Source organism: Hemibagrus wyckioides, linkage group LG04, assembly GCF_019097595.1.
Source record: "Hemibagrus wyckioides isolate EC202008001 linkage group LG04, SWU_Hwy_1.0, whole genome shotgun sequence".
In the NCBI taxonomy this organism is placed as follows: domain Eukaryota; kingdom Metazoa; phylum Chordata; class Actinopteri; order Siluriformes; family Bagridae; genus Hemibagrus; species Hemibagrus wyckioides.
In genome coordinates this window covers 6,606,908-6,854,716 of record NC_080713.1, presented here as the reverse complement: position 1 = coordinate 6,854,716, position 247,809 = coordinate 6,606,908, and the positions used below count along the sequence as shown (strand labels likewise).

The 247,809-nt window shown below is 37.7% G+C and overlaps 4 protein-coding genes and 1 long non-coding RNA gene across 6 annotated transcripts; 2 read left to right on the top strand and 3 right to left on the bottom strand.

The window, feature by feature from the left end:
• The first annotated feature begins 17,852 nt into the window (after positions 1-17,852).
• Positions 17,853-23,826, top strand: LOC131352404 (beta-1,4-galactosyltransferase galt-1-like). The gene is made up of 2 exons (XM_058388506.1): positions 17,853-18,152; positions 20,586-23,826. Exons 1-2 carry the CDS (start codon positions 18,124-18,126, stop codon positions 21,946-21,948), a joined length of 1,392 nt encoding a protein of 463 aa, XP_058244489.1. The 5' UTR covers positions 17,853-18,123; the 3' UTR covers positions 21,949-23,826.
• A 5,458-nt stretch (positions 23,827-29,284) lies between these two features.
• Positions 29,285-35,057, bottom strand: LOC131352405 (uncharacterized). 2 transcript variants are annotated; one of them, XM_058388509.1, is made up of 2 exons: positions 34,964-35,057; positions 29,285-31,796 (listed from the first exon to the last, which is right to left on the bottom strand). In XM_058388509.1, coding segments are annotated over exons 1-2 (1,359 nt in total). In that variant the 5' UTR covers positions 34,966-35,057; the 3' UTR covers positions 29,285-30,439. The 2 variants fall into 2 exon arrangements, with proteins under 2 accessions (XP_058244492.1, XP_058244490.1); XM_058388507.1 differs by lacking the exon at positions 34,964-35,057 and adding an exon at positions 34,138-34,239.
• Positions 34,201-42,184, top strand: LOC131352407 (uncharacterized). Its single transcript, XR_009204504.1, has 4 exons — positions 34,201-34,287; positions 40,007-40,127; positions 41,836-41,907; positions 42,045-42,184. It is a non-coding gene; the product is annotated as an uncharacterized LOC131352407 (long non-coding RNA).
• Positions 42,185-48,071: 5,887 nt separating this feature from the next.
• sb:cb81 (mRNA decay activator protein ZFP36L1) lies at positions 48,072-50,910 on the bottom strand. Its single transcript, XM_058388510.1, has 2 exons — positions 50,751-50,910; positions 48,072-50,350 (listed from the first exon to the last, which is right to left on the bottom strand). The coding sequence occupies exons 1-2, from the start codon at positions 50,802-50,804 to the stop codon at positions 49,355-49,357; spliced, it is 1,050 nt and encodes a 349-aa protein (XP_058244493.1). The 5' UTR covers positions 50,805-50,910; the 3' UTR covers positions 48,072-49,354.
• Positions 50,911-85,213: 34,303 nt separating this feature from the next.
• On the bottom strand, positions 85,214-243,123 carry si:cabz01090165.1 (uncharacterized protein LOC100333421 homolog). The gene is made up of 5 exons (XM_058388505.1): positions 242,491-243,123; positions 163,194-163,363; positions 96,605-97,975; positions 89,698-90,362; positions 85,214-85,872 (listed from the first exon to the last, which is right to left on the bottom strand). The coding sequence occupies exons 3-4, from the start codon at positions 97,963-97,965 to the stop codon at positions 89,810-89,812; spliced, it is 1,914 nt and encodes a 637-aa protein (XP_058244488.1). The 5' UTR covers positions 97,966-97,975; positions 163,194-163,363; positions 242,491-243,123; the 3' UTR covers positions 85,214-85,872; positions 89,698-89,809.
• Positions 243,124-247,809: the final 4,686 nt, after the last annotated feature.

The window sequence follows — 247,809 nt, the reverse complement described above, 5'->3', positions numbered from 1 at the left end:
AACACATCCATTGTCTATACCGGCTTTATTCCTAATTAGGGTCACAGGGAGCCTATCCCACCTTGCCAGTCCATCACAGGGTCACACATATAGACAGACAACCACACGCTCACTTCTATGGCCAATTTAGAATTACCAACCAACCTAATGTACATGTCGAACCAGGGATTCGAACCCAAGACCATCATGCTGTTACGCTAACCACTAAGCCACAGTGCTACCCGTTAGGCAGAATTTTTAAATGACTCCAAAATTAACATTACTCTTTTTACCATTACAAAACCAGCGTAACAACGAGAATTCCTCTGTTCACATAAGCCACAGCAAGCTAAACTAATACAGGATATGAAAACATTGGAAAATAGCATAGACAAAAAGTACCAAACGTCCTTGCACAGAGTCATATTTCACGTTTTCTTCTAAGTGTTAAAAGTTGCCCAAAATAATTTATATTCTACATTTTTATCAGTTGTCAACACATGTACCTACATGATAAAAAGACACAGTGCGAGTCAGTGAGCCTGACAAAAGTTCACGTTAATGTGAAAGGGAAGGGTTTGTCAATGCGAAAAGGAATAATTTCAGGGAATAATAAAAATAAATAAATATTAGATTAATTTCAAATTTGGAGGGATGCCTGTTATTGTTATTCAGACAGGAAATGTCAAGGTTTTTTCACTGTGAAAAATTAGGCCTACTGTAAATTAATTAACTGGCAATACATTATTATAAAAAAAAATATAGTACTTTCAGTATTGTAATTACACAGCATTATGGTATCATAAAAAAAATAATAATAATAACCAGTCCGAAATATTTTTTGTTGTTGTTTTTTAAATTACTGAGATTAAAGGGAAAGTCAGCAGATGCCAAATGATGAGGCCTTATAAGAAAAAGTGCTAAACAGCTGAATTATTGATGACAATGTGATGTCAATATGACATCAATTTCACGTCTAAAACATGACATTGATTTGATGTAAATTGAACGTCAAACATTTTGGCCTACATATATAATAAACCAATTTCAGTGTAGGATTAACTTCCTATTTTAAACCAGTTACCACTGGAAGAAATTGCCTCCCAAACTGAATTTAAAATAATGTTATACAGCATTTTGATCAAGTCTTGACTAATATTTGACATCAGATAGATTTCAATGTGCCCGCTGGGACCCATTGGAGGGTTTTCGAGCATGAATTGACTGTTTAAGGTCATGCCACAGCATCTCAATCAGATTTAAGTCCGGACTTTGACTTGGCCACTCCAAAACCTTGATTTTGTTTTTCTTGAGCCATTCAGAGGTGGACTTGCTGGTGTGTTTGGAATCATTGTCCTGCTGCATAAGCCTTGAGCTTGAGGTCACAAACTGACGGCTGGACATTCTCCTTCAGGATTTTCTGATAGAGTGCAGAATTCCACCATTTTTGACTGTTGGTATGATGTTCTTTTTATGAAATGCTGTGTTGGTTTTATGCCAGATGTAACGGGAGACACACCTTCCAAAAAGTACAAGTTTTGTCTCATCAGTCCACAGAATATTTGCCCAAAGTCTTGGGGATAATCAAGATATTTTTTTTGGCAAATGTGAGACGAGCCATTGTGCTCTTTTTGGTCAGCAATGGCTTTTTCCTTGGAACTCTCCCATGGATGCATTGCCATGACACATATATTAGGCAAAACACAGTCTCTTTCTTATTGTTGAATCATAAACACTGACCTTAATTGAGGCAATTCTTTAGATGTTGTTCTGGGTTCTTTTATGACCTCCTGCATGAGTCGTCGTTGCGCTCTTGGAGCAATTTTGGTAGGACGGCCACTCCTGGGAAGGTTTTGTGGATAATGGCTCTGACCGTGGTTCGCTGGAGTCCCAAACCCTTAGAAATGGCTTTATAACCCTTTCCAGACTGATACATGTCAACTATTTTGCTTCTCATCTGTTCTTGAATTTCTTTAGATCGTAGCTCTTTAAGCATGCTTCACTTTGTCAGACAGGTTCTATTTAAGTGATTTCTTGATTCAGCAGGTCTGGCAGTAATCAGGCCTGGGTGTGTCTAGTGACATTTAACTCAGCTTTCTAAAATAATGTGGTTAATCACAGTTCTTTCATGATTTGACAGGAGGGGGCAATTCATTTTTCATGTAGGCCCCGGTAGGTTTGGACAGCTTTTTTCCCTTAATAAATGAAATCATTTAAAAACTGCATTTTGTATTTATTTGCATTATCTTTGTGTAATATTAAAATTAGTTTGATGATCTGAATGTTTTAAGTGTGACAAATATGCAAAAAAACAAAACAAAACAAACCAAAAACAGGAAGGGGCAAAAACCCTTTGACAGTGGTTTCAAACACCACACTTCATGGGCATAATTTTGCATGTCGTGCAGTTAACAGAGCTGTTGTGAAAACTAGCGTTGTGTCTGTAAACTGTCATAGTCGTCCATTTTGGAGTTGTACTCTAACAAACAGACAAAATCTCGTATCTGTCGGGGCCGTAGGTTTTGGAATCCAACTCTGACAAAACACAGAATTACATACAATAGTTTTAAATTACGCACAAGTAAATTAAAATTACACACAAATGTTTCGAATTACGGATGATTATTTTTGACACAGATTTTATTCCATAGTATCTATCAAAAGTGGTCCAAAGAAGGAAAAGTGGTGAACCAGCGACAGGGTCATGGGTGGGGAGCGAAGGCTCTACAGGGAAGGCTTTCAACAAGGCTTAGAAGTGCGTTTATGGGAATCTTTGACCATTCATATATATGCATAAGAGTGAGAGAAAGAAAGAGAGTACATGTGTATATGCATATATGTTTATATGTTTTTAGGGCAAGTCAGAGAAGATATTTCTATAATTGTTCAGGGCTGTGGTGGATCCAGAGGCAGGAAAATACACCCTGGACCGTAAACAAGGCCACTGCATTGAACCTAGGTGTTGAGGAATGTATGAATATATGTGGCGCCCTTCCATAAACTGGAGACCTGGAAAAATTAAACACAGACAAGATGCCAATCACATGCCAAACACACATTCTTTTGCAAGGACAAAGGTGTTGGATATGTTAGTAGAATGTTTTATTATGTTTAGTTAGGTTTTGTGTCAGAGTTTGCTGTGAAGACTAAAGTTTGTACAGCATTGCCTTGTATAGTTTATTATTTATTATATTGTACTGACTAATGACTTTGCACTGTCAGTAAAAATTTTCACTTTAAATTTACATAAATCTGGTGTTTCAACACGTTTACCACATAATGGTCTAGTCCATGTGCTGAATTGAATTCTATGCAAATTAATTCATACATTTTCATGGAATTCAAGTAAGGAGAGCCTTCTTGAGTTATTTTCACTCTACATCACTTTATTAATGTACCATTCAATGACAAATAATAACTCAATATCATTACAAAAGAAGCATCTCTTGTACTTCACAGTGGATTTGATGTTCTTGGTATAATGCACACAACCGTTCCTTTACCAAACATAAATACCACAAATATCGCCAATGGATTCTGTTTTTCTTTTATCTGACCAGAGTATACCAAAGTACATTGTTAAACATGTATTCCTTTGCTTTGCACAAATTTAAAAAATGAACATAACTTATGAACATAATTTCATAGCTGTATCGCAGATAGTTAGTCCCAGGCTACTAAACTAAATCAAGTCAAATCAAATGGATTACATAATTGAGCAAAAGTTGACTACATGTTTAACAGTACAATAGGCTTTAAAAAAAAACAAATCACATAGAAAATTTGGAGATAGCAATATTAACATGCTTTATAAGCCTGATACTTGCTGACACTGTGCATAAAAAATCATATGGAAACTGATCCAGATGTTTCAGAACCATAGCTTATCTACCAAACCATGATAATGATTACCAATTTATTTATATATTGGTCCATTTGAAAACTCATCAGGGAGGCTTCAAACAGATGTGGCTGTAATAAATCAGTCTGTTGGATCACACTCTTTTACCCACTTGCTTTCAAACATTGTTCTTGGCTTATTCTAAGGGAACACTAATGGAAACATTCAAAATAGCTTAGCTCACTGGTCAAGAAGAGAGAGAAAGAGAGGCAGATCACATCTCACTTTTTTGTTACATAAGCACAGCTTAGGTATTGTATATTAACCAATTTGCTTAGAATAAAACTTGTTTTCATCAAATAATGGATCAGCTGGACCTCTATCTGAATCTAATGTCTGTGAATCTTGTGTGTAAAACTAATAAAACATCAATTATTTTACATCTGGAAGTAATGAGATATTTATGTATTTTGTGCATGCATTAAAATCCTAATATTTTACTTCTCTCAACTGGCTGTTAATCTGTTTTTTGTTTAAAATATGTTACTTATGTGACACCCAAACTAGTTCATAAATTTGTCACCAAACTATTCAAATCAGTTTTATTTCTAGACCCCGAATGAGCAATCCCATAGATGACAGTAGCAATGATAAATCCCCTGAAAGGAACCTGGGTAAAGGCAAACCTTAACAAAATATGTTGAAAGGATGTTCAGTACAACCAAACTGTCGATAAGCACAGGGTAGTTTTTTTTTTTTAATAAGAGTATATTAATGTGGCCTGTGAGTATATATTGAACTTTATGCATAAAAAGGCTACTATCCTTTACATTCTTCTCCAGAACTTCAACAGCAAAGCATAATGAATTCAGATGATACAAATGTGTTGAGTAAATGTTTTTGGATGTGGCAGGATGTGCACATTTCCAGCAATGCTAAAGTTGAGAACAGTTGAACTCTTTGCAAATACAGAGTGACATGGTGCAGTGACAAGCAAATGGGGGTGGAGACAGTGGAGCCCATGTGATCTGTGGCAAACAGTGCACACTGCTTCTTCTTTATCTACTATGATATGATGCATTTATACACTAGTGAATTTTATATATAAACACACTCCCTCCAGAATGCTTCATTTTATCACAAAGAAAACGGATTTGGAATGTTAGCTGCACCATCCCCTGATAAACATTATTACTATGGCAACCAGAGGTAGGAATGCTTATGGGCAGTGTCATAGTACAGGAAGGTCAGCAGTAAGTCAGGTTTCCATCAGAGAAAAAAAAAAACAATGTTGCACTCACAGCAATGCTGCTAAGGCACATTAATCCTGCATGCAGGTCTGTCTAAGATAAGGTTCGAAGTGGAAATATCCACACAGAAATAAGTTATTTAATAGCAGACCTTCGTGTGTATGCGGGAAACTGGTCCTGACGCGAATTTTCTTGCAATTAATTTCAAGAATTATCAATGATACCTCAAATAAAACTCCTCTAATATAAAGCCTCAGCTGATCTCTTCTCGGACATCTCTAAATTGTCTGTAGTGTGTGAATGTGAGTGTGTTTGCAATTGTACCCTGTGAAGAGTTGGCACCCCATCCAGGGTGTCCCCTGCTTTGTCCCACACTTCTAATTGTCATAAAAGGCCATTATAAACCTGTTCTCAGATTTGGCTTACAATTATGTACCATGTGTGAACATTTGAGTAATATGTCAAGTGGTATGTTTACCACTTCTTTTAGCCTGTCTGTCCTCAGTTTAGTCCCTACTATCACACCTCACAGGTTGGCTAACCAGAGGCCTGCTTATCTCAGCATTGTGCACAAATGTCTGGGGCGATTGTGGAAGATTGTGATTATCTCCTTCCACTGGTGCCGTCTACTCATGTGACGCTGTCTACTGCCAACATAAGTGCTATTCAGATGGAAACTGGTGTAATTAAAATTGACTGGAATCAACAGATGAAAATTAAACAATTATAATAATAATTAGGATAAAAAAGGTTAAAAATGAAAATAAACTGATAGTAATTTTGTAGGCTTTGTATTTTTGTGCTGGCATTTCCTGTGCAAAATGGAAAGGGTAAATTAAATTGAAATATAATATTTATATCAAATTTCCATATCATGACCATACTTTTCACATATAGTTCTTTGGCTTATCACAGATTTGTTTCACCCTTTAGTAAGTGTCCAGTGCATTCTGAAGCACTTGAAAAACAGCAGGTATCAGTCTGTCTGCATAGTCCTTGAGACGCATGTCCAGTATGTGGGAATGTATTTCCACATCATTTCTCTGAAAGTTTATGTGATACATGCAGGCAATTTCATGGTCCACTCTCACACTCCCTTTCAGTGATTCCAACAGTCCATGGACTGTAGTCATAAACACTAGACGAGGATTGGCAATGACTTTGAAATTATTTAACATTGTGGGATCACTGCTTAACCTATAAACATTTTCTAAAATGTTTACTCCCTTAACCTTCTTCCGGGAGTCTGGTGAATACTCAGGCCTTGGATCCTTCATGTAAACAGGAAAAAAATTATTTTCAAACTCAAAGCCCACCTCCAGATTGTATTTCCTCTCCAATTCAGGCAGGAGCTCTTTCCAGTTATCTAAATTCAAAGGCAGAATGAATTCATCCAGATCTTGCAGAGATACATGGTGACTCTTGTACATGTAATGATACACACAGTCATTAAGTGCCGCAATTTGCCCAAAGTTCTCAAAGTTCACAAAGTTCTGCCAGACGTAATAATTCAGGACCTTCTGCATAACAGGATGGCAGCTGGTTTTGTAAATAGCTACTTTCTGGACACCGAGTATCTTGAACATCTCCATGGCCTGTACAAGCATCAATTCATTCACATAATCAAACATGGTAGAATTGCAAACTGTGAATTCATAGGGAAAGACTTCCTGTTTCTGTTGATTCCTAATAGGTTGGAAGGCGTGAATGTCCTGCAAGGATCCATCCTCTTCAAATGATCGGGAAGTGATAGCCACATGTGTTGGTGTTGGACAAATTTCTGGTATTTGGCAGGTAAAATCAGCAGTGCCGTATTCAAACCCAAAGTGATCAGAGTGAATGCTGTAATAGCCTGTGTTTTCACTGCGAAGCACTATAGCAATTGTCCATATCATTTTCTCCTCCTAGTGGTGCTCTATGTAGGAGCTGACCATATATGTTTTAAGATTGGTCACATTAATGATTGGGTCATTTTCTGCTGGCACACCGCATGCCATCAAGGGTGGCTGCTTCTTTTTCCAGTTTGGGTAAAAAGAGGTGGGCTTTTTTACTCCAGTGAGAAAATAAAATGATAATTGTGATTAAGAGGGTCCTTGGAAAAACATAGTGCTGTGAGATTTGTGCTGTCCTATGAAATTAAAAAAGAAAAAAATTACTGTTAGACAAGAAAATTTTTCTATGATATATATATAACACATTTTGCCATTTTGCAGGCTACCTAATGTTCAGGTTACAGATGGGAGAAAAAAATCAGCGCTTTTCTTAAGAGATCATGGCCAAATTTGCTTTATTATTTCCAGGCCATGGGTGGTTGTGGCTCTGAATTCATCCCCTGACAATAAGGCAAATGCTTTACTTCTGCACCACTTTTGGTTGGGTCTACTTGCTCACCTGTGCTGATTAGATGTGCTCAAACAGTTTGACCAGCACATCAATAATGTAGGACTGTGCATTAATCTTTTTAAGGGTTTTATATATATGTAAAAGTTAGATATATATCAGATCTATCTATCTATCTATCTATCTATCTATCTATCTATCTATCTATCTATCTATCTATCTATCTATCTATCTATCTACACTATATTGCCAAAAGTATTCGCTCACCTGCCTTGACTCGCATATGAACTTAAGTGACATCCCATTCCTAATCCATAGGGTTCAATATGACGTCGGTCCGCCCTTTGCAGCTATAACAGCTTCAACTCTTCTGGGAAGGCTGTCCACAAGGTTTAGGAGTGTGTTTATGGGAATTTTTGACCATTCTTCCAGAAGCGCATTTGTGAGGTCACACACTGATGTTGGACGAGAAGGCCTGGCTCTCAGTCTCCGCTCTAATTCATCCCAAAGGTGTTCTATCGGGTTGAGGTCAGGACTCTGTGCAGGCCAGTCAAGTTCATCCACACCAGACTCTGTCATTCATGTCTTTATGGACCTTGCTTTGTGCACTGGTGCACAGTCATGTTGGAAGAGGAAGGGGCCAGCTCCAAACTGTTCCCACAAAGTTGAGAGCATGGAATTGTCCAAAATGTCTTGGTATGCTGAAGCATTCAGAGTTCCTTTCACTGGAACTAAGGGGCCAAGCCCAGCTCCTGAAAAACAACCCCACACCATAATCCACCCTCCACCAAACTTTACACTTGGCACAATGCAGTCAGACAAGTACCGTTCTCCTGGCAACCGCCAAACCCAGACTCGTCCATCAGATTGCCAGATGGAGAAGCGCGATTCGTCACTCCAGAGAACGCGTCTCCACTGCTCTAGAGTCCAGTGGCGGCGTGCTTTACACCACTGCATCCGACGCTTTGCATTGCACTTGGTGATGTATGGCTTGGATGCAGCTGCTCGGCCATGGAAACCCATTCCATGAAGCTCTCTGCGCACTGTTCTTGAGCTAATCTGAAGGCCACATGAAGTTTGGAGGTCTGTAGCGATTGACTCTGCAGAAAGCTGGCGACCTCTTCCCACTATGCACCTCAGCATCCGCTGACCCCGCTCCATCAGTTTACGTGGCCTACCACTTCGTGGCTGAGTTGCTGTCTTTCCCAAACACTTCCACGTTCTTATAATACAGCTGACAGTTGACTGTGGAATATTTAGGAGCGAGGAAATTTCACGACTGGATTTGTTGCACAGGCGGCATCCTATCACAGTTCCACGCTGGAATTCACTGAGCTCCTGAGAGTGACCCATTCTTTCACAAATGTTTGTAAAAACAGTCTGCATGCCTAGGTGCTTGATTTTATACACCTGTGGCCATGGAAGTGATTGGAACACCTGATTCTGATTATTTGGATGGGTGAGCGAATACTTTTGGCAATATAGTGTATCTATCTATCTATCTATCTATCTATCTATCTATCTATCTATCTATCTATCTATCTATCTATCTATCTATCTATCTATCTATCTATCTATCTATCTATCTATCTATCTATCTATCTATGCCAGCATGATGGCTTAATGGTTAGCACGTTGGCACTCCATCCAGGGTGCATCCTGCCTTGATGCCCGATGATGCCTGAGATAGGCACCGACTCCCCGTGACCTGAGTATAGATCGGATGAGCAGTACAGACAATGAAATGGGAAAAAAAAGAAGATATGTATAACTCATTCAGTCATGCCTAATCATGTTCATAGCATCATAGCCATGTTTATAAAAAAATACAACGTTGTTCATACTGTATATTTATTTTGACTACTTCAATAATTGTCATGATTTTAAACTATTCTAAATGTACTAGGATTTCATTTGTTTTTGTTAAACATTCTACTAATCTATTAATTTAGAAGATATAGTATGTGTAATGATGTGTTACGATATCTTTGATTCAGGGCCGAGCAATCATTTGGGTGCAGTGGCATGGAGAAAAACACATAGTATACATCACAAAATAGTGGGTTGTAGGAAATAAGATAGAATTATTAAGGCTTCTCTTTATGTGCACCTTTATGTAATTGACACTTTTGACTGTTACCCAGGATGTGCTAACCTAAAATTACCAGTCCAGTCTCAGACTTACTGGAGTGGTAATTTAAATAAATGCTTGCACACACAGACACACACATACATATACAGCTCTGGAAAAAAAATAAGAGACCACTGCAAAATAATCAGTTTCTTGTGTTTTTTTTCTTTTCTTTCAGGTACATGTATTGGTGAAATAAACAGTTTTGTTTCATTTTTTGAAAATATATTTCTCCTAACTCCAAAATATAACTATTGTTATTTAGAGTGTATATTTAAAGGAAATGGCAACACATCGAAATAACCCAAGATTATGCAGTATTTGCGGAGCTTTAATAACTCAAATAAAACAAACTGCAAATAATTTGTAAACAAATTGTGTTAATGCTTTTGGCTAAATAACATTAAGAAATCAGTGTTTGGTGGAATAACCCTGATTTCCATGCGTTTTGGCTCCATGCTCTCCACCAGTTTTTCACATTGCTGTTGGGGAACTTTATACCACTCTTTTTGTGATAAAGCAAACAGCTCAGCTTTGCTTGATGGTTTGTGACCAATCCATCTTCGTCTTGATGACATTCCAGAGGTTTTCAGTAGGGTTCCGATCTGGAGATTGGGCAGTGGTCTCTTATTTTTTTCCAGAGATGTATATAGATTAATGTGATTTCTTTTGCATATATACAGTGTTTAATGTTGAATTTTACTTTGTATTACAGAAATTAGATGAATTGTGGAATAATAACTGATTGGAAGCTTAAAACACATGACATGGCCCTTCAAGGAAAAAAAAAAACCCTTAAAATTGAACTTACTTAATAGTAACCTTCACTACTTGGAAAGTCTTGGCAGTTTCTAGCCTAAGTATAAAAAAAATAAAACGTTGTACTTTGGCCTTTAGCATATCACAGTACACTGGAATCAAAGCATAAGAATTTTATTTATTTATTCATTTATTGTAGTTCATTAGAAATAAGGGCTTTTTTTTTTACTCAACAATAATTGTTGACACAAAAACATAATCTGTAACATTACTCTTCAGGTGAGGCATCTGAAGTTTCATTCCACACGTTCAGGAGGTTTAACACGTCCCAGTAGCTCTATAATTTACTTCCATAATATATCATAATATAATTAATAATTATCAATAATTAAAAAAATAAAAATTAAACACTAAAATGCTTTACCTGGAAAGATCAGCAATGTGTGTATTCATTTGCTTTCATTGTGCAGTGTGTGTGTGTGGGCCAGCTCTGTGATTGTAGGGTTAATAGTAAATGCGCAAGTATTCACAAAAAAAAAGAAAAAAAGAAAAAAGAAAAAAAGTAGAATATTCTCTAATCTGCTGGAAAAAATGCAAACGAATGCATTTCTCAAGGGCAGATGTGCTCCTTAAGATAAGATACTCCCTCGCAGAAACTCTGGTTCCACTGAAAAAAAAAAAAAAAGAATTCTGCGTTTCCTATCAGAATTTAACCAAACTGGAATTTGTTTCTCCAAAATTAGGGTGCCTCTTGATGTTCAAAAACAGATTGTGTTTAAAACCAATCAGTAAGGTTACTGAAGAAGAGTAAATGGGATGTGAGTAATGAAGAGATGTTCTATCTTTATTAATCTAGCTTTATTAATTGAAATAGTCTTAAGATTTTTCTGTTTCCTAGATTTGTGTGTTTGCCAATTGTCTAGTTCAGGCATGAAACTCTTATGAAATTCTCACTGACACTGTGGCTTATAAGCCACATTTCCTTATCTACATAGCACCTTATCTACATCAGGTGAGCGAATACTTTTGGCAATATAGTGTAGCTGTTTGCAATTAAGTAGAGGTGAGATTAATATCTGCCTGTAACCACATCTTGTGTACTCGATAGAGCTCTTCTATTGTAGTTTTGCATGTTTAATGTCATACAAAAAACCCACAATGCATTTATAAGTGTATTTACCACAGGCCTACTGAAGCAATGAGGAAATAAGTAATGTGGTCAGAGATGACTGTGCCACAAATACAGCACTAACATATTTTTGTTTACCAGCACAAACAAATACAAAAACAAATCTCTAACTGTAATTTACACTATAAGATTATATTTATCATTTGTCTTGATAGACTATGTTAAATTCCATCCACTGCCATACAACATGGGGCAAAAATTGTTAATTTCTTAAACTAATTCTCTAAAATCTACTACATTGCAAATGCAGACCGCCCTGATGATTGATATAATAAACTACTGTCATGCTGTCTGTGCGCACCAACACATGGCAGCCCCCGAGGTCTGAGAGAAAGTGTTTCAGTGTTAGAAACACGGCCCTCATCTCCAGGCAATTTATGTGCCATGAGAGTTGAGGGCCCTCCCAGAGACCCTGGGCAGGGTGGCCATCCAAGAATGCTCCCCAGCCCGAAAGCGAGGCATCCATCGAAAGAGTCTCGTGAAGATGACGCACCCCTAACATGGTTTGGTGTTTGCCAGTGACTGTGGGCAACACTCCCTGAAATGGAGGAGGATGGGTGATGAACTGGATCCTGTACCCTTTTCCTACGGTATCTAGGACCCACTGAGAGACACCTGGCAGAAGTTTCCACGCTGCCAGGCTGCCTGAAAGAGGTGTCAACCTCGTGCTGAACTCCTTGGCACCCTGAAAAAGCAATGGAAGTGATTAGAACACCTGAATTCAATGATTTGGAGGGGCGTCCCAAAACTTTTGGCAATATAGTGTATATACACAGTTGTGCTCAAAAGTTTGCACACCTTGGTCGAATTTGCAAAACAAATGTATTTTATTTCTTTTACGGCTCAAGTTCATATGTAAGGCATAACAGAAGGACACAGTAATCAAACAAAACATGACAATAAAGAAAAGGAGGAAATACAGTAATCCCCCGAAATTAGCGGGCATTGCGAAAAACCGCAAATTTTGAATGTGGTAAAAATGCCTATTTTTATAGTTTAAACCCCAAATATGTCTTTTGCTATCGTTTTCGTTGGTATAAGTCAGATAAATACAGTAATAATGTAATTTAATTTAATAAATATACTGTAAAATGTACTCAAAGTAAAAGAGAATTTACAGTTGGAAGACTGCATGGAAGCGAATATACTCTGCTCTCATTTGGGATATATGTGGTTAATATATTGCTTTTTATTACATAGACGTGCAATTATTCATAGTTGAAAAGAGATCGATTTAAAGCAAAGGCTGTTTAAGTTGCATCTTGAATCGTATGAATACTGAATTATTTTGTTTGTATGTGGTGTCTAAAAATTACTCTTTGTGCTGTAACTCGTAGTATTAGTACAGAATTTGTCACAAAGAACACTCACCAAACACCAGAGATGCGTCACAGGGCAGCAAATCAGCAAATTGCGCAAAATTGCGGAGGTTTCTGGAAACAGTATTAGTTTGCTTCCAAGGAAAATTCTGCGAAGACTGAGGCCACGAACACTGAACCGTGACTTCACGGGGGTTCACTGAAATCCCTGTTCAAAAGTTTGCATACCTTTAGTTCTTAATATCATGTATTGCCCCCTTTAGCATAAGTGATGGCATGCTGTCTTGTGCATGAGGTCCTTAAGTCTCTATAGCTGGCCATTCTTCTTGGCAAAATGCCTCCAGTTCTTGTAAAATTTTTGGTTGTCTTGCACAAATTGCACATTTGAGATATCACCAAAGTGGCTTAATGATATTGAGGTCAGGAGACTGTGATGGCCACTCCAGAACCTTCACCTTCTTTTGCTGTAGCCATAACTACCATGGTGAAGTTAGTTTGATTTTCGGACATTAGACAGACTTTCGGAAGCGGTATTTTAGGGACCGTTGACAAATTTCTGTACGAATGAAATGTGGTATTGTTACTTACCTGGCTACATGCCCCAGTTATTCTAATTTCTTCTTAAATAAACACATGGCATGCATCACTGCATACAGCTTTTGTTATTTAGTATTAATTATGTATCATGTGAAGTAATTGGTAATTATTATTATTTTTTAATTTAAAAAATCACTATTCCTTCAATACCTTCTAGGTCATGTGACCCTGTGACCCCAGACTAGTACAAAAATAATCTAATTGGACATCCCTACAAGGTACACCTCTTTGTATCCCAAGAAATGTCTTTGTTGAATTTTATTTAAATATATTTATTTAATAGCTTCTAGGTCATGTGACCCTGTGACCCCAAAATAGTACTAAAATAATCTACTTAGTCATCCCTAAAAGGTACACCCCTTGTTATCACTGATTTTTATTTAAATTAAAACAAACAAAAAAGCACTATATATATATACACTACTCACAAAAAGTTAAGGATATTTGGCTTTCGGTTCAATTAGAATTGGTATTTAAACAGTCCTCTTCATCATGCTGTTCACATTTTGACATCATGAGACCAAGACCACACCTAACAACAGTAGGCTTCAAACAGATGTTCTCAGAGGGAAGTGGCCACTGAGCTTAGAGTGTCACAGAGTGTCATCAGCAGGTTGCGACAGAGAGACTGGAAGAGTCACAGAACGGCATAGAAGTGGATGTCCTTTGGCCACATCCCACGTTGATGACTGCTTCATTGTGAACAGTGCCCTGCGGAACCGGATGATGAATGCCACTCAACTCCAGGCACATTTAAGGGAGGTGAGAGGCACCCAAGTGTCACGTCAGACTATTCAAAACCGTTTACATCAGCGTGGTCTGCGTGCTAGACAACCTGCAAAGGTACTTGACCACACCACCAGGCACAGGTGTTCGGCCAGGGAGCATTTATGCTGGACGAGGGACCAGTGGGCCTCAGTGCTGTTCTCTGATGAAAGTCAATTCATGTTGAGCAGAAATGATGGCCGCTAACGATGTTGGAGACATCAAAGAGAGCACTATGTATCAGCCACTGTTGTGGTGGTGTTACAGTCTGGGCAGGTGTGTCCACTCAATACAGAACTGCCCTACATCTTGTGAATGGTACAGTGACAAGCCAATACTACCTGAGTAACATCATTAATCCAGTCATTGTGCCTCTGCATGAACAACACAGGCCTAATTTCATTTTCATGGACGACAATGCTCCAGCTCATCGAGGTCGCATCATTAGGAAACGGCTGCTGGAGGCTGAGGTACCTCAAATGGAGTGGCCTGCACTTTCTCCAGACCTGAATCCCATAGAAAACCTATGGGATCAGCCGAGTCGCCATGTAGAGGCTCGTAACCCTGCACCCCAGAACCTCAATGACCTGAGGGCCACCCTTCAAGAAGAGTGGAATGCCATGCCTCAGCAGACAATAAGTCGACTCATGAACAGCATGAGACGTCGTTGTCAAGCTGTAATTGATGGTCAAGGGCACATGACAAATTATTGAGACATTGACATTTTTTGTTGTGGTATACCCACCACTGTTGTTGGCTTTTCAATAAATTGTTTGAGATGAGGAAATCACCATTGCATGCTTCTACTTAAATGCCCTACTTTCATGATATAATATCACTGTGTATGTGAACTTTTTACATTTTCCACAAATTTCACCAAAAGCCAAATATCCTTAACTTTTTGTGAGTAGTGTATTTTGGGATAACAAGTGGTGTACCTTGTAGGGATGACGAAGTAGATTATTTTGGTACTCGGTTTGAGTCACAGGGTCACATGACCTAGAAGCTATTGAAGAAATAGTGTTTTTTTTTTTTAAATAAAAATAAAAATAAAAGGAGACATTTTTTCAGATACAAAGAGGTGTACCCTTTGGAGGTGTCCAAGTAGATTATTTTGGTACTAGTTTGGGGTCACAGGGTCACATGACCTAGAAGGTATTGAAGGAATAGTGATTTTTTTTAATTTAAAAAATATAAATAATTACCAATTACTTCACATGATACATAATTAATACTAAAAAAACATAAGCTGTATGCAATGATTCAGGACATATGTTTATTTAAGAAGAAATTAGAATAACTGGGGCATGTAGTCAGGTAAGTAACAATACCACATTTCATTCGTACAGAAATTTGTTGATGGTCCCTAAAATACCGCTTCCGAAAGTCTGTCTAATGTCCGAATATCAAACTAACTTCACCGCGGTTCATTAACTACTTGTTCTAAGCCCCTCTGATAGACTATTTGGTTGTCTAGCTTCTGTTTGATACCTGAGTTTTTCTGTCATACTTAGCCTAGTTCCAGTTGTATATGTACACTGATCAGGCATAACATTATGACCATTATGACAAACTGCGATGCACTGTGTATTCTGACACCTTTCTATCAGAACCAACATTAACTTCTTCAGCAATTTGAACAACAGTAGCTCGTCTGTTCGGATTGGATCACACGGGCCAGCCATCACTCCCCACATGCATCATTCAATTCAATTTAATTCAATTCAATTTATTTTGTATAGCGCCTTTTACAATGAACATTGTCTCAAAGCAGCTTTACAAAAGAAACAGAGAAAGGGGAGGAGAAAAAATTTAAATAAAAACAAAAAAGTCACTAAATAACTAGAAATAAGAATAAATTATTAAATTTAATTATTAAACTATTTTATCCTTATTTTATCCCTAATGAACAAGCCTGTGGCGATGGTGGCAAGGAAAAACTCCCTGGGATGGTATGAGGAAGAAACCTTGAGAGGAACCAGGATCAGAAGGGAACCCATCCTCATTTGGGTGACACTAAACAGTAAATAACATAACTGTAGCTGAGTAATGTCCTTTCTACAACAGCAATCAATGGCCCATGAGGAACTATTAGGTCAGTGTAGTTTCTAAGGTCATTATAGACACTAATTCTTTGCTGTCACAAGCTGACAGATGTAATGGCAGATCTGTGACGGTGTGAAAGTCCCCAAGTGGCTCTGTCCATGGCTGTCTCCTGGGCCACACAGATCCATCCACAGCATCAGTGGGCACCACGAAGTGACGAGACTCTGACCAGGGGTAGGGCAGTGGTCACAATGGAAACTGGCAAACACTGGGAGCTCAGGAGAGGGGTGTGTAGCTCGACAGAGAAAGACAGAGAGAGAAAGAGAAAGATATTAAGTATGATTCTGATCGTGTGATGTTTAAGACAATGTAGATTATGTTTAATGTGCAGGTAGGGACTCCAGCAAGACTAGCTATGACAGCATAACTAAAAGGGAGAGCCAGAAGGTGACAGACATGAAGGCTTCCCAGGACATAAAGCGTCCAACCAATTCACAGTCAGCAAACCTGAGCGACTTGCGAGGGTGGTAAGATGACAGCATCCAACACATCCCAGTACACCAAACACTCTATGCCCATGAACCTTCCAGATCTGCTCCTTTACCTAAGAAAACTATATATTAAAAGCTTGACTAAACAAATGTGTCTTCAGCCTAGACTTAAACATTGAGACTGTGTCTGAATCCCGAACACTAATTGGAAGGCTGTTCCATAACTTTGGGGCTTTGAAAGAAAAAGCGGCTCATAAAAGACTAAAAGATCGCTCAAGTACTGCAGCGTGAGACCATGTAGTGCTTTATAGGTTGGTAAAAGGATTTTATAATCAATGTGAAATAATGACACTTGGTCAACCATGACCCTGTTGCTGGTTCACCACTGGTACTTTCTTGGACCACTTATGATAGATACTAAACACTGCTGCACTGTTTTGTTTGCTTTACCACATTGCCAACATGAATTGTTAATACCAGGACATGAAATAGACCTAACTAGGATTTTTACTTATTGGTTTATAGAGTATGTCTAATATTTGAAAGCACTTTTTTGTTACACATTTCTAGGTGGTATAAGTATTCACCCCTGGGCTGTAGCACCTTTGGCTGCAATTACAGCTGCAAGGCTTATGGGATATGTTTTGCAATACAGGATCTTGACATTTTTGTCATTCCTTTTTACAAAATAGTCCAAGCTTTTCCAGATTGGATGTCAAGCTGAGTGAGGTCTAGTTTTAATAGGACCATTCTACTACTTTCAAGTTTGTGGTTTTGAACCCTTTGGAAGTACATGGTGATGGAAACAAATAGGAGCTAGGAGGAGAATTTTCTGTAGATTTTAATGTATTTTGCATTGCGAGAACTGCATTCCCTCTCATTATTTTTCGCTGTTTCGATAATATTCTATTAAAACTTCTTAGTTCGCATTTATTATTTGCCCTATAATCGACAGAGCTGGCACAGCGCTTACATTTATAGCAATTACCAATTAAAACAGCCACCAAGCTCGTTGAAATGAGTGTCTTTTAATATACTACATGACAATATTCTCTTCCTCAATTCACTGCTATTTTTGGTGCTTCGCAATAACGTGATTACGCCTTTCTATCATTTACCCTTCCCAGAACAGGATACCAGTGGAGATTATGGTTTGGTCACATTGAAACATTTGGTGCCCTTCTAAAAGCATCCAAAAGCAAAAGGTGTCTGCTTAGAGGTTCTGTCAGAAAGGTTCATAATTACCGCATTTGTGTTTAAGGTAGTATTGAACTTCTTTTCAGAGTTTGAGAGGGCATCTGCATTTATTATTATTTATTATTAAGACCGAACCAAAGTCTGACGATTCAACGAATCTAACGCGCTTACACACACACACACACACACACACACACACACACGAAACAACAAAAGAAGATGAGTACATACACTGCTGATCTTCGCAGGTAAAGTATTTTAATGTTCCTCCATTTTCAAAAGTTTCCATATCCAGTAAAATATTTTTACAACATGAGTTATTGTATATGAGCTACTACTTCGTCATACTTTCGTTTTCGATGTAGGCTTCGCATAACGGTTTTGAGCTAGACGTTCTACATGACTTGAATGTTTTTGCTCTCTTTTCCTGGAATAACTACACCCCTTGCGCAAAAAACAAGGCGAAAAGAACATCACTTTCCTTATTATTTCAGCTAATGATATTATTATATTAGGAAAACAGGCGGACCAAATGATCCGCTGTGGCGACCCTGAACAGGGAGCAGCCGAAAGAAGAAGAAAAATAACATATAATTATATCACGACGGTGGAGGTAAACCACAGAGTGTCCATATATGTCAAATAGGCCATAATAATACATTAAAGTGATTTTAAATACGCGTCCTTCCAGTGGTTCTTGCGGATACATTGAACACTTCTGCGCATGCACCAGAGGGGAGTCCTGCACGTTGTTTGTTAGTGCGTAATTTCTCACATTCAGGTTTGTTCACCTTTTTTTGTGTTAGGAAATTAGTCACACACAACATTAACTACTTGTTTTAAACGCCTCTCTTGTCACACACAACATTAACTACTTGTTTTAAACGCCTCTCTTGTCACACACAACATTAACTACTTGTTTTAAACGCCTCTCTTGTCACACACAACATTAACTACTTGTTTTAAACGCCCTTTTTAGTTTCACTGTAAGAGCACAGTACACTTTTCACTGTACTTAAAGACAATTCCATCTGCCAACAGCCCTGTTACAGGACAGTCTCAAATATCACAATTATTTTAACTCCAACAAATCTGCTCAACTGTGGTCCTATATTCTCTGTTCTGTTGATGGCAGCACCAGTAAAGAGAATAGCAAGAAAAGTGACCGTCCATAACACGTGGAATGATTATGCTGGGAAAATGGCCAGTGAATTTAAGCATAATGTTCTCATGTTTTGAATTGTTAACACCAGGAACTGAAATAGACCTAATTAGGATACTTACTTATTGGTTTATGGAGTATGTCTAATATTTGATAGCACTTTTTTTGTTACACGTTTCTAGGTGGCATAAATATTCACCCCATGGTCTGTAGCACCTTTGGTTGCAATGACAGCAGCAAGTCTTATGGGATATGTTTCTGTGAGCTTTGCATTACAGGATTCTGTCATTCGTCTTTACAAAAAGCTTTGTCAGACTGGATGGAAAGTCAGTTCTCAAGCTCTAGTTTTAATATGACCATGCTACTACTTTCAGGTTTATGGTTTTGAACCAGTGTAGCTTTGGCAGTATGCTAAAGGCTGGTATGCTGTTGGATGGTGGGCCCCCACCACAGTCTCAAGTCTCTTGCAGACTGGAACAGGTTTTTACTTTGGACAGCAATGTATTTGGCTCTATCCATCTTAGCTGTTTCAAGTCCATTTCAGTTACAGGTAAAATTAAAACCTAATAAAAATATGTTAAAGGAGAGAGAATATGCAAAGCTACTAAAACCCTAAAGTACATGGTGATGGAAACAAATAGGAGCTGGGAAGGGAATGTCTTGCGTTGCGAGTTGCTTGCATTTTTTTCCTGCTGTTTCAATAACATTCTGCAATTAAATGTTCTTTTCTGAGTTAGTGCCTGCAGAACAAATCTACAGAGCTAATAGATAGATACTTTATTCATCCCAAATGGAAATTCACAGCTGACACAGCGCACTTAGATGTGCACACACACACGCACATAATATTTTACAACTTGAATTATTTTAAATAAATTACTTTCGCGTCATACTTTTTCAAATTCTACATTACTAAATCCGACTAATGTTTTTATCTTTTCATGAAATAACTGTGTGCAAGACTGACAAAAAAAAAGAGACAAAAACAGAGACAAGGGAAAATAAAACAAAAATAAATTATGCATATACTGTATTCATTTTTTTTATACTTCAATTGTAGTGCATTGTGGTATGCTAAAGGCCAAGGTACACCATTTTTTTTCTCATATGCTATATTATTATGATCTGTGCCACAGAACCCAAATGATTGATCGACCCTGAATCATGACATTACATTAAACATTAACAATTAAACAAATAATTACACATACTATATCTTCTATTAGTAGAATAAATGAGATCCTAGTCTACTTTTAGAACTTGACAATGACAACAGTGGCACAGAAGTTTCCCTATTGTCAGGGGATGAATTGTGATGAAGTCACAACCATCCATGGCCTGGTAATAAGGGAACAAATTTGGCCTCTTCTGGCTCTCTTAATGGAAGCAAGGTTTCATTTCTGTCACCTGTCACCTGACCTGATCATTGGGTAGCCTACAAAATGGCGCAATGTGTTGTATAAGAAATAAAATTTTTACTGTCTAACTGTAATATATTTTTTTCTTTTCTCTTTTACAGGACAGCTCAAGACTCACAGCACTATTCTACTTTAAGGACCCTCTTTATCACAATTATCATTTTTGTACTCATGTTTGTACTTTATTTCCTTACTCAAGAAAAACAAATTAATAATGTCAAGCCTGCCTATTTTTACCCTCACTGGAAAAAGAAGCAGCCACCCTTGATGGCATGCGGTGTGCCAGTAGAAAATGACCCAATCGTTAAAGTCACCAATCTTAAAGCATATATGGTCGGCTCGTACGTTGAGCACCGCCAGAAGGTGAAACAGATACGGACAATTGCTATAGTGCTTCGCAGTGAAAACACAGGGTATCAGTGCATACTGTGCTGCAATGGAAGAACTGTGTCAGTATCTGCTACCCACAGCATTCACTCTGACCACTTTGGCTTTGAATACGGCACTGCTGATATTTTTTGCAAAGTACCAGAAAAGTGTCCAACACCAACACATGTGGCTATCACCTCCCGATCAGTTAAAGAGAATAAAACCTTGCAGGACATTCACGCCTTCCAACCTATTAGGAATCAGAAGAAACTGGAAGTCTTTCCCTATGAATTCACAGTTTGCATTTCTGCCATGTATGATTATGTGGATGTTTTAATGCTTGTGCAGGCCATGGAGATGTTCAAGATACTTGGCGTCCAAAGGGTAGCTATTTACAAAACCAGCTGCCATCCTGTTACGCAGAAGGTCCTGGATTATTACGTCAGTCAGAACTTTGTGGAGATCATCCCCTGGCGTATATCGTCCTACATTAATGTGTCCAGAGGTTGGAAGAAGTCAGTCTCACCTGGGGAGTTACACTACTTCGGACAAATTGCGGCACTTAATGACTGTGTGTATCGTTACATGTACCAGAGTCACTATGTAGCTCTTCAAGATTTGGATGAATTCATTCTGCCTATTAACCTCAAAAACTGGACAGAACTCCTGCCTGAATTGGAGAGGAAATACAATCACAATGTGGGCTTTGAGTTTGAAAATAATTTTTTTCCTGTTTACATGAAAGATCCAAAACCAGGAAAAAACACATATTCACCAGACTCCTGGAAGAAGGTTAATGGTTTAAACATTTTAGAATATGTTTATAGGATAAGCAATGATCCTACAATGTTCAATAATTTCAAAGTCATTGTAAATCCTCGTCTAGTGTTTGAGGCTACAGTCCATGGATTGTTGCAATCATTGAAGGGGACTGTAAGAGTGGACCATGAAATTGCTCGCATGTATCACATAAAGAACTTCCAGAAAAAAGTTGTGGGAGAACGTTCCTACATATTGGACACGCATCTCAGGGACTATGCAGACAGACTGATACCTGCTGTTTCTAACGTGCTTCAGAAAGTGCTGGGCATTTAGTAAAGTATAAAACACATTTGTGATGAGCCAAAGAACTATATGTGAAAAGTATGGTAATGATATGGTATGTGTAATTGGGAAATTTTATATAAACATGCCAGGACATTATCTAAAAATACCAAATGCACTCTACAAGATTTAGCTGTAAAACATTTTAGCTGAATTGTGCAAGACAGGAAGCAGTGTGCTTCCAGTAACAATTATTTCACTGTCATTTCCCCTTTCCATTTTTGCACAGGAAACCTTCCACCAGGAGAACCTAAAATTTAAACTTTTCTCTAAGCATTTGATTCAGGAAGGTGAAAATGTTCAGCATGTTGTCACACCCCACAAAGGTGCACTGGCACAAAAAAACAAAGCCTACAAAAATTGCTATTTGCTTAGTCAAATTTCAACTTTTTTTTATCCTAATTATTATTTTAATAAATTTATTTTCAGCTGTTGATTGCTGTCAGTTTTAATTACTACAGATTCCATGTGAATAGTACTTATGTTGGCAGTTGACAGCATCACATAAGTAGGCAGCACCAATGGAAGGAGATAATCACAATCTTCAGCAATCGTCCCAGACATCTGTGCTGAGAAAAGCAGGCCTCTGGTTAGCATACCTGTAAGCTGCAATAGTAGGGTATAATTTAAGGACAGACAGGCTAATATTACTCCAGTAGTGGTAATCAAGCAACTTGCCATATTGCTATTTTAACAAATGGTATGTAATTGTAAGCCAAATCTGAACATATTTTTATAATGGCTTTTTATGACAATTAGAGTCAATTGTAATTACAGAGATTACAATTAAGGTTTTAAAGGCTTTTGTACACAAATTGCAAACAAATTTTTGGACAGGAATCAGTTTGACAGGAATAAATAGCCATATCCATAAATAGATGTCCAATATACATCCCTGTAATGCATTTAAATCCTCACTTGTACAACAGCAAAAGCAGTGAAAAGCATCCTACACAGGGTAATAGGGAACAGGGAGTGTATCCCAGGGGACACAGGGACAAAGCAGGGGACACAATACATGGGGTACACACACACACACACACACACAGACACTATAGACAATTTAGAGATGCCAGGGAAGAGATCAGCAGAGGCTTCATATTGGATGAATCATATACGGGTTTCAATGATAATTTCTGATACATGTTCGAAACAAAGTCTGCTATTTAATAATGTATTTCTGTGTGGATAATCCCAGTTCCACCCAGATCTCAGACATACCTGTATCCAGGATTAACAGACTTCCTTTGAGCTTTAGCAGCATTGCTGTAAATAGAGCATTGGATTTTTTTGACCTGACCTACTGCTGTCTGTACTATAAAATTGCCCATAAGCATTCCTACTACTGGTTGCCATAGTAATAATGTTTATCAGGGGATGGTGCAACTAACATTCCAAATCAGTTTTCTTGCTGATAAAATAAATTATTCTAGGGGGAGTGTGTCTGTATGCAAAATTCACCAGTGTTTAAATGCCTCATATCATACTATATAAAGAAGACCCGTTGCTGGAAATGTCCACATGCAGTCAGCAGCAGTCTGCCAAAAACATTTTTTCAACACATTTGTATCATGCATCTGAATTTAGTATGCACTGTTGTTGAAGTGCTGGAGAAGAATCTTAAAAATAGTAGCCTTTTATGCATAAAGTTCACTCACAGGCCTCATTAATATGCTATTAATGTGCTTATCCCGGGACTTATTGACGATTTGCTTGTACCGAACATCCTTTCAACATATTTTTCAATGTTTGCCTTTACCCTGGTTCCGTTCTTTTCTTTAGTTCAAGTCAGAAGATTTGTCTTTGCTACTGTCATCTGAAGGTTTTCTCAATAGGGATCCAGAAATAAAACTGATTTAAACAAATTCATGCACTAGCTTGGGTGTCTTATAAGCAACATATTTCAAAATAAAAAAACAGTTTAACAGCTAATTGAGAGAAGTAAAATTTTAGGGTTTTAATGTATGCATAAAATAAATCTCATTAGCTTCTGATGTAAAATAAATGATGTTTTATTACTTTTACTTTTCTTTGTTCTTGACCAGTGAGCTAAGCTGTTTTGAAAGTTTCCATTAGTGTTCCCTTGGAGTAAGCCAAGAACAGTGTGTGAAAACAAGTGGGTAAAAGAGTGTGATCCTACAGACTGATTTATTACATTGGCAACTACATGTTTCAAGTCTCCCTGATGATTTTTTTTTTTTCAAATAGACCAAATTTATATAAATCAATTAGTAATCAGTTTCATGGTTTGGTAGATAAGCTATGTGTCTGAAACATTTGGGCCAATTTCCATATAATTTTTTAATTCCATATAATTTTTAATGGTTAGTGGCAGCAAGTATCAGGCTTATAAAGCATGTTCATATTGCTATCACCAAATCTTTTACTATGTGATCTGTTTTTTTTTAAGCCTGTTGTACTGTTAAACATGTAGTCAACGTTTGCTCAATAAGGTAATCCATATGGATTATGAAAACATCTGGACTTGATTTAGTTAGCCTGGGACTAACAATATTCGAAGCAACTCTGGCATTTTAAAAATAAAGCTATGTTTATTTTTTTATTTGTGCAAAGCAAAGGAATACATGTCTAACAATGTACTAAAAACTAGTATACTCTGGTCAGATGAAACAAAGACAGAACCCTTTGGCAATATTTGTGCTATATGTATGTTTGGTGAAGGAACGGTTGTCTGCATTATACCAAGAAAATCATATCCATTGCAAAGTACAAGGGATGCTTCTCTAGTAATGGGTTTGGGTTATTATATGTCATTGAATGATATATTAATGAAGTGATGTACAGTTAATATAACTCAGGAATGCTTTGCATGGCCTAGCCTATGTCCTTACTTGACTTCCATTGAAAATGTAGGAATTAATTTTAATAGAATTCAATTCAGCACATTGACTAGGCCATTATGTGGTAAATATGTGTTGAAACACCAGATGTATGTAAGTGTAAAGTGAAAAAATTTACTGACAGTGCAAAGTCAATAAACACAGGCAATAGAAAGTATAATATAGTAAACTATACAAGGCAATACTGTACACACTTTAATCTTCTCAGCAAACTCTGACACAACATCCAACTAAAGATAAAATATTTTACTAACATATCCAACACTTTTGTCCTTGTAAAAGAATGTGCAAATGTGTGTGTGCATGTTGTCCTTCAATGGATTGACATCTTGTCTGTGTTTAGTTTTCCCAGGACTCCAGTTTATGGAAGGGCATCATGTATTTTCACACATTCCTCAAGACCTAGGTTCAATTCAGTCCAGGGTGTATTTTTCTGCCTCTGGATCCACAACAACCTTGAACACTACATTCTCCCCTGTTAGGCAACAGGGTTTTTGGAATTATTCCAAAGTGTTTTACAAACTAAACAATAATAGAAATATTTTCTCTGACTTGCCCTAAAAAGATGCATAAACGTGCATTCTCTTTCTCTCTCTCTTTCTCAGTCCTGAGAGTCAAAACTGAAGGTGTCACATATTATAACGGATTTGGTCTTATAAGAAAAGGCAACAAAGATCATGCTTGCTGCTGTATAACATTAACACACACACACACAATTTTATATACACGGTCATGTGAAAAAATTAGGACACCCCAAGAAAGCCTGTGTTTATTTAACAAAGTTAAACATATGGGCATTTGATCTTCATCTTATCAATATTGAAAGATTCAAGTAATATATCTAAACAAATCAAACTAAAACATTTATTTATACTTAATATAGACAAAATTACATACAGGTGTATCACATCAGATGCAAATTATTAGAACATTGTTACAGAGCATTTTGAAGGAGGCTTGCCTTATTTAAATCTCAGACATTTAGCTTGGTTTGTTAATTGTTAAAGTGAGAGATATCAAAGAGCTTCCAAAGAGTAAGGCCTCCAAAGAGCTCTCTGAGGCCTAGGTAAGGGATATAAAAAGATCTCAAAAGAATTTGTAATCAGCCATTCCACTGTCCAGAAAATTATTTCCAAGTGTAGAACATTTAAAAGAACTGCAAACATGGCCAGGTCAGGCCGACCAAGCAAATTCACCCCAAGAGCAGACCACAAGATGCCAAAAACCCTAATATATCTAGACTAAAGTTTCAAAGGCCATGACTTCTGGAATAATGTGCTTCAGACAGATGGGTCTAAAATTGAATTATCAAAATAGTGCATGTTTGGCATAAACAAAGCATTTCAGCAAGTGAATGTCATACCAACTGTGAAACATGGAGGTGGAAGTGTTATGGTTTAGGGCTGCACTGCTGCAGCAGGATCTGGCCAGCTCACCATCATGGAATGGATTATGGATTCTACATTGTATCAGAAGGTGCTGGAGGTAAGACCATCTGTCAAAAAATTGAAGCTAAAGCGGAACTGAACCTTGGAACAGGACAGTCACCCAAAACATACCAGTAAATCCACCAAGGACTGGCTGAAAAGTAAAAAATGGAGAATTCTGGAATGGCCAAGTCAAAGCCCAGATCTAAATCCTACTGAGATCCTTGTGGGGTGATTTGAAACGGACTGTGCATAAACCGGCTCTGTGGCGCAATGGCTCGTGTGTTGGACTTCTAGGCTCGTTGGTGTGGCCATTCAAAGGTTGTGGGTTTGAGTCCCATCAGAGTTGCTTGATTTGACGGTTAGCTGTGCCTGCAAGCCAATCTGTTTACTGGGTGGTGGTGGCTCAAGTGGTTAAGGCTCTGGGTCATTGACTGGAAGATTGGGGGTTCAAGCCCCAGCACCACCAAGTTGCCACTGTTGGGCCCTTGAGCAAGGCCCTTAACCCTCTCTGCTCCAGGGGTGCTGTATCATAGCTGACCCTGTGCTCTGACCCCAACCTCCAAGGATGGGATATGCAAAGAAAAGAATTTCACTGTGCTGTAACGTATATGAGGCTAATTATTATTATTAACCCCCCAACATCACACAGCTGAAAGAATTCTGCATTGAGGAGTGGGGGAATCTTTCTTCCAGTCAATGTCAGAAACTGGTAGATGGCTACAAGAAACGTGTCAGTGAGGTTATTTCAGCTAATGGGGAAACACTAGATATTAGGGCATAGGGTGTCCTAACTTTTTCCTCAGGTGAAATACTCATTTTTGTTGTTCTTTTGTTTAACAAGTGAAAACAAAGTGATATTTTGTTGTTTACATGCAATTACATCACTTTCATCTACAGGTACAAATTAAAACAAGATCAGAAATTGACATGTTGACATTTCTTAATAAAGAACTGAATATTCAATGGGGTGTCCTATTTTTTTCACCTGACTATATATATATATATATATATGTATAGTCAGGTGAAAAAAATAGGACACCTTCACTGGTGTCCTTCCTAAATTAATCCACCTTTATAGCATCATTATGATGTCACAGCAATAGACACTAATCAACTGTTAAATAGCAAAGTAAAAAAGAAATTAGGCTACAGTATTTCACACCTCACAAGGAATAGTCAATTTTATTACAGTTACTTTTCTCAAAAAAGACATTCTTGATGAAGTATGCAGCAAACTGCAATCTCCGGAGGACGCAGCATCCGAAAAGAGACACAGCAAATATAGAAACAATGTATAACAGTTAGTTGTGTAGGCTCCTGTAGCGAACATGAATAAAATTACATTACATATAGCAAAAAAACAAATTAACACAATTCAGTCTCATTTCAGTTTCCTATCACTGCAGCCAAAAAAACAAAACAAAAAAAACACGGTCCACCCCGGGGATCTGGAATGAAGGCAAACTGAAATCCCAGAAAAAAAAGAAAACCCAAAAGCATAAATGGTTCTTGAAAATGCATTTGTAAAGATGTCCGCGACCAGATCGATTTCTTCTCCTCTGTCAGCCATTGTGCGGTTCGCTGCCTCTGACTACTCCAATAATCCAATCAAAAGACGTGCAATTGCCGACGTAATCGTATTCCTGCAAAATGGCCCCAGTGACGCCAACTCTGATTGGTTAATGGAACAGTTTCATTTCCACTTATTTTAAGCTACGGGTGCCTGCACTATTGATTCTGAAGGCCTTAAGACAGATTTCTTTCACCCTGGCAACACATGATGTCAGCCACTAGCTGAAATATGATTGGATAAATACTCTTATCATAAATGTACACTACTGGAAGCAGCGCAACCAAGAGAAAAGCTATGAAATGTAGAGAATAGACTATTGGGAATAATTTAATACACATTCATGGAAAAATATATTAAAATGCAAGTCAGTGAATCAGATTACTGCTGTTTAGGCCAGCAGAGAAGGCCTTGCTGGCCCTGACGGTCCACCACTGCATTTTAACAACAAAAAAATGTTTTGGAATGCTAGTTGCACCATCCCCTGATGAACGTTATTACTATGGCAGCCAATAGTAGGAATGGCATCTTCTTGGGCATCTCTAAATTGCTTGTTGTGTGTGAATGTGAGTGTGTATGCAGTTTTACACTGTGAAGTGTTGGCACCCCATAAAAGGTGTCCCCTGCTTTGTCCCTGTGTCCCATGGGAAACACTCCATGTTCCCTATTACCAGTGTTGTATAAAGTACCCAAAAGCCACACTTGAGTAAAAGTGCAGGTATTTTGTTAGAAAATGACTCAAGTAAAAGTTAGTCAACCATTATAATTCTACTCGAGTAAAAGTCTTAAAGTATCTGAAATAAACTGTACTTAAGTATCAAAAGTGGTATTTTCATGAATGTATACAAGTATGGAAAGTAAAAGTAGAAGTAAATTTAAAAAAAAAAAGAAGCAAGGCTGTAATTGTACGGAACATGCAGATCCCGAACATCAGAGGGCACCCTCACCTGTTACTAGGGTATTTAAACGCCATTCAGGCCTCCACTCACTGCGAAGTATCAACCTCTCTAGAGATTACTGAGCGTTTTCTAAGATTGCCTAGATATTCTGTGTATGATCCTTGCCTGTTCTATTGTGACTACGACTTTTGATCTCGTGATTCGGTTTTGGTTACTAAGTGTTTGTTTTCCACCTTTTTGACCCTTTTGCTTCCCCACATCGCTTTCGAGTAATTGCCGGCTGTCTATGACTAAAGTGCTGCAAATTGGTTCAGATCAACCCACCATGAGTGCGTCCTTACAGTAATAATTTGGAGAATTATGAATTTTATTCTGTATTGCTTTCTTTCTTAAACTTCTCAATAAGTGCACCACCAAAAAAATAAGACTTGCATGAAAGAAAGAAGAGGCCTTTAGAACTGTATTGTAATGAAGTGTACAGTATCAGTGTTTCCATACATGTGCACTTGTAACTAAGGCCATGTCCACACGTACCTGGGTATTTTTAAGAAGGGAGATTTTTCTCTGTGTTTTGACCTTTCGTCCACACACTAATGCAGTTTGAGGTCATTGAAAACGGAGCTTTTGGAAAACTCCTTCCAAAGTGAAGATTTTCCAAAGCTCCGTTTTCAGTGGTGTTGTGTGGACGGGGGGAACGGGGATTTTGACGTCATTGTCTGTGTGCCGGTCTCCTTGATTTGACGTCAGCTTTGTTTATGAAGATATTTTGTGCAATAGCAGACTTACGTAAACTAGTGACAGTGTTAACGTTGTTTACTGGACTTTTTACATGCGTGCACATACACACGCACTTATTCACACATTACGTTCATGAACAGAGGGCCGGAATGTAATACGAAGCTCACTGCTGCTGCATACAAAACTCTGACCACACACAAAGCGATGGAGGTTTTGGAAGAGACCCGGTCGGACTTCTACATTCTACAATGAAATTTTCCCATGTCAAGGGCATCGCTTTCACACGACGCGCCATTGTTGTTAAACTACCGGAACCGGTAATAAAGTTTTGTCTAGTGTTCTGATTGGCTAGGCATGCTCCTGACAGCGCTTAACAGGGCGTTTTGTGTTTTCTGTTGCAGTTTTGATAACATTGACTCATTTGAGTCAATTAGGCATTGAGGAAAACAATTAATTTAATTTCTCTCTGTCGAGAAGTGTAAACATTTTGTTTTTAATATATTTTTTTTTTAAATGTAAAATTTGTATGGAATTTTTAGTAATTAGATTGACAGGAATCAGCAGCTGAAAATAAAACATCTGACATAATAATTAGGATAAAAAATCTGAAAATAGAATAATCAGATAATTTTTGTTGGCTTTGTATTTTTGCAACTCTTGTGCCAGTGGACATTTGTGCATGACAACATGCTGAACATTCGCGACTTCCTGAATAAATGCTTAGAGAAACATTAAAACTTAAGGCTCTGCTGGTGGCAGGTGCTGGCATTTCCTGTATAAAACAGAATGAGGAAATGACAGTGAAATAATTCTTATTGGGCGTGTACTGCTTCCTGTTTTGTACACTTCAGCTAAACTTCTCTCCAACTAAATTTCTTGGAGTGCACTTGGTATTTTTAAATAGTGCCCTGGCATTTTCATATAAAATTTCTTTTTTACTCTTACCATATCATGACCATAGTCATCACAGATTTGTTTTACACTTTAGTAAATGCCCAGCACTTTCTGAAGCACTTTAGATACAGCAGGTATCAGTCTGTCTGCATAGTCCCTGAGACGTGTGTCCCGTATGTGGAAATGTGTTACCACATCATCCCTCTGAATGTCCCTCAGATGATACATGCGAGCAATTTCATGGTTCACTCTCACACTCCCATTCATTGATTGCAAAAATCCATGGACTGTAGTTGTAAATACTAGACGAGGATTTACAATAACTTTGAAATCATTGAACCTTGTAGGATCATTGCTTAACCTATAAACATATTCTAAAATGTTTACTCCCTTAACCTTCTTCCAGGAGTCTGGTGAATACTTAGGTCTTGGATCCTTCATGGAAACAGGAAAAAAATTATTCTCGAACTCAAAGCCCACCTCCAGATTGTATTTCCTCTCCAATTCAGGCAGGAGCTCTTTCCAGTTGTCTAAATTCAAAGGCAGAATGAATTCATCCAAATCTTGAAGAGCTACATAGTGACTCTGGTACATGTAACGATACACACAGTCATTAAGTGCTGCAATTTGCCCAAAGTAGTGTAACTCCCCAGGTGAGACTGACTTCTTCCAGCCTCTGGACACATTTATGTAGGACGATACACGCCAAGGGATGATCTCCACAAAGTTCTGCCTGACATAATAATTCAGGACCTTCTGCGTGACAGGATGGCAGCTGGTTTTGTAAATAGCTACCCTTTGGACGCCGAGTATCTTGAACATCTCCATGGCCTGCACAAGCATCAATATATTTACATAATCAAACATGGTAGAAATGCAAACTGTGAATTCATAGGGAAAGACTTCCTGTTTCTGCTGATTCCTAATAGGTTGGAAGGCGTGAATGTCCTGCAAGGATCCATCTTCTTTAGGTGATCGGGAAGTGATAGCCACATGTGTTGGTGTTGGACACATTTCTGGTATTTGGCAGGTAATATCAGCAGTGCCGTATTCAAAGCCAAAGTGATCAGAGTGAATGCTGTAATTAGCAGATACTGGCAAAGTTCTTCCGTTGCAGCACAACAAGCAGTTATACTCTGCATTTTCACTACGAAGCACTATAGCAATTGTCCGTATCATTTTCACCTTCTGGCGGTGCTCAATGTACGAGCTGACCATATATGTTTTAAGATTGGTCACATTAATGATTGGGTCATTTTCTACTGGCACACCGCATGCCATCGAGGGTGGCTGCTTCTTTTTCCAGTGAGGGTAAAAAGCGGTGGGCTTGTAATCAGTCATATTTTTTAATCCAGTGAGAAAATAAAATGCATACATGAGCACAAAAAAGATAATTGTGATTAGGAGGGTCCTTGGAAAAATGTGGTGCTGTGAGATTTGTGCTGCCCTGTGAAGTATAAAAGAATAAAAAGTAAATATAGTGACTGATAGACAATAAAAATTATATAAAAAATTACATAAAATTATATATATATATATATATATATATATATATATATATATATATATATATATATATATATATATATATATATAAAACACATTGTACCATTTTAATACTGGACAATAAGTTATTAATAGTAGCAGTTGTAATACACAATCCTGACACTAGGGGGTATTGAGGGACTCTCCACTGTGTAGACTGCATTAATGATATTCTAATAATAATATTAAAGATATTTATATTATATTAAATAATATAAATTATTATAAATTATATTAAAGATATTTACTGACAGAAAAATATTCTCTATTAATACTCAAAACATGATCACACTTTTCATTAATACTAAACAATAAGCTAACAGTTAATTGTTAAATTAATTAAATTGCAATTAATAACAAACATACAATAAAACTGTTTTTAATGCCACAGACAGAAAGTCTGTGTAGACTATACTTTTATTTTCCTCAGTATTTTTCCCATTTAAAGAACGTCACAAAACAATATCCAAGTTATAATGTTTTGTAAATCTTCAGAATGATTCTTATTTACTTACCCACAATAATATTCCTTGTTGCTTATATTAAGTGAGACAAAATATCATTACCCACACACACACACACACATCTAAGTTATCTCAATTAGTTAGCTCTAATGATTATGTGGTATTATGGAAATTCCACTACTCTCTAAAAAAATTAAGGAAATAAGAAGGGCCTTTTTAACTGTTTATTGTCCAGATCCTTTTTGCATCACCCCCTTGTTACAGGGGCATCTATATTTTGTCCAGATGATTTTTAAACCCATGTACTGAGAATAATAGAATAATTGAGAACAGCCTCAATTATTCATGGCACTGATCCTTGGAAATTCTGGTCTATGTCTGTATGATGGCATCAAATAATTGGCATCAAATGCACATTCATCCTGCAAATCTGCTCTTCTACTCATCCCATTGGATTTACAGTTGATGACTGAGGAAGCCAGTGATGTACACTGAACTCTTTGTCATGTTCAGATACCAGTTAAAGATTGTTAGGCTTGTGCTTGGAGACACGACACATTATCATGCTGGAAGTAGCAAATTAAAGGTGGGTAAATTTTGGTTATAAAGAGATGTACATGGTCAGCATCAACACTCAGATAGACTATGGCATCTGATAAATGTTTAATTGACAGTTATGGCCCCAAGAAAACATTCCCCACACTATTACACCACCAATCCAGCTTGAAATGTTGACACAATACAGGTTAGGTCCATGGATTCATGTTGTTGATGCCAAATTCGGACCTTACCAGATTCTGAACAGTCAAGCACAAACAACCATGAGCGCCGAGACCACGATTCCCTGTGATTCTGATGGATGATGTTAAAATGAACTCGGGCTCTCGACTTGTAACTGTAACTGATTTTATGATTTAGATGTTCAGCTGTTTGAGTGAACTGTGGCATGATAAAGTACACTGGATATTCTCCACTTGGCTAGAGAATGACAGAACTTGCAAAGAAGTGTAGTGCGAGGTGAAAAGCGAGTACAAATAATTCTGGACAAAGATCGAGGAGGTTACAGAAATGTACTGCAGTAATAATAGCAGAAGTAATAGTTTCCAGAGTAGTTTCCAAAATGCAGAGAAGCTGCAGTGTACTTCTACCTACAAAGAAGTAATGGATTGCGGAAGAAAAACTGTTTGGGAAATTACCACACATAACATGGCCCTTTCTAGAAAAAAGCAAAAAAAAAGGACAAGAACAACAACAACAATAAAAACCCAACTTAACAGTAGCTTTGCAAACACTGCCAGTTTCTATGAAAGAACGTTTTCCTTCAGCGTACCACAATGCACTCCAATAGTAGTATAAGAAAAATCTGTGTTTATTTATTTATCTAGGAAATTGGGAATGGGGGCTCGAGGATAATTATGGAAACATAAGCTTTGCCTTTAAGACAGCTGTAACTTTACTCTTCAGGCGTTTGACGTTTGACTCCACAAGTTCAGCACGTTTAAGACGTCCCCAGTAGCCCTATAGTTTACTGCCACCGTCATAATATATTAATAATAATAATAATAATAATAATATAATAAGCTGAAATAATAAGTCGGAATACGTTTTCTTTTTCTTTGTTTTCCAGCTTTTGAGGAAAAGAAAAGAAAAAAGTTTAGTAGTGTGGAAAGTCTACGAAACGAAAGTAAGCATAGAAAGTCATTTATTTTAAAATAGTTCCGATTGTAAAATATTTTACTGGAAATGGAAAACTAGGAGATGAACATTAAACTACTTTACCTGCGAAGAGCAGCAGTGTGCGTATGCATCTTCTTTTGTTGTACTGTGTGTGTGTGTTTGTGTGTGTATGTGAGAGAGAGAGAGAGAGACAAAGAGAGAGAGAGAGAGAGAGAGAGCGGGAGGGTCTATGTCAGCTTCGTCGATTTTGGGGTAAGTAAACGCCCACGTTATGTCTATAAGTTTAATTACACTTGGTGAAACATAACTGCGTTCATTACAGTGCTTTGTTATGGAACCCCTAAGCGGACATGGTGATGGAAAAAATGAGCTGTGAGCAAAAATATTCTCGAAACAGCGCGAGCGAACGCCTTTTTTTCCCCCATCACCAATACCCAGACCTCAATCAGATTGAGAACTAACTTGACAACTGCTGTTGACATAATCCAGTCTGACCAAAGCTTGAACTATTTTGTAAAGAAGAACTAACTAAAAATGTCAAGATCCTAATGCAAAGTATGTCATAAGACTTGCAGCTGTGATTGCAGCCAGAGGTACAGCTAAATGTTTACCCAGGGCGGGGTGAATACTTATGCCACATACAAATGTGTCAAAAAGTGCCTCCAAATATTGGACTGTATAAATCAATACGTAAAAATTTCACCTCCAAAATGCATTTCATTCACTGTAAATTCACTGGCCCTTTACCCAAGTAAAAATTCCATATATTATGTACTGTCGCTTTTCTTGCTATTCTACTATAGGACTATAGGGGAAAAAAACCCCAAAAGTGCCTCTAAATATTAGACTGTATAAATCAATATGTAAAAAAACCCTGGTTATGCCTATTTCACCTCCAAAATTCAAAATGCGAGTATATTGTACTTACATTCACTTTACCCAAGTAAATATTCCATATTTTATGTACTGTCGCTTTTCTTGCTATTCTGTGTACTCTTGCTGCACTCTTTACTCTGTCCACTGGGAAATACTATAGGACTATAGTGGGAAAAAAACCATGAAAAGCTGAATCTAGTCAGGAATACATACACACAAGAAGTATGAGCTAGGCTAGGCATGACAGAAAAGCACAGGTCAAACAGAAGATAGACGACCAAATGGTCCAAGAAAGAGGCTTAAAACAGGTAGTTAATGATGTCTGTGTTTAATTGCCTGAAACAAAACAGGTGAACAAACCACAAAAATTACACACAACCAAAGAAGAGTTCAGCTCAAACGGGCGGGGCTCCCCTTCTGGTGCTGGGAAATGTATCCGTAATTGAGGCCGTCTAACACTTGACATTTGAGGACCACTATAGGGCACTTGTTGGAAATATTCAAGTAAGAGCCACTTGACACTTGATGGACACATATTTGACATGTGCTTACAAATCAATTTAATGTGTGATTATGGCCTATTTGACATATTTGGACACTTTGGTTATGTATTCGATATGCTTAGGTTATCTGTTTAATATGTTTTACGCCAGTACATTTTAATGCATAAAAAGTGATTATATTATTTATTATTTTAATGTTATTTATGCTTCATAAGGCCTGAAAATCATCTGCTGATGCCGTGCATATGCAATAAAAGAATAAATTCTGGGGCATCTATGACCCTTTAAAAGAGCACTATTACTGTGATTTTAAAAGGTCCCAATATTAATGTTTGGTTAACCAAGATCTGCCTGTAGGGACCCTGTTCTACGTAGAGAAAATGATAGAAATGGATAATCTTCTTACTGCAAAGCAGCAAAAATAGCAGTGAATTGAGGAATATCATGTAGTATATTAAAAGACACTTATTTCCTGTACCCTCTTCACAGACGGACAAGATTGATGGCTGTTTTTATTTGAAATTGCTATACATGCTATTTTAAGACATTTAAGATTTAGCTATATATATATACATGCAGCTTAGTCACTAAGGGCAAAATGGAGCTCTCCTTGCCTGCAAAACTACTAAACAGAGACAGAATCTTGGTGGCTCTGTTCTCTGGTGTGTCTGGTAAAACAATCAGGAAACTCTGAAGGTTGGAGCATCTGTCTGTATACAAGATTGAGTATGACTGTTAAGTGAATGATTATTGTGGATGTAGATTTTACTCTACATCACAAATTGATAAAAAAAACAAAAAACTTTTTGTAGTTAGCTCAGTCATATCCACTATATAACAAAATACCATCACATCCATGTGTATTTTTAAAGATTTCTCTCCACTGGAATTAACATGGCTAGGCCAAAATTGGGTTGGACTTGTGCAGATAATTCATGCTATGCAGATTGGATAGCCACTTAGCAACTGGATAGCCACTGTTCACCAGTAATGTGCTCACAGTCTTAATGTCAGGATTCTGGAATGGCATTCTGCCATTATTTGTAATTTGAGGAAAGTAAAAAGTCTCTGATTCTACTTTAACATGCAATAAATGTGAAGTCACTGCATCAAGGAAACAATAAGATCCTTTTGTTTCCTAGGCAAGAAAATTAGAAGCAGTTATCCCACATCTTTAACAGACATCATGCAGTTTGCTGTGTCAGTGTATTTACATTTGAATCAAACAGCTAAAAATCACAAACTAGAAAGGTAACTGAGCTGTGCATTGGCCCAGGTAAGCATCGGCAGTGAAACAGAAGCAGAGGCAGGCACTGAGGGGAGATTCGTGACAACACATCACAGATTTACCACCTCAGCCTCCTTAAAGATAAAGAAAGACATTGTGGCTCTGATAAAGCCAGTGGTAGAAGAAAGATGTTTGGGGGGCTGGAGTGTCCAATGGTCTCTGATTCCATTTGGAGACCAGTTCTCAGCATCCCAGAGGGTCAAGGTTGCCAAGTTGAGATGTGAATTTTTGGATGTTTTCTCCCCTGCCCAACTGTTCAAATCTCATAGAATACCATTTCTTGTTATTGCTTGCCAGTGCACAAAAGACAATTGAACACAGAAAAAGTTAGAGAAGAGAGAAATAGAGGAGTCCCACAGTGACTGCCCGATCATGCTTGTGCCTAAGGCAGATGCAAAAAAAAATCCATTTTTATGTGGAATACTGCAAGATGAATTTGGTCTTAAAAATGGAGTTTGGTTATGGCTCATTTTTATTTGAACCTTGATTGTATCAGGGGCTATTGGCAGATTCCCTTGTCACCAATTTAAAGGGGGAAAAATGACTGTCAAACCCATTAAGGTTACATCTATTTATCACACTTCTATTTGGTCTTTTGTAGTGCCAGCCACAGTTAAATTACTGATAGATCAGGTGTTAAAGCCCCATGGTACATTTCAAACACATAATATACAGTATTGCTTGGGCAGAGACTCTTGCAACATGTGAAGGTGGTCCTAATGTCCTTGAGGCCTCATTGTGAAACCAGTGAAGTCTGAGACAGGAGGATGTATAGTATATTTGCTTCCACTTGGGTCATGGGTGAGTGTGTCCCAAAATTAATAATACTGCCTAACACACAAGGGGACATTCAGTACCAGGTGGTGGAGAGTGAGGATCACCTTGTGCTGCACATCAGCTGAAAAACTCTCATTGTGGGAATCCAAAGTGCTGAGTGCAGATGCACTGATGACACCCTGGTGAATGAAATGGCACCCTAATGACAACCTGATTGCATTGTCTATGGCACACACTGGCAATAAATAGCCTCTTCTGCTACAGATGTTGACCCCTTTGTACAGAACATAATTTAGACTTCAATCCTGCTTGTGGGACACCTAGGAGCAGAATATGGGTCAATACTTTGCCTGATGCTCTGCCTGATGAGTTCCAGTCAATTCTGCAGAATGTACATTGTGTGCTAGAGTTAGAGAGTCTGCAAACCGTGGATTGCAGAATGCAGGTTTCAAAATCACAAAAGTAGCACAAATCAAAAAACACAAATCCCAGTCTTGTCTTCCAGGGCTTAAAAGGTGCTACCTTGCCTCAAAGCAGAGGGGGCCATAGTGTCATGCTATCTTGCTCTATTGATGGGGCATTGTCATCCTGAAAGGAATCATTCCCATCAGCATAGAAATATTTGATCACATTATAAAAGTGATTAGTTACAACAGCTTTGTATTGATTGTCAGTGACCCTTATATATATATATATAAATGAACCCAGTGGCTATGTTTGATCAGTGATGCAATTCTTTATTTTTTTCCAGACATATCAAGCTTAATGTTTTAGTTTCTTTTGAGGTCTATGTATCTCAAAACAGCCAGGATGCACCCTTTGACATTCTTTGAATCTGTGTGAGAGAAAAAAGGAGCCAAATGCAATTTGAAGCAATAAGCCTTAAGAATGCATGTGTTCATAGTTAAGATGTTTTCAAGCATGGCATAAATAAATAATGACAAAAGGGAGGGACTAAAAAAACCCCACTGTTCAATACACTGTTAACAGTAAGCGTTTGCTTTTAAGAAACATAATGGGCAAATGTTCAATAGACAGAACATTTTTTAAAAAATAATCATTTTAAAAATTAAATAAAAAAAAAAAACAGGTGGTGAAATTACATTTTCTCAAATAAGCAACTTGACATGATAAGAATTACTATTCAATAAAGGAAAGTACCATTGCACATATGAATATCATTTCATTTGACCCTAAAGTACAGTTTCTGAGTGCAGTTGAAGTTCTGAGTCCACATCAACTATTATGGCACGGAGAGTGATTGTGAAACTGGAAAGAATTTGGGCTGGAGTTTAGGGTCAGTTTCTTCACTGCACTAAACAGTCAGGCTATTCATTTTTACTGTAAGAAAATATAGCATGTTCTGTCCCAATAATAAATATGGACTTTTCTCAAATCACAAAAATGAACTGTGTTAAATTTTACAAAAAACAAAAGGTCAAATGATGTTTTAATTTATTTCTTGGTGAGTATTCTAAAAGAAAAACAAAAACAATAGAAACAGAAGAACGAGGAAGGGAACAAATGCTTAATGTTTAATGTTTATGCATCACAAAAGTAGAGCTGTGCCCTGGCACTAAACGTAACAGCGATGTCAAACAAAAAATGTCAAGTTTTATTTTCTCTCACTCAGTCTTTATCCTGGTCAGAGTTCTGGTGGATCTGGAGTCTATCCTGGGAACACTGTGTGTGCAGCAAGAATACACACTGGCTGCGGCACCAGCCCATCACATGACAACCTGAACACACATTCAGTCATACCTAAATATAAATTTAGCATAACCAATCCACAGACCAGCAGGTTTTTTGGGAGGTGGAAGGAAAGAAAGAAGGAGGAAAGGAGGAAATCCGTGTGTAAACATGAACAGGAAAACATCCACATAAACTACAATCAGACAGAAACTCAGTTTAAAGGAAGACACACACACACACTTAATCCGTGTTAACCTTATGTCTTACTCAAATCGCAATGACATTTTATACACATTTATGTATAAGAATGCTTCCTGATTTGCAGATTCCTCTGAGATGGTGGCAGCTGTTCAGAATGTCTAATGGAGAGTCTCAGGCGTATATGCTACTAATGTTTCTGTTATATTCTCATGCTTTCTGAAGCATGAAATGACATGAATACAATCGTAACCTGAATGTTAATTTTCTTGTAAGAGATAACTCAGTTGTGAAACAGATTTTCATTGACCTTGAGTATGACAATGAATCTATTTTGAACCTGTTGCTGATCCTTGTGTCCACACTAATGATATGTACTCAATATAGCATAGTGAGTGGGCAGCCAAGCCAGACAAATGTGGTCATTTTGATTTCACCAAAGCTATTTCCTTCTCATGAAAGACATTTTAGTGGACAATATTTCTGTATAATGTTATACAAGTGTTTCAATTTCTATAAAAGCAATGAACAGATTCTGTTGTTGCTTGTAATTGCTGCTCTTCAGTGCTATTCTATGTATATAGTTTTAGAATCAAGTGAAACATTTAATATAATAAGGCTTTTTTTTTCTCAATAGGAATTTGTTCTGGAATAGATTACACAGCAGGTCCAGCGTCCCTGGTTTGATGCTCAGGTTACTGGAATTTCACATATTCTCCCTGTGACTATCGAAGATATTATACGCTGCAACTATACAAGTAGGTAGCTATGAAGCGAATGCAGTATGCTGCATAATTTCTGTTTATTTGTTTTTGCGCAGGCAGAATGCATTAATTATGTGCAATAATAAGAGCTCTACTGTTGCATATCAAATAATCCTTGTTAGACAATAGAATAATTGTATTATTCTTTGTGGTTTGGCAAAGTGTTTCCCTGTGGAAAGAATTAAAAGAAATGGCTAAACCTGCTGGTGAGGGAGGCCATGTGTGCACACACTGCACTGTGTGCTATATTAGTTTTTGGCTGCTTAAAAGACCAACTTTTCTTTTCCCCTTTTTTCCCCTCTTAACTCAAGACCATAAATAATCCTGCAGTGTTTGTCCGGCCTATTCCGGTCATACATCTATTGTCAAACTCTTAATAGGAAGATAAACAGTAGGAATCCTTATAAAAAAAACGCTTATATGTTCTTGTATCATGGAATGTTTTAGTACAGTAATAACTTTATTAGCATTTAGCCTTTTTGGAGCTATGGAAATGTCCCAGCCTGACCCTTTTAGCTCATCATACTAATCTACAAAGTAGTGGAGCAAAGGTTGACTATTGATGTAATCGATTTAGGGTTTCAGGCAACCCAGAAACCCTAGTTCAGCTTTAGTAGGTATAACCACCAGTTCAGCTGAATACAGCCACGTGAATGAAAAAGGATTTTCGCATGGGAAGTTTCCTGTTTCACTCCCCCAATGTATTTAGTGTTCTGGCATCTGTTTAAAAATACACAGTCTCATTCAGTTAAAGGCACAGCAGTTTTATAATACTGCACCGTTAAGAAACGCATTGTTTCCTGTTACTGGAAAGAGGCAACAAAAGATATTTCCACCCATCGCCACTGTAGGCCAAAAGAAACATAACAAATAGACCAGAAAGCCAGACAGCAAAGCACACATTCACAAAAAAATCAATATAAGAGAGAGATTTTTTTAAGGCAACAGTTTTGACAAACAGGTCAGTAATATCTCCAAAGCGGCACACAATCCTCTGCAACTGCATGCACTGATAAACTTGTACATACTTATAGCCCTCTTGATCTGGACAACTTCATCTAGTCGAGAATGCTGCTGCCAGAATGCTGATAGCCTAAAACACTATCATCAACCAGAAATGACAGTAATAATAACAACCAAACTCAAACAAGAGTCAGGGATTTTCTTTTGTCATTTTGTACAATTTTTTAGTATTATTCTGTCTGTATTCTTTTTTTGGATATGGTGTGTTTGTGTAGGTGTTTTATTTGTTCAACTACAGGGGCATTTCCTGTTTCCTGAGCAGTTCGGTTGCGCATTTATTCTTTCCTCTTCTTGACCAACTAAGCTGTCTATGCTGATGTAAATGGAATAATTCATTACAAATTTGGTTCAACATTGGTCCAAATTTGCACTTAGCACCTCTTAGACACCTTCAACTTTTCTTTTGTTGATTTCAAGTGAAGGCCTAAAAGCTTTTCCCTGGTTGTGTGGATTTCAGTATTAATCTTTACCCAGCAACTAAATATAACTGTATGAATTAATTCGTCCATTACAAATATCTATTGCTGCTACAAAATGGAAATTAGCCAGATGATGCATTGTTATACATGGAGCATGATATGGTAAATAGAATCAACATTATTACAGATTACATAATAGACTTGCCTTATGGAGATAATGAAGACATTTCATCTTGTTTTTTTCTTCTTCTTTGCTTTAGGGTGTTCACAAATAAGTAATTACTCACAAGAGGACACAAAGAGAGAATAAACACGTGTGAAGTACAAGCTGGGTATGTGTACCACTACAATATTGATGTAAATTATAAGAAATTGGAGTTTTAATGGTTTGGAGCAATTTTCTAAGAGGGGCAAACAGGAAAGTGTATATTACCACCTGAGCTCCTTCCTTGTTGTTGATCCTCTACAGGGAGATGGTTGTGGAGATAATGAGGGCAATCCACCACAGCTGCGTAGGCCTTCCAGGTCTTTACCACCACCTGGAACTTGATGAATGCTCTGTGATGGGCCACACACTTTCTGATATTCTTTTTACTTCCAAGATTTTGAACACCATAAAAGAGTAGATTTTTATGATGCAGTTACTAGGTTGAGATATGCATCAAATTACTATTACAGTCATATTAATTTGCACAATAGGTGAGAGCTTGACATTGACAATTCCCTCACTGTTTGAGGGTTTCCAGTATGGTGGAAGGAGCCTCCTACTGTGAGATTAGAAGACATCACTAAGGACAATCTATCTCTATTTAACTGTTGTGCAATACCAACTGCAACATGTGAAGGGACAGTGGGTGATACTCTTGACTTCCTTAGGTTGGCATACCACATGATTAGCTGCCTACTTATTGGGATTGGCACAATGGTGCAACAGATGCACTGCTGAGGCAGGGCATATGCCTGTGACAATAAAATCAGCGCCCAGTAGTGGTCGTCCAGATCTGTTGACAGTTTAGCAAGGCACACAGACGGAATTCTTCACTGATGCCAAATCACCTTATTGTCAACTATGATTCTCCCTGGTAAATCCTGTCCTGCAGGGATTACTACACAGTGGCTGTCACAGACTTTCTGAAGGGGATTTTGGATGTGCTTTGTATGCTAGAAGTTTTACCCAAGTGCATACAGCCAAGTTTTGTTAAATAATTGGATGCCCTCGCAGTGTTCCAGGAAGGTTAACTTACAATGTGATTGGACCGTATCAGCAGATCAGCATCAACTATTCATCTGTCATAGAAAAAGACTTGGAGAGCTCCTATGTCTAAACAGAGACCTGACCACTGGGAGATTTGTCTTCATGACACTTGTATTGGACCATGTGAAAAAAAAGGAAGGTGTGTATATTGAGGTAGCCGGTAAATGTACAGTGTATAAAACCCCACCACTGCCATGACTAATACATGTCTATCAACACCTTGCAAACTCTTATGCATGTGAATGTTTTCAAGAGGCGTGCATAGAAGTTGTACAGATAAGACAGAAATGCAACAGCTAATAATTGCCACAGTGATCAACAGATATGTGCTTTTCTAGGTAACTTGATGAGGCAAGGCAGGCAAAATCTGAGACAAAATCTAAAGGTCTACAATGTCTTTTGTAGTGAAACCTTGGGGGCAAGTAAAGAAACACAATACAAGGCCAAAAACAACAACAGCCCAAGTATAACACACTGTGTGAGAAGAAGTGGGTTGGTGGCTAGTGGGCTACACTATACATGCAAGCACTCAGTTGTCATAACAACATCCAGCACTTTGGTAAGTGTGACCTCTGCTGGGAAAACCATGTATTAGTGTGGGCTGGTGTAATCTTCTATCAGTATTTTTGTAGGAACTGAAAGAGGCTGCATGACTAATTGGTTGACTGAGCTTGCACATTGTGCACTGTTGAGCAGACGATTAAACATGTTTGATAATATGTCCAACAGAGAAAGAAATACAGATTTAAACTCACAACCTTCAGATCAGTAGGCTAAGATCATAATTTTTGAAACGTAACCACTGAGCCATCACTACTCCACTGCTTTGTTTTTATTGAGTTACAATATAAGGTGTTAGAACTGAGGTCACCAACGTCATAAAGAAAAGTGTTCCTCAGAAACCAGAGAAATAAAAAAAAAAAAATCAATATGAGGTGTTGACTATTCCAATAAAAGTAATGTCAGATGAAAATATATCAGAGGCTTAAGATGAATGATAGAGCATCACAACGCCACAAGAAATGTTATCTGTAAGTTGCTGTCTGAAGAAATTGGGTCATTCTTCCCCATTGACTCATACTACTGGCATGCTATACTCCTGTAAGAGATTTAACTGATCTCTAAAAATCCTCTGAATGGTTTGGAAGAGTGCTGTTGGATAGAATGCAGATGCAGATGTTGTGCTGGAATGTTACAGTTTGATGATCGTGAAGCTCTTGAGCAGGAACTGAAAAAAGGGTACTGATTTGTTCACCTTAGTGACTCATTCAGAAAGACTTGTTTAACATTGTTTAACTTGTCTAGCAGTTAACTTGCCGATTTGAGGATCAGACGGAAGTTCACTGGTCCAAAAAACCACGACATGCATGCAGAGCTGCATGGAATGCTCTGGAGGGTCAATAGCCTAAGTTGGTCTTGAGTGGAAAATGTGGCTTCACTCACACAGGGTCTCCAGAGTCTATCTGGCCACAAACACATAGAAATAATTTTATTGCCAAGCATGCCATGCACAAATTATTAACGGAAATATTGCTAGCAGAAAGGCAGTTTTTAAGGACATGCCTTTAATCATCTTAATGCAGAACTTAAGAGAAATGCCCTACATAAGGTTCTGAGAGGACCATAATGAATGGAGGCATCTCATCACTGACACTTGCTGCTTTTACGATGAAGAAAACCTCAGCCAGTGACCAGTTAACTGGACAGTGTTAAAGAGGTCTATGTGTAACTCAGCAATCCTTTCACAGATCTAGGTTGGTGTAGACACTACTTCACTGAACCACTCCCTTTGGTTGCTTAACCACATCCTGATGTTGAAGTTGCACTAAAGTCCACCACACATTTTTCCATGTGCACATATATAAGTCACAGTCTATTGTGGTTATGGCCCCCTGAAGGGATTTTCAGCACAGCAAAAAAAGCTACTGACCCTTGTGTTGATCTAATGGCTAATATAAGTAGACCAGAAGAAGGCAACATCTGATAACCTGCAAGAAGTGCTTCAGGACCACCTCAGCTCCAGCTAGTTGGTTTACTTTACACCAGAAGGGGGCAACCATCCCTAGGGGCCCTGTGGCATCAGATAGACCCCAGCATGTGAGATTAGCATCTCTGGTGTTTCCCCCAGTGGGAACACACCCCTACTGCCTCCTTCTGCTAACAACATCCTACCCTGCCAGTGGGCTAATAATTTGACTTCCTATTCTGAGAAATGTGGTATTTGGGTTTGAGTTGCAGCAGGATGATTCTTCTTGTCAATGCCTGCAGTTTGAGCAAGCATAAGGATTACCGATGCTGCTGCCGTCATCAGTCCAAGCATTCTCTGTAGAAGTTGATCTGCAGGTTGTGGCCTGGCTGAATCGTGATAATATATATACCACACACCAGAATGATGGGCATGTACGTGATGGCCTACTCCTTCCTGAGAGCACTCAGGAGGCAGGTTATTTCAGGAGGCATGTTAACAGAGGGCTCAAAATCTGCAGATTGAAGAGACTACTCCAATGCTAGTAGCAGAATAGCAAAAGTATCGCAATGTTTGCTACATGCCCTGCTATAACTTTTCTCAAGGGAGTCAGTGCATCTGTATTCAGCATTCATGTAACATAATGCTTTGTCTGGTAAAAGTAATAGTGATGCAACACAAGCAACAGTAGGAGGGATATATCCAAGGCTCACCTGCTTTTCATGTGATCTGACATGTACAATGGAAGTCGTGGAAAAGTCCAGGGCCTGCTCATTTAAAATGAAGACCTAATGGAAAACAAAGTGCTGTTAATTGAATTAGCATGAGAGCAGCAGTAAACAGTGAAGGGGATAAAAATGTAAAATCCTTCAACTCAGTGAAGTGAAGTATGCAGTAATTAAAATTCAGCAGCATACAGAAGCCATAACACCAAATGTTATGAGCACAAAGGTTCCAAGCTGCTAAAAAATACCTCCATAATATGATCTTGTACAATGGAGGCAGCTCTAATTGGTTTCTCACAGTTTCAGTATGTAAGGTTTAATCCTTACCTCTGGTTACTCTGGATACTGGTTTCCTGTTGCTGTCTATGTCGGTTCCCTCTGGTTACATCCTACTCCAGGAAGCATCCATTTTAGTAGACGTGTGTGTGTGTGTGTGTGTGTAAAGACTTATAATAAAATAAACAAACCTTTAGCCTTTTCTTTACATCATTTCATTTAATATATTAGCTTTGTTTAAGACTGATATAAAGACACTGCAACTGATGTGTATAATGACTCAGCTCAATGTTTCTTCCTTAACTCAGCCACCAGAGGTCTCTCAAGTACTTGTATGTCCTCAATGTCCTATTACATCAATAGATTTTTTGGATCCTTATCACAGAAATCTGGCTTCTGAATGCTGCTAACAGATGGAGTCCATGCAGAGGAAAATCAAGCCTGAGAAACACTAATGATAAAATGATTTGAACGTTTTTTTTTTTTCAGCTCTACGCAAGGTCATAACACAGTGTTGAATCTTATTAATGAAATTATGATAACCATAATACACTGAATATCACAGTTCGTGGCACATCATAGTGTCTGTTTGCCATAAATGAAAAATAATAATTAAAATAAATTTTATTAAAAGACAAGTATATTCAGCAGGAACTACTAGAAGTGTCTTTAAGAAGGCACTATAATTAAGGTATAGTTAATCTTAAATTAAGGTAGCTTTTAATGGTGTGTTACTGTGTAGATACAGAATCTATGGTACATATAATATCTTCCGTGGCTTTGTAAGGAATCTGCTGCTCGTTTTCTACATTTTCTAAAATGACAAACTTCTTGTTTGCCCTCTAGTGGTCAACTGATTAACTGCATGTTACTTGCCTTTTTTTTTTTTTCTCTCTGAGCTGCCATACCACAACAGAAGGATTCTTTCCCCTAACATCATTAATCATTTAAAAACCACACCTTAAGTCTTTAGAATAATAAAATGCATTGTGAGCTGTGAGCCTTTTTATTCTTACTATGGCATCTACACACCTCTTACCAGACAGCACTTACAGACTACTACTAAATGAGTTATATGAGCAGAGTGCATGGTGCACATCATCATGGTTTTGTTTTTTTATCCTTTTCTTTTACAACATGCAATGATTGTGCGCTATCTACAACGCTAAATGCACACCACTTAATTGGAGCCACTTCCAGATTATACAAGCAAATATTAAATAATAGGCATTTAATTTTTTAAAGTTTAGAACATAATACAAAATATGCATCTATTTTAGATATCATAGTAATAGCATGCTGGTATCTTAACCACTTAGACTGAAAGTTTGATCAGCTATTGCATTCTGTCTGTGGAATAGACTAAAAATGGCTGAGTTACTTTGTCCAGGTTTAATATTATTGCTAGAAGAGGAAAAATACTCCAGACATACAACATTGCAGGAGGCTGTATGTGGCTGGGCCTTTTTTTTTTTTTTGTCATTATGACGATTAAATGACGATTATGGCTATGTTATTGAGTGTCCTAGCATGATAATTTCATATTAATTGACATTAAAATAGGTATCACTGTTTTATAATATACATTAAAATAAAGGCAGTACTGTATATGTCCTAGAAGGCTATGAAACCAAAAATGATGTATGGTGTATTACAAACTAAATGGCACTTAATTTGCACTAAATCCATAATGGAAGAGTTGTACAGTTAGAAATAACTAGCGTATAACTATTTCAGGCTATGTCATCTATGCCATTATACCCCCATATATCAAGCTTTTTTCTTTATCTTGTATCACTGCATTGTCGATGGTAATCTTGCTGAAAGACCCAGAGCCCTCCAATAGACTTGCAAATTGCCCTTCCCTTCTGTCACTGCATTAGCATACAGATGTTGTTAAAAAGAGAAAGTTGCCTCACAAAAGAGCCATGCAGGGAGAAGTGGCCCTAGATTTTATTTACGGCCTCCGACCCCCGTGACCAGAAAGAAAGGCAGGAACGATTGTCTTTGGACAAGTGACAGTGGGATGTTTCTTAGTCTGCCGTGCACAAAGGGTTGCAACAAAGAGTCGGACTGCACACAAAAGCTCTCATCTGTTCATTCATCTTGAAGTTTGCATGTGTGTGTGTCCAGCTGTCGGGTGTTTTCACTTCTGCCATGGGATAAATGTGAGAATGCTGTTTAGAAATGTCTGATATGTGTCAGTATAGAGACACGGTTCAGGCTAAACAAAACAAAAAAAAGTATGAAATAATTATGAACTGATGTTGAATGTAAAGTTTCTGAAAGTTTATTTCAAAACAATCAACAATATATTATAGAGTTGGCAACAACCACAAGGAATGTAAACAGTCCGTTTAAATTATATATGAAACACAATACAAAATCATAGCACATTATACGGTCTTTTTCTTGCACTGGGAAAAAGAAAAAAATAAATAAGTTTAAGTTAACAAAAGGCAATAGCTTACACAGACAGCTAAGACAGGAACTTGCAGGTTTTTTTCTTCTTTTTCAAAAGGATCTACATTGTAAGCTTTTAATCAAAGTCAGGAAATGCACTTTTCTCCTACATCTATACATTGCAAAGAACATTATATCTTTTGTCTCTATAATACAGATTGACAGTGCAAGAGACGTAAGATGGCGAAGCACTTTTTTTCCTGATACATTGTCACACTGCCACTTACATACACACGCATACACACACACTCATACACACACACGCAGATGCACACTTACATTTGTTTGTAATGATTGAGCCCAAATACTGATCTCAGTGAGCGCAAGAGAAGCATAAGAAGTGGTGGGGTTTTATCACTTATGATCCTGAGATTTCTACATTCAGAGTCTGTACTGCTGGTTTCATTTAAAGCTGGGAAGTAGCTCAAACAAAGCAAACTCAAAAGATGTGTTCACTGTGTAAAAATGCATAAAACATATCAAAATGCAATCACAAAAGAATAAAATGGGCAATAAATAGAATCTTAGACAAGAAACTAGTTCAACCTACTTTTGTAAAACTATCAATTTATAAAATGCCTTCACTAAAGGCTACACTTTGTTTACAGTACATGTCTGGGTTCAAGGTTAGGGTTCGGCCTACAGCTAAATATAGACTAAAGATGCTCAGCTTTGGTTGAAGCACAGAAGTGTGCATGTAATGGAACATGCTCATCTGTACTGCTGCTTAAATCTTTACCCGTTCCATACATATCAGGTACAGAAAGGTTCTCAGAACATTTCCTTGCATCTAGGAGACCCCAAAAGTGTGCGAATCTAGAGTGAAATACCCAGTACAGTTTCAACTGGTATACAACAGTATACATTGGCACACAGTAAAAAAAGCCACAGTGTTGGATTAACACCTACAGGGTTCAGATCAGGTCGCAAATGAACTTTTGAAACTTTTGAACTAATGTGCGGTTGTCAAAGCAATGGGTGTTAATTCAATACTGTGGCATTTTCTGTGTAAACTTTTGATGAATCAGATAAAGAAATAAAAAGGGAATTCTATAACAAATCAAAGCCAATATGCAATATGCACAGATCGTTCATTAATCGTCTGAGACAGACAGGCGGCTGAAGATGGGCAGTCGCCTGTTTCCGTCCACACCCGGCGAGTCGCAGCCGCTTAGGCTACCGGAGCTCGAGTAGCCGTCGTGATCAGAGAGCGAGTCCGCGGACGCGCTGCGCTGCAGAGCCGCGATCCGGTCGCTGAGAGCGATGTCTGCTGTGAACCCGAAGCCGTGCTTCAGGGCTCCGTGCTCTTGCAGCAGCGGTGGAGAAGGGAGATCAGGGCTGCACGAAAAGGAAGATGATGGTGGAGGAGACACAGAAGACGCTCTGGTGAACGCGAGCGGGTCTGGCAGGGCCTGGAAAGCAGCCACGGTAGCTCGGGAAGAAAAGCCAGCGAAGCTGACGCTCTGGCGCAACAGGCGCGGGCGCTCCCTAGTGGTGCTCGTGGCCTGCCGATGTTGCTGCTGCTCATCGGCGTTGTGGATGAAGTGACAGCGCGCGCCGTACGGACAAAAGCCCACGGTGTGGAAGGTGCGGCACGGCTCGGTTTTGTACTTCGGGTGCCTGTTCAGGCCGCGCAGCTCCTCTGCGCCATGCGCAAACTGGCACTTGGCGCCATACTTGCAGGCTCCGCTCTCTTCGTACGTGCGACAGAGCTCGGTTTTGTAGCGCGCAGACACTGCAGGCACCGGCGTCGCTCTTGGGGAGGGCGGGGAGACGCTCAGGCCTGGTGGGGAGATACTCAGGCCCGGAGGAGGCGGTAGGGTGGACTCACCACTCACGTGTCCTTCGATCATGCTCACGGAGCGGTCAGCCCTGAACGGGATGCGCTGTAGGGCAGAACGCGGAAGCTGCTCCCGGTTCCATGGCTGGTTGTTAATGCTTGTGAGGGACCAGAGCTCGTCTGTTGGGTCTATGACTCCTCCACCGATGTTGAATTTGGAGTTGGGAAGTGTGACCGGGCACAGGGAATGTCTGCGCTGGAAACCGACGGCGCGTCTCGAATCATCCTGTACTTCAAGACTTTGGAAAGTCTGCGGGATAGAGAATGAGTTTAGGATTATTTAACCCACAGCATACTAAACAGATTGACTGATCAGTCATTCTTTTCCACAGCAAACGTCCACCATTTCGATAACCTTTCGCCATTTTTACTCTTTCGTCTAAATAATAAAGAATACCGACCATCCGGCAACACTGCAAGCTCTCACAATGGTGAATAAAGTCATATAGTGCCTTAGTTTAAATTAGACGCAACCGAAATAATTCATTCTGAAACATTCTAAACAATATTTATTTTTGTATCAAAAGTATTTGTTTTGCTATGAAAGGTCTAACAATTTAGATAAGGACTGTAGCCACATAACACTTATCTGACAAAACTTTATTTGAACACAAAAATAAATGAATTAAAGCAATGTTGATAAACCTCACCTTGCAAAATTCCTCATCCAGCTCAAGGAAAGGTGTAAGAAGATTTGATGGCATTGCAAAGATGCCTGAGACAGTAGGCCTAAGAAACTGTAGCCAAGAAAGTGTGAAGTTGGTTGAGGATTGGGGTGTGAAGCACTCCTACGCTCTACCTCCCATCTGTTGGAATCCCCTTTTATAAGCAGAAACTTTCGAACCCCACCCACATTTTGGTTAGATGGTATTTCACGCCCCTTTAAGTGTGATGAGGGATCCATTTACACTCTTCTCCCAGTCATAGCCACTTTTATTGCGTTAAAGCACAAAAGTTGAATCAGTCTTTGCCACTTTCTGGTGATGTACCATATCATCATTTTGAATTTGCATTGTATACAAGCAATTCTTGACCTCCCAACACTTGAGGATTATATGCACTTACAAACATGCTTTAGTAGAAAAGTTTTGTATTCCATTGTGAACAGCACTGAGAGTCAGAAATTCTAGCTAGTCTAATTTAATTGTAATTCATTTAAAGGCATTGGATACTGTATAAAGTAGAGAGTGGTTACAGTGTCCTGTACTTTCACCTTTCAAACCATTTCACTACTTGTGAAGTGTAGTCATAAAGTAAATGCTAACTTTGGTTAATAGAACAACAACTCACATGTCTGGGAGCAAAACAGTTTTCGTTTCAAAGAATTTGAAAAATTATGTAAAAATGATGTTAATTATGTAAAAAAGTTTTTGTAGCCTAACTCTTATTTTTAGAATTAATATAGATCAAAATAGTACTGATTAACAGTCACATTTAATATTCAGTTAAATATTACATGTAAATACAGTTAAAATAAATGTTAATTTGCCACACCTACAAATATACATACAAATAATAAGCTTATAATTTAATGTTAGTGAATAAAAACATCACTTAATGTTAATCAACTCTCTGATTTCAACTGAGCTCCTCAATATAACAGTTGATTATTTTGAATTGAGGAAGCAACCCATTTTGATTATGATTATATTCCACGATTAGATGTGTAGCCCTATTAAAATAATAATCTCCTATTATTGTATGAGAATTTGAGATTTATATCTCATCCAAGAGCCACATTCCTGCACAAACATTAGGTGCATAATTTCTTTTGTGCAATTCCAATACGATTTGTTCATCTCTAAGGAAGTTTACTGAGTTCATCTGGGTAATTTTATTCATGTAGTCCAGTCATCTGAGAAGTGGCCGTAAGGCACCCTGACTCGGTCCTAATGAAGTAAACTGCAAAATATTTTATGTCCATGCACATTTCATGCACAGCATGCTGCACCATGACCATCACTTTAATATTCATTCCTATTGTTGAAGTGTCACCACAACAGCTCTCAGTTTCAAGACAGGCAGTTTTCTGGTTGTTTTTTTTGTATTTCCTGTTAAAGCAATGAGCAGTTTCATGGTGTGCATGTATGTAAGACAGTTCACCAAATCTGATTTTGATTGGATTTAGTCACAAAACAGATCCTGGTTTCCTAAACGTTGTCACTTTTTTTTCCCTTTCATTGTTTTTCCAGAGGATGTGAGCTCTCTCACTACTGTCCCCAGGGAAAAAATACACTGTAAATGTTAGCATAAGAAGCTCCTGTCAATAAGCAACACTGTCTCTTCAACACAATAAGGCCTTATCTCAAAGGGTAGTGTCAACACTTCTTTCAGTTCAGTTATTGGAGAGATCAGCAGCACGAGGAGTCCACTATCCAAGGGAACACTTGTTGACTTCTGGCAGATAAAGCACAGGGATGTTTAATTTGGCCTGAGAGACGAGCAACTGAATCTGGGGTTGTATTTGTTTGTAGCAAAGTGTCTGTAGAGGAGATTAAAATCCATTTCAATGCCAGAGAACAAAAACAAGCATTGGCAACTGCCATTGTCTCACAGAAAGTGATAGGGGCTTGATGGCTGTTTAAAGCACTACTGACTTTTAGAAACTGCTTCTTTGCTAGTGCTCATTCAACATATTCCCTCCCTTTGAACTGAAATGGGAGTTTTATGGTGGGAATTTGGTTGCAGGTGTTGCTGTCTGTAGAGTTGAATGGAAATTCAGTGTTAAAAGGCATGAACTGAAAAAATGGAGGAGATCACCAACACCAACACCAACACAGTCTTGAGAAAAAAAGAGTAATACACTGGGATGTCCCAGCTTCGATAGAGACAATTATGGGGCACAAAGGCCTCCTGGAGGTCTGCTCTGGCTGTAGGGACTTGAAGAGAGCCGCGGTGCTCGCTCGCCCAACAATAGCATTATGCGGATGCTGTTTTGCTCTCTAGCCATGTCATGGCTTACCAAGTGTGAGACACACTGGAGCGCCTGAGTCACAGGGTCCAGGCCCTGAATCTTTAATGAGGCAGAGGAGGATTGAGGAGAATTGTTAATGATTAGCCTGGGCAATGGGGGCACACTGAGCTAATAAAAGTGAGAAAAGCAAATAGATGCTTCATAGGAGTTAGAATGATTACTTTGTTTTTTTTTTTCTTTCACTAACAATTGCAGTGATCCATTGAAAGATTCACTTGACTGATTCCGTTTTCTGTTCTGCAACAATTACATAGTGTATTCGGTTGAAAAATTCTTAGTTGAGGGGATTTCTACCTTAACTTGAAAATAAATTCTGCAGACCTCCTCAGTATAGACTTATATCACATGGATTCAGATGGTAATGTGAACAATAATATTTTATCTATATGGAGCCATATATTCAAAATTCAGTATATTTTTTGAAAACTGGCCTATTCTTCCTTAACCAGTTCATATATATAATCCAATTAAAAATAAAAAAGAAGAAGAAGAAGGAAGAAAGAAATTCTACCGAAAAAGAAAACAGACAAAATAGGAAGAGATAGATAATTTATCCCGAATGTGCAATAAGCGATTTGTATTCCTGAATTTTCTACTAACAAAAAACATTAGGTCAGCGCTGACTTAAAGTGTAAATGTGGACAATTATTTTTAGGCCTGCTTGTTTACATTAACTTGGTTTTGAGTTATTGAGGTTTGGATTAAACCCATTCTGTTAAAGGGACTAGTCAAAAGCAGATGATTCTAAAAATGTAATGATAAATATAATAGTAAATTGTGACACACACCATCTAAAAAAGTATGATATTAAGCCTAAGCCTAATGTACAAATTAAAAGTGTATGAATTTATCTTTTGTGGTTACTAAAGGGAAGCCGAAACAGCTTTAGCTGCCCAATGTTGTTTGGTGGCAGTTTCTTTTTCATCAGACAGGAAGGAATGTGACTGTTACCCTGTCACTTATGGGCCTTTTACATAACCCAGAAGAAGAAAAAAAACAGTCTGGTTATCAGTACACACACTGTAGCCGTTTGAGAGCTTTAACTGTAAGTATGAGGCCAGTTCTCGTCTGATTGATGGCAGATATTGTTGTTTTTCTCTTCACAACCATTAATTCTAAATGTTTCTGCCTCAGACTGCAAAGCCTCAATGGTTCTTAAACAAGAGCAGATAATGGCCCACTTAGCATAATCTTTTGATGCTTTTAATTTGATGTATAAATCAAAGACATCTCTAAATAATAAAAAAAAGAGGGAAAAAACGACAGAAGTGATTAAAATTTAAAACTGTTGGGTTTCATTTGTATCATATTACACCAATGAGTTGATCTTGTTTATGTTTATGTTCTTCTTTATAGAAAGGCAGTTTCCAAGCCTTTTATTCAAGTTATTTCACTTTTTTCCACATATTCACTCATACCTTCCGGATACACTTATTAAAGTTTTTTTTTTCCCCTACAGCTACCAATTTAGTCATGTTTGTGTACATTTTAAGATCAGAAAAACAACATATTTTATTTCTAATAACTGTATGCTAGTACAATCCAAAAAAATGTAATGTGAAATTGAATACATTTTACTTTCATTTACAGATAAAGCTAATCAACTCAATCAATTCAACATAAACAAAAATATCTAAATCCCAGTGGCATGAATGACATGTCCTGTCTACGCCCTGTTTTTCAAGACTCCTCTTATGACTCCTCCCACCCAGCATGTCAGTTGTGCTTTATTGCTGATTGTGGCTCCGCCCCTTATGGGAAATGGATCACTCTTCTTTGTGTCCCCCTTTACAAGAGTCCTTTTGTTGCGGCCTCCATATGCCAGGCTGAAGAGTCAAAGAAGCCCTGCGCTGCCGGCTCAGGCCATAAACACGTCTGGATGGAGGGAATGGGGGATGAGAAGGCCAGAGCAGGGGGTTGGGGGATATTTCCTCATGGACGCACAGGACGAGGCTTGAGAGGCATGAATGGGTTTAGGGTCAGTGGATGGTCCAGAAGTGTAAACTCCACCCCATAGCTCAATCAATATGAGGAGCAGAAGGCCTGCAGAGACATTGGCCTGTGTGTGTGTGTGCCCCCTCTGTTCTGGGGATACGTCTCAAACCAGTTCCCACACTCACTCAGACACACACACACACTGACCAGCAGCCTCATTTAAGATGTAACAGTGTTAAGAGATGAATGCACACTCCACAACACACATTTTGAAAACAGAGTGAAAACACAAGTGCTCCATTCACAGAAACACTCGGACAAAACTGCTGATTTTCTGACTGCTTTATAAACACATCTACTTTCAATTACATGTGTGTTTATACATACACTAATCCAATTAAAAGATTATTCATAGGATTCACAGATTTAAATTGTTGCATCAATACATGGATTTTATCCCAATGATCAGACTATTAATACTGGGTACACTGTTGACCAGATATCTTTCGTATGTGCATGTGTTGAAATATTAGTTACTTTAAATTGATCTCTTTAAAAAAAAAAAAAAACAAATGAGCAAAGATGTGGGCATTTTATGTGACCAGTAACCATGATAGGATGTGCTGTTATGAGGAAAACAATCAACAGTAAGCTGGTGAGCAAATCTCACAGAGGTACTTTTATGAGCCTAAAGTGGATTATTTTCCTACAACAACATGTAGTACTGTGTTTTATCCTTCTTCCACCACAGCAATTTGTCAGTGATCAAATTTTATATGTATTAAAGAACATCATACTTTTACGTTAAACGTTGTGGAACTTCTGCAAGACAGTGTAGTTCCTGTTATCACTTACAAATGTGGCAGAATCTTGATATTTTTTTCTTAGCTGAAGTTAAAAATAGAAAAAAGTAGCTCGTTAGAAAGTCCTGAAAGGTCTAGTGTGATGGAAAACTTGGCCGTTGCAAAGTGCTGACACTGGAGACTCTTTTTTTTTCATTAATGAATAGATGTACAGTATATTATGTGGAGCACCGGCTATACAAGTTGCTGTGAATTAGTTGTTACTGTAGAAACAATAATGTGCAATAATAACGACTTGAATTATAGCCAGAAGAACTCAACAGCTCTGTGATTTAAATGAATACAGGCAGTGGTTTGTTGTGTCATAAAGTGCTGCAGTTTTTGCATACAGATTTTTGTAACTATGTGTGATTTATTTATTATTATGAAATAATAGCTATATATATATATTTTTGCAGTTCAGTAAAGACTGAATTTGCAACCCTATTACTGGTGAATATATATTTCTCTGCTAATGAAGACTTAAGACTCATTTCAGGCATGCTGTGAACATATTAGGAGGAACTTGAGAGTCAGGATAAGGAAGCATTGAAATATATCACATCACACATTAAAAGTCTGCTCTTTATTCCATTGCATCAATATGCACACATTGCACTGGCTGGATGAATCACATGTGTTATATCTGTTATATGCCTTATTTTGTCCCAATGGGGGAAAAACCTCTCCATGTCAGTGTTCTTTTGGAAAAGATCACTGCATATAAATAGTGCACAATATGCCCTTCAGTCCTCAGGCCCTTGTAATGCACATATGTAATGTTCATGCATGCTTTTTATTGTGTGTAGCATTGCTAGTCTTGATGGCTCTGTTTAACACACATTTCCTGGGTTCTCTCAGTAGCTGGCCATTCACACACTCTCAGATACAATTAGCACATTTCCATGTGTAAAGTCGCACCAATGGCCCTGAGTGCCGAAGTGTTTGCATAGATAACGGTCGCTGTTGTTATGCCGCGTGGGTACTGTAGCTGGGAGGGCTCACATCCTTTCTAAGTCTTCTAAAGTGTGTGTTTTAGCAGGCGTTGGACTAATGTTGTCATAACAGTGGCAGAGTGTAAATGGAGTGAGGAGGGATGAGTCATGGGTGGATTCTTTCAAAAGGGTCACAGTTGTGAAAGATTATTATATACAGTTTCATGCATTTTGGTCTTTTCTTATTGCATTTTATTGTATTTTATTATGTTCACCCCCCATATACAGCATATGGGTTATGGGACATGGCTTGTGCAACAGTGCACCATAGAAGACAGTATATGGCAAAACATAAAGACAAGCAGCAGCAGCAGACTTTTAACAAAGAACAACATGACGTTAAAATTAGAGGGAAAAATTGCTAGGTTAATTAACTGTATATGAACGTATACACTGAGTAAGTAGATATAGAATATGAATGAAACATGACATGCTACGAATGCTATAGATGGAAAATAATGAAGTTTATTACATAATGACTTTTTGTTTATTAAAAATTGATGTCATACTTAAAGAAAAAAAGTTCGTTCTTATTATCATTTATATTATAGTTTTTATAAACAGAACAAATGTAGCTTCTTATGTAACCAAGAAACCACAAAGCACAAAATCGTGTGTCTCGTGGCTTTAGATCTGGACTGTTAAAAAGCATGTACTATATACTGGATAAATAAATGTCCCTCATGGAAATCTTCAGCAGGGACATTTTTCTTGTACTTCATAACAGCAAACATTTTGCTTAATCAATTGATTATGACACTCCATTATGTGAAATATCTGTAAAATGTACTGGTACTTGTAAATTAGTTGTTACTAAAGAAGCTGTGATTTAAATTACAGACAAAACTACTGTCTGAACTGCTGCTGTACAAACTTATTCAACACTTTCTGACCAGTTAGAAGTTGAATAAATAAAATTATTAAACCTTTCCATGTTTTTTTCATAGAGTTCAGAATATAGTAGCTTTATTAAGTTTTATTTCTCATATAAAAGGAGACATACCGTATATAATTTAAGAGACCTATAGTGAAACTCCTGAGCTGTGCAGAAAACATGGCACAAGGGAAGTGAGATGGCTGTTTGCGTTATTTAACATGACATGAGAAAAACATTGCACAACATACTGTGAAATCTATACTAAATATTCATAGATACACTAATACAATAGGCTATACACAAATAAAAATACACAAAAAGCACATGGTGGAAGAAATAAAAATACACATGTGATGAAATGTACGGAAAGTGCACTGATGTGCAATAGATTAATACACATCAACACAATTGTATGCCCATTTGAGCTGTGAGTCCAAGTGTTGGTGGGAAATTTATGATAAAAGATAGAAAAACAGAGTTTCAGTGATTTATCATGTTTACATGCATACATGAGTCAGTCAGTAATATGATTTGCTTCCAAATACATACACCACTGCACCTCTACAGCCCATTTCTAGGAAATGATGTCAAATTTACATGGCAATTATGCCAGGTAAATATTCTTCATCGTTTCTTTTCATGGTTGCAGATTAAATTCCTTTAAATTAAATTAAGCGTCTGTTTTGATCTAAAGATGAGATGAGATGTACTGTACCGTTAATAATCCCCATAGGGGGAATACAAGCTGACACAGCAGCTCGAGTAAGAGGAGAAACATCAAAGAATATCTATACTTCAAATATGCTGCAAAATTAAAAACACTCTAAGAGAGAACTATTACATATATAATAATCATAAAAAAGTTTTAACCTCCCAATAGTTTTAGACTCATGGTATCCTTAATCTGTGACCTAGAGAACCAGTATGGACATGTTCATTGATGGAGACTTCAAAGCACTTTTGTAGATTGTTCTGGATAAGGGCATCTGCCAAATGCCTTGAATGTAAATGTAAAATAAAATAACAGTAATTGAGATGGAGATGAGCTGATCCAGCATCTCAATCTCTGTCCATCATGAACGCGGGTGCAATCATCGATGGGTGTTGAGAGTGTCTTTATGCACAGATGTGAAAAAAGGATAGCAGAATAGAAGTCTATATTTATTAGATACTGAATACAAATCCTTGTATTTTATAGAATTTCTGGAATTTCTGATTCATCACAGTCATAATTTAATTTAATTTAATTTAATTTTTTTATTTAATTTAATATTATTAATATTAATATATAATTTAATTTAATATTATTTGTTTATTTTTATTTATTTATTTTTATTTATTTATTTATTTATTTTTTAACTGGAATGAAATCTGGTCAAAATAAGACCAGATTCTTTCCCAGAGAAAAACAGCCTCTGTGAGGAACAGGTGGTGGACTACTGTGATTTCTGTAGAGGAATTTTGGATGGTAACATGTGTTGCTGTGGCACAGAAGTGGGGAGCAATCACATTTGCAGCTGAGATGTGGATTTAGTAAGCTATGCAGGTTCCACACAATGGCATCCCCCTCCTTTTCTCAGCACATTATCCTTTCTTTTTCTTTTCACTTTTCTCCAGGCTTTAGCTCACTGATCCACAAAATCCTGAAATGGACTCTGGGGAGAAGGGGGCAGGGGGAAGGGTGTGCAGTATTCCTAAAAAATCCCAGAACCCCATTCATCTCTCTTCGTCATACATGCACAATCTGCGAAGGAATTCCATGGTAGCTCGGTGGGCCTAGGGCCTCTGAACGCAAATGCAACAGACAAGAAGCGATAATGATAACAGACGAAGGCTGTTCCCATGTGTTGACAGAAACATTATTTGCTTTACTGTGCTGATTTTATGTGCATAGTCCCACAGTTGTCTTATCAGATCCCTAGAAACTTGATGAAAGATTCAATGAGATTTTCAGAATGTGGTTTACTTTTTAAATAAATTGCATAAATGTATTGTGGCATTAAGTTAGGCCACATTTATTAGTGTCACTCCTTTGCTTAAAGATATTCCCTAGTGTATTGTTAAGTAAACGTACCCAAAGCTAAGAGTGAACCAAATTAAAGACTATTTAATAATGATGTTTAAAGATCTAAGAGTTTTAAACTGCAGTTGAAATGCCAGAATTCATGTTTATGCCTTTAACCTAATGCTGTGCAAGTGGTCTAGTGTTGTGGCTTGAACATACACACATTGTTTGTCTTGCTTTGTTCATAATTACTGACATAATTTATGATATACAAAACATACAAGTGCCTACACACAATTTTGATATGGCATTTATCCACTACAAAGAAATACAGCTAGCTTAAACAACATTTCTGTCTCCAAATAAAAAAAATGCATTTTGTATTCAAAGACAACAGTGAAATGCCCCTGCAGCAACAGAAGTTGCCCTTAAATTTTATGTTTCTAATATCTCACAAGGCATTTGAATCTGAATCATTGCTAATGTGTTGTTACGACTGTGTGCTCCTGTGTTACTCACACCAGTCATCTGCTCTTGGCACATACACTTCCTGTTGAAGTCTAGACAGAACAGGAGGGAGCGGATGGTCAAATGGTCACACCCTGTTTCCTAAAAGAAGCCACATAACAAACTGGCCTGATCTTTTTTAGCACTTAAATCTGCTTGTAAAAAAGAGACAAGAAGCAAAAGGCAAAATAGATGGAAATACAATCACTGTGAATGACTTAAGTGTTTAAGTATGATAGAAATTTCCTCTGCATGTAGTGTAGTGTGATCAAGCTGGAGACTAAACAACTCATGCTCTACTGTTACTAACAAGAGGTGTTTGATCATAGGGGTATGATAGAAATCTGAAAAATACAGAGATCATGTAGGAGGCTGTGTAGAAGACTTATATAGTAACATTCTAGTCACTAAACACCATTGCATTTTTGCAATGTTGTTGTGTCTTCTGGTTTGCCATAACAGCAAGTACGTGGTTCATGAAGCATATCTGGTTTGAACAGCACGTGCAACGATGGCTGTCCTGGCCTGATAAACGATCTGTCCTTACTGCGCTCATATTTTCACTGGGGTTCCCCTGCAAACTCCTCATTCTTTCTCACGTCATGGATGGCCGCTGTTCTGGGCCTCGTAGGCCACGTGTTCAAACGTCTTTATATTCTATTACGCTTGGTCTTTTTTCTTTGCACTCATCACTGTTCTGACAGATCTTACGCTTCACAGTCTCGTTAGAGGGAGAATTCTTGTAAGAATTTTTTTTTTTTTTGTTCTTTTTAGAGAAGGATGTTTAATGAAGCTTATCTGAGTAAAAGCACCCAAACTTGTTTAGTCATTAATTAAAAGGGAGATGAAGCAAGCACCTGGTGTTGTTTACGTGAACATAACAAAAATGCCTGGGAGGTTCCAGGTTTCTTATTTTTTCTAAAAGTGTGCATTTAGTAGTAAAATAAATAAATAAAAAAGACTTGACAAAGATTTATAATGGCAATGACCAGGGGAGTATAATTTTTGTATGCATACAACATTTTGTATGCTGCCAAATATGGTACAATATGCTTCACTTAGAAAACACTGAATAATAATAATAATAATAATAATAATAATAACCATTAGAAAATACTTTAAGTGTTTAATGTTTGATTCCTGTCTCCACCCTGTGTTTGTGTGGAGATTGCATGTTCTCCCCTAGTTCGGTGGTTTACTCTGGGTAGTCTGGTTTTCTCCCTTAGTCCAAAGATATGCATTGTAGGCATCTCTAAATTGTCCAAAGGTTTTGAATCAGTCCCCTTGCAGAGTTTTTGTGATTGATATGGCCAAAATGCTTCATTTTGCTGTGGCTTTTTTTTTTTTTTGCAACTTTCAGAGGTTTTTTGTTCAGGCATTTTTTGCTAACCCGATTTGCCAGATTTGCAAGCATGGGATTGTTCTTTTTTAAACTACTAGCAGTAAAGATAGTAGTTACTAAAGAAAGAAAGTTACTTTCCTTGATAGCTGTAGTCATGTTCAAGGTCATAATTTGAAGAGGGCTTAAGCTGAATGCACGCTTTGATGACATCACATGGCCCAAAGCTGTGGAAAAACTCTGTCACAGAGTTTGCTTGATTGTGCATTAATTTCTGTGATCGCAAAATCACTAAATCCTGGAGTGACTGTCGTATAAATGTGTGAATAAGGGTGCAATTGTGACCTGTGAAGGGTTGGCATGCCATCCATGGTGTCCCCAGCCTTGCACCTCAAGTCTCCTGGGACAGATTCCAGTCTTCTCACAACCCTAAATATGATAAGTAGTTTAGAAAATGGATGGAAAGATCTGCCTGTCTGAGACTCTCGGCCTATTACACCAAGCAAACAGAAAAGTAAACGTCTAAAACAATACACAGACACAATCACTATGGACTTTAATTACTTTTTATTTTTTATATTCTGCTAATGTATAATGTCTTCTAAACAATCTAGTCTTTAGTGTTATTTAAACTGTCATACTGAAGAAATACCTGCATCAGTTAATAGCAGGGTGCTGGGAAATTGAATAGCTCAGTCTATTAACCGCCCCTGTTTTGCCTTATTCCACTGACAAGCAAGAAATGAAACACTTGCAGCATGCTGTTTTAGGAAAATAATTAACAATGGGGTTGTGTGATTCAGCTTGGCAGTAAGCAGAGTTTCTGTTAGCATTCACTTGCTTGGTTGCCCACACTTGAAGGGACCACTGAAGCGTAAGTGAGAAGCAACATCAGCCTTGTGATCGGTGGGTAGAAAGGTTATGCAAGCTTTACTCAACATTAGGACTGTCCAATTTCCAAATTCCTGTGAAGTAAAAGTAGACATTGCAATGACACTGTGTACCAAAACATTACACCACACAGTATTGACCTTATTAGATAAGGAAGGAATAACAGTTTTTGGTTCATTGGAGGTTCAAATGTAGCTCTTTCAAACAAAATTGCTAAATATTATCGTGCACTTACTATAAATTTTTTTGCCCCAACTAAAATATTTATGAGCCCTACTGCATACCTTGGCCTTTGGTTAAAAAATGACTGTGCTGAGTCTGCTTTCTGCTTGCTGTATGTAGGTGTCTACTGTATGAACACCTGGGTTCACTGCTGAGCTTGCAATGGAAAAACAAATAGTGGCAACTCTGGGGTTTTGGCCTGCCTCTGTGGAGGTGACCTCATGTTTGTCTTCAAATATCTCCTCTGATATGTATTTTCTCTTGGAGTCCCTACTGCTGAGCCCGGAGCTTGGCACAACTTCCTTCAGGCCGCTAAGTCAACATGCATGTTCAGTGAGAGAAAACAGTAGGAGAGATGAGGAGTTGAGTGAATACAACCCCTACCCCCTGCCTAGATGGAGGCACAGGATGTGTAGAGGAAAACTGAAAAGCACAAAAGGTCACAAATTGGACTACGGAGTACTAAAAGCTCCTTTTCAACTGTCCGTTTAAGGCTTTCTCTTTCTTGCTTAGCAAAGACCAACAAATGTTCTCATAGCTCCTGTCACAAATGGTGCACTAAACCCTTCTCCAATTCCACAGTTTGGTGCCATGGACAAAGAGGTATATGGGTTTAATAAATAACAGCATTTGGGACACTCACAATGTTACAATGTCATTATTCACTCAAATGCATATAGAGATATTGAAGAAATGGCCAGTGAGACATTTATCATTTTCCCTTCAGAGATGAATGAGGTTTGGAGACATTTCTACAGTTCCTTCATCCAAACACAAATGGCACAAGATAATAACAATGATAAGTAATGTTCCATGGAAAAACCAACTACTTTTTCCACAACCATTAAGCTGCTAAGTTGACTTTAGGACTGAATTAAGTATCTTCTTCTCCATGGATAGTCTGGATGTTGTTGAAGTGCCTGTTATTTAGCAATAGAATTTTTTTGACCACTTGCTATAGAATGCAAGAGAACCCAGCAAGCAGAGGAATAAAATTCACTTGTTGGAACGATTCACTGAATGGGAAAGAAGCCTGGATGTGAAGGACGTATTTACTTGTGGTAGTTCTGTTATAGTACTTTTCTTTGGTGCCAACATTATTAAGGTCAATTATTAAGGTGAACCTTAGTTTAATGAGTCAAGAGAAGAAAAGAGAAGACTAGGATCTTATATGGAGGATCTGCTTATTATTAATGTGTATGTAATTTCTCTTATCGTTTTCATACTGTTACATATGGCACATCTGAAAAAAAAGAAGAAGGGAATTTCAATGAAATACACTAGGGCTTTTGTGTTTTTTCTTTCTAACTGCTAAGAGTTTCTTGTTAGCGATGTTGACATAGACAGTACATATGTGCCCAATTCTGCCCAAATTAAGGAACCTTGCTTGCAAAGGGGTCAGTATAAATAAACTGCAGGCTAAGCCTCACATAAGTTTCACAAATGTCTTAAGGTGGCTTAAGCAGAACAGCACTAACAGTATTGTGAGTAAAATATCCAATATAGAAGGCTTGGGCTAATTTCAGTCTAGCCTAGACTCACCAAACCCAGAATATGGACTTTTATTTAATATTTAACAAAATTTTGAACTCAGGAATGTAGCTGCCTATTTGCCTTAATGTGTGTTATTCAGGGTGTCCAGAAAGTCTCCATACATGGAGGGGAAATGAACACTTTTTAGCAATATATCTTTTTTAGATAGCCATTTGACAAAAGAAGAATGAATGTGTCAGAAGGTTCTGATGGACATTTCATGCCATGCATAACACAAGATGTTCATAACACAAACTCGTCGAGAGTAGGAAAGATGACTGTGTGTGTTTACAAAGAAATGGCAGTCATGAAGAGGATGTTTTGTTAATAACGTTACATTTTACTAAAAAAGTGTTAATTCCCCATTGGGACCTTTGGGACTCCCTGTAGTTTGCCCAAAATCATTCTGACTATAATTGATAATTGATGCGACCTTATGATATAATCTATTGCTGAACCCTAATAGTTTAATTGCTGAGATAATTGTAGATATTAGATTTTAGCCATTCTATCTAATATTACCACCAGCTGTTGCTACTCAGTGAGCAAATGCACTTTATTCCTAAAATTCTAAAGATGCTGCCTACTTAGAAAGCTGCCTTTTCATCACAAATCATTGAAAAAATAATGTTGTCTTTTTTTATAGTATTGATCTTTTAGTAAAACTTTACAATGGGCCATTTGACCCAACAGACCATAATGATTAATGCCTTTTGACTGGAGAACTTTAAACAAACGAGATTCTTAAATTTTACCCCCAGGTTTGCTTGTTATGGCTGAGCCCTGGGGCGAGCTCTAATGACTCACGGGATAGATCTGCTTGTTTTCAACTTGGTGTAGCCATGTGTTGTTTCAGTCAGCAGATCTTTATGGTGATCCAGCAATGGCAGGCAACAGAACAACAGAGGAGAAAGTCATGGTAAGCTTTTGGGCTATGAGAACAAACAAACACATTTGGGTTGCATATGCTGTGTTTATGGGATATGAGTAATGTAGCTGAGCCTCAGCCAAATAGAAGAACTCACAGTCATTTGTATATAAATCATGTTTTCCAGAGTCTGGCCAAAAATAACATAATCATATAATATAGTAATGTTTCAATATGTAATAATAAGTGCAAGCCATGTATTGCTGGTTTAGTAGAGTCATGGTTTTAGGCCCAAGGACCAAGATACTAGGTCCAAATAGGGTACCCTAGGAATCCATAAAGGATAGCCAGAGAAATCTCTGATCTTCTAATATTGTTATTACACATGTGAAAATGCCTACTGGTATATATTGACAATTTTAACAAAAGATGTGGATTTCGATTGGTGGAAAGTTCATCATAACTTTTCTAACTCTGATAAATAACTAGAATATTATCATACACATTCAATTAATTTGCCTATTTAAAGTGTAAATTAAAGTGTTGATGTTTTATTTCTTTTTTGTTGTTAAATAACATTCAGTCCTTTTAAATGACATAGGAAATCATTTGTAGTATTTAAATGAGTTTTTGGTTACTTTAAATCAGATTAAAAAGGCTATTTGAAGATTCATTAATTTTTCCTTTATTCATATTTAACCATATAAACAGAGATGATGGGTACGCAAGCATAGATAATGCACACATGCTGGTTCTTAAAATGATATTTATGAACTTGATTTCCAGTAACACTGATAAAAGCTCCTCCTGACAGCTGGCTGGTACAGGGAGGTACAGAACAGGGAAAATATCTCACTGCAGTGGTAGTGAATTGGTGATAAGCCAAACCTACACTGCCTCTGTTGCCTCTGCCGACTTCCACCCCCTGCACATCCACAACCACTGCGCAAGATGTTGCGGTTGCCTCCAGCTCAGTCATAACGGACGCCGACTAGAGGAGCTAACGACCCAAACCGCTGGCAGTTAACTGGTATTACTCTGCAACGCCTTGAGAGAAAAGAGCCGCTGTCTGCCCCACCTAAGAAAGTTTCACAACTGTTTCATGGTAGGGCAAAGCAGATCAAAGTAGAGTTGATGCAGGTTATGTAAACCTTGCCTCATTTGGAGCTCCAATTTACAGCTTCCTACAATTGTGGTGAGATTACAGCAGTTAGAAGCCTGTGTCTTGGCACATTATTTATGCTAGAACAAATGCTTAAAAAACAAACAAACACTGGGCCATTTTAAACAAACCCCTAAACAAAAATGTGTCTAGAAACATCTATGTATTTCGAGCACTTTATATCTTGAAATGGAGGGTAATCTGATTATTACAAATACCTGAGATTCCAGCACATTACTTATAATATATATATATAATATTATATATAATATAGGTTATAATGAATTTACAATGCATTATTGCATTATATACATTAATGCAATTCCATATGGAATGGCATTTCAGTTTATAATTGACAAGTGTATGTGTCTACTACCCTAACGTAACCGGTCTTTAGACCTCATTCACATGAACTTTTAGGGTACAAGCTACTTAATCTAGGGCTAATAATAAACAGTGTGCATTCATTGATATAATAAAGCTCTATGAAGTAATATATAGAACTCTAATATAAAGTGTCTCTAGCATCAGCACTTAGTAACATGCAATTCCACTACAGGAAAGTCTTCAGGACAGAGGATGTTGCATTTTTGATGTTGAATTAGAAGGAAAATAGAGAAGCCGATGATGGATGACTGGTTACAGCTGCTATAATTTATTATAGCATGTACATAAGCTGACGTCTTTTGTTATTAAATTAACATTTCTAATCATGGGCAAATCACTGGGGTGTAAGAGGAATAAAACAAATCAGGATGTGCTGTTAGAGGAACATAATCAAGTTTACCTTCCAGTCACTGACTGACTGACTGACACAAAGTATTACTATATATTTCTTTTCATACCAAAACATACAAAAGAAGGTAGCTGTCTTAACTTGAATATATATATATATATAAATATATATATATATATATATATATATATATATATATATATATTATTAAGAGCTCCACTGATGAAATTGTCTATTGTGTGGAATTGCTCAGTTCAGTCTAAAGCAGAAGCTCCTTCTCACCATTCTTCTCCATTTATGAAATGATGTGACTTGAATAGAGCATTGTAAAGTTGCTACTATCTTTCCCAGGCAGAATTTTAGACTTTTGCTCATCATAAAATGTCTACATGGAACAAGGACAGTTTCCTCTATGAACGACGGATTGTCATTAGAGAGGAGAGTGCAGGAACAGAACAGCGGCAGAAAGAAAGCCGCCATTCACGCATACATTTCAATGAAGTTAATTATCTGTCGCCTAATTGCCTTTGGGGCCTTTTGGACATTGCCATGTGTCCTGGGAAAAAATGTCGACACATAAATCTCTAAAAACAACCAGACGCAAAAAAACAAGCCTTGTCCTACACGGGAAAGGCTGAATGCTGAAAAGCTGGCATTTAGACAGGTCTCAGAGGAATAGTCCACAGCAGGACACAAAGATGCATTTACTGCATGGAGATGGAACGCAGCCCCCTTAAGTCTAGTGTTTTTGGTAATCAGATGCCTGCCTTGAGATTTCAGCCTGTCTGCCAGTCTCAGTACAGCATGCACCTGGACAAGGTAGAAACAAGGAAAGTGGGAGAGAGGCAAGGTAGAAAAGTATGAAAGAGCATCATGATGTATAGCTTTTGTCATCAGTGTTGATACAGAAGCTAATTAGCGAGGTTTCCATATGTCTATGAGGAAAGATGTGCTTTGACCTTTCTGTTTGAACCTGTCTGAAAAAATATGAGCACAATCCAACTGCATATTGAGGTCCATCAATGTTTCAGATGTGGTTTGTTGATAAGACAGTAAGATTTACTCCTCTAAAATACTATGCCTGCACTAAAACCCAAACCAAATTAGATTGTGAATATTATATATGTCGAGCAATAGGCAAAAATAAATTGGCAAACCTTTAATTTATCATGGATAAACATTCATCGGACCAAAACCTTTTGAGATTTGATTGAAAAAAAAAAAAATTGACAGAAAACTAAAAATCGATCTATTTGGTTTGATATTGAGCTTGGGTTATTGGCTGTGCCATGTTTTGTACATTCTCCTCATGTTTGTGTGGGTTTCCTCTGGGTTCTCCGGTTTCCTTCTGCCTCCTATAAAAACATGTCAGTAGGTGGATTGGATATACCAATTGTGAATGAGTGTGTGAATGTGTAGGCATGGTTCCCGGCAAGAGACCATCCAGGATACATTCCCACCTTGTCCTACTTTTAGTAGGACAGGCTCTGGATCTCCTGTCTAGGATGAAGCAGCTACAGAAGATGAATAAATGAACAAATGAATGGATGACATTTCATTTCTTTTTTTAAATGTAGTTCATGAACTTTATGAAGATTTATTACCATAGATGGCAACACTCAGGACCTGCATTTTTTCAATTTAATTGGTACTTTTAACAATAGACATGTATCAAAAGGCAGCTCTAATCTAGCTGCACCTAATGAGCAAGTCAGAGGTGACAGCTGTAAAGAAAAATTCCCTGAGGAAGAACCATGAGGAAGAAACCTGGAGAGGAACCAGGCTCAATAGAGAACCATCATCTTCTGGGTTACCCTGGACAGTGGGATTATCAATCATTACCATCAGTATTCAGATACAGTATATTGTATACTGTATACTATAATGTATACACAAAATAGGAGAATAAAACATTTTGAAAGGATGTTCAGTATGAAACTATCATGAGTCCTGGGATTCACAAAGCACATTCTTTATGATTACAGCAGCAATTCCTAGGTACAAATCGAGGTGAAGTCTTGCGCATAAACTGGGAAATGCCAATCTTGAGGTCATCCAGTGTTGAACTATAAAGGCAGCATGTACAGAACATTACTTCGATGCTAATAATGCTCTCCAGTTCATGCAGAATCACATGGTCTAACACAAAATTGTGTTATCTTAATGAGCTCACTTGTATATTGATAAATTCTAGGTCGCATTGGCACAAAGATCTATCTTGGAATAACAATAACATATTATGTAACCTTGCTTTAAGCTCTACTTTATGATTCGTAAGCACTGCTTTTGAGAAGCAAACCAGTGGAACTTAGGAAAGGCCTGAGGACACTTTCAGAATGGTAGGAGGATTTTAGCAATCAATCAAATGAGGGAGTGGGGCAGTAAAAAGCCTGGGTGAAAGTGTGTGATTTATTATTATCGTTTCAAATAAAATGAGCAAAAACAGAGCAAACCGGTCAACGTGATTATAAAAACAGCTAAGATGAAGCTTAAAGTTGTTTCAATATTACATATATGCATGGACAATAGATAAGGCATAGTATGTTCCCAAATTAAAACAAAAAGATCCTAAAACAGTCTAAAGGTGCATTTAGATATGCATTTAGGAAGTTGGTGTTGAACAAAAGAAATGAGAACAAAATGAATAAGACAAGAACTGTGTAAGATTAACCTCAAAAAGACTAGCAGGAACCCTGAAAGTCATTTCAGGTGAGTGAAACTGCAGTCCAAATATAAATCCATATTTATACATATTTATATAAACATCCCAAAATTGTAGCAGTATCTTACAATACATTTGTTTTTTTATTTCATTATTATTTTTTAGTTGAATTGAATGGTAACAACTCATTAAATATATATATTAAGTGTGTAAACATTTGGATTCTAGACATCGCTTTGAGTTGAGAATTCTTACAGCTGGAAATATACGTCCTACTGGAAGCTCAGGAATGTGTGTGTCTCTATCGAACCTAACATCCTTTAACCTTTCTCTGAAGAGCAAAACATCTGCAGGCCAGAGCAACAAGAGTGCTGATGATGGGAGCGGAGTGTGCTTCACACGTGTGTGTGTGTGTGTTTTCTGCTTTAGTGGAACACTGAGTCGGCGGCACAAAGCCTGGAGTCACGGCAACCCAGTAGCCCAAAGGAGGGGTAAGAGGCCTCACCTCTGACCTTTAACCTTTCACAGCTGCTCTTCTAAAAAAGTCCCCAATGCCTCTTTCTCTGCCGCTCTCCCTCACGCTCCCTCCCTCTTCCTGGTCATGCAACAAACAACAGGATTTCTATACTTTCTGAGCTGAATGCTCATAAAGCGGCACTCATTCAGCCTCTAGTATCCAATCGCAGTGGAGCATACAATGCACACTTTGCTCTCTCTCTCTCTCTCTTTCTCATGCGCAGAGGAAAATGTCCATGTCTTTAAAACACTGATGTCAACCTGTGCATGTCCACTGCAGCCTTGTGTGTATTGTGAATGTTCTGGGACTCATTTCATGCCTGCTGACCAGCAGTGACCTGTAGTTTCTTATTTCATAATGTATGTGTGCAATTTTTTTTATTATTATTATTATTCCACTCATGTGCAGAGATGCCAGAATATGGCAGTACAAAAAAAATGTCTATTGAGGTATTAGATATAAGACCTGGGCAAACACTTTGTATTGTAGCCTTAAGCAGTAGCTCTACCATATTCAGTCCAGAAAACAGAAATGCTTGTGTTTGTCAGTTGTTTTAAATCCTTTTTACCACACTGGTGTTTTTCTAAATTTCTCGTTCTTGCTATTCATTTTAACATTCATTCTATTAACATTATTTTCTTTGCAAAACTCAGATTCTTCTTCTTCTTTTTTAAATTAATTACATTAATATATGTTCATTCATTATCATCCCTGTCTTTTACACAAAATTTTCCAGTGTTGTAATTACATCTAAAAATCAAATTTGATACAGTAAATAGTCTGAAAACAAATTAGCTCAGGACAGCAACCTGGCAGCAGAACTAGGTTCTGCTGCCAGAATCAAAGTTCGGGTTCAGGGAATCAAAGTTAGTGGTTTCCAAATCCCAAATCTGAAAAAAAAAAAAAAAAAAAAAGGTTTGCATTATTCACATTATACACATGGCTTAATAAGCACTTAATTATCACGCCTGCTGGGAAAACTCTAAAATGTGCAGCACATTGTTCACCAATACTGAGATTGAGAACTCGTGGCCTTTTGGACTTCCTCAGTAATATTCACTTCAAGTCCCTGCTAAACACAAGTTCTCCAATAAGTTCATGACATATTCAATTCTGAGAGTAATGCATAGCAATCCACTGCGCACTGCTCACACAACCCCCTTATGACTCCTCAACTCGCTCCTAATGAAATTCTGCTGTCTGGACTGGAATGTGACTTTTCCCCAGGCTGATTGAGCAGCTAATGTGATGCATCTTCGAGGCTAATTAGAGAGAGAAAGGAGTTGGCCATTAATATTGATCCTGTTCTGCCTCGTGCTGGTGCTCACTTCACCTGCTACTTATTTTCCCACGCTTTCCCTGAAACTATGTTCATTCCAGCACCCTGGGGTCTATGCTCACTCGCTCTCTCTCTCTGTCTCTCTCTCTCTCTCTCTGTCTCACACACACACACACACTGTCCCCTCACACCCCTGCCATCACCCCATGACAGCCCATAGCTAATAGGATGGACATTAAAAAGCTGATTGCTTTTGGGTTAATCTCTGACACTGGGGCCTGAGCTGCACCTGGCACAGAAAGAGAGAGACACACACACACACACACACACACACAAATACACTGGGAGAAAAAGATAAACTCTGAGAAAGAGAGAGAGAGAGAGAGAGAGAGAGAGAGAGAAAACATGAACAATTATGCAAAAAAAAATAAAAAAAACTACACCGTGAAGAGTGCTGTTTTAGGAAAATAATCAACAGTGGTTTGTGTGATACTACCTTGAAAAACAGCCATACTGTTTTGCACATCCTGACATTTTACATACCTTTTACACCATAGCAATTTACCAACAATTCCAATTCCAAAGAAAAATGTCAGTGAAACAAGTTTCTGTTGTCACTTGCATCATAGCAAATATAAACAGCCCTCTGTTTTGAATAAAAAAAGTGGTTTGCCATTTTACCAAGAAACCAGAAAGTGTAAATGTCTCAGACGAGAATATTTAACCTATAAAAAATGTTTAACAAATGCAAACTGGGTGTCTTCACCACATAATAGTGCATGAAAGTTTGTATGGGTATATAGATAAAAAAAATCTTATGAGAAAGTACAACATTATTACTCACTGTATGGCAAATTGGGAAAAAAAAAACAGAACAAGAGACAGAAATATACAAAGGAAAAAAATCAATAAAACAACAATGAATAAGAGTTAGAGAGATGGAAAGGCAAACTGAGAGAGAGAATAGGTTAAAGTGAGAGACGAGGATGGTAGAGGAAGAGTGAGACAGAGCGGAATTATATATATATATATATATATATATATATATATATATATTCCAGGCCCATACTCCAGCCTTATTATATAAAATAATTTTATATATAATATTTATATATATCTATATATATATATATATATTCCAGGCCCATACTCCAGCCTTATTATATAAAATAATTTTATATATAATATTTATATATATCTATATATATATATATATATTCCAGGCCCATACTCCAGCCTTATTTTACTGATTCTCTAATATGCCAATATAACCAGTTTTTGCCCCAGTAAAAGCCTTTAGGCTTTATACATGACTTTTTCTTTTCTTTTTCCAGGAAATGGAAATGTGTCAATTTTTTTATTTGTTCTAACTATATATAGGCTACAGATACAGTAGAGAGGTTGGGGTTGAACAATTCAGGAATATTCCATTAACGAGCATTATATCAATTATAGGCTGTGCTCTGAATAAAATTCGGGTAGTAAGTTATATAACTGACAGCAGAAGATCATTTGTAGGGGTGAACCCGTTGTACCAGCTGATCTGTGCGGCTAGATTATATAAAATAATTCCTTCGAGTCCTGAATATAGCTAATGAGTCACAGAGACAGAGAAATGTTCACATCTTATCAGTAACAGAAACAGAAGAATGAATAAAAAAACAACAACAAGTGAGTCCTGTTTGTTCTCTCAATTATAGTGTTAGTGCTAAGTGTTCCCAATCTGTTTTCGATATTCTCCATCTCTCCACCTACCATTTTGCTGAAACATCTTTATCAGTGCCCCTATTTTATTTCATTAGGTTTGCTTGTGTTTTGGTTTTTCTGTGTGTGTGTTCACCAGGTCCATCCCCTCTGCGTCCCAGGGGAAAAGGACAATGGAGTTTTGCTCTGTGGCCAAGCACAGTGGCTCTGTCCGCCTTTCGCCTCATCTCCACAACAAAAACGAGGTCAGAGCATTCCCACGCCGTTCCACAGGCCTGCCTCCTATTAGCACAAACACCCACACACACACTAACACACACACACACGCATTCGCTCTCTTGGCATGGGATAGAAATTTCTGGCTCACAGTAAGGCACACGTCTGAACCTTCATTGGAAATGACGGTTCCATTTATAGCAAGCGAGTCCATCACTTTCTCCTCACGAGCACCCACACAAACTCTATCACACTTAAATACATTATACTCAGTGCATGGGATGAAATGTGCCTCACTTTTTTGTGTCTTTAACAACTTTTCACTCCATCTCACTCCATCCGTCTGCTTCTTTCTTGAAACATTCCAAATTTTAGTTTTTCCTCACTGTTCCTTTCTCCCTTTTCCGCTGTGTGGGCATTTTGGCAGGACTGGCACCGCTCGCCACCTCATTCAAAAGCAAGCGACGGGCGACAGGCAGTTTGCAGGGGGTGCGGGGGTACAGCAACATGTTGCAAGATAGTTACACAATTCATTGAAACCTATTTTGAGACACGCTGTGAATGGCTGCAAACTCAAAGTGCCTTTTCTTTCGCAGAGCCAGACCTGCTGGAAAAGGCACAAAGAGCCTTCATTGTTTCAGAAGCAGCGGCCTTTATTACCGCTTTCGTTTAGGCAATGCAATACCGATTCAGCACAATGGAACATTTTTAACTCCAATCGACCCATGAGCCCTGGGTCTTCGTTCCTTATGGGAATGAACAGAGAGAGGAGTGGGCTTCGCATACCTCCCATGGCCTGTATTGAGGGCTCATTTCCATAATTACTGTTTTTCGAATATCAGCATTTGCATACTCAAATTAGACACATTTTTAAGTGCAACAGGGAAAATAACAGATTAAAATAGTAATAAATAACAAATCCTGTTCCTAAGATGAATTCTCACTTCCACTGTCTGCTTTTTTGTAACTAATGCATCCAACCTCAAAAACAGGTAAGTCAGAATGACGTCATTTTGAGCCTCTGTGCATTCAAGGTACAAAGTGGGGGAACCCATGGACACCTACATGTTCATCTTTTGTTAGCAACAAGCTAGCCAGCTAACCGTGATGACTGATTTTTTTCCTCCTCAAACAGTGATCTGTATAGTCAATCTTATAGTTTTAATGAGCAATGTCTGTTTGTTGATTTATCTAAACCAATAACTTGTATATAGAAAAAGAATTCACAGTTGAAAAGATTAGCCTGAGGTCACAAGTTTCTGGGTTGAATGTTGGGAAGTTATGGCCTCTAAATGCTGCATATTTTGATAAAAATATGTTATAAATATGTTATATCTTGGAGCACAGTAGGCCATTTTTTACTTGACTTAATTAACCTCTATGTTGTTGAGGTTTTAGCCATGTTTCTATGTAGCTGAAGGGAATGCTTTACATTCTATTTGTTTTACATTATATTGGTAGAAGCTTCTAATAAAGAACCCTTTGAAAATGTTTCTTTCTTTAGATTTTCCAAAGAAAAATGAAGCAGGAATGGCAATGTTATATTATTATTATTATTTGTTATCATGATTACTAAACTGGGGAGAATAATTTATATTCGGGTTTTAATATAAAATGTCTTTGAATATTTATTAGTCACAGAATCCTCTCCAAAGAGCTTTTTGTCACACCAGCACATCGTTTATTAAGCCCACTGAGAAACAGGGGATGGTAAACACTGATAGAAGGTATTTAAGCATGGCGTCTTTCTCACACACCAGACAAACAACAAATCTCACCCCTCCCTACTCGCATACACACTGTGTTTGATTCCAAAAAGTCCGTTTGATATGTACAGACAGCATTTAGCTTGTTTAGTCTTGTTAGTCCAGAGAGGGGCTTCATAGTCCTCTTTACCTCATTAAAACCCCTCTGGGGCTCAACTCATTAACCACTATTAGCCTGAGGAGTGATTGGTGTGCCAGGAGTGCTTGACACACACTAACACACACACACACACACACACACACAGACAGACATACTCACATTCCTACACACAAGTATGGAAGCAGGCACACAGTTGTTTGCCACCGGCTTGTTGTCAGGGTGAGCCTGCAGGATTATACTGATGAGCCACTGCAAGCCCGCTGTTCCTCTGAGTTTTTAAGCAGGTCATCTGGTAGCAGCACCCTACAGACTTCTGGGAAGGAACAGATGGGACAGAGGACAATGTGGCATTTTACTCAGACTGCTTCTAAGCAACACACAAGAAAGACAAGCTGCATGATATCAAACTAGACAAACTAGAACAAAAAAAAAAAATCAAATCAAATCAAATGAATCCCACTAAACTGAACTGTTTAAAAGAAGAAGAACCCTAAACCTGAGACATCCAAACCTAGCAAAAGTTCTTACTTCCAGGTGTTTTAAAAGACCAAGATAAACCTTTAGGCTTAACAGTTTAAAAAATGTATTACAATATAAATATTTAGAGATTCTCAGAAGGAATAGTGTAGAAAAAGAAGCCTGAGTCTAGCTGTTTCCACCGACATAAGCTAAGTTCCAGGGGCCTCATTTATAAAATAATAGTATAGTCATGTTTAATCCTTGACTCCATACACTCTCAGGACTGTGTTTTTCCTTGTTGCTGAGATGCTGCCATCTTTTCTTTGTATCTTTTACCAGGAAATAAATCACTTTTAAAAATAATAATCATTCATTTTCAACCTGATCCTGGTAGCAATGGATCTGGAGACTATCCCGGGAATCCTGGGAATCGTGGATGTGATGCCACCATGGCTTCCTAAAAATAAATTACAGCATATAATGGGACCTTAAGGACCACTTTTGTACATGTACAACATTACTCATGCACCTTCCCAGGTAAAAGACACTGCACACTAAAGGTTGCACTCCAGCAGCCTGGTTTTATTATTTCAGTGACTTGATTTTGATTTAAATCTAGATATAAGCCTTAACCATATGTGAAAATGTTCTTATACAACCTGAGAACCATGTTTATGAAAGGCTAATGAACATGCAAGTCTGGTAAACTTTGTCACTGAAAATCAATAAGTTGATTAATTTAATTCATTATTTTCATATTCATTATGAAAGTGGCTTAGAAAAACCTGAAGAATCAAAATATCATAGCAGGCATTATAAGTGACATTTGCAAGAGTGCACAAAGCAGAAATACACTCTTGGATGGGATACCAGTCCTTTACAGGGCAACACACACACACATTCAGACATGGGGGAATTTAGAGCAGGCAATACACCTACAGGCATGTTTTGGGAGGTGGGAGGAACCTGGAGCACCTCAAGAGATCCCAGACGGACACAGGAAGAACATCAAAACTCCTCAAACTGTGGACCCTGAAGCTGTGAAGCAACAACATACTGCCCAGAATTGCAAATGAAATCAACTCCTAATGAAAAAATAACTAAAGAAACAGAAAGGAATGAGAAAGCTATATTATATCTATAATAGCCCTGTTCCCTCCATATATGGGTATTTGATGATGTCTCTAGCTCCAGTTGACGCACATTAATAAACATGACAACAATTTTGAAACACATATTTTTGCGGACATTTTTAAGTCTTTTGCAGGAACCTATAGGATATACTTGCATGCCTTCTTTTAAGACTATTCTGCACTCACGCTGATTATTCATGCTTAAGAACTAGAGGCTGCTCTTTCCTCTTGCCATGAATACATTCAGAATACCAAACAGGTTTGTGTTTGTATACACTTCTCCTCTGCTTTCTAATGGATGAGAAAATGTAGCACATTGCCTTCACCAACCCTCGTTTTGGCTTTACTGAAACACAAAAAACTTTCTGGAAAGTGTAATGATGTCTCTCAATATGTATTTCAGAAAATAGCAACATCTCTTGAGTGTCCACCAGAAAGGAAAAGATGCACCTCTTTGAATTTTAATGCCTTCCTTAAGTTTCTTTTAGTGTCAGTGAAATTCAAACAATGATTGCAGGAAATAAAGGCAGCACTCCTGGCTTAGCCTGTCATCCGTGAAGTGGTGTTCCTACAGGGGGCAGAAAACATAAACATAATGAGATGGACCTGTAGTTGAACTAGACAGATCAAACCTAAGATATTCAAACCACATAACGTTGGACTCAGATTTATGCAGTAGGCTTCTATACCCTGTTGTGGAAAAGACTATGCACAGATAAAACGCTGGACTGCTCATCCGAGGTTGAGTTCATAATCCTTTCACCCTCCGGACCTGTCTGATTCATCCTGATGCTCTAATTTGCTTGGGGCTTTCTGCACTTGTGACTCATCTTATGTGGTTGTAGATGGTCCCACATGGACACTCTAAAGACCGTCTAAGAACTGCTACTGTAACCATAAATACTGTCTTGTGTTCAGACCCAGGACTTCACAATTATTTTAATCCACTTACATTGTTTGAGGGATGTAGAGCAGTAATGATTCCCCCCGTTTGTCCCCATGCACTAGCTTACTCTCCCTATCACGTGAATCATGTGACAGAAATCAGCTAGGATGAGCTACCTTCAAGACATGGGAAACCAACCTTTGCATTCTTTTAAACTGAGGCTCATGCTACATCACAAGGCAACATTACATACTTTCACATACATGACCACACAGTAGAGCACTATTGTCCAGTTGTGCTCTGACTGGGAGAGTAAGCATGCTATTCCACCAACTCATCCTCCCTTGTGTCAGCTCAGGGAGCTTTTCCTTTCTGTATAGAGCTGCTTTATGAGAAAATAAAATAAACATTTAAAAGTGTATTTACAATTTGAATTACAAACTCAATTAAGAAATTCAACTGATCTGATGCTAAATTCAATTTGTAAATTGAATTTAGCATCAAATGCTGCAACTTTGTGTACAGTAAACAGACATTCCTGTTTAATAATGACAACATTAGTAAGGCTTTAGACCAGTCATGGAGGCCCAATGATTTCTCTAAACAGTGTGATCCCATATTTTCTTCTTCTTCTTCTTCTTCTACTACTACTTCTACTGTAGAAATGATCAAAAAAGCCATATTCCTACCATGTAGAAATGGTAAAAAATAGTAGAAATACTTGTTCAAGCTAGAAATAGATTCCTTCTTTTTGTCTGAAACCTACTTGCCAGTTACTAAACACTGAATGGGAATATTGTGGTGACAGCTTAGTATTAGAAGTGTACTGCAGAAATAAATAAATGTTGTTTTGTAAGATTTTGTCATTTCTCCTTATTATGGTTTATTTTATATTTTATTGAATCATTTTAATCATTTTCAGTAAGTCAGGCATGTTAGGTTTATTATTTCCTCTGGTATATTATTTTCCTGATGGCAGACCTTGCATTATATAATTAAATGACCAATTTTCAATTCCACCATCTCCACTTATTCTGCTGTCTGATATCCTCTCAAAATTCATGAGTCACACTAATCAATTTAACTGTACTGATCACACAGTGTTTTCTTTTTTTTATTATTTTTTATTATTTAGCGTCAGTCAACGGTCCTTGCAGACAACAGGGTAGAAATAACCAAACTAAGCTAGGTGAGAACGCTGAATAGGTAAACACATCATATATCAACCAATTTAAGGAAAGGGATGGAGACAGGATGAAAAGCAAAACAAAAGCACATGTCATAACATAAATCATAGTGCTTGGAAATGTGAAACAATGGGAAACTACACCAGGTTAAATATGTAACCCTGTTCCCTGAGAAGGAAACGAAATGCTATGTCATTTTTGATACTATGGGAATGCTCCCATGACACAGCATCGAGTTCACTTGAAAGGGAACAGATAATATGGGTACTCAAATCAATTGGTCACAGATACAAGTACTGTATGGGGGGTAAATATTAAATATTATTTACTGGAACTTAGCACTTCTAGGTGGAGCAGTGGTTTAAACGGTTAAGGCTCTGGGTTGTTGATCGTTGTTGAGCAAGGCCCTTAACCCCCACTTCTCCGGGGGCGCTGTATCATGGCCGACCCTGCGCTCTGACTTCCAAAGTTGGAATATGCGAAGAAAGAATTTCACTGTGCTGTAATGTATATGTAACAAATAATGGCAGTTAACCAAACTATGCTAGGCATCCCTGGTCATGGTGAACTGCAAAGCACACAATGAGAAAACATTAAACTAGACACATGTCTTCAGGGATATAATCAGGTCAGGTAAATGTATTTAGGATTAACCCTCAGCTAATGACTGCTGTAGTCAAGGAAAACAGATTTTTGTAGAGGTTAAGAGTGAGTTAGCTTCTTTCTCTGCATCTCTGCCAATTCATTTCTCTCATTATTTCAGCCAAGTGCCAATCCAGCGACCCTAAGGCTTGCCAAAAGTGGATGGGAATTCAGAGAGGCTCTAGATTAAAGCAGGCACTTACAAATAAGCAAAGAAACACATGGGCACAATGCAACCTTAGGAAATGAACAGGAGTAAATTATATACCACAAGGTTTTCTTACCTTACCTTATAGGACCTGCCAGTATTGGGATACTTTTCGTTAAGTTTAGTGAGCAACAAGATCAAGAGTCGCTTGCAGATGGTGTTCTTGGTGATTATTGTTTTCTTTCAGATTCATTAGGTCTTTTCTTATCTAGTGGTAAATGAATAAATTGCAAATGCACAGCATCAACAAACCTTTTGAAAAGGTTTTTTTCCACTAACTAATAGATGTGACCATATTATTGAAGCATGCACAAAAGTCCCAGGGGATAATTGTACACTTTGGCTGTGATTTAAACGTTTGCCTTAATGAATATGCAATTTGGGTCGCTTCTACCTAAAAGTGCAAAATACAGAGCACTTTTCATGCAAATAGAGCAAATTGCACTATTCTTAACACCTTGCTGTCTGGATGTTCCAGTATGTGCATAAACAAGCTCCAGTAAATCTAGAATGCAGCAGTCAGTGTCCTTGTTTGCCCCTATTTTATTCACACGATGTGAACAACCAGTAAAATTTCACATTAATTAACATGTAATGATCTATTAAGCACTGAACGATCTGGGCCCACAGTACCTGAGTGAAGTTTTGGTTTATTATGATGTTACTTCTGCTTTGATTAATAGATGCAATAAGCAGATAGAACAGGCAAAGCTATGCCGGGGGAAGATACGGGATAGCAATTTTTCCACTGACACATCACTTGTTGCTGTAGTTATATGAACAATATTTCCAGTGTCCTATTGGCAAGCTATAGTTTGACACAAAGTATGCTTGCCTGGTCTTGTAATAATTATTACTTGCAGTTCCACATCAGCATCATGACATTGCCCCGGCCTGCTGTCACACATTAATCTTGAGTCAAAATATATATCATATTTAGAACATGGCTGTCAAAAATTGTGCCAGGGAATTGCTGACAGAAACTGAAAAGCTGGCATCTGACCTGAAGGCTGTATTGGCTCAAAACATCTCTGATGTTGACAACTCCCTGAAGGCTCTTGTGCTGAGGAGGACATGATACTGGCATTTGCTAATTGTAGAAGAGCTCTAACACACTTCAGCTACACTCGAAGAGAAAGGGAAAAAAACCCTGAAAAAGATAAACACTTACCATCTAAAGCATATTCACTTAAGAGGAAGGTGTACTTCTAATTAATAAAAAAATGTTTGAATTATCTGAGAAAACAATTAATAAGCAATAAAGTAAAGAAGCACTTAACTGAAACATGGTTCTAGGGCACGGGCCAAACAAGACATCGCCTGCAATGGAAACAGCATCAGGAGAGATTGCACGATGGAGTGGTTATGCAGGCCAAAAGCAATAGAAATGATGGCTGAACACATGCTCCTTCACCGAAGAAGTGCATGTGGCTGCCAAGGCCATTAGCTCTGTGAGAAGCCCTGATGCTCAAGCAACAGGATCCAAAGTGAACTTTATGTAGCTGTGAAAAGCAATAAGAGCAACGACTGGCAGGACATGTTGTACTCAACCAAGGAAAAGAGTTGCATTTAGTGAAGAGTAGATGCTAGTGAATTTTTCACTTTTCCTTAACCATGAACATATCACACTTTGCTTCTCATATTTAGCCACTTCGATTCCAGAGGTAGTCCTGAGCTTACTTTTGCTTACTGAGTGAAGTTTCACACGTTCTCCTCATGTCCTCCAATTTTGGTAGATGGATTGGGTACTCTAAATTCTGAAATCTAAATTGTTTAAAAGGCTAAATGTGAAACGTTGTGGTATGTGGAAGTTATATTTTGATAGCTAGCTAGATAAAACACTTCGATGGACAGACCGAAACTAAAGCAAAACCTCTGTGAAAAGACAATTGATAACAAACAGGGAACTTGTTCAATATATCAAGGTCAAGTTGAACTGTTTAAAACAATGTAGGATAATAATAAAAAACCCCACAAGATGCTGTTATAGAAAATAACAACAGGGTGATGTAATGAGGCCCGAAATGAAGTACAGTTACTGTTACCTCCCTAAAGTTGACTTTTTTTTCCTGTTAAGGCATATTCAGGACATATCCAGTCAGCTATAAGGAAAGTAAAAGCAGGACAGGGTGAGGATCCATGTGAGACAGAGCTAAATGGGTCATCATCACTCGCATCCAGAGATGTTACATAACCAGTATTTGGAATGCGCAGGCTATGCTGAAATGCTACTATGCAACTCTTTATGCTGATTCTAAACCACTTTCATGATAAATTAGAGATATTCGAATGTCAAAATACTCACATGAAAAACAGCACACAGTCCTGTGCATGTGTGTTTGTGTTGCATATAATTACATGAATTAATCAACAGCACTGCGATCTTCATTTATGCTTTATAATTATATGGAAAATTAAACCATTTTTGAATCACAAACAAAGAAACCAAGGTATCAAACATTTCCATCAGCATCAGTACTCCGGTTAAGACAGACGGATTTGATTTCGGCACATGCTTTTAATAGCATTCGATCCGAACGTTCAGAGCCCATGCCGGAAACTGTGCACACTCCTCACTCCTTCGCCTCTTAATGAGGGACAATACAGCAGCTGTGGCAATTACAGCTCGTTTTACAACGCTTGTAGTGCAAGTGAATTAATGAATGCAAAAACGATGAAGAGGGTCATCATCATATCAGAACTCAGAGCATGAATCTGAGCACTTTTTCTCAGAGGCACGCACTTTTTTTCAGATAAAATCTACGGGAAAGGGGGAAAGCAAAAAAAAAAAGTTTGACGTGAGCACACAGCTGAGCTGACACAACAAATCTGGGTCTGAATTGTGCCAAATTGAATGTTTGACCATCTGCGATTCGGTGGCATAACACGCCGGAATCAGATTAGCGTGTTAATGTGTTCTGCTACAGAGGCCTGTGGAGGACTTGAGCTTGATAGGATATCGTGAACTTGCTTATTTAGTTCTCAGGTTGCTAAAGACTGCCAATCTGTGAGACAGTGACAATAAACATGGAGTATTTCAAATTTAAGAGACTGCCAGTTTAGTTGCCAGTGAGGGCTTGCTCACGTGTTAAATTGCTTCCTAAATGATGAGTTAGGATTAATATACAATCAGGGAACTATGAGTTTGATGAGGATGACAGATGGATTGCCCCCGTATGTGTAAAGAACCTCTGGCACTGTTTACATCCAGTCGTTTAGTACCAGGGTTATATCAGGATAGGGATATATGTCCATGTATTAATGCAGCTATAAAAGCACTTATTTAAGCAGATATAAATCAAACCACCACAGGAGCCCTGAGACTGATGTAGTGCAGACTAATGTAATCTAAGTGCATCCATCTCTCAGAAATGGGTCTGCTCCAAATACCTAATATCATAGTGCATTTCATCCGTCCTTATGCTTTCCAGAGTTCAAGGACATCAAATACACATATGCAGACAGGAGGCTGGTAGTATATTATTGTGAATTAATTTAGGTGTTACATGCTGTACATTCCTGTGCAAGTCTCTAAAAACATGCATGTAAATGGAAGCCCAGTATGCCTGGGATCAACTGGAACCCTGAACAGGATAAAGTGGCTTATGAAGGTAAATGAAGTGTACAACCAGGTATAAACAAGGTCTCTGATGACTCCTCATGTCTCCTGGGTCAAGGATAGCTTTATCCCTCAGGCCATTTCCTTAACTCAGCAGGCTTTCCCTATCTCACTTTCCCTACCTTTCTACACTGAAACTCTCAGTGCAACACATGGTACCTTCTTCAACTCTGTATCTCTACACTTCAGTATTTTTGCATTATCTTACCATTCTACATGTTACTTAATGCATCATTTTACACTGTTAGGTTTGCATGAAATATTAATCTACATTAATAGATAGTTTCACATTCTATCCACATTCTGAAAATTAAAAGTAAATGAATAAATAAATAAAGTGCAGCACTGGGGCAATGAAGCGACACAGAAAGGGTGAGTAGTGACATCATGTGGTGAAAGCCATCACTGCCTCATTGCCCCTTTAATCCACCCACATAACACTTCAATCCCTTCGGCCATAAATTATTTATGGCCTGTAAAAGCCTTTAAACAATATTCACAGTGTGCACTAAAGAGTAAAACACCCTTTAAAATCTTTCTAATGGGACGAGGCCATTCTCAGGGATTAAATGGATTATAAGGAGGATTCTTGCATCTGGTTGTCTGAGACACAGAGTCTTCAAAGCCTAATATGACCTAAAGCAATACATAATTATGTCTGAACTAAATGAGGCATAAAAAAAATATGCATTTGTGTATGAATATTGGCAACAAAAAAAATAAAAGAGCTAGCCGAAGCACAGTAAACTAGCAGTTAAAAATATACATGAGTTGTATTTCCTGAGGTGAAAAATATTTACATTTATACTTGAGTGTTATTGAAAGTGAATATTTGTGCTTTTACTTAATTGCGTTTCTAAAAAATCATTACCCATTAAAAAGGTTTCTTCTTTTCACATCCAGTCAATGACTGTTTTAAGTTTAGCATTCAATCATTTCATTTTCGCTTCTAATCAAGTACATGTTGAATAACGTTTAATTAACTATCAAGAATCATGCCATTTTGTCATTTGTTATGGCCATCTCATGCTACGTGATGTATTTAGCAGCACAGCAATCAGTGTGTGTATAAGCTACCAAGCTGCTGTGTAAAACTTGAGGATGAACCCCTTTGTTCTACCTCTGTAAAATGTTTCAATACACTGGACTAAGCAATGACTCATATACAGTATATGAGCTATGTTCCCGTCAGTAAAAGCGTGTTGAGATACGTTTCACTAACTTGTTAACATTAACTGTGCATATTTAACTAAATTAGCATGTTTTCTTTGCTAATGTTGGGTTAGACTAGCATCGCTGGCTAAGTAGAAAGGCATACTCTAGATAATGATGAGAATTAGATATTTACAGGATGTTTTACACATGAAAACATATCATTGTGTATTTTTCACTTTTTTATATTTAAGTACATTTAAAACTTATTACACCCCTGATAATTTATCAGAAATATAAGAATGAACTTTTATCGTGTATATATATAAAGAGAGACAGATAAAAAAGAATATTCACACGTTTAGAAGAAAAATACTTTATTTCTTTATAAATTCACATGTAGTATCTATGAAAGCATAAAATTCCATCCGAGGACTTTTTTTATTTTCACGTGTAATTCAAATCAGAGATGGCTGAAGGTTTACCTCACATACAAATACATACACAGTTAATTGGAGGGGAGGGACAAAAAAAAGAAACAGTATTTATTTCATCAGGCAACCTTTCAAAGAGGCCTGTTTTGTACTTTGTGTCTGTGAAGGTCAGTGTCTGGGCTCTTAAAGTTTTTTTTCATTTTTGATATACGTGAAATATAAATGCATCAGTGCATGGTGACTAAGAAAATTCTGGTGATGTCTTTTCTTTTCTTCTTTTTTTTTTTTCAAAACAAATCTCTTGTACAACCATGCCTGATTACCAGTTGAATAAATGTCCAATGTCCAGTTCCCTTTGTAAGGGGGAAAATTGAGAGAGAATAGAAGAGTGGAATATCATAAAGTGCCCCAAAAGTACACCAAAATGGATACTTGCTATCAGTATGTCTGTACTTCAATGGCGTGTGTGAATATTAGATTTCCACGGAGTGTTATGCATCAAATTGGAACATTTCACATTCCATTCAGAAATGTGAAATATTTCAGAACATTCCTTTGACTCTGCATTTTCTGCAGCCTGGACATCCTACGGTGACTGAATAGCATGAATGAATCATGGCGTCCATTTAGTTTCCACAGGTTTGTGAAAGAGTAGCGACAGATTCCATTAGTGATGTGTTTTCACTCGTCTGGTCCAATAGTAATGGTCATGTTTTCATATTATTTTTCTCTAAGAGTGATGGCCTAGGTGTAGGACAAAATTTTGCCCATATGCTCCATACAGGCTCATTAATATCCATTGTTTGTTAAGAAGCTTGCATAAGGGACTGAAAACAGTTACTGGCTTCCACCCACCTCTCCTCCCAGGAGTGTATTGGCTCCAATCCAAGGCAATTTAATTTTCCATCTAGACTGAATTTGCCTAGGAGAACAAGAAGTAAAGGTGTTAGAGACAGCTGTCTCCTGAAAACAACATGAATCATTGCACAGTTTGGGGTAAGACAACTCTAAAATTTAAACAGCAGTAGTCTTGCTGTTACAATGAAAGGAATAAACTTATCTGGAAAATCTACCTCATCATTTATTATTTAGCATTTGCATCACATCCTTCAGCTTAGTCATTCTAACATGCAGTTGGGCAGCAAGTCAGAAATATAATAACAGCAGTTGACTGTCCACTTTTATCCCTGCAGTTGCCTAGAGTTTTGCTGAAGCCTTTCATACATATGCATGACTCAACAGATCCTCGAATGAGTAGCATATGGAAGGTAAATTCAGCATGGTAAAAACCTCGGGCCTCATTTATCAACCTGGAATCATTTTGAGGAGCATTTGCAAGCGGTATTCATGATAATCCAATTAGCTTGGGAAAAAAGTCCTATAACCAAGTACTTGGTGCAAATGTATGTATGAGAAGACTCACTAATATCTGTTGAGATCACTTATTTATTTCAATACATTCAAAAAATGTAGCTGTTTCATATTAATAGGTTATTGATATCCTAAAAATACAGAATAAGTCCAAAAAATTGAGAGGACTTAGAGGACTAGCAATAGAATTATGACAAAAGTTTCAATTCTGCAATATAAGAAGAGGAGGAGTTAGTTTAGGTCTATTGTAGCAGACATGCTGCAATGGCTGAGCTGCATTACTGGAAAGTTTAGTGCACTCCATGCTTAGGAGGCACTCTCATCGATCATCTTATGGAATTTTGTATGATTGGGATTTATCACTATATTCTAGACACATGAATAGGATGCAAACCGGAAATACTGAAACTTCAAATCTAGCAGGAAGTTTTAGCTCAGTTACACACAACTTTGGTTCACTTACACATAACTTTTCCAGGCAGGAGTAGCTGGCGAAGCAGCTACTAAACAAGCCTATGAAAAATGTGTTTCCCCTAATCCACCTTCATTAGCTTAAACCCTTGTTATCAATCAGTAGTTACTACAGGGGAAGCCATTCATATATTTCAGAGTGCTGAGTTAACAATGCAAGAGTAGAGAAGGGGTTTTGATGCCGGTAGCTATCTGCAGGCAGCAGCAGGCCAGCACTAAGCCCTCTTCAGTTAGCTATTTTTAGCGCTGCTGCAGTCAGGAGGGATTCTGGGTGGGAAGTGCTGTTGGTAGGGAGACAGTGAGGAGGTTATGGCCCACTTTAGACAGCACACAAACAATAGTTAATAACCCCCCACCCCATATCTGTCCCATGGCGGGACTTCACTTTAAAGATTAGCCCATTTGTCTCTATATCTCCTGAACTCGATGTCTTTACCCCTTCAACTCTGCCTGGATGACCTCTCTCACCGCTTCTCGTCACAGTTTCCCCTCCACATCATAATGTTCTTATCACCTGCATCATCTATACTTGATTTTCTTCCTTTGCTCCTTTTTCCATCTCCTCCCGCTGCTCTTTCACAATGCCCTCTATCTCTCTCTTTTCTTTTTCAGTCCGAGATAGAAATGAAAATCCCATCCAGGTGTGCTGTTGAACACAGTGCTCCATTCATCTATTTTTCCCTCTGCTTTCAAGACATTGCATTCAAGACTTATGACAGTGACACAGCGAAAATGCATACAAAAGGCAGTCTTATTTCAGGATGGCCATCTTGCTTAATTCTTATACTGAAAAGTGAATACCTAAAAGGATACATATTTAAGCCCCTGAACCTCATAACCCTGTGAAATGCAAAAAAAAAATTCTCAAAACTCTTTTTAACTCTGTCCACATAATAAATCACTCTGTGAAAAAGATTGGCATCCATTGATTTTCAGTAGCTAGGGACAGCTTTTGAAATTTCTTCTTCCCTTAGATCATGACCCTGACTGAACCTGACATCCTTCACCTGCCAGTCATGCTAGAATTAATTTCTGTCAGTGTAAGGCATGGTTTCATAACTGAACCACCTATTTCACTGTCTTAAATCCACTTCATGCCCTCCATTGATGCACTTCTGTGGAAACTAATTCCCTGAGAGGGCCCTCCTGGGCTATGCACCAATGCTAAATGGACTTGGCTCCTTCAGGAAGTGGTAACGTGGAAGGTCAAAAGACTCAGGTAACAGCCATTATCCTTTCTCAAACCTAAGAAGAGCAAAAGCAAACCCAGCCTTGCAGACATACTCCGAGCTCCATTCAAGCTCAAGCCGTGCAGATGTGGAGGAGAGCAGACTCTTAAAGGCACCAAAGCTACAACTAAAATAAAAAATATATAATAATGTCTCTAGGGTGGTCAGAGTACTGGTAATTGGTTTCCCAGAAAGAAGGAGAGAAGCCAGCATGAGGACGAGTGGCAAGCCAAGTGGGAAACTTATTCTTCACCAGCCTCCCTAGTTCTCTTTATGCGTTTATGTGCTGTGAGAGATTTGTGATTTTTATCATGATTGCTTATTCCCACAAGCACTTAGATGTGTAGGCGGGGGCCGAGGCAGCAGCAGCCACAGCAGCCGCAACAGCAGCAGCAGCAGCAGCAGCTCAAATGAAGGGATTTTCATCATTTTCTTTGTAGAGCTGTAATGCTGCGATGTAAAGCTTATTCAAATACACCCCCTGCTTCATGAATATACTAACTCACATTGCTAACCATTTGCAAAGAATATGCTTGTTATTCCCCAGCAGGCATAATCATAACAAAGAGCTGGTATGTGAAGGTGCCTAACAAACTTCCTTTCTTTTCATTTTTTATTGTAATACTAATAATGAACAGCAATTATTACAAATATTGATTAAGGACTCATTACCTTTGCAAAGAAGAAAAACATATTCATGAGTCTACTGAAGCATGTGTCTACATTTGGAGAGCAAATTAAAAAGCGAGAAACTCTCCTGCTTTGCTATGCTGCTCTTGAAAAAAAATGTAAAATGTGACTGGAAATCCCAACAGAAGCAACCCGCTATAGCATTTTAAATCTTCAGCTCATGTAATAGGTCATGTCTGTTGCATGTTCTCTTCCTCTGTCTTATGTAAATGTAAAATGCAGCACACACTTCTCATGTTACCACCGAGAGATGCTACCACACTCACCCTGAAGGCTTCATGATTAATGAGATTGTCAGCTGATCACCTTCTTTTTTCAAGCATCAGTACTTTCAGCCAATACAATTTAACAGCACTTGAAGTTCCCAATTGTCTTGTTCAGCTCAGAAGCTAACTGTTCTTCGATTACCTCAACAAAACCCGGTAACTGTTATCGATACAAATGTACTCTCGCTGTCCTCAAAGAAAATCTGTGATTTCCATCATACACTTCTTCAAAAACTTTACTTCAGAGAACACCTTGCTGTGTTTAGTCATTTATATGCATGCAAGTAGCTTGCTTTTGTGTTGGATTGCCTCAGGGATAGTAGAAAGCTAAAAAGACTTCTCTTTTTCTTCTCAGAAACTGTAATCTAGCAGCTTATACAGATGGTTTATTAGCCTACTATTTTAATCATAGATCGCTAGCATAGTTATCATGCCTGCTGACCGGGATTGTATTCTTGGTAACTCTAAAAGAAAGTGTTTTGCAGTCCATTCTTAGTTGAGTGCTGCATTTATTGTTAGTTCCCTGGTACTACTGAGGATATTCTTTTCTTATACAACAAATCTCTGGTGATTCAAATAGGTTCAGAAGCAAGAATAAGGAAAACAAAAACATGGGAAATAATGTTTATTGATTGACCTCAAGGGCTAGTAGACCAGCATTTAGCTCATCCTTGCTCTGATGCTAATGCTTAGCAAACAAATCACGGATACACATCTTACCTTGGACATAAGGAAATCCTCAGTAAGGCAGAGACACCCCAGCACCAGGTTAAAAAAAAAGCAGAAGATGGGAAGGAGGAGGAGAGGACGGGGGATGGGATTTGACCCTGTGTTATTGCGATACTGAGTCTTCTTCCTTGACTGACTTGCCGTATTCTGGATTTAAGTCCACCACTGTGGTGCCTTTGAGTGCCCCATAGCCTCCCTCCTGAGCACCATAACTCTCTGGCCTCTCCTGACTGAGAAGCATGGATGGTTTACTTGCTGAAGCGGAGGAAGAAGATGATCTGGGTGGTGGAGGGTTGGATGCTGCTCCTTGCTGGCCGCCGTTGGTCTGTGAACAGACGTTGCTGACGCGCTCTGCCTTTTGCTTGTAATGCTGACTGTGCAGCTTGTATTTCATTAGCAGGATGAAGATGAAGACGAGAACAGATGCCACGATGATGCCTCCAATAACAATGATCATGGTGCCCCCCAGGAACTGGTCATGGAGCGAGCGGCAGTGGTGGTACTCACGCTCGGTGCTGAATGACACGCAGCCGACGAGGCGTGTGGCCGTGAGTGCAGTGACCCCATCATCGTAAACGGCCAAGATACAGAGATCGTAGTCCCGTGCAGAGGCCAGATCACTCAGCTGAAACAGCTTGTACGAGGCTGGAATCATCCTAAGAGAAAGAAATTTGAAAGATGGGTGGGGTAGGGAGATAGGACAAAGGACAAAAGTATGTTATTGATTATATGTATTCGTGGGTAAATATATAAAAATAGTTAAACAAAGCAATCAATTCAATTAAATTACATTTGCCACGTTTTATTGAACTCTCTGTAACACTGGCAGTATTGATCATGCTTCCTAAATGAATGCCAAGATGAGTTTGAGAAAAACATATCAAAGCACAGTGTTGTTTTGAGCAGTCGATGCCTAATTGGCTACACCGCAGAGTGAAAGAGAAAAGAAGAACACTGCTGTTCCCCTAATAGCACAGGTGCCACTTAAACATGAATAATGATAATAAGAAATATCAACGACGAGACTAAAGTTATTTTTCTTACTGTGTTTACTCTCGTAAGTGACAACTCACTGATTTTACTCCTAGTTTGTCTTGTTAATACATTAGCTGGTTATTTTAAAACAAGGCCATCAGAAATTAGACTTTGCAACAAGACAAAGGAATATGAGAGTAGAAATAATCTAATCAAGGGCTAGATCAAAAAGACAGTAAGGGAAGAGACGGTACAGGGGTGGAGCAGAACCGAAGCAGTCCAAATTGCAAATTACACAAAAGCTAGAGTCTTAGCTAAGGAGTAATTTGTGAAATTTGAAATATTATCAATCTTTCGTTCCCATTAGGTAGTTAAGATTGGGGGAGATGTTGAGATTTATAGCTTGGATAAGCCTTTTGAATTGTACCATAAAACAAACTAGCTAACATAAGTGTTCAGGGAATTTAGAAGAAGTTCGCCGAAGCTATCGTTTTAAAACGTGAAATCCAAACAAATACAGCCATTCCTTACAATTAGTGTTTAATCCACAGCAATACACACAAAACACATGTGCCTCCTGGCCTAAATGCTAGTGCAAGATTGGATGTTTTCTGAAAAGACAGAGAACATAATTGTCCTGGATTGAGTTTCCTAAAGGCATTGAAGTACAAACATCATAGTTACAACAGTAGAGAGAGAATGACACTACACACTCTCTCTCCCATTAAAGATCTTCACAACTCTGTCCTGATTGATTGGATGTTAGTGGACATTGTTTTAGTTGCCATTTAAAGAGAACTGGGCACCACAGAGATGTTGTGCCTTTCTCTTTAGCAGAGATATTTATTGTTATTTATGACTAAGAGAACTATGGCATTTACTGCACTGAAAAAGATTCTGCTGTTGAAGATGGCTATTGCATGAGCTGTGTGCTATCAGTGAAGCGGTGCAGCTTGAATCAATTCAAAAATCGCTGGCAGTGTGAAAGGATCCAGGGTCCCCAGTTCGATTCTGAGCTTGGGTTACTGTTTGTGCTGAGTGGTGAATGTTCTCCTTGTGTCTCAGTGGGTTTCCACCAGGTTTATCCCAATCTCTCAAAAAATAAATAAAATATATTTATATAAAGAAACTTTAGGTGGACTGTTTTCTCTGAGGTGTAAATAAGTGTGTGACTGACTGACATCCTATCCAGGGTGTATTTCTGGCTCATGTCCAGTGTTCCTTTGATACACATTGACCCTGACCAGTGCTTAGTGAAGATGAATGAATGAATGATGGTCTTACTCTTCATCGCTCACTAACATGAATGTGCTTCAAAATAAAACAGAATAATTTTTTTTAGACGCCAAAGATATTTAAATATGTAGAGGACGGGTAAGGTTAACATGCGGCCATCACAGGTGAACAAGTGACCCTACAACTTTTGCTCAAATTAATTTTGACCTCCACATTATAGCATACTTCTGTGCACTGCGCCTGCATGTAAATATAACGTAAGCTCTGCAGCAGGTTAGTCTCAGGCTGTCTGAGTCATGCATTATTCAGAGAGAGGGACAGATTCTGTCTGGCCTTTACCACCAGTACTTCATTTCTATTTATCAGAATAACAGCCGCACGACCTGGTGTACTGGCCTGATACAATGAAGACCAGCTTGCCCTGGGTGTGTGTTTGTATGTATGTGTGTGTGTGTGTTGGTTTAACTCAACAGTGAAGGTAATTACGCATACAGAGGCCACTCCTGTTTAATGGCTGGAGCAAGCAAGGTCGCATATCACATATTACAGTCACATTTGTCATGCATCATCATTTAAAGTGTCCACTACAGCAGTGTGACATACATACTTGCTCTTAACAGTCAAATACAGCCAATAAAAAGGAAGCGAAATTAGGGTAGGGAAATGTCAAAGACTGTGTACAGTATGTGGGACATAAATATGTGCAAAATATTTTTTGCAGTATCAAAGACAGTATAATTTTTCTCAGCCTACAAGTCAGAGCAATCGTGTTGTTCCCGAGCAAGGAGGAAAATGCACTTGAAGCAATTTCTGCATATTAAATAAAATTTGTTTGTGTACAATAAAGTGGAAATAGTGCTGATGGGGCCGGATTTACTCATCAATTTATGCCGGTACCAGTTATCACTCAAAATACACCAAAAGAGCAGTCTTCATCCCCCCCAAAATAAAACTGGAGCTGAGCTAATTAGCATATGAATCTGGAATGATTGACAGTTCGGTAGGTGTTTTGAACTCTACAGTATTAACTGACAGCCCTTAAAAGCTCCGCCCACCATCCCTGCATGTCATATTAGTAATCCCTCAGCCAGTTTTCTCATCTCGGCTCATTTTTCCAGTTTGAAAGACTAAGGAATACGTTGGAAATATACTGTGTTATGATTTTTAAAGTTAACTGCATTATTACTTCCACATATTCCCCAGCCACTTTAGCGCAGCTACACATTATGCCCTTTTTGGGTTTGCAGGTGGACTGAACAGAATTTAAACATACCCTGGTTTTTCAAACTGTCTTGTTCTCCGAAGGTCACACTCTAATGAGGTGATACGCTAAACCTGCAGTGTGATGGCTGCAGAAGCTTTAGCACAGAATTTGATGGACATATAAGTTATTCTTCCCTCCATTTCAGATACCAAGGTGTTCAGCCTGCCACTGATCTGTCACCAAATGCATCAAGAAGGGGTTGGCAGGGGGTCAGACAAAGCCTGCTACTTTTGGTATATGTCAGAAATGTGGCGTTCTATCATCATGTGCTGGAAGTGGTGCCATTTAATTACCTGTTCACAGCACATGGGGAAGAAAATGGAGAAAAATTAATGGTGGGAGGCTTTCAAATGTTGACAGTTGACAACTGAGCGTAGCATTTTCTGACAAGCCCACCTAATCATCACCACCTCTAACTTCCTAACGTCATTCATCACCTTCACACTTCAGCCAGCACCATTCCTCTTTAACCCAGACAGCTCCAACACCAACACACAACTCTATCATATACCTTATGTACACACAGGATCCCTGACATTTGCTTCTGCCTTCAAACACCGCCTGGAACTATCACTCAGAAGCTTTCTTCCAGTCTTCAGTATGGAAAAAGATTCTAAGGATTATAGACACCTACATTATACACGGCCACCTGTTCTTATTTCTTATTTTATCCTCGAAAATCTCAAAAATCTTCTCCTCTCTTGCTTCTATTAATCCCACCAGCTCCCACAAGCTTTGTCTTCAACATCCTAGCCTTTATCTGCATTCTTGTGTTAACTTTCTTCTATACCAACAGGTCACTTTATAATCCTAAACTTATTTCTCCCCAGTTTTTTTCCTCAATTCTTTATCTTGACCCCCACATCAAGTTCAGTCATTCTCTTCTTCACTTATTCTCTCAGCATCTACCATGATGGAGCCGGGTATTAACATATATATCTAATTGATTCTGAGCTACATTTTTATCTCTTTTTTGCTATCATCAAAAACCAAACGGCTTTCTTTCTTTTTTTTTTTGCATAATTAACAACAAATTGCTTTTGGTGTGCATCTTTTTATGCTCTTAATCTGTCCATGGAGACATGGCAGAAATTAATTATTCCCTTACACATGATTTCAATGAGAAATCACTGGAGACAGTGGTGAAAGGACCACTGCTGCATATTAAAAAAGGGAAAATCATTGTAGCCGCTTTACCCGGCGAATAAATTCTGAGAAAAGAAAAAATCAAAACATCTGGAAAAAGACCTTAAGGCTATGAGAGACAGATGAAACTAGTGGTTTCTTTTTCAGTTACTGAGAACGCAAAGCACACACACGTTTTTGAGCCCTGGGTAAATCATGGCTGGTTGTAACTGGTGAGGATAAACAGTTAATTTACAGCTTGTGTTTTTATTTCCTTCCCCGGTGTGTGGTTTAAAAATAACGAGCTGCACAGAGCAAAGGAGAGATGGGAAAGTTTGACTTTAAAGAAGAAAGCTTGGAACACCACTGTGGTTTTGCCTTGGTTTTGAGGTCATTCTTCTTTCCTTTGTCATGTGCAAATTTGACTACTATCACACCGTAGTCACTTTTAATGTGTTCTTCCCTTCATCTGTATGTAAATGAAGAAACTTATCATGTTTCATGATTGTCCTCATACAAATCCAGATCTCAGAGCTCCAATGGGAATGGTCTCATATAGAAACATATCTGGTGGATCAGTTCTTTGGAAAAGCTCTTTCATCATATTGTTGTGTCGCCATGCAGACGGCCTTCATTTAAGGTCATTTGCATTGATTCTGATGGTTCTGTCTAAAATAAGTAGAACTATAAAAACTGCAGAAAGCCAACAACAGGCCTATTCTCCTGCAAGCAAAATGGAGAATCAATTTATTAATCGAATAGAAGAATATCAACTTTAGAAAGCTATTTCTGAAGAAAAGTCATTACAGTTTGATGAGCTATGATGGTACATTGGAAAGGAATAATAAGCTAAATGCACCATCCAAATGGAAATTTACCAATATAGTGAACCATTAGACCACATTTATTGGCATTATGCATGTCCTGCTGTATACAGTGTTTGTAGCATACATTAACTGCTTATCAACCAGAAACCATTAACTTTATTATTGCATTTTCTTTTATGACAAATTATACTGCTTGCAAAGATGCATTGTATTATATGATATAAAATCTTTGAAGCATAAAGAATATGTCGTTGTATCTTTACTTACCAAGTATAGTTTATCTCTAAAACTGATAAAAGTTACATAACCATATTTTAAGGCATATTCTAATGGCATAACATTTGCCATATTTGGCAGAGTAGGCAGAGCCTTATCTATTACAGAAAAAATGGCATTTATAATCTATGCCTATGTAGAGCTTTACAGAATGGACAGGACGATAAATCCTACACAGACTGCACTGCTTATGTACAGATACACACACACACTTATCCAGAGAAAGTCTCCAATTACACATATATGTCTAAATTATATGAAAAAAAAAAAAAACCCCAACAACCCTGCCTTGCTTTTTGTTGGCTTCTCCAAAAGTGGGGCGAGTTGCTGGCAGAGATCTAAAATTGCACTGGGTAAACCAAATTGACTGTATCAATTCTCAATCTCAGCAAAGAGCTCCCTGTGATCCTTAAAAACACTTTCCCTGCACAAAACCTTGAGTGCCAAATCTTTAAGCAACACATCATCTTTGGCTGACAGACATGACTGACAGACAGTGTGTGGGATGGGATCTCCTCATAATCCCATCCCATGCAATTACACTTTCCTGCCACTAGTGATTTCTGAATATGCATGATTGCACACATCCCCTGACAAGATTAACATGATAAATCATATTCTATGTGTAGAAATGTCCCTATATGTGGTTTTGCAAAATAAAATAACTTGAACTGTCTTATTACAAGCTTCGTATGAATTGTCCTGTTTCCTTTACCATATGAACGGATCCGTAACTGAAATGAACTGAAATGTTCATTCCTGTGTTGCAGGATATCCAGGATGATCCAGGACACAGTTAAAGCACAATAATAACAAGTCTTCATCTTGTTCTATATCTTATGCTATTTATTTTCTGGATAACGACTGGTAGCACTAACATTAATAAACGTTAGAGAATTTCTTTCCTCAACACATGCCAATTAACTAAACTGCAAGGAATTGTACATCTTTCATCTGACATTCGTTTCAAAAACCACAAACCAGACATAATAGGAATATTCTTATTCTCAGTAAGACACTTCACTGAAACCTTAGACTTAGCTGATCATGTGTAAGACAGGAAAGATCTGTGGATTCTATGAACTCTGACAGATGCAGTAAATGTCGCACAGTGATCCCCTGCAGAGATTCGATTCCAAAAAATATTACCATCTGGTGTTGTAAATAATAAATCAGAAAAGCAAGTCACACTAACCTGTAAATGAGGATTTCATCCGTGGAGCTGTTGTACTGGATCTGGTACATGCGAACCCCAGGGATATGGCTTTGTGAAGGCCAGCGGATTGTGACTGATGTAGCTGTTATCTCGGTCACACTGACCCGCTGTTCCACTCGTGTCTGCCCCCCACTGCTGTTTGACTTGATGGAGGTGGGCATGTCTGAGGGTCCTGGTTCAGGTTCGAGTTTAGGGTCGTAATGTGGTGACGGGTTCACCACAAGTTCCACAGGGGCCGTGGCCTCTCCAGCCGCATTGGATGCTATACAAGTAAACACGCCTGAATCTTTCACCGTGGCTGTAAGGATGTCTAGAGATCCATTCTCATAAGCAGTTGTTCTAGATGTGTTTGCAATCAGCTTTCCATCTGGACTGACCCAATGTGTTGTAGGTTCAGGATCCCCCACAGACCTGCACCTCAAGCTCACCTCTTGACCCTCCATAACAAACATCTTTGAAGTGTGGCGTGTGATCATGGGTGGCTCGCACACAAACTCTTCCTCACGGATGGTCCAGAAATACTTCCCTGCTAGTTCTTTGGGAGAGGCGCATGTCTCAAGGTCGTCCTCCCGTGTCAATCTCCTCAACCACACCAGCTCACAGTTGCAGTGCAGTGGATTTCCACCGAAGCTCAGTACCAGTGCAGTTAGTGGTGAGCCCTTTGTTTTAGCATAAACTGGTATGCGCAAGAACAGTGGGTCTGGAGGAATCTTCTTCAGCTTGTTGGAGGTCATATCCAGCCTTGCTAGCTTGTGCAAGTTTGAAAAAATGCCCTCAGGCACAAACTCGATGAGGTTGTGATCCAAGCTAAGTGTATTGACACTGACAAGGAGAGCTATAGTGTCCCATGGGACATTTACCAGGTTATTATAGGACAGATCCAGATCCTCAAGAGTCTCTAGGAAGTCTTGGAAGGCTCCGTGGGAAATTTGTTGCAGCTGGTTATTGGCGAGGATTAGGTGGCGCAGGTTGACCAGGCCTTGCAGATGTGTGTCATCCAGCGCTGTGAGACGGTTGGCATCAAGGTGCAGTGCATGTAGCTCCTGCAGGTCGGCAAAGGCATAGGGCAGGATGAGGCTGATGGTGTTGCGAGACAGAGTCAGGTGGATGAGGCTGCTCATGTTGGCGAAGTCGCGGTGCCGGAGTGTGGTAATGAAGTTGTCCATGAGCCGAAGCTCGGCGGTCTGCCGGTCAATGTTGGGTGGCACGAAAAGCAGGCCTGTCTTGGCACAAAGGACCGTGTAGGAGGGGAGGAGATTCTGACAGGTGCAACGCTTTGGGCACAGCATAGCGGCAATGGGCAGCGCCAACAAAGACAGGCACAAGAGCACTCGCTCCATGGCTGCACTCCTGCAAAATCAGAAGAGGACCAACACAGAGAAAGAGGTTTTAGCATGCATGTGGAGTACACACTCTGGATTTCTCTCGCTGCCTCTCTCTCACACACAGACGTACACCCGAGGGAAGAGTAGAGACCCCAATTCCGAGCCAAAACACAATTTTATTCGGATAGTACAATGTAGACACTCACCAGGCAGTCAAAAATACATCTATGGACTGCCAACTATATGTAAAAATGACAGTCAGCTTGCCCCATAACTAATTTAAAGCAGTTTGTTAATAATTTATGGTTTTTGATGTTTAGTACATCATCTATAGACTCAAGTCTTATTTCAGTTTCAAAATCAATTTAGGTAGTGTTTGATTTTTTTTTCTTTGGATAGCCATACATTTTATGACATGGTGTTGAGAATCAGTTGATACACTGCCTCATGACAGTCTATAGATGGTTTGTCTTCATTGGACTATCCAAATTGACTTTTTAATTACTTACTATATTTTGCAGCTGTTTTAAGGCATACAGACGCAATCTAATTACTTGATTTCACAGATACTTGGACCATTGGATTACAAATTTACAAACTGCCACAAGCAAAATCAGATGAGAGCAGGATGTAAAGATAATGCATACAATCCCCAGTGCTGATACCCAGGAGAAAAATAAGTAATGTATGTCACGCTTGGAATCACTTAATGCATTCTAGTGTTACAAAACACACACTGCCACTCCTTACTGTAATGTATGCAGGCAGGAACTGCAGAGTAGAAAAGAGGAGTGTGTGTGTGTTAGTTATAGGGGGGTTTGTGCCAAAGCTGCCAGCATGCTAAACTTAATTGCCATCCACCACGTCATAGTCAGAATATACGACACCCACCTCTGCCTCCGTCAAATTTATATATGATACAGAAAGACCGTTGCACCAGCTGTGTGAATATGAGTAATTATTTTGTGCTAACACTCACTGCCAATGCTAATGAATATCTGATTTGTGGCCCTTTATTGTGTATGCATATACTTCCACATTAATAACTTTTGAACAAAAGCACATAAATGTAATTATTTTCACAGCCAGTGCACGACTTCAACGAATATCAGTAAGCCATGCAAGGAGAGATGAAAGGGACATGCCATCTGCAGTGGAGGAGGAAACAGCAGAGCTATTTTACGCCTCTCAGTCAGCAGGGGGAAATGTCGAGCTTTGGGCTTTCTGTGTAGAAAAGTTGAAATGGCAGGGAAAGGAATAGGAGTTGGAACGTGAGTGCTCGAGTGAAAGGAAGTGGTGATACATCTAGGCGAGCTTAAGCCCCCACTCTCCATTACACAGAAAGTCATGGCCACCCCTGAGAAACAGCTATTATCCACACAACTAACTAAGGAAAGGTCTGTCTTTTTAGCTTTCTTTTTTTCTGCTCTGAGGCGCGTTGCATCAGCCTTATACAAGAACATATTTGTAGAACGTTGCCTGAAATGTGATGGAGCAAAAAGATGTGCCTCACATATCAATACGCAAGAGACACTCAGTGCTCCTCCTCTTCCAACAAGAGCGGCATAACACTTCTCCACTTCCTCTGCCAGGTTTCCGCACCTGCCATCTTCCATCCCAGTGTGCATTGGTGAGTCAACCACAGTATGTCGGGATAAGATGGATAAACAAAGGCGCATTATGTGTAGTCACCTGCTATGTTCACATTTAGTAGGACTGGTGTGTTGTAAAATTGATGTTGGATTCTCAGATCAGATTAACAGCAGCTTTGACAGCCATTCGGATTGTAATTCAAATCACAATCATTATTGTTTCTATAGTAACAACTCATTCCTTGAGACTTGCATGGTGGACACGCTACATAAACTAAAGCTAGTGATAAACAGATTACAATATAATAATATTTATAATAAAAGATTAATTATTAATATGTTAAAGCTACAGTCCCCTCTGAAACTACTGAAACGGCAAAAACCAATGCATTGGTTTTTGCTATAAACCAAACACATTTGAGCTTTCATTTCTTGGTATTGCATGTCGATGTGTTAAACAACATAAAACATAGAACATTTTGTATCAGACTACCCAATTTTTAGCCGAGCAAAAATCTAACATGAGAAGCTTTACTGTAAATTAAATTAGATAACATTTAGTATTTGTTTGCATACCCCTTGCTTGCAATAGCTGCATCAAATCTGCGACATCACCAAATTGTTTTTTTCTTTTGTGATGCTATTTCCAGGCTATTAACCTGGCCTATTTCAGTTAGTTGTTTGTTTCAGGAGGTTTCTCACTTTCTCCTCTTCAGAAGGTGAACTGATGCTCAATTGGGTTAAGGCCTGGTGATTGACTTGGCCAGTTTAAAACCTTTCACTGTTTCCTCCTGATAAAGGTCTTTGTTGAGTTGTCAGTGTGTTTTGGATCATTGTCCAAATTCATTGTCATGGCAGACAGAATGTTTTTGTTGACTTCTAAATTGATTCTGCTCCTTCCATTATCAATAATGATTAGTGAGCCTGTTTCAGAAGCAGCCATGCAAACCCAAGCATTGACACTTCCATCCATGTTTCAGAGATGAACTTGTATGTTATGAATTATGAGCATATCCCTTCTTCCCCCACACGTTGGCCTTTCCATCACTTTGGTAGAGTGAGATGAACCTCCACAATTTGGTTCACCTTGGTTCCAGACCTTCTGTGGCTCATATCTGTACTTCCTTGTGAATTTCAATCTGGTCTTCTGATTCTTATTGGTGATGATGGTTTCCATATTGTGGTATGGCCTGTATAGTTCTGCTCTCTAAATCTTCACACAATGGATTGCTATACCTTCACCCCTGCTCTGTGGAGGTTGTTAGTGATGCCACTGACTGTTGTTCTGGGATTTTTTTTCACAGCTCTCACAAAGCTCTTCTGTTATCAGGTGTTGTTGTTTTCCTTGGCAGACACCACTGGATTCTTTCTTTTTCAGGACATTGCTAATTATTTTATTGGTTTTGCCGAATGTTTGTGCAATGCCTATTTTATTTCCCCTCTTTTTTCAGCTTCAGAATGGCTTGCATTTCTTCCATAGACGGCTCACTGATCTTAAGGTCGGCTTATCTTTTTAAACAACAGATGTAGTCTTTACAGGTGAAAATGAAAGCTAAAACCAAGAGTAAAAATTTTAAATGATCAATTTAACAGGACACACAAGGGTGCCAAGAAAAACCTGCCAGTTGAATGGTTTATTATTTTTGGTTGTCAAAAAATTGGGTGATCTGATATAAAATTTGCTATGGCTATGTTCACTTTGGGGAAATATAAATACCAGGAAATGAAAGCTGAAATTTTGAAACTCTCTTCTCATATTCATCTTTTGATCTCAATCCCAAATATCTTCAGTCTACAGTAAAAACAACCAAATTGGACATGCTGTTCCAGTAGTTTCAGAAGTGGTTTATTTTTCTTGGAATATAAGTATTTCAGTATTAAAATGAGTAAAAAAAAATTTAGATATAGGTTTAAATATTGGTTTACTGGTTTAATCTTTTAATAGAAAAGACAAGATCATTTTTTTTTTTTGCTTGTATGATTTCTTACATATATGAAACTATATATGAAGATATTTAGCTGAGCTGGAAAGAAGAACAAAACTGAATTGTGTCATACAACAACTAAAGCAAGTGATTACTTTTAGTACATATAGCTCCATTGTCTCTTTCACTATACATGTCCATGGAATTTACTTCAGCCTACTGCCATTATACACTCTTATGTTTTCTATTTTTCGTCCATAATGGCTGCATGCATTAATGATTCAAAGAGGTGCAGGTGGAGGTGATTCTAAGACTCTTTGAAACCCAACAGCCTGAGTATGTACAAAGCATTCCAGCCATCTAAATACTTAATATAGCCATATATGTAAACATCAACCCGTCTACGTGCATGCTTTATCGTAGATATTGGCTCTTGAGGATGGCCTATAGAATGGATGTGATGGCACGTGAAACTTGGCCTTTGCAAGGTTTTCCACATGAAATGTTAATGGAGTGACAACAAGGCTTGTTTCTGATGTTTAAGTTTTTCTGGCAGAAGATCCAGAGGGATATAAACTGGAATAACAAGGTCTGGTTATGGATACTTGTGTATTTTCTGAATAATTGAATTAAAAAAATAATAATAATAATTCAGTTACATCCAGTATACTATATTTAACCTTGGACATTTAGACAAGAATTCTTTAAAATCCCATGGATCCAAGCTTATTATTCAGTTCTTCATTTTAATGCATATTATGAAGTCACTGCTTTGAATTAATCAGTAAGTACAGTGAAACTAATAGGAATGTATGTAGCTTAAAGAATGAGGATCACTGCCTGGGAGATTCAGAGGTTAAAACTAGTTAAAATTCAGACAAAACTACATATGTCCTTTTTTTTAACAGATTAGAAAGTAGTTTCAGACACCACAGCTATGCCGCATGGTTATAGCTCAGCTGTGAGTTTAAGAAAGGAAGCATGCAAGATAAAGCCTATGAGATATGATTAGATATTTTAATGAAAGACACTCCACAGAAGTACTGTTACATCGGGCCATTGGAGAAATGAGATAGAATTAGTTTCTACAATAATTGCAAGTTGTGAATTGACATACATTGATAGTGTATTCACAGCTTGTCAGGATTATGGTAATTACAAGTTTTTGACTTGACAGTTGGAATGACACTTTATAAACAAGTGCAAGTAAAAAAAAATATATCGAAGCTTTTCCAAATTTTACATGCAGTTAATGTAGGAGGAAAAAATACATTATGAGTGGTGCTGTTATAGGAAAATAATCACAAATTTTAAAAAATGCAAGGGAAAAATGGAAAAAGGGACTTTGATTTTTCTCTAATAGCACACCATGACTTGTTTTAGTCCACCTAAACCACAGGAATTTACCAATGGTAAATAGCAATATATATATATATATATATATATATATATATATATATATATATATATATATATATATATATATATATATATATATATATATATACACTATATTGCCAAAAGTATTCGCTCACCCATCCAAATAATCAGAATCAGGTGTTCCAATCACTTCCATGGCCACAGGTGTATAAAATCAAGCACCTAGGCATGCAGACTGTTTTTACAAACATTTGTGAAAGAATGGGTCGCTCTCAGGACCTCCAGCGTGGAACTGTGATAGGATGCCACCTGTGCAACAAATCCAGTCGTGAAATTTCCTCGCTCCTAAATATTCCACAGTCAACTGTCAGCTGTATTATAAGAATGTGGAAGTGTTTGGGAGCGACAGCCACGAAGTGGTAGGCCACGTAAACTGACGGAGCGGGGTCAGCGGATGCTGAGGCGCATAGTGCGAAGAGGTCGCCAACTTTCTGCAGAGTCAATCGCTACAGACCTCCAAACTTCATGTGGCCTTCAGATTAGTTCAAGAACAGTGTGCAGAGAGCTTCATGGAATGGGTTTCCATGGCCGAGCAGCTGCATCCAAGCCATACATCACCAAGTGCAATGCAAAGCGTCGGATGCAGTGGTGTAAAGCACGCCGCCACTGGACTCTAGAGCAGTGGAGACGCGTTCTCTGGAGTGACGAATCGTGCTTCTCCATCTGGCAATCTGATGGACGAGTCTGGGTTTGGCGGTTGCCAGGAGAACGGTACTTGTCTGACTGCATTGTGCCAAGTGTAAAGTTTGGTGGAGGGGGGATTATGGTGTGGGGTTGTTTTTCAGGAGCTGGGCTTGGCCCCTTAGTTCCAGTGAAAGGAACTCTGAATGCTTCAGCATACCAAGACATTTTGGACAATTCCATGCTCCCAACTTTGTGGGAACAGTTTGGAGCTGGCCCCTTCCTCTTCCAACATGACTGTGCACCAGTGCACAAAGCAAGGTCCATAAAGACATGGATGACAGAGTCTGGTGTGGATGAACTTGACTGGCCTGCACAGAGTCCTGACCTCAACCCGATAGAACACCTTTGGGATGAATTAGAGTGGAGACTGAGAGCCAGGCCTTCTCGTCCAACATCAGTGTGTGACCTCACAAATGCGCTTCTGGAAGAATGGTCAAAAATTCCCATAAACACACTCCTAAACCTTGTGGACAGCCTTCCCAGAAGAGTTGAAGCTGTTATAGCTGCAAAGGGTGGACCGACGTCATATTGAACCCTATGGATTAGGAATGGGATGTCACTTAAGTTCATATGCGAGTCAAGGCAGGTGAGCGAATACTTTTGGCAATATAGTATATATATATATATATATATATATATATATATATATATATATATGTATATATCATAATTTTTAGCTGCTCATAGTCATAGCATTTATAGAATAATTACAGCTCTCTAATTGTTGCAAAGTGCTGAGACTCTTTCTAAAAAATATGTCTCCTCACAGAAAACTCAATAACATAACATCTATATGAGGGTCTTCCCTTTTCACATCCATACGAGGGTGTTCCACCATGACAGAGCCCCTGTGCACAAAGTGAGGTTGGTGAAAATGTGGTTTTCCAGTGTTAGAGTGGAAGAACTTGAATGGCCTGCACTGAACACTAACCAGAGCCCCACTGAACACCTTTGGGATGAACCGGAATACAGACTGCATTCCATGCTCCAAAATTTAGTGCCTTTTCAGAAGCATGGAGGTTATTATAACAGCAAAGGTGGACCTAAACGGGATGTTTAATGAGCAGATGTGGGTGTGAATGTTCAGGTGTCCACATACGGCCACATTTCGGCCATGTAGTGTATATCCATTTCGGGGACATACCACAGAAACAACTAATGTCAGCATCAGAGGAGATGAACAGCTTCAAGTAGAATCTCCAGTCTGTCATTTTTTTTAATTACAGTATTGGATTTAAACACAGGATTCCTTCCTTGCTTTCAAGAGGTAAAGAAGCGAGTGCAGGCAGGTTGGAATGGGTGGAGAAAGGTGTCGGGAGTTCTGTGTGATAGAAAAATTTCAGCGAGAATCAAGGGGAAGGTGTACAGGACAGTGGTGAGACCAGCCATGCTGTATGGTTAAGAGACAGTGTCAATGAGACAGAGACAGGAGTCAGAGCTGAAGGTAGCAGAGCTGAAGATGTTGAGATTCTCTTTGGGAGTGACACGGTTGGACAGGATTAGGAACGAGTACATCAGAGGGACAGCTCATGTTGGACGTTTGGGGGACAAAATTAGAGAGGCCAGGTTAAGATGGTTTGGACATGTTCAGAGGAGGGAGAGTGAGTATATTGGTAGGAGAATGTTGGACATGGAGCTGCCAGGCAGGAGGCAAAGAGGAAGGCCAAAGAGGAGGTATATGGATGTAATAAATGAGGATATGAAGCTAGTGGGTGTAAGTGTTGTGGATGCAGAAGATAGGGATAGGTGGAGAGAGATGATTCGCTGTGGCCACCCCTGAAGGGAAAAGAAGATTCCTTCCTTGCTTTGTTTCGTAGCCACTGTCAATCTTGTTGACAAAATTGGTATATACTACCCATTTTCATATTTCATTTCATTTCACTATGTACTGCATCAGCTATATGTGGTTGAAATGACAATAAAGCTTCTTGAATCTTGAATATTCAAATGTTGGTGAGTCTTAGTTGTTTGTGATACTAGACTATGTGTAGACTATATTACAATTATATTACCTAATGGAAAACATACATGATTAGACCAAGACAAATTTAAAGCCATATATGTGTCACTCTTTGAATGCTGCACCTTTCAATTGTATGTATATAGAATAAGAGCCAGAGAGTGTAAACTAATTTGGCACATGCACTACATTCTAACTAGCAACCCAAAAAAAGAGCTAGAATACAGTTTGTCCTATTCTTAGAATTCTCCCTCTCAGCTATAAGCCTGTTCTGTCTGTTATGAAGTGCTATTTTAATCAACTCAGTAGTAAACATGGCCTAATTGCTCTTCTTGGAAACCTTTAAGATCAGGAAACAATATTACTGCAGGTGTGTGTGTGTGCATCTTTTTTTCCCACATTTTGTAGTACAGTAGAAATCATTTTCTTGATCTGATTAACTCCTAATCTCCGTCTGAGCTCCAAAAACTGCTGTACTGTAATATCTACATTGCCTGGGTGCTTTTCTCCATAGCCCTGATTGAGGCGGAGTGAACAGAAGAAGTTGAGAAGTGGTATTTGCATACTGACATTTTCTCCACTTCCTCTGCAGTGCTACATCAGAAGCCCCAAAGATTACACCAAGGCATAAGGTGTGAATTTCAGTCACTCCCATGTGCTAGCATGCTGAAGTCAAGCAAAAGAAAACAAACAGACAGACAGACAGCACTTCACCCATGACCCAAATATGGCATTTCAACCAGCATGGGTTCTAGAGTGGCACCATTTACGTGCATAATGACAAAAAAAAACAACTCAAAAGCTAACCAGAAATGTGGTGCATATTGACATCTGATAAGTATCATTTAATGGCAGACAAGTGGAAGGAGTGGCAGGGCAGAATATAGTTTTGACCGCTTGAGTGCTGAGTAATTGCAGGTTGTTCTGGTTTTAAAGGAAAGGACGGGTCGGATAGGTGCTTGTCTAGCAATTATTCTTTACTGTGCATTAGCCAAAGGCAGGCTGCACCTGCACGCATTACCAGAGGGATGAGAGGTGACAGGAATAGAGTCTACATGGCACATTACTGCTGGGTTAGCATAGCGCTTGGTGTTAATACCACTCAATGGGAGCATTTCCTATCAACTAAACACAAGCCCACATACTGGGAAGAAGCACTCAAAAAAACAACCAACTTGCTGTGACCACAGGGATGTTATTAACACTTTTAAAAGAGGAAAAATATCCATTCATATTTGTCCACCACTATTATGTGTTTCTTAACTAGTAATTAACTGGTATCCTTTAAAAAATGAAGCCGGATGCCCCTTGCACATCTCTTAGTTGGTTACACATTGATTATACACTTTTGTATCATAATTGCTGTTCCTATGAATATTATAATCCGGCTCAATTTGCCATAATAAAGCTAGTTTGTGGCACAGAGGGTGATTTGGGCGTACAATGTGGCTGCATGTTTGTTATTTCTGGATGAGAATTTCTAAAATATACATATATATATACAGTGCTCTGAAAAGTCTACTGTTCCTGCAGTTCACATTTGCATATTTACACCTCTATGAATATTCACAGAGCACCTTCTGTGAATAACAATCGTTTAAACCTGAATTTCTCAACTCGCTTTTGCACGCATCTACACCTACATCTAATTTTTGTCTTTCACACACATCTAACACCCAAATACTTTCTCGTTTTTTTTTATTACATGTACCAAATTTGTTCACATTTGCATAAAAACCCGGAATGCCAGATTGAATTTTTGTCCTAAGGCACTAGCTCTCCAATCATGCTAGCACTCATTCCTCCGCATTTTAGGCAAAACAGGGTGCTAGCAGAGTATGAGTGTGACAGGAGAGCTGTGGTCCTCCTATACACACTCTTTGCAGATGCACTTGGCAGATCCATCAACACTCCACTTGCAGTCACCGCTACTATGGCTTCCAGGGGCTGTGCATCATCCCAATTATATTAAACAACCAAAACGCGCTCTATCTAGCCCTCTTCAGCCCACAGTGAGCCACGCTGAGCTCCCCAGGAGTGGGACTGTAAAGTGCAGGAGATGACAGTAATGATGCTGAGGCATCAATGCAGGCAGGAACAGTATCGCTAATCTGTCCAGTGCAGCAAAAGAGTAAATGGTGTTAGGTCTAGTAATTACGCCATGATCCACCCCACTGCTGTCTTTAATAGGGCTGACCTTTGGCAGAGTAAGCTTCTGCAAGAATTCAGCAGACAAGCTTAGGAACACACACATGCCTGTATATAGACAGAATAAACACCTACATTGCTAAAATATTAAGAATTTTTTTTTAATGATTGATGTAGCCAGATACTTAGTACAGTAATTATATACAAGTATATTGTTGCATAACTAAAATAATAACGAATATAGATTCAATGAAAATGCATAAATAGTAAAAGGACAGATGGGCCAAATTTGATGTTCATTGATGAATTGCCAGTAAAAATAAGAATTGACTTTAAAGTGAATAGCAAATTGAAACCCTTCTTATTTGCCTACTGACATTCATTCATGACTTTTAAGTCTTATGAGCCAAAAGTCAACTCTTAGGAATTAGGAAGTGGGGAAGAGCTAAGGGGAAAGGGATTAGTGGTTCTAACTTTTCTAAGAATTTCATTTGTATATAATCCAACACAATCACTCTTCTATTCTTTTCTCATTCCTATAAATTTTGTCATTAGATCAGGGTTGGATCAGGAGGCTCATACTGGCAGGTAGCTTTTAGTCTACCCCTATGCCAGAGCTCTAACTTCTATTAGAAGGTCTGGAATATTTCTGATATAAATGTGGCCAAGACTTTCACAGAAAAGGCAATTTGGCTGATTGCAAATGACCAACTTCAGACCTCAATAACCTGATGTCAAGCTCTCAAGATTACCTACCACTAAGGTCACTAACAAGAACCTTGATAGATGTGGCCAGGAAAGTGTACAAAAGATGCATGGAGTGTCGGAGGACAGAAATGCCACCCAGTCTGCATTCATTTACTATTTTTAAATAACATAGATTATAGATAATATGGCTTATATGGGGAACTGTGGCTTAGTTTGTCTCACACCTCCTGGGCCTTATGTACTTTGGGTTTCCTCCCCTAGTCAAAAAACATGCACTGTAAGCTGATCTCAAAATTTTCTGTAGTGTGTGAATGAGTGTGATTGTGCCCTGCAATGGGTTAGCAACCTGTCCAGGGCATTCCCTGATTTGTGCCCAGGATAAAATCCAGGTTCCATGTGACACTGTGTAGGCCCATAAGCAATCCATAAAATGGAGGAAAATATGTATAATTCTAATAAGTTGTGCACTGTTGCAAATTACATGGTGAAGGCTCTGAGCTTTGACCTTCTACATTCACTTTGTATAAGCAAGGAACGCTGACACTGAACTCTTCTAACTTTAATGTGAGAACTACACAGCAAATTGCCCCAGGGTCAAATTAACACCACCAAAGCTGACTTTTTTTTTTTCATTGGTACTTCATCATCTACAGTGTTAAATTAAATCCAACTGTATGTACATAAGAATGTTAATTTGACAAAGGGGAATTTGCTGAAGATAGCAGTGTGAATTACAGGGATTGGTAGCAAATATGTGTAGAGAAATGACATTGCTCACACTGGTGTGCACATTCAGCTAATATAGCATTCACTTGGAGAACATGAGGCATCACCAATGACAGCTGGAGAAATCTTCCTATTAGAGGCATGGGGAAGTTGCATAGTGAGTCTGGGAAGTCTCCAAGGAAACTGAAGAATGGTGTTCATTTCTTCAGCCAGCAGATGAACATACACATTGAAGCCAGAATCCAGGCCACCTTACTTACGGTAGATTTGACATCCACCTCCTCTAAATGCTGAATAGACCATCAGAAATCTCACGCAACACCGAGGACACATCATAATGCAAAACTAAAAGACCAGGACACAAGCTTTATATTTTCAAGCAGCAAGAAACAAATGGATAAGCCCACAGACAAATTCTTCCATCATGAACCCCACCAATGTAGTGAAAGTATCTGTCCTCTGAGGATATTTCAACAGCTTTCAAATTTACAGTGTGAAATGAAATATGAAATAAATATACCATCTACAGTGGCTCTGAGGCAAAAAACAAATGTACGTTTGCAGTTATCAATCACAAGGGAATAGTTTTTGGAGGACTTTCGTACATTCCTATATGTTTAATCACTGAAGCCCAGGATGGTTCTAGGAACAATTCAAACTGCTATCTTCTTGTTATGTGCTACGTTGCAACTTTTACAACTGTAATAAAAAGACATCTGTTTTGTCATCCATTTCCAAGGACCAAAGAAGCATCTTTTTTTTTTTTGCATTGTTAGGCTAAAGGTAGTAAGATGTATGCATGCTGAAATCATATTTTTTTATATAAATATATTTCTTTAAAGTTAAGACATCAAACACTAAATCACTTCTAAACATGTACACAGTAGTTTATGACCTGTCATGTTTGTAACTATAATTTTGCTTTGCTCAAATGATTTGGATAAAACTAGCTTACAAGTCAGAGTAGCAAAGATTTATGCATCATCGCTATATTCAGCTGATGGGCATCTTGCAATTCCATAAATATTATATTACTCATGTTGTATATCACATTAATAACTATTAGTCATGTCTTTTCTGACCCAGTGCTTGCTTTAAATTTGTTGAATTCTCTAACGAAAGCCCTCGATCAAAGCCAGCTAGATACCTATAGCCATTTCAGACTTCAAAATAGTTGTGAGCCTCAGTTTAATTTCTGTACACCCTTGTTATGCACCTTTGTGTATCTCAACCTTTGTGCATCTTTGTGCGTGTAAACAAATCTTGTAGAAGTATGTCCATATCTAGGTGGTAACGTGGCTGACATGAGAGGATGTAAATTTCTGACAAAACGTCATTACCCAGTAATACATTACCCAGTATCTGATAAAAGAAAAAATAAGATGGATTATTCAGTGGCAATGCTAGTTTTTTAGGGAATGTTTTTATTATTATTTCTTAAACAGCTTCATAATAAATTGGGTTGCTTTTACAGATTATTTAAATTATATAGAAATAAAGTAAATAAAAGTATGGTACTGAATTTCTGGTGTAGGATGCAATGTAGGATGCTCCCTTCGAGCCTCTGTCACGAACATCCTTTAAGATACAACACAAAAACCCATCAAGAAACTTCTCAGTACTCTGAGGTGGTGGAGTGAATTTCCCCTGGCTGTCCGAACAACTGAGTCATTGGCTGTCTCCAAACAAAAACAGAAGACTCACCTATTCACCAACCACTTAAATAAAGAAATCTTGTCTTTTACTGTTTGTGTTACTTTCCTAACTCATATTAAGTCCTCTCTAACAGGGTTTGACTCTAACGGCACTATGTGACCGCTTGGCTTCATTCATCATTACTAACTGGTTAGTATGACGATAGCTGAAATAATTACTAATCTGTTTATACATTGAGACGCAGTTCTGCTTAGCATTCACTGCCCATGTGCTTTGTTTGCTTTGTCTTTGTTTTGTTTTGGTCCTGTGTCTACCACTGCCCTGTGATTGGTCTGTTATCAATAATGTTCACCTGTTTGCTGTTAGCATTTAATTAGTTTTTATATTTATACCCTGCTGTTTCTGTTTCATTGTAAAACCTTATCATGAGTTAAGTCAGAGCCCTTCTGAAACTTCTGTTTCATGGTTGAAAATGTAGTTTTTTTTCTGATTATGGATTTTCCTAGTTTGTTGCTGCATGCATGTACTTTCAGCCACACAATAGAATTTTATTATGATTATGATTCATAGCTTGCGCTAAATAAATACCAGGCATCAGAAAACTGGAGAACTAAGATGCAAACAACAACTGGAGGAGAGGTTGTGATTGTAATAGTCCACAACAGTGTGTAGTATACACACCTGTACTTAAAAAGCACTTCTCTCCCAAATCTACAGGATCTATGGCTGGAATGGGTGCAAGATTGGTTATCAAACACTGGCAATGAGGTTCTGAAATAGCCTAATGCTTTCAAGCATGTTAAATCCTCGTATTTTCTTGGCTGAAAAGGAGGTCATGTTTTTTTCCTATGGATCGCTTAATACCAATCCTATAAGGCATTACAAACGGATAAATAACTACATCTGAAATATATATATATATATATATATAAAATAAGACATGAGTCAAGAAGAAGATGAGAAGGGTGTCGAGTAGAAGCGAATTGTGGGATTTCAATTGTAATCCTTTCGGCATGGGTACGCATGCGGAGCTAACATGCTCTCTGGGACCTAAGTGTGTGTGTTTGCCTAAGGACAGGTACAAGATGATCACAGAGGAAGCCGAGGGGTGAAGCTCATCCAGGAGCCGTGTCTCATACTGCATCTGTGGAATTGTACAGCTCTTCCGTGAAAATGTGAGGCTAACCTTATTCGCACTCCCTAACACTTGTGGGGATTGACATAACATTCATTTTCAACTGCCACTTAAACATATGTGACATATGCCAACCACATATGTCATTTACAGGTGTTGTGTGTGTCTGTCTGTCTCTGTGTGGGATTTAGAGCTGGCCTTATGTAATTGTTGTACCAATTTGACCAAGCTATCTTCACACTATTCAACCTGGCCATGTGCGATTTAATAGTCTGCTTGGCTGGGTTACGTGACTGTTCTGTTCCTTTTTTTCTTTGTCTTGCCTTTTTTTTTCCTTCTGCGAAGGCTGTATTATCTGAGCCCATCACTCCTTGAGAGGAGAGCAGGAAGTGGGAAGTGGGAGTAAGAAAGAGCGAAAAAGAAAGCGTGAGCCAGAGAGCGAGAGCGAGAGAGAGAGAGTGGGACTTATTAAAATGTGTGTTAAATTAGCGAATGAATAAGGAAGCTTTGATCTCAAATCCGAGCAGCATGAGTGAGCGATATTGTTTGGAAAAAGAGGGAGATAAAGATAGAGCGAGAACATGAAAGAATGTGTGAGCTCTGTCCTCAGAGTCTGCAAAGACCTCTTACTCAGAGTAGACCAGAATGCTAATGCTTGGTTAGCATTAGCCTCCAGTCATCCTGGCATGCCAGCTGAAGCGGAAGCGTGTTAGCAGCCATGTTGGACAGTGGTTTCTTTTTTCCTGGCAGACATCAAACAAATGCCTCTGCTTTCGTCTGCCTCTTTCACGCCCCGTAACACAGAAGGAGCAGTGTTGCCGCTGATAATAACTGGCCTCCGTTCAGCAAGGAAGGGTGAACTGCACATCGCTTTGACTCTCAGCTTCAGAAAGCAAGGAGTGGAGGGTTGTAATGAGGAATACAGATTCCGGTTTAGACCACAGAACTGCTGGAGTTTAGCCAATGGCGATAAGTGAAGGTTTTTGTTGTCCACAAACATATCATCGAGTGCTACTACTTTCAGTTATAATCAGAATCCACACATACAATACAATACACACGCAGCCCTCAAAGCGTTTCAGAGTGCATTACCCCTCCACCCACGTGCTCACAACAAACCAGCGCTGCACCCACACACTCACTCTGTCTCAAAGATACACTTTCTCACCTTATACAAACTCACACACACATACTGTACACACACACACACACACACTTGTACAGAAAGAAGGAGAACACGAAGCGAAATCATGACTCTCAGGAGGCTGGGGATATTTATGAAGTCCTACATACACAGTATTTCAGGAATGATTTTCCACAGTGAAACATCAAAGCACAAATCGCCTATTTTGCATTGGCTTACAGTTTCAGCATAAAACACTGTACTTTATTCTATACACTATACTATACATTTGCTTTCAGCAGTATTTATTTAATATCCATTAAATCACATAATATAAATGGTTACTCATTTGCATCTTTAATGTACTACACAACAAGGTTGCAAGCTCTTCCTGATCAAACCATCATGGGAGTGTGTTACACTCCAAAATCATGACTTTATTGCATTATCGGGTTCTACACTCAGTTGAATCTGATGAGTGATTAAAAGGTATTAATTATTCTTTCCTTTTTTTTTTCTGACAGTAGATCTTGCCTTATTTAAAAACATGGGTTTATTTCAATGCACTTGTTAACACATTGTCTAAATATTATCATATTTGTTTCGCAAATGCTCTACATAACATAAGGCCAAGGATAAAAAAAAAAGTGTTATTATTTGATTAAGCAGTCATATTAACATCAAGAAAGAGAAAAACAGAAGGAAATAAGGCGAGTATTTACAGTTGAGGACGATAATGCAAGTAATAACAGGAACTAACTAATCTTCCACAACTGTAACTATAAATGGTTTAAAAAAAAAGCACAACAGTTTGATCATGAATCAATTAAAAATTTTGGTAAACACTCTTTAGTATAAAAGTAATAAAACACGGCAAGGACATGCTGTTACTACAAAATAGACAACTTTGGGATGGACAGAGTAACTTCGTTTTGTTTCAAGCTGCATCACACCTCCCTGGCATGCTATAATAGCCCCATTGTGTTTCATTTGCTATATAAGTCATTCATTTTTATGTAATACTAAATGTACTACAATATTTAGAAAGTTACTAGTTACTTATTATTAGAAAGTACGCACATGTTATAGAAATAAAGAATATGTTTATATATACAGTGAAATAGAGTCTACTTTCTTATTATTTTTATAGTTAAAATACCTTGTTTTCTTCTGATACATAGTTGCCCCTGTTCACTATTCATAACATTTTAATCAGATCCACATCTCACATGTCTGCAACATTAACTATACTGTACATTTATTGCTTGCTTTAAAACCTGTATGTTTACCCACTGTATGTTTTTGCAGAACACTGATATAAAATGTATGCGAAATGCCCAGACCAAAATCCATGGTCAAACGGATGTGAAATAAATAAATAAATAGCTAAATAAATAAATAAATTCAACCCATGGCAGCAAGTCCAAAGTAGCCTAGTTCCACATGATGTGACATCCCTGATGCAGGACATGAAAAATATATTCATTTCTGTCATCTTTTTCTAATCCAAGTGATGCAAGCATGTGCAGTGAGCACAGGATTTCAGCAAACAGCAAAAACAATGATTGGGAAATGGAGAATGGAGAAGATTGAATATGGAGAAGATTGAGAGTGTTCTTTATTCTCTGCTTTGTTATGTAACATGAATATAACATAGCATGTGTAGAGTAAAAAAAAAAAAGAAAAATTGTGGGAGAAATGTGTTCCTCTTTGTCGCTCATGCATCTGATACAAAACAAGCACAAGTAATTGGGTGTTAGCTAAAATGCCAGTTAAGCCATCCAAATTTGTTTTGCATCATTTTTATACAGCAAACTTCACCTTAGGGTGAAGTTTGAAGAGGTCTTTTGTTCGAGAGGAAGTTCTTGATTTTGAGTTTCTGAAAACACTCCTTTTGATGGAACTATGTTGGCAGACAACATGTAGCAACTGGCTACAACACTGTTATGGTGTTAAATTATTCTTAATTATCTGTTTAAAATGTTTACTGCTTAAACTCCAATGTATTCTAATCTAACCATGTGTCAACTAATAGGAGACTCAGTCAACATTGATAATGTTGGCAAAATAAACAGATTGTGCCTGTACAATCTCTCTCGCATTTTAAATGGACAGCATGGCAAGGCTTGGAACAGCTGTTGGGGTGTTTACAGGAAAGCAAGCATTTTACTTCACCAAGTGTCAGCAAGGAAGAAGCTTGACCAGAAAGCAGTGTAAAAACTTGTTCCCTTATTGGGAAACACACACATACTGTACATATACACAAATAGGACAGAAGCCATAAACACAGCAATGTTCTTGTTAACACCTGCGTGCATGGACACCCAATAAACACATTTCTGTTATAACAGAAAAGACATTTAAATCAAATTAAATATAGACAATAACTATTAACAGACTCATGGGTATGCAAATGAAGAGGAAGCCTTTTATTAATGTTTCATATACATTATAGCATGGTGAAATTCTTTCATCTCATATCCCAACTTTGAAGGTTGGGGTCACACTGCAGGGTCAGCTATGATGCAACACCCCTGAAGCAAAGAGGGTTAAAGGCCTTGCTAAGGGGCCCAACAGTGGCAGCTTGGCAGTGCTGGGGCTCGAACCCTGATCAACAACCCTGAGCCTTATCCACTTGAGCCACCACTGCCCCAAATGAGTGGAGCAGCACCATGGAGCATTCATCCATCCATCCATCCATCCATCCATTCAAAACCTTTCCTGCGAAATACACCCTGAGTGAATTCACACCCTCATTTACACCAACGGGCAATTCACCATAGCCATTCAACCTACTGCCTACTATTGTTTCCAAGAGGTTGGAGAAATCCTGCCAAAAGAAGCCCATGTGAATACAAGGAGAGCATCCACAGGGGCAGTAACCTAGGCTCAGGCTTAAAATTAAACCAGGGAACCTGCAGCAACTAGGTGGCCATTGTGCATATACTTAAGTAGATGATCATTCTTTTTTGGAAGACAAATTGCTAATGTGAATTTCCTGGTTCCCTTCTGAATGGTATTGTTCTACTCTCAGAAGTCAACTCTCAAATCACTCTGGCTATTAGAATTTACCTTCTTCACATGTCATCATCCGGGGAAGCATTGGGAATTACTTTGATTTTCAGGATACTGCACTGAGATCACCCAAAGAGGTCAACTATTATAATTTCATTTGCTGGAATTGTTCTTCCTTCAACAATGCTGCATGAGCCAGATCTTCAAAAAATGCATCATCCCAATCAATCTTTAGAAGTGCCTCTTACATGATTTAATGTTATTTGTGACACTTGCCTGCACCTTGTTGTCACACTAAAATCAGAAATCACACTCTTATGCTGATAGAAACACTACTCTGATAGAAAGGTGTACATTCTGTTGACGAATAATAGGTACCAAAGCTTGGCACTGTGTTAGAATGATTCTTAATAGTCTTTATAAAATGTTTACTGCCTAAACTCTAGCATATTCTAATATAACTATGTGTCAGCTCAGTCAACACTGATGTTGGGCAAAATAAACAGATTGTGGCTTTACAGTTCAGCTCTTGCAATTTAAGCGGACAGCATGACAAGCCGTGGGACACAGCTGTTGGGGTGTTTGCAGGAACTCAGATTTTACTTTAAGTGTCAGAAACAAAGAACCTTGACCAGAAAGCACTGAAAAAGCTTGTATTTCATTGGGAAACACAACACAACACAAACAACAGGCTTGGATGCTAGATGCAGAGCTAGACAATTATGACAGTAATTGCATATTCATGTGTCATATTCAAGTTTTAATCGTATATTTGGGTAACACCCACATATACATCCATCCTTTTTCCATATTGGTTATCCTACATTTAGTGACAACCCATTTTAGGGCACAATCATATGTCTTATTTTGTACAAAATAAGTTTCTTAAATACTAACTCATAAGAGGCAACACAGTGGTGTGGATTTCCTTTGAGAGCTTAAGTTTTGTCCCACTATCAAATAGCTACCAGTAGGTAGATAGATTATTCTAAATTGCCCCTAGGTATAAAAGAGAGTGGGAACCTGTCTGTGCTGTCGCCCTGTGTTAGACTGGTTTCCCACCTAAGGTCATATGTCTAGTGTTACTAGGAAAAGCTCCAGATCCACTTATGCCCTGAGCAGAATAAAGAAGATTCTGAAGAACATATGAATGAATGTATGAATACTGTAACCATCGTTACCTACATCCGTTTGCTGTGTATGACCTTTACATGTTTTGCACTGCATTAACAGCCATTCACAAACACAATGTACATTAGATGCCTCCCAGGTCTCTCCACATACATTGTCACACAGCAGTGAAAGTGAACAAGATACACTATAAAGGGAACCAGAAATTCTCCCTTTAGTACCAAGGCCACCCAACTCTGGGTCAAGGTCAGTGGTTTCTCACCTGCAGTGTCAGACTAATGCGACAGCAGTTCATGGACAGCTCATTAGGCCTTTAGATCAGTTTTGGAGATACAGCCCATAAGTAATTAGACTGTGACACAGTATTGGATCTCCAGTATGTCTGTTTCTTCAATGGATAGAAACTCCTTATATGCATAGTCCCTCAATTAGATGAATGAGCATTCTGTCAGGCTATTTACTCGTTTGAAATCCTTTGTTATTGATGGGTCTGAGGTCCACATACATTGCTAGATGTACAGTAGACAGTAGATTGTTTTTTTGTGAAAATGTGCCAGGCATTTTATGCAACACTTTTTAGTTGATTTGCTTCACTGGCTTTCTGATTTGTCTCAGTCTTGTCTTCAGTACGTTAGCGCTCAGTTCAGGTCAGGTCAGTGACTCATTGCTGGTTGCTTTAGCAGTATGCCTCAGGTTAGTGTTCTACTGCAACGTGAAGCACGATTCACAGAGTTTTGTGGCATTTGCTGCTTCTTTCTTTTTAGTTCCTTTTGGCACTACGGTGTCTGTATAAATGTAGCCATAATTCTGGTATGTCTATTTCAAGTGTACATACCCTAAAGCTCCAGTCTGCACTTTGTAACTTTGTAGTCAACCATGTTGGCATGGAGAGTCAAAGCAAACAAACTTTAATTCATAGTCCAGTTATAGACTTCAGTGCACTTTGATTAGCAGCAGGGCATGATTGAAGGCATTTAAACAAGTCACTGACTGACATTTGTCAATATAGTTTGAGATATCATATTAATTATGCCTTTTTTTTTTGCTGGACAAGGTTGCCAAGTCTCCATAAACATATCGAATTATAACTAGACCACTGACTAGCTCAGTGGTCAACAAACTTTCAAATTGTGATATTCCAAAACATTAAATTGCTTGCTCAGGTGGTTCTAAAATGGGAAAAAATGACAAAACATATGTAAGAATCTATACGTGTGGACTGTTGATGATGTGGAACTAACTTCTTATCTTCACACTTTAATACATAGTGTTTTAGAATTTAAGTCCATCTTTAAGTATATATTCAAAAAAGCTTTGTTTCAGCAACCTAAAATACATTGGATCCTATTAACAGAAAACAAAAGAAATTCTCCCTTGAATCTCCTTCTCCTCAGAGTTGGAGGAAGGCAACAAACTAATCAGCAGTGTCTCACAGGATCATCCATTACAAAAAAAAAAGCCTGTGTAATACAGGATGCAACATTATGCCATGTTGATTCATTTCCTGACAATGAATTCTTCTCAGGTCTGCACACTCTACAGAAGAATCCTTTTTCTGCAGCAATTTTCAGCCCAGCAATGGCCAGATCTATAAAAGATGAACCCACTTTCTATTATGGTAGTTCAGACCATAACAAGCTGTGCAGCGTTAAGATCTATCTAACTCCATCCAGCCACTCCACTTCACAGTCAGAACGAATACCTGCAGTCTCTCCATCAATAGTCTGGTCATCACTTTCTTCCAGCAGCCCCAACAGGTCATGGAAGTGTGCCGGAAATTTTCACCGTGGTGGATTTACACCTAACGGCCAAATGAGTAACTATCAGATTGTGCTGTGTGAACCAGAGGATCAGGTGAATGCTTATGAATTTGCAATAATGAGATTATTTTGAATTGAACAACAGCAGGAGGGATGGGGGTGGCTAAGCTTTCAAGAAGAAAGTGGTTTTGATGCTGATGCTAATCCCTTACCTAGGGATATAAGATTGTTCAGCCGCTTCCAACTTATATGCTAAGGTCAGTGGCTATGGATATATGCAAAGATTTTCAGTGGGTTCATTTCCATTGCAAATTCTGGACATTGTGTAGTTGCGGATATAGTCTCTATAATATACAGAACCATTTCTGTTGTGTGATAAATGGCAATGTTTGGAAGAGGTAAAGGGGTTTATGGAGTGGATAATGGCCATACCAGGTGATAATAAATAGGTGTATTGCAGATACTGCTAATCAGCATGTACACAATGGTGACCTTGTTTCCCACAAAAAGACTGAGAAAAAGTAGAAAAGTCTCCCTTTCCAGTGCCCAAACTTTTTAGGATTAGTTTTAGGGCATTTTGTGCTGTTTTAGCAAAGTAGCTGGGTTGGAAATTGTACTGAGAGCTGGCATCCAAGTGTGATAATTGAATAGACTATGAGAAGAAGAGTTTTTGACATAGCAGTGTTGCTCAGCATTTTATACTTGCCTGACATTCAGTAGCAAGGATGCTCCGGTTGTTGACAATAACATAAAAGACACAGTGGATTACTCTTCTTTCTATGTTACCAACATTAAAAGCCATTGTCTCTGAAAAACTGCATAGAGCAAGTTTTTTTCAGCTTTTTTTTACCAAGTGCTGCAAGCTAACTGAATGTCAGGTGAAAAGCCTATCCACAGCTGAGCCAACTTCCATTTGAATCCTGTATCTGCCTCAAAATATTAGGGCGGTTTCGCACTGACAGTTTAGTCTGAAACAGAGTTGGGTTTGGATGAAAAATTGGTAAATGTAAAAAGCTGTCATGCCGACCGGGAAGCATTACAGTGGTACCAAACCTGAGATCCGTGTTGTGATTCCCATTAATATGAACGCAACTCATCCTCAGATCTGTTCTTGTTCAGGAAATAAAGTAACCTGCGCATGTTTTAACCGATGACAACATCATTAGTTTCACATTTGTATCATGAGTGACAAGATAACAGTGTGAAACACAAAAGAAGTGAAGTTTCAGTGAGTCAGGTTGTGTTCTCCACGCATGTTTGTGATGATGTGAGATGAATGCAAATGCACTGTGGGTTAACAGAATCAAGTGAGTCTGAAACCAGAGCATGGCTGTGGGTGAAGCACACTTGGATTTCGACTGCAGAATACGTGCCCTGAATGTAAACCACTTGATGCCCATCCTACTACTCCATCCAACCTTATTAAATACTTTCAAATCTGTAACATGAACTGTGTTTTCTTACAGGATCAATGAAAAGTAATCAATTAGCTGTTATTCATCTATTTAACAGATTATTAAAAAACTTATCTAACTACAGGACGGCTTCAGTCAGTTTATTCAATTCCAACTCACATGCACATATTTTATTTTGATTGATTTCATTTTCAATTGAATCATTAACAGATTATTTGGATGTATGTATATGTAGCTAGTGAGTCTCTGTAGCTGTCTAGAATGTTTAATGGATACTGTATATCTAACATATTGCAAGTAATAATGCACTTGCTTGTAGTTTATCTGCATTATTACACAGTGTCACACAGAATTCTGTGTAAAAATGCTACGCACAAACACATTTCTCACTGAAGCGAGCCAAAAGGGTGGCATATCACATATCATACAGCCACTGCCTCTTACTATATGCACACTCCTTTGCCAGGTTAGGAGGGAATTCTAATGTTGAGAGAAAAAAGATCTCCTGGGAAAGACACACTCTGTTCCCATGTCCTTTATAATATATATATATATATATATATATATATATATATATATATATATATATATATATATATATATATATATTTCACAAGAGATTGAGGTTGATATATTTACCGCAGGAAGAATGTATATTGCGACAGACCTCAGCATGAAAAATCATCTCATCCTTTCCTTAGGGACACCTTAGTGAAGAAAAAGGTGTCATTTATTTTTTACATCTCGTTTTTTCAGTCATTCCAGGGCCTGAAATATATCACTTATTATAATTCAAACCCTGACTCAAACCTATGATATGTGGCTCAGGTATGTAAACACTGATAATAGGTATGGCTGAATAATCCAACATTTTCCAGCAGCAGAAGCTGAATGAATATCCTGTTAATGGTTTGACAAAAAGCAGTGTCGGTGATCCATAACATTATGATACTTGCAGACAATCAAACAGTGTGTGCACAAATGCTTAGCGGTGGGAAATCAATACGGAGTACGTGCTAACTGGGTGAGAGATAAATAATAGAGATAAACAACATAGTCATATAAATACCAGTATGGTGTAAATAATACACAGCAAAGAAGAAACAAGATACTAGCAATCAAATGAGATATGAATGTTATTTAGTATTATTTTAAGAGTCATTTATCTCTGAACAGAGCTTATCCCTGGAACACTGGGCACAAGACGGGAATCTCAAGGCCTGAGCTTGCTAATGCTCTTATGGATGAATGAGCACAAATCCCCAAAGCCACACTCCAACATCTAGTAGAAAGCCTTTATAGAAGAGTGAAGTTATAATAACAGGAAAAAGGGACGAAATCTGGAATGAGATGTTTAACATGTGCGTATGGGTGTCATGGTCAGGTGCAAACTTTTGGCCATATAGTGTATCTATACTGTGTATACTTTTGTAAATGTTCCTGAACTGAAATTGGTGTGTTATTTGCATGTATTTTAAAATACTAGGACTGTCAAATCGTGTAACAACCAAAAGTGAAGACGTGAGAAAACGGATTTAAAGATTTTATTCCAGTTCAACTGGAAGAAGCCAGACTTGGCTTGCCTCTTGTGAAAAAAACAACAACATTTCTGCCAAATCTTAAAATATTATTCATTAACAATGAGAAACGAGTTCTCACTTTGATTATCAGCATCGTTCACATTAGTATTTGTCTCGTAGTAGATAATTAGTTAAGCAGGCTTCTTTTGTTCAACATGATCTTTGCAGTTAAAGTCAAGGCAAGGTTAGAAAGTAGCCTAATTAAAAGCGTTTCCCTATCATTTTGGTAACATATCTTTTATGTTTTCTTAGACTGGATATGTCTGACAATAATAGAGAAATATTATTGACAAAAAAATTAAAAAAATATGTCGTGAAAACCTCATTATTTATCTCTCTTTTTTTTTTTGGCTATTTTCCATCATGAAATTCTGGAAAACTCATGATAACTGGAATTGTTTTTAAGACACCTTTCCGTTTCTGATTATGTTTATGTCCATATGAAAAAAGTTTATGTCCATATGTTCATTTCTCATCAAGTTTACAACCCGTTTAATCACCCATGCCGTTTTAACCCCCTGAGTTATGGTATTTACTGGGCTGAAAGTGTTTCAAGTGCTTCATTACCCTGATCAAATCAATTTCCAAGATCACCTAATGGAATAAAAGTGATGAAGATGCAGAATGTAATTAAAAAGGTGTGTTCTCGTTCACACCTAATTAGAGTCAAATGCACTGCCTGACTTGACACTACATCTAGGGAGATCAGAGAAAAGAAAAAGAGAATGAGAGAAGGGATAAATAAGGAGAAACAAAGCAGGAAGGGAAAAGTAATATATAAAACAAACATAAATCATGTTTCCATTATTTCCTGGTATTAACCCAGAAAGCAGATCTTCTCTATGTGCTTTAAGATGGAATTGCCTTTTTTAAACTTTTGTCTATTTCAGTGCAAACCTTTTAATTATATGAATCATCGAGGCTTCATTAATGTGAATGACTCTATAGTAAGAGTGCAGGGGGATGAGCGAGTGGATGCAAGAATATAATGTAGAGAAAGGCTTCTGGTTTAAAAGATTAAAGGTGACAGGTTCAACACAGCCCTCACTTTGTTACTAATGACAGGAACAAGAGACATTTTCTTTGTGTCTTTTTAGCATAGGTCAAAGGAACAGGCAGAAGTGGATGCTGAAAGAAAGTCATGTAGTCATCTTAAACGAAAAGTTCAGCAAAAAGGGCAGATTTAACCAATTTTCTACTCATGGCAATATGTAGTCCACTAGACGTGTTTAGTGGTCCGTGTTTGCTTCTTTAGACTTGAACTTTGCATTCAGGTTTGTAACAAGGCAGTGGAAATGTATGTAAGCAGAAATTGTTGCTAAACCCTTTCTATACTACAGATTGCCTACAGCTACTAAATGTCATTCTTAAATAACAGACTAATGTTACATTTAAATAACAATGACAACTAGGATAACTATTTTATCATCAGCATATAATCCAGCTTTCCTGTACTACTGCACCCTTAGATTTTAGGAAGTGGAGGTGGAGCCTTGGGTTAGATGGCCTAGATGGCCACCAACATAACATTACCTATATACCTATAACATATATTATTATATTATAATATATATATATTATATATATATATAATATACATATATATTAGCATTTTAGTAGCATGGCAGTACACAGGAAAAAAGCTAGTTGAATTTACTTAATTCAAATACATACCTCGGTTCCATATGACTGACTTGAGTAACATTAACACAATTATTTTTTTTTTACAAATGCTAATATTACCATTGCACCATTCTTACCATGCATGCTTTATTTGCCTAAATTTCATACTATAGTTATATTTTCAGTCGGTGGAAACATCCTCAAGAGATTTCACAAGGTATATGGTTTACAAAACTACATGAATTGATCATGGTCACTCTACATAATTTAATCTAATGATTAGAAAATTGTTTAAATTAAATGCAATGAAATCACATTTTTTGAGAAGCACAATATTTATATGTAAAGTAACCACATATTATTTTTTTCAGTGTAGCTAAGCAATTTTCACTTTAGTAACAAGCTACTTTTTTTTTTTTTAAAGAAGTATATAGCAATGTCATACTACACCACTATGTTTTTTACTTTTTCACATAACTAGCTTAATAACTAGCTGATTGCTACTTTTGATTCAAACAAAACCTACTTCATATCCATCCAGAAATCCAAATTTGATACTTCTAATTAGTGTAGAATGTGTGTTGATGAATGTACATCAGCTTGCATGGATCTGCTTTGGGAATATCATCATCATCATCATCATCATCATGCTGCAGCTACAAAGCGTGCTTTCTGCTTGTGGGAAAACAAGACAAACATCCATATTCTTGTTTATCAATGATTATGAACATAAAAGACTCAAAGGATATGTGTCTGTTTCTAACCTCTGCTAACATCAAGTTTGATATCTACAACTTTAAGCACAGAATTAAGGACAGATAAAGGAGGGTAGTTTATGATCTTATCTATTTGTTGTCATTGCTGATGATTAGTTCCCTGGTTAAGGTGGTGATCAAGGTAAGGAACGATAATGTTAAATGATGAAGCAGAGAGTATCTAAACATCTAACGGTAAATAGCAGCATGACAGTTGATCTTAGGCATTTATCTTAATAGCTAGCATCATAAAACCATCATTCAATGCAATAATGACAAGCAGTAATATTCGTATTGATGCAAACATCCAAAGGCAGCTATTTAATTTAATGTTGATTACTGCATAATATCTACTGTAGCTTCAGTGAAAAACCTAGCTTCAGTGCTACATTTTCTTAGTGCGGCTAGCTACTTCATCAACAAGACAGCATGACTATTTTAAATCACAAGTAGCTCGTAGCTTGACGAGCTACAACTGCAAAGTAGCGTCCCCAAACCTGATTAACAGCAGCTACATGGTGAAGTTTACCGATTACAGTAAATCACACATTGTGCCTAACCATATCACACACTCAAACCCTAACTCTCACACACAGGAGTAATCAATCTACCAGCATGTTTTTGTCAGGAGGGAATCGAGTAATCAGAGGAAACCCACTCATGCATAGGGAGAACATGAAAAACTCCACAGTGACAGGATTTGTGCTAAAGAATTGTGGGATTTGTGCGAATTTGTTGCCGTTTTTAAGTCGAATCAACTCACCCGTGTGATGAAGGTGAATGAAGCATCATGGGAAAACTCTTCACAGGGTAAAACATTGAAACTTTCTACGATGTATTGTCTCTTATTTGCATATATTTAAATAGTATAGTCATTTTATAATCTGTGAAATTGAATTACTGAGGAATTATATGTTCGAGGGAAAAAAGAGATAACATCACCAAAGAAGCAAATGTTCACCTTGGCGGATTAAATACTGTACATTTGTCACAGGTAAAAAAAAATGATTTGACTTATAGAATTTATGCAAGAGAATGTGTATGGATACATGATAGTATGTAGAAAAGTGAGCACTGACAATCATATTAATTTCATTTTGCATATTCCTTATTGTCATGTTAATCATTCCTGACAAGGTTAACTGTGGTACTGACATTCCCTCCAGGTGTGTGACATTTAGCAGTAATCGATCAAATGTCACAAAACATGAAGACATCATGAAAGTAATACACCTACTGTATAAAGGACAGAATGATACCTATGTGATGGAAGCAAGACTATTGGAGAGCTCATAAAACACATAAAACAAAGGAGATTTATGTCTTTTTAAATACCCCGCATTGGCAGTCAAAGTTAGGCCTTCTTAGAAAAGCTTGACTCAATATTTATCGAACGGTGTCCCAGAAAATCATGAATCTATCTTGCGTACCTGATCTGGTTAACGTTGCATCATTATCATTGGCACAGTTGTCTCTCAAATCAATCCTGAACTTGGTGTTTTTCATTGACTTAAGTTATGCGATCTGGTGTGGCTAAAATTGGTGTTTGGAAGTTTGCAGTTTCTATTCTTTTTTTTATTACATTAGTCATTATAACAAGCAAATGACTTAACCTTCAGTTTATGTAACTGTACAAAAATAAACTAGGACTGTTGAACTTTACCAGTTTAGGTTGGCAGGTAACACTTTCTGGCTTGCTAACTACCTGTTTTACCTCAAAGACAATTCTCCACATAAATTCTAAATAAAGATAAAGCTCAACATCATGTAAATAATATTTTCATTTACTATACTTTAATTAATTATAATTTAATTAATCTTTCTTCTCACAAGTTTCTATTAAGGTTCAAGATGGCTGTAATGAGCTAAGGTAGTATATTATTGTGAATGCTAATTTTACTTATTTAGCTTTATTAAATACTTTTCTTAATTTGTGCATACAGTTACTTCGTCCCCACTTTGTCTGAAATTGATTCTCTGTACTAAAATACCACTATGTGTATTTGTTAATGCTTCAAATATCAGTATCTGTATTTGGATTTAAACCTGAACAAGAGGTTGCAAATCAACCCTACTATGTCGACACAAACACTCAGAAGAAAAAAACAAAAAAAAAAAACAGTGCTGCTAGAAAAAGAAGTCATTTTTCACAATCGGTGTCACTCAGATGCCCTGTGGAGCTTTCTAGAAAGCTTCTAGATCTTATGTGAGTAAGCTAGCAATCTCTCTCTCTCTCTCTCTCTCTCTCTCTCGCTCTCTCTCTCTCACTTTCTCTGTCTTTCAAAATAAAAGTCCTTCCCAGATTAAAGAACTGTTATTTAACAAACAGACGACAACAATAGACACCTAATAACATTTGTATCAGATTTTCTTTAGTGTTTGGCTCTGTTATTGCGTCCTTTAAGCGGCATTTCAATGCAACACATGTATAATCTTCTGAGAAGATTTTAATTAAATAATGATTAACAATTTGTGTTTTTCACAGTTTCATAAATTTGTGTTTTTAGCACTTAGGCTCATACAATTTACTGGTTTAGCATGGGACAACTGAGGCATTGAAACTCCACTCTTTTTCATCTCTAAGTTGAAACCAATGAACCAATGCTTTTAGCGGTTATATTTGTTTTCTGACCTTCTGACCTAACATTTCAATCAGCGGATTTAGTTTCACTTACATAGCCACCTACCTCTGGAGCTAGCCTTAGATTTAGCTAAGTGAAGGACATTTTCATGTACTGCATTTAGCTTCAGCAAAAAGTGTAATTATTGGCTGGCTTTTGTTTCTTTTTAGCCTTTTTTCTGTGTCTTCACTTTGTGTTCTTAACGTGTTCAGTTCACTCTGTTCCTCGAGTTTAACTAATTGAGTGTTTGGGTCAGAAGCACATAATTTGGGTCGCAAGCACACAATTTGTGATGCATCACTAATGGGAAGCTTCTTTTATATTCATGAGAAGTTGGTTCTTTATTCACAGTCAATTTATATTAAAGTGAGGGAAGAGACAAATGATGCTGTAACCCCACTTAGAACACGATGTACTAATGTAACCCCTGCTTCAGCAGTGGCAGATATGAAGGAACTTTCAGTCACAGATAGTGTTGTTTGGATTAATAAGGAGTCTAATAGAAAGTGTGCCCTGAGTGGTTCATCCCACCTGACTCTTGTGACCAGAAAAGTTTTGCAGTGTTTGAAGTAAGTGGTAATGATTGTGTGGTAGAGCATCAGGAGTTTTAGGTGGAGGTTACTCACTGGAGTTGGGTCTACATTGTTCTTGACAATACTGTGTCCATTTTGGGGCCATTTAGGGCTTAGTTTTGCTGTCCCAGACAAAAATCACTCACTCAGTTCATTGTTTATGAGTTGATATTTGCGGTATTAGAATGAATTGACTGCTCACCAGGAGACGATTTACTGCCATTGCATTCTGAAGGGAGCTGATGACAAATTTCTAGCATGGCAGAAAGTTCTGAGTAAAATCTCACAGTGTGACCACCACTATAATGCTTGTCTAAAAGCCAGCAATAGGAAAAATGGCACAGGATGATGCAAAAGTCACACACAGCTATATAGTAATAGTATCAGGAAATGGCAGTAGCAAAAATGTAATCACTGCATGCTAACAGAAAGAAAAATACACTTATCACATCCAGCTCACTTGAATTATGTTTCATTTTATACAACTCTATGTTCTGCGTCAGGATAATTGATGATCTAAGCAAGACATAGTAATTTTCTTTATCTGAAGATCTATGGCTAGAGGATCTTCATGGTTTAATTTGACATGGAGAGCACGTTAGCATACAGCCTGTATGAAGTTTTTATTGGGACAGTGTGATAAGTAATAATCTTAGGTCTGCTGTAATTGTGTTGTTTAAACGGATTTAGTTGCATGGTAAGTTCAATGTTTTCCTGGTGTTTGTCTGCTAAATAAAATACAGTTGATTAATTCTCTTGATCACTGACACAGTTTATTTTGTTGTTCATAGGAGTCATTTATTAACATTGGCGTTTCTTTAATAATATGCGGTTTTGTAGATAACACTGACTTGTTCTGTTGAGACCTATATTTTATAAGAGAGATGGGGTGCATCCTAATCTTAGCGGCTCGTCCGTATTGTCTGTTTGGACTACCTGTCTATCAAACTGACCAGCAGGGAACATAAATATATAAATGGATGTGTTTTTTTGCTAAGACGGGTAGAACTGGAGTTAGAGTGATAATGGCTTGTATTGCTGATCACAAGCCCAAGGACCTTCAGGATCATGAATGCGCAGATTTTGTTTTGTTGATATGGTTACAGTTAGTCACACAGACATTAGTTTAGTTGTTATGGTTACGTGATTTCAGATCATCTTCCTATTTAAACTAGAGTAATAAGTTGAAATGATACTTTACTTCTAACTTGACAGGATATTGTAGTATTAACCTAGAAAATCTTGTATCTAGAAATCTGTCAAAATCTAGAAGCACTTTCGTTTACTTATAGCTGAATTTACTAAACTGTAGCTCTCTGACCCCAAAACGTAGGTTTGTCATGTACCAAGAACCTATAAAACCTTAAGTCTAAAGGTAGTATGACTGTTTAAAGGCAGGGGACACCTTGGACAGGGTGCCAACCCATCACAGGGCACAATCTTCCACACACCCACTTACACACCCATTCACATATATCAGACAACCAGTCTACAGCTCCCAGAGGAAACCCCCAATCTTGGAATTGCGAGGCAAATGTACTATCCACTAATCTACCATACTCCCTGCAATAGATTCCAGCTTCATCAAAAATGATTGAGAGCTTAAATACATCTCTAAATTCTACGTTGGACAGTATACCACCATCTTGTGTGAGAAAAACAATAATTAGGACATCTATCTGTCCTTTGGTACAGTAAATAATTGTGCATTCTCAAGAAAATGTCAGTGTCATGTCCTGGCAACCAAATAAACTGGAGGTCTTTGAAAAGAATATTGACAGAATCTTTCTATACCTACCACAGACCTTGATACACAGCTCCTTCTAAACTGCTCTGATTTGTTTTAATTTGTGGATTTCTTTTACACTTAATTTGTAGTAACTTATTCGGAAACTCTGAAATTGTCTTTCACAAGATAATTTGCATTAACTCATAGGCTATGACAGTTTATTATTAATTTTAAGAACTGGGTTTTCATGAATTTGCATTTCTTTTGTAAATGCTACTGTGATGATTTGGCAACAAGTTCCCCCTCATTAACACAGTATCAAAAATTGACAGCTGATCGGGCTATTTGTTGATCATCCTCAAATTCCTCCACATCTTAGATGCAAGGACTTTTTTTTTTAGACTTGCAAAAAACCATAAAGGGTCACATCACATAAAACACAATATCTAAATGTGTGCATTTCCATGTCGTAGATGTGCCTACAATAACATGTTCTTCTATTCTGTTTCCTGATTTATTTGGCTAACACTCTAGATGGTAGATTCATGATCTTCTATACGATGGCTTTGCATATAACATGTCACTGGACCCTGTTGGCCGTCTTTGCCTCTGGATCTACAGCTTCGAGACTGTGGAGGTGACCGTAATTGAGACATGTGTGTGTTTGGAATTCAGGAGAACTCTGTAGAGGATGCTGAGAAAAGGACCCAGTAATCACAGCATTGTGCAGCTTTTGCTTGTATATCTATATTAGTCTTACAGTGCTGTAGATGCACAAGGAGTGTGAGCTCCCACATGAATATGTGGATTTACTGGGTCATAGACTCAGTTATTCAGCCTGATGAGGGCTTATGAGTGTGAGAGAGTGAGAGTGCAAACAAAAACGTGTGTCGCTGCTGTGATGTGCCTGTTTGAGCTTGGCTTGTAATTAGTGTGTGTTGAGGTGTCCTGTTGTGAAGGCGATGGCAGGCACCCTGTAGGAAGGGTAATAAGGGTATCTCTCTCTATTTTTCTATTCCTCCACTCTTATTCTAATTTGCACCTTTCCTCCCGTTCCATCTGTCAATCTGTCCATTCCTCTTGCTTTAGCTCATTCGCAGCCAGTTTATAGCACTGCAACAATGTGCAAAAAAATAAATAAATAAATTATGCATTGGCAAATCATGCCTTACATCCGAGCGGTGTATTTCTGATATTATTCTGAAAGCAGATTTTTTTTTACTGTCTGGTGGAAATCCATCATGATTTGGTGTCATCTTTAACCCTTTTGATCCAGTTACATAACATTTCTTACATGGTCCAGTTAAGCAATTAACATGGATGGATTTCTTGAAGGACATTTACTGCTTAACCCATTTTTGAAGGATATGAATAAGGCGATTTAAAGTGGTTACTTTATGTTAAGTAGTGGGCTTTAAATTACGGATTTTGATTTCACCATGTGCTCTGAAACAATAGTATGCCTTTTATTCACTCAGTCCCTTTCATTGGTGGATAATGAAATGTCTTTAATGTTAATAAATACTTATGTTTATACACATGACCTTTCTTTGTCTTATGAGCGTCATATCTGATGTGTATATTAAAGTTGCCCATTGCCTCATTTTTAATATGAATCTATTTTAAGATTTAAATGCATAATTCTTCATCTTTAACCATTTTGTTTTTTAACATTGACCCTTTTATAGCAAGTCTTCTCATTATAAGTGACGTAAGTGTTTAAGTGACGTAAATAGAAAAAAAGTAAGCTAGCAGTAAACCTCCATATTCTGATCTCTCTCGTTCTTTTCTGTAGCTAGTCTCTGGTCTGATGCCTTCAGATAAATTATTTACATAAATGCATGCAATTGGCTGCAACAAGGCACAACAGAGGATTTGCTCCAGAATCAACACTGGCTTTGAAAACTGGAGTCACTGGAATCTTGACAGTTTTTTCACCTTATGCTTAAAAGCTCTGCTTCCAAGTGCTTGGTTCGATTCATTGAAATACGTTGCTGGTTTGGCATCTGGACCACGGTCTGCCAGTTGATGGAGTGTAGAGTTTTCACTGTAGATTTGCTATACATTCACTGTTCCTGCTGTGTACTGAAAACAAGCCATTTTGGAAGCAAGAAATCAATAAAGCTTTCTGTAGTTGTTCCTGTAACGGTCGTGCCGAGTCGCTTAAAAACTACTAGTAGATCAGTGGACCTAATATAATGGCTATGGATTAATATACATACAATTAATGGCCACCTTTTAAGCTACACTTACCATATCTTTATATACCGTACGTATAAAACCGCAGACTGTAGCCCATCTGATGCTTTTGACACTGTGTCAGATTCAGTCAACCATGTCCATCAATGGAAAGAGACCACCATTGGACCATTACAGAGCAGATATCAGTGGAATTATTATCAGCTCAGCACTGACATGATGATGTGTTGCCCAGTTAGTATGAGTCCATCAGACTTGTTAAAGGCCCAAAAGTAGCAGCTTGGTGGTCCTGGGATTCAAACTTACAATTTTCTGATCAGTAGTCCAACACCTTAACCACTGAGCTACAACTCAGAGAATTTCACCAACAAAATCTAAATGCAGGCTAATTTTTCCAGTACAGGTGCGGGAAATACAGATTATGGAAATCACTATTTAGCACATCTGTAGCATATGTGTAATTAAAACAGACAAGAATGTGAACATTTTACACTGTGCAACAAAAAGAATGAAGGAAATGAGACAAAGAAAAAAAAAAATCACTTGCTCAATGAACAGTGTATTTTTTTTAAGAGTGCTTTAAGGGTTTCTTAATAAGTATAAATCATCTCATCTTCTGTGTGAAAGTGCAAGAATGCTTCAAAACCTTTCGGGAAAGCATAAGCAACCAATATTACAGTAATCCTTCTGCCTTGCTCCTGTAAAAAAAAAAAAAAAATTACTTCCTAATAACAGCTTTCTACCCAATTCTTGCCTCATTTTAAAACCTTCATTGTTAAAGAGTAATGACTGCAGTTGTGAACCTGGATTATATATAATATGTTCACTTACAGTAAATTAACACGTACCCTTAGGCCTACATTTCGAATGGGCTTTGAATGAATGGGTTTCGGTACATTTAAAAAAATAAATAAATAAAAACAGGTAGAAATAATAAAAAGATTTACAAATACAACAATTTTACTAGAATTTTTTCATATGGACTACAAGAAAATAGTCAAATATATTTTGCGGCAGATGCTAAAAATCGAAGCAGTTAATGGTTATGGGTGTTACTCATCAGCTAAAACTGTCTCACTGGCCTGGGATTTAAACTCACAACCTTTAGAGCACTTATAACTTATTCTTGGTAATACAACTACTACTACGAATAATAATAATAATTATACAACATGCTTTACTGTTATTAGCAGTGATAAGGTTCAAAAGCTAACCACAGCAAGTTGGAATATATAAAAATGATTAAATCAAGTAATACTGCAGGAAAGCCTAGTTCAAAATTCTAAACTCATGTCTGTCAATCTTCAAGCAGCATTAGCCATCATGTTCTAAACTGCTCTTGACAGTTGATGTTGTTCTGTGGTGTAGGTGCTAAACTCATTTCCTGTTTATTCTGTGCCTGCGTGCATCCTATGGCCGAGGGCAGCTCCCCTGATGAGTGACTTTTCAATGCCTTTTGATGGCGTTCGCTTGAGAAGCCTGAGTGTGCTCGAGTGTGCTCTTTTATTAGCCGTTCTTTTCCTGGGCCCATGGGAGCGCAGGTTTACAGAAAGGGGGAAATGTGGTAAAATATATGAAAGGAAAAAACAGATAAACAAACAAACAAAAAACAAGAGGAATGGTATGAAGATTACATAGAGGTAGAAAAGTGGAGCTGGAAATTAAGAAATAATAATAAAAAAAACATATTCATAAATCAATAAATTAATAAATAAATATATTAATTAATTTATAAATAAATACATAAATAAATAACCTTATTTTTAAATGTAAAAAAGAAATGGAAAAGAAATGAAAAGTATCTGAAGACAAATTACATGTTGATATTGTTGATATGGAAAGTATTGGCTTCTTTCATTTTAATTTGATCATATACTTTAATATTTCTGTATATAAATATTATATTCCACAAAATAATTTATTTTCCCACAGTAAAAACAGATGTTTTTCTTTTCTTTTTTTTTGTCATGTAGTCACAAGCATCATATAAGCCCATGGGACAAAGACACTGTTCATTAAACTGAATGAGTAGCAACTTGTGCCAAAAATAAATAAATTAGTTAATTAATTAAAAAATAAATAAAATAAATAAATAAACCCTCTTCAGGTTTAGGTCATGTGCATGTGTTTATATCTGAATACAAATACGGATATTTTGATTACTAAACAGATTCAGGTACACTACCACACGCCCACACACATCTTCCTGCTGTGTTCGGGTGGTGACTCAAATCTCGCCCCTCTTACTAAAGCTAATAATTATATTTGCTCTCAGCTCTGCTTCTGTCTATGTGTGTAATATGCATGTGACACAGCTTCATATACCAAGAATAGAAACAGGACCAGTGTGAGAGCACTAAGATGGGCGTGGTGTCAGGAATAACTGTGTGTGTGTGTGAGAGAGAGAGAGGATTGAAACAAACCATAACCTCTATAGGTCATCTCTAGACAGCCCTTACCGCAATCATTAAGAGCTCACTGAATGCCCACTCCAAACCAAATAAATTCATGAACCTGTCATTACAAGTGTGTATGTCAGCCCAGCTCTCCATCTTGAAGCAATTTTCGTTCCTGGATTCATCTCCCTTAAGTGCACTCCAAGCTTTGGTTCAATCCTTGTCTGTGCCTTCACCCATATCTCCACCTTCTGTTCTGTGAGTTTTACAGCATGGAGCGACGTCTTTCCCCAAACCTCGGACAAAATCAAGTCTAGGCTCACTATCTGATTTCTCTCTAGTTACCATCCTACTGTGCCGTGCATTTCCCTCCTCATTTTCTTTCTAACTGCTCTTGCGGTATGTGTTTTCAGCCGTCTGATCCAATCGCCTCCTCACTATAGCAGCGAATCTCAATCAGGAGCCGACTGGAGCCAAGACCTGAGAGCATCGACGGGCCCAAATCAATCAGCGATAGAGAGATAAAGCAGGGAGAGGAAAGAGCGCTCACTGTCAGCACTGCCAGCAGGAGAGCTGCTGAATCACGGCCCCTGCTGCATCGCAAACACACTCAACTACTAACACACACACACACATTGTAACACACTCCAGCCTGTGCTCTTTCACTTTTCCTCTGATCACTAGTCTAGCAATCACTGATAACTATCACTGTCTTCTGTCATTGCTGCTGTAATACCTCTAAGGTTGTTGATGTTCTCGTTGCTGCTGACAATCAGAAACCTATACATGCTTTTGTTTTGAATTGAGCTGTTTCTGTGGAATTCTCTTATATGGCTCAAGAGGTTTATTATTAATTTATAACTCACTCAGAATGCTGCACAGGAATCCTCACATGAGACACATCACACCTTCTCATCGATCACTGGTGTGGATTAGTCCCCTGACCCCTGACATTATGTCTAGTTGTATTTTGCTCATTTTCTGTGGCACTTGTGATCAGTCTAACTTTGTTCAAGTGCTATTTTGTTCTGTCTGACCATCACACAAGAGTGTCTATAAATATCTCAGCTTAAATTAACCAAGAAATGTTGCTTGATCCTTCAGTCCTTCGCCGGAGCTCCGATGACAAGTAATGGATGCCTTATTTAATATTGACTCGTTCTTGCTCTTTAAATATTTAATTTAATATTTAGTTTAAACTCATCCACCCATCCATCCATTTTCTGAACTGCTGAAGCCCATCCCTAGGGACTTGGTGCACATGGTAGGGGACACCCTGGATGGGGTAGCTGTCTGTTGCAGGACACAATTTTTCACACATTCACCCACTAAAAACCGTTTAGATGTGCCATTCAGTCTACAATACATGTCTTTGGAATGGTGGAGAAAACCAAAGTACCCAGAGGAAACCCCTGAAGCGCAAGGAGAACATTCCCGAACCCACAACCCCAGAGGTGTGAGCTAACACAAACATGCTAACACGAAGCCACCATGCTCCTTTTTAATGAACCCTTTTCTATTATCTATTTATTATCTATTATTCTATCTATATGTATTTAAGGGATAGTATTTGATGATGTTGACACTAGTGACTTTCTTGTTAGCAAAATTAGGACTGCATACACAGAATTACTGAGAAATTTTTGGGTATTCCAACTGATATGGAATTATATACAACAATGCCAGGAACTAACGTTTAGCCAGTATTATGTTGTGATCCAAGTGTTTATTTTGCATTACCCTTAGAAAACTACACCAGGTTACATATGTAACCCAGTTCCTTAAGAAGAGAACATGTTGCGTCATTTCTTTCTTTCTTTTTCTTTCTTTCTTTCTTTCTTTCTTTCTTTCTTTCTTTCTTTCTTTCTTTCTTTCTTTCTTTCTTTCTTTCTTTTTCTTTCTTTCTTTCTTTCTTTCTTTCAAATTAAAAATAAATAAATAAATAATCTGAAATTTGTGTTTCAATCAACTACTTTAAATCCGGTGATGCCGCAGAGGCAATAGCCCTTTTTTAATTGGGGCTGAAATCTCTTTTCCACTCTGATGTCATCCTGCTAACAGTCCAGAAAATACCTCTGGGAGAAAATTATGCAAATCCATTTTAAGATAGAATTCTGAATGTTAAGAGTGATGTTTGAGCAGCTATGGGTCATTATTACATGCCTCATCTATCTATCTATCTATCTATCTATCTATCTATCTATCTATCTATCTATCTATCTATCTATCTATCTATCTATCTATCTATCTATCTATCTATCTATCTATCTATCTATCTATCTATCTAATGTGTTTATTTCGGGGAAATTTACAATACACTTTTAGCCTTTTATCTTATGTAATTTTTCCACCTCAGCAGAGTATAAAATATATGATTTTTGAATTTCAGAAAACATCACAATTTGCCTAAATGACAGTCGTTCACTTACTCACTTTCGGCAGATTGAAGATTTTAACTCCCTCTCTCTCTCTCTCTCTCTCTCTCTCTCTCACTCTCTCTCACCTGTGCCTTTCTTATTTGTTTTTTTTTTTTTAATTTAGAAGGAAACCACAGCAGCAGGATCTGCCACACTTGCATGCTTGTGTCAGAGTATTCTAACCGTAAAAGCATTTGCCTAACTACTTAAGTAGGCTACATCAAGCCTAAATTTGAATATAATATACATTTTTGTTTCATCCACATGTCACCATGGCCCTAATATTCTGCCCAGACCTGCATACTTCACCCTTGTTGTAGAGATGAGAACAGGCACAAAAAAAAAGCAGCAGGGTGCTGTGTAAGAGTCGTGCTTCGCATCGATGATTATGTGCGTCCTTGTTAAAGGGTAAATTTTCTTCCCTCATATTCTTTCTTCCATCTTCTCATGTCAGGCTTTACCTATCCATCGCTCGCCTCCTGTCATATTCTCTTACTCTTTCTATTCATCCTGAGCAGGGGGAACACTATCCTCTGCTGGCTCTGCATGCTGCCGCTGGTTGCTGGGATTGTCGCTGTTGTTTTTGTGTTTGTTTGCTTTGTGTCTGGTAAAATGCAAGGACAGCCAGAAAGGAACTTATATCTGCTCTGTGGTCTTATACACACTCATGCACACACATTTATACTCAGTAAAAGCAAGAAGCACATACATGCAATCACAAAATATGGTATTTGCCTGGCTTGAAGCATGAATATGAGATATGAGGGGCTAAAACGCACGCAATGACATTCTGATCTATAAATTGTTGGCCAGAACCTACTTGTATGAAGACCTTTATGATCCAGAGTATATGGTGATCAAGCAAATCATATTGCTTTCATTAATGGCATGCAGAAAACATACAACACTGAAAAGCAACACAAATTGGATTGATTTTACATTGCATCACAATGAGCAGGAGATTGTTTTGAAGCAAAATTGTGCATATATTATAACCATATTAACACTTACTCAGGGTTTAGTATTCATTCTTAAAAGGGCTGATGACTAATGAATTAATTTTAACATTCAGTGTCAGAAATATAAAATAAAATGCCAATAAAACAGTAAGCCTATAAATGGCATTTCTTTATATATACAACAAAGCCTCCTAGAAACTGATGCTTTCGGGCCCTAATTCCGTCTTCTGATTACAGTTTAGGGCTGTGATTGGACAGTGATTGCATTTCAGTCTGGGACGACTTGTGAAATGCAGTGCAATGGGAAATTACCTTCATTTCTGATGCAAAGTCAGTGTTAAATTGAACAATATTTTTTTCAGCAATCAAGATATCACTTTATAGTTTGGGATGTTTTCTGCATCTCAGTAATGCGAGGTGATTTGGATGTTTTTATTTTTCACTCGTGTGATTGCATTTGACATTTGATTCGATCATGGAATCCTGTTCATATGCACTCCATCTTTATCTTTATCTTTATCTCTCCTTTCAGACTCCAACAAAAGAAATATTGCTGTGCCATTACTGGACTTTAAAGCTTATTAAAATCTTTATTTATCTTGTTGTCTCAACTGTGAAAATAAGGATTTGTGTCTATTACAAATAAAGAAAAAGGCAATTTATGAAGACCCATGTGGTCTTCCCTGAGGCAAAGTCAATAAATAGAATTTTAAATTACAAATCAAATTTCAATTAGAGAGTTTTGATCTTTTTATCTTTCAGCTCAAATGGACATCAAGCTGCAGCTTATTCTTCTCTCCTCAGGCGCACCTAATAGTATACGATAAATCTACTCACACTAGCACCTTGGGTTCATTTGTCATTATGATTAGTCATGTTTTTAGGCTTTCTGATTTATATATGTTTTATATCTTATGTTTATTTGAATTAATTCATTTTAACAGAAATAATTAATGAATGGCATATCACAAGTGACTCAGAGAAACTGCCTTGTTCTCCAAATCAACTATAAATAGCGCAAAACAGTTGCAAATACATTGCTAATGAGGTTTTGTTTATCAAATATCAATATATAAGTGATATAGCTAGCTATATTGATCTACTCCCTCTCATGATTTCTCTCATTCAGAGATTTTTATCAGTATATCAGGGAGACTGGTAGCCTGTCTGAATGTGAGCTAATTTTAGCTGAAGTCAACTGAGTATATCTAGGTATGAATGCTTTCTAATAACAACAACCATGAGGTCTATCATTTTTATCCTAACTTCCCACAGTCCAAAACAGACTACAGACTTTGTGTTATTCCGATACTAAAACATTATCATGATAAACATTCTGACTTGTCTTACTTGTATCATTAATTTGTTGCTTAGCTATTGATTTCAAAAAATGAATCTATCCTCAGTTTCATCTATAACTACAACACACGCATGGTGAAACAGCGACCGAGAGACTAATTCACCATAAATTTTAGCCTAGATAATGAGTTTTGCTTATAAAGCAATAAGATACAAGTTAAATAAATCACTAGGTCCACAAAACAAGTCGTAATTTTTTTTTAAAGATATGCAGAGCCATAAAGGACCAACTGTTCAGGGATGAAATTTCACACACACATGCACAAACTCAGGTGCAATAAATGGCTTTCTTGCACAAGTCTGTTACAATAATGAAACTTGGACATACACAAAATGTATACTGTTCACCTATATATACCCACAAATCCACAAAAAATGTGAGAACAACGGAGAAAGAATTGACTTTTTAAACCCATGCGCATTAGTATAAAATTAATTATCCAAAACATGACTCTATACACACACATATCTGTGGTGAGGTGGGTTAGGATGTGTTGCCTCTTTGGCACAGTGCTGGAGGAGCAGATGGTCAGAGCTGGAGCTTTGGCCCTTTTCACACTCTTCAGGGAGGGGCAGGCAGAAGAGCTAGGCATAAGCCTGGAAGATCCCTCAATTCCCTGTTTCAGACCTGACAAATAACATCCACCCCTCTCTCACACACTCACAGTCTGGCTCCCACAGGGCATGACCTTCCCTTCATCAGTTTATGTCCTCTTAATATGTTCATCACAAGCGTATTTAAAAAAAAAAAGATGAATGTGGTCTAACAAGCAGCAGCCTTCTCTCGAACATTAGCTGTAAAGACATGACTTTAGGGATCGCTGACTTACACTTTGGAATCAGCAGTGATAGAGCAGCATCTAGCCTGCTTCACACAAGTTGCTTGGTGTTGCTACTGCTGCAGTTATTGCTTGTGGACATGTACAGTGTTTGTTAAATTCCATATAAAAAAAACTCAGATATTTTAGTCAGATATTGACAAACAGCATCAACTCATTTGGCAACCAAAATATATCCATATACATTCTGTATACACTGAGTAAAGTATCAATAAAGATTCTCATGGCTGGTATCTGATAACTTCAAACTGAGCTACGGATTGTAAAAGCAAGCAGAGATTGTTGTATTAAACAAACCAGGAGTTGCAATCCTTTGGCTCTTTAGCTGCTCCTCTGTGGTTTTTCAATCAATCCACATGCTCTGTTTATTTACTTATTTCATTTTACCTTTTTAAATTTTATTAAACTAATCCAGCATGCATTTAAAAGCATTTTTAATATTGATTTATATAGATATATATTTACAGAAGCTTGCTTGTCAGTCAAGCCTATAGGCTAACATGAGCCAATAATATATCTGGCTGGTTGTGTTGTGAAGTTTGTTAGTATGAATCCTCCTGGCAGAATCAAGAAAGTGTACAGTTAATATGAAGTTTTTGTTCTGAATCAGAGGATTTGTTGTTGAAAGAAACGGGAAACTCATTCAGCTGGATATGTCAGACACTGTCGCATTTTAGACACCAAATCTTGAGCACCAATTTCACTTCACTCCATCCTAATGTGGGCTGGGAATTTCCCAAAGGCACTGAACTTTACAAGCACAAGGTAAACACATTGAATCATCAGTCAGAGAAGCAAACTCAGCTTTTTCGAAAAGGTACCAAGCTTCCAGAGACAGTCATATTAGCATCATAACAGCTGGCAACACTGCTCATGCTAAAAAGTGCGGGGAAATTTGTTTTTAAAAAAAAAATGCTATGTTATGTCCTTATGAAAATTTGATATGTTCACCTATCACGGCATATAGTTGAACCCAGAATGTAAGACATTAGCAACTTAATTAAAACACATTATATTCAGTGCTTGAGTGCCGCTATTTCAGCATTGCTGAAAAATCTGCACATCTGTTGTGGCTCTATGCGGTGATAAAGGTTGTTTTTTGGCTCATCATGCTGAACAGCTTTGCCACTCCTGGTCCAAACAGTGTCTTCTTTTTCAGAGCGACTCTCTCGGTTGCACCTTCTTCTAAGTTTAAAGGTTTGTACACAACTTGCATACAACACATGGATACTAGGAACAACGCACTCACATACATACTCACTGCTGTGTTTCTTTAGTTCACATTTTCGTGACAAAATCACAGCGTATATACAGTAGCTACAGAATCCGGCTTGCATGTGAAAAATACTTTGTTTATGATAAAAAAATGGTTTTTATTTTTATTCAAACACATCTAAAACCGAGAGCTAGCAAATCCAGAATTAGAGCAATAGAGAGCTAAGCTAGTAATATTTTAAGTATTTTCTGTTCCTATTTGAGCAAGCAAGTTGTTTGATTTGTTTGATATTTTCCATTAATGTCAATAACCAGTCAAATTTACTGTTTTTTGTCTCTCTGAGCCGACTAGGATTTTTTTTTTTTTAAACCAGTGTTGGCACCTCTGCAAATGGTATGAGCAAATTTGCATATTATAACGAAAAAAAAAAAAAACTGAACAACTTGAGACAGATTATACAGAAGCAAGTGGTTAAAATACTCATGAAAACAGGGTCCAGGCTTCCACTAGAAACAAGAAGACAGTTGTAGGAGGAACTGAGAACTAAGGCTTAAACACTTGGGTGGAAACAAGTGCTAAGTACCGGTGCTCAAGCATGCTCCCAACACTAATCATTAAAATCATAGTGACAGACTGACTGATTAAATTCCAGCCCATGCTCACAAGAGCTGGATGCTGAGCCTAATTCTACTAAATAACAAAGTAAATATGACTGAGAGAGACGACTTGCTGTTGCACACACAGCATTGATTGCTTCCGTGAAGAGCTTCCTTTTTGTAGACGTTCCAATTATATTCGTATTTTTTTTCTTTTATTCTGTGTATTGTATCCCATGTCATGTGACACAGTGTTTTTAAACCATCAGCAACAAAGAATGCTGCTAGCTCTAACCGATGCCAAATATAGAATATAGAAAACTGGAACTGTTTGATTAGCGAGTAGATTTGGACGGCTTAGACAGAAGGAAACGACCCTTGTTCTAATGCTGTATATCACTGTTACCACTGTTTTACCTTCAAACCCCAAAAACACTATACCACATTGCTGCTGAATGCTTAAGCCTGATTGATTGTTGATTACCGTAAGTTTCTGTAATACTCTAATCGTTTGTGACAGTGGTGCTGCCTGAAAAACAAATTACAGGTTCATATTAAATCTTATTCTAATATGTTAGTGTTCCCATAGTAACAACTTGCACAGGGACTAGCACAGGGTATGGCAGATGCTCCCCAGGAATGGCTTTCTGTGAAGACAAAGCATTAGCATGTTTAGAAAGAATCTCAAGTGTCAGGGCAGAGTTAAAGCTGTAACTTTCATGTCTTTAGGTCAGGGGGTTTTGCTGTTAACTGACTTTTTATTATCTGAGAACTACAGAGAGAATAGTGGTAGAATGACTGTTTATAGCTTCTGTAACATCAGTGAAAACAAGAACTGACTTGTTTCATAGACGTTCAACAAACATAACTAGAAAAGGGGAAAATGTAAGCCATGTCATTCTTTAATAAAAAATAATTTGTTAGTTTTGGCCGATTGCTGTGGGGATTAACAGTGATGAATAGACCACTTCACTTCTGGTTGCTAATAATAATTCCACTTCATGTCACGCTGCATATCACCACCATTGTGGTTTACTGTGTTTTATTCCTTTAATATTCTACTAAAAAATAGGTGAAAACATACGTAGGTGGATGACTCAGATAACGACTAACGTCAATGTGCATGATAAAATGCCTTAATGACATGCCCTTTTATTAAATTTATGCTTACATAGAACACAAAGGCCTGTTATAATCATTATTATTTTAGTGGATAATTCCCCACATCTTCACACCATTAGGAGAAAAACGTGCAACGCTATTTGACTTGGTATTATTTGACATGGTATTTCAAATGTTAGTGCTAGCACTTAGTTTAATCTCGGCAAAAAGTTTCTAATTTGCATTGACATTTACATTAATTGCCGCATGACTTTTGGATAAACTCTGAAAAGGACAATCATTTATAATAACTCCAAACAGCATTAAAACAACAGGGTTTAGAGGTTAATGGCCAAGAATGTAGATCACACAGACTAAAATGCTTAGTCATCAAAAGCATGACAACCCAAACATTGTGGGAAAGTTATTATTCTGTTGACCTTTCCTTTCAGTGTAATAAACCTGAACTTTTTTTTTTTCTTTTTCATATGCTACAGTGAATGCATCCATGCATCCTGAACTACTAGGTGTTTTCTTTGTCCTCTTATAGTAGGCAGCATCATTGTCCTTCAGCACTTCCTCCATTAATCTGATGTAATTACACCAATAGAAGGGCATTTCATAAGTGTTAAGTGTGTCCTTCCCCAATCTCGGACCTTGATCGAAAATTACGATGGGCTAAAAATGTGCTGAACTGCTGGCCTCACTGAGATATACCTTCATGAGCAATAAAACAAAGCTAACACCTTTGAGATTCAATCGTAAATGAGGAGACGGTGGTCCGACAATTGCGCATAAAAACACCTGTCCTCATACTGTCCTGTTAAACACGGATGGATTGTCCTGCAATCCGTTAAAGTCGGCGAAACATTTTACGGCGCAATCCGATGATAAGAGCAGGAATGGAAGATATTTGGGAGGCTCACAAACACTCCAATGTGTTTATCATGTCAAATATCAAATGTGGTATGGTCTGGAAATAGATTCTTATTATTTATGCAAGACGAACGATCAGCTGGTGCAGTGCATACCCTGCAGCGGCGCGAGTAGAGTCATCATTACCCCCCTAATAGCCCCAGCATAATGACAACTCCCTCTTCGCCCAGCACCTGAAAAAGAGTGTATGCTGATAGCAGGCTAATGGAGACTAAACAGGATCGCTGGGAGCCTCCTTAATACTACACACTTTTACCATTTTTGTTTCCATCACATCAGCATCTGGTGGTGTTTATTTCCTTTGAAGAAGGCTGAGGGAAATCAACAAAGCAAGGACGCACCGTTGTCAGTATACACTTCAAAAAGGCCACTTTAGGCATCAATCACATTCTCTCTTTGTCTGTTCAACACAATCTTTGGTCAATAGACCCGCTAGAAGAGACAAACTCTCTGCTCACAGTGTGACACTTGGTCGAAGATGAATAAACTGGAATCTGTGCACCACTGACAGGTTATATATCATGTGGATCTATTCCTTCTTCTTTGAAGTTGGATGAAAACTGCAGCAGCACGACAGCTAAATACATCAGGAAATATAGCTGCTCCATGCACTTCTCCATGACTTGCCACTCTGCCTGGATTCAACTAGCTGCATTGTGACTGAGAGCGTTTTCACACCATTCACACCGAACTTTATTTGGAGTGTTTGCTTCAGAACCTGGTGCGTTTTCTCTCTCAGTTTGGTTTGTTTAGACAAATGTGAACACAGCGATCATGCTCTGATTCACACCAAAACAATCCAGGACCACATGACCGAGGCAGATTTCAAACAAAGCAGTTTGTTAAAGTGAGAAATCAGTCCAACCCAATGGATCAACAACCTAACCAATTTAATAATCCTGTATAATAACTCTTTTCTAAAATAGATGAACTTAAACAATGCTGCCCCGATGAATCCTCGAATTCCACTCAAACTGATAAATTATACCAGCTACAGCTATAAAGAAAGCCACAATAAGCTCACAGAGCTGCTGATTATTCATCTTGATGGATGAGCACTACAAGCAGAACCCCAGAACATAAACACAGGCATTCTGACCAATAAGAGGACAGTTTACTTATGTAACTTGCATAAACACGTTTTGGAACACGCTTTGTGTTCCACTTTGTGTTTGGAACTGGATAATACAACACTGGAACAATGTTAAATCCCTGTTTCAGAAAAAAAGTACAAGCCTGAAGACACCTTCGGATATATCAGAAGACGCAGTGAATGAACTTTCCTATTAGTTGTGCTGAAGTTTACTGAATAATTTAAGTGAGTTGTAAATAGGACAAGTTGTAAATTCCCCTAATGGTCACAGTGATCACGGCATTCTCCTCTCCGTGTGCATGTGTTTGCATTGTCATGTGCCTTTGTTTTGTTTTCATGTGCAGGTCATTGACCTGGAAGCAACAGAGAGAAAGAAATAAAATTAAATAAAAAAAGGCTGATATTATATTCCCTTCATCTCTTATTTACACTCTCATCTGTGCAAACCCACCTGTTATGTGAAGGGGTGCCTTTTTCCATAAATATTGATTACACTGCTAATAAAACACATACTTAGAAAATATCTTGGATATTTCAAAGGAAATTTAGCCAGAGTCAGTCCATCCACTGCTAGTAGGAATGAGCAGGAAGGTTAATGCAGGAATTAAGGTTGTGGAGGATGGATGTCTATGACACCGTCAGATGAAATGAATAACATTGATTATCATTACAATGGCACTGGAACCAACAATGGCATTCCTGGGATTTGATAATTTAATGGTCAGTAATATAAATATACCTAAACATTAGCCAGTGAATGAAAGATACAGAGAAGCCAGCACTAAATAAATGATTAGATAATAATATAAATAACCTGTTCAAGAAACTATGTGTATCACATTCAGATTGTGTCGAAATCTCTAGAATACACCACATTTCTGCAATGCCACAGCATCTACAAAAAAGAAAAATGAAAAAGAAAAAAAAAAAAATGCTGCTTGCAACCCAAAATAGACATCATGTTTGGTTCACTTCATGCAGTTAGGTTGATTCAGGGTCGATTCACTTTCTCACTGCAATTGAACTGTGCTAGAGTTCACTTGGAAGCAGACAGCGAACAGCTCACATCAGAGTGCGAATGCTGTGTGTTTGCTTTTGGTTTGTAAATAATGTGTACTGTGAAACCAATCCAAATGAAAAAAGGGAAATTTTTGTTCAGATTCAAACTTGACAAAAGGACTAATAGGGGTGAAAATACCCTCAGTCTTCAAATCTAGGCTACTTGTTTAGTCGCAATACACTAGAATGTTCTTTCAATACATGTGCAGATTAAGGGGTCGTGGACATAGCTGGCGTATCGAAAATCTAACAAAAGCGGCCTACTCAGGCTTACACAGGGAGACGGGAAGGCCGAATTGAGCGCTTGAATAGAATGCGACCCTGAGATCCCTCCATCTGGCTGAATTTTGAAAGGAGACATGTATCCCATAATCTTCTGAATCAGTTTTGGTTCAGCTGCCAGTATGCTTGTGTTCACAAATAATGATGCAAAACATCAACATTTTGGGAATTTGTGATGCACATATAAATGTGAGTTTTGACTTGAAATAGCAGGCGCAGTCACCGAATATTTGCTTGTCATTTCCACACTTTGTGCACTTGTGATGTATTTTCTCCATCACAACACTTTGGGGCTAGCAAATATTAACCTAGTAGTCTTTATAATGTTTCTGGCCAATTGTTTGTACAAGTAAAGATGAGACCTTGAGAAAAGTTTGAAAATTGCTCCTAAGGAGGAAGCAGCCTTGTAGAGGTCAGAAGTACTCTGTCCTTGAGGCCATTGTTCCTGGGATAGGCTCCAGATCCACCATGACACTAAACACCATGAAGCACTTACCGAACATGAATGAATATATAAATAGCTCTAATGTTGGCTTATTCCAATGCTAAAGAGAAAACCAGAGGCAGTGTTTATTTATTTTCTATATCTGTATAAAAATGTGGGATTTTTACATAAATGTATAAGTATAATAAAGGAGTGTGACAGTAAAATACTAAGCACAGCATTTATGATACTGATTAAATATGTATGGCTTGGCCTTAATTCTACTTAAACCTCAATTTAAGGCATAGCTTTATCGCATAAATCTTGGGGCTCCTCCTATAAACATTGAATGAAAAAAAATCCAGATATCTCACCAGACTAAATAGTAAATCCTCATTTCTTTCACAGACCACAGATGTCACTAGTGCATATATGTCTAAACTCTGTCCTTTTTTTTTTTTTCGGCTGTCAAAGTCTGGTGTATATCATTACCATATACACCATGTTCGGTGTTGTACACTTCCAAAGCACCTAACATTCTAATATTTCTGTCTGTTGAGTTGTACATGTACCTGATACACTGCCAGATTTCCCTCTGTAACAATGTCTGCTGAAAGAGTGAATTTGAAAGAGTTTCATTTTAACAGCATCTTTTTCTTCACATCAGCAAATAAGAATGGAAAAAAAGTGATCTCAGTGATTTTGACTCAGGGCATGGTTGTTGGTGCCAGTCAGACAGAGTATATCTATAACTGCTGATCTTCTGGGGATTTTCACACACTAGGGGTTTCTCAGAATGGTGCAATAGATGGAAACAAAAGAGGTCAAGTGAGATTGACCAGACTCGTTTGAGCTGACAAAAAGGCTTCAGTAACTTGGATAATCACTCTGTATAATTGTGGTGAGCAGAAAAGCATCCCAGAAGGCAAATCCTGTCAAATCTTGAAGTAAATGGGCTACAGCATCATAAAATTGCAAGGTTCTGTTTTGGGCAGCCAAGAACAGAAACCTGAGGCAGCATTGGGCATAGATTTACCAAAACTAGACTGAATACTGGGAAAAAGTAGCCTGGTTTGATAAATCTTGATTTCTGCTTAGGCATACAGTGGTAGGATCAGAATTTGGCACTAACAGCATGAATCCATGGACCCAACCTGTGTCCACAGTCCAGGCTGGTGGAGGTAGCAGGGAATGTTTCGGTGGTACACTTTGGACCTATTAATACCAATCATTGCTTGAACACCACAGCCTATTTCAGTATTGATGCTGACCACGTACATTCCTTTATGGTCACAAATTTCTAATGGTTATACTTCCAGCATTATAATGCACCATCCAGTGACTGGGAAGGCCACCTTCAGTGTTCTTCAGTAGCCTTCCCAGTCACTGGATCTGAATCCAGTGGAATACCTTTGGGATGTGACAGAACAAATCTGCAGTAATTGTAAGATTCATTCATGTGAACATGGACCATGTGTGGTAGAACCAACAGTTACTAAGGGTATGTGTAACAGGTATAATGTTCCTGGTAAAGAGTTCTGTGAGTGGTGTACCTATTCTCTACACATGAAGCTACATGAAGCCTATCTCAGGGCACAAGGCAGGATGCCAGTCAATTGCAGGGCACAATCACACACTACAGACAATTTAGAGAGATGCCAATTCAGTGCTTGTCTTTGGACAGGGGGAGAAAACTTTAAGGAAACCCCCAAGGCAAGGGGAGATCATTTCCCCCACTCACAGCAGAGGTGGGAATCAAACCCCCAATCCTAGAGGTGTGAGGCAAATATGCTAACCACCAAGACACCATGCTCTAGCAGTAGTAGTAGTATGTACCTATGTATATATGTTTCTAGAAAATTTGCTACGATAAAAAAGTTCACTTTTAGTGCCTACAGTATCCTTCAGTGGATGCTTTGACAAAAGTCAAAACCTTCTCTCTGTAATCATAAAAAAATATCACTTTTTCTGTCAAGGTCATGGAGTCCAACATACCTAACAGCAGAGCACAGATTTATAAATGGCTGTCATTGCCCAGGTCTTAATAGTGAGTACACAGTTTAGTTCAAGGACAGATGAAGCCATGGCACACTGTCAGTAGTTTCAAGGAACTTCAATCAACATTATTATCAATTCCACTATCTATCTATCTATCTATCTATCTATCTATCTATCTATCTATCTATCTATCTATCTATCTATCTATCTATCTATCTATCTATGTCTACTTCTAAACAAATTGTTTTAATCAAACACCTTTGCATGGTGGTTTTGGAGCCTTAAAACACGTTATTTGCCGGTTAGAAATGTACAAATGAAAATAGAAACCTATAGAAACAAAAACTGTGGATTCAGTAGACACAGAAACTATTATTAGATCTCAAGCTGTGAAATACCAGGCACTGGGATGTGAAAAAATAGAGCACAGTTCATCATTACTGCTGACCACATCGGGCTGCAGAAGTTTAAACTGTAACACAGAGGGGTTCACAACCGAAGGCAGAACAACAAGAGGCTGACCTTCAAATTGGCTGCAATTAGGACTGCGGGTTTGGTGCTAAGGGCGAAGAGTTTGCAGCGCTCCTAGTTAGAACTGTAGGCAGCGCTGGAGCCACGGGGCATCACGGATGAACAAACAGCATGCAGCAGAGAGGATTGTGGGAGTGATCCTGCTTGGATTGCTGCAGTGTTTAAACAGATGGGCCCTTCGGCTGAGGCAGACTCACACAAATGCACACAAATGCACACCCAAACACACACACACACACATATGTACACACACTTTCCATTATACAAGAGAAAGTGGCAGATAGGAGTGGAAATGCCCTCAGAGGATCACCATGAAAGAAAATGGCAGTGACAGAAACGGAGAACAGGGACACAGAGAGACCGAGATAGAGGAAGAAAGAGCGAAAGTGGGAGAGAGGGAAAAGAGTAGGAGGGGTGGGAATGAAACAGAGATGATGACAGAAAAATGAGGACAATCTGTATGCGACAAAGAGACACAGAGTGAGGATTGAGGAAGACAAATAGAAGAAAAATAGATTGGAGAAAAGCTATTTACTTGCACCAACTACATTTGACTTTGTGTGTGTGTGTGTGTGTGTATGTTCCAGCAAGAACATCTGAGATAACATGAGACTGGAAGACACAAGTGATCCCATGGAAACAGATGTGCTCAGTGCTGACACCATGAGGAAGAGGACTGCAATTTCCTTCATTTCCAGAGCCTCACAGTCTTCACACCATAGTGTTTTGTCTAAATCACAAATAATCGCCTGCATCCCATGTTGTCTCAGATGTTCACAGACCACAGCTGAAGACAGAGACATTAAAATATTTTGGAAAGGGTGGAGCAAAGCAGACATAACGTCTTTTCAAATTGCCTTGCATCAAAGGGATGTTTGTTCTCTTTTCCACCACAAGAGAAAACAAACCAATTCTTCTGCATGTTTTGTCTCTTCCTATAAATCGTTTACTTTGATAATGCAGATGACAAGCAGGGAGTGACTGACTGAGCTTAACACAAATAAACCTATCGGTATTTCTCTGAAATTATTTTTGTAAATATTTTTTTCAGCTACACTGAACAGCTGGTCATTTTGTCTGTATGGCTATATAACTGATTAGGATCATATTTTGACCACGCTGTAAAGAAATGGTTAACTTCATATAAACTCAAATACATATAATTTAAATAGCCTTTTAACAACAGACACTGTCAAAGGCAACTTTAAAGAAATATGGATATAGATCTAGATCCCTAATAAGCAAGTCAGAGCTGGGAAAAAAAACAACAAAAAAGAATAACCTCAAAAGAAGAACTTCAAAAGTGAACATATCCTCTTCTGGGTCAGGCCAGATAGTGGGATTTGGATCATTACAAAGCAGTGGTGGGCCGTCGGAGCTAGCAAGGCCTTCTCTGCTGGCCTAAACAGCAGTGATCTGAATCAATGACTTGCATTTTAATATATTTAATATATTTTTCCATGAATGTGTATTAAATTATTCCCAATAGTTGCGCTGCTTCCAGTAGTGTATATTTATGATAAGAGTATTTATCCAATCATATTTCAGCCAGTGGCTGACATCATATGTTGCCAGGGTGAAAGAAATCTGCCTTAAGGCCTTCAGAATCAATAGTGCAGGTGCCCGTAGCTTAAAATAAGTGGCAATGAAATTGTTACGTTAACCAATCAGATTTTGAGTTGGCGTCACTGGGGCCATCTAGCAGGCATACGATTACGTCAGCAATTTCCTGTCCTTTGAGTGGATAATTGGAGTAGTCAGAGGCGGCGAACCGCACATATACATTGTTTCTATATTCATCTCATTTCGGATGCCGCGTCCTCCAGAGATTGCAGTTTGCTGCATACTTCATCAAGAATGTCGTTTTTGAGAAAAGTAACCATAATAAAATTTACTATTTCTTGTGAGTTTTGAAATACTGTAGACTAATTTCTTTTTTACTTTGCTATTAACGGTTGTTTAATATCTATTGCCATGGCGTGGCGTCATAATGATGGTATAGAGGTGGATTAATTCAGGAAGGACACCAGTGAAGGACTAGGTGCACGGCCCGCCACTGTTACAAAGTAATTGCCATTCAAAAGCTTTTGAACACCTACCATTTTGTATGTTTTACTATAGTTTATACCACAGTAATATTGAATTCTTGAATCTGGTCAGAAGGTGGTCTAAGCGAGTATCATAAGCAGTTTAAAACATGTTGAGATTTAATAAATGAAAGATTTATAAGCATTGGTGAAGCATATGGTAAGGTTAAGGAGACATTTGTTTATTTAAGGAGTCTCCATGTCAACTCATTGTAATCAGCAGTAAGTTTTCTGCCACAGAAAAGTCTTGAAGGTGGGATTTTTTTGGAGGTTTTCTGGTTTCTCCGTAACATGACATGCTCAGATTTTTATCTTATTAACTCTGAGAGAAAGAGGGAATGAGTGTTTATAGCTGCTACATTAAGCATAACTAAAAAACAGCTAAAAGCAATATGATGTACTATTATTTTAAATTATGAGTACATTTTAAATAAAGTAATTTATACAAAAAATACTAAACATAAAGCATGTTCCAATATTTTCACTGGCAATGTATGTACATCGTTTACAATCAATATGTAGATACAGTATCAATAAGTATATCAAGGATCATGGTGAGACTCCTCTCCTCCTCCTCCTCATCATCTGTGATTTTGCAATGCTGGTGACTTATGAAACGTGTACGTAAGTTTCCATGACATCACAGCATCTCTCTGTCAGATGGAGCAATAGTGAGGCAGGGGAATCTCACAGGATCCACTCAAGACAGAGCATGGACAACCAGCAGGGACGTGGGGGACAGATGGCTTAGGCGTCTGTGAGCCCACAACCATCTTTCTCCCTTTGTCTCTCAGACTGCAGCAGTCATCCACCAGCTCAAATACTGAAGGTGTGCTCAAGTGCAACATGTATAATATGTGGTGAAATGCAAAGATGCAAAGGATTTCTGTGAGAAATTCTGAATAAAGACTGTTCTTATTAATCGGTGCTTGCTATTTAAAACTTTTATGCTGTAATTGGGAAATTATCTAAAATAACATTGTAAAGTTTTAAAGTCATAAAGTGAGTACAAAATTCAGAAAGGATTTTTGAATGGCTGCTTTGTGATGGCAGTCACATTCCCAGACACACACATACACACTCCTCACAGTAAAGCAGGATAAAATGAAAAGCTCTCAATATGTTCTCTGAAGTTTTATTAACATCTTTTCTATTGAGAAAATGGGATGTAGAGAGAGAGAGAGAGAGAGAGAGAGAGAGAGTAAGACAACTGCATTATGAACAATGAGTGTATAAATACATCTTCTTTAATAACACTACTTTGAACGAAGATCCTTTCAAAGGAAAAGAACAACTCTCAAAGTGAAATCAAAGGACAACTGAGCAAATCTAATGACTGAAATCCAGTATGCTCTGCTTTAGAGTGAGAGATGACTGTATCTGCTGGAAGCCATGTGTTTGCTGTGGATCAGGTGACACAGCCGCTGCCTCAAGGGATTCTTCTGAGTCGATATGCTGGGCTCAACATGTTCTTAATGCGAGACCTGGTGATCACAAATCGTCATACTCTCTTGTTGCTTTGAAACAGTACGCGTGTAATCTAGAAGACAGACTTGAAACACGCATAGCCAGTAAAAGACTACTAGGTTGTGAAATGATTGTAAAAACCCATGGTGTTGGCAAAATGGGTGACTAAGAAGGTTTACACACCCAAGAATTGATACAGCAGCATTACAGTAACACTTTTCTGTAACCTAGAGAGAAACTATGTATGATCCACCAGCGCTAAGGCTGTAGACTTTGCCCCCTCTGACATGGCGAAAATGAGAAACTAATACAATCATACATGGCTGGCAACCCATAAGAAACCTCAGGCAACACCTTATCTCCAGGTTCATCAGACAGGTATAAAAGCCAGATCTACTGAGGCTAGGGGCATTACAGAGATCCAGAGCTGCTCCAGGGTCAAACCTTTCCAGCACTTACTCTCATACTCTCACACTCCTGTTTCTGAATTCCAAGATAAGATCGCTGCCAAAAAATCTGTACAAAAACCAAGCTTAGTTTTGGCCCCTTAACAGATATTGTAGCTTTCTCGGGTTCCATACACATTGATTCCCTTAAGTCCATCCTTACTTGTACACACACTATCATGCTGTGCTCTATACCTGGCAATGACAAAATCCAACAAACAAGCCTGTCTACCTTTGTTCCTTATTCTGATTCTTTTTTGCTTGTATGCAACCTATCAGCACTCACTCAATTAATATCTAGCACTTTTCCCAAATCTTACAGGTACTAATTGCACATGTTTGTGTTCATTTCATGTTTTTTAGCTTTCAACTTTTACACCAGACACATACATTAACACACTGAGGCAACATCTTTCCTTTACGGATTATCTTTCCTAAATGTCAAACCTAGTGGATAGAGTAGAGGCCCAGTGGAGTCCTGAATCACAAACTGCATGAAACCCAGAAGTGTTAAGCTGGAACAGTGAATAACAGCAACAGTTCCCACCACTGGGTTTGGTGCTCTAAGGTCCTTCTGCACCTTGAGTGTAAGGTGAAAAGCCTGTATGCCCCACCTGTTCCCTCTGCAGTAATGAGCTCTGATTGCACCCAGTGGGATTCATGTAAGTGACTGTTGTCCAATTTTCTGAGTCTAGCAGTCTCACACCCACACCACTGGACACCAGAGGATGGCACAGTGCAACCAATAACAAGAAGAAAAGGTGGGGTGGAACAGTAGCAGTAGGTACAATACAATTTAAACTATATAGTGGTTTATATAGTCCACATACTATAGTCTGGTATTTAAGAATATATCATACAAAGACACATTTACAGTTGCATTACAGTTGACTTCCTTCGTTTCTTACCTTTTAACTTTATTTGGCATCTTGCTGTCATCATATAATAAAAAAGAATCGTTTTTTTTCTCCCTCACGGAAACTATGTCAGGCTCTTAGACAGTTAGCTAACTAGAGGAACATTAGGTTAGTTAGCTTCAACGCCTCAACCCATTGGATGTTACTGTTTCACAATTTTGGCCTAAATTATAATTCACTTTATAACCTTGCATATGCTTTCAGCCTGAAGAGATTAAGGCTGGGTAAATTAAGAATCAGTTTTAAAATGTGGTTGTAAAACCAATCAAGAATAAATTTGAAATCCTATCTAGCTGAACATAAATTTGCCAAAGGGAAAAGGACATTAGCCTAATACATTCTTTTTTGTCAACAGTCTAAAGATTAGTTGTCGGATTATCTAGGCTCTGTAGAGATTGCAGCAAAGATGTAAAAAAAAATTAACAAACAGGATAAATCTGTGTTAATCAGCAATTATTTTAGCACAAATTTAATAGCAAACAGTGATCAGGAAAGGCAAGAGACTATGACAAGGCTCCTGTTTGTCAAATTCAGTGACTGACATTAACCTCAGGAAATGAGAAAGACTGACATGGATAATGATTATAATCAACATTAATTCTTGTTTGCCATTGTAAGTGGTTGTATTGTTTATTCATTTATTTGTTATAGCTATTTTATTTCTTGCATACTTAATTAAGTGCAAATTAATATTTTAACAAATGCACAGTTGTGTTGCGCTTTGGTGTATTCCATCCTTTCAGTGGAAATGAAATGGAATGGAATCCATCCATCCATCCATCAAAAAATAAATAAATGTCTGTTGGAAATGTTTGCAAATAAGATATCAATTTCAGTTCTGTAAAACCTATAATTTTCAGAACCATATACTGTAGAAAATGCCATAATTTGAGCATATGAAAGTCTTTCCCAGTCTACAACACATGACTTACACACATACTGTACCTCTTGATGTGGCTGGCAATACAGCACCAAATTAATTTACTGTATAATTTGGTAGCAATTATAGTTCAATGGTAAAAAGCATAAAAACTCATTACGATTCTACTAAAGAGAAACTGTCAGTGTAAAATGAAACAGCCAAAGACATGTAATATCTTCATGCCGCCTATATATATATATATATATATATATATATATATATATATATATATATATGTTTGGGTTATAAGTGGTCTTATAATGACTCCATCTTTAATCAAGTTGCATTGCATTAAATGCCGACTCATTCTTTTTTTTTTGTAATGAAAATCCTGTCTGTTCTATCTTAATGAAAGAAATAAGAGTAACTTCTGATGCAGGGAGAAAACTGCAAGAGCCATCCTACATTTTTACACTTCCCCCTCAAGCTTTGTACATTGATACTGAAAGCTAGGAAGCCTCTGTATTTAAGCCATGACTACAGCTCCATTGTGATAGCAATATAAACAATAATTATGGAAATAGGCTTCTAAGAGCCCTTGATGTCCTCATGACAGCAGGTGGGAGTGTAAATAAGATATGGCGGGAATGTGATAGGGACTTTAACTTGTCGGGTCAAGGTACCTGAACATGATCTGTGTCAAAAATATGATTTTTAGATGTGATCTTTACTAGAAAGAATGAGCTATGTGCCTGACAAAAAAAAAAATCTTGTTAGCATTGTTAAAATGTAAAATGAGCCATTTTGATCCAAACAGCTCAAGATTTTTGCTGTAACACTCCAGAATAAGCTTGCTAAAGGCTTTTCCAAAGGCTCTGACTGTTCCCCGACAAGCTACAGATGCTCAAAGACTTGGATATTTTCCATGACAGTGCGGACTGAGGGACCCTGTGTCCTTTTCTCCAGATGCAAATGCAGCTAATCATATTCTCAGGAAAGCCCAGAGTCACACACCACATGGCAGGGCCATGACTAGACAGGTACTGTGAGCTATAAGGCTGACCTCTGACATTAGGGGACACATCTACAGAGAGGAAAATGACACACGGCTGGACAGGAGAGTTTCTTAGGAAAGGCAGCACTTAGAGATGATTCATTGCTTTATCCTGGCTCCATGTGAATGAGGCTCTGGCTCTATCCCCAGCTTTTGCTTCTACAGGAATAAAGGAATGAAAAAGAGAAGAGGAATGAAGGCAATAATGCATGCAAATGAGCAGGGACAAGGCCAAGCTATTACCATAAAGAGAGCATGTGTATGAAGGAACGAGAGTAGGAGGTGAAGGATCAGAGGATGGGGATATTATAAAAAGGATGAGAGAGTGAAAAGAAAAGGGAAGATGATACTGAATGGGGGAACAAGAGACTCTGTGATAACCCAGAGCACAACAGGGTGAAGAGAAAGAGAATTAGAAAAGAACTGAAAAGATCATAATGAAATAGATAAGAGAAACAGAATTTCAGAATCATTTTTAAGGTTTGGACATGTTCTTGTTGAAAAAAATAACTGTGTAGCTCACTGCAAGTCATGTAAACAGCAGTACATAACCAGTAGCAGCATAAAGATGTGTACATGTACCAATGGTTAGAGGGTCAAAGAATATTGTTCTGGGACTCAAAACCTTTAACTATAACCTTTATCTTTATATTCAATTTTGTAGATGTTTCACATTTTCTGTCATCCAGCTGAAACTTTTGTTGCCCCTTCACCCAACTAGAGATGATTCTGGAAAATTTCATGAATAATATAGCAATTAGAAAATGTTGGCAACTACAAGAAATCATTTCGGTTATAATCATTACAAATGGAATTTGGGGCATTTTCAAAACTTGGTCCAATACATTAATCATTCCCATCAAAGATTTTCAGAAGATGTGTATATTCATGTGATATACATTTTCACGATTATCTCAGTGCAAGCACTTACACCACAAAGGTAAGCTAATTACAGTGCTGTTTCCTAATAAAGTCTAGATTTAGATAGACTTAGATTCCAGCGAGACGTCCTGTCTCCTCTGCTGACAATAACATCCGCTTCCCATCCATCACAAAACAATCATGTTACTTGCTATGCAGCACTGAGAGTAAAGAGCTGATGTGGCCTGCACCATTTTTTGGTTAAAGTGAAACCCATAACATTACTTTCAAGATCAAATGCCCATAGCTTTGAAATTTTCTTAAATCACCTCTACATAGAGAACAAATTCTACCATGTGTCAGATAGTAAATGTGCATCCTTGTAAATTTATGTTTGCCGTGTTGTGTACCAACACATTTGCTTCAGTTCATAAATATTTAGTCAAGTTCCTCATTTACTCATTGAAAAACATGCTCAAAGATATGTAGCCATAATTTATAAATGCTAAAAAGAAAGACTGTGTACTTACTCTCAGTTAACAGTGATAAAGACCTATCATGTATGATCCACGTAAACCTTTAACACAGAGAGGTCTAGAATCAATGCTGTTTGATTGTCCCAGTGTGTTTTGACCGTTGATCTGAAGCTCTGATCAGGCTCCCAACATTTAAATGCAGAACACCCAAGCAAAGTAAAATTGTTCAAGTGCTAAGTTCTCCTTAAGGACCTGCTATTTCTGTAGTACCAGATGTAATATGCATAAGTATGTAATAATTACACACTTTTATTAGAACTTATTGAAGTAGAAGATACAAGGATGATGATAGTCTGCTAGTGTCATTGTCACAATAACCTCCCCAACAGGGGTTTTAGGCTGATGGTATTCTTAGTCCCTGACCTAGTGAACTAGTGTGAGAGGATATGTTTTAGATTTTAAGGCTCTTTACAAAGTCGCGGCTCTATAAGGGTGTCTGCTAAATGTTATAAATGTAAGGGGACAAGGGAATGGTTCAAAAACATCATTAACCCCATTTCTACTGACCTCTCCAGAAAATATAACAAACCAGTGAACACAAAACACGGAAGCAAGCTAGCTGACTCTTCGTAACCTGAAGTCTAAAGTCGAAAGACTTACGTACTAGACAGTACAATGATTTGATTCCCTGTGCAGTAATAAACTTCTGCAAATGGATCCAGCAACAACCTGCCTAGTCAGCTGCATTCCATTAATGCATTGCACAGAGAACCGTATTAGAAGGTATTTAAAGAGAATTTTTATTTGACATATTCAGGCGAATGGCCTTCTCCACATCTTATATATTATTTTTGTCAGGTGTTCCAGGATTTCATATACAAGCTCTCTGATGTCCATGGTTCTCAAAAAATTCATCTGGGTTGTTCCACCACCACGACAGCATAATGCTAAAAGCTGGGCCTGGGTGCATACTGGCATTGTGCTAATGGAGGTGTAATTTTATCCCACTTTTCCATTAAAGAACATTTTCTATACTGTCATAATGTAAAAGAAGCAATATGGGTTATATATCTCCTATCCAATGCTACTGTGTCATGATGCATCAGGGCACAGTTGGGAGCTCTGACAGCTCTGGGCACCACCTGGTAAGCACAAAGTATATACAGTATGGGAACTGCCATTTGCCCTTCTAATCTTCTGTGGTTTTCACTGATCTGCTCCACATACTGGAATTCACCAATCAGGCATTTCATGGGTCTTAGGAAGCATACCCTAAGGAGAAAAAAAACCCATTTATCTCTAGGCACTGGGTGGTATCCTCAAGGGTACATTTTTTATGCTCTCTGAAGGTCTAATTGCATTATTTGTCCCAAGTGCACACAAAGATTTACTTTTGCAGTGATAAGAAACAGTACAGTTTAGAACCTTCTTCCTGAGAACGTAGGTTCCAGTGAATAATCTCACACGCACTTTCTGACCATTAAATCATTAGAGTTTTACGGCTAATAGGAAGAATGCATCCAAGTAGTGTGATACTGATTAAAATGTATAAGTCAGTCAGTGACTGCATTTAACAGCCTGTTTTTCAAACTGACATGATAATCATTCAGCAATTGTTGTATCGACTCATGTATTCTGTTCAGGATGAATTCTCTCGTCTGTATTATGTGCAGATAAGTGGCTCGGTGACCGTATGATGCGCTGAACACTGCAAATTCTACAGCGTGACAGACAAGTCCCAGCAAGTTTATTAGAGCGCATCCAGCTTTAGGGAACAACTCAGATCTGAGGGGAATAGCTAATAGGGAGATTTAAAAAATGCCGAAAGTAATAAATAAGATTTATATACGGGTTAGTCAGACAGCTTTGCCGCAAACACATGCAAGACCAAGCAAGGACAAGCCGATAAACACTCTGAAGACATGCCATCAAACTGTACAGCAGCTTCTCTGGACCAGCAAACACAAACAAGACATAGGCGCAGATGTATGCACACAACTTATTTGTCTCCCAGCAACTGCATTACTTTGCATTGGAAATTAGCTGCAAAGTCATAACCCAGTCATTATGGTATGAAAACTTGCTCTATACTAAAGGTTTAACATGGATTAATTAAATTGTTTGGCATTAATTAGGTTTTAGGTTTTCCAGTAGTGATGCCCTGATGCTCACTTTCTTTTGCACATCCGTTTAATGATGATCTTTGTGTTGTGGTGTTTTGGGGAAGGCATCACAGAGGAGCAACATCTCAGCAGTTCTGGCTCAGTAGCAGTAACTGAACGGTTGTGAGCACAAATCATCAGAACGTCATAGAGGAAATTTACTGGAATAATCATTAACTCATAAATAGTCAGGGTTTGTTTTTTCCCTTTTTTAAAAAATCATGTTTAATTCACTTTGGATAAAGCATCCATCAAACGAAGAACTGTTTTTCAAGCCCCAAAGACTTGACTTCATGACTAGAGTGCTTATTAGAACAATATTAAGGCACCATCCCAAACAGCAGCCAATAGTCAAAGCGATATACTATACACTATATAGCCAAAAGTTTGTGGACACTTGACCATAACACTTGTGTACATTTCCAAAATCCCATTTCAGATGTACCCCCCCCCCTTTGCTGTGACAATAAGCTCCACACTTCTGGAAAGGCTTTTTTTTTTACTAGATGTTAGAGTATGGCTGTATGGATTTGTGTTCATTCAGCTACAAGAGCATTAGTGAGTTCAGGCACTGATGTCAGGCAAGAAGGCTTGAGATGCAGTCAGCATTCCTGTATATTAGAAAGGTGTTAAGGTCAGGGCTCTGTGGAGTTTCAAGTTCTATTACAACCATGGAGCTCGCTTTGTGCACAGGGACATTGCTGTGATGGACGAGGTTTGTTCTTATTCGTTCCATTGAAGGGATTCTTTAATGCTACACCATACAAAGTCATTCTAGACAATTGTGTACTTGTAATTTTGTTGCAACAGTTTGGGGATAGCCCACATATGGGTGTGATGGTCATATGTCTATAAACTAAATGTATCTTCCTTTCGATTGCACTTTAAAATTACACCAGAAGTCACCAAGGCTAAAGTGATCTTCTAAAATGTGTAAGAAACTTCCCTCTTTGTCCTTCAAAAATTATGTCATGCCAAGCTACACCACTTTGGCATTTAACCAGTAAATAAGAGGCTTATATTTCTTAGAAGAGAGTAACATACTACCATACTTCCTTCTCTTTGAGACAGCTAGTATTATCTACTGTACAGGAGAGCCAAACTTGCACTAGTCTGTAGAGTCCACCACTGTTAAACAGATTTATACCGCACCACTAGAGAATTTTTGATTCTGATTGGACACAAGGTGTGGATTCGTTTTCTTTAACCGCAGGACTGACTGTAGTGCCATGTGTAATTTAACCCACATGTTTATATTAATGTGCTCGTTCTAATATGTTATTGTTTCCATAGTAACGTCAAGATGTATTTAGCTTCATTATCTTATGCAGAAGGAGCGTAAAGAAGTTTTAAAGATAACAGATACAGATACAGACAATTTTATAGATAATAACTATAATTATAACTATAAATTGACAAAACAATCAATGTAAATGTTAAATAACAAAATTGGTAGTGCTGAAAAAATTGCTGTGGAATAGATTAAAAGGAAAAATGCTTACATTTTGAAATACATTTATTAAAAAATAATGAACTGGAATGGATTGTAATTGTGACTTCATTCAGTGCTGGACTTCACCAAACCACCCTGTGATTGATTATTTCATATTCTTATTTCAACAGCATGCGTTGCCATGTTTTATTCCTTACTATTGCCCAGTTTTCTCCTAAGGTATTCATATACAATGCCTACTGCTGTTTCAGTTCGTGTTATTGCATGACAGCTACCAATTTGGGAAACTCAATTTGCTCTATTTAAGCAACTGACTATTTTCCTGGTCATAGGACAACTGGAAAAACACACAACCACACACACACACACATATATATATATATATATATATATATATATATATATATATATATATATATATAAAACATCCTAACCTGCCCTCTCGGATGAACTATAATTGAAAAAAGAGCAGTTCCTCACAGAAGCTCTGGACCTAGGCACACTTTAGCACATCCACTCCCACTTCCATGTGGAAGAGTGGCGGCCCGTCATATGTGCACACGTCTAGGGACACTGCCTCACCAGGTGTTTTAGATTTCACTTCCCTCTATGACTGCTGGATCGATGGGAGTCGCTAAAGAAATGGAGAGGTATCAAAAGGTCACAAGACTCCCCACTGTGCCACTGTCTCACACTCACGCAAACTCCTACTCTCTTTGAGATGCAGTCCCAAGTGGGAGTTTTGCCTGTAGTGCAACATTAATGTTATAATGGACACTGTGAATTCTGAAAATATTCAGAAAATGCAGAAGCAGACTGTGGTTAAAAAAAAAAAAAAAAGAAGCAAGCAAAAAGATGAAAATATCCATCAAATTCAGACAGGACTGTTTATCAATCTATCAGTCCTCAAGCTCCTGCCATCTTTGTAAAATCAGTATTTTACACAGCTTCAAAAAATCTGTCTACACTTAACTGGCTGCTTTCAATAGCAGCATCCTTTGTGTGTGTACAGTTAGAGATTATAACTCTTTCATCTATGCAATCATTCTTATCCATGCATATTATATTAAACAGTCACTCTTATATTCATCTTAGCTCTCAACAATGCTTATGGAAATTGTTGACACCGACGAGAACGATGCTTGGGAATCAAGGATCTTGACAATAGGTGTGTGTGTGTGTGTGTGTGTACACAGGCTGGAGTGTAAATTGAAATATGACAGGAAATAAAGTCACTTTTGACATTTCATAATAGGGTACGTTACTGATACCAGCAGAAAATTGATGATTCACCAATAACAGCATGTCTTGAAGTGTAATTTAACAACAATGACCATTCTTATTCATTAAAGAATGAAGTGCCATATTTAAAGAAACTGCAGAGTATCTTGAATACTTTCCCATTAAAGGAAATATATCTTTTACCTGTTACAAGGTGCTGACACTGGAGACTCCTTCCAAAGATGCTAAATAAATTGTTGTTGCTATAGAAATGATAACTTATTAGAACGAGTAATTACAATTAGAATTAGAAAATTAGTCACCACCTTCTGACCAATCAGAATTAAGCATACAAAAGTGGTGTGAGACAAATGCTTTTACTTCACTTTGCATCTCCCAGGTCAGGGACACGATTTGTCAGCTCATTAGGTACATCCACCTTGTCACCATATATCTGTTGGTCATTTTATCAGGTACCCACCAATTCTGCTTTACCTGATGCATTTGTCAAAGTGTCACACACACCATCTTGACAATATCACATCAATGTCAGTGCTATGCTATGAGAATCACTGAATGGTAAACAACATCTGGTGGTCCAACTTGTGGTCCTACGGTGCTGAATTTTTTTTTGATTGATGGTGGAGAGGTTGACAAACTGTGCATTGCAACAGATGGGCTCCTGCCAGTAATTGTATGTAGAAGGGAGAAAAGGTGCCACAAATATTGACCGAGATGCCACTCATCCTGTAAAGCTGAATATTTCCCCTAAAGATAACAAAGCCTCCTCTGAGAGCATAACTAATCTGATTCTGCCATCAGTGAACCGTGAAATATTGATATTTTCTAGCTAAGAGATTTAAATATTCATTAGCCGTTCATACATGTTTGGGGTGCAGTTCACTAATTAACTGTATTTATGGACAGATTAGTAAATCCTGAGAAGGGTATATGTATTTGAAGTGGTGATATTTATCCCAGCATCTTCCAATATTTGCAGTACCTTTTTCTGTTTTGTGCTATTTGTTTACAGTTCAATTATATGTAGATTTATCTTATAGGCCATTAATTAAGGACATGGCTTGTAGGTATATAAGGAAGAGAGCAAGCAAAGAAGGAAAGGAAGCCCTTTGGGGAAAAGTCACATACTGTACATTCATCATTATACTATATACGGACAACTTGTGAAAAACATGTGAATTTCATCATGTTATGCCTTGACAACTTGTTAATGTGTGAGTACATATGAAAAATAAAACCTCATAGTCTAAAAGTATGACTAAAATGTTCTAAAAATTGAGCTAGGAAAAATGCACACCTGAAAAAATAAAACCTAATGCCATACATATTGAAAAATTCATTTCTAACTAAATGAATTGTGAAAAAATTGGACATTTGAAAAGTCCATATGGGGAATTCTATACCACCCAGAACACATTACGATGTTAAATCTGTCTACATGGCAATCACTGCAGATTCTAGAAAGTATCCCAGCAGTGCAGGTCCATTAGATGACAAGTGAAATCAGACGCACCTGTGCGATGCAGGGGGGCGGATGGCCCGTGCTGCACCTTTTCTTTCAGTCCTCCCTCTTTCACCTCGCTCTTTCTTTCACACGGGACAGCTGGGACAGCCTCCGCTCTAGTGCTCCTGTTCCCTCGGCACCTCAGTCATCTGCTCTCGCTCAATCATTCATACACCAACCTGACATAGAAAAGGGAGCACAAGAGTGAGAGAGAGAGAGTAAGATAGATCAATGCAGAGGTGGAATAAAATGCATATTAAGATAAAGTGATTGTCAAGACAGTTGAACAGGGAGGTTCGTAGTTCCTCGCGTTTATTTACCCACCCGAGAGCAATTGATTCTAATCAGACTAAAAACACTGACTAAGGCAATTGCTTCCACTCTTCGGCGTGGTGAAAGAATCGAAGCAGAAAAGTGTGGATTGTTTTTCATTTATCAGCCGGGTGTGCGATGAATGATAGCCAGAACGCTGAAAAAGGAAAGCATGCGCCATTCGGTAGGGTGTACCTAATATATGATGCGCTCAAGGCAAACTGGGAAACAGTTGTGAATCTGCCCTCGTCGGTCCGAGAAATCCAATAAGTTTTAAACCGAAGGCACTTGCTTACATTTTTACTTACATAAGTAAATATCTAACAGATAAAAATGTGCACCTGAATAGAGCATAGCAGGATCAATAGCCTCTTTTATTTTTTTTTCATACCGAAGCCATCAGACTTCTTTTGAATCGTTGAAGCCGAACTGAACGACTTGCTCTGAAAGAAGCTCTCATTACAGTGGGAGTCTCACACTGACATATCAGCAGTGCTTGAGTGTTATGCTGCATTTGAACTTGATGCAAATTATGTTTTTAGCACTTTAAGTACTGAGGAAAATGGAACTCTTTTTGCATGTGGAAGCTGAACACAATCGAAAGCTCATTTCCTGCTAGAGCTCATTTTATCTCCATTACAATTTGAACAGGAAATGGAGAAAACCCACTCAAACATGTTTATGAAATGTTTTTTTCTTCTTTTTTTTTTCCTGTGACATTGCAAGATGGCACAAATGCATTTCACATATGATTGATGTATTTGAGTATGAAAAGAATCTGAAGTGGACAGGAGTTTTTGCATGAAATAGCCTGTGCATTACAAGGTGACCAAACTGACAAGGTGATTTCATCTAATATATATAGTTGTGAAAACTACACTGTGATGTATAGATTTTTTCTTTCTCTATTTTTTCTCTCAACTATGTTCCTATATTTAAAATCTGCTTACTTAAAGACAGCAAGACACAAATCATTAATAGCACAGCTCTGCCGAATTCTTCAAATCATTAAATCTTTCTTTTCAGAGACCTTTATAAGTCATTGATGGAAGGAGTCTCCAGTACATTTTCTACCAAAGAAATGTCAGTGGAATTTCTGGTGCTTTCTGGTTTCTCAGATGCTTTATTTTTTGTTTTAGTTCACTTCAGGAGACAGAAAAATAAGAGAATGGTGAGGTAGTGTCATTAGTTTATGTGATAAGTGATAATAGAACCTAATATGTATTCTGGATGTTTCACACCGTTAAACAAATGGTTAAAATTGGCTCACATCACACCACTCTGTTTGCTTGTTTATTTATTTTTTTTGGCATGTAATAAATGAAATATAAATTTGGTATAAATGATACAAGCAATTTTTGTAACAATTTTTCTAAATAATAATAATAATAATAATAATAATAATAATAATAATAATTATTATTATTATTATTATTATTATTATTATTATTATTATTATTATTATTATTGTTGTTGTTGTTGTTGTTGTTGTATACACATTTATACCATATGACTTCTTGAAGAAAACTTTGGTCATACTTGATTTTGATTCATTTTCTATATTTTTTTTCCTGGACCTTTACTGCAGAGAAATCAGATGAGTTTTCTCAGGATGTCTCACATATATAAAGGTTTTGTAAGTTTAATTCTTTAATTTCATTATGTCATGAGGTAAAGGGTAAATATGTCACCTACTATTAATCACTAACTTTATCCAGCCCAGTTTTACCATTGTTTACCTGCACACACACACACACACACACACACACACACACCCTCATGCATGCACACTCACATGAAATAAGGCCATAATAATGGTGGTAAGTGATTAGTGATTTATACAGCATGTGACTCATCCTCTATCCCCCTCTTCCGTTCTCTTTCCTCCTTTCTCTTCTCCTTATTTGGTCAGAGAGTGCAAATGAATCACAAGAGAAAATGTCACTCTGTTTCATGAGACACAGCCAGTGAGCTGCAAGCCAACACATAAGGAAAAAAAAACTCTGCTTGCATGAGTGCATGAACAAGCACACACACACACACACACACACTTAGTTCTTATTTTCTCAGGCATGATGCTAAGAGAGCTTTCCACAGAAAATCTGTCTGCTCCGATAAAAAGCGCGATCCCTGTCCAAATCAACTCAATCTGGCAACCCAGGCGATGAAGGCTACACACAAGGAAGGACAAAATGAGGCAATTTCAGCATCAGTGATCACTCCTATTCAAAATAATCACACTGCCTGGAATTACTGTGGTGAAAAACCTGTTTTTGAATTTCTGCTTGTTTATTAGTAAATGTAGAAGCAAAAAGTGTGTTGAAAAACATCATTTGACTAGGAGCAAAAGAAAATTGAAAAGTTGCTCAACTGAGCTGATATCAAATGATCTAATATTCAGAAACACTGTCTTCACCTTCCTACTGCCTATACAATGTATAATGATTTATCACCTGATGCAGTGCTTCATGTACTATATTGCCAAATGTTTTGGGACACCCCTCCAAATCATTGAATTCAGTCGTTGTTTTTCAGGAGCTGGGCTTGGCCCCTTAGTTCCCGTGAAAGGAACTCTTAATGCTTCAGCCTACTAAGACATTTTTTACAGTTTTATGCTCACAACTTTATGGGAACAGTTTGGGGATGACCCCTTCCTGTTCCAAAATGACTGCACACCAGTGCACAAAGCAAGGTCCATAAAGACCTGGATGAGCGAGTTTGGTGTGGAGGAACCTGACTGGCCTGCACAGAGCCCTGACCTCAACCTGATAGAACACTTTTGGGATGAATTAGAGCGGAGACTGTGAGCCAGACCTTCTTGTCCAACATCAGTGCCTGACCTCACAAATGCGCTTCTATAGGAATGGTCAAATTCCCATAAACACACTATAAACATTAAGGAAAGCCTTCCCAGAAGAGTTAAAGCTGTTGTAGCTGCAAAGGGTGGACCAACTCCATATTACATTCATGTGCATGTAAAGTCAGATGTTTGGCAGAATGTTTGGCGATATAGTGTATGTTCTACTGAAAATCATGTGACCTGTGACTTTGTTATGCTTTAATTTAAAAAAATAAAAAGTAAAATTGCCAAATTGCTGTGATATAAACAGATTGAACTTCAATCACATTGTTCACAATCACACCATGTAGTGTTGAATTTCTTACTAAAGATCTAGATATTAACATTAATAATGGGTTAATTAATAGGGTTATAGTCCCTACTGCTTTTGAACACAGACCTTTTGTGATGAATGCTGAAATTTTGCTTAAGTAATGACAAAAATCAACACAAAATATGAACATTTATTGTATTTGCTGTAGTAAGCAATGCTGTTTGCTCCATATTGGATTTATGACCATTACTTTTACAGTTACAATGAAAAACATAAGCAAAATGTTCCAACAGTTCAAATAAATATAGAAAATAAAGAACTAAGTTGAAGTCACAGTCCTGTGAAAGCTATACACCAAAAATTTCATTTTTTTCCTGCTCTGCTGCACTCCAGTGTACATGTAGTGCTAGAGTGAGAAAAACAGTATAATGTGCAGTACTGTTGCCTTGCTGGAATAAAATTCCAGTTGAATCATATAAGCAATGCATTATTATTTTGTAAAGTCGCATTTATTTATAACTGTCTCTTTGTTGTTAATGAGGTCGCTGTAAGGCTATTGCAAATGGTACTGGAACCACAGTGGTTGAGATGCTCATTAGGGCTCATTTTACCGGGTTGATTGATACGAGACCCATGCTCAGTGAAGTAGCAAGAGAATTAGCAATGAGTCAGGGATGACTTGCTAATAAAGGCGTGATCACAAACCTACTTAACCCAGGGTATTGCAGCTTCGAAGAGAGTAGACAAAGACAAGACGGTGAGAGAAGACTGAAAATGGTTGTTCTTGTTGGAATAAAAAAAAAGGATCAATAACAATGCGCAAATCAATTTGTTCCCTGCAAACTGCAGCGGAACAGAAATGAAATCGGGCTCAAATGGGCCCACACCGACTCAGAAAAGTCCAGTAATCATCACCTGCGAAAGTTGAACAAGCTCCAGGACATGTATTTTTCACCAGTCACTCAAATACCACCCTGATGTTGCAATGCACATGTGAACCGAGAGAGTGAAAGCAACTATTAAAAAAAAGCTGCAGAAAAAAAATACACACACACACTGCTTGCTTTAAGACATTCATTCGTTCCTACTGCCTGTGCATTTTGTCTTATACATCTGAGCTTTTATTGATTGCAGTGAGATTATTTTTTTCTTTTTTTCGAGAACTTTCCTAGGAAAAAAAAAAAAAGATGAAACAGTGTCTCAAGGCTTAAGTACCCTCAGAGCCAGGGCAGGCTTTCAGCCAGTCCATCTGAGACACTGCAGAAAGAAAGAAGAGCTTTGTTGGATCTAAGTGGTAGGAGATGTTACCAACCCGAGGCTCTTTCTTAACTAAATTACATGCACAAGTATATGTGAAGGGATGGTAAGAACGAAATGTAGAATATGGGCTCAAATGACAGAGAGCGAAAAAGAGAGTGATCCATTTAGACCTAGGGAAACTAGCATGTCCTTGAACATGGCGTATTTATCCTCATCCCTCATCTCTCTTACGAAGCTGACATTGATGAAAAGGTAAAGAAATTAAAAAAAAAAAAAGACAGATGGACAATGACAAAGAGGGCCAAAGTGAGACAGAGATGCAGGAAATAAAACAAAGTCAAAGCAGGATCCCAGCAACAGACGGATATGCGACAAAAGCAGACAGACAAAGAAAGCTACTTTGAGATAGATGAGAGGAAAAAAAAAAAAAAACAGTATGCTGTTCCGCCGACAGCTGAAACAAGTCGTGCCCCCAATGTACCCTTTTAAAAGCTATCAAAAAGACCAGCTGAGCAGCACGAGAGAGAAGAGACAGAAGCACAAAACACATCTAATCCCTATTTCAGGGTTTGTAGCCAAAAGTATACGGCCATCCATTTTGAACCCTTTCTGTCCACAAAGCAATTTTGTCAGAATTATAAAGCTGATGAGCAGGTGAGACCCGGAGGCCAGCATCAGTACCAATCATTCCACCAACCGAGGCCAGAGCATCTATGAAATGGCCTGCACACCTTTAAAATACTCTCATTCACTCATAAACGTATATATATATATATATATATATATATATATATATATATATATATATATATATATATATGTATACACACACACCAATCAGCCACAACCTTAATACCACCAGCCTAATATTGTGTTGGCCCCCCTTTTGCTTCCATAAATTCATTTGCATTCCTCCATTGTAGTTTTTCTTCCCCTTCTTCGGCTATTATCTTCCAGTCACGTCATTCAGACTCCGGCAGCATATCGCGATCTTTATATAACGCTACTCAGAATAAGATCACGAGAGAAACAGCACAGTTTAATATTTATTTTCCACTAAATTACGCAAACTGAGCAGCATTACGACATTTTCTGTCACAGAATCAGAATCCAGTTGAGATGAAACATTGTTGTACGTGGTTATATAGTTTTATATGCTATAAACAGGACAAACTTTCGAGAAGAGGCGTGGCTTACAGATCTCGATGTAGTCTGAGATTCAGGATTCTCCCGTCATTTGAATCAGAGCCAAAGTAACTAGTAAATTGAGTAGTTTTACTGTTATTTATAAGCAGTTTTACTTGTACTTGAGTAAAGTTTTTAGCTACTCTGTCCACATTTGGAAATGAAACTTGAATATGAGATGTTTTCTAAAAAACATGCAATAAAAGACTATATCTTTTTAACACTTGGCAGTGTTCATTTATTCTTCATTTAAGGGCTGTAGTTGTTTAGGTTAGGCTACTTCTTTTTGAGGAAATAGAACCAATTATATTAAAAAATAAAAAAATAAAAAAATAAATAAAAACCTTGGGTGGTTTAGGCCACACCCACTTCAGGGTTCAATACAAATACACAATTACAGATACGTATATGAATATTTGGAGAAATAAACCTATACAGATAGCAGCATTGTGTTACATCCCCATATTATTGCATTCTATTTAGTTTAGCTGTGATTCAGCACTAATCTGATTCGACATGACACACAAACAAAAACAAAAAAGAAGCAACACTAGCTGTAACAGGGTTTGTGATGTTAATTTGCAGCAGGTGCTGGCTGCAAATTTGCCAACAATCACTATGAGATTTTTGAGTCTATCTTTGGCATCATATGGGTGAATCAGGCTTGTGACACAATTTTCACCTTTTTTTATCCTTTCATTTCTTTGAGATCAAGTGCTACCAAAATGATGATGAATTTACATGAACGTCATGGGAATTCTGATCCAGCTGTTCCAAGCTGATCCAAGGTTACCACATAACAGATATGTTTCAAATCCAGTGTGACATGTGAAACTGGCTTAAATCAGATGCATGACATAGGATAAATCTGATGAGAGATAGCAGAGTATTCATGGCTCAAAGGGGTCAGTTTAGACACATAGAGGTTAGTTATGGTAAAGAAAATTGTGTGAAGGGCTAAAAATAGCTCACACGGTGGGACCCACATATACAGAAATGATTAAAAATGGCTCAAATGTAAACAATTCCAATTGCATTTCAATTTCTAGACCAAATTTTGACTACTTTCCAGACTTACTTCATATTATATGTGAGATATCTTTGTGGAATTGTGACTGTTTTCTGGCAGTCAGTTTTAGATCTTGATTTTCTTGTCATTTCACAGATGTATGTGGGCCAAATAAAGGAAGTAAGAGTGTGCCAGCTTTGGGATATTACTTGTTTGGTGTCAGAGAAAAGCATAATATCAAAAACAGCCAATGATTCATAATACTGCTAACTGATATCCAAATAGATATCCAAATAGCAGAAATGGGAAAGTAGAAAACAGATGCAAACCAGCATGAGAAAAAAACTGAAACTGGTTTCCAGAGCACTGGGAAGACTAGAGTAAAGCAGAGCATAAATACAATCAGGAATTTAAAAAAAGCAATAACCAAATAAAATAAATGGAGCTAAAATAGAAAATAAAAAACAAACAACGCTAAACAAAAACCCCTATCCAGTACATAGCACTGTTTTGATATTTTGTCATTTTATTTCATTGCTCTGTTTAAGAGTATAAAGGAAAACATTCAGTATGGTGCTGAAATTCTAATAAGTTTGTCTCTGAATAATGTACCTTGGGTAATACAGACTACCCATAATGGACAATTTTGTTTAGGGTTAAGGCACCATTAGAGCACCACATAATTCAGTGGACAAAATACATTTGGGCCAATATATTGTTCAATTTGAAGGTAGCCAATGTAGCATGAGTGAATTAATGCATTGTTCTAGACATAATAAAATGGAAATCATAGCATTCTGCAATGTGACACTGTTTTTCTGAAAGAAACAGGATATTCCAATAGAAAAAGATACAGTAACCCTAGACTTGGATTGTTAAAACATGGCATGTCAAAGCAAACATGGATTCAAACTTTTGTATACAGTCAATTGCTCAGTGATTGCTGAGATAAATGAAATATGGTGTGATATTCTTTACTCTGTGGTAAGGTAATGTACCAAATTGTACCTTTCCTTATCCCTGGGGTACCTTTAATAATTTACATGTATATTTTACCTGAAATTGTGAATATACTTTACATGACCTTTACACCAAACTATCACTCCCAAACGTGGTTCTTCCACAAACAGCTGCCATAAAGTTGCAAGAACACCTTTCCAGAATGTTTTATATGCTGTAGTATTGTATTTAAATGTGTAGCATTTGTCTTTATGTGTTTCCATGTCTGATATCTGTAAAGACATGAGTTGTGTCCCAAATGGCTTACCACAAACTATGCACATGGTAATCTACTGCCCAGTGTATGAAGATTAGAAGGGTCGTGTTGTCTCAAATGGAACAAATAGACCGATTTTTTTTTTTAAATAAAAGGAAATATAAGCCATTTCCCATTTGATAGCAAATGACGTCAGAAGTATGTAATGCGACAACTCAAGCTTTAATAGAAAACAGCGATTTTTTTTTTTTTTTAATTTTGAAAAATAAATTATACACTATGGACTTATTTAAAAGACGTTTCTAAGATGTCTAGTGTCATTGGGAATATTAAAAAGTTTTTGTCAGCCAGCATGTGTGCTTGTTAGCCCCGCCTTCCTTATACTATATAAGCAAAGCTGTGACCGTTCAGTATGTGAAGAGTCCAACATTCAGCGCTTTTTTTTGAATGAGTACCGGTTATTATCCGATTACTTGAAGTGCACTTCTTCTCCTTGGAATATTCAGTGTAAAACACTTCTTGCACTATTTATATTCTAGGGTTAAAATGGCATAGAATAGTGCATAAGTGTGCAATTTGGTATGCTCTTGATCTTATGGTTTGCCAAGACTGGAGTGGAAAAACTCTAACTACCTACAGAGAACCTTGACCTCAAATCCAATCAACACCTTCGGGAAGAACTGGATTGCCAGCTGAGCACCAAGGCTTCTTTCCCGACATCAGTGCCTGACCTCAATAATGCTCTTGAGACTGAATGAGCAGAAATTCCCACAACCACACTCAAATCTAGTGGAAAGCCTTCCCAGAAGACTGGAGGCTCTTGTGAAAGCAAGGAGAGGCCCATCTTTGTAGTGGTAATGTAATGTTAAACAAGCATATATGGGTATGATGGTCAGACGCCCACATACTTTTGGCTATATACTATATATACCTATAAACATGATTCAAGGTACATAATTAGGGCACAGTTGGGCCTTGATTTATTTTTTAAGAATAATGCATTAAACATACACTACATCCTCATTCCCTCATTAAAAGATACATAATTATGAATAGTTGCTTGGGGTTCAGCTTTAACATCTATTAATAGCTTGGCAATGAAACTATTGCAGTTGAATCCAAGATTGATGTAAGGCAAATGAGTACACATGTTCAAGAGCAGACAGACAACTGTATTCATAATTTCAAATTTCTTTATTGACCAAAGTCCCTAATGTTCTGCTGGTCAAAGTGAGTTGAGTCTATGCGCTTCCTCAATAATGAAAAAAAATCATCTGAAATGCAGATTAAATCTAGAGGGCGTTTCACTTCATGTGGTCACTTGATACAGCTGTCACTGATAGGCTGCATGAACCTACAGTCAGCCCCAGCTTCACTTCTTTAAACCAATCTATGTATTATTTTTTTTACAGTCATTGGTGGTGCTGTTGCACACCAAAATACAGTACCTTAAGATACTTGTTAACAATAAATAGTTTGATGTAGAGGGCAAATACTGAAATCTCATAATAAGTTAAATTTATCTTAGAAAGGCAGGACGGGCTTAGCGAATAATCTGTGCATAGCATGACCAGAAACATTGAATTCACAGAGAAAAGTAAAAGGTTAGGTGTGATTTCTGGCTGTCTGGATCATGAGCACTGCTGTACCAAATAGAAACTGCTCTCAAAGCCATTTGATGAATTCATATTGCTCAGCTAACTCAGTCAACCCTTTAATGTGCAGGCAGCATTCTGGAAAATACAAATCTCTTTGTTGCTGAGGCAAGACGAGGCAGCTAAGCGTGCAAGGGACGATGTGATGTAAGCAAGGCCCGGTGCACGAGCTAGGTGTAGCGCCTGGAGTCACATTTTTAATCAGGCCTTGTGATCACCCCGACTGCAGCCAATTAGCCTAGCTGTCCTTTACAAAAGCACACAGGCATGGTGTGTGTATAGACCACAGAGTCTAGAGAGCTCTTTACTCCACACGCCGGTGCTTTATCTGATGACTTTGTTTTCTGAGTGGCCGGTGAGGTAGGAAGAAAGATACACACATGGAATGGAAGCTGGGTTAGGTAGAGATGGAAGGTGAGAAGGTGTAATAAGGGACTGAAGGAAAATGAGTAGAGTAGCTTGACTTGACTGTCTTGCCATCATGTCTTTTGTGGTACAAAACAATGCAGCAGCTCCTAGTTGAAATGAGGCTTGTCGATACATACTATTTTTAGCACTGGGCTATGTGTGTGTGTGTGTGTGTGTGTGAATGCACATGGTGTCTGCTATCTTCTTATGCCGGGAAAGTGAGGGTTTACAGTCCAATTAATCCATCACAGGGTGAGAAGATAGGAAGAAGAGCACCTCCTGGGTGACACACATCAGCACACACCTCCGCTCCCATTAAAAGATGGACTCATTTTTTGTTATGTTGTCATGCACTTCGTTTCTATGTGAGTTTCATTTGTGAAATTTTATTTCACATTGTATGTATAGGCATTAATCTGCATTAATCAGAAATGATTACAATTTCGAGGGAGGGAAAAAAATTATTATTTTTTTTTTTAAATAGAAAACAGGCACAAGAATAAATTTAAAACATGCAATTTTAAATCTTAGCATCATTTTATGTCATTAAATATAATGTATATTTTGTTTACAGCTCAAAATGAACAAAGCCATTTCTCCAAATTGCTTCTGTTACATAAACAGTAGAGCACTCTTTTGTCCTCCATGTATAATAATATGTACAATATAGACAATCCCTTTAAGGCATTTGAGGTTATTTTTTGTCTTCTTTGAATAAAATAATATTTACTGCTATATACATCTGTACAATGCATGCCTTTAAGCTGTTGTTTATCAACTAAAAAAAAAAATGAATTGGTTTTTTTTATTGTTCTTCATATATAAAATAATATCCATGTAATAGATAAAGGGTGCAATGTGGACAACCCCTTTAAAGACATTATTTGTAGAAAATTGCACATACCATACATATATTTTATAAAATATTACTGTTTTGTCTGCTACCATGGCGATTATCCCTTTTAGAAATTTAGATGTATTTTGTCCACCATGTACAAATTCCTCACCTGTTCTGTTCAGGTGTAAAACCCCCTATGTCTATTCATAATTCGTGGGTGATATGTACGGTTTATGATTCATGCGAAAACAAACAAAGCAACCAACAAATCATTAAGTTGCGCAGAAATATTTAAAAAGTTAGAAATGCTTACAGAAAGCGTGAGAACTTTGCCTAGTCAAGTGAACAAAAAATAAATCGCAACAGAATTTGATTTATTATGCTTTACACTCAGAAAGAAAATCTTGTAAAATGAAGTGTCAATATTTCACATTACTATATTAAATAAAAAATAAGGCATATTGAATTGAACAAGGTGAAATCAACAATCCAATTTAGTGATTGGGAAGTTTGTTCTTTCACTCTCTCTCACTCTCTTTGTCTATCTCTAACTCTCTCTCTCTCACCCTGTCAGTAGTACTCAAAGTCACATTTAGCACAGTGGCTCAATGGCGAGTAGCTCGTCCAATTAAACTCTACTCCTACGCAGGACGCTCGTTCGAGTACATCTGCCCACTTCCCGCAAGAGAGCTCCAGGATGTATTCAGTCTGGCTAGACATGGGCTGCATTCGGCAAATATCACAAAGAAATATTACCGTGCTGCAAAAGAGAAGAGCCGTTAATGGAATTAGGGTCAAAACGTCTTTAGTTAATTGTCTCTCCTTAATAGAGCAGAGTTGCTGAGCCCCATCTGAGCGTTTTCCACTAGAGGAGAAAAGATGAAAAGAGTTTTTTATCAGTGATGGCCTGTTAGGGATGATTATATTTCAGTGGGCCTCAGGTCTGACGGATACATTCTAGTCCAATAGAAGGCGGAGAGTCGAGCTGATAATGATTTCAAATGGCGCCGTTACTTAGCAGACAGAGGTTTCATTTCGCCTATCTCATTAAGACAGAGAAAAAAGAGGGAGAGAGAGGAAGAGAGATAGAGGGAGGGAGGGAGAGAGAGAGAGAGAGAGAGAGAGAGACTGTACATATTCATAGTGGCATGGTTCTCTCAGCTTCTTTTAAAACAACAGATAAATTGTTATGAAAGTTGGTACCAACAGGGCATTTTTATTTTCTGTGGGAAGCCAAGTTGTGGATAAGGTTATTAATCTTTCTGCCGAGGATCTAAAAGACAAACAACCCCAGGACACATATGACATAAAGTACAAAATCGTCCAGATCCAGATCACTTCACAATAAGCAAAGGTTCGTCTCGCTAAGCAGTTCACCCCAAAGTTGCATTTCATTTGAAGATTTTTTTTGTTTTGTTTTGTTATTTTACTTTACTCAGAGGAGATTTATTCCCTCTGTTTCTCTGTTTTTATCACAATGTTTTACTCAAGATTTTTTGTTTGTTGGAGTCTTGTTTTGAAGGTCTCCGATTCTTGCCTCAGGTATATATGCTGCATTCTCTTCACAGTGGAAAAATGCACCTTGTCTTTCTATCACAACCTGTCTATTTCCATTGGTAAATGCATCCTTTTAGTTGGACGTGAACAAAATAGCTGAAATACAGATTGCATCTTTGGTAGTTTAAGCTGTTGGATGTATTTCAGCTCTTGTATACACTATCACTGGACATCAGCTTGCAAATGAAGTGTACTCCGAGTTTTATGCAGACTGTTCCATAAGGTTGTCCTTTGTAAGTGTCCTTGTATAAAACAGTGTAAATTACATGCACTACACAGAATATCTGATGCAGTATATCTGTCTTTTAAAAACGTAGTAGATTTATCTGTCCATTTGATATCCTTATGGAAACTAAAATGTCCTCAATTTGAAAAAAAATAAGCTTTTTGGCATCTGTATCAGTTCTAAACAATACCTTTAAAAAAAAATACAACTATTTTCACTATACTATTTACAAAATATTGTGTAGTATCTTTGCGTACAGTATGTGAGTATAAAATAGAAACAAATACACTGAACAAACTTCCCCTAAAAATAATTTATATCATGTGTACTATCCCTTTAAGGCATTTAGCTTCCTTGGTCTTGCTGACATCATATAAAAGGCCATATAGCACGCATTATGTTAAGAAATCTAGCTGTACATTCCTCATTCACATACAAGATAACAAGTAAAATGAAATGTTTCCATTCTAGACAATCCCTTTAAGATATTTAAGTGTGTATACTGCACATAGTGTGTGAACCTGTCGACTACTTATTGTATTAACCTGTCGACCTTGTAAAAAATAATGTAAACACTGTGCTGTTCTTTTTTTCCTCACAGTAAAAAATTATGCATATTAAGTGTACCGTCCATTTAAGGCATTTAGCTCTCTGTTTTTCATATAATATGTACTTTATGGACATTCGCACACCACATCTCTCCATTCATGCAATTATCTATTAGTCAGTCATGTGGTAGCAGAGCAATGCATACAATTAGTAGATACAGGTCAAACGCTTCTGTTTGCATCAAACATCACAATGGGGAACAATGTGAATTCAGTGACTTTGACCGCAGTCTGGTTGTTGCCAGATGGGGTTGTTTGACTGTTTCTGAAACTGCTGATCTCTTGGATCAGTCTCTACAAACAAACATCCAGTGCGGATCAGAGCTGTAGATGGAAACACCTTGTTAATGAGATCTGTCTATAGCGGTTTTAGCTGACAGGAAGTCTACATTTTCAAATAACCACTCTTTATAACTATGGTGAGCAAAAAAAATCATCACAGAATACACAAAACTTGTAATGGACAGACCCAAAAGCAAAAGCAGAACCTCTGTCTGCTAAGAACAGGAAGCTGCGGATACACTACACAGACAAGCACTTTATTTTATTTTTTTCCTCCATATGCATGCTATGTATAAGTTTCTTCGTCCTTCATGGTAAAGATAATATTAACTATATGATCTGTATCTTTAAGCGAATTAGTCATACTATTTGTGTGTAAAAAACGTTTGTCTTCTCTGTATAAAATAATGTGTAATGTATGTTCCTATTTTTTCCTAATTGTACTACATATGTTTTTATATACGAACAAGATATAAAAAAAAGATATTAAATGTATTGTAATCTACAACTGCATGATTTTTCTTAACAATTTTTATACAGTGATAAGCGGATCGTCAAAAAAAAAAAAAAGAAAAGAAAAATAAAACAGCACAGCACTATGAAACAAATCATCTTGAAACTGGAGAGCAATCAGATTGCTAGTGAGGCCACTTGATATGCTGAAAATTGCATGATGTATGAAGATGTGAGGATCCACAATACATTACAGATATTGTGAAATGATAAAGTCAGTAGGAAAAGCATTCTCACCACAACTGCCTCAGACTGATAAGAGGAGAAACTGACCCTCTCACAGAATCCTCTGCCAGCAATCAGCCTAAGAAAGTCCTCACACCCTGAGAGGAGACCTTTGCTTCAGGCGCCTCTCACCCCCTGAGGATTCCTCTATACTGGCTTTCATCTCAGCTGGATTGTTTTGAATTATGACTCTCAAATCCAGGCAGAGGCTCACACACACACACACACACACACACACACACACGCACACACACACACAGTACTCTCATCAGCCAATTCAGCCAGGAGGATGCAGATGCCAGAGGCATGACAGATAGATAGATAGATAGATAGATAGATAGATAGATAGATAGATAGATAGATAGATAGATAGATAGACAGACAGACAGACAGACAGACAGACAGACAGACAGACAGACAGATAGATAGATAGATAGATAGATAGATAGATAGATAGATAGATACTCAGCTTCTTTATTGATTACTATTCATTATTATTCCCAACAACTGATTACCATTGTTCCCAGCAACTAATGACTGATACCCATTGCTCCCAAAAAATAACCAATCACTGCTGCAAATCACCAATCACTGATTGTTATTCTCAATGACAAATCACCAATCAGCACTGCTCCCAATAGTACCACTCACTAATCACCACTGCTCTCAACAACCATTCACCATTATTCCTTACAAGCAACTATCTAAACACTTCTTTGCTCTCCATTTTTAACTCTTTCCTTGGCAATATTTTAAGATCTTCCATCAATAACCATTTATTTCCCAACAATGCATCACCGCTGCTTGTCTATATTCTGGATAGAAATGATGGTACTTATTTTGTAAATCTACTCGTGGTATGTTTTTCTATCTATAATAAATCTATAAAGAAAACCTGCCACAAATGTTGATATGCAAATGATAACGATGAATCACTGAACATGCAAAGTAGCCCATGTTGCCATCTAGTTACGTATATATAGCTTGTGACACAATTTCACATTTCATTTTTAGGTATTATTGTGGTGTTTACTGACGTGTCATTGATAAAAATAGCACACACTACTACTGTGAGAATTTACACCTGCTACTAGAAAAAAAAAATTAACCAAAACCCCAACCCAGGTGTATCTGTATCGTTCTGAAGCAATAAAAACACTACAATCCTTTAAGCCATGGACACAAGGCATAAAAGAATTCCATTTTAGAAGTTTATCTCAGAAGCACATGTGTAGATTTAATCATTATTATTTAGTGCATTATCAGCAAAACAGCATTAAATTAATTCAGAGCTGTCTCCAGTGTATGTGGCCAAATGCAGTGTCTTTGGAACAGAACACTCCAGACAGGCATTGTGTGGGAAGGTATCATGGAAGTAAAATTAATTCAGCATATGTTCACATGGCTGGAAATCATTTTAGAAAAATTGTCCACTTGATAGCCACCACCTTTAAAAATAGATTCATCTGTGGACCTATTTATTTATGTAGGTATGACTGGTAAATATCGTTGTTTCTAGTGGCATAGACAGGAAAAATATACAAGGTGGTAGGGAATATAATCTTCTATTTGTCACATATACATTATGGTACAGCAAAATACTCTCTTGACAAATCCCAGCTTCTTAGGAATAAGATCAGGTCAGATCAGACATGATATAGCGCCCCTTGAGCCAAGAGGGTTAAGGGCCTTGCTCAGTGGTTCAACAGTGGTAGCCTCAAGCGCCTTAACCACTGATCCACCAATACCCATCACAGTATTATCTGTATTATTAACAAGTAACTGAGATGGCAGTATCATTGGCCACTTTAAATGATTTTTAGGCATGATCTACCATTAACCAGCTTGGCATTTTGATCATTTTGACAGTTCCACTGAAAATGATTCAAATAACATGTAAATATCTTACTTCATTAAACAGATCAATCATATATTTTCTTGTCCTGTTACCTCATAAGCTGAAAAGAAAACCCCTGATGTTGATTGGTTAATCCTGGATCTCCTCATAGCAACTGGTAGCCAACAAAGGCGATTAAAATAAGGGAAGCATTCATTTGACGTCTAGGGCAGTTAACTATAGACAACTCATATTGATGTCTTCATTGACCTTTAATGAACATCATTACAGGGCAATTACTGTGCAAAACAATAATTTGACACATATATAATCAGCTGCATTGTTTTTATTTGTGTATAACCAGGTATGAATGAACATTAGGGCCTGACACAAAATAGCCACACCTTCAGTTTTTCACTCCAGCTTTTAATTCATGTTTAACCAAAAACTGGCTAAACGTTTTTTTTGGTGTTGTTGTTTTTTTAATCCACAAACAATCAGCGCTAGTATAATAGCTGATGCTGTAAAAAAGAACTTTTGCCGAGCAAATAAGGCAACGATGTAGAGTAAAAGTTCAACTTTGTTCAAAATGTCACTTAAATGAGAATAAATTGCGTGATTACGGCTCAAATAAGACAGACGTGAAAGAAAAGCATCAGCATGCAGCAGTGACTTTTGGCAGGTTATTATCTAAAACTCACTTCTTTTTTTTTATTATAATAGCTATTTCCCATGAAGTAAGCCAAAGCCCTGTCTTGATTGCTCATCTAAGTCTGTGAGAGTCATCACATCATCATTACAGAGATGACTATCCTTTTCTGTGTGTGGTGGCTTGGGAAAACCCTGCACATCTTGACATTTTGACAGTTCTCTGCTATACTGAATTATTTTCTTTTTTTTCTTTTTTGCACATATCTCAATCAGAGATAAAGTTATATAGCTATTTAAAAGCTGGTTACAGACAAACCCATTGTAAAAAAAGAAAGAAAATGGGAAAGAGAGATCTTATTATCTCTGTAGATTCTCCCATACTACAACGAGATCAAATGGAAAGACAAGTGAAGATGTCTGCTTAAGTCTCCTCTCTTTCAGCTTCTTCTCCTGAGACAAAAGACCCCCGTAATTTTTACATACAGTTATCTCAGCAAAGTCACACACTGTTCTAGGATCTGCCAAGTTAATTATGTGCCAGTTTTGTCTAAGAACTTGGTGAAAAATTTATACTAGTTTTCTTTTATATGCTAGCATTTACAAGTAAACAAATAATAGTGGCTAAATATTCTCGTTTCAGTTGTAGTTGTAGTTATATGGGTGCATAAACCTTTGAGTATGCTTACTGTCGACATTTCAATTCAGTTTTTATGTGAGCAAATTTTAATCCAGTAGCATGTTATGTATAGCACGCATTTTATACCAATTAAATTTGTTTTTGGAGAACTTTACTCAAATGTCATTTTGACTTGCCTTAGTCATTTATTCTGTACCACTCTTCAGCAAATACCTGAAAAATAACCCGAGTCAGTAAACTAATCAGTGAACAGACAGAAAATATGTTTTTATTTTACACTTTAAATAACAAATTCCCATGCGGCGCAGTGGAAAAGTACATTGTGGTTAAATTGTTAAAATGCTGTTGAAAAGTGTGACCTTCCTCTCTGTTCTGAGTCCATCATTTTAAAATGAAAAAAATAAATTAAATAAATAAATAAATAAATAAGGGCAGCACTGTAGCTTAGTGATTTGCACTGTTGCCTCACAGCAAGAAGGTCCTGGGTTTGAGTCCTGGGTTTGAGTCCTGGCAGGGGCCTCTCTGTGTGGAGTTTGCATGTTCTCCCTGTGCCTCCGTGGGTTTACTCCAGGTTTCCTCCCACATTCCAAAAACATGTACATTAGGTTGATTGGTAATTCTAAATTGCCTGTGGTTGTCTGTCTATATGTGGCCCTGTGATGGACTGGCAACCTGTACAGGGTGTACCCCTGCCTTTTGGGACAGGTTCCAGCAGATCCCCCTGACCCTAATTAGGAATTAAATTAGGAAAAAAAGCGGGTATAGAAAATGGATGGATGAATAAATAAATAAGCATTTTTTCTCTTTTCTTGTCTCAGTCTTTTTCTCATCAGGAATCTTTCAGAAACATTTCTAACATACAGTGGGTTCCAAAACTCTTGGACCACATTAAAAACAAACAAAAGATTTTAGATTTTTGAATGTTGAAAGTAAATATTGAATCATGAATATGCAGTAGAGATGGTGACAGTTGCCGCTTAATTTTCCTTACTTTCCCAAAGGCAAATCCAAAACAATAAGCAGAGTCAAGGTCAATAAACATGCACAAGTCAAGTGATGTACAAACAGTGATACTTGGGCAAGAGACAAGGACATGAACCAGAAACTTATTCATAGCTATAAACACTGCAGCATATAATCCAAAGGCTTGATATTCACTGGAACAGGACGGTGTGCATGTACACAATGAACCAGTGATGCAAACGTCCTTACATACAACGTGTGTGTATAATCGAGTCCAGGTGTGTGAGTTTGTGATGGATGTGTGTGGTAGTCGGCGACCATGTTTAAAGGCCGCTCTGTGTTATCTGATATGGAAATGAGCACCAATTCCTGCTGTTGACGGGTCAGTAATATTCAAGATCCTGCAATATGTCTAGGGTTCTATTTAAATGTAAGCTAATTTGTGATATTGACCATGTTCACTGCTTTGTACAAAAGGTCAGATTTTCTATATGTCTAATCTGTTCTATTCAACCAAGTGTTCAGACAGCATTCCAACTGATATGATATTGATCAGCATAAAAATAACTACGTTCAACTAAACCAATGTATTAATTAGTCTAAGGCAAAAAAAAAAAATATACTAAACAGTATAGAAAGAAAGAAATAGTAATACTGTGGAGATAAACATTTTCAGTCAGCTATCATACCAAGGTTGGCTAGTTTCTTATGTCCTACAGAAGATCCCCACAGCGTTGTTTATTACACAAAAAAACACAAGATCATCACATTTTCAAGCAAAGATTTAACAGTCCACCAAATAGCTCAGGTATACAGAAAGGGTTGACACATTTTTTACCAATCAAAACGGTCGACATTGTCACAGGCTCAATTTTTGGGTATCCAATGACATGTTCGGTATTAGACCGGCTATCCAACCTGAATTTATAAACCCCCCCTGCGTAATCCAAGCATTAATAATGCATGGGTTAATTGACACTGAGCAGTTATCAATAATAAGATTGATTTCAGGCAATCCGAGGCTCCAAATTTGAGATTAATCTTGATTAAATATTCAGTATTTGATGGCAGCTACACAAAAATGGTAAAGGAGAGAGAAAAAAAAACAAGGCTGTGGTGAGTGTTTGTGCGTGTAAAGCCTTCTCTTGGCCAGTGTAAAAGCTGTAAATTGGAGTGACTCTAAAAACAGCAATGTGGAGGCAGCCAGAGCCAGTCAGAGATCTCTGGGGACCACAGCATATTGCGAAGCGAATACACCTCAGCACATCCTCACTATGCAGAATACTGCTGATTTATAACTACGCAAATAAATGAGTAGAAATTTGCACAAAACCAACTGCTCCACATTTTACATTAAAATCAGCATTGCAGCCGAGTATAATTATATAGCAGGAACTACAGTAGAGTATGCTATTACATTGCCTTCCTAAGCACCTGCATCTTTTATAGCAACACAATGCATACATAACACTCGTGAATTCCATCATGTGCAATTAATTTCTTACATATTGTTGCTTTTCTGTAGCTTCTGAAAATGCATCGGGTTTAGCAAAATAACAGCACAGTCAGGTGTGAATGACTCATGAGGTGCCATGTCTGCTGCTTTAACTTCCCTTTGCTAATGTTATGGGCTGCACACAGCAAAAGCAATGTGGTTGTAATAAAACACAATGGGCCATTACCTGTCTTCCATTAGACACACCAGACGCAAATCTCTTCCTGCAGGCAATCAGCTAGATTTTTCTTTATTATTACTGTATATCATTCAGCTGACACATTCTTCCCAAAGAGAGTTGCATCAGCTCAGGGATGAACGTCTTGTGCAAGGATCCGATGACAGTATCAGAGTCTTTATATTTGAGAAATGACCAGGTTTCTGTCTGCTATTACCTTCACCGCTGTAACTCAACACAATCTACAGTTTTTCATTATGCTTTTTTAATACCTTACTGCTTGAGTCTTCAGTATTATTGCTCCATAGAAAGAGAACTATGGTTTCAAATAAACCAGTAGTATGAGAAAGTGCAATGTGCTTCTTATTTTTTTTTTGCCTCATTACCTCATAGAGTATAAAATAGTACACAGTTCCTCTGCAAAATGAACACTGATATCCATAAGCTGTGCTTGTATGACTCTGAAAACATTACTAAAAGGTTTAGATGCACTATAGTCTCTAAAGTGAAATTTTTTTTATTCATTTATTGTTTATCATTGTGAGGGTCATGGCAGATCCAGAATCTCTCCTAAAAAATGCTGATTTCTGAGGTGAGAATACACCCGAATGAGTTGCCTCTACATTGCAGAGCACACACACACATATTCACACACACTCCTTCACAACTAGGGACAATTTTAGCAAATCCACTCGACTAGCAGCATGTACTTGGGAGGTGTGAGGAAACCGTAGAACCTGGAGGAAACCCATATAGCCATGGCAAATCTCCCCACAGCCAGGAACTCAAGCTCAGGAATCGAAACAGAAACCCTGGAGCTGTGAAGCAACAACACCACCCGGTGTGCCACTATCACTTACCTCAGTCAACGTGACGAAACATAATTGTTGGAACAATGTAAGCATGTCAAGAAAAAGGTGTGTGTTGGACTCTTTCTGTCACTCAATCCCTCCTAGGCATGCCCTCAATGACCCTTTACACAGCCAGCACCTTTTCTGTTTCAGTCTCATGGCAGAATTACATGGTCAGATACACTTTTATAAAGGATAATGAGATTAGAAGCCAATTGGATTTATGATGCCAAAAAAAAAAAAAGCCAAATCTGTTTCATTTTGATTATGAAGAATCTGTGTTACGAAGAAACCGTGCCAGCTATGTCAATATTGGCAATGCAGAGTGCAATGAAACATGGATGAAGTGCTCTGGGATATGGAGCTTCATGTAAATGGTATGGATGATATGAATTGCACAACAATACATTTTTAATTAGTCAACCAGTAATGGAAAAAATAGTCATTGGGTCATTATTAGTCATCAGTGCAATAAATGTGCAAAATAATTAATATTTCACTTGTTTCAGCTGAGACCATTAATTCTAGAACTACAAGTGTAGAGCAAGTTCGTTAACAGAAAACCTCTTTAAAGTTCAATAAGGGGGCTTTTTTGGATGGAAATTTATGTCTAGCAGCTTCTGGGAGGTTTTGCCAGGTTGATAATGAACCATGTTTGGACCACCATGGTCAACTCTGGCCTCAGTAGCATTCGAAAACAAGTAGATTGGACTCTGACAGCTGGAATAAGCTGGTCTAAACTAGCTGGGTCTGATTGGCTTAAAAATACAGCAAAAAATAAAAAAATAAATTAACTGCAAGGTCAGAAATGATTGCTAAGAAAAAATTCTCTCACTTCTCACTTCTACATTGAATCGAAAATAAATGTGATTTGAAAGTGAAAATGTTCCATTGAAGCGAAATAAATCATCAAAAACGTTTTACAGTGCAGTCTTACACACTGTGTAGTCGACTGTAGAATTAGCTTGATTTTGTCTGAAATATATTTTGACTAACAAAGTTATTTAGTCTTTCAAAAGCTTTCTTTGCCATCTGCCTCACTCCTTTATTTCACCACCTTCACTAGTCTATGCAACCCTTAATGTCAGGTTGAATCACAGAGTAAACAATTGCGTGTTTTTGCAGATCACCTTGTAACTGCTAGAGTCTAATTAGCCAAACGCACATTAAAAAAGTCTGTATTAACAGACACAAGTTTGTGGGTTTTTTTAAACAGTGCAATCTTGAAAGTATTTTACTGTTTTGATGTCATGCTCTTATCAGTAAATTTTGCTTAGAAATTGTAGAATATAATTAAACCAACAGACCTGCAGTCTCCACTGATCTCCTTCATGTCATCCACAGAAAGTGCCGGGATTAAAGAAATGCATGCCAAATGCAATAATCACATCAATAAATATCTTTTATGCTGCTGTAACTATGGGAGTATACGCTATTTCGCATTAATGTTTAAATGCCATGAAGTGCAGAATGTGCTGAGATCCTTGCTTTGGGAACAACCTACTCTCATTGTTTGTGACTAAGCAGGGCTGTTATTCTTACTCCACTCATTCAGAGGTGGATGTCACTATGGTAATCAGCACATGAGGAATTTTTGGTATGATTTAGAAGAACCAAACAATGTTAAGAACTGCAGTCTAGAGTAATCCAAGCTTAGATATATAGGGTTAGAAATATAACACCAATACTGTATACGATTAGACTATCGGATGGCTTTTGAAGGCATTACTGAGTCTCCTTAACATCCGACATTGATTTTTTTTTTTTTTTTTGCACTTGGACTTCATAGCTTGGTGTCTTTTCATGTAACTCACTCTGAATCCTCAATAGAGGAAGCATTACTTCTATGTTAATATCACATAGCCAACTTGCCTTTTTTTTCTCTTTCCAATGTCTCCCTGGTGATTCTCTATTTCTGGAACTATATGAGATGAATTCCATTACGCTCCCTAAAATTCCTTTCCCACCTCGGCACACTGGTGTTAAGTCCAGTACCACTGTGGGTTGAGAAAAATAATGCATAACAAGTATAACCTATTTTCGTACTGGTTTTATTCCAGAAGCCTCTATTTCAAAGTAAAGTAGAAGTATCATGGTTGACTTTCTCAAGTTCAAGATAATAATGAATCAGTTATTGCCCTTACAGTGATATTTTGCAGTAATCAACCTATCAACTTACACTCACTGCCCAATCTATTGGGGAAATTATACTGATACTGAGTAGGGCTCCCTTTGCTCCTAAACAAGCTCATTTTTTTTCATGGCATAAGTTCCACAAAATGTTGCAAGCATTCCTTTGAGACTCTGGTCCATGTTCACATGATTGCATCACACAATTCATGCCAAATTTTCAGGAGCACTTTCATACTGAAAATCTCTTATTTTACCACATCCCAAAGGTGTTCAATTGGATTCAGATCCGGTGAGTGGGAAGGCTGCTGAAGAACACTGAACTATTAAATGAAATCAGCTGAATGGATTTTGCTTTATGGTGCATTATCACACTGGACATAGCCATTACAAATAGTAGCTATTAAATTGTAGATATGAAGGGATACACATGGTAAGTAACAATGTTCAAATAGGCTGTGTGAGGATTGATTGCTATTAAAAGGCCCAAAGTGTGCCAAGAAAATTCTCCACACATTCACATGTGTGGACTATTGACACAAGGCACAAGGATCATGGATTCATGCTTCTGGCACCAAATTCTGACCATAATATCTATGTGCCTCAGCAGAAATCAAGATTCATCAGACCAGGCTAAGTTGTTCCCAGTCTTCAGCTGTCCGGTTTTGGTGAGTCTGTACCCACTGCAGCAACAGCTTTCTGTTTTTGGCTGACAGACTTGGAACCCAACATGGTCTTCTGCTGATGCAGCCCATCTGCCTCAAGCTTTGACATGTGGATTCTGAGATGCTTTCCGGCTTACCTGAGCTTTCTCAAACCAGTCTGGTCATTCTCCATTGACCTCTCTCATCAGCATGGCATTTCCTTCCACCAAAGTGCCTTTCATTGAATGTTGTGCATTAAACTGACCAGGATATGAGCAGCTATATAAATACTCAATTCAGCCTGTCTGGCACCGACAATCCTGCTACGGTCAAAAATCACTGACATCACATTTACTTATGGTTGATTACTTGAAGCTGCAGGCCTGTATCGGTATGATTTTAGACATTGCCCAGCTGCACATAATTGGCTGATTAAATAATTGTATGAATAGGTGTATGGTGTTCCTAATAAAGTGTTCAATGAATACCACAGACTGCTATATACCCCAGTCCTTCCATATTCAGTACATGAGTTCACAGATGCCCATGATTCGCTAGTGTAGCTCATTATTGAAAGGAGATAGTATACTCTCCAGCTCACCCAGAAAGCAGTTGCTCCACTCAGGAGCCCACAATTTTGCATATGCTTTGGATAGGCCTTTCCATAGGCTTAGTTTGAAAGTATTTCAGATTAGTTAAATACACTACTGCAGTCAACTGAGAGTTGTGTAAAATTACACTTAGAAAAGCCTTTTATGTTTTTGTTTTGAAATTATTTTTGCTTTAATGGAATATTATCACTTTCTAATCACTTTGTATGAAGTGTAGAGGTGTTCAAGAGAATCCCACTCCTGCACATTCCCAATGGAATTCCTCCCACATTTGTTTTTATGTCTTTTAAAAACGAAGTAAAATTTGAAATAAAATCTATGCACTGTGCCATAGTGAATTCCCTCAGGACCACTGAATTCTGTGCCATGGGTTGCACATCAGTGTAGTTCCATTGTAGAGTTTATAAACACATACTGTTTACACCGGTTTCTTACCCTGGTCATTATCAGCTTGGAAAAATCTTGACTCAGCTGTAGAAGCAGCATCTTCCCTTCAAGGAAGGCTGATCATAAGGAGTGCTCTGCTGATTGACATGAGCTTCCATGCTGTGTGCTCTCAGTTTCAAAATCAGTGACGCCGTTTCTAAATCATTCACCTGAGTACATTTTAAGAACTGGAACATCCCTAACATAGAGTAATATGCCACACAGATTTATCATGCACATTTACTGCAGTGATTTATTTATTTTCAGTACTATAAAAATGGATCAAAGCTGGAAATCATACATATATATGGCTGTTAATTGATGTCTGTTTAAATTGGTTATTTAATTATTTTCTTTTGCTAGTGTTTATGTCCATTTAACTACAGTAATAAAACCGATATTCTGAATCAGTTTTTGCTTTAACTAAATATATTACTAGTTGACAAATTTCTTTTAATTTCATGTCGACAAGTAAAAATTAATTCTCTTCCTATCCTTAATACATGATATATTCAGTCAGGCTTTTTGGATTCCCAGAGACCAGGGCTTTTTAAAATGAGAAAGAATGCATAATTTTGCCCGCATTATAATGATCAGTTCATTAATTCTCTACCCTGCATTACTAAATCCCTCTGCGTTTCAGTTACACCATGATAGACCTATAGATAATATATGCAATTATTCAGAATGTGCTGGCCTAGGCATCAAATAGTATGCCAGGGAACACAATCATTCTGCAATGACATGTAAATCTCAGGAAAGAGGTAAACTGCTGCAGGAGCGAGAAAAAAATATATATTAACCCTCATCCTGAACACCTTTGCTGTATGAATATAGGATCGACAAAAAGGTATGCCAAGGAATTGGATTAATATTTGTTCATCTTATGCTGTAATTGCTTTAGATAAACATATCTTTTGAAAATAAATAAATAAATAAATAAATAAATAAATAAATAAATAAATAAATAAATAAATAAATAAATAAATAAATAAATAAATAAATAAAGTTTGACTAGTCTCCACGTGACACTTGTGACATTAGATAAAAATCTTCTAATTAGCCAAAACATGGTGTGTGTTTTCTCCAAAATCATGCACTGCTAATTTGCACATATCTTCTGTGTCTGATATGATATTCCTTGCTTTTGTGTGTGTGTGTGTGTGTTTGAGACAGTCAGTAAGATCCTTTAATACAGTAACAAAAAAATAATCAAGGTGAGGATGTGTCTAAATATTATCAGCATTTTACAATAAAGGCACAAGATACCAATATATAGATTCCAATAAAGAGGCTCTGTTGTTTTATTGACATGTGTGGCATTAAACAAAACAGACAAACAAACTAATATATAAATTAGTTAATGAAGCAAAAAAAAGTATAAGGTACCTATTGTATTTACAGTAGCTATATAAGCAGTAAACCTCCGGAATAAGCAGAATATTATTTATTTATTCATTTATTTATTTATAATAAATAAATAAATAAATAAATAAATAAATAAATAAATAAATAAATAAATAAATAATATTCTGCTTATTCCGGAGGTTTATTCCGGAGGTTTACTGCTTCTTCTTTTTTTATTTATTTATTTATTTATTTTTACCAATAGTACAAACATATTGCGTGCTACATGATGGAACAATACCTAATTAACTAATCAAACAAACAAGCAATGGTCAAGTTAGAAGTACATGATAGTTAACATTAGTTAATGTTAAACACATTAGTTATACACTCATTTTGTTTTATACCTTTTTTTTCGTGATGAAGGAGAAAGTGCAAAAGTGCAAGAGGTACAGTACCTCTCATACTTTTATGCATGACGCGCATGGCTAAGAATGTCACATTTTTTCAAGCAAATTCCAAGAAATATTCTTTTAAGACAGCAATTTAGATTTTTTACAGGAAGCCTTAAACATGGAACATTTAGTCCAATTTAAAATTATTATCCCATTACTGTTACTACAATGTCATTCAATTTCATACGCTATGATTAGCTCTATGTATCTATGTAATGGCTAATATTACACAGCCTTGTCAGTCTGAGTCAGTGAATGTGCAGTTAATATAAAGGTTTAGTTTTTTTTTTTTTTCCTTTTAACACAGAAAGGCCACGAGTTTGACGTTGATTGAGCTAGTAACTTATCTGTTTGGAAGAACTGAAATTTGGAGGTGGAATTATTTATACCAATTTAAGCTGAGCCCAGACAGACTCAAGTAAAGTAAGGGTCTTATAAATTCCTTTAGCCTATTTAAGTAACATTAAAGCCCTGTTAACAATATTTCATCCTTTAAAATTAGCCTAGCAAAATCCCTTCATTTGGAGAGCCATCAACCTGCACATATTGGATCTTATACTAATCCAACACAGCTAATTTTATTAAGCAGATGTTCATCTGCATTTCAGTTAGCTGACTCAGGTATGTTTGTGCCAGGTTTGAGGGGAAAAAATCTGCTAGCAGGAAAACAACAAAACAAAACAACAGGTTTTGGTTTTTGATATTGAAGAAAAAGAGAAAAACAAAACAAGAATCAGCTTTTCATTCCAGATGTACTGTGTGAGGATGGTAGAACTTCAACTAAAGTTAGTTGCTCATTTTAAGCTTACAAAAGTGCTCTTTATATATTTTTTGTACTTCCCCAATTAACAAAGAAACATTTCAGAAACACGACAGGTCTTGATACCAACATAATAATTAAAAAAAAAAGGAAATTGATTGCATGCATTTTTGTCTAATTGTCATTCACCTTCAGTAACTGTATTTATCTTTATCAAGGTCATGATGTACACTGGGGGTAAAGTGGGACTCAACATACCATTTCATTACTTCAGACTTCAGTAAACAAGTCTGTGCACTAGGGATGGACTGGCACCCCATACAGCCTCCCCTATCACCCCTCCGCCAAACCAAAAACCTGTAGGTGTAATAAAACAAAGACTGGCTGGACAATCAATCAATCAATCAATCAATCAATCAATCGAACAGACATCAGTTTAAAAAAGATTTTAAGAACAAATATATATGGTATGTCATAAAAGACATAAAATGTACTTAAATCAGGTTGAATAAAAATAAAAAGACAAAATTTACTAGAATGTCTCAATGATCAACATAGACCCTTAGCAGCCATAAACCCTTAGTGTATCCTTAAATAGAAGACAACTCCCAAAAGCATATATACACTATATTGCCAAAAGTATTCGCTCACCCATCCAAATAATCAGAATCAGGTGTTCCAATCAGTTCCAATATACACAGGTGTATAAAATCAAGCACCTTGGCATGCAGACTGTTTTTACAAACATTTGTGAAAGAATGGGTCGCTCTCAGGAGCTCAGTGAATTCCAGCGTGGAACTGTGATAGGATGCCGCCTGTGCAACAAATCCAGTCGTGAAATTTCCTCGCTCCTAAATATTCCACAGTCAACTGTCAGCTGTATTATAAGAACGTGGAAGTGTTTGGGAACGACAGCAACTCAGCCACGAAGTGGTAGGCCACGTAAACTGACGGAGCGGGGTCAGCGGATGCTGAGGCGCATAGTGCGAAGAGGTTGCCAATTTTCTGCAGGGTCAATCGCTACAGACCTCCAAACTTCATGTGGCCTTCAGATTAGCTCAAGAACAGTGCGCAGAGAGCTTCATGGAATGGGTTTCCATGGCCGAGCAGCTGCATCCAAGCCATACATCACCAAGTGCAATGCAAAGCGTCAGATGCAGTGGTGTAAAGCACGCCGCCACTGGACTCTAGGGCAGTGGAAATGCGTTCTCTGGAGTGACGAATCGCGCTTCTCCATCTGGCAATCTGATGGACGAGTCTGGGTTTGGCGGTTGCCAGGAGAACGGTACTTGTCTGACTGCATTGTGCCAAGTGTAAAGTTTGGTGGAGGGGGGATTATGGTGTGGGGTTGTTTTTCAGGAGCTGGGCTTGGCCCCTTAGTTCCAGTGAAAGGAACTCTGAATGCTTCAGCATACCAAGACATTTTGGACAATTCCATGCTCCCAACTTTGTGGGAACAGTTTGGAGCTGGCCCCTTCCTCTTCCAACATGACTGTGCACCAGTGCACAAAGCAAGGTCCATAAAGACATGAATGACAGAGTCTGGTGTGGATGAACTTGACTGGCCTGCACAGAGTCCTGACCTCAACCCGACAGAACACCTTTGGGATGAATTAGAGCGGAGACTGAGAGCCAGGCCTTCTCGTCCAACATCAGTGTGTGACCTCACAAATGCGCTTCTGGAAGAATGGTCAAAAATTCCCATAAACACACTCCTAAACCTTGTGGACAGCCTTCCCAGAAGAGTTGAAGCTGTTATAGCTGCAAAGGGTGGACTGACGTCATATTGAACCCTATGGATTAGGAATGGGATGTCACTTAAGTTCATATGTGAGTCAAGGCAGGTGAGCGAATACTTTTGGCAATATAGTGTATTTCAGAAAAAGCACTAGGAAGAGAGTAAGGAAGGTAGACTGAAAAACTAATTTAGACTAATAATCTAATGAAAATCTCACAGATTTGAACAAGAGTGCTTCTATTTCCCCCACTTCCTCTCTCTTCTGAGAAACAGTTTTCGGTAAAAGGATACCGTTTCTGTACTAAACAGATATAAAATTTCATGGAAGAAGTTACATTCAGCAGTTCAGGTCAAGTTTATTTATAAAGTCCAAAGATATTAGGATGTGTCAATGATCTTGACCTGCCCTCCATCAAAAGAAGAAAAACATAAGTTTATGTAACATAAGTACAGTGGAACCTCGGCATACAAAGTTAATTCATTCTGGAGGTGAGTTCTTAAGGTGAAAATTTGTATTGCAAAACAGATAATCCATTCTAGCCACTCAATAATATTACCAATATTACCAATATGAAGCGAATGTAAACTGTATGGCCGCTTACAAAGAACTGACCCAAGCCAAGCATTCCATGTCAAGGGTCCTCACAGGAAGTCGTGCCACCAAGAAAAATCACGTAGTTTTTGAACGTATCCCAAGGGCAACGTTGGTATCGTGGGTTGACTCTTTCAAAACAAATAAAATTTTGTAAAATTCGTAAACTCGCTTCAGGTTGGCTTCCCACTGACGCAAACAAGTTTTGAACGGCTCCCGGACACACACACAACTTAGCCGGTGTTTGGGTCGGTTCATTCATATGATGAAAATTAGTTGCATGTCGATGCAAATGTCTTGCAAAATTTCAATTCTTAGGGCAAAAATTCACAAAGGAGGGCCCTCGTATGCCAAGGTTCCACTGTACATAAAAATATCTATCTATCTATCTATCTATCTATCTATCTATCTATCTATCTATCTATCTATCTATCTATCTATCTATCTATCTAACTGTGAGCTATGAGTTTCTGCATATTGCCATGCAGGTGAGCAGATTATTCAAAAGCAGCTGTGTTGTAATTAAGCTTTTCTGTTTGCTTGTTGCAGCAGAAGCTGATGCAGAGCAAATTCATCATTTGCTTAGCTGAGATTGGTGTATGCTGGGTAGAAGAAACTGGAGCACTGGACCTCAAGATCCTGTGAAACATGGAGGTCTCACTACAATAAAACCCTGATATGAGTCATACTCATGTTTGAACTTAATGTTTTGGTGTTGCCTGCTTAATGACTTTCTTCCCTAAAAAATAGCCTTCATATCATTTCCAAGATTATTGGAATTTCTCTAGTTTCCTAAAATATCCACTTCACAGCTTGATAACATCCATCTTGTTTGGTACATGTGATGGTGTTATGATTCAAAGATTCAATCATAGAGGTTTTAACCAAAAAAAAAAGGATTTTGTGTGAGAGTCTTGAAACACAGGATCTTTGTGCAGAGTGTCTGTAGCAAGTATTGATTTATTTTCCTGGAAGAAAAAACAGCCTTATTATTAAGAAAAGACATTAGCTCTAAAACACAGTCTATTTTAAAGGTCTAAATATAACATGTTTGGAATGCCCTTGTGTTTAGCTTCAACCTAATGGTTATACACTCGGGTACGCGTGAAACCATGAGTTGTACCCTAAGCCTTATCATAATAAAGGATTTGTTTGAGATATTTGACAAATGAAAGGCAAAAAGGCAACCAACACCGTTTTTTATTAAGGTGTTGCATCTTAGAAAACTCAGGACACAAGGCTAGGAACACCTTGGATGGGGTGCCAACCCCACAGGCACACTCAATCACACATCAATTCATGAATAATGGACTATTTAGAGATAGATAAGATGCAAATGTAGAGAGGCTGATCAACCTACAATGCATGTCTTTCAACTGAGGAAGGAAACCAGAGTAAACCCCTAAAGCACTGGAAGAACATGCAAACTCCAAACAAAAAGGGTGGAGGAATGAATTGAACCCCCATCCTGGATAGGTTCATATATGTGTATTATTAAAACAAACAAACAAGCAGAGCCTCCTAGTAGTCCAGCAGCAGGATCCTGCGCTCTCATTTCCACAGGCCGTGTTTGATTCCCGGGCAGGAAACAAACCCAGCCACTGAAGAGTTAACTCTCAGTGCAGATCCCAAGCCCAGATAAAATAGGAGGGTTGTGTCTGGAAGGGTATCCGGCATAAAACCTGTGCCAAATCAAATAGGCGAATCTGCTGTGGTGACCCTGACCAGGGAGCAGCTGAAAGAACATTTCAAAAATTTCTTTTAGACCATGTCCACTTCTAGGGGAAATTTGGTAGCACTAAACAGATATAGATCCCTAGCACAAACACAGGGACAATGCCCAGTGGAATTTTGGTCTCATTATAATAAAGCCTAATATGGCCTAATTAAGTATGAGCATCCCCATAACTAACGTCAGCATTTGCCTTAAGCCTGATTAGAGTAGCCAAGCATAGATTGTTATCTTTAAGAGAAGTGCATGTGAAACAGGATGTCTTCAAACGTTTAACTAATTCTTGGTGAATCGGATCTAATTGGTGCCCCACAGCTTGCAATCAAAAAGTCAAGACATAATTTCATTAAGTTTAATTAAACGCACAAAAAGATATTAGTTGATAAGCGCGACATGTCCTCTGACTCACTCCCACTGTCACACAATAGAAACCACAAGAACAACAAGTTAATCCTTGGGCCTTCAATCGACTTGTCCTAAATCACGGGGCATGGGATAGGGTGAGATGCGATAACGTTGCACAGATTATCAGTTCCTGTCTTTGCTTTCATTATACTGTACACTGCAATCTGCTGAATAAGCACCTATAGTGCACCATAAGCTATTAATCACTACTATTATTGCATGACGAATTGCTGAGCTTCGGGACTGTAATTGTATTGAAAGTGAATAAGGTGGTGTTTGTGTGTGTTTCTTAAATATTTTTACATATTGTAGTGATCTGAACGCAAACAAATAAATGAATAAAAATATTACTTATATTACAAATAATAATAATAATAATAATAATAATAATAATAATAATAATATCAGAAGCTAGAATTCACAGTTGGCAATATACATGTCAAGACAAAGCCACAAATGCTACATAATTCCCAACATTTATTCAGAAAAGAAAACACATTTTATAAGCTAAATGTTTATGAACGTTCTTATCCCGCAAAAAGGAGAAAGGTGAACTGTGTTTAAAGTGCTCACGGCACCTAATTCCTCATCTGCATACGTGTCAACTACCCATTAAACTTTTGGCGGGGAATGCAGTGTTGTCTGTGAAGTACGTGAAGAGCTTTTTTCTTTTTGCTTTTTGTTCACATTCGTAGCTTTGTTCTCTAAAACAATTGAGAGACAATTTCAAGCCTTGAGTGTACCTTGGTGAGGCAATTGTTTCAGATTATTCATGCTTTGATGGAAGACGATGGTGTCTAACAGGAGTGTACTGAGACTTCTCCCTCTTGCACGGTGGATAACTGTGAAGAGGTGCGAGGAAGATCTATAAATGGATCTCCTGACAAACAAGAGGAGGAGGAGGGAGTGACGAGAGAGACAGAGGGAGGAAGGGAGATGTATTAGGGGGATAGATCAGAGACTCAATAGAGAAAGAGAAGCGAGAAATGTGCTGGGCTGGGCTGATGCACCCATCAAAAAGATGCCCTAGAGACAACCAACAGTGGAACAGACGACACATTTTTGCTATTCCCCATGCAAGGAACAACGCAAAGACATGTTGTCCTTGTATAACCTTATTTCTTACTGATTTGACTTTCTTTTACTAAACAATGATCTGGGGCAAATGTAGCTCAGTAGCTTAGCTTAAAGTACAGAATTGCTTTACAAAATTAAGTCAACCAGCCAAAATATTTTTGCGAAGCTAATGTTTGTAATGAGTAATGGAAGTTTATAGTTACCATTATAATATTGTTTAAAGTGCACATGACATTAATATACAACATAGCCTTAAGCACAGTTGAGTCGGCATGTGAATTTTTAACCCTGTTACAGACAATTCTTACAATAGAAATGGTTTCGTAGATCAAAAATATATAATTGATGACAATTGTGTATATCTACACAATATCTAGAAATGAAAGCAAATCAATGGAATATCACCTTATATTTGATAAATATAAAAAAGGATTTGATCACACAAAAGTGATAATTAGTATTTTAATGGAACTTAAAATGTATCAAGTTGTAAACTAGGACTTGACACTATATTGCCAAAGGTTTTGGGTCATCTGACTTTACAAGCACATGAATGTAATATGGAGTTGGCCTGCACTTTGCAGCTATAACAGCTTCAACTCTTCTGGAAAGGCTTTCCACAAGGTTTAGGAGTGTGTTTATGGGAATTTTTTGACCATTCCTCTAGAAGTGCATTTGTGAGGTCAGACACTGATGTTGGACGAGAAGGTCTGGCTCGTAGTCTCCACTCTAATTCATCCTGAAGGTGTTCTATTAGGTTGAGGTCAGGACTCTGTGCAGGTCAGTCAAGTTCCTCCACACAAAACTTGCTCATCCATGTCTTTATGGACCTTGCTTTGTGCACTGGTGTGCAGTCATGTTGGAACAGGAAGGGGTCATCCTCAAACTGTTCCCACAAAGTTGGGAGCATGAAATTATCCAAAATGTCTTGGTATGCTGAAGCATTAAGAGTTCCTTTTTACTGGAACTAAGGGGCCAAGCCCAACCCCTGAAAAACAACACCTGAATTCAATGATTTGGAGGGGTGTCCCAAAACTTTTGGCAATATAGTGTATTTCTTGAAAGGCTGACATATATGGTATCAGTTTGACATGTATTTTTAATGCAAATTTATTCTGTACATTTACTGATCCGCTATATACAAATGCAATCGCTGAACTGAACAAAATATTGTTTTGAGACATAACTTGTAGCAATTTTAGCCACAAATCTCTAGTTCAAAAGCAATCAAACGTCTAAGAAACAAATTGCTAAAAAAAAAAAAAAAAACACATGTATGTGTCTGTGTGAATTTGTCCATACTATGAAAAAAGCCAAATGTGGGTCAGTTTCAGCATGGCTGAAAATAACGCAGAGTGCTTATGATGGCATTGCTCACAAAATATTTCTGAGGGAGCATTATGGGGACATGTGCCAAAGAGACTTCTTAAATAATAAACCTCCACTCTCCTGCCATGAGTTACAACCATAAGGCTTTTTCCAGACAGGCACTTCAAAACCTTTCTCTTTACAGTAGCTTTCCTCTTTAGCTGACTCTACAAGAACTTGTTTAGTGCCTTGTGGGATGGTTACCAGAAGAGATCCTACCATGCTGAACCACAAACACCATATTTCTTTCTCTCTTTTCATTCCTATGCATTATTTTCTGCATGGGCAATGACGAAGATCAACTTGATCATCACTGGACGGTTTACGGTCAAGCCATTTTTATTGGAATTCTGTAGGATGGGCTAAATGTCATTAGAGAAATAGTTGAATTGGGACAAAATTTTTCATTGATGCTAGTTGGTCCATTGATACTGTGGGGTATCTGTCAGATAGTTAAACCTTGAAACAAGACACCACTAAGTGAAAAAGAAAAAGAAAAGCACCTGTGAAGTCCTCAGAGGCCTATTTGTGTACAAAGAGTGCTGTGGAGAAACCCAGTGTTTTCTTTATTGCTCAGCAAAAAATTGAAATGCTGCCACCAATGATCTTACTGTGGAATGTATTTCCCTTTCAAGTCTGTTCCTGTTGTTAATTAAGCAATTAAAACTTGGAAGGAAAAGAAGAAAGCCCTTTGAGTATGGGTTGAGATATCAGATCCCTTGTACCAATATGAATAATGACTGATATGAAGAAAGGACTTACTGTTACTGGTTTAGCCATAATCTGACAGAGAAGTGGGCCATTGAATGATGCAAGAGAGATTATTACATTTCCGCATGAGCTTCAGACAACCTGCCATGGATGTAAATTTTAGTCTGTCAGCCTGTCAGGATTCTCTTAATCCCAAGGACAAATGCACATGCTGTTTTTTTTTTTTATAAACAATACTTATGATCAGAAATAGGAATGAGGATCATGTTAAAAAGAATACTGTATTTTTGTTCAGGAACTCAAAGGTGAATCGGCAAATTATGTCAATATAAATATGTGACTATAAAAAGCAACATACAAAAGGTTATTCTGTGCCTTGCCTAAGTATTCACCCAATAACATTCAAAGGTACATTTGTTTTTACACAAAGGGCAATTAAACAACAATGCAGACATTTTTTGGTTTTTATAAGTATCCGCAGTCTGCATTCACAGTTTTCTGGGATATGTCTCTATGAGCTTTGCACATCAGGGTCCCGGTGGAGACATGGTGAATAGCAATTTTCTTGAAACAGCAAAAGTCTTGCCATAAATTCTCAACTGGTTTGAGGTCTGGGCTTTGACTGAGTCACGGTAACAAATTCAAGGTCTTGTTGTTGAACCACTCTAGTGTATCTCTGGCACTATGCTTATGATTATTGCTCCATTGGTAGGCGAACCTTCACCTCAGTCTTTTGCAGACTGCAACAGGTTTTTCAAAGTTTGCCTTGTAGTTGACTTCACCTAGCTTTTCCTGAAAGAAATGATGAAACAGAAATGATGAAACAGACTTTCTAACAAGAACAATTCTTGTGGTTTATGCTTTTCCTAAAATGCCTTATAATAACAGGAACTATATTTCATGAACATTAAGTACTATTAAATGTAACTGTAAATGGATGTGTCAATCTTTAATGACTTAAAAAAGGCTAATCTTACTAACTTTGGGTTGGTAAAACTGTTTTGAAAGTTCTTTGACAATTTTCTTATAACAGCATGCCCCATCACTTTTATTTCTTAGACAAGGCTTATATATCAGACAAACACTAACACTGCTTGAGTCCACAGAAAAAAAAGGTTAGAAACTAAGGAATATTAAATAAATGAAGAGGATGAGTCAAGTGATGGGTTGGTTAAGTACAAGGCTTGATCTTAAAAAAGTCTGTCTAGCTATTAAGAGAAGAGTGTTTCAGTTCGGTTTCACTGGGCAAACAAGGCTATCTGAGAGAAGAACAATGGATTTACAGTACAGTAGCAAGTCGAAGGGCAGTTCTGTGTTATGAGTCAGAGGTAAATAGATCAGAAGTACTTGTTTTCTTGTCTTTTGGCTGAAAGTTTAACATTTGTGAATTGTTATGTAACATAAAAATCTTGAAAGGTGAAAGCCAAATCCTTTTAAACAGTTGATTTTTATCACCCTAAGCAAACTATCTAAAGATGAGACATGTTTTACATCATTCAGTGCAAACGAATGAGGGATCGTGATTTGAGGAGCGCTGCATCTTGACATATTCCCTTCCAGGCATGTCAGTGTGGGTGGAGACACAGCAGGCACAGAAGACCTCGATCTTTCAGTTGTCTTGATGGCCTTCAACCTCTAACTGCCACTCAAGGTTACACAGCTACAGCAAAGGTACAATGTTATACTACTACCCTTTGTACATTCACACTCATGGCTTCATCCTTCTCTACGTGAGACGCTGGAGAAGCAGGCAGAGTGAATGATGTGTATCTCTACTTTCAGCAAGCTCTTCTCTCTTTTCTCCCTTGCACACCGAATCACTGGATGCCATTTGTTTAGGCTTGGTCAACCTGTCAAGCAGTCCATCTATTCCGGCAGTAGTTTCTATCCTTTACCAGCCTGGATTCGCTGCCTGCATGATCATTTCTTTGCAGGAAAAAGACTTGCTGAAGGAGAGAATAAAAAGCTGACATTAAATGCCCCATTACTGTGAGTTACTGGGTACGGGCTATGATGCTTGGCGATCAGCGCAGAATAAAATAAATGGGTTCTTGTGTTTAGTGATTGAGTGGATTTTTTATTTTTTATTTTTTTTACTTCTCTAGTTAGAAAGCCTGTCTGCATTCTCTTGTGGTGTAAATTCCAGTGTTGGTATATGTATGGTCTGAATCAAAATCATCTAATGATTCATTCATTCATTCATTCATTTATTTTTTTTCCTGTTGAGAAGGAATATTAAAGCCTAATTAATGTATGTCCATAGTGCATAGAAGTCTGTTCATTTGGACACAGGTAATGCTTCACAGCTCCAAAGTCCCTGATTCTATCCTGAATTCGGGTTACAGTCTATGTGAAATATCAGGTTTTGGATTTGCTTAGGCTTCTCTGGTTTGCTCCGAGCTTCCAAACACATGCTGGTAGTTGGATTGGCTGTTCTAAATTGTCCCTATGTGTGAATGTGTTTATCTGTATCTGTTTTTGGCATGGACAAGGCCCAGATCTGATGGGAAAGCACTGGGGATAAAATGATCGTTCCTCAAACTCGGTTACAGCATTCAAGTTCACAGTTACTCTCAACTAAAGATCAGGGGCGGACTTAGTGATTTAGGGGCCCTAAGCGATTCCAGGTATGAGAATCTCGCACATGTGCAGTACCGATAGGAATTGAATCGGGGGGTGAAGATGTAATAATAACGTTAAAATTTTAATGGTTATAGACAGACCATACAATATATGATAGAAAAGTAATAAGTACTATATGATTTATAGGCTTTAGGTATTGCTTACCTCGCTTATTGGTTAAGTCCGCCCCTGATAAAGATGTGCAAGGAACTTTTTTTTAAATAATGGTTTTGTAATTATCATCTTTGCTTGTACCTGCCCCCAGTATTTTTTTAATGTAATAGGTTCTATTTTCCTAAATATAAGCAAATGTATAGCCTAATTTAGTAAAGCAGTTACTAAGATAAATGAATGAACAATGAAATTGTATGCAAATGAACACTGTGTTTCTTTGTACCGCAGGTTTCATAACTGGCAGGCTGTTTGCTTGTGGCTGAATGAAAGTAAAAGTATCCTGATGCACACCTCTACTGTCACCCAGATGCCCTATGAAAAAATAAATAAATAGAAAAAATTGTAAAAAAGCTATTGTATACTGAATATTGTGCCTTCATATCTGCATTTATATCTGTTAAGAACATGCTATTTGTTTATTCCAAATAATAAATTCATATTTCCTTACATCCCAAGGTCATCAGTTCTCTCTGATTATGCTAATCAGAAAAACATGCAGTTTTCTCAGGACACCAGCTTCACAGGATTGAACAGCAAAAGCAAAGTCTGAGTCACTTTATCAAAATTAAGGACACTTGAACCTGAATAAGAATAAATACTTAACATTCTCCCCAGTACCATATTGATGTCTACAAGGTGATTCCTCTTCTAATAGCCCTCTGCCTTTACTCCTCCCCTCAATGTCAAAGTCATTTGATTAAAAGAGCCAGCGAGGATATCAATAGTCTAATAGCAACCCATTTATTCAACATGCCTCAGAGGTTTTAACGTTTTCTATCTCGCTACAAAATGATTGTCCATCCAACCAAACAAACAGAATTACTTATTAAGGATGTACGGATGCCCTGACGTGCTTCCACTGCCATGCACAAGTATTTGGATTTATCCTTACACGAAGAATTTAATCCATTCAAAGTCCATTCTGATATTAAATCAATTCATCAAGCGACTGATGTTCAGTCTTTGAAGACTTGATGACTACACAGCCAGCAGAAATGGTAAGGCTAGGGAATGTAATGAATGCACAAATGAATATACATTATCAATAAAACTGTGCCAAACTGATCAAATATATAAAATCCATATGGTGCTCTTAAATGATAGGAACTTATAAGAGAACAGAGAATTTGAGACCATGGATATGAATGTGGAACATGACAAAATTGGGGGAAAAAACAGACATAATGTTGCTTCCCCTGTTATCTCTCTCTCTTTCAAAAAAAAAAAAAAGAAAAAGAAGAATGTTACCACTGGGAGCACTCTCTCTCAAAACCAGCACACTGCAGCAAAATGAAAGATGTCATCCTGTCCACTTTATTGTGTGTTCCCCCGCAGAGAATGGCTTTATTTACTCCTTCTTTTTTTATCGTTAAGGAATTAAGAAGATCATCAACCCAGACATTCAAACTGACTCAACACTGACCTTTACAAAGCAGGCTGGTGGAAAGTGATAAACAATGTTCTTATAGCAGTCCTGGCCAGATAATTGTTGATAACTGTTGAATGGAAAAGCACCCACTTGCATCATTGGATGTACAGAATTCCCAAAATATTTGTCCCGATGCCAAGCCTTACAACGACCAGGCCATATAAAGATGTGTTATGAACCTGGCAGGGTGCTAAGGAGGCACAGATTTCAATTGGATGATGCATAATTGAGCTGGCAGCAGGCATCCTGCAGCATAAAGTCTTAAACAGCAACAGCCCCATTGGCCTCTCTGCTGGAGGCTACTCAGAGGCAGGGTCATAAACTGATTAAAGTCAGATAGTCTTGCCATCTGACGCTAAGCAAAGCTCTCTGAGGACAAATAAGGCTATTTGGTAGTCTGGTTAAAATGCAGACCTGTGCTGTAGTGCCACCATTTCATAATTGATGCAAGGTGCTGAGTTTTGTCTTCAGGCAATTAAATTGGGAATCAGATTTGTTAAATGGCAATGACTAACAGTTAAGATTCTGAGGCAGTGAGCTGAATATTGTGTACTTTAAATTCCAGGAACTCCAGAGAACCATTTTCAGGCTTGTAAACAAGAGCAAGGGGCAAAGAGTTCTATTCACACATTCATTCATTTGTTCATTCATTCATCTTCAGTAGACATATCCAATAAACACTGTGCATGATGCGAGAATACACCCTGTTTGGTATATTAGTGTGTCATAGGGAACCATGCGCACACACTTGTTCACACACTCATTCAAAACTACCGGAAATTTCAGCATAGAAAATCCACCTGGCATAATTCTAGGAGGTGGGAGCAATCCAGAGAATTCAGAGGAAACTTATGTAGGCAAGGAGACAAGATGCAAAAGTCAGGCTGGATGTGTGAGGCGGTAATGCTACCCACTGCATCACCATGCTGTCCAAAAAAAACTTTTTCCACTTACGCCAACAGATAACTCATAACTGAAGTTCTTCTATAATGCCACTCAGACTTGCTGATGTGGTTTAGGACTTGCTGTACTCAATAAACATTAATACAACTTTAATGAAGGGTTGAATGCGGATTATTATACATTATACAGATGATTACTGTAACTAGAACTCTTAACTCTTAACTCCATTCTAGGTAGCATTTTGTACAAAAGTTTAAACTAAACAAATAGATTTTGAACAATGTTTTGGATGTGTGAGAAAATTTAATGTGGCGCTTATGTATTCCTTTCGTGCTCTTTAAATGATCTGCACTTTATTCAGTAACTAGAGCAAAAATAATAGGAAAGTAATGTAGCTACAAGAGCGATGAATGCAACTCGACCTGCAGATCGGTCTTCACAGTTTAACATTTCAGATGCTCTCAACTGCTTATCTGTGCACTGGGATTGTATCCCATCTCACGTGTAAGTTGCTTTAGATAAAAGCATTTGAATATAATGTATAAGGGTCATGAAAATGATTGGCGCCTGACGCGACTAATGCTTTTAGTAATTAAGGATGGTTCCGGACATTTGTGTGTAATAAACAGACGCTGAAGCACTTTTAATCTTAGAGCTTCCATTAAGATGCGCAAACTGGCAATGGCACTAATCATCATAAAGAAATTCAGAAATATATATATATATATATATATATATATATATATATATATATATATATATATATATGTGTGTGTATTATCTGGGTATTTGTTCTGACGCCAGTGCTAAGTAAGTACTTTTATTATTGATTGATCGACATATTATTAACTCAATTCTGGAACATTATGGGATGTTCATAAATTGTCAGCAATAAAAAAGTAATGGAGTCCTATAGCAACAGGAAACATAAAACACTACAGTCTACCTCAAAGTTATCACCTTGATTGCTTGCAGTAAATAATGTCCTTGTGTTAATAGGATTCTAGGGAGTTTACGGCACACCAAAAATAGTCCTTCATGCCATAATGAAGCAACGGTACAAAACCACCCATCTGCTATAAAAGTGCAAGAATAAAATGCAAAAAAAAAAAAAAAAAACAACAAAGAACAATTACTCAACAGTAAGCAAACCTGATAGGAAACACTTGTTTGGTTTGTCCATGAGGCATCCAGAGCTTGAAATGAAAGCCTGCAAGGCTTGATTACCTTCTGAAGTCTGCACCAAGCTCCACAAATATCAAAATCTGCACAGAGTCATTCTTTCAGTTGGAAAATTGATCCTGGGTTCTAACAAAATAATCTCAGTAAAGCCGCAGGTCTGTTTATCCTACCAGGAGAGTTCTGAAGACTTTGCAAACAGAAAGAGCCCATGCAAGATCTAAAATAGGGGTCACCTAATATACTCCCTGAATACAGATTTAATACAACCAGCAGTGAAATCTAATCAGCTTTAAGAGATGTGCAGTTCACCAGAAAAAGCAGCGTGTTTTACGTCTAATTGGAAGAGAAAATCGGAAAATCTGCCCCCAACCGTTAAGTCCAAATGCAATTTCTAGAATGATGAATTTTTATGCATCGTTATACAACGGTTGTCCACGTGAAAAGGTCACTACAGATATTTAGCTCATTTATTCTTTAAATAACAGCCATCGGAAGACCCGCAGGCCCTTCGTGGATAAGCATTTCCAGCAGGTGAAGGACAAAGCTCTGCAAGGATGACGCATAGAGGCAGAGAAAGAGTAGGAGGCACTTGTATGGAAACATCTCTGTGGAGTATTAAGCGCATGCCTAATCGGAAAAAGCGATGTCTGAAACAAGAAATAATAAAATAATTAAATAAACATATGTATAATATATACTGAGAGACTTAAGGCAGATATGCGGTAGTGCTTATCTCGAATGGTTCTTGACAGGAAGCGCAGTTCCACACGGATTAGGATCCAACATGGCCTTTAAAACTTTTTTATTGTAACATTATTATTATTGGGCAGCACAGCAGCATGTGGGTTTTCTCAAGGTTCTCCAGTTTCCTCGTACCTCCCACCTCCCAAAAACATTCCAGTAGGAGGATTATATACCAAACTGCATTTTAGTGAAAATGGCTTTGTATTCCTGCCTTACTAGAGATTGTTCTAGAGAATGGATCCAGACCCTGACCACGATAAATGAGTTAATCAAGAATGAATGGATGAATTTACTTGACTAGAATTCCTACTACTAGGAAAATCCTGGTCATTACAGTTCAGTCAGAAGAAACATAGAAAAACTACTTGAACAACACAAAATGGAATTCCATTGCATTGTTATTTTTCTTAATATTACAAAATTCACTGATCCATGCATTATTCATCAGATAAAATAATAAGCAAGTGGAAATTCCCACATGCTTGTAAATTTCAGTAATGATAACAACAAATGAATTTCAAAATAAAATAAAAAAATAAATAAATGCACACCGTAGGAAACGACCTCGCTCTACTTATTTACACGCAGGCAGAGCAGAGCAGGTCTAGCACAATAACCCATAAAACTGATTCATAATATAATTAAATCCTCACATTCCCAATCCTTCAACTTCATCCTTCAACGAATCATTTTAACTCTGAAAAAGACTCTCATGTTTCACCCTAAATATGAGCATAAGGCAAAAGATTAATAACCTGCAAATAAACACCTGAGTTGCTTAGATGTCTCCAGTGAATGAAAATCTCCTTGCCCAATCCTTCACACTCAATGTGCCTAATTATCTCTTCTTTCATTCCATTAATTAAGCATGTGTGAGCTGCCTGCTTTCATTGCCATCACGTTGTCATTATAGTTGTCACGCTTATCTGTGACACGGTAGAAACTCAGAGACAAAGGGGATTTTTAAGCAATGGTCTGAGGTTAAACAGCACTAGGATTGGTATTTCCCCACTACACATCCAGCTCTGGCCGCTCTCGTTAATACCCATTACAGCTGAAAGCCTGCCGCAATCCTGAAGCCTTTCCAATAGTCAAATACCATTTCTCCACATAAATATTTGTCAAGTGAGCAATAGTCTGGCCTGTCATTGGTTCAGCGACAAGGCCTAGGCTCCCCCACTTTTCGTCTGAATTGTCGCAATTTGTGGCTCAATGCCTCATGTGTGGCGCGACGCCTTTTTAATCCCCACCACATCTGAGCCACAGCCTAATGGTTCCTAATTCCTCACAAAGCGAGCAGCACTCGTCTGGGCAGTCTCATTCCCACATTGTGTAGTGGAGGTATTTGAGATGATGGGCGCAAGCAATAACCAAGAGCTGAAATGGCATGAGGGAGGGGTATGCAGAGAGCTAAGAATGGGATTTCCAGGCTTTATCAGGCCCCTCAATCTGCAACACAGCAAGAGAAATGGCCCTTCATAAATTATGGATCATGTATTATCACACAAATGGAATGGGTAACAGTGATGAAAATTAGAAACTGGCCAAAAGCCACTGCCAAGTCTGGTAATTATACACCAAAATAAATTACAATTTCATTTTCTCTATAGTATCACCTGGACAAGAATATGAGAATCCATCAAAAATGACAAACACTGATTTCATTCCAGGTCTGGAACCATTACTTGGTTTAGTATTTAATACTTCTGTGGACGCCTCAAGTTCTGTTTATTCATCTCAGTGTTGCATAAAGGTTGAAAAACAGTTCACCTGAGAGCCAAGCACGCTGCAGAATTGCAGGTTTGTTTCTGCACGTTGTGGAAGGTTACTCATCAGCACAGGGATATGCATGGTAATTATTAATTAGCAGGAAGATAATTACTGGTGTGGGTTGCACCTTAGAGACCAGTAGACATGTGTGGTAGATTTACAATGCAGAGCTGAATGCTGATAATTTGCTAAACACTTTTATTTTATTGAGAGAGTTTCAAAGACTTGCCTACTTTCACGCATTTTCAAAGACTTTCATTGCATAGGATTCACTGTAACCCCAAAGTATGCTGCTCTGTATCCCCTCTAGTAAAAAAAAAGGAGGACCCAATAGGACAAGGCAATGAAATAAATCTGGAATGATTGACAGCTGCAAAGGTTTTAGGAACTCCGAAATGTACTGATTCCCTGAAAGCCTGTCCAGTCCTCTAATCGCACTTGATTTTTCCACTTGAAAGATGCTGCTGAAATGGCAGCTTAGCTTCAAGGTAAGGATTCTTACGTTGTTTTGAATTCATTAACATGAAATAAAATCTAATAGCTAATATTAGACAATTATTTATAGCTGTAAACATCAAACTATTTTCAATGGAGATGAATCCATTTTTGGGAAAATATCCCTTTTGGAAAATGACGGAAAATTTAAACGAATGCGTATTTTGTAGTTTCTACAAGGAACTTTAAGCAATTTGAGAAAGAACTACATAAAACACACTTCCCTCTATTGGTTCCTTTCCAATACTACTTATCATAGCTCCTTGGGACGTATTTTAGTGCAGCTAAAATGTATATTATTATACATAATACATATAACTATATATATTATATGTATATATGGAGTAATATATCTCCATTTTGCCAGGGCATAACTACGCTGCATTGTTCTGAACATAAAAGGATGGATCAGGCTCTGTGCTAGCTGGAGTAACAAGAAAACATCATCATCAAAAACACAATACTCAGCTGGACAGAGACTGGGGTGAAAAAGATTGTTTTGCAGTAACAAAACCAGCAGGTCTTGGCGTCCCTACCGCCATCACCATAGGAGAACTTCAGCTTTGCTCTCCGTCAGTGGTAAAGCATTCTATGTTTCTGTAAGGGAGATGACTAAAACCCTGTAGCTTCATTGAATGCAGTTATTTACCCTGGCTTTCAGAAAAGGCTAGGGTTAGGGTTTTATATATATATATGTGTGTGTGTGTGTGTGTGTGGGTATGTGTGTGAGAGAGAGAGAGAGAGAGAGAGAGAGAGAGATGTGTTTTACCATTATTTTTGGGTTGTCCTGGGTTGCAGTTAGAATAATACAGACTGTGTTTGGAGTATGCTGTAATTAATTTGAGGAGCTTGTAACTCCCCAACATTTGTTCAAGCATTATGGCTGTTTGATTAATGATGTTTGACTTGATTGCTTGTTGTTTTCTTTTATTATTATTTGAATTTAATTAATCAAGCTGTGACCTTTGAGCTTGCATGCTCTGTTCAAGCCTGCCATGATAAAATGGTGTTTTGGAGGAGAAACTGAGCTGTCAAGCAGGGATTCACCACTTCTGTGCAACGGATCAGTATGGAAACTTCCTTCTTTGGGTATCCAGATGTTGTTCTGTTATAGAAATGGTAAAACATATTATCATTTAATTACAAATCCATAAAACCATAAAACTCAGAGTAATAGGATGAAAATAACCCATAACTAACCTTTATCATATCATAGCAATTATGCATTTTCTGTTAAACAAAAGTATATTTATTTTTATTACATTGTAATAATAGACGCATGTTACCTATACAAGTCCCTGTAACTTAGCTGTTACTATAGAAACAACTTTAACATTCACATGTTAATATACACTTGTGATTTTTATTATAGAAAACTCCTTCTGGCCAATCAGATTCAAAAAACTCAACAGCACTGTGGTTAATAATAATAATTTTTATTAGCTAGTAATGTTCTAGGGAGGAAAATACATCTCGCTAGTTACTTATCTTGTTTAGAGGTATCTTATATATGACTTTTTCCTTAATCTTCCTACCTCTTATCAAAAAATGTTCTTCAGTAGGAGAATCACTCAAGGTTGAGTGAACGTCTTTTTTTTCTCGATATGTTTAACCGACTGATGACATAGCAGGGGACTTTGGGCTGTTTGCACATAATCCTCATCCACAAATGTTAGACTCAGCTGATCAATGGATGTGCATCGAGTTTACATATTGAATAAAAACTTTTGATTTCTAAATGTTTTCTAAATGTCCAGGTTTTCCCTCTTTTTATATTTTGAGGACAGCATTAAAATCAATTAAATTGTTATGAACAATCAAGGTAACCAGAGTTATGAGCTATGAGTTTTTGAGCTCTATGAAATTTTATATGGTCACAATTGCTGTAAAAATGCTCATATACTGTATGGGTGTCTTGGGGTTCTAATAACTCTTGTGCACAGTTTCCGCAGTGTCAGTTTGTGAGATCATCATCTTGTTATCATTTCTTTCTTTCTATTACAGATTGATAATAATATTTTTCATGGCTTGGCATTATGTCATTACAGCATGCAAGCTAGTTGTTAGCTGTAGTTGGTAGTAATTAGCATGGTGGTGTTCTATTGTTGGGACCTTAACCCTTTCTGCTCGAGGGCTGCTGTATGGCTGACCCTGCTCTCAGACCGCAAGTTCCTCATGAGCTGGGAACAGCCGAAGAAAAGATTTACACTCTGCTGTAATGTAATAAATAAAGGCTTCTTCTTCAATCAATCACTTATGAAACTGAAGTCAGTTAGGTTCATGAGAAAATTGAAGGTCTCAATCGCTATATTTATTAATAGTGTTATATCTACCAGGATTCTTCTATTATTTAAAAAACAGGCTATTAAATTTAGAACTCTGTTTTAAACTCTGTCTTGATCCTACTATGTCGCTTCATATGCACTGAGGGTAGAGATAAAAAGCAAAAATACAAAGCCAACACTACAGGGGGATGGTGACAAATAGCTCCCTATGTGGTATATTTCCACTACATCTGTTCATCATCAGCCACTTTATTTATTTATTTTTTTTATTTATTGGCTGTTTTAGGTGTCAGCGAATTAAAGAAACTTTTTCATTTTGATTAATCTCCTGAGCATTACTCACTTCTGAAAGCAGAACTCAGCAACATGTGCAAATATCTGACACTGCTGTGTTTTATCGAGTCCATCTCTCTCCCTCTCTCTCTCTCCTCTCTCTCTCTCTCTCTTGCTCGTTCATCCTTCTGTGTAGTCTGCCACTGCATGAAAGCTGCTGGAGGTATTAAAAATCTCAGCCAAGCTCTGCAGTTTTAGTCAAACTGCTTTTAATGAGCTGCCACTAGGCTTTGTATATCATTCCTTCTCACACCATAGTACAAGATGTATTCTAGTCATACAATAAAAATTACATTATCACAGTCAAATAACCGGCAATTGCCCAGTCCTAAGACGTAGGACAAGCACTATTTGCGTTTATGTATGGGTCTAAAATGTTAAACGTGTTCTTGAGTTGAGGAGCATAAAAATGTCACTATTTGTGTAATATATTCTGCTGGTTTATTGTATAGCTTTATACTAAAATTCTTCACTGCACTTATAAAAGAAAAGGTTCCTCTGGGCTTCTTTTGATGGTTAACAGTTATCTTTGGAAAAAGATATGGGTTTATTTTGCAAAAATTGGTCTCTTAGCAAGTTCAAATATGTTAATTAATTAGAAGCGAGGGTACAAATAAAACCGTTAAAATAATTAAGATTTCTCTCTTGTCCAAGCTTGAAATTGTCTTGCTCGTTTATCAAATTTAGTAAATTACAAGCATTTGTTTATTTGTATTTGAAAAGGAACAAATGGTGGTATAGTGGTGCAGTGGGTACGGTGCCATGGCTCTAGATTCAACATGACATTGAACAGGATAGAAAGATTGCTGACGAGTAAATGAACGAATAAATTTACATGACTAGAATTTGTGCTACTAACTGTAAGATTTGTCAAAGATTTAAGAGAAAAAAATCCTGAGTCAGAAGAAATGTAGAAAAAAAACTGTAGTGTAACTCTATAGGGAATTCCAATTCATTGTTAATTTTCTAAATATTGCAAAATTCACGAATACATGCCTTATTCTTCAGATAAAATCTAAGCAAGTGGAAATTCCCGTATGCTTGTAAATTTCAGAAATGAAATGAAGCTTAAAAAATACACACTGTAGAAAACGACCTACTTACTTACACGAATTAATGAATAAATGAATGAATGAATGAATGAATGAATGAATGAATGAATGGAGCTAAATAATCTGCCAATACAACAAAATATCATCAAGGGCAATTAATAAAGAATTATAGCATATAAGATTAGCATATTAAATACACATTAGACAAATATTACTCGAATATTGGATAAACTGTACTATACAGGGTTTCCCAAAAGTCTTCAAGCATAGTAGAAATGAACACTCACTAGCAAAATTTCATCCAAAATTCATCTTACATCATTTATATTTATATTGTATTTTAGTTTGTATTATACACAGATCGTATTAAAATTATTCTCATAGCCGGATTGGAATTCTGACACAAGTTTGCAAAAGTAAACATTTGGAAGAGACACACACTCTGCGTGTTTACCAAGAAATGCAATATGTAGAAAATGTTTTGTAAATAAAGTTAATTTTGCTAAAAAAAAAATTAATTTTTGCTGTGTGTCGGAGACCTGTGGGACACCCTGTATTCAATATTTTGCAGTTAAGGGTTCCTAAAGGGATAATAAAAGAACACTTTTATTATTTAATTTAACAAATACAGAGAATTGTGTAGAGAATTTCTTCAAAGCAAGTTACAATTGAGACACTGAATCAAGCAGCTGGAGGTTAAGGTTTTAGTTCTTCTTTTTGTTATAAAGCAGTTTTGAAAAAGAAAAAAACAAAAAAAAAACACGCCTTTGGGGACTGTTTCAGAGTTTAGAACTGTCAGATATTCCTATCCTTGTGGGCACATTTAATACTCACCGAAGTATTAAACCACACACACACACACACTGAGAGAGATACATATTTTCCAAAACAGTAAAAATGCTAATTCTTCCAAAGGTTGAATTCATTAGCATTTGACTGGAGTACCAGGTCTAAGTTGGTGGTGTTTGAGAACAAAGAAAAACATTAATGTAACACTGAGTAGTGTCTAAAAGGTTGTAAGCTCAAATCTCAGAGCAAGACACTCAACTCTCACATCCGGTGCTCAGGTTTGCTCTTGGAAAAAGATTAAGCCTCTTCTGAGGCCCTTTCGATAAAATGGCATGGCAGATTAATAGATGTAAATGTAACGCTGCACGGCATGTGTGTGTGTCTTACAGAGTACCCTTTAGATCAGTACCTTTTTTCATAAATTTCGCCACAATTAGGAACTGCTTTGCAGAACAAGCTACACTTTAAAAAAATGTTTGCAGGGGCATTTGTTTCTACATTCACATTATTGTCAAGTTGCTGACAAATTATTGCTCCTTCAGCACTGCAGACGTTGCAGCCATTGATTCTTTCAGTCTTTCATCGTATAGACTGTCCGTGGCCTATCATGTCTCCTGCACCACCATAGTGTTATATGTCAAAATATATCTATCATTCATGGTAACACTTTACTTAAAGCTTTCCACAAAGCACACTTTTTTTCCCCAGGTTTCCCCTCTAATAGGGTAATCATGCCAATTCCCCACCACCAGCCAGCTCGTCTGTATCCTACACTGACTGCCAACCATGGAGAGCGAAGGCCATCTTCTGCATACACGACTTCACAGACACCCATGAGTGGATAGTGTCACTGTGAATGACAGGGAGGAGAGAGTATGTCATGCTTCCAACCTTGAAAACAGGCTCCCTAGGCTCCTGTGGATGGCTGTGGCTTAGTCTGAACTTTAACTCGATAAGAGGCAAATGCTTTTTCACCACTTGGAAGTCAAAGCTTAGGTCAGAAGACATACAATTCTATATGTACTATCTTCTTGAGATGCTGGGAGTTGTCTTGACAATCCATTCATCTCTTTTGTGTACCGCTTATCCTACACAGGGTCACAGGAAGCCTGGAGCCTCTTGGGACATCTTGGGGACTTGGGGTACACCCTGGAAAAGGTTCCTGTCTATTGTAGGCACACACATTCACACATAGGGATTATTCTGAGATGCTAATCAGCCTATCGCACATGTCTTTGGATTGGACATGGAAACCCAAGTATCAGGAGAAAAACCCCAAAGCAAGCTCTGTGCACTAAGGGTAGAGATGCAAATCGAACCCCTAATCATGGAGGTGCGAGGCAAATGTGCACGCTGACAATCCTATAATAGTAATTCCCAATCGCTGCTGTGTCAGAGTTGTCAGGTGAGAATTGGCAGATCATCATATCATCCTACATTATATGCTAGCATGGATGCATTTGATACTTTAGCCACAAAAACCTCAGACAACAAAACGACAAACGGGAGCCGGCAATCGCCTTCAGTGTAAGAGCAGCACTAACCCTAGCAATGTGAGACCTACCAGTGGAACTAGAATTGTAGAATTGTTGTTTGGTAGGACCAGAAAATGGATGGATCTACCAGGATAAACCTTAGTTTATGGTTTTATGTTAATTCAATTAAGGATGTGTGCCTTCATTTAATGCTATTACAGCCCAGCTCTGACAGTTGATCTAGCTGTAATATAATCAGGTTGATATTAATACACTAATTCTAACATGTCATCATTTCACTAGTAACAGCATACACATGAGGACTTGTATGACAGACACTGCACTATAATCAAAGGCTAATAATGAGCAGATTATAAAGCACTTTGTTGTTTAACAAAGAAAATACATATTATCTAGTATAATAATATGTTGAAACTTTCTGTTCTGATATGCCCATGTAACATTTTTAGCAGAGGTCATGGATATCAGCATTTATGTATTTATTTATTTATAAAGCAGGGGAGAAAAGGAGCACAGTATGCCATGGTATAGTTTTCAAAATGCTGTATAAAATGCTAGTTAAGGAAAGCGTAATGTAGATTTTTTTTACCGTTTGCCTGCTGGCTGGAAAAGATTGCAGAAACATTTGCTTGCTCTGCTTATGCTTTGCTACCACATGTCCTTTAATGTTATTTTCAGCCAGGTGTTTTGGAGGATGGTGACTTTGCAGGTGGAAACATTGGCCTACTTAAATGCACTGTACATCGTGAGCCGAAACTCTCAGAGGGTACTGAGGGGCATCGGTGCAGTTTGATTAGAGAAATGTCGCCTTCAGTCAACTTGATTAATGATGCTGTCAGAGAAAAGTATTAACGAAACGTGAGCCAAATTCAAGTCGAATTCAAGCTTCCTTTTGCAGGTGCGTTTAGTGATGTTGATAGCTCAAATGGGCTTTACATGAAAAAAAAAAGAGTCAATCTTGATCACATAATGAACAGAACACTGCAATTTTTTTGACAGAGATTGTACTTAATTCTGCCGCATGCCTTTAAGAACGTCAGCTCTCAATATGAAACATCTTTCACCATTGTAAAGGCAAACAAGCTAATAAACATTCAGCGTTGTGCAAACAACACCCCGCTTCTGTAAAACCTCAATATTCTCCCGAGGCAGTTGGTTAAGACTAAACCTTTCTTGCAAGTGATGAGGTTTAGAGTGCATCCTTGAGTATTGATCTCACAGCATTGGGATTCTCGAACCTCTGTTATGTTCAAAGAGATGAAGAACACTGACTAGGCTTTACTTTAAACAACTCCTGCTAGAGGAAAAGGACACATTGGGTTTCATAGGTCTTCTGCTGTGATTGAAATTGTTGACATTTCAGAGAGACTGGATTTTCTCACACACATCAAGATAAGCCAGATGAAGCTCTTGGTTAATGGTGGACCGCTATGATAAATATAAATGTAAGGTGCAGTAGTCGATTTTTTTATTCCTTACTTGAATATATAAGCTGGAAGATCTGAAGAACATGATAAATATGAATTTGTTAAGCCACAGACATGGCAAAAGTTTATTTAATAAAGTACTTGAGAAATTGATTGTCAGTCTTTAATGCTTTCTTTGTGTTTGGATGTCATTCATTTTCTATATGGTATGCAAGCCTCCTTAGATTCTGAAAATAAAATAAAATATCTTACCCAAAGCACAGCATTAAATATATAGAATGAAACGTAGTGTGCTGTAGGTAAACAGTCAAGAATTCCTGCAGATTATACCACTTATACCACAGTAATTTGCCAAATCTAACATTTTTACTGCATTAAATGCTTTTTATGCATTTATAATTGCATTTAATGTTGTGGAACATCAGCAAAACAACATACTCTTGTTATTAGTTATAAAATAACCTTTCCTTCACCAGAATCTCATTTTATAGACAGAGAATATAGAATTATTCTCTCCTTTTTTCACCTGAAACTTGGCGGCCTTAGCTTATCGTTCATGTGGAACGTATATATGAAAAAATCACACATTTACACCCACTAATCATTTACAAACCTCAGGTCAATGTCTTGGGAGAGTTACAAATGGTTAAAAGGAGAACTTTAAAACAGATATGTCATGGTAAATGTTTAAATCATGTAAAGTAAAGACGCAATTTAAGGCAGTCATACACAGAGAAGAGAGCAAGTCCTGAGCATCTGAAGTCATAGTGAGAAGGATTCAGGAGGAAGAGATCAACTGTACCCAGAACATCCCAGAACAACCAGTTCCCTCACTCCCAGTGCCTAAGTGTATTGTGTGTGTGTATGTAGTAGTAGTAGTAGTAGTAGTAGTAGTAGATTATTACTGTTATATAGTTTGTGAATATTTTTGGTAATATTACTTTTTACCCAAGATTGTTGTTATTGTGAGCATTTACAGTATTGTGTGCCAACAAAGGACACTAAAGCACTGTCTACATATACCACATGCAGCAAGTACATCTGAAACACACACACTGTAAGATTTTGTTCATCATGTGCTGTGTAGTCAGACATGCATATGGATGATGGTTATTTTTCCAATACTCAAGTTCATTATTCTAGTTCATGTACTGTAGACACACACACACACACTTCTGTTTTATTCAATGTTATTTTGGAAAGATGTGATTCATTTTTGTGTAAGCAGAAATGAAATATGCAAATTAGATTTGGTGTATTTTCCATTTGTTCTTTATAGCTGCCATTTCTTTCAGCGTAGCCACTGCTACTATGAATATAACAAGACAGAGATGAACAGTTAAACAGATATGTTACCAATAGTCATAAAACTCTTGTTTTGCTTTATTTGTTCAAGAAAAATAGGATTTATGCTACAAATGTGTTGATTATGTTGATTCATTGCTTCATAGCGCAAACAAATGGATGACACTTTTATGGTTAAAAGTGATCTAGCAAAGGTACATTTTTATTATTAAACCGGTTTGTCATCAATATTGTTTGTAGGTTATATATATTCTGTCATTTCTTTCTGTGGTGTTTTAAAGCCCAAGTATTATCCTGGGTCAATTCAATTTGCCCTGATGGGGTTTACCCAATGGGGGCAAATCTATAGGTAGTTTAAATAGGAAAATGTTATGGTACAAAGAAGCAACACTTTCGGAGACAAAAATGCTAAATATTTATTGAAATTACTGAAAACATCAAAAATGTTACAATTATTATTATTAATTTCATTTAATTTTTTATTTTATTTAATTTATTCATTATTATTAGGATTATATAGAGTATCTATTATACAAATCCTCGTGAATTGGCTGTTACTATAGAAACGAGAAGAAATAATGTTAATATAATACATGTGATTTGTCCTGCAACTTTTTTTATAAATAACATTCTGTGCTAAATTGTATTATAGCTTTTCTCATTTGCTTACACACTCATCTCAGAGCCAAAAACCCCGGTCATGAAGCCACACGCCTTCATCACACATCTGTTACAAAGCCTCCTGTGATAAAAATAAATAAGACTCATACATATAGAAAGGAAATTCATACTCAGGGATATATTTTTCCCCTCAAAATGCTCACAGACATTTCTAGAAACATTTGTCTGTCCTTAAGCCCAGAAGATATTTCTCAAAGTTATGTGTACATTATGCAAGTTTTCATATATTGTGAGCAAAATGAAATGCTGCCGCCGGAAACATAAGTGCTCTCACACTTTCTATAAGTATGAAATATATTCAGAAGAAAACACCCAACACACACACACACACACACACAGAGTGAGAGAAAGTTTCTAAAACAATTTTTTTTTCACTGCCCTGATCAAGAGAGAACATGGTTGTCATGGTGTATATGCTGATACACACACACACACACACACTACACTTCGACTGGGCAAAATCGATTGCACAGAAATGCGATGAATTATTTATCGACGGACTTGTTTACTTTGTATTTTTGGAGTTTACAAAAGAAAAAGACCACAAAATATATACGGCACCTTAATGAGAAATGTGGAATCGATTGGCATCGTTTCCAGACTGTTATTTGTGTATTTGTGTTGTTCACACTTGCTCTGATTGATGCATGCTGTAGCTAATCAGTGACATGTTCCTGAGGTTCATTCACTAACTGCCTTGTCTGATCTGAGTCCTCATGCTGTGGCTGTGGTTTCAGATTTACTGCTGTGCTGTTAACATGCCCCTTGTTTTTTTTGGGTTTGTTGTGTTTTGGTAATTGCCTTTGAGTTCTTGTTGTATCTTGAAATTCCTGGTGCCTTTTTGATACACTGTTGTGTTGTCTGTATTCGATGTGCTTTTTCTGCATCTATCCAGCTGTCTGTCTGTGGGCTAGTTATGTGGGCTCTTACATTTACCAGTTGTGGACAAGCTATATTTATTTATTCATGTATGTATGTATGTATCTATATACACTACCAGTCAAAAGTTTGGACACACCTTTTAATTCAATGTTTTTTGTTAGGGATATATTTTCTACATTCTAGAACAATACTGGAGATTTCAAAACTATGAAATAACACACATGGACTTAAGTAATCCATATGTAACGACAACAAACAACAGTCAGTTGTTATTTTAAGACACGAAGGTCAGGTGTTCTGGAATAGTTCTTGTGAGAATAGTATTGTCAAGTGCATTTGCAAAACCCCTCAAGCACCATGATGAAACTGGCTCACATGAAGATCATCCCAGTAAAGCAAGACCAAAACTGACCTCTGCTGCAGAGGAGAAGTTCATTTAGAGTTACCAGCCTCAGAAATCACCAATTAACAGCACCTCAGATTAGAGCCGTGATGAAGGCTTTACAGAGCATCAGTAGCAGACATATCTCAATATCAACTGTTCAAAGGACATTATTGTGGATTTTTCGGCCGCCTTCAGCATTGTTTTACAATGTAGAAAGAAATAAACATCAGGAAAGACCATGGGATTAGAAGATGTGTCCAAACTTTTGACTAGTGTATGTATGTATGTATTTATTTATTATGTGTGTTTGACTTGGCCTGTTTTACATTTCAATGTTTCTAATCATTTGTTTTTACATTTGATTTGAATTTTCACTGTTTGTTTGTTTGCTTGTTTGTTCGCTTTCTCGCTTTTGCATTTAAAATTTCCCCTAGGCTAGTTCGATTTTCTGTTTCTGTGATTTTGATCTTTTTCTTTTGTTTTGTTTTTTGACGTTTGATAGATTTTGCATTTCCCATCTTCCACGTCAGTTACCAGCCAGCTCAGACCTTGCATCTTTTACAGTAAAAGGAGTGTCTGGAGTAATACAACTCTGTATCTTTCCATCTATTTCAGCCTTGACCTACGCTAACATGCAAGAGACACAGAAAATGCATTAATGGAGAATCGAACACAAGCGCTCTGCATCAGCCCGGAGCAAACCTTCATCTGATAGAGCGTCAGATTAATGGTGTGCAGATTTTATCTCAGCCACATCTCAGATGGGATGTCTTAAATCCTGTCTACCTCTCTGGACTGGAGTCCTCCAGACTGCTGTCAGACGCACACAGCGCATCATCGGGCCCTGCGTGAGCTGTGAGAAGAATGACTGAGGTGAAAAAATAAAAAATAAAAAATTACACTGTGGGGCAGAAAATCCATCTGCAGTAATGAAGTAATGACCATACTATCAGGAGAGAGAGAGAGAGAGAGTTCAGTATCAGATTGGTATGAAGCTATTATTAGAACATTCACACTTCAGATACCATGCAGAAGTAGCTTAGATCAGTTTGCATAAACCATCACTTTGACTTCATCATCATCACTTTTTGGAGTTGTCATAATCTCTCATATCAGACCTCAGCGTTATTTCCAAATGCATTCAAATCAGCTCTGAGCATTCACTGTGCTCAAACTCTGATGATTTCTGCAATATCTCAGACATTGACAAGCATGACTTGTGTGTGTGTGTGTGTGTGTCTTGGGGTGTCATTCTGACAGCGCTTGTATTGTTTAGAAACATGTCTAAAAAACGAAAAAAGTCTCTCAGGCTGCACTTTCACTGAGCGTCTCAATAATCGGAGTGAATGGCTCATTTAGCATCAGAAAGAAACAAATTTCAAAGCTTGAGCATGAAGAATGCATCATCAGCAGGCTCAGCTAGTGTACAGTACATTAACGATGAAGAACCTTCCTCAGTGTGGCAGATTGTACTTAATGTAGGAACTCAAATATGGAACGATGAAAAAAAAAAAAAATGTCACAACCTTATACATCTTTTAGCAAGCAGCCTGCATCGCTGAATGTTTGCTGATCAAATCTGAAAACAATAGATCATCTAAAGCTTATTCAACAGAATACAAATATAGAACTAGACGAATCTGTTTCAGCCAAACAACCAACCAACCAATCACATTCCCGGAAAGAAGAGGCGGCAGGTTTACCTGTGCGTACTTCAATTCCAATAGAGTTTCTTTTTCTTTTCTTTTCTTTTTTTTTATCTTAGCTTCCTGAAGAGGTTGCACTTTCTCAAAGAGACCAGTGACTGGCTGAAGACCCCATGGGATGACTACATGAAAACTATTTTTGCTCAGATATACAGTGTTTAATCCATTTGAATTGAATCCCGGTGTGTTTTATCCTTTGGCATGGTTTGTAAGAGTACAGCAATCATACTCAAACCAAAACAGCCGCTGAGTGACGTGGTCTCGGTCAGGTTCCACGTGAACTATTTCAACTGATTCAATTTCAGAGAAAAAGTGTTTTTACTCAGAATCGACCCAACTGCGGGAGACATGTATTTTTGGTTGTAGGTGTATTTATTTATTTATTATTGTGCATGTGCACTGCTGAAAAGAGCCACCGTGCACAAGTGAGCTGAAAGAAAATGTGAAATTAAGGCTTGTTATTTTTTATAATTATCTAATCTAGTGCTGGGTTCTCTGTGTTCTTCATGCTCGGGTGATTATTGTGCTTTCAACATGCAACTGGCAAAGACTTGTTTCATACCGTTTGGTGCCATATTTATGAATAATGAATGAGATTTATGAGTATGTTTTCGGCCCAAGTTTCAGTTTTCATTCGTCTCAGCCATGTTTTTCCACATTTCCGTTGGTTTAATTTGGTGTAAAATGGTGTAATGGTGTATTTGGAGTGTAAAACCAAAAAGCAAATAATCCAAAGGTATAATTTTTTTGTTCCTTGTAAAAGAGCCAACAGATGTGAAAGCATCCTAATTCTTGTTTATCGTGATGAAGGAGTTGAACCCCTGACACTACGACTCTCCTTCTTGATACAGCAAGACTATGCAGCTGTATTTCCAATGCTATACATTTTATTGTTCATACTGGGGAAAATATGTGCGATTTTATATAAAAATAAATGTTATGATATTCAAGGGTTATTAATATTTAACTGGGATATTTAAGGGTTCTTATCTTCTTAATACGGTTTTAGTCAGAATCCTTTCAGATTGTTGTCGGGTTCAACATCTTCAAGGGTCCCCTTGAGAGAGATCCAAACACAGAATATTTTAGAAATTTAATCTTGTGTAATGTACTATTAATACTTCAGTGATGTACTAAAGTCACTGTAAAATGAAATCGGGTGCAACTTGCTTTGCTTTGAGGTTGAAGCCTTCAGAAAAAAAAAAAAGAATCTATTGGTGTTACATCTACTCATTTTCCATAAATGTATTGAAGTTCTGAACTGCTGGGTCATGGGGAACCTAGAGCCTATTTGAGGGGATGTGGGGCACATGGCAGGGGATACCCAGCACAGGGAAACACTCTCTCTCACACACAGACAGCATCACTACAGTGTTTCTTTTAATTAACCTTTAAACAAAAATCAATTAATATGTGTTAAGTTTCTCTTGTACTTTCTTAACATTAGTGCTACTTATGATTTATTAATGCCAATGTTTATAATTTGTTAATTTCAACCCATGCAGTAAATAAATGTAATTAAAGGAAACTTAACATTCAGCACATCACAAGGTATAATCGTGAGACACTCACACACCAATTCACACACTAGGGACAATATAGAGATGCTGATCAGCTTGACCATGCATGTATTTGGTCTGGGAGAGGAAACCAGAGTACCTGGAAGAAACCCCAATAACAAGGGGCATACTATGGTCACAGAGGCTGGAAGTGAACCACCAGAACCACCAACCCTGAGGTGGGAGGCAAATCACTAAGCCCACCCTTAAAATATATGCATTTATTAAAAAATACATCGATCAGGCATGACATTATAAGCCCTGACAGTTGAAGTAATATTCTGCACTGATGATCTCCTCATCATGGCACCTGTTAGTGGGTGGGATATATTAGGCAGCAAGTGAACATTTTGTCCTCAATGTTGATGTGTTAGAAGCAGGACAAATGGGCAAGTGTAAGGATTTGAGCGAGTTTCAAAGTGCATGATGGGTCAGGGCTGTTTTGGCTGCAAAATGGGGACCAGCACAATATTAGGCAGGTGGTCATAATGTTATGCGTGGTCTGTGTATAACGTCAAGGTCAGTGAGGATTTTATCATATATGCTTTTAAACATTGCTACAGAGATCACTTGGACATTTTCTATCCATTTTTTTAATCCATTTCAAAAACCTAAAATTAATCAGATGCTTTTTTTTAAAGAAATACATCTACATGGTCAGACAGAGGCCAATTATCAGCAACCATCAGTGCTCTGTTTCAATCTCGTGTTATCTTTGCTAATCTAAGGCTAATTAATTATTCGAAAACCTTTCTGCAATTGTGCTAGCACAGCTGAAAACTGCCGTACTGATTAAGGGGGCACTAAAAGTGGACTTCTTTAGATCATTTTAGTATCTGGAGCATCAGGAGTTGTGGGTTTGTTTACAGGCTGAAAATGATGAGAAACTTTCTTCTTTTCATGGTAAGAATGTATCTAACAATGCTGTGAACTACTCCCTTCATAGGACGGCGTAAATTGGTTCTGACCAGAACAGAGAAAGGAGTGGGAGGCCCCAGTGCACAACTGGAAAACAAAGAAATTTCCAAGTGATCCCAAACTTTTTAATGGTAGTGTATACTGTACCTCAGGACCATACATATTGTTTATCTCTTACATGGAGGCTGACATCAAGGTTTTAGCCACTTTTAATATCCAAAAAGCTGCTTTTCACCCTGACATGAATTATAACATTAATATACCAATAACACAGTATTCTGAGGCCCTAGTGCCTGTATATACTGCAGAGTCAGGTGTGCTGATGCTCATAAAGCCTGGATGTAGTTTATTTTGTGAAAGTACAGGAGAATTTTAACAATGCCGAGGTACAGTGTAATGAACTTTCTCACTTCAAACACACATGTGCATGCACATTGTATAGGCATTAAAGTAAGGGAAGTGTTTCAGGGCAAAGTTTTGAGCAAATCAATAATGCATAAATAAATAAAGAACAACAACTCCTTCCCACAATTCTCCGAGCAGAGAAACATAAAGCACTTCTCACCAAAAAAAACAACGGTAATGGTAAGTTAGAGTTATAGAAAATCAAAGGTTTTGTTGTTGTTGTTCCTGTATTTTTTTTTTTTTTATATCAAATGTCCCAAATACATAAAATCTCTCGATATTTCTTTACAGTCATTTCTTTTGAATTTGATGGTTTAACACTGGTCCAGATTTGCACACCTATACCATTTAAGTAGCTGTCTGTACAGTATGTATGGGTTGGTACAGGAAATACTCTAGGAAAATCCTGAAGAAAGACTATGGCATCATTATTATACCCATACATGACTAATAAGTAAATAATTATTCAAATACTTGTTGCACAGAAATCTGCTTTCAATTTTAAGGTTCCTTTAACTACAGTTATTTAACTACATTGGCTGACATTAACAAATCATGAACACTGTGATTAATAAATCATAAGTAGAATTAATGTTAACAAAGAACCAGAGAAAGTTAACACATATTAATTGATTTTTGGTATTAAAAGTTAATGAAATGGAACACATGCATTTACTGTAGTAATGTAGTGTGTGTGATATGTCCACGCAAATAACATACTGTAACAATGTACTTTCAGCCTCATCTCTAAATGTTAATGCTTTTATTTTAAATCATTGCTTAATGCAGGTGGGAAGCACAGTGGAGCAGTAGGTAGTGTTGCTACTGTAACTCATAGCCCCAGGGTCCCCGGGTGGTTCTTGAGCTTAGGTTATGGTCTGGAGTTTCACATATTCACCCTGGGTTTGCATCGGTTTCCTCTGGATTCTCTCGTCTTTTTCCACTGTCTAGTCCACTGTAGGTAACTGTGATAAATTGTGAATGTGTGTAGTGCCCCTGTCACTTCCTGGATGAATTCTATAAGAAGGGTGGGTAGACTCCAGGTTCACTGTGACCCTGACCAGAATAAGCTCTTACTGAGAATGGGTGAAAGAATGAATAATAAATAAATAAACCCCTAGTGAAAGATTTCCACTTACAAAATCTTTTATTCTCTTGCTGTCTTTTTTTTTTTTTTTCGAGGTCCAAAATCCCCTATCTCTTGCCTATAATGTGAAAGAGAGAGGCTGGTTGAAAATATGACCATGACAAGGAAGACTCTCATTGTTGTTCATCTCAGGGAACATTGAAATTGGTTTTCATCTGTGAAAAATGGTCAGTAGAGACCTCTGCTAAATGGAGAGAGGTATGAGGATGCATGAATCATAAAATGGAGAACGGTCAGCTCTTTCCAAAAAGGGTAAGCTGTAGAGGATCAATTTTTGTGTTTGTCAGAACTCTTGTTTGACCCAAAAAGATTTTTAACATGCCTTCCCTTATTCATGTTTAAAATCACATAGAACAAAAGGTGCATTAAATTAAAGATGTACTATCAGTTGGAAGGTACATCACCATTCATGGGGCAGTCATTGCAAAATTCCTTTTCAGATGAGATCAAATGAAACATATCAACTTTGACTAATGTCATTTAAGACAGCTAATCAGATTTGCCCAGCTTCATAGCTTCCTATGAATATTTAGCAGTGAATATTTAGCAGTGAATATTTAGCCAAGAAAGGCAATTTAAACTGGATTGTTTTTCCCTGTTGTAAGGGTGGGGGCACCCTGGACAGGTCACCGAAAGGCAGGGGTACACCCTGGACAGGTCACCAGTCCATCGCAGGGCAAGTGCTATCATACTGGTTCAAACTGGATTATGCTGGTTTGAATTGTACCAATTTTAGGTTAGACGATTCTTAATCAGATCGAGTTGGTTAAGAAACTTGTATTAGCCAGTCAGAATAGAAATACAGACAGTAAAAAATGTCAAAGAGTTTTCAGAGTATCATCTGTTCACCTGTGTAAACTCATTTAAATCCTTTTCACACAAACAAACTGTGTCATTAGTGAGTCAAAACCTCATTACATTGATTGCTTAGACTGAGGTGTTTTAGAAAGAAACTTGACTCGAATACTGATTCTAGCTGAAACTGTAAATATTGTGATTACCCTTCTGTAGACTTTTATACCCTTTTATAGCCAATAGCTTTGCTCTGATTGGCAGTTGTGTGGTATTTCTCATGTTCTTATTCATCCCATGCTGGCATGCTAACATCCAGGGCATGTCCCTGCCTCTCACCCTGTAATCCTGTGATTTGCTACCAACTCTGGCAAAAGTGATACACAATGAATGTTTTAGCTCTTTTAAATTTCGTGTCTGATTAACTGAAACAGAAGAATATCAAGATTCTGTCTGCTGTAATTCAGCTATAGATTCTATTCTATTAGGTTTGTCACTTTTACCCTCAGTAGGCAACAGAAGCCAAAATAGTTAATCGCTTGAATCGTGCACATAAGATCAATGAAAACATAGTGTATGCCATTCCATAAAAGAATTATTTGGAACTGGCAAACAAACCTCCAGTTTACTTCTTGTTTTATTACAGATCCTGCCAAACCATGACCAAATATGGCTTTGTGTTTGATGCTAATGCTTGCCTGTGTGTTGACTCAAGACATCTGAACCGTAATTTGTGGAAGAGCCACTAAAAAGTGTACATACTTACATGAAACTGCCTTTGACTCATTCTTCATTACGCAACATACCATAATAACCATCATTTGTAAACCCATTGGACCAAACATGTTTCCCCCAGCATACTGTATTTCTCTCCAATTTGGTCACCTTCCAATTCCCACCCACCAGCCAGCTCTTCACTATCATATAACAACTACCAGTTGGAGAGAGTAAAGAATAACAAATGTTTTCTTCCAGACACATGAATCCAGCTATCAGACCTTTTCGATCTCTTGGTCATGCTCCTTCAAAGAGCAGCATAGCACCCTCAGTTCTACATACATGAGCTCACAGATGGTTGTGATTGGCTAGAGTTTAGGTGATTGACAGAGGCGAAAGAGAATAATCTTTCACTCAGCCGGAAAACATGGCCAGATCTGGTCCCTGGACTCACAGCAAGGCTATGTCATCACCTGGATTTCATCACATTTACATTTCTGGCATTTGGCAGTCGCCCTTATCCAGAGTGACTTACATTTATCTCATTTATTCAACTGAGCAACTGGGGGTTAGTGGCCTTGCTCAGGGGCCCAACAGTAGCAGCTTGGCAGACCCAGGATTCCTTCTGATTAGTAGTCCAACACCTTATCCACTAAGCTACCACATCCCCCCTCACAATAGAGGAAACTGTTTTCTGCCTATTATTATTATGAATATGATTATTTTCCAATAAAAGCAGGTATTAAAATGTTTTATATATTCTTTCAGCCATTTGTCATATTAAAGAACACATTATGGAACACATTTCACTTTTTTTTTTTTTTATAAAGAAACCTTATAGGAGCTTTACCTGACTGCTATAAAGCAATGACAATGGAGACACCTTTCAAAACGTTCTAAAAACATATCATTACTTAGTTCAATTCATTTAAATCTCTATGTATTAATATCTGTTTACATCCTGTGCATGTAGTTACTATAAACTACTGGCAGAGTTGCTGTTCTATGAAATTAACCTTCTGACCAATCAAACGCAAGAATTCAATAGTGCCTCGGTATAGAATTGTATAATTTGCAGTGCTTATTGTGTCTGATTGTTTTCCTGCACACAAGTAACTGGCTCAAGGCTGTGTTTATATTTGCCAAGCGTAAGGGTGATTGTGTCAAAGCCCCACAGTGATCTAATCATTGGAGTGACTCAAGCATGCCTTCAATCTCTCCAGGCTCACCATGCCAACAGCTCAGTGCCTATCATCACACAGCTGATTGATGAAGGATGTGAGTGAGTGTATGTGTGTCTATGCCTCTAAATGTGTTTGAGGTGATAAAGAATAGAGAGGCTGTGAAGAGAGACTGATATCTGTGTGAGTGAGAGATCTAAAATCTGGCATGAAGCCAATTATATGCAATATTTATGACCAGGCAGTAGGAGATCAGCAGCATGTTTAACGCTTAGATCTAATGTACAATTGAAGAAAGCATGCAATTGGAGAAAGAGTCCCGAGTCTGCAGTTTTCAGAAATATTAGCGATGGTGATTCAAAGTGTCGATCAGTCGAAGCGATTAACATACAAAGCTTGCTTAGCTGTGCCACATCAGCACTTGCACTGACACCAACCCCCAGCATGCACCACTGCATCCTGGATGAAAAATTCATGAGGACCCTTTCACAGGGAATACATCAGGAGCTGAATTACAGAGGAGAGCAATGAGACACCACAACACTGCTCTCTCTCTCACTCTAGCTCTCTCTGGCACAAACACAAGGGCCATCCGGATCTGTCCACTGCCCAGTGTTCCCAGTGGCGTGTAACATAACTCTCTTCAGTCCTAATAGAAAGAACACAAAATAAAGTCTTTAGTCCATTTAGAGTGCAACTTTTCATTAGACCTGGGGGCCAGTATAACGTCATTCTTAATTACTCTCAGAATATTCAGCTGGCCAGGCATTCGGAGGGTTATTCACAGTTATTAGGCGAATGTGTAAATTGATATGGAAGATAATGAAACCAATAATAATTTCCTACATGGTGCATTAGAGGTTTAATAACTGTATTATGAAGCGGCTAGATTAAAACCAATTTTATGTGGTGTGGATATGGGATAAAGTTTAGGCAACTCTTTGTAATGATGATAAAAGCAGCAAAACTTTAATGAAGGCTCAAAGAACTGGGGCATCTTTCTTTGGTATTTTTTTTGGCGTTTTATTGTTCAAGCACAAATTATCAGAGGGTTATGAAATTTGGAGCTATCTCAAGCCGTCTGGCAGCGAGTACCGTGGAACTAACAAACAAATGAAGAGCGATGAAGGGCTGAATTAGTGGTGATCACTGAGAAAGGAGGAAAAAAAAAACAATTGTCTGCCAAGCATTAATCCAATAGCAAAACACAAAGTACTATTTAGTATTTCTTACAATTTTCATTCGTGTTAATCTGGACGCTGAAAATGTAAAAGTAGGAGAGAGAAGAGGAGAGAGAAGAAATAGACGTATGCTGTTGGATGGGTTGATTTGTGCTAAGAGCATTTTATAAATAATTAAAAAAATCTATTTACTCAATTAAAATTACATTGAAATTTCTAATGATACAGCTAAATTAGGACTTCTCTGTGCAAAATATTACCCCAAAATATTCACCAAGGAGCAGTCAGGCAAGTATAACTGTGCTTAAACGTCCAGTGTGGCCACTACTTAATTGCTGCCTCGTTCATTTTTTAACCAAAGATACCACTGCCCTGGCTTCCTGTTCTATAGTGACCGAGGTTTCTGAATTCCTTGACCAAAGTTAACGTAAATGGCGCAGAGCAAATGTAACCACATCTTTCACCTCCTACAGCTTTTCTATTTCAGTGAATGGGTTTATTGGCTTGATGTATTTTATTTTTGCCACTTTAGCTGATAAAGCAGAAAAGTGTGGTTTTATTGTGTCTCCCATATGGCTCTAGCAAATGCTCAAAAATCGTAAAAGCTACCACTAAGCTGTAGAAGTTGGTGCTTCTGTTAATGCAACACTAGGCGTTAATTGAACACACCGGATCGATAGGTAATTCACTGCTGTAGATTCAGTATTTATTTGACATAATTCAGCACTGTAGGTGTACATTTAATGCAGAGTTATGACCACATAACTGGCATGGAGTGGAGCTGCCATTATAAACTTAAGCCGTGACCGTGAGCTTAAACTAGCACAATATTGGCTTAAGCGAGGAATGGTATTAAGTGCAAGTTGCAAGCACAATTCAGTGTCAGCACACAAAATGAAAAGAAAAGTTAAAAAAAAAAAAAGATGTGCTGGACCAAGGGCTAATTTATAAGCTGTAAAAGCTGCTAGACAATGAGGATAGAATCCGTATTGTCAAATTAAACCATATTTGTAGTGATTAATGTGATGATAATTATATCAAAGATTACTGATGCAGCAAATAAAGCCAATATACTTGCCTCTCTTTATATATTTATTACTTGCTTCTAAAGGTTCTTATATTTGTGTCTATGTCACATTTAACAGCAAAGTAAAATACTATTCAGTTTATATTTAGTATATATATATATATATATATATATATATATATATATATATATATATATACATGAAATTAAAAAATAATGGATTTAAAGTGTTTAAAGTGCTTGTGTTTAAAGGCAGTGGTACTCAGACACTTCCACTCAAGACAAATTTTGGACGCATGAACAACAGGCAGGTGATTGCATAATCTGAATGCTGAACCCAGAAAATCTTAAGCAGGTACTTATCCGATATCTGGCAATGCTTAAATTTCCCAGAGTAAATACTTGACATAATTTGAAACTGAATTTTCTCTAAATATGGCCCCAAATATTTAACTATGATTTACTACTACTGAATTACTGTAAGCATTAATTCAACACAGAGGGTGTTATATTACTGTAAAATTACTGAAGCACTCCAAGAGCTGGTTATTTCTGCATGGTAAGAGTTAATTAAGCACAGTAGGTGTTTATTCAGCACTAGGATATGGTACATTCATCCATTACCACTTTACCACTTCTCCAGAGATACCAATTCAAGACTAATGTAATGTTGCTGTGTAGCAGTTGCTAGACAATAGAAAATGCCAGTATCTTCTGCTGCCACACTGCAGTAAAGCAAATCAGCAGATTTACAGCTTGAGAATTTTTACTGCTCTGATGTTTTGGGTTTTTTTTTTAACTGTGCGTCAGCAAACGTTGAAGCCACCTGTGTAATCCTTACAGCTTCTGCGCTAAAGACCCATTGTTCTGCAAAGTTTCCAGTTTTCCCTATTATCCCTGTTCCTTATCCTAACACACCTCATCCAGAATATTATCCAAGTCTCTGCAGAGCACAGAACACTTGGAACAGTGCCTTACAGCCGTAATGATATGCCAGGGAAACCCACACTGGTCTGAAAAGCTTATTACAGTGTGCAGAGGTCTGTGAAACGTTTCTCTGAGCTAGTCTTGTCATAGTTAATGTGCATTAATATTATACTATATTAATATCAGCTCCAGCTAACAGGCTGAAGACGTATACATAGTTCTTCAGGATTTGCAGTGATCAGCTGACTCAATCCGGTTTGTGAAGTCAACCTTGTAGCACAGTGGCGACATTAAGATTAAAAAGAACAATCCACTTAGGCCAGAGCACTCATTACTGATAAAATGTCCGGCTTTGACTGCAATAAACCAGATACATGGCTGCTTAAGCCAATCTAGCTTAATGCACAATGGAACAACTTGTAAATACGCAGTATACACAATCTGAAAGAGTGTAATATAATTACAGCTGTTATTACATGCATCACAAGCTGTTCAAAATGCATTGAAATCATTTTTAGTGTGGATTATTGTAAAAAGAATAGAAAATTATTTATATATTTTTGTGTATTGTTTATATATGCAAATTATTTATTGTATATACTTATTATATATGCTAATTATTTGCACTGCAAAATGCACTTCTGGTTACATGCTAACTGTATTGCATTGCCTTGTACCCACATGTGCAGTAACAATAAAGTTGAATCTAATCTAATCTAATCTAATCTAAAATGCAACTGACCCAGTCCATGTTGCCAGATTGCAGCATATAAACTTTCTCTTTTTTTTTTTTTTACTAATGATTTTCTTGAAGAGGCTGCCTGGCTCGGTTGGTGAATCAACCAAATGGTGGCAATATGAAAAAAATAATAATAAAAATATTGCCATGTGGCCATTTTGATGCTGTAGAGCATTGTGGGTATTTGACCTCAGGACAGGTGGTGACTGGAACATGACCGGGTTGTGCAGCATCATTAACATTTTAACCTGCACCAGAACACCATCTTCCTGCCATATTGCACAGATTTAGCAATTAGCAATTAACTAATTGATATAAACAAACAAACAAATAAGGAATCAAATAAATATGTGAAAAATTACACATTTCCAAATCATTTTAAGCCATAAATGATAGAAATGATTTGCACTATGTATTATATTATAATATTATATATTATATTATATTATTAATGTAACCTGTGGCATAGATAATAGATTTTGTATTTAGATATTGCCTAAAACACTTTAAACATTTATCTCTAGCAAGAGAGGAAAACATATAAATAAATAAATAAATAAATAAATAAATAAACTTTAGGATGACTTTAGAATAGTTATCCAAGCAAATAACATCAATGAATTAATAATATTTTTATTTGTGACTCTGTCTCTCCAAGCTCCTCTTAGCGACATATACAACTTAAGATAAATTAAAATTTTTCATAACAGAACAATGTTAAATTCTTTAATCATTTTCGGGAGTGGGCGATTTCTTTTTGCAATTAAACACACATGCTTATAGTAATTTGTTCACTGTAATACATTTTTTCTTTTTATAGTCACAACGTATTCACAGGCACTAGAATCTACATATAATTTATGCATAAAGGTACACTATATGGTCAGATTTTTGTGGCCACCTGACCATCACACTAGCCCCCAACCCCCCCTTTTCTGTTAGAATAACTTCACTAGATTTTGGTTTGGGGATTTGGCCATTTAGCTACATTAGCCATGTCTTCATGGAGCTCACTTTGCACACAGGAAAATGGAACAAGTGTCCACAAAGTGTCCACAAACCTTAAGCCGTATAGACACTGCACCATTTTCTGTAAAAGGACATTTAACATTTATGAAAGAAGACTTCACATTGTCATTGCTTTAAGGTGAAGCTGTTTCTTTAAGTATTCTCTTGCTGGGAAAGGCTTTTGTACCTTTTTACTTTGAGCTTTTTCAGTTATCTGACAAGCTGCAGTTTTAAAAATTAATATTATTATCTTCAATAGAAAGACAGGCTGGAGACAGAATGTTATAGCTACTGTAAAATAATTGATTATAGGAATTAACTTGTCTCAAGGTCAATCCACTATAATAAACGCAGTTAAAAAAGTATGATTGACAAATATGGCCACATATATACTTGACACATGATCTACAACAGCAGGGTTCAGGTTCCACTACTCGAGACAGCTGTCGTTGCATTACAGTGTTAATTATAATATCAACAGCTCAACAATAAGCCTGTTAGGGTTAAACAATGCATTATACACTATACATCTAAAAGTATGTGAACCCCTGACCATCACCCCCATATGTGGAGCTTCCACAAATTGTTGTACAAGGGGAGTTTGAATGCAGTAGCAATGCAATTTTACTTCACAGGCCCAAACCTGTTCCAGCACGAAAATGCCTCTGTGCACATAATGAGCTCCATAAGCACATGGCTTGCCAGGGTTGGAGTGGAAGAACTCAAGTGGAGCCCTGACCTCAAGCTCTCAACACACATGCTGACTGTGTGCCAGGCCTGACATCAGTGCCTTGACCATATAGAAGATCATCCCAGATGGTAATTAAATTTAGGAGCTGATTCATTCTGTGTAATCATCTAATGTTTCTTTATAGCATTCTGCGCAATTTCCCTACAACCGATGCTGGTGCTATTACGCTAGTCATAAAAATAATCCTCCTTAAGGCATTTAGTAGCAAATGTTCACATCCATATTTGAAACCTTGAACTGATGTCTTTTTAGCTTTGAAAAACAAGAAGGCTTAGGTAGCCTATTTATAACAGCTACTTAAGCCACTACTTAGCAAGAATTAATACAATTTTATTAATAGAAATCACATTATATTCCCAAAATATGCCAATAGTCTACCATAAAATGAGTCAAAAGGTGTGTTTTTATTACACAACACACCTAAAGGACGCTAATTCTAAAAAAGTTTTGTATGAAAATGAACATGTGCAACCATTTGAATGAAGTAATTGTTTTAGAAATATGAAATTTATATCCATTTCAATTTCTTTTTTTTTTTGTGGGTTTAGCCAATAACTTTTTTTTTTTTCCATGAGTAATAAAAAAGTCTTAGCAGTAGACCATAACTCTTAAGCTGTATGTGAAAATAAGAGTGTAGCAAACTGAGAAGCAGGTTCATCAAGGTCTTTCTGGACCAAAATGGAAGTATAAAAGCATCTATAAAAGTAATGTTAATGTTAAATCATAGGGGGTAATACACTTGGATAAAATGGGACGACTTTTATAGAATATTTCAAGCCTTATTTTCTTTCCACTTCAGCCTGTTTTGGAACAAATGAGGGGGAAAAAAGTATGGTTTAAAAGTACGTAAATAAAGATGTGCTGTTCATCGATTTATTATCCTTACTCAAACAACTGTTGAGGTCTAATCCATCCAATCATGATCAGTGTGTGCATCTTGCTCATTTTCTTTTCTTTTCTTTTTTTTTTTCTTTAATATATATCTTGACCTACTGCACAGAAACCTGGACGTGTTCAATACTCATCAAGTAATAATATGAGTGGTATTTGAGTCATGTGTGAGAAAGGATCTGTCAACACTCCAGAGACAAAAATATGGGGACATGAGTGGGCAAGAGAAATGACAGAAGGATGTGAAAAATGACAAAGTGATGGTGGGAGTGGGATTGACGGTGGTCTTTGGCAGAAAAAAATCCACTAGCAGGTTTCCTGCAGCGTGTAGGTCATAGTTGAAGGACAGAAGGAAAAAAAAAATGTGTTTAGTAAAGAACAAATCTAGGCATCAGGCATGCCAAGACAGGAAGTGAAGACAACAAAAGGGGATAAGAATATCAAATCAGTTTTATACAACAGCACTGTTGAATTCATTAAATCGAATTGTTGATTCGTAAAATAGTGCAGGCTATAAATCAAATCACAGGTATATGTAATTGCGCTCATTATTTTTTTAATGCGTTATCATTTCCATAGTAACAATTTAATTCAAAGGTCTCTACTGCTAATAATAACATGGGTTATTTACCAATGAAAGTTGTTGAATGGTGCAGCTTTTTTGTTTACTTAACCTTTATGTAAGGTGTCTCCAGTTTCAGTTTTAAAAATTGGAAGTTTCCAGTCATGTAATTGCTAAGTAGGGAAAAAACAATCAATTTTGATGTGATAACTGCAACTTTATGCTTTATGTCCGTATCATCCACCTTGTTGTTAATCGCATTCACATTAACAGCATGCCCTGTCATGTTTCATTGCTAACATGCAATGCACATGCAAGATATTAGTACTATAATGATATTGACAAGCATCATGGTGAGAAGGGCATTAGCGAAATTAGCTGGGGTCCGTATATCCCACATGTGCATGTGTAAATGTTTAGAGTGATGATTCATGCAGAAAATAAGGACACTCGAAGGCAACATATGGTAAAGTAGCCTTTACATATTCACCTACACCTGCAAGGATGTTCTTTTGGGAATACATGGAATAGTTGAGCTTTATAGAAGAGTTATGAATAGAGTTTCAGAAAATTGCGGTGATTCAGCAATCATGGGGAAAATGGTTCTGAGACCAGAAGATATAAATATACTGTATATAAGGATGAGTATGATGATGGTTTACACAGTTACTATTATTTCCACTGATTATTATTGAATGATACTAAACTGCCTGGAGATGCTTCCTAACCTATTACAAGTATGCTAGGTCTCAGTAACAATCAAGCCAGCTCGAACTCAGAATTGCAACTTGCCATTCATGAAAAACTTGATATCACTAAACGCATATCACTCCGAGTTGGCTCAAACAAAGACGCAGGAGGTGATTGCCTTCTGTTGATTTCAGAAAGTGGCGTTTCTGAAGTGGAACAGTGACCATTCAATAAACATTTGGCCTGATGAAAATGGATTTGTAAATTTACATAAAGTTATTGGACCTTGTGATACCCGCCGAACAGAGATAAAGAATCCCAGACACGGAAAAACTGCAAATGCGAAACGACAGCACGTAGCTATGCATGACTACCTCCAAGCAGATACCAGATGTCACCATGATGGACTACGGAGTAGCACGAGGGGATGGATGCACTGTCTCTCCAAATAGACCTGTCTGTCACTGAGCTATAGTCTACTCAGCTACTCTCCTGAACACCTAAAACGTCTCTCTTAAGCAAATATCCAGTGTACACTCAATAATAAGACTTCACTTTGTTTTCTTTTCTCTTTTTTTTTGTGGGGTTCATTGCTTCTATTAAAGGTAAACTTTTGCAGAAATATACTCACACTTCTGGGAAGTCAAGTGTGAAAACTTGATTACATTGCCTCTCTGACTCCCATATCTAAAACGTTCATATCTACAAAACCTTATTATTTTGAAACATAGGTACCGCCAGTGTATTCAGAGATTTTATACAAGTCAACATTTACATTTAGCACAAATAGGGGAGTTATCAAGAACAGAAGTTACACTACAAAGAAATATGATCAGGGATCATATGGTAACAAACAATAACAGTGCTGACTGTTCATAATATTAGATAGGAGGCTAAAATCACTTATAAACACATCATTATTTGACAATAAAAATATTAAGGTGACAAGGTGTCATCTAAAGCATAATAGGAAAAATGTTGGGCAAATTTTTGACACACACATTTAAAAGCAGACAATTCATGCCTCATCCATGATTTTTTTTAATGGTTCAATGCCATAAAACCCATCCGGATTCTTGCTTTGAGGATGACTCTGACTACCAAACACTTTATACAGAAAATATTGTGTCGGTCCCCCCTTTCGCTGCCAAAACAGCCCTGACCCGTCCTGCACTGTGTATTCTGACACCTTTCTATCAGAACCAGCATTAACTTCTTCAGCAATTTGAGCAACAGTAGCTCGTCTGTTGGACCGGATCACACGGGCCAGCTTTCACTCCCCGCGTGCATCAATGAGACTTGGCCGGCCATGTCTCCGGTTCAACACTGTTCCTTCCTTGGACCACTTTTGATAGATACTGACCACTGCAGACCAGGAACACCCCACAAGAGCTGCAGTTTTGGAGATGCTCTGATCCGGTTCTCTAGCCATCAAAATTCGGCCCTTCGTCAAACTCGCTCAAATCCTTATGCTTACCCATTTTTCCTGCTTCTAATGCATCAACTTTGAGGACAAAATGTTCACTTTCTGCCTAATATATCCCACCCACTAACAGGTGCCATGATGAGGAGATACTCAGTCTTATTCACTCCACCTGTCAGTGCTCATAATATTATGCCTCATCTGTGTATGTATTTATTAAAAACCATTATTGGTGCTGTTGTGATTGATTCTGCAAGAGTCCAGCAGAATTCATCTTTCGTTTGGTTTGTTACATTTCATCCAAAATCAGCCATTTGAATTGTAACCAATTACAAGATCGAAGGCATGTTGATTTAACTAGTACATGAATCCTGGGACCAAATTGTTCATCAGCGGCCTCATAACGTCTGCATGTCATCTGCAAATTAACCCTCATCTACCTACGGATGTGCATGTTCTTGGTCTTGTGCCTAATCAGTCTCTGCTAATTCATTCTAGACTTCACTCTCATAATTGACTCTCCTATCAGCTCCAAAGTGAAATCTTCCTTTTTTTTTCATCTCGGAAATATTGAAAATCTCAGAGCTTATTTGTCTTATCTCTTATACGGTACATGCTTTTATTTCAAGCCTCTCAGATTACTGCAATTCCTTCCTTATTGGTCTCAGTTCTAAGTCTCAGCTCTTCATAACCGTCACAATGTTCAGAACTGAACTCACCAATACTCTAAACAACGTTCAATCTTTATTTGATTCCTATAGAAATTCTCCTCTACTTACACAGCCCATTAATAAGCCTTCAGATCTTCTATAAATGCATTGCTCACTTCCTTCTTCTCTACTAAACACTGCAAATGTTTTTTTTCCTTTCCAGTTTGATATCCTCCAACTGCCATATTTACATCATTCCCTCTTCAAAATACCAATTTTCTCAGCCATTTGAACTATTTTCCACATGATCTCTGATATTTGTTGTTTTATTGCTGGCTGCTAACCTATGCCTTCTCTCTGGCTTGTCTCATTATTGTAAAAGTTATAGTAGAGTGTCTTTAGGAAGTATAAAAGCACTATAAAAACTGACATCGATTATTTTTACCCTTTGTTTGAATAGCTCTGGATTTGACTCTTTAATAAATCATCATCTTGTTTTTTTATTTCTGGTCTTTGTTCCTGGTTTATGTGAGCAATTAACCCTTCCTTCCTTTATTATTATGGTTGGATTATTTTGTATATTATTATGCATTAACATATTCACCCAGAGCTACTTAGAGACTAAATGCCCCCTGATGTCCATATGTTGCACAATATAGGCTATTAAAGTCATTAGTTCATATCCTATGTAATGGCTAAACAAGGGAGTAAAATCCATGCAAAATGCTGCAAATTGTATTCATTAAAGTTTAAGGGTAAACTATATAATAAGTGCACATAGCTAGCTAGATTTCTGTAGTCTGTTTACAGTGAAATCACTTCTGCTGTTCTGCTTGGGGAAATTAAACAATTGCACATACAGAAGCTGTGATAAACACATGATCATCTTCAGCAACCACCTTCTCCTGGACAGGGTTGTAGTGGATCTGGAGCCTTTCCCAGGAACACTGGGTAAGAGGTGGGAATACACCCTAAAGGGGTTAGCAGTCCATTACAGGCACCATGCATGCGTACATTCACACCTAGAGGCAATTTACTCTACCCAAACCACCTATCAGCATGTTTTTGGAACGGGAGAGAAAACCAACAAATACAAAGGAAACCCACAGGAACACCGGAAGAACATGCACAGATCAGGACTGAACTAGGAACCATGCAGCCCATGGAGCTACATTCTGTGCCACTCTGCAGCCTAAAAAACATAGATTATATTTCACAGTTAGTGAAAAAATGATCCGTACCACTGCCCTTAACTCCTACTGGTACTTGCAGTACTGCTTTGCTTCTGATTTGCATAATGTTAAACTCTCACAAAGTTTCTGCCTCATTTGCCTTGCCCACTTTGCATCGCCTATGGTTGCATCATCTCCTGGCCACTTTGTTGCTGGTCTAAATTTCATCACAGGAAGCCATATCATACCCCATCCTCATAAAATCCTTCTCATATTGATTCCCACCATTTTGCATGTACTGTTCCATGCAACCTTTGCCATTGCCATATCTTCATCGACCTCAGAGTCATGTAAAGTAAGCGTAGCCAAAAACATTGACAGTTGCTTACAAAACTGTAGTTATCTCTCATATTTGAAGCAGGGATTTAATGCCTTACCAACAAACAATCCTCTTACTATTCATACAACAGCAGTTGAGATAATTGGCCTGCTTTTAGATAAGGAGTTTTTCAGGGCCTGCCACTCTTAACGGCGCCATGGCTTTGACCCTCTGCCATTAGGAGCAGTGCGAGTTAAACCCATGGCCATTAGCCACTAGCCATTTAAATTCTGCCTGTGCAAAACCAGGCTCAGCATGAAGGGCTGCTGAAGCGAGGAGTCGTGTTTACATAGCTGATTGTTTGGAGATCAGAGAGACAGGGGAAATGAGAGGAGAGCTGTAAATAAGAACAAGAAAGACAGGGAGGGAGTGTAGAAAGAACAGAGAGAAGGGAGAGTCTACAGTGCAGCGCATTAGGCAAGAGGCAGGTGGACTGAGCAGGAGGCGAGGAGAGAAGATGAGTTAAGTGGAGCCCTAAAGAGCAGAAAATGAAGATGATATTAGCAGTTTGAATACAAGGTCCGGAAAGTTTCGTGCATGTCTTGACCCTGTTGAAAAGTTTGTAGTGTTATGAGACATGCATGAGTCTAATATCCTAGCACATCTAAAATTACTACATGCAAACCATATCCTTATGCTACATACAGTATAATCACCAACCATATTCATGCAATTATTTAATCAAAACATGTGGCAGCAGCACAATGCATACAATCATGCAAATACAGGTCTGTAAGGCCCTCAGTTAATGTCAACAGCAAACACCAGAATGAGGAGAAATGTGATCTCTGTGACTTTGACCATGGCGGACTGGCTGGTTTGAGTATTTCAGAAACTGCTGATCTCCTGGGATTATTGCACAAGGCAGTCTCAAGAGTTTACCCAGAATGATGCAAAAACAAACACCCAGAAAGTAGCACTTCTGCAGGCTGAAACCCCTTGTTGATAAAAACAGGCCAGAACAGAATAAATGCACTGATTCAAGCTGATAGGATGCATACATTAACCACTCTTTTCAAATATGGGGAACTGAAATGCATGCCAGTGAGTAAATTGTGTCAAAATGTGGGACAGGTGGGCTACAAGAGCAGGAAGCCATATTGGCTTCTACTCCTGGCAGCCAAAAAAAACAGGAATTAGAGAACAAATTGGAATAGGTTTATTAAAAAATATATATAAAATGAAATACTAAAGGAACTACAAGGTTGTTTGGATAATAAATAGCCCTTAACTCCTTAAATGTCTTTATATTGCCACAGAGAATTACTCAGGTGGAATGCTCTACACAGATTTAAGGGTCTACCTAGAGGGATAAAGGAAATAATCTCTGTTATTTAATCTTTTTTAAGCAAGTATATTGGGGTTCCTTTTCTACCCAAATGCTAAGACAAGCTGATCAAGCTTATTAAAATTTTCACTCTAATCTGTAGTCATTTCTAACCTACCCACTAGCTTAGTGATTCAATAATTCTCAGTGACAGTGAAAAAGAATGCACATGTGATTAACACATCAGGCCAGGACTTCATGAAGGGAAAGCCTTTTGATTTGCTGTAACCGAATCTGAGAAAACACCAGGGAAATGGCCACCGATAGTGAGCAGATGTGGAGGCACAAAAAATGTTGGTAAAATGAGGCATTTTTTCCCCCGATCCATTCTTACTAAGAGTTGTGCTTCAGCTCCAGTGGTAATACAGCAAAAAATTTCTTAATGACATACAAATTGTTATCCATATATCCCATATAGCTCATAAAGCTATCCGATTGTGTTAGCAGTCAAGATTGGCTATACAGTATACTGTAAATATACCTGTATCCTATCATGTTAGCATTAGCAGTAAAGAATATGTCCTAAAATATGACCTTTTTTTCTGTATAGTTAATAAACAAATTCACAGCTTGACAGGATCACCTCTTGAATTTTAACAGTAACAAGTGGTAAAGAATCATTTTCTCAGAACATGAAAAAATCATAATTCTGTTTGAAGTGTATTACTTCAAAGGTATTTATGTGTAAGCAAACCCTTCAGGAATTAAAGCAAGGTTTTCTGGATTGGCAAGCATTACTTTAAAATTTAAGAAACTAGTAATAATATATTTTGAAAATTTCTTGAAAGAAAGAGGACATTTCAGTTTAACCTATAGAGCCTAGTGCAGGGAAGTTTAACTAACAAAACTAATTCAGCTTAAGGTGTAGAATGTGTAGTCCTGTAACTGTGGGATAAAACACTGGCTTAAACGAAGTCTTCCTCATGCATACCTCCTTACTAGGTTTGCAATTCCGAATGAATTAATTATTGTAAAAAAAAAAATAATAATAATAATAATAACCTCCAATATTTGTAGGCGATGATGAACATCTAATATTTAGCTTATTAAAATAAATTTGGAAACTGTATTTTCAGCTTGACACGTTAAAAGGATTCTTAAGTTGTAATTTTCTTTTAATTGAGATAGCAGTGGGAATTTGTTCATTATTGCATGGTACTGTATGTGGTTATGGGTTGTACATCTAAAACCACTGGTCACTTTATCAAAGCCTTTAACCTTCTGTTGTTTTGCTTCAATCATATTGCCTTTGAAAACTGATCTGATCCATCAGATCTAATCCACTGACAAAAGCTTCTACTTGGTCTTGATTAGAAACATTTCAACCCCTGAGCAATATTGAGCATTGCAGTATACATCCTCAATGGAACCCTTTGGCTATAGTTAATGGTTCTTGGATTCCTAACCGGATTCCATCTTAAGGATAACCCAAAGAACTTTAAGCACTTACAGATTTGACTTTTCTTCAAAACTGAACTGCATCGGCAAATTAGATTTCTCTATGATTTAACATGATTGTTAAATGTTTAAATCAGATTTCACAAAAACATATAAGGATAATTAACAAATAAAGGTTAATTTTCATAAAATGGTTTGAGTTTAAGCCTTTCTTACAAATTATTTGTATTCTAAGTCATACAAATTTACCATGAGATCTGGTTCCATAAACGCATTACCTTTTACACTGTAATTAACACAATTTTCCCACCTTCTGTTTGTCTATCACGCCCAAACGTGAATGCACACAGATGCATACACCCACATTACCGACTCTTAACAATCCAAGACCTTGGCATGGTTACATAGACAGGCAATACTGGAGAATTCTGAAGACTGTTGTGCCTCAGGGTCAGACCATTCTCTATAATAGACTCTCGCTTTCAAATTCCCAGTGTGCTGACAGACGGGACAAGTCAGGCTGAGGGACATGACATGCTGTGGGTGTGTGTGGGTGTGTGTATGTGTGTGTGTGTGTGTGTGTATGTGTGTGTGCATGTGTGAGTGAGAGAGAGAGAGAGAGAGAGAGAGAGAGAGAGCAGTGAGAGGGCCTCACTTTCATGTAGGAAAGAGAGAGAATGAAGCCAAATACTGCCTAGGGTGCCAAAAAGAGGACAGTGTCTACACAAAATGTTTTTTTTTTTCTCTACCAGAAATCCTGAAATACTTTCTTCTCTAAACCTGACACCACACATAGAGACATATAATCACACACTGGGCATCTGACAATGAGCAAAGTCACATCTAGGGTACGTCTATGGACAGGGATGGATGTTATGTTATCAGCTGGGTGTGGCACACACATTTCTTCACTTAAAATCCAGACCACACAATAGAGACATGCCCAGATCAGTGGTGTTGAGGGTATTTCATACTGTGCACTTACAAATATAAACTGATGTTTCTATCGTTATGTGCAATCAGTCAATATTTAGCAGGGAAGCTGAGCAGCAGTGTCTCAGTCACAGAGCTGTCAGGCTCCTGAGAGTGGAACTAATTGGTGGTTGTTTGCAGCACATCACACGTGTAAACTCTGTCAAATTTCTGCCAGGTATGACCTTCCAAATGTCATCTCTGCTAACCATGTTGCATGTCAGAGCACAATTGTTTTATAAGCAATCTATGACACTAAGCAATGCTGGCAAAGCAATGCATAGTGAATTCGAACACTAAAGGGATCTCCGTTTGTATCGTTTATAAATGGCCACAGCCAGCAAAATGCATTAGCACTCTTCCAATCTCAGCAGTGTTACTTAATGCTCCGGGGAATGCATGAATGGGAACCTAGGAGGTCCAGGATCGTGCTTAAAGGGGCATGTTGGTAAATCTAATTGTGTCGAAGGGGATGCTGTCCATGGTGCTGGATCCTATTAACTTATAGAGACTGCACAGGACCGAAAGGTGACAGGGTTGTATAGATAAATCAGTGGTGTAGTCGTTATCATAAACCATGACTAGAGGACCATGAATAAAACATAAACATCAGCAAATGACAGTAAATTCACCGATAGAGCTTTTTAACATATTCATTTATCAGCTCTCCATTATAGGTTCTATATATAGATACGCACACAATAAGCCGCCAAAAATCCACATGCACTCACTCATTCCCGAGGGTACTGACCAAGTGAAATAACCCGCGTCTGACAGAAATAAAAGAAAAGGAAAGCAACAATCTTGGATTTTACCTTAATTTCGGCTTCTCTTGGTTTCTGAGCTCTTGCGCTTAACTTCGACTCCGTCCAACACACCGAGATGCGCTTCGAGAAACACCGGTTTTCTTTTATTTGCACCAAGTCCAGCACTTACATCCAAACACACACACACATCCGCAAACATACATACACACATAAAAACCAAGCTGCTTATAGAAGAAGCCCAAAGCGAGGAGTGTTTTCCCGAAGTGGAGACGCGCTCCGAGTCATTGCGCCCGCGCTCGGCTCATGTAACGCTGCCCCGATGTCCTTGGCAAAGTATCCACATCTACATTCATCAAGCCTCTGAGAACGGATAACGCCTCCTAAGCGATGTAGTCCGCTGTAAAGGCATCCGTGCACGCCAGAGGGATAAGGGCGGAGACGGGATAGAGGCGAGGAACAGACGCATACAACAGGGTGGACGGGTTATATGTATTTTTTTCTCTCCCTTTTTTATTTATTTATTTTTTATTTTTTCCCCATTTTAAAATTAAGCGATGGTCACGAGATTCTCCGAATCAGATCGGGTCCGAAACCTGGAGGAAATGTCCCTGTGATAAGAGAGTAGAGCTGGCTAGAGAGAAGCTGTCCTGCAACTGAAATCTGAATTGGTCACGCTTCCTCCTCCCGACGCCGGTGTGTGTGTGTGTGTTGTGTGTGTGTGTGTGTGTGTGTGAGAGAGAGAGAGAGAGAGAGAGAGATCCTCCTGTGAGTTTTATTTAGAAGACCTGCACTAGATAGATAGATAGATAGATAGATAGATAGATAGATAGATAGATAGATAGATAGATAGATAGATAGATAGAGAAGGAAAGGAAAGGAAAGGAAAGGAAAGGAAAGGAAAGGAAAGGAAAGGAATGGAAAGGAAAGGAAAGGAAAGGAAAGGAAAGGAAAGGAAAGGAAAGGAAAGGGGGAAGACAGGGCATGTGCGCTGAAAGAGGTGGTGTATTTGAATTTAAATTAGTGCAAATATAGTGCGTGAACTGAATAGATCCTTGATTTAAAACGTGACTTGCATTCTTATTTTTATCCTCCCAGTGAGACATTTGATTAAACTGATAGATGACAGGGTCAATACCTGTGTCATTTTTGTCAGGATAGAATTACTAACTGTAACCCTGCTGTTGCTATGCACAATTTTTAATTCTGCCTCTGGACATCACTGGTTAGAGGTGGTCCTTTGGTGGCCCCTTTACACTCCTGGGCAGGGAAGAGGGTGGTACCGTCAAGCATGATCAATCATCATCCATTTGGAGCCAGCTTCTTGGAATTTCAAATGGTATTTCAAAGGATTGTAAGAAAACATTAACCCCTTTACAATAAGAAAATATTGTAGTAGGGGTCTATAGAGAAGAAAAAAAATCAGGATATCATCAGGATATTTCAAATTAAGATGCTGTCTCTGACATTACCAGCCTGCTTTGGATCTAGATGTGTTAAAGGTCCTTGATTGGTCCCTTTTAATGGTTTTAATACAATCTATCTATCTATCTATCTATCTATCTATCTATCTATCTATCTATCTATCTATCTATCTATCTATCTATCTATCTATCTATCTATCTATCTATCTATCTATCTATAGGTTAATAAGTGTATTAAAAATACACAGGTAGTTGATAGTCCTTTAAAGGCACTGTAGGATTACTTTAAAAATGTAGAACCTTTAGAACATGGAAACTCTGTTGCAGGAGTCTATACAGGATAAAGTGGTCCTTGAGATGTTTACGATTAAGAAGCTGTCTTTTCTGATGTCCTTCATACAAAGAATTTTCAGCCTTTTTAGGAGCTGTGTACGGTTTACATTGAAACCTTTAACAAAGAGTTATTTCTAAGAAAAAAAAAAATTCTATTTATCTTACATTTTATATTTATGACATTTGATGCATTTATCCAGAGCGATTTACCTTTATTTCATTTATACAGCTGAGCAGGTAAGAGTTGATAGTCTTACTCAAGGGGCTAACAGTGGCAGTTTGGGGATGCTAGGAATTGAACTTACAGCCTTCTTACCAGTTGTCCAATGGTCTTAACCACTGAGGTACCATCTATCTATCTATCTATCTATCTATCTATCTATCTATCTATCTATCTATCTATCTATCTATCTATCTATCTATCTATCTATCTATCTATCTATCTATCTGTCTGTCTGTCTGTCTCTGTCTGTCTATAAATCTGGTGACCTGGGCACTTCAGCAAACCAGTCTTACTTGAAATGTTTCTTTCTCTGACAAAAAGCAATCCAGAGAAGGAATAATGCTCATCTCACCAACAGTATTCTGCAGAACTTTCACAAATGCACCAGGGAGCCACAGGAGGGAACCAAGTTTCTTATGTGGAATCCTTTGTTAACACAGCAGAACAGTAAATGAAAGATGTGCTCTCCTGGGATTTGTGTTGCACTGAACCCCATTACTAACAGAAAGATGCCTTCACACTTTGCCTGAGTTCTCTAATATGCACAGGCATTTTAAACACAGGTAAAAACATTTCCTGATCTGCTTCTGCTTTGAGTAATCTACGTAAATGCTGGATGTAATCAGAAAGCCACGTAAGACACTGCCGCAGTGGCTCATTAAAAGAAAATAAGGATTTAGAGTACTTCAGGTGGTAACCATCATGTTCTCACACTTAGAAATCTGTAACAATTTCTGTTATTCACTTTGCATGAAAGATAACGATTAGGTTGAGACGTGAATATGTTTGTATGAAATCAGACCATTTGAATTCCACATTTTTCATCAGAATTAATTCAGAATTCATAAAATTGTTGCAAACACATTGCGAGGCATTAATCCCAACATTGGATTGGAATTTTCAAGAATAAAATAGAAAACCAAATGAAGATCTTTTGTAGTTTTCTACAACAGTGTTTTTCTTTGTAAGTGTTCCCAGGTCTCTTAAAATACCCTTAATCATTTTTTACCAGTACATTGGCTTTCCATTTTGCCAGCAGAATGGAAACCAACTTTTCAAACATTTTCAATCAGTATAAACAAATGATTTAGTTAATCATGCATAATCATTAATTAATTATGCTTAAGAAGAAGACTGTCCATCTAAGGGATCAGAAATGGGTTTGGTATCACCATTTACTTTGAAGGTAGTAACATTTGTGTGTGTGTGTGTGTGAGGGGGGGGTGTTCTATTTTCATATGAGCCATAAAGCACCACTGTAAAATAAAACAAAACAGGAGTCTGGCCTCTGGTAAAAAGAGTTAAAGAACCCTTTCATTCCTATAGCAATATACACTACATTGACATTCGTTTGAGAACACCTGACCATCACACCTACTTGGGCTTTTTGAACATCCTAGTCCAGGTTTAGTCACTACTATGCTGTTATAATATCCTTCACTCTTCTGGGAAATTTTTAGAGTGTGGTTTTCTGCTCATTCAGCCATTAGAGCATTAGTGAGGTCAGGCACTGATGTCAGACCAGGAGGCCTGGGAAGCCTGTGCAGTCAGTATTCCAGTTTCACCTGAAGGTGTTCAGTGGGATTGAGGTGCCAGCCACTCAAATTCAAGCCACTCACAAAGACATGTACAGAATTGTGCCCACATATGTGAGTTGTAGTTAGGCGTTCACATACTTTTGGCCATACAGTGTACTGAGTAACGCTTAGTTATAAGGGTTCATCAGCAATTCTTTGAATGGTAAATGGTTCAAGGTCTGAAGGGAGTTCTTGCTATAGAAGTCTGCATAGATTCTTTAAGTGTTCTTTCAAAGAGACTACTTCCTGAAATGGCTGATCATGATTGATAATGTTGGAGAAAGTGAAATAAAGAAGAAAGTAGAAATAAAGAAGAACTGAAATGTAAGAGCACACGAATGAAAAACAATAAGGTTTTTAAGGTTCTGCTTACTTGCCGTTACTGTTTGCAGCTTCCAATAAAGCTAATAACCTATTTTAATTAAACCTGGTGGCTACTTGATTAAAAACTTATTCATACCACAGCATGGTTGAATTTTGCAATCAGACAGTTTTGATTAATTGTATATTACAGCACTGCTCTGATGATAGGTTTGGCTGTAAAATAATGATATGTTAATATTAATGTGCTAGTTCTAATACATTATTGTTTCCATAGAAACTTGTACAGCAAACTTTCCTTCATAATCTAAGGCTGAAAATAGATAGATTTTGTGTTTAACAAATAACACAAAATCGGGTGTAACAGTAACAGTCTTTTCCCCGCATGGAAGAGAGGAGTTTGTGGTTTCTGGCTTATTGATGATACTGTATGACATGATTTGATGACTCTATTAGATCATGGTTAAAATAATAGAATTGAAAAACTTGAAGCTATGAATCATCTAGTCCATCTCTCTTTCACTTTCATTCTTATTGCCAAGGCACCAACCATGTCTTTCTTTTTTTTGCCCCCCCTGCATCCAAGAACATTTCCTTGTATTCTCATCATTCCTGGTGCACAAGTATTGGAACACTGACAGTAGAAGATAAAGTTCAAGAAACTCCATGGAAATTTAAGAACAAACAGGAACTTTTGTTTAGAGTCCAAAAATGAAAAAAAAAAAATGTTAACAAGACTTTTCCCTCAAGCTGTTAAAGCTCATGTTGATGTAAGAGGGCAGCAATGTGCCAGACCAGTGAGCTCAAATAAAATAAAAATCTTTTATTTTTTTCTCTATGATAAGGAAAAGGTTAAGCATGTAATTTAGTATAGTGTAATTCAAGCACTGCACACTTTTTAATAGCATCACCAATTCCCAGGACATTCTGTAGGTTCAACTTGTTTTATTTTTATTTTCTTATTTTTTGAAACAATGAAGCTGTATTTTTCTTTGAAATATGTTACTTCTAGACTAGGATATTTCTGAGTTCTCCTAGAGGGAAAGTCATTCCATGCATTTATAAGCAGGTTTTTATCTCTGCAATCTTTATAGCTTCACTTAGCCACTATCTCAACATGGCAGAACAGTTGGACATCTAACCCGCTGGCCCAAAATGTCAACAGCATTCCTGTATTCAGTCCAAACACAGAAGCACAGTAGGTTATTTGTACTGTTTAGAGAGAAAAAAAAAAATGTTTAGGGGTTTTGTTCCTCATCACATCAGCATGCTAGCAAGTGCAGATAAACCTAAACTATACACATTCCTTATTAATGTCAACCCATATCCCTTCCTAAATGATGTCATTATGGAAAATAATAATAAAAATGCTGTTTTAGTTTAAGGTCAACATGAGAAAGACATAAATTTGTTTGACTAGAATGTAGAGAGATACAGCTGGCTAATCTCCCCCTTCACAGCATGCCAAAGAGGAAGCATGGGTGGAGAGAAA

Coding starts and splice junctions, on each gene's coding strand:
- LOC131352404 (XM_058388506.1), top strand. CDS start 18,124: ATGAGTACATACACTGCTGATCTTCGCAG. Junction 18,153..20,585: donor TACACTGCTGATCTTCGCAG/GTAAAGTATTTT, acceptor TCTCTTTTACAG/GACAGCTCAAGACTCACAGC.
- LOC131352405 (XM_058388507.1), bottom strand. CDS start 34,166: ATGCATACGCACACTGCTGCTCTTCGCAG. Junction 31,797..34,137: donor CACACTGCTGCTCTTCGCAG/GTAAAGTAGTTT, acceptor TATACTTCACAG/GGCAGCACAAATCTCACAGC.
- sb:cb81 (XM_058388510.1), bottom strand. CDS start 50,804: ATGCCATCAAATCTTCTTACACCTTTCCTTGAGCTGGATGAGGAATTT. Junction 50,351..50,750: donor TGGATGAGGAATTTTGCAAG/GTGAGGTTTATC, acceptor TCTATCCCGCAG/ACTTTCCAAAGTCTTGAAGT.
- si:cabz01090165.1 (XM_058388505.1), bottom strand. CDS start 97,965: ATGGAGCGAGTGCTCTTGTGCCTGTCTTTGTTGGCGCTGCCCATTGCC. Junction 90,363..96,604: donor GATGAAATCCTCATTTACAG/GTTAGTGTGACT, acceptor TCTTTCTCTTAG/GATGATTCCAGCCTCGTACA.